We start from the raw sequence: 285,795 nt of genomic DNA on the forward strand, positions 1-285,795 counted from the left end.
AAAGTTCAACCACCTGCTCAGATAATTTAGATCGCTAAATTTGTGATGAGTATCCAACAATATTCCACAGTTGCATCGCAATTGTTTTTGAAACAGAGCTTTTTTGTTTTCTAAGCAGACAACTTTTCGCATAGAGCGCAAAAAAAAAAGAAGAAAAGCCTTTTAAAGCCAAACTTTCGTTATTCCTACGAGGCTTACACAATTCCTTTTAACACGTGCATAACGTTTATATTCCCCCAGAAGTGCCTCACAACTAAACGCCATTTCAATATTCTGGACCATCCGTTGCTGCTCACTTATTCTATTCTCAATACAATAAAACACGTTTTTCGCCAGGAGCTGTTTCACAACCACTAATTTAAAGATTCCTGGTGTCCGAACATATCTCGATCCATCGAACATAGCAAGAAATGCTCGACCTCATGCTCATCGGGTTTGCGTACTTCGACGTAGCATTCTTTGACGTGCGACCTTGACTCTCAGTCTCCCGGTATGAAACCGAAAAATCGTTGGCGAAGGGCGAGCTTCTGCAGCACGGTTTCTTGGCGGTCAACTTTTTACTCATCATGGCTTGCAGCTTCTATAACAACTGCATGCACTTTGACGGAGCTAGAACTTGCGAGCTCAGGTGAAGAGTGGTCTAAAAAAAGGATGCTATGCCGTCCAGGTCAGCGTTCGCCTGAACACCAAGTGAACAAACAGCGTAGAGTGATTGAATTGGTTCCAGATAGTTGAAGAAGGTCGCCGAGCGAATAACGAAGGCCACAGTTTGCTCTGCTGGTTGGCGTCCAAGTTAGCGCCGCATTCTGCTTCGATACAGGAGCTAAATATGAAAATGTCAGCTTTCTTTTTTTTTTTCATTTTTGTAAAGAACGAGGGCTCGAAATGGGATCCAAAAATATATAGCATTCCGTTTGCAAGGCCGGTTGGGAAAGAAAAGGTTTCATGTGCGCCTATTGAGATGCGTGCGCACCGAAGGAACGCATAGCGCTGCTCGAGAAAAAGAATGACGAAAGTTAATCGCTTTGTTCACCCCTGCCCAGATCTTTCTTTTATTGAAGACTGATAGTCGGCGACGCTAGGAGAAGCAAACAGTCCTCCCTTGGCAACTGGGGAAGATTTGTTTGTCTAGCGAAAAGTGGCTATATAGGGAGAACAACAGCGCCTACATCGCCTTTCGGGTTGATATTAGGGCATTATAGTGACGCATGTTTTATGGTTCCTTGTTTCTATAAACTTGCCACACAGTGAACATATGACATATCTCTGGTCCGATTTGTTGCATTTTCGCGTTCTAAGACACTCTCATCGCGCTTCGGAGAGTAGGGTGGAGAATCTTGAGTTATAAAAGATCTATGTTTTGCTGATACACACTTTCCATTTTCTATAAAGTTCTAACCTTCCTATTCTCCGTTGTTTCAATAGCATGTTTCACCTACTGCCACCTGAGCGTATGTCACTGGAATGATGTTTTTATAGTGATTAGCTTGGCTAACGAAGCAATCGAGCACCCATGCTGTTCATTTTGCGATATTAAGACTGTCCTCAGAAAACAGTGCTACTTTAACCGCCTCTGAGAAGCTACCGACTGTGGTACGAATCGCATTATATTAACAAGGAAGTAGAAAAATAGATTGATGCCAGCTCTTTTCTAATCATATTGTTAGCTTTCGACTTGCTCCCCAAGCAAACATGTGTGGCGGCACTAGAAATAAAACACTAGCTTAAACCGGAGTCGGACGGGAAGCGCCGTGACCAACGCATCCCTCCCTGTTTACACAGGACTGCTCGAGTTGAACCCAACACCGTGCTACTGGAGTTGGCGGAATTCCTATCTAGAAGTCGCAGGTGTGTTGCGGCTGAAGTGAGTTCATCTATCCGCGGAACACACTTCCCTCTCGCCATGTTGACACAAGAGCCCGGGGCGTCTGATGAAAACTGATGCTGGCTGCAGCTCATTTGAAGAAAAAGTGAAAAGGTCAAAATACCCAAGACGCTTCAATAACAATTTTTTAGTCACTAAAAACGACTTGCTTGTTCGAACGGAATCTTTAGTCGGCAAATCCGTATTTTGTCAAAATGAACTTACTATCCGACCAGACTAGAGACGTAAACATCAAGGCGTTTGCATTTGCGACCTGCTTTCCTCTCGTAAAATAGTTATTGACGGCTTTTCAGTGCCTCGTATGAACCTGTGATAAGGCTGGTTTGCGCGTCGTATGAAAGTTTTACACAGGGCTAGTTGGTCTTGCATCAGGGTGGCGTGGCGCCTATCATTGGCTTGCAAGATAATGCCATCTGGTTTACCAGCTAGCAGAGAAAGAAGCTCGCACAGTTGGGTTCTAGGACCGCTGACCACATTCGGTCGAGCTCGAATGCGAGCTTCTCCAAGAACCATTTTACGCTGGCGCAGCCACAGGGCGCGCCGTCTAAACATCACCTTCACCGCTCTCGGCGCCTGAACGCAAACGGCGTGGCCCGTACGTGCACTCGGAGTGCCGGTGTCGTAAATAAGGCCAGTCGGCGGCCTCGGTCCTTCTGAATGAGCGCAGCACAGGCTTCGCTTAAAGGAACGTCGCCGGCTTGTGTATCGACACTGCCGGATAACTTCACAGGAGACCTCTCCTGGGCTTGCGGTTGACATTCGGCGATTGCGCCTACCTTCCGCACTGTATCATCGCGGAAAGGACGGCCTTCCCTTGATATCCGCTTGCGCACGCTTCTGGCGTTTGTCGTCAGCTCAGGCTGCACAGGCAGCCGGCGGCGCTGCTCTGCGTGCGTCACCTCCACGCTCGGAGCAGTCACCATTCTTTCAGCGATCGTGCTGATTAAGGGTGTTGTAGCGATGTCCACGGAGTAGCTGTGCGCGTGATCTCACATGCGCAGCTTTTGACAAACCTTCAGCGATTTCGCTGGCTGTGGGTGCTACAGAGCCGCTGCTTGAGTGATTGCACTTGCGCGGCATTTTTCCCGTCGTCGCAGCGATTGCGCTGGCTTCGGGTTTGCAGCGGTGCCCGTAGAGACCACTCTCGGGATCGCTTGCCTACGCGCCGTTATGCGCATGCATGGTCCGTTTTTACAGTTGCTTTCAAAGGAAGTACTGTTGGCATGCGTCCGCCGATTCCGCCCGACCTCGGGCGTTTCATCTTGCAGCCGCGAAACAATCTCAGCAACTTCTAACGGTCCCACCCATCTAGGCGCTCGACTCGTCTCGATCTCGCGGTCACGTCGCTGAGTGCGTAAGCATAGCTAGCCATCGGACTTGCAATGTTCTTACCGCGGCTGCGGTTCGCCTTTCCATTGGCATAGGCCATATTCTCACGCAATCGCTTTGAGTAGTCGTCGACATTGGTCTCGACCTTTGCGTTCATGCGCAGAGCTAAGGAAATGGCGTGCCAGTGCACATTCCGGTAGTTATGCGATTGCGCATATTCACCCTGAGCGGCTTTATATTCCGATATCGGTGCTCGCTCCTTTGCGAATAATGGCTTTTCTACCCTCATTTGAGGCGACATTGCCTAGCACGTATTGTAGCAAAGCCTAATCATAGACCAGCAGCAAGTCTCCAACTCACTCGTATCAATACCAGCTACACTAGAGTTAATTCAACGCCAACCACACTACAAGTGGCTTCACAGTGCAATTTGGCCTCAATCGTCGCGGGGTTCTGTCTCTTCAATAAGACTTGCGACCCTCTTACGACAAAATAAAAAAACATGAGCCCTCCTACCAACCACTGACAAGCCCTTAACTGCTGAACGCAAGCTCGAGCGGGCATCCCCACTCTTACGAGATGCACGTGCTCTAGAGGTTTCCGCAACAGGGCGCTCCCCGATGCGACCTCCTGCAAATTTGGTGTACCACGGCTCCTAGTGGCATCGCACATGCGACTATAATTCACGCTCCCTTTCCGAACGGCATTTGGCTGCTCGTGAACTGACCTGCCGAATGCGAGGGACCGGGGCTTGCTATCAGTGTAGTGTACATCATGTATGTCAACCGAGGAAGGCCAGTTCAAACCACGTAAGTCATAAAGAACCATGCAATACCGGGCCTAACCTTCCTGACACTCCATAATTGGTTATTAGTCGCAAGCCAAACTGCCAGCCATTATTGGAGTCATAGCTCCTCCGCTGCTCCAGATGCGAACATGGGGATCGCTTGGGGCCCTGACCTTGAAGTTTAACAAAGGTGAAACTGGAACTTAGTCTGTGTAGCTACAAGCCTCGCGAAGTGTGTTATTACGCTGTAGTAAGCTAATAATTGACCACTTGACCATGGTCTCTGACCTTGAAAGGTGATTGATTTCAAATAGCGTCCGAAATCACGGGATATGCTTGCGATGACTTCAGCTGAATACGGGGTATTAGGAAAACCAAGCAAAAACCTAACTATCGCTCGTCATTATTTGGTTTAACCGAGTTCAACGAATACTCATTTGTTTCATTATTAAATATGGCGTAAATTTTTGATGTTTCATTAGCACAACATAATAAAAAAGCGAGAAATTTGTTTTTCAGAGCGAGCATTTGCCCTCTAGATCCACGGGTCAGCATTTGCATGCTGTATCCTGTCCCGACGCTATGACGCTTTCGGTACACCGCCAACACGCATCGCAATGGGCTTCCCAGCAATGTTTCTGCTCCGTGACAACGTAGCGTCACGTTTGAGCCATTGCAAAAAAGCTACGATTTCTCACTTTTGTTTCTTCTTCCGGCCCGTAAACATTCAAAAGCCGTTCGATCAGCATGCTGCTGCCTCTTATTTTGTTTCTTTTATTTCTTACGTGTATGCCATCATCACCTCTGACTGCAAAAGAGGACTGAAACGTGGCACGAACACACGAATCTGGAAGAGATGACAGGCGATGTTTTCTACACTATGTTGTACGAACATTAAGGTAGATGTGCCTTCCCGGGTTCAAGAGAGTTCGCATGGGCAGCTTCATGTTCTAGCCTCGTCTATTTGCATGTGGCTTCAGGCGTAATCTTAGGAGAAATCATGATCACTCAATGAAAAAGGCAGTGGATTGTCGCGAGCTTGGAAAAAATAGCTTTTTTTTTGCAACTTCAGTGCTAATTTTCGGTTAAACGACAACAAAGAGAAACAAAGACCGTGATTGAATAGTTCCAGTTTTCAACAAACTAAGATCAGTATATCTACCTAATATTTACACATTTGACAGTTTTCTCGTTTCCGTCTTCGCTCGGCAATTTGTTTCTGTCAGATAGAAGTCACGTTGATTACCGACATTCATTATACTCGTTTTTCAAATTCGCAAAAAGATTTTTCTTGCGAGAAAAGCTTGGCACCATGAATAATACGGTGTTTGGTAATGATCGTTTGACGCACCTTTGATGAGGATGCAAAGCAGGCTGCTTGCAGCAGAGCCTTTAAATCACGATACTGATCTGCGGAGAGCTCTGAACTAATGTGCAATCAAGGGGGCCGGGCGGAGGGCTCACGGTTTCTGATTCAGGGCGGGTTAAATGTTCTTCGAATGAGTTGGCGAAGACGATTGCCGTAGCAAGAAAAAGGTGTCTGTGTTCATTCGAAACGTTAGTGAGTAGGACCTCTAACTGTCCGTGACAAAGGTGGATGAGGATTCACACTGCAAAGATACTGTATGTAAACAAAAGGGAATTATTTTCCTCGGCGACATTGTCCCATCACGTGGACGTTCGCAGGCGACACGCACAAAAATACTGACCCTGGAGGAATCGTAACATTTTCCGCGGAAATTCTCAACGCCGAACAAGACTGTGAAATGGGCGAGTCACGGACCGCGTTTTCTCTTGAAAACGTGACGTTCCGCTGCCTGAGGTCAATAGCAGCTCCATTCTCCCGCAGAAAATACATTTAACAACAAATTTGGTGTCGTGAATTTGCACCCGAGCCGTGAACTGTTCTATCGGGGTGACTACGTGTCTACCAGCGGTGCGAACTGGTGTGCCGGACCATGGAGCTTTTCAAAGAAACGTTGCCAGTTTGCCGCTCAAAATACAGAACTGTGGTCCGGTGTCCACTAATGCACTTGACTTGTGTCCATCCGAAACTACAGGTATGTCAAGTGACAGGCGGTTATGCATTTCCGATGTTGTCGTGGTTTTTTTAGGGCGGGTGGCAGTTGACATCCGGTTTCGGCGGGGGGGGGGGGGGGGGGGCTTCATCACGATAACTTCCAGCGACCCCGTCCCCGGACGTCGCCCTCGTAAGTTTCCCCGACCCCCGTCGGGATTGTCCAGGTGCCCTACGTGAGAAAGTCTGGGATGATGCGGAGAAGCGGCGAGGAGAAAGAGATCATGACAGCCGCCGCTGTGAAGAAGGCATTCGCTGTTCAGTGACATACTGTTCGATGTCCCCGGGCAGTTGTCCGTTGGTCGTCGCGCGATGGGGAGAAACCCTGCAGGCCTAGATCGCGACAGGGGCACTGGCGAAAGAGATGGCCAGGCTCGCCACAGTGAAAAAAGAGGGATCTGTGATCGGGAGCAAGCCAGATGCCTGATCTGCGCAGAGGTGCACGTTGTCTTGAAGTGCATTGGGCCGGCTTCACGCATGGCAGAGGATCCTTAGTCAAACTGGCGCCGGAGTGGGTGCAGTAGACAAAGGCGGCATTGTAGCTTGTCGTACAGTCCTGCAATCTGCAGGGTAAGACTGTAGGACATCACCCAGTGACTGATGCCTGTTGGCTTGACGTACCTCGTCGCGAACGATATCGACAATAAAAGCGACCTACGGTTGAGGCACACCGCAAAGTTTTGGCAGTTCGTCTCGCACCACTCAGCGAATGAGTTCCCAGGCGACGAATTGCAAAGAATTATTAATAATCCAGATACTCAAAGTAGGAGCGTAGGCCTAAATATTGTCACGCCACTGACGATGAGAAAGAATTGTGCTGGTCTGGGAGAAGAAGAGGAGAAATCGTTGGTGCGGGGGGGGGGGGGGGGGGCTAGTAGGCTTCGCCTTATCCCCACTGCCATATATCACTGTAAATAAATACCCCTTTTCTATTTCACCGTAACAACTTGGTGGAAGGTGCTCCGTTCGATCCCTAAGTACGGCGCAGCAAGACCAACTTGAGTTTCGCGTAGTCGCCGCCTTGCTGGACTGCCACCGCTTCCAACAATCATGGACCACGCCGAATCTAACCGTGCCAGCCGCGACGCTGCAAGCCAGGCTGGTGACAGGCCTGCCCCCTTCAGCTCTATTCCCTGCCAGGCTTACCGGGAACCACGACCGTTTGCAGGAGAAGAAGTTGAAGACGTTGAGAAGTGGCTACTTCATTATGAACAAGTTAGTCGGTACATCCGGTGGAACCCTATCACCATGCTCACAAATGTCGTTTCCTTTCTAGCTCACACGGCTATGACCTGGTTCGAGAATAACGAGGACAATTTGACAACTTGTGAACGGTTTGCCACCGAGATAAAACAGCGTTTTGGTGACTCTGTACCGAGAAAAAAGCGGGCTTAGCAGACCCTTGCTCAAAGAGCTCAATTGCCGGATGAACCTTGTACCACGTATACAGAAGAGATCCTCAGATTGTGCAAATGTGTGAATTCCAACATGCCCGAAGAAGACAGAGTCGGCCACATTTTGAAGGGCATCGCGGCTGACGTGTACAACTTTATAATTGCCAAAGACACCCTTGAAACCGTCTTCGATGTTATTAAACACATCCGCGCATTTCAAGCTCTCAAAACCCGTCGTATTGAGCCAAAGTTTGGGCGGCTGGCCAACGTGCCTACCGTGGCCAGCCTTGCTGACCATGCCCAACTAGATCTTCCGTCGACGATCCGGAAAATCGTGCGGGAAGAACTCCTGCCGCTCAACCCACTTCCCCTGCACGAATCTGCTGAGGTCTTTGTCCAGAGGGTAATTAGAGGCCGGCTTCACCACCACAAGCGATTACAGTGCAGCCTTTCGCACAAGCTCCTGAAGTTGCAGCTTCTATTGACTATCCTCCTATACATTTCGCCAACCGGAATGCGCCTATGCCTGACGCCCCAAGGTATGACGTCGCCCCAAGTGCACATAGATCTTCCATTCGATCTACCAGGATTCCTGAGCAGTATGAGCATTCAGCCAGACCTACGACGCGCATAGCAGTTCCTTGCTCTTATCCACAACAGCATTTTCTACCTTCCCCGCCGATATGCTACCGCTGCGGCGTCGACGGTCACATCGCCAGGTACTGCCGCAGTAGGTTCCCATCTCGCTATAACCGTCCGACGCCTCCAACAGTACCCAACAATCAGCAATACAGTCCCGTTTTTCAGCAATCAAATACTCAGCGTGGGTATTACCGCGACATCCATAACCAGAATCTCCGCGACCACTCCCCTGCATCTGATAGAAGTGTTACTCCTCCACCCGCCTTCCGTGCGCGTCGTTCTCCATCACCGCGGCGGCGCTCCATGTCGCCTCAGCAGGAAAACTAACTAGCGCGACCAATGGGGGTGAGGCCGCTGGAAATGTGCTGTGTGCCAACATCCCTCCAACTATGATGCTCCAAAACAAAATTCGTGTGTTCATTGATGGTGTGTGTACTGCGTGTACAATAGCTTTGGTAGATACGGGTGCGACTGTGTCTGTGATGAGTAATCAGTTTAGCCGCTTGTTGGGACGCAAAGTGATGTTTGAATATAACCGTGCTTCAACGTTTTGTGGTGTGAGTGGAGAGGCGTTGCGGCCACTCGGTGTGTGTAGTGCGCAAATGTCTGTGGATGGTGCAATTTTTCAAGCCGAATTCGTAGTCTTACCCCACTCTTCGCATGACATCATTTTAGGAATGGACTTCTTGAAGTTTTGTGGCGCTACCGTGGACTGCCGAAGTCAAGAGGTTCATTTTGACGGCTCACATCTGCCGACTCTTTTTGAAAGTGGCCGTAATGAAGACACAGTTTTTAGTATTACCGAAGACGCAGTAGTTCCACCTTTGTCTGCCATGCTCGTCCCCGTGTCGGCTCCACTTCTTGACCAGGTTTCATTTCAGGCCGTGGTGCACTCAGTTCACTCAGCATGCCTGAAGAAAAATGTTATTATCCCTCACTGTATAACCTCCGTGCATCACGGTAGTGCCTCGTTATGGACAATCAATCCATTGTCCGAGCCCGCAGTTTTACCAATGGGATTGAAGCTTGCCTCCTGTGGACCCTATGCGCCCCACGTCGTTGCTTTTGTCACAGATACTACGAGTGCTACCGTACCTCTGCCTGCTGATGAAACTTCAATCTTCCGTATGATCAGCGCCGATCTCAGCTCACCTCAACGTCGTACTCTTATGGATATTCTTCTACCCTTTTCGCCTATGTTTGACTTTTCTCAAACAGATGGACCGACCTCTCGTCCTGCACATCGGACCCATCATACCATCGACACTTGTTCGGCTCGTCCCATTCGTCAAAAGCTATATCGCGTGTCCCCATCTGAGCGCAAAGTCATTCATGAGCAAGTGGAGGACATGCTACGGAAGAAGGTGATACAGGAGTCATCTAGCCCCTGGGCTGCCCCTGTTATTCTTGTCCGCAAGAAAGACGGTTCATGGCGATTCTGCGTCGATTACCGGCGTCGAAATTCTGTTACGAAAAAGGACGTCTATCCTCTTCCTCGCATAGACGATGACCTCGACTGCCTCTCTGGTGCGTCCTATTTTTCTTGTCTTGATCTCAGATCTGGCTACTGGCAAATTCCAATGGACCCTGCGGATAAGAAAAAAACAGCCTTCGTAACGCCAGATGGCCTTTATGAGTTTAATGTTATGCCATTCGGGCTGTGTAATGCGCCAGCCACATTTGAACGCTTTATGGACACAGTTTTGCGCGGCTTAAAATGGGACATTTGTCTTTGCTATCTGGACGATGTCGTCATATATGAGAAATCCTTCCAAGAACACAATGATCATCTAGTACGCGTCTTGAATTGTCTGCACAACGCCGCCCTAATTCTAAACTCGAAAAAGTGCCGCTTTGGAGAGCGCCAAGCGCTGGTGCTAGGACACCTTGTCAACGGTGATGGTGTAATGCCGGATCCCCAGAAAACTGCCGCTGTTGAGTCTTTTAAACCCCCGCAGACAGTGAAGGAGTTGCGCAGTTTTCTAGGGTTGTGTTCTTATTTCAGACGCTTTATACATCACTTTGCTGACGTCGCTTACCCATTGACGTGATTTCTTAACAAAAACTACACTTTTGACTGGACACCAGACTGCGACGCGTCATTTCGTCAACTGAAGTTTCTTTTAATAACGAAAGCCATCCTACGTCACTTCGATTCTGCTGCAGTGACAGAAGTTCACACGGACGCTAGTGGAATCGGTCTCGGGCAGTCCTTGTCCAACGGCACGATGAACGAGAGCATGTTATCGCGTACGCAAGTCGTATCCTGAGCAAGCCGGAACGAAACTACACAGTCACCGAACAGGAATGCCTGGCTGTAGTTTTCGCTGTGCAGCGTTTCCGTTCATACTTGTACGGACGGTCGTTTACTATCCTAACTGACCGTCATTCACTTTGTTGGCTGCGGAACCTTCGAGACCCATGTGGTCGCCTCGCACGCTGGGCCCTCCGGTTTCAGGAATATGACTTGCCGTGGTGTACAAAAGCGGGAGGCGTCATGCAGACGCAGAATGTCTTTCTAAGATGCCAATGGCCACCACTGGACCTGACAGCGACGATTTCGACAATTATATATCGACCCTCGAGCCAGCGTTCCCCGACACGAATGTTTTCAAAACGGAACAGCAAAATGATAGCAGTCTGCAGCCTCTCTTTGCCGCCGCCCAAGCCAGCGTACCTACAAGCCGTTTTTGTGTGCGTGATGGCCTCCTATGGGAAAAGAGTTATTCGACTGTCGGCCAGCGATACCTACTCGTAGTTCCCAAGACGCTGTGCACGGACGTATTGCGTGTTATGCATGATGATCCAACTTCTGGGCATTTGGGATCGGTTCGAACACACCACCGTGCTCAAGAAAGATTTTATGGCCCAGAATGCGCTCGACGATTGAACAATACGTTACGGTCTGGTACGTGCTTCACAAAAACGTTCTAAAGTGCGATACGATGCCAGTCACCGGCGGGTCACGTACTCTGTAGGTGATTTAGTCTGGCTGTGGCGTCCAATTCGGCGCCGTGGCCAACATCAAAAACTCTTGGCCCACTATGACGACCCATATGTGGTTGTCAAACGCATCAGCTATTTAACTTATGCAATAGCCCGCCTGACAGCATCGGGTCTGCCAAAACCGAACTATGTCATGTTGCCCGCTTGAAGCCGTGTCAGCCTCGCACGACTCACGAACACGCCCCGATGGCTTAGGCTGAGTAGGGGGGAAATGTCACGCCACTGACGATGAGGAAAAATTGTGCTGGTCTGGGAGAAGAAGAGGAGAAAGCGTTGGTGCCTGGGGGCTAGTAGGCTTCACCGTATCCCACTGCCATATCACTGTAAATAAATACCCCTTTTCTATTTCACCGTAACAATATTAATATGCAGAAGACAAGTGTTCTTCAGTAGCCTATGAAGGGAACAGCAGATTACAATATATAGTAAATCACTGTAAAGTGTAGGGGAGTGTGTCAACTTAGAACAGGTAGTAGCCGCAGTTCAGAACCACGAAAGGGAAATAACTAGAATCAGACTCGCAAGCAGCACGTTCGGCAAGTAATCGCAGATAAGGCCATGACTAGCAGATTTTCAGTATTCATCAAGAGGAAAGTATATAACAGCTATGTATTACAGGTAATCACCTATTGTACACAACCGTGGAGGCTAACGAGAATCGTTCCACTCAAGTTGAGGATACTGTATATATCCAAGGAACAAAAATTGGTGGATGTAACGTTTAGGCTCACTAAATGGGCATAGTGTATCAGGGAACAAACGTGAGTTGATGACGGTGTAATAAAAAAATCAAGAAGAAATGAACATGGGAAAGACATGTAATGCGAAGTGAGGATAGCCGATGGTCGCGAAAGGTAACACATTGGATACTAAGGGAAGGTGAGCGTAACAGTGGGCGGGCGGGTGAGGTGTTAATGTTTGCGGGAGACAACTTAATTTAAGGAATATGGGATAGGCCTTTGCCCTGCAGTGGGTACAGTCGGATATAATGATGAGAAAGGAGGTGCCAAGCAAATCATTATTTATTCACATTTAGAATCAAGATTGCGAGCAAATGTCATCAGTAATTGCAACGGGCTTTTTTCACATTAATGTAAAAACTGGCGGCCGCACTCAGCGTCAATATCGAATGTATCGAATGTTGTGTACGAATGTATCGAGAGCGCGACAGGAGCCGCTTCCTACGCCGGTGGTGCGTTGGAAAAGGGGATGGATGGATGGAAACAACTTTATTTAATAAAAAAAAAGTCTTCCAGGGTGGTCTCCTACTAGTCCAGGAGTCCACGGGCTTTTGCTTCACATAGAGCCTGATCTACCAGCCATTTCTGACCGGCGGGTTGAGCTGTCCGCAAAGCAGCCTCTCAGGAAGAAGAGGTGAGATGGGGGATGGGGGCACTGCCTGGGGGGAAGGACATTCTCACAGGTAGTGGAAAAGTGAGGATTTGGGCTCGCCACAGGTGTCGCAGTGAGGGGGCAAGCCAGGGTGAAGGCATGAGAGACGGTAGGGGGAAATGAAACAATCCGTCTGCAATTGTCGCCATGTAGCACTGGATAAGGGTGACAAGGTGCTGTGGGGTGGTGGCAGTGTCATGTGGTTGTGTTTGTAGAATGTGGTGATTTGGTGGTATGTAGAAAGGACCGATGCGGCCTCCTGCGCGGAGTTGGGTGCCCGATCATCCGGGGCTAGGGTAGAGAGTTCTCGATCCAGCGCATGAACGCGCTCATTACCGGGAATCGAGGCATGCCCTGGGATCCACGTTAGATTAACCGTTCGGTCGAGAGAGGTGGCGGTGGCAAGAATATGATGCGCGGCCGATATCGCCACGCCGTTTAGGTAGTGGCGGTATGCCGCCTGAGAATCTGTACAAATTTCAGTAATGTCTTTGTCAATGGCTGAACGGGCAAGCTCGAGTGCGATAGCAGCTCCTTCCGCTTCTGCAGGCGAATTAGTTCGGATAGTGGCGGCGGCCCCCACTCTGCCATCTTCGTAGGCAGCGACTGCAGTGAAAAATCCTACTTTAGAATTCCCTGCCGCGTCGATATAGAGGATATCAGAGCGGTTGCGGTATCTTTTGGTGTAATAGCTGGCTCTAACTTTCCGCCTTCCCTGATAAAGGCAAGCGCCCATGTTGCGTGGTAGGGGCCTTCTGGTATATGTGATCCTGCGTGCCCGGAGAGATCATGAAAGGTGCAGCACTTGCTGGGGTGGCGATGGGTGGATTGAGACGGACTTGTCGCAGTCGGCATTGTCCTGTTTCCGTGCGACTCAGGCGGACTAATTGGTTGGTGCGTTGAGCTTCTATTAATTCGTTCACGGTATTATGAGTACCAGTGGCCAGCAGACGTTCTGGGCTAACCGTCCGTGGAAGACGTAGGGCGGAGGTTACGGCCATGCGTATTAGGATGTCCGCCTGCTCTGTTTGGCGCTGAATGAGTATATGATATGGGAGGAGGTATGGGATTCGGCTAATGATTCGAAAATAATTTCTTCTTCACGGCAGAAACTAGGAGAACCCTTTTACTGCAGCACAACTGAAAACAAAAAAACCTGGCGGCCTAATTACGGCGGCTCGGCGCCGTGAAAAAACAAGAAAAATTGTATAAATTATGTTCCGCTCCGGCTCTTGTTGCCTGCAAGCACTGAATTTGAAAACACTAATGCGCTGACGAAAAGTGGTCACGCTTTGACCGACATTATACACGCCTAGCAGAAAAGCGAATCCAGTCTGTGGCCTCCTGAAGTTACAGTGAGGTTGCTGATGAAGTGACATGTCAACTCTATTCAGAGAAGTGTGCGTGGAGGACCCAGGTTCGTCGAGCGTGCTATATTCGTTATTCAATGACGTTAGCGAGAACTTTTAAAACAACAACAACATGACTTTTAATTCTCCAAACTGCACTCACTATGACACAGGTCGGAGAGCGTCTCAATGAACCGCACTGTTTTTTTGAGAGTGTCTCTCTTCCACTTGAAGGGAGCACGCGCACGAGCGTCCCTCTCGCGCGCCACCAACCGACCACACAGCAACACACGCGCACACAGCCGTACCCCCGGGGGAAGAATGGGCGATTCCATTCCCTACACGTCCCTCCCCCGAGGTTAGTGGGATGGCCCAGATGTCGTGCCGTGAAGACCGCGGAGGCGGCACCCGGAATATTCAACATCCTCCCCGCCGAATGAGCGCTAGCTCATTAATTTCTGGTTTCCAACGAGTACAAAAAGTACCACCTGGTAAACGGATCATGCAGGATCGCGTTCTTCCATCTGGCCCCGGAAACTCCTCCGTGATGCGACCATTTCTGCGCCTGTTTGATTTCGAATGCACAGAGCAGGCCCTCAAGCCGATCCTTTTTCCGATCACAGTTGCGAACAATGCGTCGCATCCAAGCTGCGACTCGATGTAGGCGATTCAGATTGCTGAAGCGCTGAATTTCTATCACCGGAAGAGGTGCTTGTGCTGTGATTGTTATTGGGCTCAGCAGACCGAGGGGATCGAAGATTCTCGCTGAGGCCTGGGGCACGACGCGTTTAGTGTTCCTGTTGACAGTAAGCTCCAGCGCCGTTTTCAGGGAAATACTTCAGCTCGTTGTTTTCTGTGTCCCACTCGAGCCCCAACACTCTTGCCATGGCTGAAGTCATCGTCGAAGTGTCAGCGCAGGCATTTCCAACGCCGTCAGCATTGAACCGTTGTTGTAGGAGTTCGTTGTTGGAACTCCACTTTAGCAGTTTCATTCCTGCTGAGCCTCCTCATTAAATTTCGACGCCTCTTCCGCGTAGCTGACTCCGGTTATCAAATCGTCAACGTACAAGTAGCTGCCTAAGATTTGTGCAGAGTGAGAGGGGTCCTCAAAGACGTTAGCCAGGTGATGTCGTATGGCGGCAGCCAACTACTTGTGGCGCCAAAAGGCACTCTTGTCATGCGCCAGACCTCTATATCACCCTCCGATGAGCCCTCACTTGACGCAGATGAATGCCAGAAGAATCGCAGTGCGTCGCGGTCCTCACTTTTGATGCCAATCTGAAGAAAAGCCTTCTGTCGGCGGTCAGTGCAATTTTGTGGAATCTAAAATTCAGAATAAGCCGCAGGAGGTCGGGGTTTAGGTTCGGGCCGGTGCTGAGGGCATCGTTAAGTGACAAGCAGCCTTGTGCTTTCGAAGATGCATCGAACACTATGCGAACTTTGGTGGTACAGCTCTGTGAAGGAAAAACATCACGATGAGGCATATACTACACTCGAGACGAGGTGCTGTCGATTTCGTCGGCTGGAACCATTTCAACAAATACTTTATCTAGGTAGTCACGGATGGCTGCATCATAGACCATTAGTCTGTTCTTGCTGAGTCTCAGACGCGGCATCAACCTGGCCAGGCGTTCTCTTGCTACAACTTCGTTGCTGGCTAGCCCTTGGTCAAGTGCCTTCCACGGGAGGCTCGCCCCGTATCGCCCATCGGTCAAAGTCAGAGAACGAGTGAAGTCTTCTCTCACCTGCTGCTCCTCGCTTCCAAGTAGGCAGCTGCTTGAGGAGATAACGAGGCTCTCCAGCTCCCAGAATGCTCGAAGTTCGTCTGACAGGTTGTCGTCCATGTCACAGACGCTGATGCGCAGAACGGCAACGGTGAAACACGACACACCTGAAGCAGACAGTAGTATCGGCCCTTGCAAGGTCCAGCCAAAGTCAGTCTTGAACGCAACCAAGGCCCTTCGCACTTTCCTTACTTTTTCGTGCACTACAGTCCAATAATAATCAGAGCCTATTTGAATTTCGATGCCTTGTGTGAATAGGCGAGTTGGTGAGATGGTGACATCCGATAATTTCAAATCAGCCACCTGACTAATCTCAACAGCGTTTTCCGGAAGCAGCAGTTGGTCGGAGCAGATTTCTTCAATTTCGAGGGCTTCGATGCTGTGCTCCTTGCGGTCGTGCTGGCTTCGTAGCCGGAGCTTCACTCGGCGTCGTTTTTTCTACATAACGTTGGTCGAAAGGATAAATGGTCACTTCATCTTCACCGATCACCTCAAGACCCAGTATTCGCGACAGCTTCTCTGTTATAAACGATCGTTGACTGCCTCCGTCAAACAGACAGCGAGCGAGGCGTTTTCGTTTCGGTCCGTTGACTCACACCTGCGCCGTCTGCAGCTGCACGGAGTTTTTATTGCTGTTGCTAAGAGACGCTGTTGAGTGCAACCTAGTAGCGGTCTCGCCCTCGGCGTTCGGTGCTGGTGGATCACAATGCGAGGTTATGTGTCGTCGGCCACACTTTGCGCAACGTAGTGTCAAATTCTTACACCATTTCGTCATGTGCCCCTTCGCGCATCGGTAGCACCTCCGTTCCTTTCGCAGTTTTCTTTTCTTCTCATCAATTGATATCGGAGCATTGCAATCTGCAACCTCATGCCTCTCTGAAGCGCAGAAAGGGCATCTTTCCTTGCTCGATTTGGCACCCACCTGGAGGCTGGCCGCTGAGCCCTTGCCATAGACGCTGTTGGGACACCGTTCACTGGAGCGGTCAGGTTGCGTTTGCTGAGGAGCGTTCGTGCTTCCTCCGTATACCTTTTCCCTGCTCTCCACTTCCAGGCGAACTGATTGCAGAATGGCTTGGAGACTCGAGCTGTCGAGCATGTCCTTGTTTGTACTGTGAGCCTTATGGTAATAAACAGCCCATTCGGCCGGCAATACCCGAAGCAAAGCCGCGCACAGCATCACACCATAGCTGTCCGATTTGACACCTAAAGTTTCAAGCCCTGCGATGTTTCGCTGAACATGATCGTGGAGGCGTCGCAGCGCGTTCACGTCACTGAGAGCTCTAACCTGGGGAAGGTTTAACAGCTGCGTAAGGTGTTCTTGCACGAGCACGTCCTGACGCCCGAAACGCTCTTGGAGTGTCTTTACAGCGTAGTCGTAATTCTTCTCCGTCGCTTGGACGCCGGTCAAAGCGGCCGCCGCCTTTCCTGTTAACGCTGTCCGCAGGTACAAGAACTTTTCTATGCTAGTCAAGCCGTTATTCTCGCGGACTGCTTGCCGGACTTGTTGCCAGAACGGTTGCCAGTTGAGCTTGTTGCCGCTGAATTTCTGAAGCTCCTGCTTAGGCAACCTCAGTTGTCCCGAACGGGTAGCAGGTAATCTGGACGCGGTTTCTTCTGCATTCAATGTGCTTGTTGCACCGTTAGAGTTTGTTTCATTGAAATGCCGAAGCTTTGTCCGCATTCGTGTCATGAGAGCTTGGCACTGACGAACACCTTTGTATTCTTCCGCGAGGCCTTCGTCACACACATGCGGCTCAATCAAGGCATCTCACTGTTTCAAATCTCTCGAAACAATGTCCAACTCATCTGATATTTCCGCGATGACGTCTCGTTGCTGGGGGCCGAAGTCATCCGCCGTCGTTAGTCGCTCAAGCTCCTCGTTGAGTCGGTTCACTTCGGCGCGCGTAACTTCTTTGTTTGGAGACGCTCCATCGCTGTCGTCCGTTGCAGTTGGAACGCTGTTTTCAAGTTGCCGTTGTTCTTCGCTTACTCCCGGGTTTCGGCACCAAAAATATGTTCGTTATTCAATGAAGTTAGGGAGAACGTTTAAAACAACAACAACATGACTTAATTCTCCAAACTACACTCACTATGACACTGGTCGGAGAGCGTGTCAATGAACCGCACTGCTCCGGAAACGCTGTGTGTCTCTTTTCCACTTGAAGGGAGCACGCGCACTAGCGTCCCTCTCGCGCGCCACCCACCGACCACAGAGCAACACACGCGCACACTGCTGTACCCCCCGGGAAAGAATGGGCGATTCCAGTCCGTATACGTCCCTCCCCCGAGGTCAGTGGGATGGCCCAGATGTCGTTCCGTGAAGACCGCGGAGGCGGCACCCGGAATATTCAACATTCTATTCGTGAAGCATCGGTGTGCCGCGCTACAACACTTATTGCTGTCCTGCATATGGAAATTTTGTTGCCATGTTACCACCCTGCTTGGACCTATACAAGGTTCGCAGTATTGAATAAAGAATAAAGAAAGAAAGAAATGGTTGGATGATGAAGCGTGCTCCGTTTACCCCAATGAATGCAATAAAAGTCATGTTACACGGAAATCGGGTCGTCATATCATAGCACACACACAATATTAACGGGCGGGGAAGCGCTGACACTCAAAGGCAATGTTTATTGAAGCCGACCTTTCACATACCGTTACAAGACACGAGTGGCTCTCTTACAAAAAGCAATGGTGAATGCTATTTTTTGAACAAAAGAGCGTTAAACACCCCTTTGAAGAGGAAATCCGGCGCAGGCGTTATCGCTTCCGAACTGTGAGTGAAGAATCACGGGCGTGAGTTTGACAGGTGACAATTGACAAGTGTCACGACCGCGCACTGATCGGTCACCAGATGGCGCAATGTGAAGTATTCACATTGATAACTCAAGAGGCAGTGCCCTACTTTTTGAAGCTAGATCAGCGTGCCTTAGAACACGCAGCAACAAAAAGAAATTTGACAATGAAGATGACGCATGTGCTGTATGTGGTAACTCCAGTGAAACAATTGACCATATTATACTGGAATGTAATGGTATCCATCCGGAAGTCGATGCAGGTGCAGTCACTCTTCCTGAAGCTCTGGGGTTTAGAGATACCAGTGGGCGGGTGAATAAACCGACGGTGGAAGCGAGCAAAAAACGACTAGAAGATTAGTGGCTTAAAAGCAGAGAAGTGACATAATGTTAATTAAAGTAGAAAATTCAATAAATAGAATGGTGGTGTAGTTAACCAAAACAATAATTAGATATAGGGAGAAAAATGAGCATTATAGCTACTGCTACCACCCCGTTCCAAAGGTGAGGCTCCCATATTCCATCCATCCATCCATGCACATAACATGGCCGAGCTTCCAGGCGCTCTCAACTCAGGCTTCGCACACGATATAGGAGGGTGAGATCGTAATGCAGCCCTCCAGGACCTTTGGATCGCTTAGTTAGGTAAACGCTGCTCCTAGACGGCACCAGCACGTTCATACCGCTTTATAAAAGCGGCGCCTTATATCGATGTCGGGTTGTATTTCACGTAATGCAGTATCTTGCGGCTGTATGCTATAGAGTATTTGTGGGATATAATATTAGTGATTAGGTGACTAGTGGAGTACGCGAGCCAAGGGGAGTCAATAAAGCTGTCCCTTAAAGGCGGAGCTTTATCAAATCCCCTGTGGCAAACTGGACGATGTGTAAATGATCGGGCTGAACAGCGTTCTCTGAAAATAAATGCGAATTTGCTTCTACCCGCCCATTGCCAATCGTACGATTTCAAGTCAAAATGTCAACCAACAGAAATTAGGATTTTAAGCAGGGACACTCTTTTCCGTGAGTTGCTCGAAGCCGGGATCGGAATGCATCAGTGACACCTCAGTTTCACTATTTAGTGGAGAAATTCATCTTCTGAATTTTGTTTAGATAGAGAAGGCCAAAACTGGCATACATATATTGCCGACCGTGTGGGAGCATTTGTTTTCTCAAGAAATTTCAATTTGGTGTCTTTTTGAAAAAGAAGTTAGAGTCAGCGCCTGTACAGTGTGTCCATTTGTGAGTGTCTATTTGTTAGTGCCGGGAATGTTTCCTTTTGTGAGTAATGCACCAACTAGCCCAGAAATCAGTTTTATTTATCTGATTTATTAAACCGCTCAAGATCAGCAGTGTTATTCATGGCAGACCGCGCATTCACATGGAGACAATGAAAAGACTTGTTTGATAATATTTCGTTTCACTTTGCTTCATTCACGGTGACTGGATTGTAAGCTTCTAGACATTCATATTCGTCGATGCGGTTGCGCACGTTTAGATTGATCAACGTTTCCGGCTCCTTGACCGAGTGACACGTGGTTCCGTACTAGGCTCCAATTCGCTTTCCTCGTTTGCTTCGTTTCTTGGATCTAATTCAATGATGTTATTGTTATCATTATCCCGGGCGGAAAGACAACCATTCATTAGCACTTTATTATACATCAATCTCACTTTTTCTTTCCTGTCACGAGGTTATTTTGCTCGATTCCATAGCCTTTTCCTTACATCTCGGACAATTTGTGAAAAATCCTCGCTGATTCAATAGGCAGACCTTTTAAGTTTCCAACAATGTTTTAAAATGTTAACCTCGTCACGGTAGCCTTGTAATTTAAAGATGACAGACCGATCTCTGTCTCCAAGTCTGCCTTTCGTCTGCAGAACCGGTGTATTCTTTCAATCCCTGATACCGTCACGTTTAGCTTATCTTCAAGAATATTTTTTGTTCAGTCGCGTGAAGTAGCTCTTCAGACTCTTCTTTTTGCTCCGTTTATGCTAAAAATAACTAGGTTTGATCGTTGGCTTCTATTTTCTAAATCATCAACTTTTTTGTCATTACTGACAGCTGTTGCTCTAATTCTATTCTTTTTTTTACACATTACGCAACTTTTTCCTGAAGGCTTCCTGTTTCTTCAAACTTATTTTCAATAACGTTGAGCTAAACATTTTTACCTTTCCTTATTTCCTGTATTTCTACCGCAATACACAAATACACAAGAAAAACACAAAAGCTCACCAGGGGAAAGAGACGCTAACGAAATAACTTTCCGAAAAGCTGCTGTTCCATTTTGTGCGCTGCCACCTTCAGTAGAGACAAAAATGGCGGCTTAAGTAGAACCATAGAAATACGAACGAGCAGAGGCGAATACTAACTGGTTTGTTGATTAGATTGTCTCAAGGATATTTAAGTTCATTTGGCTTACTCACGGCGATTTTCGTCTCTTGTGCATATGCACATGTGGCAATTCTTTATTCTCCGCGATGACAGTAATCATTTGCGAGTGGGTCTTAGACTGCATCTACTTGAGAGCGGTTTGATTGAATTGGCCTTCTGTGAGCCGCTTGAGCCACCTACATGCTGCAGTTTCCAGCGGACAGCTTCGTTTGTGGATCATGTTTTTTTTTCTCAACGCTGCGTCTAGCCGCGCATATCTAAGTCACCCTCCAGCTATCCTTATCTTCACACAATACACAAATGCCGCTTGGACGTAATTTGCTGGGATGAGTGATTTGGCTCTCCCTCTAGCGATTTGGTTATTTCAAATCACCTAAAGCACATCAGCATTGCAAGATTAGAGCATACAGTCCTTGATAATAATGGCTTCTCAACTCACCGTCGTCCTCACCTTTCGTATTTGTCATGCGTATGACAGGGGTACAGCTACGACTAGTATCTCGCTTGAGGGGGCAAATCTAGTCAATCTAGTCACAACCGTTCTAGTTGCAACACTTGGACCTGGATGCACATGAGAAAACAATTTCCTTTAGAATGCCGTGTTCTGTGCCCATGTTAGCGCCAATGGCGTTGTCAGAGGAGTCACTCTATCCGACTCTCAGTCTCTCGCTGTTACATAAATGAATGGCATTATTAGATCAGGGAGCTCGATTGTAGCGGCGTCGGCGTTTTGTACCTCTACTGCGTGCTTTACTTTATATAGTAAAGTGAATTAGCAGCTCATTAATGTTATCGCAATCGCTTCTCTAGTTGATCCTTTTTAACGATTACACGCTATGCTCCATGCATTCTCAGAGCCATAACAACCTACTGCAGCCTGTTCCTCTTCTCACAACCAGAAATCACTGTCCCATGGCGTGCGGGCAGACGACGGCCCGGGCCATTGCGCTGGAAGCTTCGAGTGTACTACAGAGGCCCGATTTCAAGCTTATCGCTCTCATTCCGGTCGAAGTGCACCATTAGAGTTATTGCGGTATGGTTACTTACCCTCCAACATTTGAGTGCGGGTAGAGGAGCCGTGCGGCTGGCTAATCTCATGCATTTCGTCCAGCCGTCATCGAAAAAATAGACTTGTCGAAGGCCTTTAACCCGAGCAGATTGAGCTTAATGCGATCATCGTCACACCGCGCCGCATCCTACATCCACGTGATATCGGAACACTCAGGGATTTGCTGCAATCTATCAAACGTAACCATCAAATAAAACAAATTGTCTTTAACAATGCCAGCCCTAGACTGATAAGCACGGATAGCGTAATAAATGAAATACAAGATTAAAATAATGCCAAATACACTCACCGAAATTGTAACAAATTTAGAGAAAGACCATAACGATCACGGTGAAAACATTACAGCAAGCATGGAATGCTGCTTGGAAAGTTGCTTAAAGTGAGTCAAATATGCTGTAAGTGCACCTGCAGACCAGAATGCATCAACGATATTAGCGAAAAAGGTTGTAGAAGTTTAGCGTAACTAGTATTGCGTCTTGGCAGATATAGTTTTTCGCTCCAACGACCTCCTACAACTACCGCCAGGGGCAAATCACTACAAACAGTAAGCTAAAAATCGGGCCCGGTTATCTCATCTGGACAGAGCATATTGCCCGTGAGGAAAACGGTCATTTGTACGCTGCCAAGTTAAAACCCCGAGTTAACCAGGGGGTACGAACCTGGCCTGGAGGCATTTAACTCGCTGTCGAAGGGTCCTAGCAGGCTGCATTCCGAACTCGTCGTCCTCTACATCAGTGGTGCAACCCGAATTCCCAGCACCTGCCAGCTCGGCAATGACGCCTATTCTCGTGAGATCACCGAAACCGCCGACAGATCAATGCTCACTTACCACCTGGCTTTAGGCATAGCTTCTTTTTTGCCTAATGTTCAAACTTCTTGCGTGGTTATTTGCTTATAATAAGTGCGCACTGTGGTCTTTGTAAGATTTGTTTTGTGATATTTGTTTTGCGTAACTTGGCTGCTCCATCTCCCTACTGCTTCCCCCCTGTTACATACCTCCCCCCTAGTGATTATCAAACGGCGCGACGCGCGGAGCATCCGGCCGCCGTGCCACGCCGACGGCACGAACTCCTGGCCCACCTCTGGGTCTATAGCACGTGCCAGTTGCTAGACACGCCGCGGAGCATAGGGCAAACGGTTGGTTGTACAACTTTTAATTCCATCCGGCGTCCTCTTCCCCGCCCCCGGAACGCGTGCCGGGGAAGACGGGGAGTGCCACGATGTCACGCCGACGGCACGAACTCCTGACCCAGCTCTCGGTGAAAGTTGCTAGATAACGTGGTCCTATGGTGCCGCGCGGATGACGCCTGGCCCAGCGCTGGTCTAAAGCACGTGTTGCTAGGCAACGGCGCCACGTGCCGCGGAGCGTACGGCTCACGGTGCCACGCGATGGCTTCAAAACCTAGCGCTGCGTAGCTTTCGCTACAAAAAAACTGCAAGAAAACTTTATAAGCTGGATCCGAGTATAAATATTCCCAGTATGCTATTTCTACGTGACTGCTAAATGTTTGAGGATTATTCAATGAAATAATCTCTCAAGGTGATTTAATGTATGTGATGGAGGGGTTGTGTCTCATCGCGCAAAAGAAAAAAACAACCCAGAGATAAATGGATAGATAGATAGATAGATGAATTTATTGAAAGGAAAAGGCAGAGAGGTTGGCCGGAATAATTCAAATCTGGCCTGCTACTCTGCACTGGGGAAGGAGAGAAGAAAGAGGATCGTGATGGGCGACGATGTGGGAGAAGGCATATGAAATACATATCTACAGGCGAATCAAGTCCGCGGGAACGTAAAAAACGGCACGCACTGCCTGGACACCCTTCCTCTTGTCCTGCCAAATGCCCAACAGCAGTTCTTCCGACACGGGCCTCTTGTCCAAACGCTTCGAGGAAGCGGCTAGCACACTTCTTTCGCACGCATATGCTGGGCACACCAATAATATATATGGTCCACAGTCTCTGGGATGCCACAAGTTGAGCATTCCGGCGAGTCCACCTGTCCAATTAAATGTAAGTACGTGCGCGTGAAAGCCACATTTAAACAAAGTCTATGTAGCAAACATGCCTGATGGCGCGGAGTATCACGCGGAACATAAAATTTCAATGTTCGATCGAGCCTTCTTAGACGAATGTATCGGGCGTCTGGCTGGGCCCAGTAAACTGCTGTAGCATTCTTCATACAACTCGTAAGAAGGCGAGTTGTATCCGTTCTTGAAAAAGGCACGTCTGTTTGGAGGCCATTGATGAGCGGTTTTCGCTTCATCATAGGCTTGTTCATTCCCATGGAGCCCGCAGTGGGCAGGGATCCATTGAAACATTATCCTGTGGCCTTGCAGCTGAGTAGATGTTAGGAGCTCCATAATGCTTAGTGCCAGAGACTGATAGGCAGTGTGGCGTAAGAAGTTTTCCAAAATTTGCAATGCTGTCTTTGAGTCCGTGAATATACACCATTTTTGAGGTGGTTCCCCACATATGTAGCGAATATATTTCCGAATGGCTACAAGTTCAGCAGCGGTTGATGTAGAAGTATATCCCAAAAGGAAATGTAGAGTCGTTTTTTGAGTTGGTATGACCACAGCTGCAGCAGATGTCCGTGCTGAAACAGATCCATCGGTGTATACGTGAATATAATTAGGATATTCTGACCAGATGTGCGCTAGAGTGAGTTGTTTGAGTCCACCAATTGGCACCATTGATTTCTTTAGTATTCCGGGAACACGAAGGTGCACCAAAGGTTTATCCATCGTCCATGGTAGTTGGGCGGGACGATATGGGAGGGCATATCCTATCGGTACTTGCGACTGATGGCAGCGGAGTGCCCTTGTAAAACTGCAGTCCGGCCGCTCATTCAGAATTTTGCTGAGTAGGTGAAAACGGTGTCTTGTCATCATCATCATCATAATCATCAGCCTGATTATACCCACTGCAGGGCGAAGGCCTCTCCCATATTTCTCCACTTAATCCGGTTCTGTGCTAGCTGCATCCACTTGACCCCTGCGAACTTCTTAATCTCATCCGCCCACCTAACTTTCTGCCGCCCCCTGCTACGCTTTCCTTCCCTTGGAATCCAGTTTGTTACCCTCAGCGACCATCGGTTATCCTCTTTTCGCACTACATGTCCTGCCCATGTCCATTTCTTCTTCTTAATTTCTACTAGAATGTCGGTAACTTGAGTTATTTCTCTGACCCACTCTGCACGCTTTCTATCTCTTAATGTTACCCCTACCATTTTTCGTTCCATAGCCCTCTGGGTTGTCCTCAACTTAAGTAGAACTCTCTTGGTTAGCCTCCACGTTTCAGCCCCATAGGTGAGTACAGGCAAGATGCAACTGTTGTATACTTTCCTCTTGAGCGATACCGGTAAGCTGCTAGTCATAATCTGCGAGTGCGGTGTCTTGTAAGTGCTCGCAAATATACACGAAGTGGTTCGTGCGACATGTATATGGAAATTGGGCGAGCATGTGCCTCTTCAATTGTGCCTTTGTTAGAGGTGCATCTGGGCTGTCCAAGACATATTTTCAGTGCCTGCGCTTGCACGCTCTCCAAAGTCCGCAAGCAGGAAATGCTCATACTAGAGAGTACTGGGAGACTGTATCGGATGAGCCAACAAACAGAGTCTCGTAAAGTCGTATTAAGAAGCGCTCACTTGGACCTCATTTGATGCCAGCTATGAAACGAAGTACATGGCAAAAATTAATTAGCTTTTCCTTCACCATAGTAATATTTTTCGACGATGATAGTCGGTGGTCAATAATTACTCCCAAGAATCTGTGCCTGGAGACGTATGGTATTGCGACTCCATGAAGAGTAATCGGGTAGCGGCTGACACATTTTCCCGTAAATGCGATCACTGCACACTTTTCTGCTGCTAAAATTAAACCTTGACGCCGTAAGTACATCGATGTCGATGACACAGCTCGTTGTAATCTCGCACATAGTTGTGGGCGCGTCGAATCAGAGGCCTCGATGCAGATGTCGTAAGCATATGCACTTATGTGGATGTTAGTTGGCAGTTCACTCACCATGCCAATTAGCGCAACGTTAAAGTTGGGCTGAGGACTCCTCCCTGTGGAACTCCACGACCGACCTGAAAGCGGGTAGTATCTCCTTCAGGCGTAGTCATGTAAACAGAGCGGCCATTGAGATAACTCACAATCCACAAGTACAGCCGGCCACCAACTCCCACATCGTCAAGTCCATCAAGAATAGCATCATGGAGGACGTTGTCGTAAGCTCCCTTTATATCTAAAAAGACAGCAGCTACTAGTCGACGGTGACGCTTTTCGTGTTCTACGGTCGCCACAAGGTCGATGAAGCTGTCAATGGAAGAGCGTCCCCGGCGAAATCCAGTCATCATATTCGGATAAAGATCATTACTGTCTAGAAACCACTCAAGTCTTGCCAGCACCATTCGCTCCATAACTTTTCCAACACAGCTTGCTAGGGCAACTGGCCGGTATGAGGTAAGTTCGAGAGGGGGCTTTCCAGGCTTCAAAAGAGCAACCAGGCGGCTAATCTTCCACTGCTCAGGAACAGTACTAGAAGCCCGTATATTTTTGAAATAATTCAGCAGTGTAGTTCTTCCATCCTTGCCTAGGTTTGATAAGGTTGAATAAGTAATCCCGTCAGGACCAGGTGCAGATGAATGCCGACAAGAAGCAAGAGCGGCGTCTAATTCAGCTATTGTAAAGGGCACATCGTATTGATCATTGAGCGAAGGGGGCGCATAAACCTCTGAAATTGATAACTGTGCCTGGTTTGTGCCCACAACCATTTTACAAAAATCTTCAGCTATGTCAACTTCATTGCGGCGCTGATAGAGGGCCAGGGCACGAAAAGGGTGCCTTTCTTGCGGCGGTGTGCGCAAGCTTCTCGCCACATGCCAGATACGCGTCAGGGGCTTACGGGGATCTAGTGATGAGCAGAACTGCCTCCAACGTTGTCGTCCTAACCTCTCCAGGTGGCGCAAAACCTTTCGTTTAGCTCGGCGAGAAAGTGCAAGATCTTGCGCAGATTTCGTTCTTCTATACTTCCTTTCAGCCCGCCGACGGATCGCGCGAAGCCGCTCGAATTCCACGTCAGCGCTGGACACTGACGCCGGCGCACAAACATAGCGAGTGTTCTCATTGAGAGAGGAAGTAATGAGGTCCTCTATTTGAGATGGTGACTGGAGGTCCATGCTGGAAGTCTCCACCGATGCCCTAAAGGCGGGCCAGTCTGTGTATTGCACACGAGGCGAAGTGGCAGGTGCGAACCACTTGGTGCATATGTACGTTGGTATGTGATTACTCCCATGTGTTTCCACATCACTACACCAAGAAACAGAGGGAAGCAGGCTTCTGGAAACAAACGCCACATCTAAGCAGCTGCTGTAGGTTGTTCCGCGTAGAAACGTCGGTGAGCCGTCGTTTATATTGACGAGATCTTGCGTATGCATAAAGTCTGCCAGGTCTCTTCCTCGATTGCTCATTATTGCACTACCCCACTGAGGGTGGTGAGCATTAAAGTCCCCCACAATAATACGAGAAGCTGCACAACACTGGATAGTTGAAAATTGGTATGACTTGTCCAAGCCATCCCTCGGTGGAATAGTAAGCGCCAATTACAGAACATACTCGTCCTTTCAGGGTTAATGTCAAACAAATGCAGTAATTCGTGTTGTGATGGCCCACAGTGATGGCCACTAATGTCCATTGAGAAACGCTCTGCTGTGAATGACACAATATAAATCATCATGGAATGGTCGATAATGATAGAAGGTTAAGAGGCATTAGATTTGACCTATTTGTTATGACCAGGGAACTAGATCCATGAAACAATATTTCCAATCCTTGTTGCGCAGAACTGCTAGCGCCCATTTCTGTATTGAAATGAACTCTTGTACAAGATAAGCAATGCTATGATAACAGATAGAGGGCACTTTCAAAAAACACGAAGGAACCCGGCCATAATACTATGTGGTGGGCGGGAAATGACGCTAAAGGATTGGCGGCTGAAATGAACAGTAGGCATCTCACTAATTCGGGCCGCTCAGATAGTGATAAGGCCTGCCACGAATAGCTTTCTTTTCAAAGAATGGCGACGCCCCCTCCCTCCGTCCTGACCTGCGGTTAACTAAGAAATATATCTTACATTTCGAAAAACGTCGTTAACGAGACGTTCCGAAATGGTGCGACCAGCGGCTCATGAAACGAAACGCTAACAAATGCAAGCAAATCACCTTTGACCCTAAGACTCAGCTAGGTGTAATCCGACTGGCCGAACACTCCGCCCGGGTCCAAGGGCTCCAGACCGTCGTGTAGGCGGATAGGTTGACGACTATCCCGTATCTGTTGGAAATTAAAGTTTTTACCACCACCACCATCGCCAACACCCTCTCGTATTTAACTACACTATCATCACTTCCAATATTGAACACGTGTAATATTATAAATACCTTGGCGTAATCTTAACCTTAAGCGTAACTTGGCTCGCTCATATCTCTAACGTGATATCATCTGCTAACAAATGTCTAGGTTTTCTAAAACGTCGTCTAAGGCATGCACCACAGCACGCAAAGTTACTCGCGTATAAATCGCTTATCAGGCCTGGTAGAATATACATCCTCAATATGGCACCCGCATCAGGTATATCTTGCTAACGCACTTGAAGCTTTCAAAAATTGCACTGTAAGGTTCATTCATTCTGATTACTCGTTTATTACCAGCATTAAAACTTCAATCCTATCTCATGAGCCTTAGCGCCCATCGTCGCATCGTTATCCTTTGCCTGTTCCATAAGCTTTTTCATAGTTCGCTCTCCTCTACATAACCCCGCCATCACGCGTATCCCACCGCACCGCGCATATTGCACGACCACTGCGTAGAACCGCCACATTTGCTGGCTCATTTCTTCCCCGAACAGCCATCGATTGGAACGACCTTCCCCACGTCATTGCCCATCGACGTTTGCGACTAGCGTAACTTTACACATTCGAGCATTGTAAATCTCACTTGTTTGTTAACCCACCATTTATGTAATACCCCGAAAGGGATCTTTAAGGTAATAAAATGAAATGAATGATGATATGTTTCAAAGAGTATGATTACGTCCAATGCACACGTAAGGCTTAATAAGAACTTTTTCATTGGCATGTCTTATTAAAGCCTGCTGCATGTTTAGATGTCGAATTTGCTAATAATTATCACTCCTTTTGTTGCGCACAAAGCAGTTGAATTCACATTGTCAAAAAGTGGAATCTCCTCCATATTGGTCTAAAAACAAAGAAAAGATGCGTCTCACGAGAATATGCAGTTCCTACTTGATATTTAACAAATTAGGTTGCATATAGAAACATACGATATTCGTTTCATTTGTTCTGCATAAGTTAATTAGAACATTTCTCGTCCACACGTAAATTCAGTAAAACTGCTTTTTCTTTGCTAATGCAGCTGAAAGAAAGTTTTGTTTTCGTGTTTTAGGTACTCATTCGCGTATTTTCCATTCCGACGTCCAATCAGCCACAGATTTTTGTAGCTCGAATTTTGCTTTGAATTTGAAATCTAACAACTATATGAGATTTACCAGAGTGACAACTCGAGGGCATACGAGTTTGTAAGAAGCTTTTTTTAATTGCATCACTATATTTTGACAGAACCTTGGCTACATTTTCATTCTCAATTTCTAGGAGAACTGAATTTCGATTTATAAATTTCTAGAGTTTTGTTCGCAATTAACAGTATCTCGAGATCCTTATTCTAAAAGAGCACTTTCACAGGTGAGCTCTTGATTTTCGATTTTTAGCTTCCAGCTTCTCTTTATTTGCAGCACGAATTTTTTCTCCTTAACGTCCATCTGCGCGTACCGAGAGCTGCTAGTCACTTCCCTCACTTCATTCCGCAGGCCGCGGTCAATAGGTTCAAGTAAGGTCATTTCTCCTTGAGATATATCATTAAGCCTCACAAACGCCTAATAAATTCGCTTTTTTTTTAAAATGTCCACAAATGCCCCAAAAACTTGCGAACTAACGCAGCAGCGCTGGTAATAAAACTTTCGAAAAAATGCATATGGCCAGACCCGCAGAAGGAAGTAGGGGAGTGGACTCTGCTAAGTGCCCAAGCAGGCCAGTAAATGTTCCTGATATAGTTACCGGCACCCTACAGTAACCAGCGGTCTATATAATGTTTCCGGTTGGCGAATTACATCCCTTAGCACCGGATGTCATCGATTCTGCCTATGACCGGGCTGACACCCTTGCTATATGTCGGGCGGCTTCTGCAGCTTGGAAAAGGTGATCTGCAGGAATAAACGGGGTCACGCGAGTGTCTCTGAGGCAATCGTCGCTGTCGCAACGATTCATCTCCGTAGTTGACTTCAAGGGGCACAGAAGCTTTTATGATACATTGTCTACCGTTTCCAGCTTACCATTCAGGCACTGAAACAGAAAAGTCTCTAGATGTACACAGACATCCCAGGAGCGTTCACTATTTCTGGGGACTCTACTCACAGATCGTTTTCTGTACGCGTCTTGAAGTTTCCCGCTGGGTTCTAGCTGTTTTCGAGGATATTTCTCACTGTTTGCAGTCATTTTTGTGCGCGGAATAGGGATCCGCAAAGGCTTTGCTTTGTTGCGGCTGTGCGGTTGGTAAGCTCAGGTTGCTTCCCCAGTATTTCATTGTAGTTTAATGTTTCCCTCTTTTCCCGGCTGCTTGCATGCAGTTCCGAAAACAACGCTTCAATAGCTACGAGAAATTAGGATTGTGTACAACGTTCTCTTTAGATATTATAGAGAAACCATTGGTCCTTTTTTTTTTTTTTTCAACGAGGAACACTTACATTCGCTGAACACTGACTTGATGAACGCGCCAGTTCATTGGAGAAGCTCTTACGTGCATCATAGTAAACGTCAAAAGGAGGAGGAACAAAATAAGCGTTTGGCGAAACTGTGAATTCTTTCGCGAACGAATTTGTCTCTCTTCTTCTTTCTTTTTTTTTTTTGCTAGAACTTTAGTGTCATAACGAACAATGCTTTCTGAACTGTCTATGATCAGAGGAATCCGCATTGCTCTCTTGAGAGTGGTGTCGTCTCACACAGGACATACGACTACAGGACGAAAATCCTCCAGTTTCCGTTCATCAACCGAGCCTCTTTTCCACTCAATTTATATAGGCAGCGCATCAGTCACTGCTTCGCTCGCCTTCCGACGTTCGTCTGAGCAATCGCAAAAACTGCGCACAAAGTAAACATTACAACAAAAAAAAAAGAAGGCGAGTAATTGGCGCAGTGATTCTAAAATGAAAAACGCGGTCGTTTATTCACCGAATGGCTTTCCGGAGTGCGCGACGTCCACGGAGCTCCGCAACCATCTGCTTTTCAGGAGACCATGTCAGCGCATTCACTCAACCTCCACTGAGAAGCCGGAACCGCCTTCTTCGGGCTGGTTTTTAGATGATAGTTCCTCCTGCGCCATTCCAGCGTGCCTGCCTCCCCCCTTTGTCCGCGTCATGAAGAGCTCGCAAATAGAAATGTGAATAATGCCGGAAATATAAAAACAACTAAAACAGATTTAGAAGCTTTCGAAGCACATTTACCCATCTTGCTTTCAGTTTCTGGCTGAAAGTAACGCGTGGACATTTTCATTTTATTCCGCTGAAAAGCAAGTGGGATCCTCATATGGAGTATTTTATTTAGTCTTGTTTCTTGATTTTGTTTCAGTTCTGTGGTCCTTGCATTCAAATACGTACATTATTGTAGTTTTAAAGATATAAACTAACAGCATCTAATTTGCCTCCTCGGGAAGACACCGTAATGAGCAAGCCATATATATGAAAATGAAAGAGAATAGGGTCTGCTGGAAATGAAGTGTTTGCCACATGTAACCGGTTATGCAACTCTTTCGTAGTTGATGCACCACAGATGGGAGAGAAGGACGCAACACAGCGCTGCTCTGGTCCCGTCTGTCGCGCTATAATGGTAGAATACAGTCACCGACTCACAGAGCAACTTGATTTGTGAAAGTCTAAAATGCTCGCTTTCCAGCTGGGTTCAATTCAGTCCGTGATTGAACAATAGCAATACGGTTATTCGCAACACTCATCATGGCATGCAGTGCTATAGGAGTTGCCAGTGCAGCAAGCATGATTACGTTACGGCGTATTAAGCATGTTAGGCTCTACTGTACTTGTATTTAGCGGAAAGCAACTTGAACTATTTAAAAGCCTTAATCAGCTCTTAATAACTGTGAATGGTGTCATCAGTGCCCCTGCTGTATCCACCTCGCAGAAGGACGTTGCGGCGTTGACCTGTAAGAATTTGCAAACGTTCGGATATAGCAGTCTCTCCACTGTGGCACCGTCAATCTTCTTGAGTGAAATTAAATGTTCGAAAGCTGTTTCGCTACGACGTTCCCGCATCAATTGGTATGCATAGAACAAGGATTATTCAAACAGCCTGCTCATGACTGGCCTCCACAAAAACCATTTGGACGCTGGGGCCGAATTACGCACCGCTCTCAAGTTCGTTACGTGGCTCCTCTCCTAAAGCGCCGTGGCTGTTTCTACATCGTTGCCACAACCACGGCCGAGCTCGACAAGGGACCGTCTCCTACATTTTTGTGAAACGGTGCAATAAATAAGCAATAAATGAAATGAACAAAGTTTTATATTTGCAAGAAACTATTTCTAAAACCTAATAACATCAAGCAGAGTTTTGCAATTAAATTTGCCTCTCAATAACTTTTGTCCCCGCAAGGGCACGCTGACGGTGTCAGAGTGCACATGGCGGCCTGTGCTGATTTCCCAGCTTGTTGTTGCTTTTTACGCCTCGTCTAAAATTTAGGTCCTGTGGGGATGCAGTTAGTAGCCAGAAAAATCAGACTGAAAGCTTTGAATGCTAAAAGCCTACAGTGGACTACTTGGTGAAAGCGTTTGGCCCGAAAATCGACTAAGTCGACTTGCTGAAGAGAGTGTTTTCCATCACTGCTTACCAGCGATATGACAAGAGCGACGAGCGGGAGCCATGTGATCTGCTGTTCTGTTTCTTTAGAAAATACGAGAGGAAAATGAACGTTTGGCGATAGATGGAAGCTGGCAGTAAAGTAGGTGGTAGCTGCAAGAGCGCGCGACTGAAGTGCGGGGAACGAGACCCTCCATCACGGACAAGCCACGATGCCTGCTTCGCAACCAGTTGACTTCGGACACGTGGGGCCTTGATGAACTGAACTGCGGCGTAACAAGGACTGCAATCGCGCTTCTTGTTACGCCGCCGTTCATTTCATCATGCTCGGGGCGTTAATGCTGCTCCCTTCCATTCGTGTTCACTTGTTGATGCTGTTCAGACTGCGATGTTTATGCTACGCTTGGTTTGTTCAAGAGAAAGAAAACACATTAACAATTTTTACCCCCACTTTATTTAGACATTCTTTAGGATAATCGAGGCGAGAACGAGTTTGTTGTACCAGGCCTCAGTTTAGAAAGGTAGGCCTAAACAGGGATGTCTCGTGCGTTGCATTTCGCACAACGGGAAAGTGGTGGTATCGATCGCACATTGTTGGAAAAGCTCTCTGACGATGTTATAGTGCCTGCTCATGTTGGACGGTATCCACTCTGTCTGCGCGAAAGGCAAGCGTATTATGCATGCTGGTGCCGCAGGCGTCAATTTCCGCAATCCCAACATGACAAGGGCCCACCAGAGAGGTGTGCAAGTTATCTCGAATGCGGAGAATGCGTACTAGTTTTCAAGCGCCTTTATACCCATCAAGAAGTCTCTGTAGAACGAGAAGAAGATGGTTTACACGGTATCAAGGAGCACTGAACAAGGGCAAGTTGGTGCTGCTCGGTGTGTTCAGGTTCATGTTATAATTGGTACTGTGCGCCTGTGTTGTGTTTCTTCTCATGTGATTGTGTTTGTTGCGCCACATTTCTGGGGACGCCTCAGTTCGCAAGTAGAGTCAACGTTTTGACAAGTGGACTTGTCTCCACTATCGCACTCTCCACTATCCATATTCTCCGTTGACCAAACCTGGAAAAAATATGGGTTGGATACGGCACAATGTTCGCCTTTCTGTACTCACCATTGTTAGGTCATTCACTTGGCGCATGCGTGGTGCCGAGAGGTGGTACTGAATCGTGCCCGTCACGATCGGCTACGACGGCGCGCTGCATAGCGGAGGCCACGTTTTGAATGCACAAGAAATGAGTGAATGTTTAAAATCTTTTTATTTGCCATAACAACCCAGGGCGAACTGGCTGATCACTTTCGCGCTAACCAGCTATTTCGTTGTGTGCGAAAGATAATAGCAACACTACGAGACAGAATAGACAAAACACACTACGACACGAGATGCCTTAAAAATCAACAAAGAAAACCAACAGGAGTATCCCACGCTTATAAAAGGGCATCGCCAGCTACACCAAACAAAACTGTATCAAACAAAGAATACACACATGACACGCTTTCAAATTGATACTCGTAAGCAGAGCACCCCAAGCTACCATTAAGAGCAAAGAAATAATTTTAATGATACACACGGCATGAAAAGTGCATAGTCACACGAGCAGCCTTCGCGAGAATACCACGTGCATCAACGCTGCCAGGTTGAGAGGTTACATAGCGCTACATAAGAGAGGTTCATTCAGAGAGCATAAGAAAGGCTAAGTGCGCTAGTGAAAACGGAACCTGTATTTCTGTTTGTGCTGCACAATAGTATGTTGCGCATTTTGAGAATATTTACTCGGTTATTTTCTTCTGACAAGTGGAGATACAGCTGGCCCTGAAACTACAAACTGCTCAGCTGTATTCCCAAAGCTTTCTCGACTGAAGCAACGCATGCTTCTTGATTGGCCGATAGCAACCTTTCGATAACCATAATTTCCCGTGCTTAGTAGCATACTAGATGTCTTCAGCATAAAGGCGACGGTACTATAAACGGACAGACATTCTTTCATAAAAGAAAAAAAAAATGACCGGACGTCGCGCCAGTCTGCCCCAGTGCATAAGCATTGAGCAGGCCGCTTCGATGAGCCTATTGAGATGTGCACCTGTAAGCAAGTGGTAAACGATGCAGGAGAATTGAGGCTACATTGACGGACGGCAGCCTCGTAGTTGATTTCCCCTCGGAATAATAAAGAAGACATTTCTTCTGTGCTTCTGCTCAGTGCGGGTATAAGAAAGCAAAGCAATCACAAAAAAAGCGCACCCTTGTGAATGTCCGTCTACGCTGCTGACAGCCCATTTTTTAGCTTGTGAAAACCAACAAGCGCACTCCCTTCAGCTGTATGCGCCTGACCCAGAATTACCAGTGCGAAGTGAACCACGCCGCGGACATGGGAACCGCCTGAACGAGATTATGAGAGTATAAAAACCATCCGCATCAGAGCAGCAACAGTCTAAGCCACCATTGTCTCTTTATTTACAGGCCATACGTAATTTGCAAAGCTGTTCAGGAGCACCAGCAGGTAACCAGAAGCGGAAGCAACTTGCTTAGCCAAATGTGGTACCGGAGTGATGTGCCGAAAAGCAATTTTGAGCGGGATTTCATGTCCCCCAGAAGCCACCTCAAAAGAACTGACCAAACTTCTGTAGAATGGAAGCTGGACGTTAGTGAAAACGAAATAAGTGTACGTTTGTAAGGCGCTGCATACGAAAGCGAAACCTGAACAACTGCGTACCAACGAGGTGTGGGTGGACAGAGAGGAGGCAATGTAACGCCTTTGCCAAAAGCAGGCAGGTGGTAATCCAAATGCCAAAGGTCTACAAAAGGGAGGGTTAAATTCTCCCTATCTTGCAGCTTTCGGCGTAGCGATAAGAGCTCTGGTAGACGGGTAAGTGTTTCATTATTTTTGGCAATAATGGTAGAACGGGGAGATATGTTACTTCAAGTAAATAAATAAAGTGTTGCAGACAGTCGGGGGCTTTATTAGTGTCAGGCTTCAAGGGTAAAGGGAACATAATTTCATATTTTCGTTTTAAACAGCCATGAAAAAAAGGCAAGAGAAAGAAAAATAATCACTATTTTTTCTTTAGGCACGTCCGCTTTATCTAAGCGAGCTGCCTTGAGCAAGGGAGTGATTGACATACACAGCCTACCTATGTTTACCAAAGTCCCAAGTATGCCCGCAGTATGTTCAAAGTGTGTAGATGTTGGCGATTCAACCCGTGGCCACACCCACGAGGCGTCGAGCGTAGAAAACGAGCGTCAGGTGTGCAAAGTGAATATGTATCTGAATATTTTATCTCAAGTAGTAAATAGAAAGGCCTTATAACATCAGCAACAATAACGCTGGCGTTTCAGGATGACCAATGTGAACGGGCCATAACATATTTGGTATCAGTAGAATTATGATTGGTTGTACATGATTTTCAACTTATTCCAAGTGTACTTGGTCCTTTGGTTTCAAGCGCGAAATCACTACTTAACAGCACCAAGCCATGTCAAAATTCTTAATTGAAGCCTCTGTCAAACTCCGGGAGAAAAATCCTTCGGTAAAAAATGGATTGGAAGCCAGGGATTTCATGTTCCAAGCGAGCACGAAGCCAGTCGTTGCTATCGCTGCATCCGGCCTGCAGAACAGCAACGCACTCTCGCGCTGTGTCCATCAACTTCAGCTGTGTGCAAAAGTTTTCGCTCGTCCTGCCCCTCATTTTTTCTTCTATACATGACTGCACGATTTCAAAAGTTCAGGGTTAGAGCCAGCCGCCACACGATAACCACAATAAAAAAACTGTAAAATCCCAGGTAAAAACAGTTCTTTGTTACCAAACCTTCGTCAGAAAGTCGACGCACTACGGCTCTTACACGTGAGCTTTGAGAGCGGAAAAACGACAAAAGGAAAGAAATAAAAGATAAATGAACGGCCACGAGCGACATCGTCTGGTGTTTCAGCTGACCGATTCCCCAGTAAAATCGTGAAGACTCTCCCGTCTTTAGGAAAGAAGAAGCCAAAGTTTGTTCAGCGGGAGTGAACAAAATTTCTAGTACAGTTAGGCGAGGCTCATCAGAAAAGCAAATATAATAAGTCGAAAGAACTGGGTGCACTTAACTTGGGATAATTTCTGTAAGCATTATTACTTTCCGTTAAATCTTGACGAGCAGCCACTAAAACTAGTAACTTTTTCAGAAAGCGTTTTTGAACACAGGCAGCTTACGATTGTACCTTGTTCTTTTGATTTAGCACAATACGAATCCCTGTGTATAGCCAGACACACCACCTAGTTATCAAGGCTGTCGCTAGTTATCTCTACCTAGATAACCACAGACGGCAAGTTTGCTAAAGCACCGCAGGAAATACTTTTATTTCATACGCACGTGAATACAGTCATGTCTGTTCCTCGCTCTATGGGAGGTATTCAAGTGACGTCACGGGCGGCACTTTGTGATGCAGAGCACAACTTGTGCAGTGCAAGACTGAGCAGGCGGCGATTAGATGTGTATTTCGCTGTGCATCACAAAATGGCAGCAACTGCGGTGTAAATGCATGCCCCTTATATAAAAAGCAAAGGCTGTTGGCATATAACACAAAAGCAAACCAGATAGCCCAGCGCTATCAGAATCAGCTTTTTTCACACGATATGGCGTCCTCTAGGCAAAAGCAGACTCTAAAAAGCGGGTGACACAGGCGAGATCAGATTCCACGAGGTTCCTGTCATGGCGAAGTGGCATGCGCTGAGATGCTACCATCGGTCGCTTGCGCCCGTCGCTAACATTAGCTGCGCAAAACAACATGACGTTTATTTTCCCTCGTGCAATTCGAGAAGCTCGCACGTGCAAATCGGTTGTGTAAGAAAGATGGACTACCTCTAAAACCTAAGGCAGCCAAAAGCATTCAGGAAGATATGAAAAGATTGGAAAAAAAGTTTACCACAGAGTAGATAAATCGCTGCACATGTATTGCAAGGATATTGCAATACATAAGGTTTGCAATACACTGAAATTCAAGTATACACGGCTTGTGTGCATGGCTGTGGAAGGAAATGCGATTGCAATGTTCTGTATGTGCAGTCAATAAGAGTTGAAATAGATAAGCATGGAAAGAAAACACGAGAAACCAAATATACACTGTAGTAGTTTCGAAAACACCCCCGCATCAACATCTGTCTCTGTTTCCTTCCGCTCTTTGCGAGCTGAGCACCAAACGGCACAACAATGCATTCCTGCCGTTGAGAGCGGGCCAGCGTGGGATTTGTTTCAATGTCGCCTGCTCAGGGAGTATAAACGCGCGCCCCAGAAACCACGCTGCGCCGCATTGCGTGCTTGGTGCGACCAGAACTTGCGAGCCACGTCCCCTCGCACGCGTCGCGGCGTTTGCACTCAAGTTGAGTAAGCTCTCTCCTTGCGTAGAAAGAGCGATGTACTCGACTGCAGATGCTGCCAAGGTGGCGCAGCCATCACGCGCTCGGCTTCTGGATGGAGCAGGCGAGGAAACGCTGTATTGCTTTCTGGCCATCCTCAGGCAGTGGTCTGAAAAGAAGGCGAAAGTTTAACGGCGATTACACAGCTAGTAGCGCAGAAAATCAGCGCAGCTGGCACGCGTTAATTATAGCGATGACAAAGGTCCAGCCCGCGAGAAATAGGACGTGTATGAGTAGCCACCCTCTAAACGAGATTACGGAGAGCGCGACTAGCGGGAAGTGGAAAGTTCGGATCTGCTTGGCTAACGTTTGAATGCAGATATTGATTCGGTTTATAAAATGTAGTTTCTGTTATGTATGCGCACAACTGCAACTCTGCTTCTCATCCTGTAGCGCCATCTCTAGGTGGCCGCCTCAATCCTAACAAGGCTCCAGACAGCGCCACCTACGTAACCGCGACCCAAGTTCAAATCCTAAATAAACCTTAGTTCCTTTTCCGTTCACAACTGGGCTGGTCCGTGTCGTCAGTCTCTCCGACATTAACCAACATAACAGGATGTTCACTGGCACTGGACGCAACAACATACCGACATCGTCAAGCTCGTGAAGTCAAGATTGATTACGGCACCTGTTCTTCGCTATTTTGATCCATCAAAGCCCGTGACAATTTCTACGGACGCCAGCTCCTATGGAATGGGATCAGTCTTACTGCAAGAAGGCAGACCCGTGGCCTACGCTTCAGCAGCTCTCACAGCCACCCAGCAGCAGTATGCGCAAATCGAGAAAGAACTGCTAGCCGTCTTGTTTGCGTGTGAAAGATTTCATTACTACACGTTCGCACGAGAAGTGACCATACAGTCGGATCACAAACCTCTGATTGGCCTGCAGAATAAGGACCTGAACAAAATGTCACCCCGACTTCAAAGGCTATAGCTGCGCCTCCAGCGGTACACCGTGACTCTGACTTACGTTCTGGGAAAACAACTAGCAGTTGCAGATGCCTTATCAAGAGCTCCCGATGGGTCAACAAGAATGGAAACAGCAGATCACGATCCCGGACTTGACGTTTCAAGTTTGGTTCAAGCAACTCCTAGCAGACTTCGCGAGATCGCTGAGGAGACATCACAAGATTCGACTCTTCAAACAGTAGCCAAATACATCAAAGAAGGATGGCCTCAAAAACTCGCACAGGTAGACAACAAAGTCAAACCATTCTACCATGTGAGAAGCGAGCTCTACACAACGGAATGATTCGTGTGCTACGGCCAACGCTTGGTTATACCAGCCGCATGCCAGGCAAATGTACATCGCACGCTCCACCAAGCACACCGCGGAATCGTTGCGTGCAAGGGTTTGGCAAGCCAGAGTGTGTATTGGCCAACTCTAAACCAGGACATCGAGACTTTGGTCAAGAGCTGTTACATATGTCAATCACATCAAATTGGCAATCCCCACCAGCCTTTATTGGACAGACCCCTTCCTGATCAACCTTGGTAACAACTCGCCATGGACTTCTTCCATCTACAGGGAAAGACATACCTGCTGATTGTCGATTATTTTTCCAAGTATGTAGAGGTTCGGCAGATGAGAACCACCACAGCAAGTTCGCTGATACAGGTACTGAAGGAAACATTTGCCAGGTTTGGCATTCCTGTGACAATCGTATCTGATCAGGGACCACCCTTCGACAGCGACGAGCTTAGAAAGTTCTTCCGTGAGTGGGACGTGATACACCAGCCGTCTTCTCCCTTGTACCCCCGTAGCAATGGTCAAGCGAAAAGAACAATACAGACCATCAAGGCTATGATGACTAAAGCAGCCGAGGAAGGCAACGACCTAGCAGTAGTGCTCCTCAACTACCGCTCCACACCAATACCAGGAGCAAAATCACCGGCTGAGCTCCTGATGGGTAGAAAGCTTCGCACATTTCTACCAACACTACCAAGTGCCTTGAAACCAAGCTTTCCAACTGAGGCTCACCAGAATCTTCTGCAAGAAAGGCAGAAACAACAACACAAGCATGCTGACCTGCACACAAGAAACCTTCCTCCGCTTGTTCCTGGCCAACCCGTAGGGCTCCGAAATAGCCGCAACTGGACAAAAGCCACCGTGGTAAATGTGGGCCCAGAGCCTAGAAGGTACGCCGTGAAAACAGACACCGGAGGCATTTTTGCAAGAAATCGAATCCACCTGCGACCTCGAAAGCGGAACGTCCTACTGCCCAAACTTCGCCGGAAGACTACGAGGTAATCGACTCAAGCACTCCTCAACAGAACCCAGAATATCCGGTCGTTCCTACCCAACCACTTCAAGTACCTTCTCGCCCACCTCATACTACTCGATCAGGAAGAAGGATCAAGCATCCTGTACGTTATCCGAGCCCAATCAGTGACTTGAGATAACCAGGATATTCCGTGTGCAACCTTCTCAATTTTTGTTAAAGAAGGGCGTGTTATGTATGCGCACAACTGCAACTCTGCTTCTCATCCTGTAGCGCCATCTCTACGTGGCCGCCTCCATCCTAAGAAGGCTCCAGACAGCGCCACCTACGTAACCGCGACCCAAGTTCAAATCCTAAATAAACCTTAGTTCCTTTTCTGTTCACAACTGGGCTGGTGCGTTTCGTCAGTCTCTCCGACATTAACCAACATAACAGTTTCATGCGCAGCTTTGGTTTGCAGCGTGCAAATTCCCTTTGTTATGATTACTGGTTTGAAAACATCAAAAATATGTGCTCCTCAGTGAAGATTGAAGAAAACTAACATTTCTAGAACTGAATACAAGCCACATACGTGTGTTTAAGCTCACACTGACCAGAAATGCTTTTTGTATTTTTGAGAAACTATATACGCATTGCGCAGCCTAGTCCAGGTGAAGGGGTCTCACTGACTCGAGTGATGCTTGCACGCGAGCGTGACCGTGCTCGAGAGTTTACAGTTTTACGTGACCTTCATTAAGCGCGCTTAGACACAAGAACTTACTTGAGACACTTGTACATGAGCTCGATGATGCGCGGCACGACGACCAGCGACTCGTCCCGCTGTACGGCGTCCACTACCCTCTGGGCCACGTCGCGAGTGTCCAGGATGGGCGTGAGCAGCGGAAACCTAGGCGTGCACCGCAAAAAGGAACGCTTCAGACATGACCGAGTCACGACACCATTGACAGACGTTGAACAAATGTCAACAACGCACCGACAACCCAAGTACAATACGCGGGGAAGTTGAAATATCGACTACGTGGTTACTAAGAAGGTATGAGCAGTTCAAAGTTGTTTTGGAGAGATTACTGGCATCAGGATATATTTACTGAGGAAAAGGCGCTACTTCTACGACCTATGGGGGAAGCCGAAGCAGAAAGCCTCGAATAAGTTTCGATCGGCAAGGCTATTTCTTGGGAAGTTGCATCGCCAAAATGAGCAAGTTTCGACCATCGGCGATTTTTGAAGCAGGCATCGCAGTCGAAATGCGTTAGGCTTAAAAAGTGGTAACCGCAAAATAATGCAGCGAGATTCCTTTGTAAAACGATCAAGCGAACCTCAAAAAAAAAAAAAATAAAGAACAGTGTGAAAGCGTGACACGTGCAACCTCTCACGTACGACTACTGCCATTCTCAATGAGCTGGGCATAACAATAATTGCGTGCCTGTACATTTCGCATCTTTTACAGAATGCATACACCTATACCATATCCAGGCAAGTATAAGAAAGCTCACGGATGGAATGAAATAAGAAGGGCCACAGACGAGCGCTGACTATAACCGTATGCTTACTGATCGTGCAAAGCGTGCATGCACTACGCGCAGCCAAAGAGAGGCAGCAACTAACTATAACATAAAAACGTAGGCAGCACACTTCTAGCGAAACCAGTGGAATATTGCGCGTGGTAATCCAGGTCCTTTACGTGGAGCGCGATCTACGAACACTGCCATGATCTCCCCTTGCAACATCCCCCCCCCCCCCTTGATCCCAACATAAATTTGGTTTCGACAGACTGGAATTAAACAAAGGCATGCGTTTTTCACGTTTGTCACGCTCAAGACAACGACCTGATAACTTTTTCATATTAAACCAGTTCCGCGAATTTACACGTCTTTAGTTTATGCATGACTATGTCTGCCATATGTAACAACGTGACAAATGGATACAATACGGATACAATGACTACGTGATAAAGGCATACAACAAGTCACTTGACAGTGGCATTAAGTAAAAAAACGGGCATGACCCTTGTCACGGGTGCTCTTGCTGTCACCCTCGGCGTTTATCGCCTGCGAAGCCTGAAAAGGTTTTCGTGAACAGAGAGCACACAGTGGTTTTCGCATGATTGTGAGAGAATTCGCATGATTATGAGAAACGTCGTGCATGTTTTAGATGGCCGTTGTGCAAGACCTCGAGGAATCGATGCGTGACATTCTGCTTTACTTACTTCGCGGACACTCGGATACAATTGTCAGAATGCTGCCAGGATAACTCATATTCCGAATCAGTCTCCGAATGTATCCTATATACTTTCGGCTAACAAGTGGTGACACAAGATTTTCACTGACGCTTGGAAAATTGCCTCAGCAATGCCCTCTGCAAAAAAATTTTGCGTGAAACGAACAATGCAGAAGATGGTCTTTGGACTTTCCAGGGTATATGTTTGCACTAAATGTGGACATCATGCGCAACAAACCGAAATTTAAAACGCGCATCCTGTTGGCGAGAACATCTGAAGTTGTGAACTCGTTTAAAGCAAAGGAAAAAACACCATTTGGGACACTTGAGCCGTGCCTTTAACAAGGGCGAGCGTTCCCGTCTGCGGGCTTCCCTTTCGGGATCCTCGCGCATGCACTCCGCCACTCACCTCTCATTTCGTAATTTGTGCCTCATTAGCATGCATTCGTAAGCTGTGGAAGTTCACCTTTTAATCAACCTGTACGAGCGATATAGCGTGCATCCAGGGGTTCTCGGTGGTTCTATTCGCTCTCGGACTCCTATCGTAAAAGCAAGCACGAGTAACTCGGCCCGGTCATTTAATCTTGTGACGTCACACAACTAATCAGTGCCCGGCATGCATGTCCCCTGCTAGAGGCACACTGCGCCGGATTTGCTGGACAACGGTGCGTTTATCGCGTTTACCAACAGTCTGTTTTCGCCTTTAACTTATTTGTATAAAGCACACAAAAGTATTCTACATATGTCCTTTCAACATGCTCGTTCCCATACCTGGCGCCAACGTTTGGGAAGAGACCAGTGTTGATGAATACGGGGCACACGGTGGTGAGCTTGATGAACTCGTAGCCAGTGTGGAATAGCTCCTCCTCCAGGGCATACATGAAGCCCACGACAGCGAATTTGGAAGCACTGCGCAAGTGAGGAGAAGAAAGGAGAGGGCAGAGTTGGCTCTTTGGTGAGGTAGTACCCGGAGAAGTGGCAGATACTCGCCAGACAATCAAAACCAAGTGCATTTCTTTACGGTGCCCCTCGCAAGCCGTCACCGGCTATGCTGACATCAATTCAACAAAACTCGAGTCCCCTTTTATAAGTGAAGTGTAAAAAACAACGACTAATACAGTGAAGGGCTAGCCAAGCGGTTCCATCTCAAACCTGGCTCATTCTCTCTAATAATAATCTCGACAACATTCTGTCGACTTCATATGTACAAGGCTACAAAGGAACACTGTGTAATACTGGTTTCAGAACACGCTACAGGTGTGAAGCAGTTCGACGAATTCATTTCGCTTGGCCCGAACGCGCTCCTTGCAGCTCCCGAAGCACCCTTGGTAATATTATTGCAGGCCAGTTAGTGCATAGTTGCCGGACGGTGAGCACTGAAAGACAACCGCCGACTCGCGTCTACTTTGTTCCTGTTGCCAGTGTCTTTAAGCGCTCCCAGACACCGATGCTCAGGTCAATGAATTAAGCCCGCTTAAGATCAAGGATGGTGCAAAATTCTCATACGACTCGTCGTATTTTCGTGTGATACTTTGCGTATTTCTCCTATTTTAGTACCACGACGCAGAGTTGTCTTACTTTATCTCACTTCTGATAAATAGCGATCTCAAAAAAATCCCATAAACACAATCGCGCTCATTTGTATTTTATTCTGTGTTGCTGAAATTTTATTATGCTTTCACTTTTAAATTTTCTTTACATGAACATTTTTTTTTTATATAATAAGGGAGTAATTACACTCAGACATCCACCCAAGCGCAGCCATACGGCCAAAAAGGAAAGCTAGCAGCCTTCTCAGAAACATAGTCCTGATCCGGAGATCGAAACCGCATTTCCGGGGGAGTCGCAGTACTAACCGAGCTAATCAGGGCTATCAGTAGATCAGATAGTAGGGTAAGAGCGAAGTGACCAATAGCCCGAATATTTCCAATGAGCTGAGCATAACGGTTGTACCGTGCGAAAGCGAAAAAGACCGTTTTTGCAATGCGTAAGCGTCCCTAACAGCCACCAGGAGCGTTCATATAGAATGAGAAAGGTGTGTGTGTGTTTGAAGCCTTTAACGAGACTCATTGTACATCTCCAGGTTTCGAACTCGCAGGTGCCGAAAAACGTCTTCCTCCTGGAGCTTAGGTATTTCCAGGAGGAGGAGGGAACGAACAGTCGCAAACGGTAGACTGTTCATTTCCAACTCAGAGTGTGAGTGCGTTCGAGAGAAAAGTGCTGATGATGAATGATGATAGTCCGTACCGTCAGGGAAAACGAAACTGAAGCTTGTGCGGGACACAATAGTATATTCGTAACAAACGCTGTGCTTTCAGTTCTCGCATACATCCGGGGTTATGTTTCAATCTTGCACATAAAACTCATGACACCTACTGCGTTCTCTTGCGCTCAGAAATTTCTAGGCAGCACCACTGAAGCTGCATAGTGATGTGCAATACAGCTGTAATGTGCGGCTAAAAGGAGCTGCGCACATTTCCACCCCGGCCTTCTCTCCCTTGTATGCACCCTCTGCGGGGCAGCCAAAGCAGACTTTCCCCACATCCTCTACATTTGCTCTCAACTCCAGCCGCCCCACAATTGGCAACAGACATGGAGCGATGGCAGATCGCGGTTTCGGACCCAGCTGCACAAAACGAGCTGGACTCTAAGAGCCGCCGAGGAGCCACAAGCTTCCGGCTACCCTACGCGATATCGAGCCAACCCATGAATATAGAAAATAATAAGGCTCAAAAATCAATAAACGTTTCCACCATCACCACCGCCTACATTTCTACGCTCCAGCTGATTCCTAGATTTTTTTATCCTACTAAAGCGTTCTATAAACCACATTGTATTTTTCGAAACTAAACGTTAGGATGCATTTGCTAACGCGCGTTCGTTCCGTTGACTGCGTGACTACTAGCTGACCCCTTGGCTGCTCCGCCCATGCCCTCCGGGAGGAGATGTAGCTACGCTGAAAGATAGCATCACTACAATATTAACAGAGCCCTTCCCTGAAAGCCAAACAATAAAGGTGTCATACAGCCAGTCCCCGAATATAGTATACTACCTTCTTCAGGAACGCATGAATGATGGACAAAATATATCAGCTTACAACTTGAAAACGAGAGACCGAGCCACAAATCAGGACCGCAGGTGGAGCCGGATTCGTGATCACATAAAACCACCGGCGCTCAGAATACGCGGCTTTAGCGAAGAGTAATAGTTTCGCCGCGGGGCTTTGTAGCCCTGTACGCTGAATAAACGGGGGATATCGAGTCTGGAGCATTCTTCTCTGCGCGGGAGAAGAAATACTACTCACGAAACATAAGATCCCCAGTCTCCGTCCAAAAAGAGCTATGCGTTCGTTTCTTCCAGGAATCTAGAAAGCGGTTATTTTTCGTAAAGCTTTTCTTCAAAGTAATAGGACTAGGTTCGCAATTCCTTTATTTTCTTACCTGCCATCTTTCATGCCAGACGTCGAGTGCATTGTAAGTCTCCCTATATGACATGCGAAGAGCGAAGGAAGACAGCAGCTCCGTATCTTTATTACTCTTAGGAAACAGTAAAACGGCACACCCACGCAAGGAAGTGCTCTTTCAAAATTTCCCGCAAGGACCTAACATGGAATAGTGATTACTTAGGCCCCTTCAACTTACCGGGACATACACCTACCTCAGACAAGCCTCACGAGAAAAAAAAACAAAAAAAAAAACGAGACTGCAGTTAAAGGCGAGAATGGTTAAAATGATCAAAACGCGAGCTCAATAGAAGGCCCACAATGAAGACGGTAGAAAAAAAAAGTTACAGCCAGTGCTTTCCGCACAAGCTTAGAACAAAACTAGAGAATAAGATAAAGCAGCGCCATTACCGAAACATGCCATCAGACGACAGCAGGACCCTGCAAATAATAAAATAAAATAAAATAAAATGGGCGAGCCAGTAGAGACCTCCTTTTAGAGTTTTCACGTGTACATCGGGGAGCCTTCTGAACGTGGCCGTCATGGTGGCAAAGTGGTCAACGCACTCGACTGCTGTGCCCAAGGGATCAAATCCCGGCCTCGACGGCTGCTTTTCGATGGGGGCGAAAAGCACCCGTGTGCGATGTCAGTAAAGAACCCCAGGTGGTAGAAATTTGCGGAGTACTGCACTACGGCTTCTCTCATAGCCTGATTCGCTTTGGGACGTTAAACCCTATTAACCAAACTCTACCTTGTGAACATGCGCCGTGGTGCTGGGCACATTCGTATGAACCCAAGCAGCCACTGCGCGCACGCCGTAAAAACTTGAGTGGTGCGATCTACGTCGTCGCTATTGCGACTGCGCTAGAGCTTAATATCGTCCAGCTTTCAAACGCCACAAAATAAAGCGGAGGGAAAAAGCTGTTGAGGCGAACACTAAAAGTATGAACATCCGGGTGACGCATCTATGCTATACCCGCCCGCCGCGAAACGCTCCGTTTTATTTTGGGGGCACGTGACGGCATTCATGAGGAACATAGTTGTCGAAACATTGCTTGCTTGGCCAACGATTTCGGGCATCACCGCGTAGTTAAGCATAAATTTCCTTAACCGCACAGAGTACCAAGGCAGTAGTATTTAAATACCCGCGGCATGTGCATGCTGGCTCTCAATTCTTGAAAAACTTGAGATAATCAGCGTAAGGCGCTATAAAAAGGAATTTTTGAGGTAGAATTTTGCTGCGTTGTGTTGGCTGTTATGAGCTATCATGCACCAAGAACAATATTAGGAACTTAGTAGGCAGAAATAAGGGAAGTGAATGTGTTCAAAACTTTGGTTTGTTGAGAAATTGCCCTTTGCGGAAACTAAATATGCATGGCATGTCTACGATTGCTATTTCCCCTAAAAGAAGGCTGGGTGGAGTGGAATGGTAATGATGCAAAAAAATAGTGTTTTCCCCGTAGTGTCTAGAGTTTTCAGCAGGTAATTAGGATGTTACTGACTGTGAGCACCTCTTGAATTCGTCACCGGTAGACACCGGTTTTTCATCGGTAAAATGTGGATAAGATGTCAGTTCCCAATAAGAAGACGACATTTTACCCCTTACATGAAACGCTCCTGATGTGCGCTTGATTTGGTTTTCTTAGTATGGGCTTTAGGAGGCACGATTTAATATTCTTTAGGTTATTGCACATGCACAGCCATTTATCCTTCTGTTAGCGCTCTATTACCTTAACGCAGTCCTTATCTGGCTTGCTTACTTGCATTTTAAGTTTTATTTTATTTTATTTTTTACGCGAGCTTGAGCAGCACATGTGAATGTTCTCTCATTGCCGCCAATGCCTTCGTGAATTGAAACCCAACAGAACGTTATGTTACGTTCTTGCGTTGAGATTTTGTTATGTTGTGTATTATACTGACACCGTCCATCCGTCGTTCTCCTGGAGACACGAGCGAGCAACGGTCTCGCCTGAAAAAGCTGAAGTGCAAGCTCTGGAAAGCACTGCTAACGACGTCCGCTGTCATCGCAGTTCTGCTTGCTGAGGGAGGAATGCGTTACCTCCAACACATGTCACGTCAGGCCGCTTGGGTACGTCTGAGAAGAGCTGCGATGTCAGCAGCCACTGCAGCTTTTTCAGGCGAGACCGCTGCGCTCTCGTGTTTCCAGGAGAACGACGGATGGACGGTGTCAATATAATACACAATGGTGTAAGGCATATAATCACTTCCTTAAAACTTTCCTGGTGAGTACTTGATTTCCGGCTAGCACAGGCTTTATAAAGTCAAGTTTGTTATTTAGTTAATTATTTCAAGTTGACTGCCATTTATCTTTCAGTTGCACCGTGCTAACTTCAAGCAATCTTTAACTGGCAAATGTTTTTTTGTTTCTCTTTCTCGAGTTGAGCCGCACATGCATCTGCTCTCTCATTCCCTTTGATTCCTACGGGGCCCAACAGATTTTTATGTTCAGTTCCTGTGCAGTGACAGTTGTTATGCTGTGCATGACATTGCCTAGTAATGGCGTACCTGTATTCATAGGGTGCAGGGCGGTGAGTACACTCAGGGAATCGGCGTAAATGACACTTCCTTCGCATCCTCGTTTATTGCTCTTTCAACTGCTACGGAGACCGCGTAACACTTGTGGGGATTCACAATCCCCTTCCTCCATTATAACGCCCGCGCGTAATTAACACGCGTGATTACGCGCGCTGGCAGAGAGGTTGGCGGAGGAGAGGGCATGCTGGCCACCCCCCGCTGCCTCCCGGGCCTGCGGCGACGCTGCCGCTGGCTTCCCTCTTTCCTACCGGCGTAACCGGGAGACCTCCTCTCCCGTTTCGTGTCGAGAACTGTTGCAAAGCAATTCGCTCGGGGGTCTTCGGCGAATGGGCGCGCACGCGCGCGGTTCACGATTTCCGCCGAGGAGACCACCGCCGTCACCGAGAATCGCCCATTGACCATAGGCACTTACCGCAACGGGATGTGAGCGAGAAGCCGTGTCAGGTGAGAAGACTCTTCCTCTCACCTCCCTAGCGCGCTTCCCCATTAGGTGGTTTTTATTTCACCCCCGTACGCGGCGTTCGCTCGCTACACGGTGGTTGTTCTTGATTGCTATTCCCTTGCCGTGTACTCGAGCACAATAAACTCTGTTCGAGTACGTAACTCGGTGTTTGTCCCCTCTGGCCCGAACCCGCCGCAGTGGCGATTTCTCGCACCGCGGGTTGGGGGTCACAGCTCTGTCTGCTAGGGCTGGCACGTCGGGGCTAGAAGACGACTGCAGCGTCCAGCCCCCCCGTGGCGCATTTTTGCGAGAATAACCCCCATACACTCTGCAGTGAGAATGGAAGCTTTTTTATCTTCTACTATGGCACTACATACATAAAATGCTGTATAAGAAGAATCAGTATAGAATGTTCCCTAATTTCTGCATTTTTCTTTGAGGGTCAACAACTCCTTTAATAAGTGGTCATGCGGTGTTAGATTTTTGTTGAACTTTGTAAGTGTCAAGTCGCATGCATTTAGGAAATTATACCAAGGCGAGATCTGACTCAACTGCGACATTTTAATTAAAGCAGAGGATAGTCGGTCTTGCTTTGGGAGCACGTGCAGTCACTAGTAATATGGCAGTCCAAGGCGATATGGAACGGTCGACATCGAAGCGCGGGAGGCGAAAAGTAACGTGTAGTATGAAGAACGGTTGAGGCAAATGAATAAGAAACGCTGGGCGACAAATATTTTCAATTACTTGCACCGGAGTAGCTTTGATACGACATGGAGGAGAACTGGACGGTTTCCAAAGAGATACGGTTAAATTATGAAACGATGGAAGCGAGTACAAAACGATGGAAGCGTCACAGGTCTGCCCATGGCGGCGGTCAGGCCTGTGAAGCAGCAGGAGTTGCTAAGAATTCCTGGCTCCGCTGGACAGGCCGCCATTTGAAACTGACCCTGGCAAAGTTTAACAGCTAGAACCCTAGCTAAAGCTAGTTTAGCAGTGCTGTTAGAGGAACTAGAGGGTATGAAATGGGATGTCATAGGGCTTAGTGAGGTTAGGAGGCCGAATGAGGCGTATACTAGCGAAGGATGGACATGTACTGTGTTATCGAGGTTTACCAGAGAGGCGACAACTAGGAGTATGTTACCTTGTCAATAAGTATATAGCGGGTAATATAGATGAATTTTATAGCATTAATGAGAGGGTGGCAGGAATCTTAATTAGGCTTAATAAGCGGTATAAACTGAAAGTTGTACAGGTCTATGCACCTATATGTAGTTTGGTGACCAGGCAGTTGAAAGCTTCTACGAAGATGTAGAATCGGCAATGCGAAAAGTAAAGACGCAGTACACTGTACTAAGGGGCGACTTCACTGACAAGGTAGGGAAAAAGCAGGCAGGAGACCAGGCAGTAGGTGACTATGGCATTGGTTCTAGGAAAAAACAGGGGGGAGTTACTAGTTGAGTTTGCGGAGTGCAATAACTTAAGAATCATGAATACCTTCTTCAGCAAACGGAAGAACCGGAAATGGACATGGAAAGGTCCTAACGGGGAGACTAAAAATGAAATTGACTTCATAATGTGTTCAACCCCCGCCATTATGCAAGATGTAGAGGTAATCGGGAAAGTGCGATGCAGTGACCACAGGATGGTGAGGTCCCGAATTAGCCTAAATCTGAAGAAGGAACGCAACAGATTAGTAAGAAAGAAACCCATCAACGAATTAGCGATGATGGGGAGGGCAGAAGAGTTCAGGATCTCGCTAGAGAATACATATTCAGCTCTAACCGAGAGTGGCGACATTACCTTACAAGCATTGAAAAATAATTTCAGAGATATAATTACTGAGTGTGCGGTAGAAGTGGGCGGTAGGATAGTTAGAGAGGATACCGGTAAGCTGTCTAAGGAGACGAAAGATTTTATTAAGAAACGCAAGAGTATGACAGCTTCCAATCGAACAGACCGGATCGAATTGGCCGAGATATCAATGCTAATCAATAAGCGCAAGGTGGCCGATATAAGGAAGTATAACATGGAGATGATTGAGCATGCTGTAAAGAACGGGGGAAGCCTTAAAGCGACAAAGAAGAAATTGGGCATAGGCAAAAACCAGATGTATGCGATAAGGGACAAGGCGGGCAACGTCATCACGAATATGGACAAGATAGTCAAAGTAGCCGAGGAGTTCTATACAGATCTCTACAGTAGCCAAAATAGTCAGGACCGTAACGAGATTGGCGGTAGGGAAAACCAGTCAGACGTTCCACCAGTGACGAAGGACGAGGTCAAAAAAGCATTAGAAACTATGAAAAGGGGGAAATCAGCTGGATAGGATCAGATAACTAAAGATTTGCTAAAAGACGGGGGGGGGGGGGGGGATATCGTGCTAGAAAAACTGGCCACCCTGTATACGCAGTGCCTGGTGTCATCGATGGTACCGGAACCATGGAAAAATGCAAACATTATCCTCTTTCATAAGAAAGGGGACTCTAAGTACCTTAAAAATTACAGACCAATCAGTTTACTGCCTGTTACGTATAAAGGTATTTACTAAGGTAATCGCTAATAGAATCAGGACAACCTTAGACTGCAATCAAGCAAAGGATCAAGCAGGTTTTCGGAAACGGTACTCTACTATCGATCATATCCATACCATCAATCAGGTGATAGAAAAATGCTCGGAATATAACCAGCTCTTATACATAGCATTTGTTGATTACGAAAAAGCATTTGACTCGTTTGAAACCTCGGCAGTGATGCAGGCATCGCGAAATCAGGGGATAGACGAGCCGTACGTGAAAGTGCTGGAAGATATATATAGTGGCTGCACAGCAACCATAGTTCTGCATAAAGAAAGTAACAAAATTCCCATAAAGAAAGGTGTTAGGCAAGGAGACACAATCTCCCCAGTACTATTCACAGCTTGTTTAGAGGAAGTATTCAGAGACCTGGAATGGGAGCAGTTAGGGATAAGGGTAGATGGAGAATACCTCAGTAATCTGCGATTTGCTGATGACATTGCCTTGCTAAGCAACTCGGGGGATGAACTGCAAATAATGACTGATGACCTAGACAGGAAAAGTAGAAAGGTAGACTTGAAAATCAATATGCAAAAGACTAAGGTAATGCTCAACAACCTCGGGAAGGAACAGCAGTTTACACTAGGTAGCGTAGTACTGGAAATAGTAGGCGAATATGTCTACTTAGGACAGGTAGTAACCGCAGATCCGGACCATGCAAAGGAAATAACAAGAAGAATAACATTGGGATGGAGCGCATTTAGCAAGCACTCGCAGATTATGACTAGCAGCTTACCGGTATCGCTCGAGAGGAAAGTATACAACAGTTGCACCTTACCTGTACTCACCTATGGGGCTGAAACGTGGAGGCTAACCAAGAGAGTTCTACTTAAGTTGAGGAAAACGCAGAGGGCTATGGAAAGAAAAATGGTAGGGGTAATATTATGAGATAGGAGGCGTGCAGCGTGGGTCAGAGAAATAACTCAAGTTACCGACTTTCTAGTGGAAATTAAGACGAAGAAATGGGCATGGGCAGGACATGTAGTGCGAAGAGAGGAAACCCGATGGTCGCTTATGGTAACAAACTGGATTCCAAGGGAAGGAAAGCGTAGCAGTGGGCGGCAGAAAGTTAGGTGGGCGGATGAGGTTAAGAAGTTCGCAGGGGTCAAGTGGTTGCAGTTCAGAACCGGGTTAAGTGGAGAAATATGGGAGAGGCCTTCGCCCTGCAGTGGGTATAGTCAGTCTGATGATGATGATGATGATGATGGTGGTGGTGGAAGCGAGTAAGACGCGACTTGAGGATTGTTGGAAAAAGTCGAGAGAGTAGTTTTAATATGTTCAGAGCGAATGCCAGGTGACCCTTTCGCTACCTCATGGGAGAGGGGACGCTAATTATTACCTACCCACCTAACCACCTACCCTTTTTATACGCACCGTGCACCGCCTCTAGGGGCGCCACTGAAAGCTGCCTACTGGCGGCTGCGGAAGCGATGAAGGGGCACAGTCCCAGCCTGCCCCATTGCGACAGCAAGTGTGGCAGAAGTTGACGATCGCGATGCGCCGTTTGTGCAGGCGCTTGGCAATTATTTTTGCGGAGATATCCGCCCGAAAAAGAATTTTACTGCTCCAAGTGGGGATTTGTCCAAAATTGCAGTGAGACTCATACGAATTCGGATGACCCGACCCGCGTTAGCGCGAAGTTCTTGCCGTAAAAAAGCGTCACCAGGACCGGCTATGTAGTTAAGTTTATCATGAGCACCATCCCTCTTTGTGCGCTTTAAAATCAGTACTCACGCTTACACAATGCGTTTGGAAAAAATCTGATAAGTCCAGTTTGTTTTTCTGGAGTGCAACATCAGGACTATTTTAAACAGTTTTTGGTGCGACTGCCGTCCCCTCACGAGCTCCATTGAACACTGTGGTGGAGAGCTACGTATAACTGGACACGAAATCACGGTTGTGGCAGTGTAATTTTGATGAATGTAAGCTTAAGAAGCTAGTGCGACAACCCCGGCTGCTTCGTACGTTGTCAGCTGCTATCTCTCACCGTACCCTGATTTTTCGCAATACCCACGCGCGTAGAATGTACATATATGGCAAGTCGCGCTTGGTTTGAAACAAGAAGAAAGCTGTAATGCATTCAGTAATTGTTTTGACCTTTTCAACCTGCATGTTAAAGTTTTCATTTCGAAAGGTTTCAAAAGGCATTTCAAAAGGTTGGCATCACAGGATTTTTGCTCACCTGTAAAAATTTGTACCACGCAATTACCGAACTTACATTAGCAAGGTTTAAATAAAAAGCAGGAAAACTACCAAAATAAATTTACATTTGTTACTTCTTATGTGTTCCTACCGTAGAGCATCTGCAATCCGTTGAAATATTGTTTACAGGCATGAGATGGCTTCTTGGGGTATTTTACCAGGCGCCAATAACGAAATGTTGGCTGCAGACTCTGCTCTTTTCGTTGGTTCACACGAACTCTCCTCTTTGCTAAATTTGAAAGCAAAGCAAACGTCCGTCAAACAAACTGCAGCATGCTACATAGTTACGAAATGAGTCCCGGCGAATGCAATATCCCAATTGCCAAATAACTTTCCAACCGAAAGCTTGTCATTTACATACAAAAGAGAAAGTTTCCTAAGGTAAACCTAAGTAAAAGTATCGGTCGCTACATAAGAGTTAACACCCAACCATCGCAAAGGTGTGGCAATATTCCCTCTTAGAAACAGCGTTGTCGCACAAATAAGAGAGCTGCAGCATTCGGCACACATCGAATGATACTCTATGCAAAACCTAGTACACTAGCAAAGCTTCACGCGTCGTTTATGTAACACAGATGTGCACAAAGGGTTGCAAAGTCATGCGTGATTCATGTTGCGCTCACTTTGACGAATTGGCAGCGGGAAATTGCACGCAGTTGTGATGAGTTAAACTTGTTTTCGCATACAACTGTGAAATCCGCGGTCAAAATGCACCGGTGATGCTAAACTGGCCATACAGAATGTCGCTGATAATATTCCACAACGCAGCACAATAAAGTGATGCAGTAATTGGTAACCAGACGCGTGTAGCTCTATTTCTCGGAATGTTGGCTTCGCTTCCGTTCGTAATGGCGGCCAGGAAGCTTGTAGAAACGCTTTACGGGGCAGCTTGTTCGAACACCTCACTATATAATCGCTATTTTTTGACACGACCTAAGTCATGCGGGAAGATTTACAGCAATTTTCATACGCCACAACTTTCAAGGCGCAGTAACGCAAGGAGCAAGGCCACTGCAAGCCGACGACAGGCGGTGCAATCTAATCGATGCTCAGGCCGTATAGCGTTATATTGAAGGAGACCCACCAGTAGTCAGTCATGAAGGGTGACCCTAAGAGGCCCGCCACGGAGGCGATGCTCACAATGTGGCCACTTCCCCTGTCCTTCATAGACGGCAGGAAGAACTTGACCATCTGCGAGGATATAAGCATAATTGTGACTAAGCAGCTCTCTCTGTCTCTCAGCATGGCCTCACCCAGAACTGGGAGAGCGTGTTGACGGCGAAGGTGCGCCGGATGTCGCTGTGCTTGAGCGTCAGCAGACCCTGGCACATGGCCACGCCGGCATTGTTGACGAGCACATCGACGTGGCCAACCTTCTTGAGCACCTCGTCCCCGACCACCTCCACTTGTTGCTCGGAGGTGACGTCGCACTGGAACGCGTGCGCCTCGAAGCCCAGCTGACGGAGTTCCTCGCACACCGCATCGTTGTTCTCCTACGAAAAGAGATAAGCGTTATGCAAAACAGCAGCAACATTTTGGGCACTATGGTTTACATTATGTAACGGTTTGGACCAATATGCATGAGAAGCACTTAGGATGCAAGGCTTGTTGTTTGCAAAGACAACATCGGTTGCTGGTGCCTGTGGTAGGCAGCACCGGCTATATTTAGTTTATTTATAGATTTGTTCTACACAAAACTACCTCAGCACTCGCAATTGTAGATTTAATAAAATTTGTGCGTCCTAGTTAATGGCACGCTCTGCGTCTGGCCTATAGGACGCGCGAAAATCGTGTCAAGAGGTTCTTTAGGTATTATATAGTAATTTTATATCATGTCCACGTTGTCAAGGTTTGCATAAGCCGTGTAACGTTGATGAAACGAGACTACTGATTAAATTTTAAATTGTTGCTCTGTGTTTCTAGGCATTCGTCGTTGGGTAGGAGGCTTTCGAAGGATTCAAGAAAAAAATCGTTAAAAAGTCAGTAGACTGTCCCTCAAAATACTTTGTTACAATTAACACTATCATGCTACCTTCTCCGCTGTAGAAAAGCGGATGGTGCAAGCTGGTCAAGTGCGCGAGTCACCCGCTATTCTGGGAGGGCGACGAGTAGTTAGGGGAACGAGTTCCAACACCTTCTTTTCTTCATGCTGTTTCAGAGCGATTGACATTCTATGGCTTTGCCGGATACGATATCCACTCATCGCCGGAGCCTATATTTGCCTTTCCTGGCCGCGTACTAGTAAAGCGGGGCTATATCAAAGACCAAGCTTACTTTTCTCTGCAGACACAAGGGATCTTCTTTGACAGGCCCTTCCTATGGCCGCTTCAGGAACACGGCTTATACGTTATTTGCACACAGTCGCCTAGCCTAGGTGCGAACCAGCTCCGAATTTTTGTTTTTACGATCTGCACACTTGATCTGTATGTAAGCGAGAAAAGAACATATGCCTTAAATCGGATAGCACTCAGGTTGGATATTTCATTACTAGACATTCGCTGCATTCGGCGAGCTAGTTCTGTCAACGGATGTCTGCATCTCAAATCAGATGTGACAAAAATGTTGCCTCCCCCTCCTGCCATATATAGAGGGTCCGAGGACAGCTCGACGCAATCTCATCCTGTCATGACGACTTCGTGGCTATACGCGCTCGTGGGGGGAATTGTGGTCTGGGAGCATGAACACAAAGGGTGTGCCGGCAGGGGCCTACAAAGACAACAGCACCAACAGGGGCGCAGAAAGAAGCCTGCGGTGGAGTAGCCTGTTAGCGGCGTACCTCGGCGGCTACGTCTTGGCGGCGGCCTCTTTTATACAACACTGCACCTGCATTATGTGATGCACGTACATGCATCCGTGACAGCGCTTTATTGATGACCGTTTGGGCGACGCTGTGCTTTCTAGCAGCACTTCCTTGGTTTTATAACACTGGAGCCGTGATTGAAAATCCGGCAGAAAAAGCTAGATGTAAAGCTGGGTATTTTTGGCGGTTGCCCTTGGTTTTTTTAAGGCGCATCCCTTGTGCAAACCTATCTTCCTATGCCTCCAAGGGCCAGAGTGCCACAGAATAGGCGGCATCCATTAATTTGCCCATGTTGCATTTATTGCAACCGCTGAGTGGTTCTGTAAAATTCATATGTTCACGGGACCTGTATATGTGATCGTCGTTCGGGCGTGCAAGAACGCGTACGTGCACGTCACCTCAGACCGGTATAGCTTTCTCCTGGTTAGTTCTCTCTCCATGCTCGAGCGGAATAGTACGTGCTGTTGTGCCTTACTTTTTCCGCACTCAGTCACCTCTACTACCTGTAAAGTATAGAGCTTCCTTTGTATATCCGTATATTTTTTCTCTGGGAATGTGACCCCCAGAAGAACCGAAGTTGTAATGTACGTGACTTGTTTTCGTAGTGTGTTATTTTTTCAAAGCTAAGATGGGGAGGGCGGCTATGCAGTGCGAAAGTGTGATACGTCTACGTGAGCCTTCCTCTGTGAGTGGACTACTTTGTGCACTCTAAGCGTGTGTTTTGTTTGGGACTCCGACCCTGCGCACAAGGCATCGTCCACGAAAGTTTGAAAGGGAGCCGCCGAGGCCCCAAAGTCAGTCCGCCCAGTTGGCTCCTCGGAAGGAAAGCCGATCTGCCGCGTACTTCCGGGGGGCTTCCCGAACCGCCGCCGCCGGCATCTACGGAGCTGCCTCGGAAGGATCATCGCCTTGAGGGCCGCGTCGTCCCAGTCATGGACTGCCACCGCGTTCCCCGCTCAGTTGTATGTTCTACACTACTGTGAACTTCACTTCCCTTGCTGTTACTTGGATTTTACATTCATTCCGGAAACAGCATGTTTAACTCTGTATACATAATTCGGAGTGTTTAAGTGTATTGTTTCTTCACTAGTGTCGTTGCCTTTTAGAATGACAATTGCGGTCTACTAAATTCTCGACGTTTGCTTACCGGCTACGCCGGGCATCCAACGACGAACCATTTTTTGTCATGTCTCGGTGATGACTTCCGGTGATTACCGAGCGTATGACAAAGAGCTATTGTTTCTTTTATTGCGTAAGCAATACTGCGGCAGGTTTCTAGCCGTCGCGTATACCCGGCGGACGCTATGCTTGACTTTGAGCCGCAGCTGCGTCGACGCCGGAACCGCGCCGTAAGGGGAGTGTTAGCATTAGAACGAAAGCTGACGCACCGCTCTCTCCCGTCCTCTCGCACTTCGCACTTCTGCGTTCCCCGGATCGCACTCTCTCACCGCATGCGATGCAAGCAAGGTCCGATGTTGCATGCGCGCGTCGAAATCCTGGCACGTGCGTCAAAGCGATGGTCGGGACGCACCACTCAAGGTCCAAGGGGCGGACGGCTGCCACCCAGGGCAAGGAATTGCGCAGTAATAAAATACGCAATAAAAGACGATCACTAACAGGTGTGAAAGTGGAAAGAAATAAGAGTTCACGTCGGGGTAAATCAGTTGCTATGCAGTCTTACAAGGTGGAGCATCGGCAATGCTACACTACATGCCGAACCTTATGCGCAATATTGCAGTATTGCTTCCGCAACTTACCAGGTTTAACCAGAGCCAAACTACTGCCAGTTGGTATTTTTATATGATGTAAATTTTACGGATGATATACAACGTGCCAGGAAGCTTTCTCAAAATTAAGGCGGTTATTTGGTGCTTTGGCTTAATTCGCTTTCCTTATGGGGAAGGGGTGCAGATGTTCATACTGTTACGGGCGATGAAGAAGCGGCCACTGGCGTGGGCAGGCGCGCTCGCGCTGGGGCATCCATCATTCATTAAACGTCATCTACCATCGCCATCGGTCATGTTCCGTCTCTTTTCTTCATCGGCTTGCCGCCCCGTAACATTTTGGTTGGAGGCACGTGGTACGTCATCGTCCTGGCCGGGAGCTTCGGCGCTGTAGTGCCCGGCCAAAGCCGCCCAGAAATTCAGCCGGACGCCAAACTTCTTCGGCGAACGCCTCCTTCACAAAATCCGGACTCTTCTCTGCAGAGCACCAGTGCACTGGAGGCGAGCCGTGCCAAAGGGAGAGAAGCGACGTGTTTCAACATGAGCTGAGCGTCCAGACAGCACGGCGCCGTGGCCCTGACGGTGAACCCCTTCTCGCCCCGCGGCATATTTGAAGTAAGAGCGCAGCAAGCTCTCCCATTGGCCCTGCGAAAGTTCTGCCGTCAGATTGGACCATTTGAGCGTCAACGGTTCTCGGTGACGGAGACTCAAGTGCTTCCGTTCTAGACTCCGAGTGTGAGTTCGTCACTAGCGTCCATCGGGAACAGTTCGCCCCCTGACAGTGCGGACGCGCCGGAATCTCCCCGGCCGTCGCTGCGCGAGAACAGTCGCGTATGGCTATGTTAGCTTTCGGCCCCAAAGCCGGGCTCGTTGTGTAAATGCCTGTAAATAGTGTATAAAGCCTTTTCTTCATCTCACCAGCGCCGACTCGGATTCATCGCTACCGCCCAGAGAGCTGACAGCCCTCGTTCACGAAACGGGTGACGAGCGCTACGCAACCAATTCCTTGGCACAACCCTGTTGACGGTGGGCTACTGTGTGATAACCCCACCGGCACAACGGCCTCCTAGCCTCACTAAGCCCTATGATATCCCATTTCATACCCTCTAGTTCCTCTAACAGCATTGCTAAACTAGCTTCACTATATAGGGTTCTAGTGTTAAACTTTGCCAGAGTCAGTTTTCAATGGCGGAGCCAAAATTTTTAGCACTCATTGCTGAGTCACAGGTCTGACCGCCGCCTTGGTCAGTTGTTCCGCAGCCGCTGGTGACTGAGGGCCTGGGTTTTATGGGGCTAATGAGAGGTAGCGGCCAATTACTGCACCAGGGTGGCCAACTCCTGTTCTGGTGAGGGAGTGCGCTGCCGGAGGTTGTTCACAGGCATCAGGTCGCACCCCGAACCTGTTTATGCAATTCCATCGACATGCGGATTTCTTCTTTTTATCCGGTGGAGAATTGCGTGGCACAGGGATTCGAGCCCCGGTCCTCTTGCATGCGAGGCGGATGTTCTACCGCTACGCCACCGCTGCACGAACAGGTCCTTAGCAAATTGAAATCATGCGACTCACAAGTTGAGCTAAGACCCATTATATTGTTACGGACGAAGGAAGAAAAAGAGTGCAGTGGCGTGGGCAGGAGCGCGCACGCTAGGTCCGCACAGATTCATTGAACGTCATTTCACGACCATCGAGCATCATCTCTCTATCATGTGTTCTCCTGTTGTTATTGCTTGCCGTCACGCAACATTTGGTTGGAGGTGCGGCGTACGTCATCCCCATCCTCGCCTTGGAGCATCGACCATCGACCGAGGGCCCAGGGACATCGCCGAGCAGCTTCGCCCCAGCCCTTCAAGCCCAGACCTGGCCAACTACCACCGCCCAGCCCCCAGCCCGGACCTGAAGACAAGGAGAACAAGCAGACCAATCAGAACCGAGACGAAGGACCCGAAAGACCCGAATAACCCGAAGGAACCGATGGACACGAACACGCAACCCCCGCCCAAGCTGCCCGACGTGACCTCAAGCCATCGGTCCCATGGACTCTGGTGACGGATGGTTGACAGCTCCAGGGGAGGCGGATCACCCACGCATCAGACATCGTACCGGCAAGTCATTCTATTCTTACTTCTTCCTCTTCTTCAAGCATCCAGACACGCCCATCATCATGCCATGGAATCATCATCAGTAAACTTCCTCGTCTACGATCGGTACGATCGCTCGGTGCCCGGGTCATGTCACAGACGGAGGAGGAGGAGGGCAGTGGCGTGGGCAGGAGCGCGCGCGCTAGGCCCGCACACAGATTCATTAAACGTCATCTCACGACCATCGAGCATCTTCTCTCTGTCCTCTGTTCTCCTGTTGTCATCGCTTGCCGTCACGTAACAATATAAACACAACCAAAACCAATAACAAATACGGCGTGACAAACAAGGTTCGGGGCAGTAAAGATTTGGACGGGCGGGAAACTTGTTGGCTAGGCAGGTGAAGAAGTCAAAACGACTGCCGCACAGGTCAAGAAGGGAAAGAGAGAGGTAATGGGCGAGGTAAGATGAGGAGCAGAGGAGAAAACTGGACAGAGAAAAGAAAGAAGAAAAGCGAACAGCGGATGAATGGCGCAGCAAGAAAACATCATCAAGGGGATGAGGTATAAGGAAGGAAATAAAGAAAAAGCAGATCAATGGGAAAAAGAAATTCAAGAAAAGACCGAACCGACCGAAAGAACCCCTTTTATGAAAGCTGTAACGAAACTGCTTACCCAAAGTAATGTAACTAAAGTGTGAATTTAAACTACGCTTTAATGCTCGCTTCGTATATTCGTACCTATTTGATTCTGCACTGTACGTGCGGTGCTTTGCAGTAAACTGTGGAGTTGCGTGCAGCTTCTGAAGCTAAGATGGCAACGCGTTCCAGCCCCAAAGCACAAGAGACTGGCAATAAATGCCGATTTTATTTCATTCTGCAATATGCAGGACGTCACAGCTAACCTCGACTTCCGACAGATTTGCGTGAAATATTGTTTCAGTTGGTGCCTGTCTAGCTTGATTTTTTATTGCTTGTATCAAAAGCATTTTGCCACGTTGTCGCGAACAATTTTTTTATTGATAGAATAGCTCATGTTTTCACTGATTGCGAGAATAATTTCGATGATTGCGAATCATAATATTGTTATTGGAGTGGGCATTATTTCTGCTATGGTTAATTACATAGTTGCTATAGTTATACTCATTTGTTTTGGCGCAGTACGGGTGGTGTTTATAGCGTTACTGGAGCGGAGATGAAAACGCGTTCTAGCTCCAAACTGCTGCTAGAGTATGTGAGACAGCACGCTTTTTTTTTGCATACAGACGCGAAGCACACGACTTCCACCGCTGCAGGGAGGGCAGCCGCCACCTCCGCTTTTTTTTTTTCTTGCAGGAGAAAATAAAGTACTGACGTAGAGTCACGTGGGAGCAGCGAGGCTCTGCCCAAACAGGTTTGACGGCGTCCGGCGCCCCTTTCTGTGGGTGCCTCGACATCGCGCCCCCGCCGCTGCCGCCGGAGAGGAGCACAGGTTGTGAGAACTTGAGAAGACGTCCCTCCTCTGGAATGCGCAGATCGGCGAGGCGCGCGTGCGGCGGTGGCTGTGTGCCGTGTGACGTCACTGCTACTCGCGCTTGCGCTGCACGGCTCTTCAGGAGCCCCGCGAAACTGCTCAACCTCGAACAGTGCAGCGAACGCTACAAAATATTTCTTTCAAACCGGCGGTTTCTTGAAGCACCCGTCGGCTAAGTGCAGTTTTGTAGTTTTGCACCGGCGAAATTTGCTGGGGGGCGAATGGCGTGGTTTCGCCAGTAAACACAGGCGGTGCAGTATATGATAAATCCAAGCAGCTCATTTTTCTGGTGCTTGAGAAAACGACAGCGTGCTTTACAATAGTAAGCAGGCACAGCAGCAGAAAGAGAAACTAGCAGGACACTTAAGCTTAAGGTCATTTGATAGCTGGATGCCGCTTTCTTTTGACCTGTATCCGACTATAGAAAATGGATTCTAAATGGGAAGTGAGGTGGTATGACATCACCGTGAATGCTGCCCAAAGAACAGTTGGGTCACAATTTTGACACGAAATTAAGTACGTGTTTTCTGCGACACTGTTTTTCTTGATTATGAGTTACGACGACACCTTTCACATCTAACGAGCTGTATACGCTTCGCAATACGAAAACTTCTAAAATATGGTCACTATACTGTCCGTCTATTCAGACCTCCCAAAAGTGCAGAGGGCATAAAAATAACGTAAATAAGAGATTTGGTTTGGTTTGGTAAAACTTTATTTCCCACAGTAGGGGCCCTGGAGGACACTCAGCTAGGCGCCAGGTGTAGAGGGCAGCTCCCACGTCGGCACAGTGAGCCCGAAGCTCTCCGCCGCCGCGCGGCCCTCCTGGACAGCCCGAAGCTGATCATGTAGGGAAGAGGTATGGCTGTGGTAATGGTTTAAACCTTCTTCTTAATCATGAGATGAGTGGAGTAGCTTGCGATTCAAACCTCTATACAGTGTACAGCCCAACTCGCGGTCAAAGAAATAAAAAAAAAAAACCTTTTTTGAACCGTCAAATGAAGAATGAATGCATACCATTCGCCGCGCAGAGTCTCCCGACCAGCCGTCAAACCCCGGTGGAGTCGGTCATAATATTCGTCGCGCACTGCCACGCGCAGCCGGACCACAAGGTATAAATAAGGTCCAGTCGTGACACGCGCGCGGGTCAGAAGTGTGGGTGCACGCAATACATTGTTAATGTTTTAAAATGGATTACGGCGACTGCAACCGCTATTATTTGATTCTAAGATATATTTTTGTGGTTGCAACACTGCTCTGAACTCTGATAGCAGCACATCTAGAGAGCCTGCTTAATTTCTCTCGGTTATAACGATGCGCTTCATATTTGAAAGTTTTTTCTTTTTTTGAGGTCATAACCTAATATTTCGCAAACATAGAGCCATCGAGGAAATTGAATTTTTTAGAATCTGGTACGTACGTCACTGCAGTTTCTTAAAATCCTTCGGCAGTTTCAGCGAATTAAGAACACCATCTTTAAATGTTCTTCGGGATTGGGACCAAAGCATATGTCGATGATATTTTTGGTAAGTTCTCAAAATTTCATATCTTGTTTTTTTGTTTGTTTTGCTTTTTTTTTTTTTTTTTTTTTTTTTGTTCAAAAGAGCTTCGCTGCCTCTGCTGCAGGGGCGAACTACAAGTTAGATACATCGCCGGCTCATAGGCCTCTCCAGGTGGGGAAGCCTCACTGGCTGCCAACTCAGGGGCCGACAAGCCTTCTTTTAGGGATAGCAGGTAGCTTACGCTACTAAGTCTGCATTTGCACCCCAAATATCTGTTTTAACAGGTACCCCCCTTGAATGGAGGGAGGGTACTTCTTATTACATTTCTTTTCTAGAAAAGCACGAATGCATTATTGCATTAACACTTGCAAGTGGTAAAAAAAGAGAGAGAAGGAGAGAGAAAAGCACGTTGAAAGGAAAGAGTTCTGCAAAACTTTTCTTTCCAAGACTGCGCAAGTTACGCCCCGACATAGCGTCATATGCACAGGGAAGTCTGGGGATACAGTGTGCGCGGCTAAGAAAAAAAAAAAAAGACATCAGCCCACCAGCTTTGCTGTCTGCAGATGACAGGGAGGCGACACGCGCTCACAAAAGAGCGATAGGCGCGCGAGAACATCCTTGGTGAATGGACGAACAATAAAGCAAGACACACAGGCGCAATACGGCACAAAGCCTGCAATTCAGACCAACCGCCGCGCATTTTGCGCGCAAAAACAAAAAGAAGAAAGAATAAAAAACAAGCGCGTGGACAACCACGAGCTATATATTTTCGCTCATTCTGCATCAATGAACAGCGCTAGGTAGCGCATGTGTTGCCTGAGGTACCCATACCGAGTTGACCCCATTTTAGTAACTTCGCGGAACAGCTAGGTACGCGGAAAGCTTACCAAAAGTAAGAAAGAAGGATGCGCACGTATGGTGAAAAAAAAAAAAAAAAAAAAGCGCATAAATCAACTCAACCAGCCTTGATGAAGAGTCCGGGGTTTCCATGACCAGAAATTTTGATGCGCAGAAAGAAACATGCTGGGGTACCTGTCGAGTGCACGCGTGAGGGCCGCGCTGTCGGATGAACCCATGCCGCGTGCTACACTGTGAGTAGCCGAAAAAAGCATTGCACACCGCTCTATACGGCGCTAGGAGGCATCCGCGGCTACACCATATTTGCAGATAAGGTAATGAACTTCCAGAACTTACTCACCGCATACACCTTAACGTATACATGTCATACGACCACAGCTTATGAGAGCCTTTCGCCGAAACTGAAGCTAAGTAACAAACCTACACGCATAATTTCTAAAGTCGTGGGTCCCTCCTTTCAATGGGCGTGATATCTACTGCCCGGAAATTCTTAATTCCTTAACTTCATTTCTGCTACACTAGGCTCCATGCGCCCAACTACAATCTTTAGAAGCTTAGTAGTGAGTGCGGACAATGCGCTAGACTCAACTCTGCTACGACACGCAGAGAGATGTCCAATGAAAACACGTCCCTTCCCCCCCCCCCCCCCCCCCCCGATTTTTCCTTATGCCCTGTCCGTAGTCGCACTCCCCTTCTTTCAATATTTCAAAATGTGCAAACAGAATGACAACACGGATGCAGGTCGTTTCGACTCTGTTCACAGCCGAAGCCACGGCACGCAGAATCACTTCTACTTCGCAGGCGACTGCGTAGAAATTGTAGGACGCGGAAAAACTGGCTGAAGAGAGCGAGGAGTGCACCTTAAAGTGAAGAAAGCAAAGGTACGCGCTAAGAAAGTAAGTAGAGCCCGAAAACAACGACTCGTAACCTCAGGAAATTAAGCACGGCATATCGACTCCATTACCGCGAAAGCGAGTGTAATGCAAGCCACAGCGTCACGGTGCCGCCGCCAGCCTTTCTGGGAAGGCGTCGTGCAAAAGCTCCTCCCAAGGCCGCCACCCGTGGCACGCTAAAGAAGAATAAGAACAGCAGACGTTATTTCTACGAGGAAAACATGCGGCGCAGCAGTGCCGTCTGGTCTGTAACACGCGAGGGTGACGTGAAGGAGGTCGGTTCGTTTACCGAACAGTTGGGGGAGGCTGGCTGCTACAGCGAGAAGGAAAAGAGCGCGCGCGGCGAACGACAGCAACCAGCGGGAATGCCGAGAAGGTTCGCGTTTTCAAGGTGATAGAAAGTGCACGCGCGTACAACCTACTCGGTGCAAGAAACCAACGCGCCCGCGATTTCGCCCCAGGGAAACGCGCCGTTTTCTCTTCGCGAACAGCTCGCTTGCCGCGGTTCCGGAATCTGTTTCGCAGCTTTATCTCTTCTCGTTGCTACTGCATGTCTGAGCTCGGGTTTCCTTTGCTTTTTTTAATCGACGCGAAAGGGTCGCCGCTAGGCTGTAACAATTTTCCGTCTGTTCCTCTTTGCGGTACACAAACGTAAAAATATTTTGCTTTCGTGCTTGGTTGATCAGCACACTAAGCGATATCATCCTCATATGCGCCCTGTCAAAAGCTGATTCACTTGGACCAGCAGCCGTCCCTATGAAAACTATATGTGAAAGGCAAAGGGTGGTCATTCCGACCATCGCAAGGGACAGCATACTGTATATTACCGTATCGAAAGTCAATACCTACTCTCTTTTCAGCCACGTTCGCCTGCATGACCAGTGCAGAGACGAAAGACATGCAGACAGTGTTATTTATTACAGAAGCGCATATAACACTAACGATATAACAGCCAGAGGCGCTTTTGTGCTTTTCTTCTAGCTGTTCACAGCAGAAATACGTACAGTTTAAAGCATTGCGAGAAGGCCCTCATTCGCAGATTGCCCAAGGAACCAGGGCAGAAAGAATACTGCGCTGAGACAAGATATGGTGTGGCTACACGTGAAAGACCTTTGCTGTAGAAACCCTACAGAGCCTATAGAGTACGACGATGATTACTCGCATTTAACGTGTAAGCTATTATCTAATTTAATGCCGATTAGGAAAATGGACAATATATTACCATTAGTATACATCAGAAAGGTGTGATGCTGTTAAACCAAGCATGAATTCACACTTTTCAATTTCCCTCTTTATTTACTTGGAATGATGTCTTACTGCAAGTGCCGTGCAGTATCTTCATCACGCTGACAGACATCGACAAATGTGCGTAGTTGTTATGTCAAGTAATTCGATACTAAAATCACTATACATCGAGAAAAATTGGCTGTGGCTTAGCTTGGTTAAGCCTGGAAGATTGCGAAAGCAACGCCTTGGTTCAGCTGGTAGTTTGCACATGGTTACCCCGTATGGCTTATGCATGGGTTCACTCTGAACACAACATGGTTCTACTGCAATTTTACTTTATTTAATCCGATGACATTGCCTTGCTAAGCAACTCGGGGGATGAACTGCAAATAATGATTGATGACCTAGACAGGAAAAGTAGAAAGGTAGGCTTGAAAATCAATATGCAGAAGACTAAGGTAATGTTCAACAGCCTCGGGAAGGAACAGCAGTTTGCATTAGGTAGCGAAATACTGGAAGTAGTGGACGAATATGTCTACTTAGGACAGGTAGTAACCGCAGATCCGGACCATGAAAAGGAAATAAGAAGAATAAGATTGGGATGGAGCGCATTTGGCAAGCACTCGCAGATTATGACTAGCAGCTTACCGGTATCGCTCAAGAGGAAAGTATACAACAGTTGCATCTTGCCTGTACTCACCTATGGGGCTGAAACGTGGAGGCTAACCAAGAGAGTTCTACTTAAGTTGAGAACAACCCAGAGGGCTATGGAACGAAAAATGGTAGGGGTAACATTAAGAGATAGAAAGCGTGCAGAGTGGGTCAGAGAAATAACTCAAGTTACCGACATTCTAGTAGAAATTAAGAAGAAATGGACATGTGGAGGACATGTAGTACGAAGAGAGGATAACCGATGGTCGCTAAGGGTAACAAACTGGATTCCAAGGGAAGAAAAGCGTAGCAGGGGGCGGCAGAAAGTTAGGTGGGCGGATGAGATTAAGAAGTTCGCAGGGGTCAAGTGGATGTAGCTTGCACAGAACCGGGTTAAGTGGAGCAATATGGGAGAGGCCTTCGCCCTGCAGTGGGTATAATCAGGCTGATGAAAAAAAAAAAATCCGATGAATACGCTTTGGTGGTCCGCGAAGAAATCGGTGATGACATAGTCGTCGGAAATTAGCTCTCCGTTCTTCCCGCTCTTCGTCTGTTTCTTCGGCACGGCGCCGTCGCTTTGCCGCAGCAGATCGTTGCAGCCTCGCCTTGTATACATCATCCGACATAGCGCACTGAGAGGAGCGCAGCTGCAGCTCCCCGTTTTATCCCGCTCTAGTGAGCGCTTTCTCTCGGCAGCGACGCAGCCGGCCTGTGAAGCCTCACCTCCGCCATCGATGGCGCTAGCTGGGTTCCCGTCTCTCGGTCTGTCGTGACGTCACGCGGACACGTGGCAACGTCGTGACGTCACCGCTCGGGCTCTTGTGAAGCCTCACCTCCGCCATCGATGGCGCGAGCCGGGGCCCCGTCTCTCGGTCTGTGGTGACGTCACACGGTCACGTGGCGCGCAGCTGTGTGAGGAGGCGCCGTGACCATCAATGGCAGAAAGTGCAAGCAGTATTGCTTTCGCAATAAAAAAAGAGCGTCCTCCTGGCAGCAGAGCTCGACAGGCGCGCAGTTCGTTCTTGTGTTGCCACTTGAGAACAGCGAGCCACATCAGATATTGACGGCAGCCTTCTTCGCGGAGTGCATGTAATAAAGCGGAAACGAAGCTCTGGCCGCGGAGTCCGACGTACCAGGCAATGACTAGCATCAGTAACAAGAAAACTATTTTAGCCTAACTCGATGACAAGATCTGCGTATCGTCATCAAATGAGGTCTGCCGCGAGTGAAACGGCAAAGCCGCATGTGTTCGACAAGCCCGGCGCTATCGTGCAATCATCGAATATCAAAGGAGGGCTCACTCCCGCAAGCCAACTACGAGGCCACCATTCCGAGGCCACATCTCTTCAACTACGGCTAATAGAACTCCTTTCACGAACTTCGTTTGGGGAAGATCCACGAAAACGAACGCCCGGCTGCGCATGACTCTTGACATTGTAGGGTTCAGATGAGAGAGAATCGATGGGAAATCCCTTCATTGGGCTTCGTTCGGCAGTACTTGTTCCTCACATCTTGAGCGTGCCGCCATTTTCTATTCCTCATGCTGAGTCGTTTTCCACTTCCACCATGGTAATCAGGCCGCTTTCGTTGGCGCCACCCACCAAACCGTTCCGGCCATTCAAAAATGAAACGAACAGCCGGTTCCTATTATTCACTAGAGATACGCGTTATTATTCACTAGAGATACGCGTACACAAAGACGATGAAAAAACGTGACCGCGCTCTTAGCTTCGGAGAGAAATTGTTCATGAGCAGCGGGGCTTCAAATGCAGTGCTGTCGCGGATGGACAATTTCTTTGTGGACGTCTCTGGCCTCCACGCCATGAAAGAGCGACGCTGTACGAGTAACAATAGACAACATAAGACGTAAACGAGCTGGACGGAAAAAGACCGACGTAGGAAATTCCTTTTCACATCCGAACGGATTTGTTGGCAGTCGTAGTTCGTCGTCATGATACGAAGATTTCGGATGCTTTCACCGTCAATACGTGCGTTTTGGTATTACTTTGGTGCTTCGTTTCTTCTGTCGAGGAGAATTCCAAGGGTTGATAACATTGGGAATCACAAACAAAAGCGTCACAATACGGCCCAAAGGTAGCTCGCGGGCTAGTGCCGCGTGTTCATCCACATTATTTGACAGGAACACCATGTCAACAATCAACATATTTGGGCGTTACTCTTGTATCCTCTCGCACAATTTGGTTTAGGTTACACGAAAGCATAGTTTCTAATAGTTTCTCTGCATTAGACGAATCAGGACCAACAGAACATACGTGTTGCCAATGCATGTGCGGAAAGTTAAAATCGCCAGTCATCATTAGTGTCGTGTTCGCTTTGACATTTCAACGTCAAAAAGTGTTTAGATGCTCCAGGAACTCAGGCTAAGCAGAGAGCGTGGTACACAGCTCCGTTAGTGTAATAACGTTATGAAACATCTTGCACAAAGTTGTTTCGACAACATTGGCATCCATAATTACAGCAGATACTGTGTTTTTTGCTACAATACGAACACCCCCAACACATGTGCCCCTGTCTTTCCTAAACATTCGGTTGCCAAAAGAAGCAATACAGCCATCAGATATATTGTTATTCAACCATGCTTCCTTAATTTTTACAACATGCGGGCTTTGTGAAAGGAGCAAGTATTCTAACTCTGCAGTCTTACTTACAGTGCTCCGCGTATTAAAGCTTAAAAGGCGTAGCTGCAGAAATGGACCTTCATGATTCAGGAATCATGTTTGGCTCAGCTGCGTGGTGTATCTGACTGATGCTATCTGCTACAGCAGCTTTATCTCCTTATATATACTGTAGACAGCAGACAGTGTTAATTTCGGCTGTCATCTCAGATATAGGTTTCGTTGTTTACGCGAAACTTGTCAAGGAAAACCTTTGCCTTCTTAGCCATGTCTGCAGCTGCACTGTCCCATAATTTTCTGCGTACTTCTGCAGTGTGTTTAGCATAGTCAGGGCTAATCCGGCAAGAGGTTCCTTTCAGCTTAGCGCCTTGTTTCAGCAGGCTCTCTTCCTCTGTACTCGTAAAATCAGAATAATTGGGCTGCATTTTTCTAGTTGGGTTCTACCAAGGCGATGAATTCGCTCAGCTCAGTTAACCTGCATACCCGTAGGTTTTTAGTTCCTTAAGCTTTGTTTCTGTTTCCACTTGAGTGTCAGTCTCAGTTTCAATGAGGCCAAAGACTAGCAGACTGTTACGTCGGCACCGCTTCTCATATCGATAAGCTTTGTAGCCTGCTGTTGGACTGTTTCTTCCCATATCCGGATGTTATTTTGAGCACACTGCAAGAACTTTTGATGTCATCCATCTTAAGGTCGAACACAACTTGATTCTCAAGCATTTCTTCCAGCTACTCATTTACCTTTGGACTCTGTTCAACATCTGCCGACATCAGCAGCGAAGCATCGACCAGTAGTCGTGCAAAATTTCTTCGTGTTTCTTCGTAATTCTATCGTGTTTAAAGGGCTCGACATCATTATGCTATCACTAATAAAAATAAATGACACAGAATAAGGGTTAATGTGCGTTCCTAAAAAAAAAACAACATTTTTGGTGTAGTGATTCCCTTTGAAGGAATGCGCTTAGAGAAAACAAAATTCGGCAGAGACAAGGCTGCTTATTTGTACGAAAAAGAAACCAAGAAAATACCACGGGCGGAATGTTTTCGAGCGCGAATTTTCACTAATGTATTAGTTGTTTGTGCTGTTATTGCATTTGGTCTGTGTTATTGCGTATTCGACAAAGACTGCCATGCTTGGCGCGGCGTCTGGGATCTGTATTCGCCGAAACCTAGGTTTGAAACCACATATTTGGAGGTACACATGGGTGAGGTAAGATTGAGACACGCGGCGGCGGCGCGTAAAATAAACCTAATTTAACACTGAGAACTCGGGTGGAACACGTAAAAGCAAGAAAAGGAAAAACACGCGCAGCAATCAAAGGAGATAGCCTAAAACGAAATATCTACTCAGATGTTTTGGGTGGTGGCGCGTCTAGCGGAAAGGTGTGGCTGGCCGTCGGTGGTCCCGATTCGAGGTCGACGGCAACGTCTGCAGCCTGGGCTCGTCAGTAACGCGCCTGTTCCCGTAACTCAGGTACCCGGCAGCGTAGGTGGAGACGCGGGCATACTGCGTTCGGTCACTAAGGTGGTGGACACAACAGCTATAATTATAAACGGGAGGTCCGAAAGCAGCTGCGCCTGAGTCTGGTGGCTGAGGCCGATGAGTCTGAAGGTCCGGGTCTGGATGTCCGAACGTCTGCGACAAAGGCCCAAGCCTGGAGACTCGGGGCACCAGCAGACACACCCAGAAGAATCTCCCCGACTGCTCACTTCGTGTTCTCCCTTGCTCTTGACGCGTTCCCTTCTCCATGTGGCACGTTTTCCACGCGCCACGTTTCCCGCACCTGCTTTTTTTCTGCGTGCTCTTTGTTTTCCGCTGGCTCCTTACAACATGTCGTTGGTTCGAACCCTTCTCTTATGCCCGACTTTACTAGCACAGGTATACTATAAGCAAATGGAAATGGCATCACATCCGCCGAAAAGCTGTATGGCAAACGATAGAGCCATAATTGTGATACGAATGCGAGAGAAGTGGCGCCACAAGGAGGTAGGAGCGGCAGTAGCCTCGGATGCATCCAGTGGTTCATCGTGGATTGCTGTGTGCGTTCCACGGCTGATCGATGACGGCACCGTATTTTTCTTGCCATGGCTGGGAGTTTTAAGGCAGTCTACCCAGCGACCGAAGAAACGAACGCCCGCAGTTGTTTTCGTAATGAAACAATTAATGCTTTCGCATTATTAAACGAGGCTTCAATAACAAAAAACGGTCTGCAGAAGCTGCAGAGAAATGGTTTCTGTTGCTGCACCGACTGGCGAAGCAACTTCTGCTCGTTCTGCGAAGAGATTCTTGTGGGACAAAGGTTGCGTTTAGTCGCGTTCGAACAACGCCAGCCAGTGCCGTATTTCTAACGCGCGGTTATCAGCAAGAGTAAGGCGAATAGCTGCGCCTCACAGCAAATTAGGGCTCCGAGAAATTACACGGCGCCTTGCCGCGCTGAAGCATACCAAAGACGGGTTCCAGACAGCCGCCGGGTATTTGGCGACGCTCCTTCCACTCGCGGACGCAAGCTGCCTCAGTTGTTGCACGGCAGCGCCATATCTAAAACGGCGCATCGCGGCAACAGCGACAAGCGGCGCCACATTGTGGCCGGACTCATCGTGTCGCTCAAAACGGTTGATATTTCGCTCACGTCGCAGCAGTGAACAATAACTATGGACACCTTACCGTTGCGCCCCTCAGTGGCTGCGTATATTTGGTCCCCAATGCGCAGCCGCTATCTGTAGCTTTCACCGCATCGCACAGTTTCGGCGAGGACAATAGAGAGTTTTAGCACACCGTGATCCGCGATCCGCTACCGTGATCCGCCACTGCGCGTTCCATTGCGCATGCCCAGATCACTTTCATGCCGATAGATGGCGCCACATACTTGATGTCGGCACATTGACCTGGCACATCGGAACCAATCAGCCCACGAGCGGTAGAGTGTCACGGTGGCGGATCGCGGATCACGGTATCACGGATCAGGAAAATGAGACAACGATTTCAGCGGAAAATTCGCTTCATTCACACCTCCTCTGACGCCTTCCGCGCACGGACGTGCCTGGAGAGATAGGGCTGCACGTTCAACCACAGGGATCGAAAGGAACGTCTGCGACAAGGTTGGTGACAGTCGCGAATGCATGGTTCTTGCATTTGCTCACGTCATTTACGAGGGCGGCTAAAACATTGCTATGGAAATGGGCTTTGGAAAACTCGTCGGCAGAGACAATGAATGCGAGAAAATTTTGTGCGGGAGTACAGAAAAATTGCAAGGCTAATAAAAGTTGCAAAGGAATAACGCCTTAATCCGGCGCGCTTGCAATTCTTGTATGAGACATTTTAGGGTTCGATTGGTAGTAGTAACGAACAATTAAGATTCGCCCAGACAGCATAGACATATCAAGCACATTGCAAAGCGCTTTATGCAAGAGCTAGCAACAGTTGGCCGAGACTCACTGCACGCGTGTGGACTAATATGGTTGCGTTTCGGGTATTGTAGAGCACTGATGTGCTACCGTTGACAAGTGCGGCGTTATGGTTGTGTGGGTTCACATATAGACGTTACAATACAACAAAACAGGCCACTTCAGCCTTGTTATTACCTTCTTTAGGTAAACATACAATTCGTAACATTCAAACGGCCACTCAACCGACCACTGCTAAAGTACAAGCAAGGACCCAAAGCCCTCCTTGCAACATGAATTAACACGCAGCTGGGCGCATTCTTAAACGCAGCCTACGAGAGGTACCCCGTTTCTGAGCGCGGCACAGAGCATCTGGCCCTCATGAAAATCCATTGGTTCTTGATGCGCACGTACATATAAGCTTTCTGACGCCTCCACTAAAGTAGAAACATAGCGATTAAAAGCGCTGTGATTTCCCAACGTATTCCACGGCATGCCCAAGCGATATATATTCCGAAGAAAAATATAAAGAAATAAAACTTCACTGTTGGTCAAGAAACATAGCAAGAAAATATCTGATGCATCCCCGTTCATCTCTGCTGGTGCGCTCTTCGGCCACTGGAGAAGAGCAGAAGCACAGAAAAGCGCTGCTGGCTTGCGTAATCCAAGATGCGGTAATTTGAATGCGGGTGCCCGGAGGCTATTATCGTCCGCTATGCAGAAAGCGCCGCACACCGAGACGGAAACAACATCGGAGGCTGCGATAAAATTTGCCGAGAGTGGAAAGCCGAGCGCATTCTCGGCATCTGTCGTTTTGTAACACGGTGACAGCTACGCCGGCCATTGAACCACCATTTAGCTGTCAGAACAGCCCCCCCCCCCCCCCCAAAGCAAGCTTCGCCCCACTAAATCAGGAGTTATCCAGACACGTCTAGTTGAATGAAAGAAACGCCTCGGCAGAACAACGAGTGCAGTTCGTTGCTTCTAACCCCAGGAAGATAAATGTGCCCAAATGACTGACAGCGCTTCCTCGCAAGCAGCACGCGAACAATTTTCAGTGGGAAAAGATTCGGAAACTCGGCGTTTATTTTCACAGTAGTAGTGCTGTGATCTCAAAGCACTGCAGAACATAAGTGGCATCCCGTGAGTACTTTAATCACTGTAGCTAACTTCTACGTAGCCAAATGGCAAAAGGTGCAACAAAGAATCATTTCACAGATATATATATAAGACTCGGCAGGGAACAACTAGCCTGAACCACTGCTACGGCATATACTGAATGCTGTCGTTTACCGCATTTTATCTGTTGCTTATTATTTCAACTTACAAAGAAGTGCACCTTGGTAGCGTTTATCAGAAACTTTCGGGACCACAGATACCAATGTAAAAAAAAACAAAAAACATTTGAACACATTATCGACAGCAGGAAAACTTCGGTTAACAGCGATATTGGCACCTGAGGAAATAAAATCATCCTCCAGAACTCGAGAAAATAACTTCATTTTGAAGGAGCGCACAAACCTGACATGGCTCCAAGATTACCTACTCTGGAAGGAACGGAAAATGACAGAGGCGCGAGTTTTTCGTTTTTTGCGTGTTTCAACCTGTCAGACAAACTAGCTCGACGTTCTATACTGTATTAAAGTCGTCCCCGTAGAGCGAACAGAAACGACTGGCTCGAGTAGCTTTTTAAATAGTTATATGCGATTTTAGGGCGCAAGAGCACCCGTCGCCATGATGCGCCACAAGGTTAGGTGATTTGTCATGTGAAGTGCTCTGAGTTATGACAGTCATATTTGATTCAAAACATTGGCTTTCTTAAGAAATGCACAAACAAGAGGAAAACCGACGAATGCTTGTTCACCCAAAATCAATGCAGGATGAAATAGAATGTGTTCAGTGTAAAATCCCAAGTAGCACACATTACATGGCCCACAAGGGGCCCGTATGGGCAAGTTGGGTTTGGGCAACCACAATAACACCCACGAGGGCCCGCTTTAGGGATCAAGCGGGCAAGCCCAAATTGGGCTTGCCCCTGCTTTTTCCATCTGGGCATTATATAGGCGTGGAAAGGGCTGAGTACATATTCCCACATCTGGCCCTCAAGGGTCCCGCTTTGGAAATTTTAGGGCCGATGCAAATGAAATTTGGGCTTTATGTAGGAAACGGACGGGCTGATCTAATTGGGGCTGCCCACTCAAAAGCCGAATAGGTCCCGCATGGGCCGCGGCGGGGCTAAATACGGGTATGCCCACACATTGCCTACATGGGACCCTTGAGGGGTTCTTGAGGGAAGGTGAGACGAAAATCTGGAATTCACGCAGAAAATTCCTGGGCTGCCCCAAATAGGGTTGCCCACCAAAAACCTAGATAATTTCCGCGTGGGCGGTAGCGGAGCAGGCAATTGCTCCTTCCCACTTCTGCCCGCATCGGTCTTTTGCGGGGCAATTTAGGGCAGATGCGATGCAAGTGTGGGCCTAAAGCAAATAGAAGACGGGCTAGTCCGATTGGGGCTATCCCACGCAAAAACCGAATAGGTCCCGCATGGTTCGCGGCCGGGCTGAAAAGCGACCACACCGCCACGCTACCCACACGGGCATTTCTTGGGGTACTTGCGGGAAAATGCAACATATATTCGTAGTCCATGCGGTAAAATTAAGATCAGCCCAATTGGGGCGGCCCATGGAATGCCGTAGTGGGCCCCAAATTGGCCGTAGGCGGGCTTACCGCTCTGAAACGTCTCCACCCTATCTTTAAGGCACCATTTTATTTATGTAAATTATGTTATACCGGCTACTAATTGCCTCTTCTGGAGGTTTCACATAATTGTCCTAAGCATATCTATGCTATGAATAAAGGCTACTAATTTTTACTCTAACAACTACGTTAATTATGCAGCATCGACAGATAATATGCAAAAGTAACTGTTCCGCTTTACGGGTATGCACTGAACGACCTCCAAATGTTTCCTGCGACATTACTATTGTACACGCACCACCGAAATAAATATTCAGACCAACATGTTGGGGTTGATGTGGGCCAGCCCACATTATTGTAGTGTTGGGAATAAATTTCTCTCATGTTACTGAGTGTCGCATACAAGCAAACAAATAGCGCTTAATGTTTCGCAATTGATAATTATTACAACTTGGGCAGCCCCGAAAATGCCAGATTCAACCCATCAGGGCAGCACGTGGGTCAGCCCGAAACGGACTGGCTTTCGCAAATCCCGCGCCTGTATAATTCAGGTATTGGAGGGATTAATCGACTTAAAAACTAAAACCTTAATCAATGGGATGGCATTGCCTGCACAAATGTGGGACCCATTAATGATTCTGGTGTGCTGCTCACATTCGTCTACCTGGGCTGAATGCGGGCAGCCCTATTTGGGCTGCCCACACGGATACAGATTGGGGCCGATAGCGGCAGAATTGGGCAGCCCATGCGGGGCCCCTCTGGGTACGTGTTGCAAATCCCGCATGGGGCCCGAATGGGCTGCCCTCACGGGCCCAACGCTGGCCCCCACGTCATAGCCCACTTTGTGCTACTTGGGATACAGTAAAATATATTTTCCTAAGTTCCTCAAGTCACGGGCATGAGATTAAAATGTAATCAAGGGTGAGCTCTTCAGGGCACATTTCACATACTGCTTTGTCTTCCTTTGTCAGGAGGGAATTATGGGTGATGTGTGTGTGTCCTATGCGTAGACGATATTCAAATAACTTCGATAAAACTTTCCTGATGTCGGCACGACCTCCATTCCCCTAAAAAAAGGCTTTACAGAACGCAGCTCTTTCTTTGCTTCATTTTCACAAGCCTACCTAGCTTTTGTTTACTGCGCACTAACTATACACAGCCCTTGTGTGGCAAGTTCACATGCTTTATTTTCATGGTTCTTGCTAGTGCAGCACACTCGTCTGCTCTCTCGTTACCCTTTATCCCAACATGGCCGGGGAACCAGCAGAAGTTTATATTATGTTTTTGGCATGTTACCTGTACCATGTTGTGTATTATGCAACCAATCAGTGGCTCAACTGCATTTTTAGAGGCTAATGCAGTAAAGACGCTTAAAGAATCAGTGTAGACGTTATTTTTTATATTTATTGATATTTATTTATTGATATATGTCTATTGATATTTATTTGAAATGATGTCGCCTCTGTTTCACCCTTATATGCAGAGGAAGGTCTCGGAGCCCCTCACCTGTAGACAGACAAGGAGCCCGTCGACCAAGACCTGACCTCGACCGTCACTGTTCATGGCTTCTTCCCTTCACCTCTCAACTTATCGGTACGGATGACAGCTTCGGTATGGGGGGGTTCATTGTGGCGGCAGCATCAACACCTTGTTACACAAGGTGCCCCTATCGGGACTGGCCCAAGCAGCCGTCTTTATTATACTGAACAGAAACCAAATGAAACTCTGGGGTATTTGAACACTCCTCAATAATAAAAGTTACTGGTTTCGTTCGATTTATGGGGATTAACGTCCCAAAGCGACTCAGGCTATCGAGACACCGTAGTGGTGAATTACGGAAATTTCGGCCACCTGATGCTCTTTAACGTGAGCTGACATGGCCCTACACACGGGTACCTTGCTTTTCGCCTCCATTGAAAAGCGGCCGCGGCGGGTGGGATTCGATCCCGCATCCTTGGGAACAGTAATAAAACTTACTGAAGGCCTCACAAGCACATACCTCACGAGTTGTTAATGTAAAAATATTGAATCCCTGTTGCATATTACGTTATCTATTTCTCAAAGATGCGAGTCGAGGGACACCTCCTTTCCTCTGCTTTGCTATACCTGCCAGCAGTGGCAGGTCCACAACTGATTTGTATTTCTTTAAATTGCAATTCACTCCATTTATCGATTCAAATGGTTGTGGCAGGCAGTTTTACGAGGCCGCGTTTCCTCCCAGTGGGGCTTCTAATGTTTCCGCATTGGGTGATTAACTTCCACAGCGCCAGATATATTGGAAAGCGAACGAGTAAAACTGCGCAAAAAAAAAAATACGGGACGTAAGCAACACGCCGGCACAAACAAGGCGCCTTGTTTGTGCCTGTGTGTTTCTTACGTCCCGTTTTTTTCCGCGCAGTTTTACTCGTTCGCTTATTATGAACCAACTAGCCTATCAGAGTATGTTCGCTTATTATGAACCAACTGGCCCATCAGAGTATACTGAAAAGAACGGTCGCCGTACTCCAACTGCCACGTCCTGCTCGCCGTGTTCAAAGAGGGTGTCTTCCGTTTTCAACTAGGCTACACTGTTCTAAAGTTTGCAATGTGAATGCGATACTCGGGAACTGAAAAAGTGCTATAAAATTCCCCAACTTCAATATTTCGTCGCCCTTTTACATTCTCAGGAGCGTAAAGAAAATAGGAAGAATCTGATCATATGCGCACTTAAAAGATAAAAATAAGTATAATTTTTTTACACCTAAGAACGAAGTATCCCACATACACTCCGGCTAATATAATAAATCAGTATTCAAATCCGTCCTTGCCCCAGCGCGGTGGTGCAGTGCTTAAGATGCCCGACTACTGTGCCGGAGTTTCAGGATTCGATGCCGACCGCCGGCGGCTGCGTTTCGATGGAGGAGAAACGGAGGGGTGTCCGTGTACTGTGCAATGTCTGAGCCGCTTTGTGACGTTAAACCCTACTAACTAAACTAAACCAATCAAATCCGTCCAATCATAAAGCTGCTGTAGCAGTATGCACTTTGGAATATCTTACGTTCCCACCGATGAACACAGTATATACAATTTACAGGGTACATAAGCCAAATATTGCAAACGGTCAAAAGAGAGCAAGAAATGACAATGCACAGGATGGAGCGTGCTCTAATTATGACAAGTATCAAAAATTTGCGCCGCGGATGTGCGTTTCTGCAGCATGCTACAGGATTATTTGAGAGGCATGTGCTTGCAGTGAAAACTGATGTGTTAACAGCTCTGAATGCTCCTGGGAGGCGATATTTATGCAAGTGTTGCGCAGAGTTGACTGATATCCCGGTTGGGACATATTTCGTGCTTCCGCCTTCAAGGCTCAGCCTTAATTGCATAATCACTCATCCATTAATCACTCGTTAGCATGCATTCAGAAATTCACGTGAAAGGCCACACGAAAAAGATTCAATCCAAGCCTCACGAAAATGATCCTGTTCGGTTCGACTCTCATCTGGCGCTCCACACTGAAAGAAGCGCCGTGCCATGACGTCACGCAACCAGTTACTGTCCGGTCACGTCACCTGTCAGCTGCCACAGGAATGCTCGTGATTTTCCCAGCCTAACGCGGTCATCTTTTCCCATCATGGGGTACTAATGCTCACGAGTTAAAAAAAGTGCTCACTTTAAAGTTAAAGTGTTTGCCGATAACCCAGGAATGCAATTTAGCGAACTCCCTGAAGCACACGACTTGATTCATTACCAAGGCTGCCCTTCTGTGCACGCAAGTGCTTATCAAGCGTTGAGTGCACCTCCATACACGCAGCTTGCGGACTGAGCCACGACTGCGTTCCCGCGTTAAGCTGTTGCGCATCGGGCCACGCGTTCTCTAAGCCTGGAGCCTATGCACCTTCTAGAACTTCCACGACCTTACGCTCAAGTGTCCCGCATAAGCGGATTCCTGGAATATATCCTCCAAAAGGCCGAAGGGTGGCAGAGAGGAAGGGCTTTTAACGTATCGGCGAATATTTCGGCACTTGGCTGCATTGCATAAACTTCCTTCCCAGCCAAAGAAAGAATGAGTTGAGCGGGCATCATATTTTGTCTTAAGACAACGGCGAAGCGCTGCCGGTAGCATGCGGTATGATACAACTTGATCCTAACTAATGAACGAGCACAAACGAACACAGCAAATAACTGCACTCATCAACCAACCGCAAGCAGCACCGAGACGGCATTCTTTAATTGATCCAGTTCTCACGCTTTAAGCGATTGATACTGCAAACAAACACTTTGGATTCACATCCGCCGCGGCGATGCGGAAGCCGTGAAGACTGAGGCGTCGATACAGACAATTCCGGTAGAGATGTCCTGGTTCACCGCAGTTACCGCAGTGAAAGCAAAGCAGACGGCGGTCAGGCGTGCGCCAAATGTCGGCTTTGCGTCGGGGCAGCGGACGATTGTCGAAGTTCTGCACTGGCTGCACCGAGGGCAACGGAACTGTACGTGGCGCGAGAATGGGCAGTGGTGAAGGGGGAGCCTGCAGAACTTCCGCATATATGGGACGGTTGTCGGTCCCCGACAGCAATGGTGGGCTCGTAACTACAGGCGAAAGATGGCTCTTGAGCACCTGTCGCACCTCCTCCCGCACTATAGCAGAAACGGAAGCTGGCAATTGCTGCAGAGGGCTCCAGAACTTGCTCAGTTCTTCGCGCACGACGCTGCAAATCAGTTCGCGCAAAGCATCAGGATGCCGCTCGGAAGATGCAAATGATTCCGCGATTGTGCCTATATGAAAAGGTCGGTCATAAGCCACGGCACGTTGTTGTAGCACCCTTTCAATTGTGGTGGCCTCCGCAAGGAATCCGTTTATAGCCGACGGTGGGTTCCGCACAAGGCCTGCGAACAGCTGTTCTTTCAATCCCCGCATCAAGTGCCTGACCTTTTTGTCCTCGGGCATGGCGGGATCGGCTCGCCTGAAGAGGCGCGTCATGTCCTCGACGTACGCTTGGACACACTCATTCGGCATCTGGATGCGAGAGTGAATGGCATGTTCTGCATGTTCGCGACGATCCGCGCTAGTGTAGGCCTCGAGCAGTTGACGACGGAATTCCCGCCACGATGTTAATATTTGCTCTCGGTTCTCGACCCAGGTACGGGCGCCATCCTCAAGACTGAAGTAGACGTTCCTTAGTTTGGCAGCATCGTCCCACTGGGTGAAAGCAGCGACACGTTCAAACTGAAGGAACCAATCCCCTAAATCCTCAAAGAGGTCTCCATGGAAAGACTTCGGTACCCGAGGGGCCTGCAAGGTGTAGTTACAGGCCGGTGCGACGCCCGTTACTTGCTGAGCAGAAGCACTGGATGTCATGGCGGCGGTTAATGGCTGAAACTCCGGAGGCAGTCCCTGGAGCCGTCGACTGGAGCGATGCACTGGGATGTCCAAAAGCACAGGGCTGGCGCGACGTCTTTCAGATGGAGACTCTTGCATAGGTGATCGTATCCAGCACCTCCACCAGAATGTCACGTACACGGTGGTTGAGGATACCAAGAATAGCAAGCACCAGCGCCGCTCGTGCCAACAACCGCTTCGTCCTCGTCGTCGGCACCAAGCACGGCTGTCGCGCGGCGAAGCACGTGGCATTATTCCCCCCCGTGAAAGAAAAACATCGCGCCGATGACAAGGTGAGAGGATAAAAAAATTAGGTGTGAGGTGAACTGTACACTAACGCAAGGTCTCACTTGCAGGAAGCGCTCAGTCACGCGAAAAGTACGGCTTTAAGCGCACCACATGCACAATTTCAAGCCGCTGACGCCGAACACTGACGGTCACAGTTCCCTCTGGAATGACTTCGTAATTAATGCTGTTTAAGCGGCGCAGGACTTTATAGGGTCCGAAATAGCGGTGGAGCAGTTTCTCGCTCAAGCCTTTGTGGCGCACGGGGGTCCACACCCACACTTGGTCCCCTGGTTCGTAGTGGACTTCCCTGTGCCGACGGTTATAGTGTCGAGCGTCGGTGGCATGCTGCTCCTTGATGTGCAAGCGGGCCAGCTGACGGGCTTGCTCGGCCTGTTCTGCGAAATGGGCGGCATCGGGTTCCACCGCTTCATCCCCGCACGGGAGCATCGCGTCCAACATCGTGCGGGCCTCCCTGCCATATACGAGACGGAACGGCGTAAACTTCGTGGTTTCCTGCGGCGCCGTATTGTAGGCGAAGGTGACATACGGCAGGATCTCGTCCTACATTTTATGTTCAACGTCGATGTACGTTGAGATCATGTCCGCCAAAGTTTTGTTGAGTCGTTCCGTTAATCCATTTGTCAGAGGGTGATACGCTGTTGTTGTGCGATGCTCGGTATGGCTGAGAGTTAAGGTGTCCCGCAGTAGCCGAGCTGTAAACGCCTTTCCTCGGTCAGTAATGATGGTCGACGGTGCACCGTGTCTGAGCACAATGTCGTTCATAAAGAATCGAGCAACTTCGCCGGCAGTACCTCGGGCAAGGGCCTTCGTTCCAGCGTAGCAATACTACACGTATTGCTACACGTATTGTATACTACACGTATACTTCAATATATATATATATATATATATATATATATATATATATATATATATATGGTCACGGCGAAAACACTGTTTTCGCCGGGAGATGGTCACGGCGAAAACACTTTAATACTGACGTACTTGGTTGCTAGATGCACGCACAAGTAAAAAAAGATTCGTACTACATGCTTCTAGTTGTAGTCCGCAAAGTACACAGTACGCTCGTTTCAGTAAAGTCAGCGATTCGGGGCACTTCTTGCAAATGTACCTTGGCACTGACTTGCCTTCTCAGGAGAACCAATACTGCTTTTTCACGCCACGCTCTCCCCACCAAAAGCAACAAAGGTTTATAATTTCTTACGTACCATTGACCGGCGTTGGAAAGCGTAGCGCATAAAAGTATATTTATTATAGGGGTAACAGCAGCGCTTTTGCAAACGTAGCGTCTATAATCGCCAAATTTCGGCTCACATCAGAAAGAAAAAAAATATAGTCTATAGATACTGTACAGAAATTTTGCAGACTATTGCCATTCTTTCTGACATGTTGTATTGATTATAGACTCTGTAAAATAGCCTCTATGGTCGGTGCGCCTAAAAAGCTGCCCACGTACGAGAGTCCTTCCGTCCGTGTGAGCCTGTTGTCCTGCTCTTCCAAGACTGGTATGGGGACGAAAGGTTACATTCAAAACAATATGCGAAGAACCAGGCCGATGGAGGACGACAAATTTCGCCGTGGCTGCACAGCACCTGTTCTCTACTGCGGTTGAGAAGAGCGTATTGCCGGGCTAGTTGGTGATCCATTGGGTAAAAAATTGCGCAAAAAAACACAAAGGACAAAGAAGAACACATAAGACGTGTTGAAAACGCCAACCTTGTGCGGCACATTGCCTCTTGTAAGTGTAGGGCAGGATTTGGGAAGACGACGATTCTGGGCAGAAGTGGGAATTATAAGGCTAGACTTCTATTAGAGGCATATCATATCGATAAGCTATCCGATCGTTGTGTTAGCGATACGTCTGTACACATGTACTCGGCGGAATGTGCCTTTCTAGACATGTTTTTGTGTTGACTGCTACTGTTTTATCTGCCCCCTCCTGCGCATGCTCGATTTTTTCATATATAAGCTGTGTCTTCGGCTTGAATAAAGAGTTGGTAGTTAGCGCTTGTCACACGTCTTATGTGTTCTTCTTTGTCCTTTGTGTTTTTTTGCGCAATTTTTTACCCAATCTCTACTGCGGGTCATCGGAAACCGAGAGATGACCTGCAGCGTCGTCGTTACGAAGCGACGAACGACGGCTGTGTAAACACCATCAGTTACTTGCGGTGGGGCGACCCCGCCGTCGACCGCGGACTGCATTCACAATGTACGCGGTGCGAGACGAGGCCTTGTTTCGGGGGACCACGCAGGGGAGCGTTCGTTAGGACGCCATTCAAGTGGCCTCATGGAAAGGACTCTCGTCTACCGAACATTTAAAACCACGCGTAAGGAAACGAGAAAGTGCACGAATACTGCAAGAATGTCTTTCACAACTCAGTTCCCGGTTCTTTCGCCACATTGAAAAAAAAAAAATAAAAAATTTTATTTTAATATTATGTCTATACGAACTGGCGTCCAAGTACTATAACCGGCTTTTTGTCCCGTATCTATATGCCAACCATCTGAAAAATTGCGCCTTCACGTTTTCGTCTTTTTTTTTTTTTGCGTTTTTCGCGAATAAGTAGCCTTAATCGCAGGCAAGCAAGCAGCATATTAGGGGCACCAGAAATAAAAATAAGCACTCTTCGCTTTTTACCTCTGTGGTAGCTAATAAGGATCCTCTGATTCGTGAAGACACCCAAAATAATCTTTGTTAATGTTTTGCACACAACGCAACTAGTAATAGTTCGATAGAACTGCTGCATAATGCGGTGACTCGTATGTTTGTTAGCAAGCGTTGCTCTGCCGAGGAAGCGTTAGCGGCACAGTTTTAAATCTGCTCTAAAGCTGCCAGCAATGTTAAGACGCGCAGTGTGAACTGCTGCATATTTGTGATTCACAGAACATATCGAAACAGCAAACTCGAAGCAAGCGGATTATGCTCACACGATCATTCCGCTTACTGATACGCCGACAGTGGAGCGGAAACCTCCACACGATGATCTTTGCCGAGCGCAAAAAAAAAAAGAAAAAAAAAACGTTGACTTCTTTCTTTTTTTAGTCTATATTTATTGCCTCAGGGCATCAGTAGGTTATGAGATGAAGGATGAATAAATGATTAAATGAATGGAAAAAGGTTGGCTGATTTTATGAAGTCCAGAAGTGAGCGATGATGAGGTCCCTGCGTCCAAGTGACGTATGAGGCAGGATTGGTTGCTGAAAGGCCAGCTATTCTCAGGTGCCGGATTCGTGTTGGCTTGAGTGCTGGGCAGTCCCACAGCAAGTGGTGGATGTCGGCCTCGACATCTTCATTGTTACAGATCGGGCATCCTGGGCGAGGATATAAGTGTTGGAAGTATGACCACGTCCTAGTTACAGCTGGTGTAAGGGCAACACCGACCCGGATCCTCCTAAGCGCAACCTCCTCTGCACGGGTAAGACCGCGGGGAAGGGATATCGCACACGGAGGGATAAGTGCACGTGTGCGGCGCCGGAGGTGCTATTTTCTTGACAAAAGGAGGGTAGCGTCGTCGACTTCGAGAAGCCGTGGGATTGATGCGTCTTGGTTCATGAGGCGGGTTGCAAAATCAGCTTGACTTTGGGAAGGCAGCAGATCCCGTGGGACCCACTCAATGCGTATTCATTGTGGGATGCGCGCCGCAAGCTGGTGGATGTCCTGGCAAATTTTTGGGCAGCGGCTGACACGTCGGAGCAGACGTACTGCTTGAAGTGCGTCAGTGCGGATGACAATGTGGGCTGTAGGGAGCATGGTTATAGAAGTCACGGAGCAGAGTGCCTCCTGAACTGCCACAAGCTCAGCGCAGAAAGATGTAAGTGGTTCCGAAAGCTGAAACGTAGTTGTCTGATTCAGGCTAGGTCTCCTTGGACAGTGGATTGCCGTTTTGGCTTCACAGCCTTGCAGGCTTCCATCTACATAAACTACTATGGAATCTTGAGGCATGTTAGTACCTTGCTCTTCAAATCTCTGGCGTAGCAACGATGCAGAGTTGGCAGACGTCGGTCTGCGGATGTCAGTTGGCTTGTTGTCTCCTAACTGTATAAATTTCCAGGGAGGGAGAACTGGCGCAGGTGGCTTGACTTCACTTGACTTCAACGTTGACTTCAACTGTGCTTTTTATCTGATTTACCTAAAAAAATACTCGCCCACACGGGGAAAAATGAATACTTGATGCAATTATTCGGAGCGGGTAGATCAATTTAATGCGAATAAACGACTGCCAACAAACTGCCTTTAGCAGTTTAACAAAGGCCATTACACAATGCCTACTAACACCAATGACACCGCACAAAAAATCGCTATGCTGCAAGCCATCCCAGCAAAAAATATTTCAGCTAGCTTCCTCAACACCGGCTGCATCCGAAATCGTAAGCGATGCTCCTAGTTGCGTCCTGGTCAGTAGCCAGAAGACATTTTTAACAAGTATTTTAGATTACAAGCCCAAACCAGAGCGTTTAAATTTAACTGGTATCATCCCAAAGACAGTTTGGCACATTTATTTTATTAGTCTAAGCCCAAGCACCAAACATTAGCAGTGGCTAAACCCGGTTAAATCAAGTTTCCCAAACGATAGCTCTGTTTTGATGTTTTTGCTAGTCGACGTAATCGTGCACTGATCACGTGATCTATGAGGCTATAGTATCAATCACTTTTCAAGGTCAAAGGTAAACGCCATAGGTCAAACGACATTAGTCACAGTCCTGTGGTCACTTAAACATTCACCAGCTTACCAAGCATAACACACTGGGCGAGACTCGTCGCTGGGGAGGCTAAGTTCAAGTTTGACCGTGGCTCAGCTTCAAGGTCAGCCGGACAGAAACACGTGACCCCCGGAGTTTCCAGTCCGCACTCCCGGTCTGTATGAGAAGTTCCTTCATCACTACATAGGCCCTTACAGAGTGCTACAACAAACTTCTCCGGTGAACTATCGTGTTGTTCCATCACATACCATTGGCAAATAGGTCGTCCACATTCCGCGCATTAAGCCCTTTGTCCGCCGTCCCTTTTCCAGGGGAGATTTGTGCGAGCGCAATGCGGTAACTTATCACTGAACTATATCAGCGAAGGGTCCTTTAAAAAAAAAAAAAGAAGAAGAAGAAGAAGAACAGGAAGAAGCCGCCGGACACCCACCGGCAAAATGGGTACAAGCGTCCCCCGGCCCGGCGCCCGCGGCTCTCTCAGGGGTGTGCGTTTGGAAGAGGCTCTGCTAACCCTGCTGTGCTCCTTGGAGGGCTTAAAGTTTCGAACAACTAATAACCTGCAAAGGTCATTAGCTGCAAAGGCCATGGTGGAAACCCGACCTGTGAGAACCCGACCTTTGCAGGTCACTAGTTGTTCGAAACTTTAAGCCGAAGACGACGCCCCTACACTGCTTCATACTGATGCCAGCAACGTGGGCTTAGGTGCTGTGTTGGTGCAACGCCAGGATGGTGTGGAAAAGGTAATTGCTTACGCCAGCAGGACCCTATCTAAAGCAGAAGCGAACTACTCGGCAACCGAAAAAGAATGCCTTGCAGTGGTATGGGTGGTTATGAAATTCCGCCCTTATTTGTACGCTCGCCCCTTTCAAGTCGTCAGCGCCGTAAATCACCCCCTGTAAAACCATCTGGCCTACTCCACCCTCTTCAAGTGTCACTCTCTCTGTTGGCTGACGAACTTAAAGGACCCTTCAGGGAGACTCGCGCGTTGGAGCCTTCGATTAGAAGAATTCGGCATGGCAGTTATTTACAAATCTGGAAAGAAGCACGCAGATGCAGATTGCCTTTCGCGAGCGCCGGTCGAACCTTCTACTATGACCGATGAAGACACTGCGTTTTTAGGTGTCATAGATGACGCAACGCTTTCCCAACAACAGCGAGAGGATCAGGAATTGCTCCCTCTTATTGATTACTCGGAGAAGCGAACTACGGTTGTTCCGAAGATTTTCGCCCGAGTAATCCCTTCATTCTTTATTCGCAACAACGTACTTTATAAGAAGAACTTCCGTCCTGGCGGAAACAGTCATCTACTCATCGTCCCATCGGTTCTCCGCACTGAAGTTTTGCAAGCGTGCCACGACGAGCCAACCGCCGGTCACATAGGCTACACCCGCACGTTGGCTAGAGTACAGCACGGATACTACTGGCCAAAACTGCCGGCGACAGTGAAACGCTATGTACGTACGTGCATAGACTGCCAGCGCCGTAAATCACCCCCTGTAAAACCATCTGGCCTACTCCACCCTCTTCAAGTGCCAGCGACACCTTTTAAGCAAATTGGCATGGACCTCCTGGGACCATTTCCGACGTCTACAGCCGGGAATAAATGGATAATTGTCGCCACTGATTATCTGACCCGCTACGCGGAGACCAAGGCTCTGCCAAGGGGTACCGCCGCCGAAGCAGCTAGGTTCTTCGTTGAGAACATTGTCCTGAGGCATGGCGCTCCGGCACTTATTATAACTGACCGAGGAACTACATTTACGGCCGAACTTTTGGAAATCGTTCTTCGCCTCAGTGGTACCAGTCACCGTAAAACTACAGCCTATCACCCTCAAACCAATGGGTTGACGGAACGCCTCAATAAGACCCTCGCAGACATGCTTTGCATGTACGTCGACGTGAACCACAAGAATTGGGACGAAATACTTCCCTACGTCACGTTCGCCTACAATACGGCCCGCCAAGACACCACTCGCATGACACCATTCAGCCTCCTTCATGGGCGACCAGTAACAACTATGCTAGATGCAATGTTGCTACCGAATGCCAACACCGATGATCTCGATCAGGACGCCGAGGAATTCGCTCAGCGTGCAGAGGAAGCTCGCCAACTAGCGCGCGTGCGGATCAAAAACCAGCATGAGCATGATGCACGACGCTACAATCAGAGACACCGACATGTAATGTACGAACCTGGCGACAAAGTGTGGGTCTGGACGCCTATTCGCCGCCGTGGACTCTCCGAAAAACTATTGCGGCGATACTTTGGACCCTATGTTGTTCAGCGACGTTTAACCGACGTCACTTATGAGGTGATGCCAGACGGGATGTCGACATCAAAGCGACGCCAGCACCAAGCTGACGTCGTCCACGTCGTGCGTATGAAGCCATACCACTCAGTCTGACCTTAACCTCCTACTTTCTTTTGTTCTAATCGGGACGATGCTTCCTAAGGAGGGGGGGGGGGGGGGGCAAATACCGCATAGAAGACGCAAAAGAGTAGGACTGTGGGAACACAAGCGCGAGCTGAAACAAGAAGGAGGAAGCTTGAGCGCAAGACTCGTTCTAGTCGACTAATCAAACCGTCTTATATATCGGCCCTCCTTGGCGTTTTGTCGAGACGTGACAATATGCAGAAGACTAAGGTAATGTTCAACAGCCTCGGGAAGGAACAGCAGTTCACATTAGGTAGCGAAATACTGGAAGCAGTAGGCGAATATGTCTACTTAGGACAGGTAGTAACCGCAGATCCGGACCATGAAAAGGAAATAACAAGAAGAATAAGATTGGGATGGAGCGCATTTGGCAAGCACTCGCAGATTATGACTAGCAGCTTACCGGTATCGCTCAAGAGGAAAGTATACAACAGTTGCATCTTGCCTGTACTCACCTATGGGGCTGAAACGTGGAGGCTAACCAAGAGAGTTTTACTTAAGTTGAGGACAACCCAGAGGGCTATGGAACGAAAAGTGGTAGGGGTAACATTAAAAGATAGAAAGCGTGCAGAGTGGGTCAGAGAAATAACTCAAGTTACCGACATTTTAGTAGAAATTAAGAAGAAGAAATGGACATGGGCAGGACATGTGGTGCGAAGAGAGGATAACCGATGGTCGCTGAGGGTAACAAACTGGATTCCAAGGGAAGGAAAGCGTAGCAGGGGGCGGCAGAAAGTTAGGTGGACGGATGAGATTAAGAAGTTCGCAGGGGTCAAGTGGATGCAGCTAGCACAGAACCGGGTTAAGTGGAGAAATATGGGAGAGGCCTTCGCCCTGCAGTGGGTATAATCAGGCTGATGATGATGACTATGGTGTCCAGGCCGAGCTTGACGAGAATCTCTCTGCCCGCTTTGGTGCATGCTAGGCGTGTAATCTGTGCCGTGTGCTGTGCCTCCATGATTTCGGCAAGGGTATATTGTGCCCTCCTAGCTGTAAGGGTAGTTCAGTGGAGGCATTTCGGGGAGCCCGAACGCTGTCCTGAAAGCTCGGCGTATGTGTACTTCAAGCCTTCTCTGATGTTCCTTCTTCCAGTTGAGCATTGCAGCCACGTATGTGATGTGACAGAGTACAAAAGCATGGACCATTTGAATAGCGTTGTCCTCGCTCAGTCCCCTGTGCCTATTCATGATGCGCTGAAACATCCGGATCGCGTTTGCAATCTTGATCGTGATGCTGTCAATAAGTTTGTACTCCCTTTGCCTCTTTCCCGGTATCTCTGCATCAATTCGGACAATACAGTGGTCACTGCCAAGGTCTATTCCCGAGTTGTGCCAGGCACATTTTTCTAGGCCCCGGACAAAAGTAAGGTCCGGTGTGGTGTCTCGACATGTGGAAGTGCCACATCTGGTTGGGGTCTCCGGGTCTGTGATCAGCGTACGTCGAGATCGGAGGCTGTCGTGAGAAGACGATTTCCCTTGCTAGAGGGATAAGCGTAGCCCCAAGCCTGGTGTGGGGCGTTAAAATGACCTATAATCAGCGGACTGTTTTTGGCGTTGTGTGCAATCTTGGCCAGAATGCCTCTAAACCCTTGCCTAGTATCCTTAGGGCTGCTGTATAGATTGGTGAGGAAGATGCTTTGCTTGTTCCCTACGTGGTCGTTCGGTATGATCTCAATCGTGAGGTGTTCTAGATAGCAGGCTGTGTTGCGGATCTCATGACGAATGTACGCAGTCTTCTTTCCAGTCAGTAAAGGACGCCTCTGCCCCGCTCGTTTCTGTGGGCTTCAGCCGTATATCCCGTAATGGCCAGTTCGGTTGTGAGTGTTTCTTGTAGAAAGATGAAGTGTGGTTTCTCGGTTTCTTATTTAACCATCTGCAGGAGGACCGCCTTTTTTTTTGAGGCGATCCCCCTGCAGTTCTATTGCCAGACACGGAGACTGCGCGTCTTATTCGGCACTGTCATGTTGGCCGTTGTAGCCTCCTTCGCTTGCAGTGAGACCATCGCGAGGTGGGCCTTGCGCACCGATGTGTTGTGAACTAATCCTTGCCATTGCCGGTACTACCGTATTGTTCAGATACATTTCCATTTTCTGTACTCGTGAGCTAAATATGTCCATTTTATCGTTCATTCGCACCATGCTCTCGTGCATTAGCCTCATGTTCTCGCTCATGGCGTCCGTAGCGTCCTTCGTGGTTCGCGGTTGCGTTAAAGCGCACTTCTTAGAAGGCGGGCATCCTTTGATTTGTTCTTCATGTCTCTTCGCCTCAACGAGTTGGGGAATTTCGATAGCGGTTGATGGCTCATGTGTGAGCGTTTGTTTACGGCTGTTCGCTTTATCCATTGCAGTTAATTCGAGTGTTAGCTTAGTATAAGCGGCTTTTAGCTCTCTTAGTTCCTGTTCTAACATAGCTATTCGCTCTTTATCATGGGTTTCGGGACTCACTTTTCTTTGGTGGCGTGGTAGCGTCTCTGACCTTGTCTGCCCACGTGCCATCGCCTCCGTGGTCCTTTCCACCGAAGCGCACCTGAGAACGACTTCTGTTTGTCCTCGCATGTGTGCGGCTCTTCCATTGAGAGCGGGAGCGGCTGCGTGTCGGCGCCTTGGACCTAGATCGGCTTCGTGCCGCGTGCTGCTTGTCTTCTTCGACTAGCTGTACTTCTTCTTGTTGCTCCAGTCGCGGTCGTTGTCGTCGTGCGCGTACTACGTATGGAATGAGATAGCGTTTCCTTCACACCTTGTCCGCCGTCACGTGCAAGCCCCCGCACAGCTTGCATTTCGGATCGCATGGGATGAGTTGGGGTTAGGAAGTCCGCAACCCTTGCATTCGGTGGAGCCCGGCTCGGGGCAAACGTCCGCACGATGTCCGAGTTTGCCGCATACGTAGCAGATGTCTACTTGTCTGCGATATAAGTAGCAGGGTACCAGTGTGGGTCCATACCTAACGAAGTTTGGGACGCGAAGACCATCGAACACTATGATCACTGATCCTGAGTCCTTGGTTCTTTCGCCGCTAGTGCCAAGGATTGCGGTCATTCACAATGTTTCTTTCAATCGTCCTGTGATCGTCGGCACTATCGATGTGTCTGATTACCCATTTGCAGGTGTCGCTTGGGGCAGTTTCGTAAGCGCTGACTGCGTACTCTTTTCCGGCTATTCGGATAGCCCTTACTTGCGCATACTTGTCTGCATTTTCTCTAAAGGGCGTGCTCGCCACCATGATGTTCTGGGTAATATTGGGACATATTATGTCCTCCGTGGTCTGCTGTGGATCAAGATTAACTGCTGCCATTATGGCTTTACTCACTAACGTAGGTCCAATCTTTTGCAAGTTCAAGCCGCCTTGCGGCAGGGGTGGCATGCGTGAGGCTCTTATCACCCGGTTCTTAATGTTAGGAGGCTTGCGAGAAGAGCTCACCTGCCCGTCGCTTGCATGTTGTGCTTGCTGTGAAAGTTGCGCAGTAGGTTGGGCGCGTTCCTTATTCTTCGTTCTCCGGCTGGTCACCACTTTTCAACCCGTGTCGTCTTCTTGTCAATTAGCTATTGCTGAAGTAGTCGGCGCTGCTGGTGGTAAATCCTCCGCAGAGCTATCCATTTCATCGCTAGAAGTTGCCATTCTCTTCGTGTTGCGCCCAGCGCGAGGGGCGGCTGCCGTCTCGCCGAGCTAGCGCGTTTCTGGCTAGCGCTAGCGTCTGGCGTGCACGGTTCGGCGGCGGCGTTGACGTGGTAGAAAAGTACTTGTAGATTCTTCAAAAATGATGACCCACCTCAAAATCGGGTATCCACGAATTCCCTGCAACTTCACGAAACTGCTGGTGCAAGAACTTGGGTGAAAATTGACAGAAATCACTGCGAAATCATGTGAAGATGACGGAGCCGATGGGATCACGTCCACACATCTCGGCGACCGCCAAGCTATTTTATTGAATTACCCCTATTTTCTAAAATATATCATTAGAGGAACCTCGTCAGCAATTCTGGCTAATGATGCCAAAGTTATCTGCAGAACCGACAGCTAACGCTTTCGCGTCACCGAGGGGAGAGATAGAGAGAGAGGCTACGAGCGGGAAAGGTGCATGGATCTGTGCAAAAAGCTATTTTCTTTTAAGAGTCATAGCTTTATGCGTCTTTGTTTTTTTCCCTGCAAACCAGGGGTGCCGTATCTTGACACATGGTTACCGTTCCGAAATAACATCGAACCAATTTATACATCCCAACAGGTGGTGAAATCACAGGGTTGCTATCATCTGCCCTTCGCCATCCTCGAAATGCAGTCGCTCCTAGCTGTCGGGGAGCAAACTCGTGGAACTGAATGGCCGCGGAAATGCCTATATGGAAATGCCCATGAAGAGAACATTACGAAGCGCGAGCTACGCTGAACAATTCATGAGACCAACGAAAGAAAAAAATAACGCGACTCAGAGCCATAAAACGGTGGCCGCTCGTTTCTGCCTTGAGCTCAACGGCAGCAATCATTGTTCGACTACGCTAATTTGGCTTGATTTCTGAGAATTGGGCGGAAACCAAGAGGACCGAGAAACCAGGATTCCAGGATTAGCCGTAAATCCCGGGCTCGGAATCCAGAAGAAATAAACGCTGACCTCAAGTGAGCAACTCTAGTCGGCAGCTGCTACGACTTAAGGATATCTCGTGGTTAAGTCGCACGAACCACCCTGATAGGTATACCACCCTCTAGCGCAATGCCCGTCATATTTGGTTCGCAGAGCCTACACGGAATTCACATTTTGTGAGTAACGGAACCTTTAACTTTATCGAGTGAACAGAGATGAAATTGTTGTGCGGGATGCATTTTGATGGCAAAACAAAAGATAACTTAAGCGTCGGGGAACATCTAGAGAGGCTTCTGTTTCGTTTACTCTATTTGGTTAGTTGCTGTACGCATATAAACCAAAAAAGCAATCGAGGAACAATTGTATTAACATTGGGAAGTCATTGTAAGGCAACGTAAAGTAACTGTGGTCTGGGGGCATGTAACTGCATAAGTAAATTAGAGCGATTCCTAGACAAGTGATTGGTAATGTAAGTTTATTCCTTTTACAAATTAGTTTTGCCATGTAAGAAATATTCCAATACGAAAGAAAAGGACTTCGCAGAAAAACAACAAAAAAAGCGATAAACCGGGTATTGCGTTGAGCGCCGGCAGGAATTGCAAACAATTGGACAGAAAAAGACGGTTCAGCCCACGTACGGCAAAGGAGAAAAAAATAAAAGACGAAAGAATTCAATACTAGAAGACAGCGAACTGGAAAAAAGACAGCTTGAGTGCTGCAGCTGTAGACCCCGAAGCATGCGAAAAGGGCGGGACGATGAAGAAGAATTGCACGGGGAGCGCAAAGATAAAAAGGAAGAAAGGATAAGAGAGCCAGGTTAGGAAAGTACGCGCGTACTTAGTGAATAATGTAATGATGAGTGCGCGCGTCGTCTTATCATGCATTGGGCACAGAAAGGCGCGACAAGCCAATAAAGGAGACCCTGCGTTGGCGAGTCCAAACTGTCTCTGACTAAGTGCGCGGACGATGCGAATGTGGGCGCGAGAGGCGAAGATTCACACGGTCACATCCGAAAGGGCACGGAGCAATAGCGGGAAAACAAAGAAACAGAGGGCACCAATAGAACAAAGTCTGAAATGGTAAGTCGACGAGCAATGTAAGGAGACGAAAATCCCGAAGCGATAAAAGCGCGGGGAGCCTGAATCGTCACATTTTAATGGGCTTCCTGCACGGAAAACAATTGCGAGACTGTCGTCTTGTCTTGCCCAGTGTCTCCTAGCCTCCCTTTTCCCTTCGCGTCCATTGTCCGCGTCCTGTGCGGGCCTCCCATCCCTTTTCTTCCTCTCGCCTAAATCACGACAGTCTAGCGACGAGTTCCTTCTTGGACGAGCGGGTGCACGCCAGCGAATCGCCGGACGGCTCAATCGTTCTACAAACACACAAAGGACCCTTCCGGCCGGACGGCTATAGACAGCCGAGCGGGAAAAGGGAAAACGCGGGAGGGCTCGAAGGAGGGCAGGCGGCCAACATGCTTTTTTCTGTTGTCTTTGGGATATCTCTGCCGATTTTACTTTGAGCAGCAGCTATAGGGCTTTTCCAGATGTGTGCACAGGGCGGTAGTGGGTTAAATCTGTCAGAGTCGAAAATAGACGTGCCCTTTAGTACCTGTGCAGTGCTAGGTGAATGCATCAACTCCAACTGTAGACGAAAGATTAAGATTTGCAGCGCAGCTATGTCAACATTCGCTGGTTTTATACAATGAAAGGGGGGGGGGGTAGTTCTTTCATTACGCGTTATATAGCAACTCGCACCGAAAACGGCATGGAACCGCACCACACTATCCGAGGTGCACTTTCGGGTAGTCACCTCATCGGGGGCAGAGATGAGTGCACCAAATACAGGGGATGCATATGCTCGAAACTGAACACCCGCCGTGAAGAAACACAGAGTGGGCATGGAAGTACAGCGACGATGCAGACGTCTCCCCTTCCGTTACTTGGTGCAGGTTTTGTGCCTGCTCGCCACGTGCCGTAGCTACGTCAATGACTGTGCATCAGGTCAAGCTGCTATCAATTCACAAGCGTTCACAGGGGAGCAGGCGGCCAACGCATCCCTTTACCTGGACCCTTCTTCGACGCCACTTCGCATTTGCTGATCAACGCCAAATCAGCGCAATCGGCAGATCTGTGCACTACTTGAAGGACTGGCAGGCCCTTCAGTGGGCATGGAAGTACAGCTCCCTTTCTGTTACTTGGTGGGTTGTGAGTTTCCCCTTCATTGTAAGCGGTCAAACAACGTTTGCCTGCTGTTACTTCAATGCCCCCAAGTTTTGGTTTCCTTGTCCTCGGAGTGTATTCACGCTGTCAGCCTGCTGTTATTGTCCGGCGACTACTTGAGATTCATTGCACACCAAATTGGATGTCAGGCACGATCAGGTGATGAGTTCATTAAACGAACTAAGAAATGCACAGACTGCCTTAGAGCAACAAATCACGTACAGCAGGTTATCTTTCGTTGAACAAAATGTTCTATCTCGTGCTCAAGCACGTGATAACGACAGTCTAGAAGCGAACGCAGTCTCAAAACGGCTGAACGAGCTTGAAGACCGCTCTCGCCGTGAAAACTTAATATTTAATGGAATTCCTGGCGATAGCTCCTATGAAACATGGGCTGAGTCTGAAGAAAAGGTTTGCACAGCTTTTAACTCAGCTTTGAATCTAAATCTGGGTAGTAGTGATGATTACATAGCTCGTGCCCGCAGGCTAGGGAAATTTCCGACTGGAAAGTGCAGACCAATTATCGTGTTTTCAGCACCTAAGTTTCGCGACACCATATTATCCTCGAAGCAAAAATTAAAGGACGCAAAGATATCTGTAAATGAAGATTTCTATAAGGCAACGAGATCGTTGCGAAAAAAGCTTCACGATTTAGGGAACACCAGCGGCCAAAAATTTTCAGTGCGCTACAACAAGTTGTATATAAATGAGAAATGTTATGTTTACTGCCCACCGACAGCGTATGCGAACTTGAGCTTAGCACCAACCGAAACGGATAATTCTGATCGATCAGTTCTCGCCGACGCTGATATGCCATCATCCTAACATCTAGCACCACGCGGAATTCAGATCATGACGGTATATCATTTTTATTATCAAATGTCCGAAGTGTATTAAACAAACGCGATGCGCTATCCTCTGCTTGTGATGATTGTGCGGCTGATATTATCGTGCTGACTGAAACGTGGCTGTCAGCAAAGGTTGCAGATTCTGAATTGTTCGACTGCGACAAGAAGCACAATATCTATCGTTGTGATCGCGATATAAAGTATGGAGGTGGTGTCCTTATAGCTGTGACAAACAATCTGATATTATTGCTGTAACCTCTGCTCTTGAACTTATTTGTGTCTGTGTCAAGCTAGGACAGCAAACTGTACTTTTGTGCGCATGTTACCGCCCACAAAACAAAACTTGGGGTTTTTGCAATCAGCTGCACGAAGTTTTGAATAGCCTAGTCATAAGGTATCCATTATTCCTTTTAGGCGATTTCAATTTTCCAGAAGTAATCTGGTCTGCATCCGGCCCTGTTCTCAGTGAAGCAGCAAGTGAACGCTTGGCTTTTATTAATTTATGCTTAGAGTTCAATTTTAATCAGCTTGTTACTCAACCTACGAGAACCGGACCTACCTCAGCTAACACACTAAACGTGATCCTTACCACTACGCCTTTTCTTGTACATTCGTTAACCCATTTGCCTGGTTTAAGTGATCAGTGTTCTTTACACTTTACAGTTCAATGCAGCACAAGACGCTTATCGTCTACACCTAAGACCATCACAAACTACGCTAAGGCAGATTATTCTGCAATAAACAAAGAACTTGAGTTGTCTCTTGATGTTTTCATGCATGGGGTTTCTTAGCGCTCAGTGGAAGAAAACTGGAACTTATTCCGTAGTAAAGTAACTCTTCTAACCAACAGATATATACCAATACAGATAATTTCCGCCAGAGAGCGCTCGCCATGGTTCACCGTTGCCCTAAAAAGAGTATTGAATAAGAAGAAGCGGCTAAATGCACCAAAATACCTGCTCGTTGGTAGGGATGCCTTGTCCTCTTATCGCTCTGCTGTTAAGGAAGCCAAGCTTACTTTCCTCAACAACACGCTTCCGTCACTTCTATCCAGCAAGCCGGCGACGTTTTGGAATGTTATCAAACCCATCAGAAAAGACATCATAACTCTTAAAGATCGGAATGGTGAAGTCATGAATCGCGAGGAATGCTGCACCCTGCTAAATAACCCATTTGCATCATCTTTTTCGCATCCACCTTCAGGTGCGATGCCATTCGTACCTAAACGTGGTTTCTTTCCAATGGAACCTATCATTATTGATTCAGTGGGAGTTATGAATTTAATTAGAAGATTGAAATTGTCTTCTTGCTGCGGTGTTGATGAGATCAACTCGAAGTTTCTGAAAAAGTCAGAAGTGTATTCACCTGTCATTCTGTCGCACATTTTCACCCAATCCATTAGGCCTTCCTCATTGCCATTAGAATGGAAAGTGGGCAAGGTGGTTCCGATTTTAAAATCAGATAACCCCCAATCTCCTCTTAACTACAGGCCAGTATCTTTAACATCCGTTCCCTGCAAACTCCTTGAACCTGTGATTTACTCGAGCCTCGTGTCATTTCTCGAAAGCAACTCTTTTTTTAGTCCGTTCCAACATGGTTTCCGTAAATACTTCTGCGAAACGCAACTGCAGCATTGCCTCTGCATTCGACAACGGATCTTTTATTGAATGCATATTTTTGGACTTTGCCAAGGCGTTTGATAAGTTTCCGCATCAACTGCTTCTCTTTAAAATTAGCTCTTTAAATATAGATCCGAACATCCTTAGATGGATAGAATGCTTCCTGACTAACCACTCTGTTTGTCTTAGCCAATGATTGTACTTCACCTTTTTGTACCGTAACATCCGGCGTCCCCCAAGGCTCTGTTTTAGGTCCTTTATTATTTCTTATTTATATTAAAGACCTACCTAACGGTATTAACTCTCTTATTAATATATTTGCAGATGATTGTGTTCTTTATCGCGAAATAACAAGTCCACATGATTGTCATATTCTTCAATCTGACCTCAACAGCATCTCCAATTGGTGTGATAAATGGTTAATGACTTTAAATACTAATAAATGTAAGAGCATGAGAATCTCGCGCCATTCAAATAACCCTGATTCTTCCATCTACTCTATTACCAGCGATAAATTGGAGCAAGTATCTTCTTACAAGTATCTTGGAGTTCACATAACCAATAACTTCGCTTGGAACATACATATCGATTTCACTATTGCCAATGCTACCGTACTCTTGGCTATTTGCGCCGTAACTTCGCTCAAGCACCTTTACGTCTCAAACTGATTATGTATCAAACTCTGGTAAGGCCCAAACTTGAATATGCATCGGCAATATGGGATCCTGCTCAACATACGTTAATTGACCTCACTGAAACTGTACAGAACCGTTCCGCTCATTTCATCACCTCCAACTACCATCGTACAGCTAGCGTCTTTTTAATGAAAACAAATGTTGGACTTCCAGATCTACTTTTCCGCAGAAAAATTTCTCGCCTATCTCTGTTTCATAAAATTTTCTTTCATTGCCCGTCACTTAAAAGCGAACTTCTCTTTCAGCCTTCATATGTATCATCTCGCATTGATCACCAGGTTAAGATTGCCGTACCCCGCTGCCGCAGCAACGTTCTTTTAAACTCATTTTTACCGAAAATCTGCACAGAACGGAACCGCATTCCCACTCCATTGCCTCAGTTGTGGACGCACCATCCTTCAAGGCCGAGCTAATTGACTATCTTTTGTAACTGCACCATTGTTATCGTTAAGTAATCTGCATTTTTGTACGTTTGTGTATGTTTTCTCTTATTTGCATTCTACCCACCCACTTTTTAAAGCATTTAGGCCCTGAGGGTATTGAAGTAAATAAATAAATAACGCACTCCAAACCAGCAGGTCTAAATCTAATTACAGCGCATCATACACGCGGCTAAAAACAAGGCACGCAAGGGTAGACAATCGATCAATATGATGCCTCATAATGGTTGCTGTGCAGCGCGAAGCATCAAGACGGGCGCCGTTAAAGATGGACAAAAACAACGCTGACTAGCAATTCAAGGGTTCATGACAGACGTCATTTCTTTTCTTTTTTTTTTTTTCAAAGTGCGTCGCGCAGAGTGATTAACAAGAAAATATGAAGGGAAAGGCGGAATGGAAATTGCGATGCTTGTGATTTCCTTCGGGAGCTGGCCCCAAAACCACCATCTGACACTACCTTGGTGGCAGTGGGTAGCCCGGATTCTGTCCGACTGCCCAGTGTACAAGACTTAACAAAATTGTAATAGAAGACCTTTAACAGGGCGCTACGCCATCAACAGTCAATGGAACGTTCGGCGCGATCAGTCGTAGAACTTGTGTCAGCACACGCACGAGCGTCGGAGCGAGCTTCGTAGTCGTTTTCTTTCCTGACCGTCACGCGCGTTGAATATGGTTGTAGTCGTCCTCTTCAGCATCAGGCGCTGAACATATCGGAGCCTAATACCTGTTTTACAACTTCTTCCGGGCGAAAAGACGCCATCCTGGTGGCTTATGGCGATGTGACGATGGCAGGATCGTAGTAAGGTTTCAGGCGGTTACTGTGCACTATTTCACGATTGCGGCGACGGTGGTCAGTGGATGGCGTAAGGGGCTCGATGAGGTATAGTTGACGGGGAATGTTTGGTTGACAATACGTTAGAGGCCCTGATACTTGCTCAGAAGTTTGGACGAAAGGCCGGGACTGGAGGAAGGCACCCATAGCCACACCAAAGAGTCTGTACGGTAAGTAGGAAGAAGTGCAGATTGATCTCGGGTGGTTTTCTGCTGTTGCTGGGCGCGAGAAGTAAAGGACCGGGGAAGCTGGCGGCATTCTTCAGCATAAGTTGCAGCTTGTGAAACAGTCGTTAATTCGGAAGAATCCGGTCGGTATGGGAGAATGGTGTCTATGGTAGAAAAGGGCTCACGACCGTACAGGAGGAAGTATGGCGAGAATCCGGTGGTTGCTTGAGTGGCAGAGTTATAAACGAATGTGACGAATGGAAGAACGCGGTCCCAGTTGGAGCAGTCGGCAGCGACATACATTACTAGCATGTCGCCCATGGTGCGGTTAAAACGCTCAACCATTCAATTTGTTTGCGGATGGTACGCGGAGGTGGCGCGGTGAACGATCTTGCATTCTCTAAGAACAGCTTCGACAACTTCAGAAAGGAAGGCGGGACATCTGTCACTCAGCGATTCTTTGAGCCCCGCGACGACGAATGATGTGATGTAGGATGAAGGAGGCAATGTCTTGGCCTGTAGCAGATGGCAAAGGCGCCGTTTCGGCGTAGCGTGTGAGATGATCACTTGCAACGATGATCCAGCGATTGACTGTTGATGTGCTAGGAAGCGGGCCGTACAGGTCGATTCCAACGCACTCAAAGGGCTGAGATGGGCAGGTCAGCGGCTGCAGAGGAGCGTCGGGCTGGCGAGGTGGGTGTTTTCGGCGCTGACACTCTTGGCAGGACTGGATGAACCGACGAACATAGCGGTACATCCCGCGCCAGTAGTACCGCTGTCGCAGGCGAGTGAAGGTTTTCAATAAGCCGGCGTGGGCACACTGGGGATCGCCGTGGCAATGAGAGGAAATCACAGAGCGCGGATGAGTCGCAATTGCAAGCAGCCACTTTCTATTGTACAAACAAGTTGCGCACAGAAGGACACACACAGGTAAAATAAACACAGGTAGGCAGAAAGAGCGCAAACTATCAACTGGTTTGTTACTCGTTTAAGCCTGCATTCATAGGCAGTGTACACGCATGCCTACAAAAAGATAGGTGCGGAAAGAATGATAGGTGCGGAAGTTAGGTGCGGAAGAAACTCTTTTTAAACGTATGGGGGTGGTTATTCTCGTAAGAAGAGAGAGAGAGAATGCGCCACGGGGGGGCTAGACGCTACGGTCGCCTTCTAGCCCCGACGTGCCAGCCCTAGCAGACAGAGCTGTGACCCCCAACCCGCGGTGCGAGAAATCGCCACTGCGGCGGGTTCGGGCCAGAGGGGACAAACACGAGTTGCGTACTCGAACAAGAGTTTATTGCACTGCTCGAGTACACGGCAAAGGAATAGCAATTAAGAACAACCGCCGTGTAGCGAGCGAAAGCCGCGTACGGGGGTGCAATAACAACCACCTAATGGGGAAGCGCGTCAAGTAGGTGAGAGGAAGAGTCTTCTCACCTGACACAGCTTCTCGCTCGCATCCCGTTGCAGTAAGAGCCTACGGTCAGCGGGCGATTCTCGGTGACGGCGGTGGTCTCCTCGGCGGAAATCATGAACCGCGCGCTGCGCGCCCATTCGCCGAAGACCCCCAGCGAGTTGCTGCAGTCGCGCTCCTCGACACGGAACGGGAGAGGAGGTCTCCCGGTTACGCCGGCAGGAAAGAGGGAAGCCCGCGGCAGCGTCGCCGCAGTCCCGGGAGGCGGCGGGGGGTGGTCAGCGTGCCCTCTCCTCCGCCAACCTCTCTGCCAGCGCGCGTAATCACGCGTGTTAATTACGCGCGGGCGTTATAATGGAGGAAGGGGATTGTGAATCCCCACAAACGTTATGGGAAGGGTCTAAAGTTTACGCATGAACTTCCGACGAAAGGTGCGCTGCAGTTTTTAGATCTTAGCCTGGAGTTTAGTTTTTATCACGTCTGCTGGCACTACGCTCCAAGAGCGCAGAAAGGGCTCCTTCCTTACGATTCTGCTCATTCTAAGATAGTTAAGAAAGCCATAGCCAGCTCGTGCCTAGAATCTTCTCTCATGAAGTCATGCCCGCATGCAATGAAGACCAATTTTGATAACCAGATAAACAGGCTGATTTCGGCTGGCTTCCCCTGTGAGGTCACCTCAGCTGTGGCTGAGAACCTTCTTAAGAAGGTGAAAAAAGAGAACAGCGCCAACAGTACGGAGCGACTGCCCCGAAGAAAGACTACGGTCGTCCCGTATATGCACAAGGTCGCCCACAACATAAAAAAAGTGACAAACAGGCATGGCATCCCTGTGGTTTTTTCAGCTCCACGCAAGCTCGCAGGGTTATGCCCTAAGATCAGTGCGGAAGGCGCTCGACGAAGAGCATGCGATATTAAACATGCCGAAAGATCTGTAGAATGTGCCACGGGCGTTGTGTACCAGATCCCACTCAAGTGCGGACGTGTGTATGTGGGCCAGACAGGACGCTGCGTCAATGAACGCGCAGGGGAGCACCAGCGTTCTATTAGAAATAGGGAAGGAGCAAATTTGCCTGCTCATTGCATTGCATGCGTCGGTTGTGAACCAGTGTGTACAAGCATTAGAATTCTAGGCAGGCGCAATGATAAAGTAGCCCGTGAAAGTCTAGAGGCGTATCATATCAAGAAAAAAGGCGATAACTGTGTTAGTGACACTTCTGTTTCCCTGTACAATTTGGAAAGGAATGTTTTGAGCGGCTTTGGGTGATTGTCCCACAGGTTGTGATTTGCCCTCTCATTCTTTCCGCACCTATCTTTTTGTAGGCATGCGTGTACACTGCCTATAAATGCAGGCTTAAATGAGTAATAAACCAGTTGATAGTTTGCGCTCTTTCTGCCTACCTGTGTTTATTTTTCCTGTGTGTGTCCTTCTGTGCGCAACTTGTTTCTACAATAGTATGCACCAACTCGCCCAACAAGAAGTTCTTCTAAGCCACTTTCTACCATCTGGAAAGTAATTCCTACGGTAGAGGAGCTCGTCTCTGATGGCGAAATGGTGAGACTGGCGACGGAGAGCACGGCAATGCGGTCGTGAAGCGCGGCCAGATAAAAAATCCAGGAGTGAAGCGATCAATGCGTCTTTGCGTTGCTCGGAAGTCATATCGGTGGGCATGTCGGTGGGATGTAGAACGGATATAGCAGGAGTGGCTTCAGACGGCAAGGGAGAACGTGAGAGAGCATCAGCATCGGCATGTTTACGGCCAGCGCGATAGATGACGTTAATGGCGTATTCTTGGAGCCTCAGAGCCCAACGGGCCAGTCGACCAGAAGGATCTTTCAAAGAAGACAGCCAGCAGAGGGAGTGATTATCGGCGACGACATCAAAAGAACGGCCATACAAGTAGGGGCGAAATTTTGCTATCGCCCATAGGATAGCGAGACACTCTTTCTCGGTGACGGTGCTTCAGATTTTGTTAGGGTCCAGCTGGCGTAAGCTACAACGTACTAATCAAAGCCAGACTTCCGCTGAGCGAGTACTGCGCCGAGGCCTACGCCGCTGTCATCAGTGGGTATTTCCGTGGGAGAAGAAGGGTCGAAATGACGCAGGTTTAACGAAGTCGTCAGAAGGTGGCGGAGTGTCGCGAAGGCATCACAGTGCGGAGACCAGGCTGAAAGATCGTGGCTGGACAGAAGCTTGGTGAGAGGGTCGATGATCGTGGCGAAATTGCGAACGAAGCGGCGGAAGTACGAGCAGAGGCCGACGAAGCTGCGGAGTTCTTTCACATTAGTTGGCTTGGGAAATTCTGCCACAGAGCTCAATTTTGCCGGATCGGGAAGAACGCCATCCTTGGAGACGACATGTCCGAGAATGGTTAGCTGCCGTGCTCCGAAACGGCACTTCTTTAAATTTATTTGGAGGCCAGCGTCGGTCATGCATCGCAGAACTGTCTCAAGGCGCTGGAGGTGAGATGGAAAATCCGGGGAAAAGATGACAACGTCGTCCAGGTAACAAAGGCAAGTGTGCCATTTGAGCCCTCTAAGCAGGTTGTCCATCATGCATTCGAATGTGGCAGGGGCATTGCACAGCCCGAATGGCAATACATTAAACTGATAGAGCCCATCGGGTGTGACGAAAGCGGTTTTTGGGCGATCGGCCTCTGCCATCGACACCTGCCAGTAGCCGGAACGCAGGTCTATTGAAGAAAAGAACTCAGCGCCCTGCCGGCAGTCAAGGGCGTCGTCGATACGAGGGAGAGGATAAACGTCATTGCGCGTGTTCTTATTCAGTCGGCGGTAGTCTATACAGAATCAGATGGAACCGTCTTTTTTCTTGACCAGGACGACCGGAGACGCCCAAGGGCTGTGCGACGGTTGGAACACGTTGCGCTGAAGCATGTCGGTCACCTGTTCGTCAATAATGCGGCGCTCGGCGGCTGAAACACGGTACGGACGCTGGCGCAAAGGGGCATGGGTGCCGGTATCAATATGGTGAGTAACGGTAGTTGTGCGCCACAACGAAGGTTGCTGGGAGTCGAACGAAGCAGCGAAACGTTGTAGGATGGCGACAAGCTGGGCTCGTTGTAAGGGCATCAGGCCAGCGTCGATGGACCGGTGGAAAACTTCGAGGGAAGATGGAGTGGCGACAGGAAGAGGCGTTATGGCGCTGATGTGAAGGCCGGTGGTGGTATCGAAGAAGGGATAGGTGGGAGTGGAATCGAGCAAAGCAACGCTACCCAGCGACTGGCCACGGAGCAGAATGGTAGGGCACGGGTACGGGTTATAAACAAAAATAGCACTTGAGCTACGAAAAATTGTTAGCACAGCATGGGGCAGCAATGCGGATTTTTGGTCAGCGCATTGTAACGAGGGTGTGTAGATAACAGTGGCGTCGGAAAGAGCAGCACAATAAAGAGGCACAGGCACTCAGGAGAAAGGCGGAACGTCGGTGTCCTCTGCGACGTGCACGGTAGCGGCAGCAGAAGCGGATGCGTCGAAAGAAGTGTCATTGAGGGGTGATAACTGAAATTGAGCACGGGCGCAGTCTATTATGGTGTTATGATTGGAGAGGAAGTCCCAACCAAGGATGACGTCGTGTGATGAGCGGGCGAGGACAAGGAATGCTATTTTGTATTGAACGTCGTAGATGATAAGGCGGGCGGTGCAGGCGGCTAATGGTCGAATGTCCCGAGCGCTGGCAATGCGAAGAGAAACGGCAGGAAGCGGCGTCATTACCTTTTTGAGTTTACGACAGAGGGCGTAATTAAAAGCTGAAATGGCTACGCCAGTGTCTACAAGTGCGTCGACAGGAACTCCCTCAAAGAATACGGTAATAATGTTGGCTAGTACGGAAACAGGTCTTGAGTTAGTCTCTGATAGTGCAGTTCTTGCCTCCGGAACTGCGGCCGTTAGTCTTCCGTGTGAACGGCTGATTGGCGGCGGAGCATAGGAGAACAGGAACGACGGCCAGGAGAAGGCGAGCGGTGGGAGCGGTGATCGTAACTTGAAGAGGACTGCGGAGGAGGCTCAGGGAACACGGGCGAGGGGGACGGGGCAAGATTGTACTTCGGCTCACGTGTATAGTCGTAGGGACGAGGGCCACGATTGCGGCACAAACGAGCCACATGGCCGGCGACTCCACAGGCGTAGCAAATAGGTCGGTTGACGTGTGTGCGCCAGGGGTTGGAATGCTGTGGCTGTGATCGACGGCGGAGCTAGAAGCGGACGATAGGGTTGCTGAGCTTGCTGAGGTCTCTGAGGCCCGTATAGGAGGGGAGGCCGGCTGTACACAAGGGCGACAGGGGTGGTGCCTGCACCAAAACATCAGCGTACGCGAGAGGAGCCGCCACCAGGGGCTGCAGAGGAGGTGAAGGCAGAATCTCAGCGACCTGCTCTTGTATGACACGCTGAAGAGTGGGAGTGAGCGGCGGCGCAGGCGCAGGTGCTAGCGGGCAGGTAGACAAGGAAAGCTGGCGTGCGACTTCCTCACGAACAAACTGTTGAATGTGCTGAATGAGTGACTGCTGGTCCAGGGCACCTTCCCCGGAGAGAGCCAAGCTGGAAAGGGTGGCCTGCTGAAGGACAGCACGTCGTGTGGATAGCCGCCTTTTGTGCAACTCATCGAAGCTTTGACAGAAGCTGATAACATCGGAAACAGTTTGGGGGTTTTTGACTACGAGCAACTGGAAGGCGTCATCGTTAATGCCTTGCATAATGTGCCCGATCTTCTCGGCGTCGCTCATGGTGAGGTTTACGCGCTTGCAGAGGTCGACGACATCTTCTATGGAAATGTCGTCTTTTCATCTTCTATGGAAATGCGAAAACTTTTTGGAAAAAGTTTTCGCCGGTTTGTTGCGCCCGACTTTGCAAGCGTTGCTCGGCGCGAAGCTTACGTATAGCGGGACGGCCAAAAACTTCGGTCAGGCTGATCTTGAGAGCCGTCCAGGTAGAGATGTCACTTTCATGGTTGCGAAACCATAGAATGCCAATGTCGCTCAAATAAAAAATGACGTTTGCAAGCAGCACGGTGTCGTCCCACTTGTCGTACGCACTTACGCGTTCATACGACGCCAGCCAGTCTTCCACATCCGTGACATCGGTGCCGCTAAAGATGGCTGGGTCGTGCTGACGCGCTGCTCCGGGACAGATGACAGGCGATGGGGTTGGCGGTTGGTTGGCGGTCTCAAGCATTGCGGAAGTGGTAGGCAACGCTCGGCTGCGAAGCTCCAGGTTGAGGGGTTTACCCCCAACCTCCACCATTTGTAATAGAAGACATCGAACAGGGCGCTACGCCGTCAATCCGGAAATTGCATTTATGGACGCCTCCACCGGCAGCCTGCATAAACGTAATATAAAAATTGACAGGAGATATCTCTGCTACACTAATTATATATAGTGCGAAAGCACGGGCTTTTCTGCCAATGGTCCAGACCAAATTTCGGAAATGGCCATGACCATATGTTGGGAGGGCCGATGCACGTGTCGCATGCGGGGCTTTATGAGCTCGGCTTCGGAGGCTCTGTTTCTGCTGCCGAAGTACGTTGCTCACAGCCAAAGGTGTAGCAGTAGCTACATAAACAGTTTTTTTAAGCGATGAAAAAAAAAAAAAAACGAATCCTGCAAGCGACACGCTATGTTGCCCAAACGCGGAACCTGGTGTCTCGGTGTTTAATAACATCAGAAAGCAGCCAAAGAAGGCAAACAGACAAAACTGGAGCGCACAAGCTTTATTGTGTGCCGTCGTTGGGCGCTAGTCTCAAAATCATTGCCTGCTAGATAGCCGCTCTACAGCTCAGTAGAGAAGAGGTTTTGTTCGGTTTACGATATGGTTTAACGTCCCAAAGCGTCTCAGCCTATGAAAGACGCTGCAGCGGAGGTTTCCGGAAATTTCGACCACCTGGGGCTCTCAACGCGCACTGCAGACGTACAGCACGCAGGCGCCCTGCTTTTCGCCGCCATCGAAAAGAAGCCGTCTCGTCAAGGATTCAATCCTTGGACAGAGCAGTGCAGCATGCATAGTGGTCGACGCTCTAAAGGGCAAAGGTTAAGCAGGAGAGCAAACGTTTTCGATGTTCCGCGACGAGGTAATCGCGTCGGCGTGAAGGCTGCACAGACGCAGCAGCATTGTGCCCCTGTGAGCATCCCCTAGCGTCGTCTTTCCTAAGTCTTAATCGGCTGCACCACTTCTCGGCATATGTCGCAACACTGTGTGCCGCAGGCCGCGACGTATACAGGGACGACGGAGCGCGCAGCCCGCGAAACATGACAAAGCGCGGCCGTAGCGTCACCAATTCTCTCTGCCCATGTTTACTTGGGTTAAACTAACCACTCTTCCGAGGCACCGAAGAAAACACCTCCTTCTCAGCACGCAGAGCAAGGCAACGCACAGCTGGGGGCACCTGTTCGCGCAGTCTCTTCGCGCGTGAGACGGGTTTGTGAGTGGTTAGGTGCCTCGGATTAAGCATGGAGCTTCAATGCCTACGGGACACTGTGTTGCGTCGGCAGTTCATGAACGGCTACTACTTGCGGCTACTTGACCCGCGGTCAGGAGGCGTACGCTGCGGCATACGCAGCGTTGCACGCTTCTTTGATGACGCGCAGCTCACGACCTTTTCGACAGCACTTGAAAAGACGAGATTTTGAAGCTCTTTGTTGTTGAGAGTCCCATCTTTCCCCTGAGATCCAGTTACGAGTAAGAGGAATACTACGGAATAATTTGTAAGGGCGAGGTTGTTTGTCGGCCCATGCACCCGGCATTATTAAGTACCACGAAAGATGAAGTAAAAAGGAGAATCGAGAAAAGCCGACGAGAGAGAGTTCACGTACTTCTCCCAACTCCGAGCGTTTCTAGAGTATTTATTGCTTGTATCTCATACTTTAGGTTATTTAAAGACCGCTAAGAGAAGGTCGCAAACAGCCAACATAGACCGAAACTGCACTGCGTGGCTTCTTCGTGGTTCGTGTGAAGGTGACGTCAAATATAAAGTGATAAAATAAAAATGCACAGACTCGGTGGATTCAAGGCAACATTGATTTGGCTAGATGGTTCAACAGAAAAAATTACAGCGCGTTTACACAAAGACATACACGGAAAGAGATGATGCAGGACAGGCGCTAATTGCGGCATGTTGACGCCACGAGGACACAGAGAAACCAATTTGAGTGAAATAAGACATAGATGGACACACAGAAGGGTCCCATGCTTTTTAATGATAATTCAAGACAATATTGATTTGAGCTCGATGGTTGATGTTTTTTTAGAAATTATGGCGTGTATACGCAAACACATACACGAGGAGAAACGACACGGGACAGGCGACTCCAGTCCAGCGTCGTTTCTTTCCGCATATGTCTTTTTGTAAACGCGCTATAACTTCATCGTCTAAATAGGTTCAGTAGAGTTCATATAGGATTTATCACTCGTGACTCTGCTCATGAAATATCTCAATTGACATTAAACAAAAAGAAACTAAAACCAGCACAATATTTATTTTCTTCCTGTATGGAGTACCATTAGTCGAGTATTGCTTATAACGTAAAGCAAGCTAATCGCTAGCTGTAAAGACATTGACACCAGTAGAACTGATTTCTGCGGAAATGAATCATCATAGCCTCTTAATTTGCATGTATTATAGATCATAGAGAAGAAAGCGCCAGTAGAAGTTCTGTGAAATTATATGGGAACCTCAGCGATCCTTGTAGTCACCGTTTGAGAATTCCGACAAAGTCTATGGCGTTATACTCCACACCTGAATGATTCCAGCATAAAGAAGTGACCAATCGGTGCTATATATATATATACATACATAGTTTGCTTGTGACTAAGGGGCCAGGCAAATTCAAAAAATGCAAACAGGATTTCACACAACTTTCCCGATGTCCTGATAAAATATATATATTAAAATCATTAAGAACATCCAAAGCCGTGACTGACAAACGTGCACGCGGTGCCGGTAACCACGGGAGCTGCCCAAGTGCAGATCATGTCAAGCCTGGAAAACTCCATGTCGTGTGCACAGATGATTTCAACCAAGAAATTAAATACACTATAGTTCACAACAGCTGAATGCAGAAATCCACATATTTATTCCCACGATGCGGCGCTATTGAGACTATTTTTAATTCCGGTTTAGATAACCAGCTAGGGCCATATTTTTTTTTTCTTTTTGCACAATGAGAAGCTGGAGAGTCACAGTTGTCGATGATGTACGGGCTGCGCAACCTCGGCAGACAGCCGTGCGCAGCGCGGATGCGCGTAGGTACGGCCGGTCTCGAGTACAGTGTTCTAGAATTTTAGTTCACTCTCGAGGCCGGCCGTGGCGTAGGTTTTGTATACTCTCCGCTCCGCTAGAAACCGAGCGCTGGCGTCCCGGAGCGAACTCCAGCTTGGGTTCCCTATAGTCGCGTTACACCCTTAAAGCGGGAAACGCATGTGAGCGAAAAAGTGAGCGACGCGACAAGGCGGCGCGGCGAAACGATCATGCTTCGCTCCGTCGCCTACTGGGGAAGACGCATGCACGCGACAGCGCGAACCGAGCGAAACGGCGACGACGCTCTGGGTAGGTTGTGTGGCTGGCATAGTGGCTTAGTACACCGCAAAACTATTGCCAAATCCAACAACAGTCATAGTGATTGCAAGAATTAGTTATTTTGCGACAACACGGCAAAGTGAAATGTATTTACTACAAACCGTATCGAATGTGTGTGAACTTGCACTGTAGTCGGCACGAATAGTCACGTGACCCCTTGTTTTTATTCCTGTTTCGGTTGCGATTAGACGTTCTTTGAATCCTTGGCTATCCGCCATTGTTCGTACAAAGCGAAATCATTACACGGTAATGCACAATCACAATGCAACACAGCAAAATAAGGAAAATATGCGAAATGAGCGGCAGTGACGTAGGGCTACTTCCGGGCGAACGAGCTAAATTTTCTGTTTCGGCAGATCCGAGCGACGAGCCAAGCGACACATGCATATCTGTTCGCGCGAAAGCTTCGCGCGACGCGTGCCGCCGTCGCGTTCGCGTGCATGCGATTCAGCCTTAAAGGCGGATGCCAAGGGTCTACATACATTTGTTTATTTGCATCGTTTCTGTTGTGGTGAAATATGTGCAGAAAGACAAGTTCATTGCTGAGATCCAAGATGTGGATGGAAATCTGTTCAACTCCTACTATCCACGTGCAGTGCGAAAAATGAACGAAAGAAAAAAAAAAAAACAACCAGGTGAAAACTTAGGCTTCGTCTGAAGAGTGGACGAGCTCAACGCCGCCTTTCATCCCGCGAGTTTTTTTAGTTTGTTTGGTGTTTGGCGACAGGCAGGCACAGTGTCCGTCTCACTTCTCAGTGGGCATCTGATGGTATACAATGGCAGGTACGCAGGCTGTCGTTTTGAATTCCTGTCGCAAACTAGCCTCAATTTGACCGGCATATGGATGCTGAATTGAAAGAGAAAAACCCTGGAAACTATACAAAAAATGGCTGCATCAAAATTTTGACGAGGAATCACGTGCGTGCTCCTTCCGACAGCGTCAAGGCGCTGTCGACGGCCACTCTTCGCGAGCATTATACGCTATCGCATAAAAGCAGTTTGTGGCATCCGCCTTTTGATGATGCCTGAAATTCTTACCGACCAGTCAGCAGCACGTGCAAGAGAAAGAAAACAGCCAGTGAAATAAAAGGAACAGATCCTTCCTATCGCTGAAGGCATCTAATCTAAGCCTAACGTTTTGCGTGACCAAAGCCTATAAGGAAGTCTTGAGTTTAAACCAACGATGCATATTCATGGAAGCACACTCATATGCGTCACAAAGATGCGTGATCATCTGACCATACAATGTAGAGGTTGGCACGCCGCACATCTCTTACAGAGTTTGCCGTAATGTGCATAAAGGAAGCACACCAGGCGTAGGTGAAGTCCGAATCTAATCACGCTTCTCTGAATGCTTGAACAACGCGAGGTTATTAGGATCATTCGCAGGAGATATCCAAGTTAGAATGCAAATTTCTGGCCTCTTAATTAAGATGCAGTCAGATTTGACTTCCGCGATGAGAAGCATGGGAAAACCTATTGGCACGAATGCATAAGTAACGCAAGCAAAAGGAATCTAGCTACGTGACCCAACTTGTAGAAGGAGTCGGAACCTAGTTCTTGCTCTTCGCCTGATATCACATAAAAAAATCTAGCCATCTTCCTTACAGCGCGCTCTATGTCTCACTTGTGGCTCCCTAATCGCGTGGTTGTGTTTAACGTGCGAACATGTGTGCCATGCTGCGTCTGCTTTGAATGTGACTATAATTTTAAAAGGCCCTGTTCTATTCGCGCCAAATCGGCCGTCTTAATTATTCTTCAGCAACCTTCTCCGTCCTGACCCTGTTTTGCAACGACCCCATGTTTTCTCAGCAGCTGGTTACCTCAGGCAATCCTCCCCTCGCTACCTTCATCCCTCTTTCAACATGTTCCTCACCGGCTCTTTAGTGAAGCATTCAGTAAGGCGGCTTACATAAAAGAAAACGTTGACAAATACAGGAAACAACAACCGCTGCTGTTTTGCTGCTTGCCGAGATGTGTAGAAACAGCTGTGGTTTTTCAAATTTCGACCAACGTTTTGCAGCAGCGAGCAGGTAACGTCTCTGCACAGGAAATCGTTTTGCAAAAAGTGCTGTCATAATAAAGCAAGACAAGAAGCCGAGCTTTGCAGGAAGGTACAACAAAACGGGCGCCTGCTTATGAAGAGATACAATGAGGAGGAGAGGCGGAAATAATGTGAACGAAGCTAATAAAAAGAACGCACGAAAAATAAAGCAGAGCCTAGATTATTTCGAGACTTCCGCGGAAAGTTCAGAACTCGTCCTCCACTATGCGCGCGCTGCGTATACGTGATGCTTAAGTGCTTGTTCAGCAGCCGCGCAAGCGAACCGAGCTAAGACGCCAGAGAAGGAGACCTGTCAAGCAGAAAAATGAGCAGATATATATATCATCAAAAAACGCAGCTGATTATGAAGGGGAATAAGCCTGCTTGAGTCTCCTTCTTTTAAAGCAATCGGAATTTTCGCTCTGCTGGTCAATCGGATCAGCGAAAGGGAACATCGCCACCGCGGCGTTTTGGGAATATTTACAACGTTCGCGAAAGAAATGGTCCACGAGGGGCGGTGGTGGTGGAGGGGCGGTGCAGCCTGCTAGTCTCTCCCATGAAAGTTGATCAAGACGAAGAGTTAAAAATTCTGAAGGACTCAAGCCGACTGATGAACTCAGTGACAGACGCTGAAGCATAGGCTAATGAAGTGTTTGCATTAGATGATTGAATGCATTGTATTGCACTATACTATACTGCATTGGGTTTTATGGCACATAGGCAACTAAGGCACAGGGTTGGGTGCGTGTTGTGTTAGGAGAAACTGTCTTTGCAGGAATCTTAGAGTTCGTCTAGAAGGTTAATATTTTCGGAAAAAACTGAGAACAAATAAAACTTCGACACGGGCAATTTCTCCCAGGAGAAGTCTTGGATGTAGTGGGATGTGTTTACTCTAGAGACATACGAAATGCTTTTTCTTCTTCTTCGAGCTTTGTGCATGCTACCATAGGATATGTTTGTGCGCACCACTTCGCATGTTTCAAAATTAAGTTAATTTCCCTTTCTTTAAAAATAAAAAGATATGCGTATGGTGTGTGCGTTCCATGCGAGGACGACACAAGATCGCTTCGACAGAGCAGTCTTGATGGCTGCACGACTTCCACTCTCCGATGATAGGCTTAATCAGGTGTCGCATGTTGTTCGCTTCATGATCCCACGAATCCTGCCGTTTAGTTCTCAGTATACTCTGTACGACCTTAATGCAGTCTTTATGAGGCAAGTTTGTTTTCCTAACAGGTTTGTGGGCACCTGCAAGTTGCAACAGATTCGTTAGCTTTCTCATTCCCGCTTATTGCCACATGTCTCAGCAGAACTTCATTACCTGTCCTTGCTCGCAACCTTTTACTGTATTGTTTACGACATCTCCAATCAAGGCCTCCACCGTATTTTTAGAGTGCAGTAATGTGATAGCGCTTAGATAGTCTGAATATATTGACACGTGTAGTAGAGGAAGAAGAAGAAAGAAGCGCAATCGGTAGAAGTAGAGGACGCTGAAGTGTAGGCCCGTTTTTATCTCGTAGGCGTACGCAGGTCGGAAAGCGTGCCTCAGCATAGCTCCACCAGATGTGTAACAGTTGTTACACTGAAAGGGGACTTCAGCAGGTGAACGCGGCTACTGAGAGAGCTGAACAAGGGAACGAGGGCACCAGAAAACGGACCTATACACTCAGCGTCCTCTACTTCTACCGATTTCGCCCTCCTCTTCTTCTACCACATGTGTATAACACTTCTTGCAATATTTTCCTTTATTATTTTCTATACCTACTGAGAGTCTTCGGCAACGAAGATTGAAGAGCACTGATGCAACAGCACCGTTTTCTTCCATTTCTCATGAATTAATACGCTTCCAACGTACTGCACTGTCTTTGAGCCACCCGTACCTTGTGTTTCTCATCTGATGTTAAAACGTCTTGAAATACGCGTGTCCTCGAGAAGGTTGCTTTTTATGAATGCCTGTAATTATAAAGTCACAGAAAGCGGATTTTAAAACTGTTCCATTGTGGCAGTGGATTCTGTCACTGGGCGGTATTGGGAAGGCATCCAATAAGTCACTTGCTGCAATTTTCTTCAATTCGAAGAAGCAGTGGTCTGCGAAGCAGGGCTTATTGTTGAATACAGTACTGGATATTCGTGTAGGAACAACGGCATGACCGAAATGTTTCGAATATACCTAGTTTTCAGCATTAATCTATAGTTTTAAGGGAATCCCTCAAGGTGGAGTAGAATTTGTAACAAGTTAGTGATTCCTCATTGGCGTCCCCCTAAGAGTAGCCATAGACCTACAAAGGAAAGCGATGTCAGTGCACTTTAAAGAACCCCAAGTGGTCGAAAGTTCCGGAGTCTTCCACTACGGCGTCTCTCATAGCCTGAGTCGCTTTGGGACGACAAAACACCACATACCAATACAAACTATACACCTCCACCACAATTCAGTTTGGCTTCAATTGGGTATAGAGTGGGGTCAGTCTGACGCCCTATTTTGAGTAAGAAAAGAACTACAGTTTTTGCGGAGAAAATCTAGAACCTTTCCTGTCTGCATGCACAAGCAGCGAGTTTGATAATTGTAATTTGTATACTTGCCTCTCAAACGCTGGTATGCTGAGGAATGTGCAGGCTATATTTGCAGGTCATTAACATATGCTCAATAAAAATTAATTTCTGTATATTCTTGCTATGGAACCCATTTATGGGTCCATTCTACAAAGTGCTCAAGAATTATCGCTCCGAACGATCGCAAGCAGTTGTTTTAGACGGCATTACAAATGCAAGCGGTAAACTTCCAGTAAAGGCTGCAGTGTCTCAACGTTCCATTTCCATGAGCCTACTCTAACATATTTATTTATGATTTAGCACCAGTAATTTCAAACTGTTTGATATTTTAGTACGCACGCTATACAGCTCACAAAACATTTCCTTTGGACATGGCCATCTCTACTCTACACAATAATTTACACATACCAATGACTTGTTTCGCTGATAACTGTTTAAAAGCTACCGCCTCAAAAAAAAAAAAAAAAAAAAAAAAAAACAACAGAAATTGTTCAATTCAGATCCCCTTTATATTGAGTGATAGATGCGCCAACTTTTCTATGTAGCCATTATTGTCACCCCTGTCGGTGCACGCCGGTCACCTACACGAACACGGTGCAATAACTAGGGGTATTTTTCGACAGTGATATGTTGTGGCACACACGCTTATCACACATTTTCAACAGGCCCACGACCGTTTCATGGTTATCTTTTTACAATAAATCTGTTGTTCCGTTTCGTATTAAAAAAATCTATGACACATGCTCCGGTCTACAGCACTGCGATAAGGGATTACCGTGTTTTCTTCTTGCCCATGGTAAACTCATATTGATTCCTTGTTTAAGAATATATTAACACATTAAGCAACACAGCAAACAACACTTCTTCAACCCCAGATCCCAACATCTTTTCAGCTCTTAGCCTTCCAAGCTTCTGGACTCTGTGCAAACTCTGGCGCATCTGCTTTACTGACTTTAAAGCAGAATCCATACTATGCACCTTGCAATGTCACAGCTTCAGCGCCACATTCGGGCCACGTGACGTCGACAGAACCGTCTTTAAAAAGACCAGCCAGCAAGCTCCTGCTCAATCGGGCACGGCGGACCAGGACAGAGCATGTTTCAACAAAGCAGTCTCTGCTGTATTGTGCAGGTTATGTTCCTCACTCCGGCCGGAGCATATCGCAACCTTATCCATCATCACGACACACATGCACACCGCCCCAAAACCTTCACCTGAATTTGGCTTCCATAATATGCTCCTTGCAATGTCACAGCTGCTGCGCCATCTTCAGGACACGTGACATCGACACAGACATCTTTAAAAAGACCACCCAGAAAGCTTCTGCTTCAGTGGCCACGGCGGACAAGGACCATCTTTCAACAAAACCGTTTCTGCTGCATTGCGCGGGTTATGTTCCTTGGTCTGGCATGTGCAACCTTATCCAATATCGGGACACACGTGCAGCACCGTCCCGAACACTTCACCTGAATTGGGCCAATGTCACAGCTGCTGCACCACCTTCGGGACACGTAACGTCTTTAAAAAGACCAACCAGCAAGCATCTGCTTCACTGGGCGCGAAGGGCCAGCATAGAGCATATTTTAACAAAACCCTTTATGCTGCCTTGCGCAGGTTGGTTAGTATCATTGAGTTATCAAAAGTGATTTCCATGGCCTCCTGGTCGTACCATGCTCCAAAGAGCTTTATACTCTGCATGATGTTTACAGCGCGTGCTCTTTGATTTTATGCGGGGACATTGAATCTAATTCCGGACCAAACACGGAAGATCTCAGTACTACTGAACTCTGAAAACAGCTAATAGATGAAATCTGTAGCTAATAGATGAAATGAAACAAGTTAATAGATGAAATCTGTGCGCGCGTTAGACATGCATGCAGCCTCTGTGGTACAAAAGATATGTAGCGCGGGCTTATAGACTATATCTGTCAGCATCGCGTTTCACCGCCCACTTACCCGGCTCCTCCGAGTTGTTCACGGGACCAGAGGAAGGCCGAACCGCGAGGGTTATCGACGCCCGTTACAGCGGCTCTCTTGAGGGAGAATTCTGCTCAAATATTGGCTCACGAAGGCAGCGCGGTCCGGTTCAAAGCTGTAGCAGCGGGCCCTCGATCGATCCTAAAGGAATGTCGAAGGCTCGCCGGCGTTGAGCTATACGTGTGAAGAGCGGCTCAGAAAAACAAATCGAGCCGTTCGAATGTCAAACAGAAGCATCTCGCAAGTTCAAGCTCAGCCTTTTGAGCGGGATGAAAAAGATACCGAACATCTGTAATAAGGATGCAGATTGAAGAGCAGATGCAGAACAGTCTGTCACAAGGTCCTTATTTTTTTTTCCTTTTAGGGCCTAGTGGGCTTGCGCTGTTTAATGTTTTATAAATGCTGATGAGTACCCTCAAGAAAGTTCCTCTTCCATGTTCGAATGCACGATTGGACGCTTTAGCCTTGCTTAAGGGCAAGAAGGGAAAAGTGCTGCTACTTCGCTTAAGGGTTAAGCAAAGAAATAGCGATCCTTAGGGCCGATGGTAACACACGGGCGTTAACTTCTCAGTCAACGCGAACGCCCAGCGATGTGACGGTGGACAAGGCAGCTTTGAAGGCGGGGAACAGAGACACAGATAACTCGATAACTAAATTTGAATCGAAGAAGCAACGGCAAGGTCTCATAGGAGAATACAACAGGAACGAAAAAAAGCAATTTCACTTCTTATTGCAAAACATGGTCTTAGAAGAAAGCGTATTAATGGAAACCAGAAGGTGGGACGGAATCTGAAACAATTATGATTTTATACAAGAAACGAAACGCTTGTAGAACACATTCCCGCTCAGTTTAAGTTTGTTATGCCAAAGAAGGCAGTGAGTGTCCAAGCGCTGTATGTTTTCCCTTCACTTCGTTTTCCCTCGGCCGTTCAGTCTAGCAGCAGCAACGTGACAAGCATTTCAACCGAGAGAAAGAAGAAGCCGCAGTAGAGCACCCGGCACAGTTAGAAATGGCTTCGTCAATGAAACTCAACTTGTGCAGCCTTAGCGCAACCAGGAAAAAGATACCATACAGAGAACGGGACTAGATTGTGACATCTCCAAATGAACAAGTCATGCGTGACCTATCTGCTGGCCTGCCCAAACCTAAGCTGCACTGGGAACATTCAGCAGAAAACCCGTTCACACGCCACTACAGCCACTGGATTTCACACATAGTGTAAGGATCCCGCCCACTTATTTTTTTTTTACCTTTGCTCGTCTCTCTTGCCCAGGACGTGTGTGCATCCCCACATTTGAAGCACCGCGTTCAAAGCATATTCTCCGGCTGAGATGTCACACATGTCATGTGCCAACCGTCACCGCTTTCGCTACCGCCAGCTCTTCGCTGCGCCAGAGAAGGAAGGCCGCTCTTTTGGCGTCTTACGCTACGCTGCAAGGCCCTACTCGATCCCTCTGAGCGCACAAAATAAGCGCACTTTTGAACACTCGAATTACATGCGACCGAGCTTTGTAAGGCCGACCGGAGTGGAGGGAAATTTAATGCATATGAGAGTGTACCTATAGCTGAGAAAAAAAATCTCAATGTCTGAAACATCATGCCTCTGAGTCACAGAAAACTCGTAGTCCTTTCTCTCAAATGACAGAAACGAAAATGTAAACAAACGCTGTCTCGAAAGATATAGCCACATGACATGCTGAGAAGCATACGCGATAATTTCGCATGAACAGCACAGGAAATATCGGATAGAGGTGTGCATACAATATTCACGACCCGAGACAGTCTTCCACCGACCACGTGACCCAGGCGTCTGAGGCACGCCACGACACGCTGATTAAACTGTAAAGCAGACAATGCGTAACAGCGCAGGAGCGTGCACCGTGGCTATATACTAGTGCGATAAAGGAATTTCGAAAACTACGACCGATACTGCGTTAGAAAGAAGCTGCAAAATAATCAACCGAACAAAAAAAAAATCATCTTGAATGTACATTATACTGTTGTTCAATTAATACTACGGACAACGCGTAACCTGATAATCCGCAAAGAACACGGCCAAGAAAAAAGACCTGAGGCAACGATTTGCCATGAAATTCACTCAGTCCGGAACGTGACTCGTTAAAAGTTCCTTGCGCCGGCTCTGTCCACTTGAGCTGAGGGCTTGCACAGGACGACGTCAGTAAGGTACTCTCCTATTGGGACATTATTTTTTTTTCGTTTCGTAGCAGGACATCTATCACTGCACGTTCGGTGACCAAAATTGAAATTATCTTGAAAAACGACGCAGAATGGAATTTAAAGTCCGTCTTAAAGCCAAATACATCTAACGCGACAGAGAGAAAACATTGATTGTCCAACACGTGGGCGATATGAGCTGTGGCCACGGTTGCAGTTGAAGGTGGCACGTGCATTGCATGTGTGTTGTCAGGGTAGCCGCCACATACCTGACAGCGAGTGTGTAGTGGTTGTATGAGGTTGTGTGCAACGGCGATTAAGATCTGGAGGAGGGGTCGGAAGGAGAGCCCGCAGAAAATTCGACGTGCTGGCGTCGTGAGCAAACATTTGCGAGCATGTAGTTGAGTTCAAGTCATTAAACACATTTACGTGACGGAGGCGTGCTAGCGTATAGACGTATACGTCCGCTGTGCACGTGCAGAGGCACGGGCTAGGAAAGGAGTGACCATTGCGCACGCTCAGAGGGAGTCCGATCTACGCTATGGTGAGAGACACACGTGACGTATGCCCACAAAAGCCAAGCTCAAGAAATGCGCGAATCGTCCGAGGAGGAATATGTTTCGGCGGAAGAGAAACATGCCCAGAAGGCGAGGTCAACGAAAAACGACCGCGGCGCCGTCAAGCGCATCGTTTGGAAGGACTGGGAATAATGGAGTGCCCGTTGAAAGATATGCTTATACAGAATGAAATATTACGGGGGCTTTAAGAGTATGGCGCGGTAACGTCTTTAACCATAGCCGTATGCCTGCGTGGCCTACAAGTAGCGCGCCTGACATCCGAGAGGATTCTTATTCCACCCTCCGCACCTCAAATGAGACCTAACTTTATAAGATGTGATCTCCTTAAGTCACACAACCCAGCGAAGAATCAACGCCATGCCAGCGCCATGCACGCGCTGTTTCGCTCACAACGATTGAGTTTCTGCGTAACATTTCCTTGCATGACGTAACGAGCTGAGCTCGAATTTCGCAACACCGAGTATCGTAATCGGCACGTAATGTTAGCACCATACCTCGCATCGTCCAATTGGCGTGTGCTGCCGCTAAGACTTTCATATGGGAGGACATCCCTCACGGGCGCGCCTCTGGAACGTGATAGTGACATCATTTACATGGTTAACTATGCTAAACTAGCGCACCCGCACGTTATCCTATAGGTTTCGTTAAACTTGTTGTTTTTTCGGTGAATGAAATTAGCCGCTGACCCGTGATGTTGGTGGACAGCGTCACGGCAGGACACCCAGATGACTGATGCTTTTATCACTACTTGCAAAGGTGAAGTTCGGAACAAGTGACCGAAAGCAGCGCACGCTGCTCTTCCCCGCGTGCGCGGCAAGATTCACGCAGCACAAGTACGAGGCATCCAAAGACCCGAACCTGTTCTTGCGTCTGAATCCACATTACCCATATGCTCCGTGTAAACGCCATCATCACGAGAAATGGCAGTGGTTAAACGTGGTTAACAAAACTTCACATATCGATGAACACTCCAACATAACGCCGGAAAAGGTGGACCTCACGAGAAATAGCAGTGGTTAAACGCGGTTAAACAAAACCTCACATGGGGTACAGCTCTGTTTTGCTAACACCGCGTGTTCAGCTGACGTCATCGCGGGCCTCTCACGCGATCTCAGATGTTTTAAAAATCAATATCCTTTCAAAGTGACAGATCATTTTAGTCGTGCCCAAATGGTCAGTTGGTCATGTGTTACAGCCTGCAATAGCATAATATACATGGGCGATAGCACAGGTCCCATTTTCTCCTTGGCTCAGCTAAGCTCAGCCGGACGGAATCAAGCGGTCCCTGCTTTGTGTTTAGATGTGCACAGCAATATCGCTCTAAAAATAAATGGAATCAACATCAGCGCGGCCATATTCCAACAGCGATCCAACAAGGTCTTCACTGGCACTTCATTTGTGTACCTGGAGGCACCAGAGTATAATACTCGCACACTATATCACGCCAAAATGTTGCGTTCCTTTTTTTTTGTTTCTTTTTTTGAGACATTCGGAGTCGTGGCATTCAGCTCAACTTAATTCAGATATATGCTTGCATTCTCTTACTAAGTCCGCGACGTTCACGGCGTGAAAAAACTGGTGCGCTTCGCAGGCGAAACTGGCTCCGAGGATACTCAAAATTGAGAGTGGCCCAACGCAGGAAACTAAAATAAAAGCCACGCTTTTCTATGAGAGGCAACGGCAGTTCTTTAAAGCTTCCGAGAGTTTCCCAGCAATTGCCATAGGAGGTCGAGCGCGAGAAACAGCGTTTGCCAGTGACAGCGCAAGGTTTCAGTTATTAATTTTTTTGTGTGACAAGCAAGAGACCACACAGCGCGGCTTCCGCTAATGTGAAGCCGCAGTGTACCGTGCTTTTAAAAACCCGGGAAGGCAAGAAATGGAGGCAAAGAACGCTCGCTCACTAGAACAAGAAACGAAGTTGCTGTCAAGTACGGCGCTAATTAGTTTAGAAGTCCCTCGCAACTTTGGCGAACAATCTTGCCGCTTAACTTCTTCTCATACCAAAAAATTCAGACACTTCATAGAAAAGAAAGGACTTCTTTGCCAAGCACTGGAGAAAGAAAAGTGCGCAGGAGACCGAAGAGAGCCCGACCGCTAAAAATGTTCCTTTTCGGCGCGTATGAGAGAGGAATGTGAAACATTTTTGGAAGCCCGGCGTCACATTAGTGCACAGCTCTCTGACAGATTTGCATACTCAGGGCAGCCAGCAAGTAAAGACGCTTTCATCTCCTCTTCTGTCGACCACGCGCACTAAGAGGTGTACGCAAACATTCGCTGCATGTTGCCCACTATACTGCTATGCCAGACCAGCGTGCAACTCACCACCACTGTCCCTATGTCTACAAGCGGAAGTCACTCTCAAATTTCAACTACCTGTGTTGATTCACGCGAAATAAAAACTGCGTTAGCCAAGAGTGAGGGACCCGTATCCTTGAGCCAAAGCGAATAAAGCACCACGGGGACAAAACCGCAAAAACAAATGCAACAAGGACACGGGGGAAGCAGGAGCCGAGCAGGTACGGTGTGATGACACGAAAAAGCGAAACGCATTCGTTTAGGGTGACGTTTTAATTTCACCTCTTATAGCACGCGACGATTCCCTCACGAACAAATATTGTTGACGAGATAAACGCAAAATAGCAATTCTCTAAACCACGGGAGGGCGCACCAAGTAAATCTTTGTGGCATCACAGTACAAGAGAGAAAGCGCGACGTTTCTTTCACGTGCAGACGCACTTTGGGCGTTGCAGGAGGCACATAAACCGGGAAATGAGGCGTCAAGCTCTGGCGGACAAGAATTCCCTGTACGCGCACCACGGAGGGGCCGAGGACGACGCGCTTACTCCCGAGGCGGCGAGTTGGGTGGGTACTCATCCCACCAGAATCCACCCTTATTCCACTGTAATCCAACTTAATCAAACTCTTATACCTTAGTCACATGGGCGACTCCTTCTTTCCCATATGGGGATTGATCTACAGTGAAGTTGTGCCACGTCACATGGCTTTTCAGAGAAGCCCCTGTGCGCTATTCCCATGCTCCATTCAAGCAAGTTCAAATCATCTCAAATGCTTGTTTAACTGCTTTTTTTCGAACAAAATGATGTAAGAAGAAACCATCGTTTCAAGACTTAACTTTACTTACACAGGGTCTTTTTTTCCCGCTATGTTGGCCATAGTGTGCGCCTTCCTGACTTGAGAGTTAAATGCATTTGTAGAAGGAAACGCTTTTAACCACGATCTAACACTTATGTTTCGCGATGAAAACTGTTATATTCGCTAAAAAAGTGACATAAATACGAACTCTCTTCACCTGCTAGAGGGTCATGATTTAACTCTGCACACGAGGAACTTAATTGAACTTTCTTTGAAAGCCAGACTGAAAGCTGCTGGCTTGCGAGCTTTCCTAAACGGCCATTTCGGTGCGGTTTCTTGTTTTCACTTCTTATTCTTATTCAGCTACTCAACCTCTGTCTTGCACAGATTTCTAAGCATGTATGCATAGCCCCGGTTAATAACAGTCCAATTTGATTTCTCACAAGCAGCGAAAAAATCTACACGGGTTCAACGCTGCTGAACCGAGTGTGAAGCGAAAGCTTTGGCGACCGGACATTCCATCGAACGCAACCAGCGTTCCAACGTTGAACGCATCAAATTTCACCGGCGTTTTAGGTGGTAAAGGCGTTTATTGCATCTAAATGACACTTAAGCTCCACCTTTAAGGATATGACGCGACAGCGTAGGCTACATTTAAAGCCCCGCTTTAACCGAGCCGTATGAACCTGCCTTAGTGGCCTATACGCGATGCGCAAAACGCCGACAACGCCGCCTGTCGCCAAAGCCGCAAAGCGCAGGAGGGCTCGGTCGGGTGCTGTTCGTGTCAGCGTCTATGCGCGCGCGTCGTGTTTTCGTCTTTGGTCGCGGTTTGACAGATATAACGCCGCTGTCAACCTTTAGCAATGTCCGGGAAGAATTGCTGCGTAGTCGGTTTTTCGAATACACAAAAAACCTTGCCAGGAACTTGTTTGTATAAATTTCAGTGATGCTTCACGAGAACGACGGGGGCCGTGAATCGCGGCTGTTCGACGCAGAAAGCAAGCAATCGCACCCAAATGACATTTGCTCAGGTTAATGTCATTTTTTTCGGCGCGCTGCTACACGACCAAAGCTAATGCCATTTCCAAATTATAGTAACTGTGATTGATATGCAAATATTGTAGTGCCTTCAATATGTTGTGAAGATGAAGGCGCTGTAAGCGAAAGCAGCCTTTAAATTGACATTCATGTCTTGCATACCTTGTAACCAACCTTTTGATTAGGACTATCAATTACAAAGTTAGCGGCTGTGTCGGCGGCGTTTGTTTACGAAAGGGTACGGAAGGTGCGAAACGCGTACGGGTTTCAACAGCGTACACTTTGCGCACTAAAGCAAGTGTCAAGAGCAACACGTATAACAGGAAGTATCTAGTGTACTGTCTGACGGCGATTGTATAGAACCTTCGAGTATCCTGCAGCGCATACTACGGCCCCGTTGACTCCCGAACGTTTTCGCCAAATCGTTCGCTCGGCGCATTAAGGCCCGTCGAAAAAGGCTCTTAGCCTCATCAAGAAAGAATACCGCAACTTCGCAACGCTTGCTACATCGGATGCCGCGAGCTAACCGCAACGACGCTGCCCGCGAAGGCGTCCGACGACGGCGCTCTGCCGTGGCCCTGGTCATCGCTACGCCTAAACTCCTAAGCCGTTTCGCATTAAAGCCGTAACTGGAAGTGCTTTGGAAATAGTAAATTTCCTATTCATAAACTGCCTTACTATCTGTTCAATTGTCTCACAAATTGTCTTACAGTACACGGAAGGTGTAACTTCGGTAAAGCCTTAGCAGCGGACCTAGAGAACGAAATCGGATGAGCTGTGTCACACCGGCGGCAGCTGCTAAAAGCAGAAATTTGCTTGTTCTGCTGTTACTTCTTACAAAATCTCGTTAAATAACAGCGCTCCTCAGTAACGATAATTTTCTTATATTACTTCCTCAAATTAAGCGCGTATTATTTAAGATGGGCAAAATATGGTGTTCTGAAGGTGGCGAAAGAAATCCGCCGTGTCGGCGACTCGGCGCCGACGGACCGCGGCAGCTGAAGCGACCTGTTCCGCCCGCGCTGAGTGCGGTGGCTACGGGTTGGCTGGCAGCGATGAGTGCCAGCTTTTTTCTTTTTTTTTTGCGATGCTATTTGGCATATTTCACATAGATGATTAGCTGAAAAATTATAGGAGCACAGTAGTATTTAATGCAGGTGGCACTCTTGTAGTTTATTTTGGGTGCATCTTCTCACCGAGTCTCTGGTGTCGACATAACACATTTCCTCGTTGATCGCATTCGGATGAGTACCTCTAACTCATTCGATGCCTAATGCCATTTTCATCGAATGCCATTATATTTTCTCATGTAGCAGCAAACAAATATCATTTTGAACGAGCGTCATTCGATGGAAAAGGCATTAAATGTGCCGTGTATATCAGGGTTAAGTGATAACTATTTTTCAGTGTTTTCTGCTTGTCATTGCACCATCCGTGAACACTTCTTGTTTAAACTTGGTCGCCTCCGCTAGCCGGGAAGATACAATACGCATTACATTTGTGAAACGCTTAGCGAGACGATCTTTAGCGTGCATTGACATCGCGCAGCACACGGTTGTATTTTGCGTTTCGCTTCCACCTAAACGCGGTCGACTTCGGTCCCGATAACTCGATCCTCCTCAGTAGCCTCAGCCACTGCAGCGGGTTATTGAACAGATATTTGCCAATATGCGTTTTGAAACTTGCCATATGCAATTAGATTGAAGACCAGAGGCAGTGTTCCTGTTGTCTGGCAAGATTACAAAAACATAACATGTCGCTGCACTTGCTATTCAGACTAAGGGCTCTAGAGCTTGTTATAAAGCGCCTTGTAATTCTGCAGTTGGGTGCGAGGGTGACACAAATGAAATTAAGATGATACTAGAATAATAAAATAGGATATAAAATTTAAATCTAATATGCTCTTGGCTAACCTGTTATGCAAATTTTCAGATATTGCATCTGCTGATATCTCACTCCCCCATGAAATTATCTACCCGCTCTGCCTTTTTGACGACGGAATACGTGAAATCCATGCTGTACAGGCAGTGGTAAAGCGTAAGCATGGAAAATCTCAACTCTTGTTACAGGAGCCCAATATGCGCTATTTTTCTGATGCTCAGAATGCTGGTTTGCAGCCTCGCTGGCTCTTCCATGCGGTCGCACCGGTACGAAACCACTCGCAGTTTCGACGACGCTGCCTAGTTTACTGTAACAATATCTTGCATGTAAGCGAAGCAAGCATGTATTATTAAGCAAAGAAGGAACATTGGTTCATAGGTCAAGGAATGAACGAAATAACGTGGCGTTGTAATGAAAGCGGGATACTCAAAATGAGCTCCACTTCGTACGCAACCTTGTTGACGCTCGTCTGCAGCAGACACTTGATGCATATGGAGGCGATGTAGTTCCAGACGGCCGTGATATTGAACACATGTCTACTATTATACATTACGATCCCCTTGCGCACACTTTCACCGCGGAAGTGCCCTCGAGACGCGCACAAACGGCAGATCGCACGCGCGTACCACGGCCACGCTTGCCGCTTGAGGCCCGCCTCAGGTTCCGACGGCCGCCGCTACGCGGCGCTGCGCATGGCGTAATTTTGCCCACGGCAAAATTACAAATGAGGCGGTACAGGGAGATATGGGCTGGGCATCTTTCGAAGTACGGGAAGCTCAAAGTAAAATATTATATGAGGAACGCCTGAGGGAATTGGACAGTAACAGATGGGCAGCTAAAGTATTTAAATACCTGTACTTAAAAAGCGTGGACTTACAATGGAGAAAAAGAACTAGGAAATTAACTAGTAAGTATGCTAGTCACAAGGACGGAGAAAAAAAGAGCATTAAGCAACAGGTGAAAAACACAGAAGGTGAAAATTGGATAAATTCGATGGAAAAGTGTGGAATTATACCGTAAGTGGAAAGTGCAGATCAGGAAGGAAGATTTCTCTGATAACTCAAGAGGCAGTGCCCTACTTTTTGAAGCTAGATCAGGGTGCCTTAGAACACGCAGCTACAAAAAGAAATTTAACAATGGAGATGACGCATGTGCTATATTTGGAAACTCCAGTGAAACAATTGACCATATTATACTCGAATGTAATGGTATCCATCCGGAAGTTGATGCAGGTGCAATCAATGTTGCTGAAGCTCTGGGGTTTAGAGATACCAGTTGCCGGGTGAATAAACCGGCGGTGGAAACTAGCAAAAAACGACTGGAAGATTGGTGGCTTAAAAGCAGAGAAGTGACATAATGTTAGTATTGTAGGAATAAAAATTTAATAAATAGAATGATAGTTTAGTTAACCATTCTAAATCAATAATTAAGATATATGGAGAAAAATGAGCATGATAGCTACTGCTACCACCCCGTTTCAAAGGGGACGCTCCTATATTCCATCCATCCATCCATCGATCCAGACCCATGGAGGAAGAAAAAATTATTTCAACCTTGTCCGCATGATATAGTCGGGTTACCCAGATAACGTCCAGGATCAGCGGAAATTGCTCTTAAAAAAAGTGAAACAAGAGAAAAATTCCCTCGTAAATGTGGCTCCTCTGAGGAGTTTCATTCTCAATCCACTCTTGGGCAGTAAAGAACGTCACCAGGTGTCTCACCAACAGGCCAGGTTCCCTGAAAGCGGAAGCACGACACGTTCCAAACGGTAAAAGTTTGACGCTTTCTGGTTAAATCAACGCCTGCATTTGGCGCATCCTAGTTGGCACAGATCGACAAAACTCCACAACGGAAAAAGCAAACAAGGAAAACAATATGACCTTCGCCTTGTATTTTTTCATCGAAACATTACCTAAACACGAATAATCCTAAAAGGGAGTAAACAGCGAGTAACATATATATGTCCTACATGCACTTCCTATCAGAAGAAGGCTACGTTGCCTACGTCTTGAAGCAGATATTCATTACTTAGAATATAGAACACACAAACCCCATCCTCACTGGAAAATGTGCTAAATTACCACGATTTTAACCGAGATTTCAATCGCCTCTAAACGTCTAGTGCCGCGGTTAAATGTCTTCCACGATTGAAAATTACATCTAACCAATGTCTGCGTTGAAAATATGCCCACGCTTCAGCAGTTCAGCATTCCGTACATTTAATGGCCAAAACCCATCCCAAGGCTCGAAAAGAATACTCTCCTCGTGCCTTGCTACTCCACTTTCACTCCCGTTGAAGATAATTGACGTTTATATTGCATGTAGTAAAAAGCTGCCTCGGATTCTGTCGCTTCTTGAAAGCACGTAAGGAGAAGCGTCGTTTTGCACCGAGCATGTGTCCGCATCAGGTCCACCCAATCTCCTTCGTCCAGAGCCACTTGTTCCGCATGCGAGCAAACCGCCCATAGCTCGCTCACAGGCACACGCCGAATAAGAACCACGAAAGAAGCAGCGATTACAAAGTGTATGTATGCGTGTGCGTGGGGGGTACGCAGCGCGTAGCCTCTCCCTTTTTCCTGCCTCATTCTTTGCCTATTCTGCGGAAGAAGGCAGAAAGAGCTCCACAGCGATTCTGGGCGTACGCAGCGCGGGTATTTGCGACCGTGAGCAACTGCGTGTGCGACAGTTCTATTCGTTGATTTATCGTCTTCGCGCTTTACGCGGTCGCTGCTTGGTTTTTCTGCACACGAGCCCCGAGCGAGAGGCTTCTTTCATTTCGATATGCTTCGCCCGCAGTCCTGCCAGAACGGCTATATTCTCGGCGGTGAAAGCGATGCGTACTCGGCACATGACCGTGGATGGCTCATGGCCTCTGAATTCTGATCCGGTGGCAGCAGCTGGCTCTTGCACGTTGTCCTCTTTAGCTCAGTGAAGTATTAGAGAATTTCTTCATGAAAGTGGTTGGGTTGGTCTCGTCTAACGTCTCCCAAAGCGACGCAGCCTATGAGGGACGCCGTAGTGGAGGTCTTCGGACAATTTCGTCTACCTGGGAATCCTTACCACGCACTAACATCAAACAGTTCACGGTCGCCATACTATTCGCCTCCATCGAAAAGCGGCTGCCACGGCCGGCATGGAACCAGGTTTCCCAGCTAAGCAGTAGGAGGCTTTCTGCCCACTTCTCCACTGCCTGGAGGTACAGCGGGCTGAAGGCGTGGGGCCAATGAGTGAGAAGCAGCTCAGTTCTTGCCAGATAGTATTTTAAGCCTGAAGCAACCAATCAGAATGGCGAACTGGGCTACAGTTGGAATTGAGTAACCAGAGCGGGAAACATGAACAGAGAAATGGACAAACAGTTCACGCAGGCCATTTTAGAAGAACCTCTTGTTGGGCTAGTTGGTTAAAGGCTTTTTTCCCCTTAATAACGAGTTGCACGCACAAAAAACACCGTCAAAAACATGCACAAAAAACATGTAAAAGCTTTCGCAAAATGTGCCATGGGCGCGATTTATGAAATCCCTTCTGGGTAGTGGACAGGATGAATGAAACAACTTTATTGCCTAGGAAATGGTCGGTTAGGGCAAGTGGGCTTGGTGTGGCCCCCAGACGGGAGCGACTTCCTGAGTCCACATGGCGAGTGCCAATTGTGTCATCTGTTCGGCGTAGTAGGGACGCGGAGTGAACGAACGCAGAGGGGAGCATGCTCGGTCTGGTTGTACTAGACAAGGAGCGAACTTATCCCCTCATTGCATTGCGTGTAATTGTTGTGCTCAACAGCATTAAGATTCTAGGCAAGCACAAAGTAGCCCGTGAGCTTTTAGAAGCGTGCTTCGTCAAGAGAAAGGTGATCAATGTATCAGTGACACTTCGGTAATGGTGTACAATGCTGAAAGAAACTTCCCACGTGGCTATTGTTGGCCTGATCGCAGTCTTGATTTGCAAACTTTGTCTGCACCTCCGCCTGGTTTGGGCACGTGTGTATATACCTCAATGACATGAATGGTTTGCGCCTGTGCGTTTTGTGCGCGCAACTCATTGTTACGCGCGAAAAAAGTAATGCAGGAAAGTAGCACATTTAAACCCTCCACAATATGCGCATGCGGGAAGGAAGGCAGAAGCCAACGGACACATACAAAAGAAACGCGTGGTCCGTGAGACTTCCTTTGAAACAGCTGTGCGGAAGGACGGCTGACGCAATCTACCCCATCTTTGCAAATATGGAAGGCTTCAGACGTTTCCAGGCTTAATCAATCAGGATGACAAAACAAAATTCGAGCTTGGTGAAAGAGTGGCTAACACAATGACTGCTTTTCCTTCTTAGTCGTACCGTCTTCTGTCTACACGCGGCGCAGTCTGCTGACAGACGCGCGCCAGCCGGGTCACCCAAAAGCAAGAACTTCGAGAACCTGCTTCGGGAGTCGGAAAAATGTGAAAGCATGTGCGTTGGCTGCTCCTGAGTAACTCCTAAACTGTCATGACTCAGCATTTTTGAGTCTCATGACTAGATACCAGTCATAGTCATGACTTTGATCGACATGGACTGACATTTATACACCGCTTGTCATTGCATACACATTCAGGACTACCAGTACTAATCTCATCTTAATGTGACGTCATACCACACGTTACATTTTGCTTTCGCTTTGTGCTTCCACGTTTTCACAAATCTAATCAAGTGATGCTTTCGCCTTAAAAATGCCCTCTTATCCGCATATTAACGCAACGGCCACTATCGAACGACAAAGGTACATTGCCCGCGTCCTGTGCCAAACACTGCATCAGAAGGGCGGTGCTTGAGAGGACGTATAATCAACCTAGTTAATCTAATGTACATGATATTACAAAGATATAAGCGTCTACACATGAACCGACAGGCTTTCACACGCTAAGGGTTTGCTATAGCACGTGGATTCCTTACGATCTACTCGAATCAATTTTGTAAGCGCTTAGGTAAACCATGCGCCCCCTTTTCGCATGCTATAACAAAGAACAAGAAGTCGTTCAGTCGCGTTGTTGCGTGGTTGACGAGACCACTCGATTAGACAGTGCGTGTGGCGCGGTCTGGAACTTGTGCGCAATGACGCAGAAGATTACGTTATTTTCCCGACGATGATAAAACGCCCAGCTGAGAAACGCTACTCCGCTTCGTACGCCAAATACGCAGACAAATTACTTTATGCAAATCACGGAACGTATGAGCGCAGATGCACAATTAACGGTACTCCATGCGCGCGTGATGTCACGCAGATGACACAGGCCTCTTAAAAATGGCACCATGCAATGTCAAAGCGAATAGGCGCCAGATCTTGACGGCCGTCGACTTTGTTGAAATATATATCCACGGCTAATAAAACGTCTACAGAAGCGCCAGTAAACAGGCTAGGTTAGGTTAGGTTTGCTTAGGTACCCGGTGTTTTTCTCACCATTTCGGTATTTCAAACAGACGTCACGGAAGACTGCGCACTGGGCAGTAATGTAACTTAGATGCCTGCCCTCAAGGCCATATGAGTCCGCTATGGTTAGTGGGCAGAGTTTGACGACGGAAATTAGACATAATCAGGCGGAAATTTTTACCGGAATCATTCTTGCGGAGACTCATTTACTTGTGACGTGGTACTCAATGTATACTACAGGCAGGTTACCAATTAATTATTTCTGTGAAAAAGAGAGCGTACTAGAAATAAATGAGCATATCAAATGAACCAGTCAAGAGCTGGGTGGCATCGGCAGTCTTAGAACTATTAGTTGAGCTGACTTGTAGGCGCAGCCTTTTTTGCCTTGCTGATTACTGCAAAAACCAACTACATAACAGCCTCCTTCACATGCCTATCATCTGCGACATAAAAACATACACATTAGCGAAATAATTTGTGCAAATGGGAAAACTGCGACAATAATGGTTCCAGTTACGTGTACAAGTGAGTGAGAATGTGCATATGCCGTTCAAAAGCATTCCTGACGGAGGACAATCGAGGTACGCTCATTCAGTTAACGGCAGTTAATGCCGCAGAACGCAGCGGCAATATCTGAGCCTAATTGGATAATTCGGTGCCCTCGACCAGCAAAGAACCGATGCGCCATATACTAGCACAGTACTCGCGAGAATAAAGCATTTTGTCATTGGTTAGGGAAACATACTCGACATAAAAGCGAAAAAGCCGCTCACGACAATATCATTGAAAGAAGCTGCAAAGACGCGCAGCCTCACAACATTAGGCGAAGCCTGATACTAGCGATTCAAGTGCAAGGAAAACTGGCTCGAAAGGGCACTGTCACCTCACGCCGTGAACTGAAACACAATACTGAAACTCGCAATCCAGAAGCTCGTGACGAAAAGATACTTCAGAGCGCACTGATAATACCCAGTCTCTAAGCATATATCTCGAAACCCCGTTCGACACGTCACTGAACACGCAGTTGAGTGTCAGCAGCGAGCGAAAGCCGTTAATCGCGGTTCCTACGCTCGGCTATCTGGTGCGTTCCTCGAAATACCTTGTTAAGGTTTCGTTATTTAGTTTTTTTTTTTTTTTTTTTTTGTGCTTTCAATCCCTGCGCCGGAACTCGGAAGTGGGGTAAGGCACATCAGGACACTTCCGGAGGGGCCACAAAACGTGATATGATAGGGAGCACCTCGGTGCGCTCGCCACTTCCGGCGACAGCGGTACAGATCAAGCCGGCGCCCCTGTCTGAGGAGGACGGACGTCCACTCTTCTGACCAGCGGCAGGGAACGACAAAAGGAATCGCCGTGAGTCGCGCGAGAGATCTCACTCGCGCGTATTTCTTACGGTGGCCAGGCTCGTCTCAGAGGTTACCATTCGGACATTGCTAAGGATAGGCTATAAGTACATACTTGAATTGAAACTTGCGAGCCTCAGTCTTTGCCAAGAGTAACCAGGCTGCATGTTTAATTTCTCGCATGCGTTATAAAGCCAAAATGGACTTCCAGAAGATCACAACTCTTTAAGAAGTGAGGACAGGAGCTCGCCTTTACTTTGCACTGATTTACAGCTTCCGAAATGATACGTTCTACTACATGACTGAGAAGTGGAACACGCAGCCTGTAGGTGCGCTCAAAGGCTGGACAAGGGCTGCCATAAAATAGTACGCGCATTAAGAAGAAAACAAAGAGGCATGCACTGGACACTGCCCAAAACGAAACGAGCCACTATTTGACACCTACGTCGGGCTGGGTTCATGCCGATGAGGGAAAAGCTCCGTTGTCCCCTCGTATCTCTCTTTTGTGTGCGTTGAGTTTTTGCACCAGGGTCTTTTCCCAATTTTTAAAAGATATTACCAACTAGCCAGACAACATGCTTTATTTGGGGAAAAACTGTCTACCCGATCAGGAGTTGATAGCGTTAAGATTACAACAGCCTTCACCGGTTAACGAAACCGAGAAAGAATTAGAAAGCACTGAGGAATCAAGTCTAATACATCTGCAGCATTTGATACTCATGCAGTAAGAAAAACATCTTTATTGTCAAGAATTTGTAGATTGTGGGAGAAAGAACCTCAGTGGTATTCGCATACAGGGCTGGGCCTCCAAGGCCCGGTTAACAACAGCCTCCAATGCACTGGATGCATAAGTAGGGCTTTGGCGGTGGAATCTTTTTATATGTCGGAATCTGTGTTTCCGATAAGTTGTTTCACCCCAAAATGGCGGAACGAAGAATCGAAAATCGCACCCGAAGCCAGCATGGTAAAAAGACATTGGCTGCTGAACAAAGGTCAGAATGGCTCAACTCAAAAACGATGCCTGGCTTCTTTTATCTTTTAGTGATACGTTTTCACAGTCACTGATTCACAAACACGGGGAGATAGCGCGGCCTAAATCACACTGGTTGCTCGTTAGCGCTATTCTAAATAATGCGGAAGAAGGCCAGGTGGAGACGGCAAGGTCGAGACGGCAAGGCAAGGGATGCCGTGTCTGGCGTTTATTCCTATGAACAACCGAGGCGCGTGCCACCGGTGGCGCCGCGGGAAAATAAAGATGAAGATGGTATGTACACGTGAAAGAAGAAAGTCGTTGGAAGGCTCACACAATTTCCCCGGGGGGTCGGAAGCAGCCAGCCTGGCCGCTCTTAAGCAACTGCTGCATCGCGGCGCACAAATGGCTTCAAACGAGACACATGAACTATCTCAGTGCCACGGTGACGTCGATCGGCTGGGGGATGAATAGGTGTCACTTTGTAGTTCACTGGGGAAGTTTGGGCGATGACCGTGTATGGACCAAGGTAGCGGTGATGAAATTTATCACTAAGGCTAGGGGTGCAGAGAGGTGCGTAAAGTAGTACTTCGTCACCAGGACGGAAGGAGACCTCACGATGCGTAGAATCGTAGCGACTCTTGCGGTCTTCCTGGCAGGCTTCGGTGTTGAGGCGAGCAAGGTGACGGCATCTGGCTACACGGGATAGGAACTGAGCAGGTACTGATGTGGAGGAACAGTCGGACGTAGAGAAGAATGAACTGTCGAGAATTGTGGTAGGAGGGCGGCCATAAACGAGGAAAAATGGAGAGTAACCGGTTGTCCGCTGTACTGCTGTATTATAGGCGAATGTGACAAATGGTGAAATAGTGCCCCAATTTCGATGATCCGGTGTGATGTACATTGAGATCATATCCAATAAAGTGCGATAAAATCGTTCCATCAGACCGTTCGTCCTCAGACTAACGGTCTGAAGTGGTCTTGTGAAGGTCTTGAAGTGGTCTTGTGAAGGGTGGATGATGCATGGAGAACTTCGGCAACGACTGTCGATAAGAAGGTCGTTCCGCGGTCACTTAGGAGCACCCGTGGAGCGCCATGCCGCAATACAATATATCGCAAAAAGAAATTTGCAACCTCTTGAGCCGAGCCAGTGGGCACAGGTGCTGTCTCCACGTAACGCGTAAGGTGATCCACAGCCGTAATGATCCAATGATTGCCCCGATCGGAGAGAGGCAGGGGACCATATAAGTTGATGCCGTTTACTTCGAATGGTGTGGCTGGACAAGGAAGGGGTTGCACGAGGCCAGCAGGTGGAGAAGTCGGCCGTTTGCAACGTTGGCACGGGGGGAAGGAAGCGACGTATTTAGCTACACTGGAGGACAGGCCAGGCCAGAAGAACCGTCTCTTCACACGGTCGTAGGTTTTGTGAAAACCTAGGTGACCTGCCGTAGCGTCATCGTTTAGAGCCGCTAGGATACCTGGGCGAAGCACACGCGGGAGGACTGGGATCCAGCGGGTTCCCTCAGGGCAATACAGGTAGTGGAGTAGGATGCCATCTTCGAGCTTGAAGTTGCGTAACTGTCGGCGGGGCCTAGCATTGGGTGGGTTCAAAGCGCGTCGCGATGATGGGACGGCAGTAGGCGTCGGCTAGTTGCTGCGACCGGAGAGCGTGTTTGTTGTCAGAGGCGTCAAACGAAACTGCTGTGATATGCGTCGGAGGAAGAGAAAATCGACTCTGGTCAGAGGAGGAAATACATTGCGTAGAAAAACTGCAGGTTGGTGGCGAAAGCGGGCAGCGAGTAAGCGCGTCGGCTTCTTGGTGGTGGCGACCCGATTTATAAACGACGTCGAACTGGTACTCTTGTAGGCGTAGAATCAAACGACCAAGTCGACCTGTCAAAATTTTCAGCGAGGACAACCAGCATGGTGATCGGTCACAGCTGTGAAGGGTCGACCATATAGATAAGGACGGAATTTTTGAGGTCGATAGATAGATGGATTTATTGCAAGAAAAAGGCAGAGAGGTTGGCCGGAATAATTTAAATCTGGCCTGCTACTCTGCACTGGGGAAGGGGAAGGAGAGAAGAAAGAAGGTCATGATGGGTGACGATGTGGGAGAAGGCATATGAAATATACAGACACAGTAGCTTGTTTTACAAGCGTATATGACATATATACCGACACAGTAGCTTGTTTTACAAGCGTGAATCGAGTCCGATGGCGCACAAAAAACGGCAAAGAGCACGCACTGCCTTTGCACCCTTCCCCTTGCCCTGCCAAGCGCCCAGCAGCAGTTCCTCCGATAGAGGCCTCGTGTCTAAACGCTTCAAGGAAGCGGCTAGCAAGCACACTTCTTTCGCACGCATACGCTGGGCCCACCAATAATATATGGTTCACAGTCTCTGGGATGCCACAAGTTGAACATTCCGGCGAGTCTATCTGTCCAATTAAATATAAGTACTTGTGCGTGAAAGCCGCGTTTAAACGAAGTCTATGTAGTAAGCATGCCTGATGACGCGGAATATCACGCGGAACATAAAATGTTAATGTTTGATCGAGCCTTCTTAGACTGATGTGTCGGGCGTTTGACTGGGCCCAGTAAGCTGCTGTAGCATTACTCATACAACTCGTAAGAAGGCACGTCGTGTCCGCTCTTGAAAAAGGCACGTCTGTTTGGAGGCCATTGATGAGTGCGCTTTTCACTTCAACATCGGCCTGTTCATTCCTATGGAGCCCGCAGTGGGCAGGGATCCATTGAAACATTATCCTGTGGCCTTGCAGCTGGGCAGATGTGAGCAGCTCCATAATGTTTAGTGCCAGAGACTGATAGGCAGTGTGGCGTAAGAAGTTTTCCAAAATTTGTAATGCAGTCTTTGAGTCCGTGAATATACACCATTTTTGAGGTGGTTCCCCACATATGTAGCGCCCCACATATGTAGCGAATAGATTCCCGAATGGCTACAAGGTCTGCAGCGGTTGATGTAGAGGTATGTCCCGAAAGGAAATGCAGACTCGTTTTCTTGGTTTGTTGACCACAGCTGCAGCGGATGCCTGTGCTGACGCAGATACATCAGTGTATACGTGAAGGATTCACGGCAACACGTGTAGGATTCACGGCAACGCGTGGTCCATGGGGGCGAGGTGAAGCCGCCTCGGTGCACACCACTGGTGCTGCGAGGACGGCGGGTGGCTTGCACGTGGCAAGCGTGCTGGCTTCGCAAGGAGCACGAGCGCAGCGAGGACTGCGGCATCCCCGAGGATGACAGCAGGGAGTCACCGCAACGACGAGGTCGGCCGGCAACTTGGGAGTCCGCCGGGAACTGCTGCAGCAGCAGCAGCGCGGCGGGTAGCTCGCTAGTCCATGGCGGCGGGGAAGGCAAGGTTCGCGTGCTACCGAGTTAGCCCGGAGTTGTCTCAGGTCCGAGGAGCTTTAGGTAGTCGCGGGCGGTTCTGCAGGCTGCTATCCATGAAGCAGAGGAGGGGGGGGGGGGGGGGGGGCGCTGCCGCCACAGCAAACGACGGCGGCCTCGAGGTAATCCGTCTTCGAGGAGTATGGCGCCGCGGCCGCCGAAGCGGCCCGCGAAGCTAGGCCTCTAGGAGAGGTAGCGAGTGGCTGCTGACGCGGCCGGCTGCTGGGAGGGCTGCCTAGTAGTAGGAACTCGCCGGCGCTGGGGAGGGGGGGGGGGGGGGGGCGACGAGCGAGGACGTACGCCTGCCGCTACGGACGGTAGTGAGCGCAGGCGAAGGTGCTCGGCGGTAGCGAAGGTGCTCGGCGGTAGCGAAGCTGGCGCGATGGAACGAGGCGCGACGATATCGCGGGAGGGGAGCGGGAACACATCCGTCACCTCGGAGGTGAAATTGAGACTCGAAATCACTGCCGTGCATCGAGGCAGCGCGGTATGCGTCAGAAATAGGAGAGGGAGAAAGCAAAACGCCGCTGTTTCCCCCGCAAAATATGCGTGTACAAGCATCCGCTAGCGTGGAACGCTCCTTAGCTCGTTTAACGCGAACGAGCCTGGCTTGGAAAAGGAGAAGCCTAGCTCGCTTGGTGAATGCTCCGTATCGAAAACCGATGTCCTCGCGCGCCTAGCAACTGAGAGAATGATCTCGAAGTCATTAGCACGAGAAGAGAAAGGTGAGATAACAGCGCAACAGTAGAGCGAAAGAGGAACAGTCGTCCTCCGGCATTGAAACCGCTTCGCAACAGAGAGAGCGGATATTCTATTTCGGTACACGATTCGGACGGCGGATGTGCAGAAAGCATCACTAAATGACAACGGCGGTCGTTTACGCGCAAACATTTGCGGTGAGCCGACGGCAACAAAGTACGCGAATCTGCGGGGTTTCTGGTGTCTGTTGGTTTACCATGGATGGACGCACGTTTGCCTTTTGCAAAAATCCTTCTCTGTTATTTTTCTTTTTTCGGATTATGCAGTTTGTGTCGTCAATGCATTTCAAAACAGCGTGGTATGCATTATCTGCAGCAAGTTTTTAGAGGATGCCGGTATGCTCGAGAAAAAAAAAAGAAAAAAGAAAGTCGCGGCACAGTTGCGTAAGCCGCACTCCTGAATGTCCGAAGGCCTGGGAAGAGGTGCAAACTCAGTCGGCTGGTAGCAAGATAAGCGATTCTTTTTCTTCCGGTAACACGAGCCTTATGAACCCTCGAGAGCTCTAGGTTCATACTTTCTCCTCCAACTCACTCCCGAGTCCCGTCACCCTTTCCTTGAGCGCATCAACTGCCATCTCTACAGCTGCGCACTTCGGGTTGGAGGTAAACTTAACCTTCAAGCGAATGCTGCATTCCGTTCAACTTTCGCGATCGGCTCCATCTTTTATAGTTTGACAAGGTTGTTTGTTGGGCTTGTTGGTACAGCATCATAAGTTTTGGAAGCGCGGAGGCAGACATACACGAGAGAAGTGGACGGGACAAATCGTTTGTCCCGTCCACTTCTCTCGCGTATCTATGCCTGCCTCTGCGCTTCCAAAAGTTATGCGGCTCTATCTTAATGCTGCTGAGGCATCCAGCAACCTGATGCTGGAAGGCGCCTGTAGAACGTGACAGCTGCAGCGGCGACACGTGCACACGCACGTACCTGACGAGATAAGACGGTCACCAACCCGGCTGGTAAATTGTGCCGCTCATCGCCAGGTCATTACCCGGCGTCTCTAAAGGCGGAGTCACACTGCGGAAACAGTTGGTCAACTCTGTCCGTCAACAGCGTGTTCGCGCAGTGTTGGTGGCCCTGTCACATCGCGCCAACACGCCCTCCAACAGCTGCCGCGAACTTGTTCTCCTACAGTTGGGCGACACCGTGTCACACCGCGGAAACTTGCTGCTCGTTGAGGCGCTGATGTCAGGAGCCGCCCATTTTGCTACTATTTCTCCCAAATTCATGCGCTATACACGTGCCTGTGAAAAATTCAATAGACAAAGAGGCTGTCCCAATTACTCTGAGCTTGCTTTAATGATGAACGAGGGCACTGTCCTCGGTTCGGCTCTCACTCTGGTCGATCTCCTCAGGTCCCGTCCTGAGAAATGATGAGCAGTTTGGAGGAATGGGAGAGGCTTACGGCAGAGAAGACATTACATGAGATTTATCTACATACTTACAGGAGTACAGGAAAGTCCCATGAGAGGCATTTGTGAGGCCTCGACCGTGAGAACGCGAATTCGACAGACCACCACCTTTGCTTGCAACACAACACGAGTGGAATTCCTCGTCCGGACGTCGAGTCGGCGTTCTGACCGCACAACCATACAGCTCGCCCACGCGAGCTTCGCTGATCCGATCATGTCATACGCCTTATCAATAATTAACCACTCGATTACAAATACACTTCTTCGTTTCACACACGCACGTTCGCACACAGTTTTCAAACATCCGCTCTCCGTGCTGACGCATCTCTCACTCCTTCGCCCATTTCTTCACGTGCCCGCACTCATTGTCGACGCACCACGCACTGCTGCTCGGTGTCCCGTGATCGCACTCTCTCGCATCAAAGCATGGACGCTGTATTTGCTGCGCACTAAGCCCATTCCAAAAAGAAAACACCACTACCAAAACAAGGTAAACACGGATGGCACGGCGCCAGCCACCGCGGCGCCGAATCGTCGGAGGGACGCTGCAGATGGGGGTTGTCAGTTTACGTTCCCAGGCACACACATGGGACGCTAACGTTTGGTTCAATGTTCACAAAGCCGCCGCCAAAGCGGGAATTCCCGGCGCAATAAGTCAGCCGGCGACGTTACGGCTGGCAGGCAGCAGCGCATATCATCGCCACCCGCGGGAGGCGCCGTTGCCGAAGCTCCGCGCCCTTGCCAACGGGTGAATGCGCTGCCTGCAAGACGCCACAACGTGGGAAATGGTTTGCATGGAAACTCTGAAAAAAAAAAATAATAATAAAAAAAAGAAAACCGTATCTGCAAGTAGGAAATTCGCAGGATATGAGTCAATCAGCTCAAATATGAGTACTTTGGTTGGTCTGTTGTCGTCCGGAAATTCGCCCGGCCAGCGAACAGGCCGAACAGCGTTGACGGACACTGTTTCCTGCTTGTTTTGGTTGCCAAACACTGTCACACCGAGGTAACACTGCAGCAACCTGTTTGGCTTCCCGACTGTTCGTGCGGTGTGACATGCTGTTGGGGAACAAGTTGGTTCGGAAACTTGTTGACAGCTTGTTTGGCAAACTTGTTTGGTTGAACACTGTCACACCGAGGCAACACTGCAAGCAACCTGTTCGGCTTCCCTGCTGTTTGTGCGGTGTGACATGCTGTTGGGCAACAAGTTGGTTCGGAAACTTGTTGGCGGCTTGTTTGGCGAACTTGTTCGGTTGATGTCGCTGTTGTGTTTCCGCAGTGTGACTCCGCCTTAAGCGGTCGTATCTACAGGCTGCAGACAGACATTGATCCGCGAGTTGGAGAAATTGGCTCGAGCATTACTCGTTTGCAAAGTGCCCAGGTAAAGGTTCAAGTAGCAAGCGCCGGTTAAGCGAGACGTCGTTTTCTCTGCAACGCGCAAGACCACATCCAAAATAACGCGAAAAGCCTTTTAACTCACGCCTCGAAAAGCAAGCTGTGGCAGACAGGCAATTGTCTACGTCCACCATGACAGGTTTCCGTGCAACATGTGTAAAGTGCTAGCTGTCTGCTGCACGTAACTGCATCCATGAGCTTACATGGAGTTTGCTCCACCCATCCACGCGGTTCTTGTTCCTTTGCCGGAAGCTGTAGTCAAAAGTCATTCATATAGCGTTACTGATTCGGGAACTCAATGCGCGATGAAATAGTTTGTTTTTCTCACAACTGAGCACGTTCCTAGCCAACCACGTTCGATATGCTTTGTCGATAGATTTTGGTTACTCATGTCCGACGCACGTAGATGAGTGACCCGCAAAGGCAGTCAGGAGGCTCAAAGTCTTTCTGGTGGTGCGCCTACTTTCCTTGTAAAGCACAAGAAGGATAAAACACACTCCCCTCTGTAGACTGGGAACAACCAATCTACATCCGTCTCAATGTGTTCCGGCAACAGGCCGACCCCGGAGAAGCTTTGAATACTGCTCAGTCCACGTGCTTTCATCCGTGTTTTCGAGATAAACACAGGAGCAGCGCAAACAAGCATACGCTCCCGTTGATGACCACCATGTTTCTAAATATATTCCGCACCTTATTCCACGACGTACAGGCGGAAGACCGATTCGAATTACCGTATGCGTGTTTTATGTGATAGGAGGTATGAAACTTTTATGCATACTGTTTGTGCGAAGCTGCTCGCTCAAACCATCTATTCTAAATACTCTAAGTTGCGCTGCACATGGACCACTGCAGGCTTGGTTGTCCAAGCGTTGTCAGTAAGCAAACTTTTGTATCCTTGGCCACGACGGCGAACAATTGATCAACGCATGCAAAATCTCGTGCACTGGCCAAACTTGCCGCGTGCCAGTGTGGCATCGCAAAAGATCGGCTGAGCTGTTCAATTATCCCCTATACGCCATGCGCTGCGCCTATAGGGGTGCCACTGAACCCGAGGCGGGACCCATGCGTGCGCCGTTTGTGCGCATCTCGCGGGTACTTCCGCAGTGACAGCGTGGGGATCGTATAACAGTAGACATGTGTTCAATATCACGGACTACATTGCCTCCATCAAGGCTGCGTACCCCGCTTTCATTACAACGCCACGCTAATTCCTTGACCGATGTTCTTTTTTCGCTTAATGATACACGTTTGCTTCGTTTACATGCAATATATCACTACAGTAAACTAGGCAGCATCATCGAAACTGCGAGCGGTTTCGTACCGGTGCGACCACAGGAAAAGCTGCAGCGAGCTTGCAAACCAGCATTCTGAGCATCAGAAAAATAGCGCATATAGGGCTCCTGTAGCAAGAGTTGAGATTTTTCATTCTTCTTCTTTATCACTGCCTATACAGCATGGATTTCACGTATCCCGTCGTCAAAAATGCAGAGCGGGTAGATAATTTCATGGCGGAGTGAGATATCAGCAGAGGCAATATCTGAAAAGCTGCATCACAGGTTACCCAAGGGAATATTAATTTAAATTTGATATCCTATTTTATTATTGTAGCATCATCTTTATTTCCTTCGTATTTACCTCGCGCCCAACCGCAGAATTAGAGCGCACTTTATAGCCAGTTCTAGAGCCCTTAGGCTAAATAGCAAATGCAGCGACATGTTATGTTTTCGTAATCTTGCCTGACTGGCTCTGGTCTCCAAAGTAATTGCATGGCAAGTTTAAAAACGTATATTGGCAAATGTCTGTTCAATAACCCGCCACAGTGGCTCAGGCTACTGAGGAGTATCGAGTTATCCGGACCGAGCTCGACTGCGCCGCCCTCGTTTAGATGGAGGCGAAACGCAAAATGCAACCGTGTGCTGTGCGATGTCAATGCACGCTTAAGATCGTCTCGCTAAGCGTTCCACTAATCTAATGCATATTGTATCTTCCCAGATAGCGGAGGCGACCAAGTTTAAACAAGAAGCGTTCACGGAAGTTGCAATGACAAGCAGAAAACATGGTTATCACTCAGCCCTGCCACACGGCAAAATTAATTCCATTTCCATCGAATGATATTTGTTCAAGATTATATCTGTTTGCTGCTACACGAGAAAATATAATGACATTCGATGAAAACGACATTAGGTACTGAATGAGTTTGCTCATGCGAATGCGATCAACGAGGAAATATGTTATCTCTACACCAGAGACTCGGTGAGAAGATACATCAAAAATAAACTACAAAAGTGCCACCTGCATTTAATACTATGTGCTCCTATAGTTTTGCAGCTAGTCATCTATGTGAAATATGCCACATAGTATCGTAAAAAAGGAACTGGCACCCATATAGCTGCCCACCGCACTCTGCGCGGGCGGTACAGGTCGCTCCTGCTGCCGCGCGCAGTCCGTCGGCGCCGAGTCGCCGACACGGCGGATTTCTTTCGCCACCTTCAAAAAAGCATGCCCTGTTGATCTTAAATAATACGCGCTTAATTTTATGAAGGGATCTAAAAAAATTATCTTTACTGAGGATCGCTGTTATGTAACGAGATTTTGGAAGAAGTCATAACAGCAATAAAAGCAAATTTCTGCTCACATTAGCAGCTGTCGCCGGTGTGATGCAGCTCATCTCTAGCTCCGCTGCTAAGACGCCGAAGTTACACCTTCCATTTACTGTAAGACAATTGAGTTGATACTAAGTCAGTTTTATGAATATGAAATTTACTATTTCCAAAGCGCTTCCAGCTACGGCTTTGATGCGAAACTGTTTATGCGTTTAGGTCTAGAGACGACTACGGCCCAGCACACGGCCAGAGCGCCTTCGTCGGCCGCTTTCGCGGGCAGCGTCGTTGCGGTAAGCTCGCGGCATCCGATGTGGCAAGCGTTACGAATTTGCCGTATGCTTTTTTGATGAGGCCAAGCTCGGGCATTTTTCGACGGGCCTTAATATGAGCGAACGATCTGGCGAAAACGCACGGGAGTCAACGGGGCTGTGGTATGCTTCGGCGTAGGGCGATACTCGAAGGTTCTATAAAAGCGCCGTCGGACACCAGATACTGCCTATTTTACGTGTTGTTCTTGACACTTGCTTTAGTGCGCATAGTGTATGCTGTTGAAACTCGTAGGCGTTTCGCACCTTCCGTGCCCTTTCGTACACAAACGCCGCCGACACTGCCGGTAACTTTGTAATTGATAGTCCTAATCAACAGGTTGTTTACAAGGGATGCAAGACATGAATGTCAATTGAAAGGCTGCTTTCGTTTACAACGCAGTCATCCTTGCAACATATTGACGGCGCACAAAACATTAGCATGTCAATCGCAGTTACCATAATTTGGGCATTAGCTTTGCTCGTGTAGCAGCGCGTCGAAAAAATGATAATAATCTGAATTCGGTGTGTTTGCTTGCTTTCTGCGTCAAACGCGACGCATAACTGGAAACTTAAACAAACGGCAAGGTTTTACGCGTTCGAAAAACCAACTGCAATTCTTTCGGGATGTTGATAGCTGCGTTATATCCGTTAAACCGCGACCAAAGACGAAAACACGACGCATGAACAGCGCCCGACCGAGCCCGCCTACGCTTTGCGGCTTTGGTGGCGTTTTGCGCATCGCGTATATACTATCTAAAGATTCATGGCCATGTTTAGCCTTCTGCTTATAGAGTGTGCATAGAAAAGACTGTCTACATATTCGCTACAGGAAAAGGACTTCAAACTAGCATATCGGTGGTGTACAGCAGTCGTCTCAAACACGCAAAGCGCCGAGCTCTGTGATGCTTCCCACACACTCAAAAAATTCCAGGCTTCCTTCCGAGAGCACGTGTCAGCTGCATGAGTCAGCTTTATCAACAGAGTCGTATTCCAACTAGAAATAAGTAACGTTCCCACATGTATGCGTTCTTTGCGAAGATGAAAAGAGGCCCCTTAAGATACATTAACTTCGGAAGAACGTCAGCTGCCTCCAATTTCATCCTCAAGTATTTTTTCGTATTCTCAGGATAAATGAATGTGGTAGTAATTGTTGTAGGTTGTCAGTAGCGCTCTGCAGGCCACCGTGACTAAAGTGGTGACCATCCGTCGTTAAGGTAGAAGGCACTCGCCGCTTTTCTTTTCCACGAAGAAAGAAAGTGTGACCTGAGGACGGAACAGCATTATTTTTCTTATTTCTTTTAATTTTTCTATTTGTATCAATTTCATGCTTCTGCTGATTTCTTATTGCTCAGATTCTGGGCAGCAAGGGACCATATTGTCCCATAGCGGCCCGCATAGCAATGTCAATTTGATGCCCCTGGTCTATATACAATGAAAAAGGCTTTAAAAAGTGGCAATAGGTACTGTAAAAAGTCTGTAGAGAGTTTATAGACCATTTTTATAAGGAAAATTGGTTCACCCGCTGCAAGCGAAGGCGCTTGCGTTCATGGTGACAGTGCAAATTGCCCCCTCTTTTGGACCCCCTTAAAGACCCAACTGCATGCCATCATCTCTTCTGGGCTCAACTGTCAGCCCCGCTTCTAGTTTCTACACACCGCTTTTCTGCGACGGAACTGCAATGAACTCTGGCCATGTGTACAGTGAAAAGTGAATTGCGCCTCCTGCATTCAAGGGTGAGTCACGAACATTTCCGTTTGCGAGGGACGCAGGTAAGAAATTTCATTTTCGGTTGTTTTCTAGTAGTGTGGACGAAATTCCGAGAACTCGCTTGCACAGCTAAACGCTGCCTGAAAATAAAATTGCGCCTGGATTTTAGAAGTAGCAGAATTTTCTCATTTATTTCCAGGTGGCGTCTCTACACGCTCTGACAGCAGTGGCTTCATTCGCCCCACTGAACGCCACCAGCCAAAAACAGGCTCGGCGTCTTCTCAGCTGCTACGGCGGATTCGCAAGTTAACCAAGGAGGAAATTCAACGCGGCGAGGCTAAAGGCAGCGGCGTTTTTTAACTGCTGGCGTTTGCTGTCCCGCCACGGTGGCTACGTCCGTGCGTGTTAAAGAACCACGGGCGGTCAAAATTTCCGAAGCCCCAATACGGCGCCTCTCGTAGCGCGTTGGGACTTAAATTGCTGTCGTGTGTTCGTACTGCTAACCAAACCTGCTCGAAATCAGAGAACGCTTTCTCGTTATCAGCATTTTCTTGTAATATATATATATATATATATATATATATATATATATATATATATATATATATATATATATATTGTAGGGGTGTGTTTATTCGGTGAACCCAGGTGATTCCAGCCGCTCAGGGGAGACTCGCAGCGAAGCGTCAGGCGTGGCGAAAGAGCAAGGCAGCGAACAACTTCTTCGTCCTTGAGAGCGGCAGCACGCGACGCATGTCAGTGGTTATATCGATGAAGATTACCACACTACAATATATATATATATATATATATATATATATATATATATATATATATAGAGAGAGAGAGAGAGAGCGAGAGAGAGAGCCAATATATATATATATATATATATATATATATATATATATATAGAGAGAGAGAGAGAGCCAGAGAGCCAGAGAGAGAGAAAATCACAACAATCGATATAGGCTTGAAATTCATGATACCATGAAGATTTAAATGCTAGGGCTCTTTTATCTTAATTGAGAAATTTAATCGAATCCCACTTATATTGGACGAGATTTATCAGTACGTTTCGTCAAGCTTATATGATAACGCCGGACCAGGTTCGCAAGAAAGCTGCAAGAGTGTAGCATGGTTGCAGTTACACTATCCTGCAAGTTGATTGTTTCTCTATCGTTACTGCCGCTCACATTTCGTGCCTTTCGCTTTGGAATGCCAAATAAGGCGATATCACCATGGCTGGTTCTTTGCTAGTACTCATGAACAGCGCAAAAAGACAATGTTTGTATTAAAGCAAGTTGCGCTGTCTGACTGCGCTGCTACGTTACGTCGAAGCTCACTTGAGTTTAAAAAAAAAAAGAACAGAAATGAGGGGACGGCGTGTGTGTGTGTGTGTGTGGGGGGGGGGGGGGGGGGGGTCTTTCTCTACGCTTCAAAGCTGCCGAAAAACAAAATTGATTCCCTCCCTGATGTTGGCCTCCTTCTTAGACAAAGTTTAGGAAGGCGGACTAGTCATACAATAAAGGACAAAAAAAAAAAACCACAACAAAAAAAAAAAAAACTTGCACAGTGGAGTGGTTAAGCAGTTGACTCCCAAACAGTCAGGAGAAGCTGCGTTACACCACAAGCACGAGAAAAGCGCAAAAATTCCCCAAGGAATGACTCCTTTTTCTGCAGAATGCAAATAGGAAAAACAACTTTAGCTCTGCCGCGAATCTTGCAGACTAGCTCTATCTTTAGTTTGAAATAATCACAAGATACCTTAATTAACAGGGTGCAGACTCGGGTTCAATGTGGTGGCGCGCGTTACGCACTGAAATGTTTGATTACTTGATGCGAGCAAGCCTGTGCCTGCGAGCGAACCACCAGGTTGCAAATAATGCCAAGATGACTAGACCTGAAATATATCGTGTTCTGCGCGAGATATTCCGCGACGGACACACGTCGCGCAGTCTTCGGCTTGTGTGTGGCGCCGCCTCCAGCGTACTAGTTTAACGTGTTGGTGGCGGTAAGCTGAAATCCCAGTTGGAGACAAAACCCGATACAAGTGCGCTAGCGCGAACGACAACCGCGGACACCACGAAAGAGAAAGAATGTATTGGGAATCGAGTGACTAATACCGCTAAGATTGAATTAAAAAAAAAAAGACAGAGAGAGAGAGGCAACTTCAGCCCTGCCCACCTTGTTGATGTCGAGCAGTATGAGCTTGGCGCCCAAGTCCGCGCAGCGCAGGGCGATCTCGCGTCCCAGCCCGTGACCCGCTCCAGTCACGAGCACATGCTTGTCACGCAGCGACTTGCGGCTCCCCGGAACTGCCAGTCGCAGCATGTACACAAGCATCGACACCACACAGCGCCCCACGACGCCCAACAGCTCGAGCAGGAGCAAGAAGTAAGGCACCACCTCCATGCCAATGTCGGCCGGCAAGGCAGCGTTTTCACAAAAACTGCACGGATGAGAAGGATCGGCGCTTCTGCCAGGAAGGAATCCCGATGAGCTCGAAGTCCGGCCAGTCGAGGTACGCGTCTGCGTTGCCTCAAGTCCAGCTAAAAAGAAAAGAGCGAGTGACAAGCAGCCGATGCAGCCGCGGCGGGAGAGCTTATCGTGCGGTCAGGGACGACGAGCCGTGTTTTTTCGGTGAGGGTCGCCGACCCACGCGACGGCGCGATCCGAAAACGAGAGACCGGCGAGCCGGGCAGCAGCAGTTCTCCCGCGGTCGCAACACGCATGCGGGCCAGCTCCACGCGTCTCGCCGGGTGTGGCGGGTGGCGGCCTCGCTGGCCTCACCGCGCCGTCGGCGTCGCACAGCCTGCTGCCCCGCCAGCTGTTCAAAGTCGCCGCACGACACGACGCCTGGCGGCGCGCCGTTGAAGCGACCAAATCGGAAATTTTGGTTGCCACGAAACCGGCAGCGCGGCCGGTCTCGGCCGCGGTCTGTGACTGTGGGTTGATAATTTCGATGATGGTTTCGTAAAAATATGGCCCGGTGCCGATAGATGCTTAGAAAGACATGCCGATAGATGCTTACGCTGCTACTGCGGCGAGCTGCGAGTTGTTGTGAGTTGACAGTCAATGACGACACGGTGAAACTTTCATGAGAACAAACGACAAAACTGTATTGAACTTTAGATTATATGGGGAGGTTAAACAAGGGAAAAAACACACGCACGACTTCTTTCTTTCCGTTCCCGAAGCAAAGTTCCGACCGACTGACCCGCAGGGGAGCCCCTCTTCCTCGGCGCCGAAGGGGGCGCCGCACACACGCGTCTGCTTTGTGTCAGTTCACGCTTTCTGTCAGTTCACGAAACAGCGAGAACATGATCTGCAGGCGAGTCTCTTTCCCGGCGCCGGGGCGCGGTCCTCCGCATGTCTCGACCTTGAGCTCCCAGGCGCCAGATCACGCGGTACAGCAGCAGAGGGGTCGGTGGGGAAGCATCGTCTTACTCCGGCTCGGCTCCCGCGCCGCGCCACGCACAGGATGCGGCAACACCCCTCGCACACAATACAGGAGAGAGGAATGCACAACTGTAAATCACTTTACACGCTCAAACTTCCATCCCCGAAGAGAAGAAAACACAACACGAGTCAACTCGTCGAGGCGAAGATCTGCTGCACCGCAATACATGAATGCACAACCAGAAAGCCGGAAGCGCGAATGATCGGAATTCCCTACGAACAGCAACGTTGTTTAGTATTTAGGGGAAGACTAGACAAGTGCTCAGCCTGCATCTTTTTCTTGTCGTTGAGTTTTGCGTACATGTAGTTTAATCCCCCGCATGCTTGAGGTTAGCGTGACCCGACTGAACGGCCGCAGCTTTGAAACGAGCGGGAGATATATGCATGCGTCGCCGGACTTAGGTATGTGGTAGAAAATGTGCGCTGCACAATTCGTCGCAGAAGCTGACTCTTGGAATTTTGCAGAGTGTGCATTGCAGGTGATCGTTGCTACAACCACGCATCCATGTTCCCACGGCTGGCCTATCCCGAGGCACATAAATGTTCAACCGTGGACATACAATGATCGAAGAGAGGACGGAGTTTCATAATATTGGGCGCGAAATCGATAGCTACCAGTGCTCAGTGTTTAAAAAATTCTGCCTTGACCATGCACAATTCAGTGTTTCAGGTGCGGCCAGCAGCTATAAGTTTGAACAGTTCACCTTTCAAGTCAGCGGCGTCAGCGATGGACCGGCGGAGCGAGTTTCCACGCTACACTGCTGTCTTGCTAGAAAGCCTACCCAGGCGGCGTTTGACATTCAGCTGCTTTTTGTGGGCCCCGTAATTGAAAGCAACGCCTTCAGAAACGCGTTAAATGTTCAAAAATGTATTCTTTTAACAGTTTCTCTCCAGACTGTCAAAACAGGCGGACGTTGATAAAACAGTTGAGCACTCCAGTCGAAACCAAAACATCCGCGCGTTTTTAGAGATCTGTAGAATCGCCTTCAGTTTTTTAAATTATTGGAATAGGTCACTTTCCGATCGCTGGGACATCGACCCTCATGACAGCGCTGTCACATGAATAAGGACCACATCAGACCAAAAGCTTATAAGCGAATTGTGTTGATCTTTATGGTGCATAAGCGACTAATGCTGCCATGCTCCAAGAACAAGGTTTAATGTATTTATTTTGTGTGCAATGACTAAAATGTTCTTTAGGGTGTAGCTTGCTTAGGAACATTTTAGGAAACCAAAAATGCAGGGAATTTGCACGTCTCTCCTAGGATCATGCTGGGATGGAAAGGGATCTGTTGCAAAATTGTGCAAAATGTTTTCCTCTTATTTTCTCGAGACTGGCGCACGTGTAAGTAAGATATACTTTATTATTAGTTCATCTCAACATCCTTGCATATTGATTTGTCCTTTTCATAAGTATGAAGCTGTGTGTCAGGTGTGGGTGTGTCTTTTGGGAAGATTACCTAAAATATCTTCCATGTTGTGTTTTTGATGACTGCATGATTTCCATTCCTCGATGACAGGTTTGACAAAGTGTAGTTTGTTGTTTATTTCGATGTTTCAAAAATCCTGTCATTTCACTCTCACCTTTCTTTGTACAAGCTTCTTTATGCAGCATATTCACCATCTGTAATTTAGCATTGCGGCAAGGTAACCTGGTTATTTCTTTTCATCACCTTTCAAGACAGCTCCCGATTTCATAAAGTGTAAGGTTTCTGACGACGGGAACGCCTTGGAAATCATAGAAACAAATGAGATCCACAATCATGAGCTATCTAAAGTAAGCATATACATGTCCATCGCTCAGTGGAATGGTGTCAGCATGCTGTGAAGGCTCCGCCTTCTAGAATACGGGTCCGCGAGCGATGGTCTCGCCCGACGAGTGAAAACCAAAGTCTTTCTTAAAAATACCGGTTTATTCCGGATCAACAGAAAAGTATAAAATAGAAAAGAAACAGCATTGGTCAAAACTGCGCTGGAAACATGCCGTCGAAGTGCGCCACAATGGACTATGCGGAATAAAATGGAAGATGGGTCAGGGCTTCACCGCGACAACACAAAACACACTGCGGCGCGGATAGGGCGAGTAATAGGGCCAAAGCGTTGATGACGGTACAAACGCATTGCTACTCGCATGGCAGCACTCACGCTAACATTCCTAAGGCTTTCTTGTAGGCGCCGCTTCCGTCTTCGCCTCGCAGGACTCCGCTCTGTTGTCCGTGTACATACATCCCGCCCGGCTTGGGACGCTGCCACGCCGCCCTTCTCTGGCCGGCCGTCCGGCGAAAAAGCCCAGAGCCATGCTTCCGACGCGCTTATCTACCCTCTGTCTCGCGCCGATAACATGCCGCCCCCGCTCCGGGCAGCTCGCTCATGTGTACTCGCGCGCTGCCCGGGCGGACACCAACACAAACAGAAAAAAGCGCGCGCGGTTTGAAACGCTAAAACGGGCTGTGGGGCCCCACACTCCCCCCCTCTCAAGACGGGACACCTCCCGAGGTGTAAAACAAAAATAACGCGGGCTAAGGACGGAACTGGTACTGCTGCTGGCGGGGCTCATGCTTGGAGGTATCCGCCGAGCATGGGTACCCGTAGTGCCTGGTAGGTCAAGTGGTTCTGTGGCTAGTGGACGGCCGTGGTAAGCTCGGAGATCGGCCGCGTTGACTGGTCCGGCTTCTCGACCACCCTGCACATGGCGAATAAAGTAGGAAAGCCGAGACGCGCGCTTTGTTATCGTGTAAGGGCCAGTCCATCGTGGAGCGAGAGAAGCAGCAAACCCTTTTGCTGCATAACTTAGTGGGCGCGTGCGGCGACGGACTTTGTCGCCGACTGTGAACTCCAAAGGTCGCCTTCCCTTGTTATACTGGTTACAGTGTTCCAGGCGGGCAAAGTCCAAGTTTTCCCTTGCCTCCTTCAGAGTCTCGGCCAAGCGGCTGGAAAGATCATGCGCAAATTTAGAATGGCTAAGACCCGGTAAATCAGAGCCATTCAGAGCATGCTCAACAGGGAACCTGAGCTCACGACCAAGGAGAATGGCCGCTGGCGTAAAATCTGTTGACCGGTTTACCGTGGTTCTTGTGGCGAAGGCCATCTCCTGGATACGAGCGTCCCAGTCCTTGTGCCGCTCCGTGAATGCCACCATCATAGTCTTGAGATTTCGATTCACTCGCTCTGTAATGTTTGCTTGAGGCTGGTAGGGCGTAGTCTTTTTGCGCTGCACGCCAAGAACTTTGCAAGTGGCAGTGAATATCCTACCGGTGAAATACGTGGCATTATCAGTGATAAGCTGAGCTGGGAAACCAAAGCGAGTGAATGTTTCTAGCAGCTTATCCCAAATTATTTTCGAGTCCAGCCTACTCAGGGGATACAATTCTACCCATTTCGGGAAATGATCAGTGATTACTAACAAGTAGCGATTCCCTTTCACTGATATGGGATAGGGACCCATTATGTCGCAAGCTACAATTTCCCATGGGTATCGGCTCTCTACAGGTTGCATGAGGCCCGGTGGTTTCCCTCCCCTCGGCTTCGCGGTCTGGCAGGTATGACAAGTGCGGACGAATGTCAGGACATCCCTTCTCATGCGGGCCATGTTGCAACGCGACACAATTTGTCATATGTTTTCTTGCCATCGCTGTGACCTGCGAGGCGTGCATCGTGGAAGTACTCTAGGAAATGCTTACCTAGGCCCTTAGGAATGACCACACGAAATGCGGACTCACCACTCTCGGTGTCCGCAGCAGGTATATACCGCATGATCAAGCCATCTTCTGCTTCCACGTAGCTGTCGTAGCTTCCGTTAAGCGCCCGGCTAGCTCAGTCGGTAGAGCATGAGACTCTTAATCTCAGGGTCGTGGGTTCGGGCCCCACGTTGGGCGCCAAATGAAGGCTCCGCCTTCTAGAATACGGGTCCGCGAGCGATGGTCTCGCCCGACGAGTGAAAAACCAAGTCTTTCTTAAAAACACCGGTTTATTCCGGATCAACAGAAAAGTATAAAATAGAAAAGAAACAGCATTGGTCAAAACTGCGCTGGAAACATGCCGTCGAAGTGCGCGACAATGGACTATGCAGAATAAAACGGAACATGGGTCAGGGCTTCACCGCGACAACACAAAACACACTGCGGCGCGGATAGGGCGAGTAATAGGGCCAAAGCGTTGATGACGGTACAAACGCATTGCTACTCGCATGGCAGCACTCACGCTAACACAAAGGCTTTCTTGTAGGCGCCGCTTCCGTATTCGCCTCGCAGGACTCCGCTCTGTCGTCCGTGTATACATCCCGCCGGCTTGGGACGCTGCCACGCCGCCCTTATCTGGCCGGCCGCCCGGTGAAAAAGCCCCGAGCCATGCTTCCGATGCGCTTATCTACCCTCTGTCTCGCGCCGATAACATGCCGCCCCCGCTCCGGGCAGCTCGCTCATGTTAAAGCCCCTTGATAGCTCATGTGTACTCGCGCTGCCCGGGCGGACACCAACACAGAGAAAAGCGCGCGCGGTTTGAAAGGCTAAAATGGGCTGTGGGGCCCCACAGCTGTTAGAACAAGTCTTGTGTTAACAACAACCATTGTCTGATGCGGTCCTTTAATGGGCATTGAAGTGCCATTAACTGCAGGTACTGACAGAACTCTTGATCACGTAATGTGATAATGCCACCCTTGCTTGCATATAGGTATACGTCTCAGAATCTGCACTGCACCACTTGACCATTTGCCACTAGTTCGTGTGAAAATGTATTTTTCATGCATGTTAACCAGTGTAATTAACAGATGTACCCTGTGCACAAACCAAAAGTGTCACAAGCCAAATGTCACGAGGCCCCACGACATGGCAGGAGCTGTTAATTGAAGCATACAAACTTATATTTGAAATATATTCCGCGAAGTTTCACCTCCGAGTAAGAAAGGTTACTCCTAGGCCATGGAGGCATATTTGTACAGTTTGGTTAACACCAGGCTTAGAGGCCTATGCCAGGTTGTCTATCACATTACAGGGCAGCCTACGACCGTATACTAATGAGTATGTCTGAGATAACAGAGACATGAATTAAGAATTAGTAATTAAGTTTGTTGCAAAGGGCATGTAAATTAACAGGAATCCACAATGGGATCTGCAGACAAGAGCTCTTAAAAGGTGGAGATTAGGAGTCTCCCTAATTTTTTGTTTGCTCAAGGCTTGTCATTTTCTTCATTCTTCCAGGCGAGGAAGATTCGAAAATTATAGCATTGAGAATGCCAAAGACCATTGTAAACAAGGATGCTGATCCCAACAGCGTAAAAAGAAATTTCAGAAAAGTTGGGTGACTAGTATTGCTGGCAACAGTTGAATCTAAGTGGAAAGGCATGAAATTGAAATGCAACGTATGCAGAGATATGTTGCGACACTGCCAGTCTGTGGTGTGCGACATCTGTCTCCGTTAGTTTCATCAAGTCATTCGCCAAAGCAGATGGGGCTTGTGGTTTTGTTATAAGTGCAGTGTAGTAGCATAGATGCAACCTTGCCCATTAACAATTGGAGTGGAGTAAGTGCATTGTTTTGTTTTTGTAAGATGTTCATGGTTTTCATGCAAACATTATGAGAAATTTCTTCCTAGAGAATATTTGCTGAAATGTGAATATAATGTGCAATAAAACTAGTGTTTTCTGGCCATTTACTTTTCCTTGTATACATTAGTTCTATGAAGGAAACCACAGGCTAGAAGGAAATGTAATGGCATGCATTTTGTTACTTGACCCTGTTGAGCTGGCTCAGTAGTTAAGAGTGCTTGGCTGCTGAATCCATGGATTCAGATTTGATTCCAGCCACAGCAGGGGTATTTCAATAGAGGCAAAACAATAGGGTGTCATGCACCGTGCAGTGTCAGTGCATGTGATAGAACCTCAGGTGGTCGAGATTATACCGGAGCCCTCAACTATTGTGTTCCTCACAGGCATAGTTGTTTTGGGATGCTAAACCAGATATTGTGCAGGGTCATGAATATTTGGGGGCTGGGATTTAAAAAATTCCTATGCAAAATCTACTAACCCATTCGAGCTGAAATAACGTTCACAAAGTAGCAAAATATAGTCTACGTTATCTGATACGTGATTCAACATCGGTACTTGCTTAGATTTCTCGAAATCGAGAAAAAACTGCTCTCGGCGGCGTGCACAATTTTTGCAGAAGAGAGTCGAAAAGCTAGTTTAACATGATGCGTCATCTGTCGAGCAGTGAGACAAGCTCCATCCCGGCCGTTGGCGCGCTTGCCTCGCTGCCCGACAGATGACGCACCATGTTAAAATAGCTTTTCGACTCTCTTCTGCGAAAATTGTGCACGCCGCCGAGAGCAGGTTTTTCTCGATTTCGAAAAATCTAGGCAAGTACCGATGTTGAATCACTTATCAGATAACGTAGACGATATTTTGCTACTTTGTGAACGTTATTTCAGCTCGAATGGTGTAGTAGATTTTGCATAGGAATGTTTTAAATCCCAGCCCCCAAATATTCAAAACCCTGTATATCCCATCGTACTGTGAGTAAGATACTATTCGTGGACAGTTAATCATACACAAAATGACCATTTTTTTCTGCATGGTACAACATCTGTTGTACAATTTTATTTTAGCCTGGATGAAGAATATCACACTGGCTCCACATGGTCTTCTATCGACTCTTGATATGTGTCACAATTACACACTCGAGTATGTATTTGTCTAAGGGCACCTGTGCATGCATGGAGGGGACCGTTGCTTTCCATTCGTCAGAACTGAAATCCATGATCCACATCATTCCTGTAATTCAACTACCTCCTATTTGAACTGTCTAGCGTTGATGCAAGTTCCAAAGAACTGCAATTAGCAAATTAACCCAAGCAGGAAACCATGCCAAGAACTGCTTCGGCTTCATCTTGAACAACTGTTTGAGAACTAAAATTAGCCAAATAATGCACAGCATAGATGAGAGGTTAAAGAATCTAAAAAACAACACATCTTACCTGTGGCTTGTAGGATTTCACATCCTAAAGTGACATATGTAGCTATGAAGAACACTTTAGTGGAGAGCTCCAGACTAATTTGACTGCCTGGGCTTTGTACTTTGCGTTGACATCTTGCAGGAAACATATGCATTTGCATTTCACCTGCACCAAAATGCGACTGCCATCACTGGCATTAAAAATCACGACCTTAGGGCTTGCGGCAAGTAGCCGAACGTGCCACTAAGATGTCGCAGCGTCTACGTACATGCTATACACGTCAACCTTTCTAGCATTAAAGCTGTCACATGCATGGCAGATATTCATGTTCAGCTTTGGACTGGCAAGTTTAAAAGTGTATCATTTGTGTTTGTCTAACATGAAAAACAAAAGAAACTAAGGAAAAACAAAAATGAACATAACATATTGAAAAAGCTCTAGTCAATAACACATAACGCATATTTGTTCCTTTATTATTGATAAAGTGGCCTTCAACAATAGTACAAAGCTTGAGCATTTAGGAAGGTGCTGTGCCAGGTAGCTATTTTACAGAAGCCTGAACCATTTTACCTGGAGTAATGCTCAACTCGGCGGTGTGGGCTGGGCACTTATTTTTCTGTCCACTCTAACATGTAAAAACTGTATCATGTACATTCCCATTTACCGAGTTTTGGGGTCTGTAGTGCAGTCTGATAACAAATTGTTGATGACTTATTTTCGTCTGACTGTTGCACAGCGCGTGTGAACAAATTCTCACGACGCTTTCTTTACGCGATATTTTTGGACATACTACTCCACCTAATAAGCATTGACATGCACGTGGAACATCGCCGATCATAAACGGATGACACACTGATGTCCGTCCGGACATCGGCGCACTCATCACAGCACTCTTGTAGTCTCGCACAGCACTCTCGTAGGATGTAATCCGGACATCACAGCATCCCACGGTAAGGACAAACCACACCTCCAGTTGTACAACAAACATGAATGACGCGATGCTTGGGCTAGAGACACACCGGCAGTACCTAGCTTTTTCAGCGCCGCTTGTATGTTTGCAGAACTTGCGGCGCCAAACCTCAATGCGAGCAGAAAGCGTGACGCATCTCATCACAGATGGAAGTGAGGAAACTTTGTAGAATCAAAACTACATAACTACATAACGACCGTCGTAGACGTTAATTCACATGATAACGAGGACCAAATGAGCGGCCGTGCGGGCCGCGGGCTGGCCGTCAACACCGCGATTACATGCGCTTGCGCTCTGGTCGTGCTTGCCACACTGCCACGGTCCAACCAAGGAGCTTATATAGAACTGGAGTGGAGGCGGTGCGTGAAAAGTGAAGCCGACGTCCGCCATTTTGCAAGGGGCAAGAAGGAGATATCGCCAAGGGGCCCTTCCATATATAACGCCCCATTTGCGGCTCTACGCTACTTTGCACTTGTCTGGATAGCTTCACTCTCTTTTGAATTGCATGGGATAAAACTTAAGCTAAAAAGTTCTGAAAAAAAAAAATTGTGTATAGTAATGAGCAGCATTATTGGATCCTACGGCACAGCGCATATTTATGCAATGTGTATAAATGAGCTGTGTTGATGATGTCGAATATAAGAGGCTCAAGTGTTATGTCGTTGAATAGCATATGGCGAGTATAATTGCACTAGACTATAATTGCCATCAATAATAAAATAAAATAAATAAAAATAAATAAATTAGTTCTTTGTATTAAATTCAACTTTCCGCTACAGCTTCAAGTCATATATCATTAAATAGCTTGTACCGAGAACGAGATATTGAACTATACGATTTGCTGGTATTAGCTAATGAGCTTTAATTAGGTGAGTTCATTAACAATTGAACTTTATGCTACAACGTCAAGTCATATATCGTTTAAAAGGTCTTTACGAGTACAATTTAAAATCAAATGGTAAACTACGCAAAACGATATAAAACCGAACTAACGCGGGCCTCACTAGGTTAAAATAAACGCGTGATAGAAGCGAAACTGTCTCAATGTTTACAGATTCACACCACGTAAGGAGTGCTAAGGACTCCCGGTATTTTTTTTTTTTTTTTGACCGCTTAAAAGAAACCAACATCTGGCGTTGGATGCGTCCCCTCGGTTAGCTATTGGCAGAAACATCTGAAAGAAGACATGATCATTCGTTTCTTTCCTGCACTTCATAATTTCTGTAGCATCGTCATAACACTTTTGCAGCTTGAAACATTTTTGTTAAAATGCTGTCATTTTTTCTCACAGTGCTACCAATAGAGTTTGAAAGATGTGACACTAGTTCTAGAAGTATCAGTGTTAATATAGTTTTCGGATGCTATTAATATCATTAAAGTAACAGACTTAGTTGATTCAGCGTTGGCAATGCAGGCAACGAATGCCGCTCATTTGGAGAGAAACTTTTCATACCGTCAGGGAAGCATACGTGCCGCAATGCAGGATTAAGGGCATATTCTCACCTCGAAACAGAGTTCGTCAACTGTGTGCTCTAATTTTGAAGCTCAGTTTACGGATGTGCTATGTACGCCGCAGTGCTAGAGTGTTTTTTCGTCCAAGAAGCAGGGAAAAAATCTAGAGAACATTATAATAGCTCGGCCCCGATTACATCCACTCTTATAACAATGTAAGGCGTAAGAAACAAGAAACTGGCAGTCTAAACAATGGATTTAAACGACAAGATGATTTCATTATGAGTTTCTTAAACTCACATGCGCATCGCGAAACGCGCGCGATGCGCTTGCGCTGGCCGGCGCCGCGTGCTTTTTGCCCCTTGCAACATGGCCGCCGCTGTCTCGGCCGGCTTCACCCGCTCGCATTGGCGTCCATGGAGGACCGCCACTCCAGAAGTTCTATATAACCTCCTTGGGTCCAACTCACGTAAACCTATCAGCATGCCATCACGTAGTCTATCACCCATTCTAGGCACTATTTTTGCCACTGCATTATTATTCGTAATTTCACATTTCACGTATGCAGTACGTACTTCTTGCACCTCGCACACCTCGTACAAACTTCGATTTGGCTACATATGGCTATCGCTACCAAGTTGTTGCTACAACCACACATCCGGGGATCTCGGATCCGTCCGGCTTTCCCGACGTATCCTAAGGCCCGACATCTACCTTCCTACACCTTGCTTGATCCCGGAGAAAAATGCGTCGGGTCCGTCGGACGTAAACCTGAACCCCGCCGATTGGGTCCGTCCGCCGTACCCTTCCCGTATCCGTCCGGCTTTTCCGACGTACCCCGAAAAAAAAATGCACCGTGTCCGTCCGCCGTACCTCTGAAAAATACTTCCTGGATCCGTTCGACGTGTTCCGAAGAAAAAATCACCGTGTCCGTCGGACGTACCTTTAAGACCATTGATCGGGAGCGTCCGACTTGCCTTTAGCCACAGCCAATGTTTATTGGAAAAAATAAAATCGCGGGCGGCAGCACGATCCTTCCGCCTATTTTCGCACTTAAACTATGACGGTATATGTCACTTTGCAACGCTGTGGCGCCGGTATACGATCCAAATGCTGAGGCCTCCTCTGCAGGTAGTTTCCTTGCTTCCGAAGTAATTAAAAGAACGCGAAATTTAGGACTGATTTGAACCCTGCTTCTTGTCCTTATTAACGAGTCACTGCCTACTCCACGAAGTGTGGAACTAATTTCGTATTCCTTTACCTTGCATCCGCAAGTGGTGCCTGTCTGAGAGATCGTTCAGAAGGGAAAATGGCTCCGGCTTAGCTCAATTAACCACCGAATCACCTGGTTAACCCTCGAGGTTAGCGGGTTAGGCCTGATATGTTGTTAATCTACAACTTTCGCTCGCCGCCGAGCCACACGAAGCTGTTCATCGGTTTCGGCTGCTCGTTTACGCTCCCTATCGATTGCTAAATTTCTCTCTCGGTTGAAAATGGCGACCAGAGGACCATACTCTTGAGGACGTCGGCTGACTTGCTTTGTCCATAGCGAGATAAACCGCGCACAGACACCGGCCCTTATTAAACGAGCGATGGCAGCATCAAGACGGTGGCACCGCGCGGTTGGATTAGCGTCTTGTCATGTGGCGATTCACGTGGTTAGGCGCACCTGCCGAGCGAGCGAGTCACGTTGTCAGGCTTACGTTGTCAGGGCGAGTTACGATCTTGTGCGGATTACGGCCGCAGTTCTAGGAGCACGCCAAAGTTCGGCTTTCACCGATGCCGGCATCAGAAAACACCGTAGACGTTTCTCTCTCTCTGTCTGGCGCGCGCGCGCTTGATGCAAGAGAGAGATTTCTTTTTCTTACCGTCGATGTACTTTCCCCTGAGAGGCCTCCGGCGTTTTTACGGACAAGAAATATGAAATCATTCACATGTATTCGGCGCAGAATTGTGGTTTGCGCGCTAAGCTGAGGAACAGAAGGATGGTGGTTGGATGTTTGGCGGTGGCATGACTTTTTTTCTTAGGTTTGGGTCCCTTGGTGACGCGCTCTGACTACAGGTTCTGTTGACGGACCGCGCCACTCACAAGTCAAGAAATCCGTTCGCATTACAAAGGCAGTAACGCCGGCCATGCGTTTCGGGGCATCGGGAATCGTGCGATCTTCTGGCGCGACATTTTTTGGGGGCACGCAACATGAGGTCATAGGATTTCGGTACAGAGGATTTTCTCAGTCGCGAGTCTGGATTACAACGGTGCGTTCGATGCTGCATGTAAACGGCAAGAAGAATAAGCAGCCAATGGTATGACTTTAAGAATTTTAGACACACCGGGACCAAAAAGCAGTGGCTAAGTATCAAATTCACACTCAGTCATGCATGTATCATCATTCATCTTACAGGGGTCCGTTTGTGGGCCAGTTTATTTTTAATGCGCTTAATGATGTAGGCTTAGACGTCACATTCAATATTCGATTATATGCCAACAATTGTGTGATTCATATATACAATAACAATCATGCACACGCTGCCGCTTTGTAAGCATCTCGACCACATAGGTTACTGGTGTCGTAAATGGCCAGTTCAGTTCAGTCGTTCAGTCGTGTCCGACTCTTCGTGACCCTGTGGACCATGTCACGCCACGCTTTCTGGTCTCTCACTATCTTCCTAACATCACATAACTTCATCTGCAGTGCCTCGAGGATGCCATCTAACCATCGCGTTCGCTGCCTACCCCTTCTCCGGCGACCCTCAACTTTTCCAAACATCAAATCTTCCTCCAGCGACTCCTCTCTTCTCATCAGATGACCAAAGTACTGAGCTTTAACTTTAGAATTTGACCCTCCAATGAGCAGTCAGGGTTTATGGTCGACAATATCGACTGATTTGATCTTCTGGCAGTCCAAAGAACTCTCAAGAGTCTTCGCCAGCACCACAATTCAAACGCGTCAATTCTTCGGCGGTCAGCCTTTTTCACAGTCCAACCCTCGCATCCATACATCACAACTGTAAAGACCATAGCACGAGTTATACGGATCTTGGTTGGCAGACTAATGTCTCTGCTCTTTACTAGGCGGTCAAGGATAACCATTGCTCTCTTTCACAGAAGCAGACGTCTCCTAATTTCATGGCTGCAGATGAGGTGAATTGGAACTCCCATCTCTTGGAGAGCTTGCCACAATCTGCTGTGATCTGCGCAGTCAAACGCTTTCGCATAGTCAATAAAGCAGAAGTAGATGGGTTTCTGGAACTCTCTTGCTTTTTCCATGATCCAGCGAAGGTTGGCAATTTGGTCTCTAGTTCCTCTGCCCTTGCGAAACCCAGCTTGCACGTCCGGAAGCTCCCGATCCACATACCGCTGCAGCCTACCTTGGAGGATTTTCAACATCACCTTGCTAGCATGCGAAATAAGCGCGATCGTGCGGTAGTTGGAACAATCTTTGGCACTGCCTTTCTTTGGAATGGGGATGTAAACCGACCTCCTCCAATCCTGTGGCCACTGCAGGGTTGTCCAAATCTTCTGACATAATGTATGCAGAATCTTAACAGCGTCATGGTTGAGGTTTTGAAGCAACTCAGCTGGAATGCCATCAATTCCGCTAGCTTTGTTCTTAGCAAGGCTGGCTAAGGCCCATTCAACTTCACTCTTCAGGATGCCCGGCTCGAGATCAGTAATCACAACCGTCTTATGTTGGGTTTGCACATTCGGGTCCTTCTTGTACAGTTCTTCTGTGTATTCCTGCCACCTCTTCTTTATGTCTGAGGCTTCAATGAGGTCGTTGCCTCGTTTGTCCTTTATCACGCCCAGCTTAGCATAGAAGCTTCCTTTGATATCTTTGATTGTCTTATACAGAGCTCTGTGTTCCTTAATTGGCTATTGTCCTCAACTGCTTGGCACTGTATGTTCAGGAAGGCATTCTTATCTCTCCTTGCTATTTTCTGAAAATCCGCATTGAGAACCTTGTATCTTTCTCTTTCCCCCATAACTATTGCCATCTTACTTTCCTCAGCTATTTGCAAAGCCTATTCAGATAACCAGTTTGCTTTCTTGCATTTCTTTTGCTTTGGAACTACCTTAGTAGCAACTTATTGTATTATATCACGAACATCAGTCCACATCTCTTCGGGCTCTCTGTCTTCTAGATCTAATTCTTGAAATCGATTCCTCACTTCCACAGCATATTCTAATGGAATTTGATCCAGATCATACCTAAAAGGCCTTCTAGTTTCCTGCGTTTTCCTCAACCGAAGCTTAATTTTGGCAACAAGAAGCTGATGATCGGTGCCACAATCGGCTCCAGGCCTCGTTTTTACTGCTTGTATAGCGCTTCTCCATCTCTGCCGGCAAAGAATATAATCGATCTGATTCCTGTACAGACCATCCGGTGAAGTCCATGTGTACAGGCGCCTCTTGTGCGGTTGAAAATGAGTATTCGCTATGGTCAGGTTGTTTTCTTGACAAAACTCTACTAGCCTCTGCCCAGCTTCATTTGGCTCGCCAAGACCGAACTTGCCTATAATTCCGGATATTTCTTTACTCCCGACCTTAGCATTCCAGTCTCCTATGAGAAAAACGATGTCTGATGATGGGGTGCGGTCTAAAAGGGATTGTAGGTCCGCATAAAATCTCTCAACGTCAGCTTCTTCAGCCGTAGTGGTCGGTGCATAGACGTGGATAACTGTTATGTTGAAAGGGTGACCTTGGATCCGAAGTGAAATCATTCGGTCGTTTTTGGGGTTGTTGTACCCTAGCACTGCTTTGCCCATTCTTCTGTTTACTATGAGAGCGACCCCATTCCTTCTCTCGGATTCGTGGCATATCACAATAAATATCACAATATCACAATAAATATCTACAAGAGCTGTCATGTGTACGGTTCAGTAGGCAACACAAAATCATAAAAAAATATTACGTGATTGTGAACAGATAGCAAGAACTGAGGAGGCAGAATACTTAAGAGTTCTTTTTTTATCGAACCTAACCTGGAATAGCCATGTAAACTATGTGATAGCAAAAGATAGCCGTGTACATAATTTTCTTAGCAGAAACTTCAGGAAAGCATTGCATGAAGTCAAAGAAGTTTATTACTTTTCCAATGCGCTCCCTATCTTGCAATATGTAGCTGCGGTCTGGGATTCGGAGACTGTAATCCTAACTACTAAATTAGAAGATATACAGAAAAATGCAGCACGATTTATAACAAACTCATATCATATGAACACTAGCGTCCCAACGAAAAGCAGCAGTTGGGACACGCGCTTTATATGCGCCGATAACCATCAACGTCTACGTTTTCCTTAAACCGCCTACATTCAGATCACGAAAACATTACCATAGCAAAAATTAGGTCGAGAAGTCGAACAAAAGTGCTTTCTTTGCGCGCGCCATTACTATGTGGAACTAACTGCTCGGGCCGTAGTGGCGACAAGTGATTGAGAATGTGTGAGTGCGCTAAGACGTCATCTTTGTGATAGCGCATAGAGTGTGACTGCGTACTGCTTTCCGCACTGTATTTTGTTTTTTTTTTTTTGTGTGTAGCAATTAATTTTCTCGTTTTGACGTGTCTCTGATTATTACTTTTCACTTGTTCAATTTTCGTTCATCGTATATGTGATTACGTACTTTTGTTGCAATGATATCTCGCTTCCTTAACCATTCCTTCTTCCCCTTTGCAATACCATCTACAAAAATGATTTCGAGCGATTTCTAGTACCTCAATAAATATATTGTGTGCCGACAACCGCAAACCCATTTCTAAAATCCAGAGAAGAGGACGTTTATTCCCAGCGTGCGAGACCTGGCTGAAAGAAGAACGCGCCACCATCGAAGTGGTTAGAGCGCCCGTCTCGGCTGCGGGAGGTGGTTAGTTCGAAACCCACCGCCGGACACCCACCGGTAAAAATGGGTACAAGCGTCCCCCGGCCTGGCGCTCGGCTTTTTCAGGGGTGTGCGTTTGGGAGAAGCTCCGTAAACCCCGCTGCGCGCCCCTCCTCCGCAGTGGGCCCAAACCCAGTTTCGAACCTCGCAGCCTGCAAAGGTGGTTCTGTTTGTCTTGCAAAGGTACTTCCTTTGACCCTCACCTGAAGTGCTCCCTTAGAGCCTCAGCTGCAGCAATCCTAAAAAAACAAAACCGATGAGGCCATTCTGCTTGGAGCTTTGGCCAAAGTTCAGGTGAAGGCTGAGGCTCAGCTCATGTGATCATTAGAGCGCGTTTGTGAAGAGTCATATCTTTTCACCTCCCCATGGCGGAGGGTCTTCAGTTTGGTTTGCTAGCTTGCCTGCCACTTGAATCCTTCAAAAAATTGGAATTGATGTAATACCCGCCGCTCTTTCCCCGATCGGTAACGGTACGATCACAATGAAAACACCGAAAATATTTCAAAATTAACTGAGATCTCTCCCGGCCTATTACTTGCAGATCTCTGAATTAAGTACGGCCTTTCGGTCGTATAGGCATTGAGTCAACATACATTGCTTGTGTCGCAGACTTGCTTGAATGCAAACATTTCAGTTAAGGCATTCATTCCTGAACAGCTAGCATGTGACAAAGGTATTGTGTATGGTGTCGACCCATCAACCAAAAGAAATTCAGGATGCGGGAAGTGGAGTGCTTTTTGTCTATCAATGTAGTCGAGAGGCGAACGGCTTGCGATTTCCTGCTGAGTCGCGGAAACAATTTTGAAGGTTCCTGTTGTCTTGAGGAATAAAAAATTTGTCCTATTGTATATCCTGTGAACCCTCTCACCCTCTCGCAATGCGCAAGCTGCTGGCGGTTTGGACGTAGTGGCAAAGCGTGCAAGTTTGCGACCCTCAGCCGTGTGTGTGCACAAAACCACTCACTTGAAACTGCCCCTCAGACCAGCCAGGTCATTGTCGCCAATGCAATAACAACCATACAGCTGATTATGCTGACTGTGCAAAACAAAAGAACAGAACTATTAGAGATAACCACAGAGAACCGCTGCACAAGACCATATTCATTTGCACTTTTGGGCAGAAAAAAAGAGTCATATGACAGTCGTGTGTGCTTCTCTGTTAATGACATTTAGTCCAGTTTGGCAGCATTAATTGTATTGACTAAATATTGTGGATGAGCGTATGATGAACACCTTTTCTGAGGCGTCGGATTAGATTGTATCGGGTCAATCAGTGTCATCACGAACATTGGTTCCGGCGTCAACGTCTGCATCTCTTCCAGGATGTTCAGCCAGTGCTACATGTCAACGACCCCTCCTGATGGTTTCCAGACGCAAACTGCCATCAATATTTCTAGTAGCACACATCGCACTGACGTTTGTGCCACAAATGTTAAGATGTCGTGCCCGTCCCGGAAGCGCCGCTCTTCGTCACCGTTATGGTCTAGTCTCCCTCAGGTAAAAGCTAAAAAAGAATCACTAAATGTCCTTCCTTAGACTGACGCCCTCACAGAGGTGATTACTGCCTCTTTAATTGATCAGTAATCCCGGCAGATCTTAAAAGTTTACAATGAAATTTCCGCTCTGTTCTGTTTTCTCTTCCTAATTTAGGATTACTTCTTCATAAGCATAACGCTGATATCGTATTTCTACAAGAAACGTGACTATCTCCCTATAAATCATTTTCAATGAGAAATTTCAGAATCTTCTGAGCCAATCGCAATATCGGCAGAGGAGACGAATTGGTAACAATTATATCCAAAGTATATGTCATCAGGCATCTATATCTAATAAAATTATACGTCCTGACAATGAGCTTTTAGCGATCGATATTTCGCTTTCGCAGAGTGCCACAATAACCTTTAGGCTGGCTCATGACAGACTGTTTAGATGGGGTATTGGCCTGCGCAAGCAGTGCTGTAATTGCAGGGGATTTTATTTCGCATCACAGTGACTGGGGCAGTCGGACATATTCCCGCGGCCAGCTTTTCTCGTCGTGGATGTCTACAAAGGCTGCGCGCTGCTGCAATTCCAGAGCTGTTACGTTTATGTGAGGAGTTTTCCTCTCAGTCATTGGCTAACCTTATCAATGAGTGGTATTTAGCCGGTCCACAGAGGATTCCGGCACATCTAGTGATCATTTTCTGATAACCTACAATATGCATTTATGTTCACTCAGAAGTTCTGGTAGAACCCACAACTTTGCCAACCACATTGCCTACAAAAATTTCACATCCGCTTCTCTTGCTTCAGCAGTTATTACAAGCCGGTCCAACAGAACTAAGCAGGCAGTTTCGCTTCTGCAAAATGCAGTACTGATATCGGTATTTACTGTACGCGCGGTAACCCCTACCAAACAGTCGTCTCCCTAGGGGACGAAAGAATACGAGAATGCCTAGAGCTGCCTAGAGCCTAGGCATGCCTAGAGCTGTCTAGAAATGCTTAACTTACAACCAGAGTCCAGCTAATCAATTAATTATAAATTATTCGCTGCATCTTTCAAAGGAAAATTGCAATAGCAAAGGAATAACATGAACTTAAGCACATATCTCTTAAGTCCAAATAATCGGAAGACTCTATATAGGTTCATCGAGCATAACAAGTGTTCCCCAGTCTCCAACCTCACTAAATCAATAGTGCTTGTGCCACAGAGGGCTAAGAAAACTCTTGAGTGCATTGCTCAGGAATCGGCGCTACGATTTTAGAAACAGTGACATGTCCCTTTGTGTTCCTTGCTCAGAATTTATCGAGGTTTCCTCCAGAGACTTGCTATCAATCTTGACAACGGTGCAATCTGCAGCTCCAGGACACAGTGGTGTCACGGTTGCAATGATTAAAATCTTAATCTAGGATTTCTCAAGTGACCCTTCAGACATTGTGATCTCTTCATTTGCAAATTCTTGGATTCCGCACATTTGGAAGGTGGCGAAAATTATTTCGTTGTTGAAAGATGCAGGGAAAGGACACGTCTTAGAAAATATTCGGCCGATTGCATTAACTTCAAATTTAGTCAAATTATCGACCGCATAGTGCACATTCGTCTTACAAAGCATGCCCATGACGTTAACGGTCTCAACGCAGCACGGATTGGCTTTCGACGCGGTTGCTTCATATGGACCGCGCACGTAGATCTAGAGAGCCGAATCCGTCTCTCGCTACTCAGGTCTCAGCTGTGGTGACATTTTATGTTGTTAATGCCTCAGCGTAGAAAATACTATCCTGCTTAACAAGCTTGGTTAGTTACATCCTCCATCATATGTTTATGAATGGAGATGTGAATTTCTGAATGAAAGGTATTTTTACTGTACAGACGAAACCCTCTGCTCTAACGCGTACCAATCAAGGGGTGTGCCACAAGGATCACATTTTTCACCGCTGCTTTCAACCATTTTGGTAAATGACATGCCCATCCGTCCAAACATAACAGTTTTTGTTTATGCCGACGATATAGCTTTTTTTTTTTGCCTATGCTTAGGACATTCTTGCCCTACACCACAACCTGCATCAATATTTGGATGGGATTGAAGTATGGCTGGACAGTATGAATTCTGTGGTGTACTTGTATTTCCCCCGGATACACCTTTACACATTTCTTTAGGTCATCGGTCCAACCAAATTCCACAGCTAGGTTCGGTAAAATATTTAGGTGTAACGTATGACCAGTGGCGTAGCCAGAAATTTAGTTCGGGGAGGGGGGGGGGGGGGGGGGGGGGGGCTTATGTAGCAGCGCGGCTTCCTCCATATAGAATTTGTCGAGGGATCAAATATCTGAATAATACCAGCACTTTCATTGCCAATAGCCATTGTGCATTGGGTGCTGCAAAGGAATTCTGGAACGCTACGCACTACCAAGACAAGTAAGACATTCATTTTATTATAAAAGAAGATATATGCATGTGCCAAAAAGTGTGGCAGAAATAACTGATATCAATGCTTCCGTGAATCTCTCTATTTTATAAGTAATACAAAAAAATATTAAAGAATCTTTAGAAATATGTCACTTCGAAACCAGCAAAGCAGCGCCTGTCGCTGATATGAAAACGTAAAGGCTATGAAATGAACACTTTGACGGCAAATACCTTATTGAGTCTTTGGAATCCAAGACCTTTGTTTATGTTTTGTATACATGTGCAACGGCCAGTGACGATGTCCTTTCTTCCAATTTATTGCACATGAACAGCTGTCACTGATCTTGTATTGTGAGCAATTTCACCGAACTTAGAGTCTCAACAGAGAGCGCACGTAAAAAGCAGGAAGTCCGGAACATATTTATAGAAATGCGAAGATACAATGTAATATTACAAAGGAGACGATATAGTTTGATAAGGACGAAAAATTACCACTGAAAACAAACTTCCCTACATGTATGCACGAAACCTCGCAACACGATATTTAAATATATATATATTATATATATATGAGTCTCCAATAAACTTATACAACTAAGCAAAGTCACTTTATATAATGTGTCAAACAAGGCAAATAAATATGCAATCACAGATAGCAAGCTTTACGCACAGAAGGACAGACGATTCGGCGAGCGTTGGTAAGAAAGTAAGGGGCAACATTTTCGGACCGCAAGAACTAAACATACACACAAAATTCAGCAATAAGCGCGAAGTTTAAAAAAAAAATGATAACAATTAGAAAACAACTTTAAAACAATACTAAAAAGATAAATTTTTGTAGGAAAAATGTATTACCGGAGCTTAGCACTAGTTTTACAAAATATTTATGTACTCTATCACAACGTTCGCGCCCCTAGTTGTTTTTGAAAACACCGCTTATTCGAACGCAAAAACAGCAAATTGTCAGTCAGTCATGAGTGGCATTTCGAGTTGTGAAGCTGCCAATCTTTTTTTTTTTTATAACTAAAACAAGTAGTTATCGAAATTATTTGCCAACTTTAAAATAAATGATTTAATGGCCAAATGGTGTGGTTTCAAGAGTAGTGGGGCATGTTTAGAAAAAAACTCACAATTTCACCGGAAGGGCGAAGCAATGAACGCGATAGCAACGCATTGGAGAGCTAACTCAACAAGCATTGCAGCACGCGCGCGCGAACATACGCAGAGAGAGTAAACGTTAATTGGTTAGCGGAATAGCGTGGGTGGTTTCCTCAGTCCAGGATGCCATTCGCTTGGGCTGCCTCCCGGGCTCTGGTGTGGTATGTGGCTACATAGCCACGGGGAAAGAACGCACACAATCAAGCTACTGACTCGGGCAACCAGTCAGGCATGATCCGAAGAATAGCAAACAGGAACGGAAGGCTAAAGGAGAAGGACGCGATCAGAACATGTAATTCCACGACAGCGGACACTCGCTGTGAACCGCACGGGTGAGCAAGCTTGGACGCAGCTATCTTCGTGCTGCCACTCGCTTCGACACGAAGGTATTCAAAGGCTGCCAGGCAGAATCCACTCGGCCAGAGAAAACGTACGCGTACCGAAATGCGCCGCGCGGTGGTCGGGCAACACAAGAAAAGCGCATACGGTCTGGCTGGCCTTGCCAGCCCCCGGGTAGCGAGAACATAAAAATTGAGAAGAGGTCTCAGTGTGCCCTCTCGCATACACGTCAAAGTAGAAAAGATAAATAAGAACGCAGTTACCTTTACTGGCTTTAGTGACGTGACATGGATGCTTTGGTAAAAGTGAAAAAAATGTTGATATTATTTTCTGTGACATGGCAGAAGTGAATGACCATGGCGCTTCGTCTCATTCGACCTCGTTGCGTGCGGTTGAAGGGGGTTCGCCTGGGATGTCATCTCGCTGGGCCGAGGTTCCCCGGTCCTGTCTCATAAGGCTGCAAGGTTGACGACTGGGCAAGTTGTAAGGGTTCATTTTTAACGAGCCAAATGACAAGACACAGGGAAGAAGAGGACAAGGCTGCTGCTGCGGAGTTACAATGGGCAGAGATTGGCTTCGAGGTGGAGTAGATGATTTGATCAGGGTTCGGGGGCCTAGACTTCACCGCAGTTGAACCACGAGGAGCCGAGACGAAGGAGTAGGAGCAGCTATGGAGTAGATTGGTTTGTAGGGTTTAACGTCGCAAAGCAAGTCAGGCTATGAGAGACGCCGTAGTGGAGGACTTCTGAAATTTCGACTACCTGGGGTTCATGATTAAACTGCGCGAAAAAAAACACTGACAGAGACAGAAAACACGTACACACACAGAGCGCAGAACTTCCAACTTTTATTCGTAAAACGCTTCGAGCATACCTGGAGTTCTTCACTGACATCGCACAGCACACGGGCGTCTAGCCTTTCGCCTCCGACGAAAAGCGGCCGCCGAGGCCGGGATTCGATCCCGCATCCTTGGGAACAATAGCCGTGCGCCGTAACCACTGCGCCACTCCGGGGCCCATGAAAAAGAGGCGAAGAAATGCTTCATACAACTCTTTACATGATGAAATATGTACAAAAGGACGAAAGAGGAGCTCTCGGCGGAGACAATTTCCGCCGTTCAAATATGATCGGATATCCCCACTTCCCTAGCTGGGAAACAAAGTTCAATCTGTACAGTCCAATGAGCGGAGCACAGGCAAGGACTAGAGATGTCGCCCACTGCCGAGGGTGGTGTTTGATCCTCCTAGCATATCTTTCGGTGGCGAGGGCTAGCTTCTCCGATGTCGATGACGGTCTTGTGCGTGCTGGCGGTGGAAATGCTTCACCAAGGTGAAGCAGCGGAAGAAGTCGTCCGTTGGCAGAGGTCATTTCCCCGAAGTTACTTCTCAGAAGCTCAACCGCCTGCCTCGAGATGTCGGCGAGCAGGGTACAACTACAAAGCCAGAGTACAAAGCCGGAGTACAACTCTAAACCGGATGCTCTGTGGAAAAACATAAACAAGATTTTAAACAGTTCTGTTACAGATCACAGCGTTTCCGAAATAATATTAAGTGGCTCTCTGGTAACTCGTGTTGAGCTGACGAAAGCTTTCAATCATCATTTTGTCAACATAGATTCGAGTTCACATCATCCTGAGGCAATAAATGGAATTAACAGAAACAGCGATACTTTCTACTTAGGGCTGACAGATGAGAGTGAGATTCATGCAGAATTCATTTCGTTGAATAATATTACGGTTCGCGATATTGATGACATACAAATCAAGCCGGTTAAATACGTTTTAGATTTGATCTTACCGCAGCTTTTGTTTATATATAACTTGGTCCTTTCGACAGGAAACTTTCCTCGAAAAATGAAGGCATCAAAAGTAGTAGTACTGTGTAAAGGAGGCGATAAAAATAACTTATCAAACTACCGTCCAATATCTATTCTCCAAGTTTTTTCTAAGCCTTTTGAAAAATTAATAGAAACTAGAATCACTGCATTTGCTGATAAATGTTGTCTTATTAGTCCCGCACAATATGGTTTTCGTAAAGGCAGATGTTCTGAACTAGCTCTAATACACAAAACGAATTTATTCTACAAAGCTTTGAAAACAAAGAGTTCTCCGCTGATATTTATATTGATTACTCCAAAGCATTTGATCGTTTAAATCATAGGACAATGCTCAAAAAGTTAGAAGCATACGGAATCCGAGGTGTGCCCCTAGACTTAATACATTTATATCTGGAGCATCGTACACAAAGTGTTAAAATAGACAAAAATATTTCTTCCTCAAAGCGTGTTACTATGGGCGTGCCTCAAGGGAGCATCCTGGGGCCCCTATTATTTAATATTGCCGCGAAACCTACGTGACAATATTATGTCAATGATATTGTAAACATTAGCGCAAGGCCAGAGTATATAAGATACCCGGATAACACAACACTCTTATTTCGAATCAATGACTATAGCCAGCTTGTAAATGACATAAATGAATCGTTTAATCATTTGAGCACATGGAGCAAATTTAAAGAATTAGAAATAAATCTGACCAAAACAAAAGCATATTTTTTTCCGCAAGGCAGTCATCGTTGCCATTGACGTCTTTAAATAATAGTGTAACGTTTGGTCATGCTCCTATTGAAATCGTTGATGAAGTAAAAGCACTCGGTGTTTACTTTCACAAAAATATGTCCTGGGATAGGCACGTAAATTAAACAATTTCACGCCTGTCAGAAACAGTGGGTATATAAGCAAAATTCCGTTTCTTTCTACCGGCCAAAATTAAGCTCCATATATAGAATTCATTGTTCTTGTCTCAACTAAACTACTGTTTCCTACCTTGTATGGGGTAAAACTACACAAACAAATTTAAATCCAATATATGCACTTCAGAAAAAGGCGGTCCCCCATATAGCTGGAGCAGACTACTATGCTCATACCATGCCGCTTTTCAAGAATTTTAGAATAATGCCAGTGGCCTATTTCTATTCGTACAACTTAGCCGTTCGCTACAAACAGCACTTAGCTACCTCTGAATCAACAGTACTTTTCATCGCCAATTTAAGAGCACTTACACGAACATACCCTTCACGTTCTATAGATACTTGGATTGCGCCTTTCGCGGGAACATTTGGCCAGAAAATGCTCGCATATGTTCTGCCCTCCCTCTTAAATTATCTTCGTCAAAATAAAGTTGATATTGAAAAGGTTAATAAGAGAACAATACATTTACTTTTTATGTCACAGATGTAAATATCCTGTGTTGTTTTCTTTCATTCTTTTATATTTTCTGGATTTCATGCTGCATTCATTTTTTGATAGTATTCACTGGGCCCTGTTGATATTTCATGCTGTGCAGTTATATTGAGTTTTTCCGCAGACTGAATTATCTAGAACGATGTTTGTAACTCTTGTTTGAAATCACCGTCTGAATTTTGGATGCACCGATATTGTAATCACTAACACCTCGTTGTTACCATGTGATGGGACCCAAGCGCCGTCAAGTGAATTAACGTTCACTTTTTGTCTCAGGTCCCTCATTTCTTCTCGAAATCAAAATAAACTTCAAACTTCAAAACTCCGGTTTCTCTGGATCTCCGGTCATGCATGCGTTTTACAAATGAGGTGGCTGTTTACTTAGAGAGTTCAGCCCTTAATGCGTTTGTACTATATCCCGTCCCTAATTTTAGAATAATGGCGATTTCATGGTCCAAGGGGTTCCGGCAGATATAAGCCAGGCTGTGGGATCCTTAACTTAATACCACGAATTATCACATAGTTGGAATGTCCATGCATATAAAACCAGACAGTGTGAGGTAACAATGACGCTGTTGCGGCGCGGAATTCTGGGCTTGATTTATATTTATGCAGGTGCGGATGGACACCAACAAACATATGTGCATCATGCTCTCTTTCCACTTTCACTCCCACCTTCCTCCCTTCCCATACGGCGTGGTTGAGGTGTCCATAGAAAACAAGTGAGACAGTTACCGCGCCTTTCCCTTCCTATAAATCAATCAATCAAGAAGTGGTATCCATGAAACATTTTTTTCCTCTCATGCCGGCTATATGCACTTCAGAGGAGGACATACCTGGAGGTTCCCCACTCTAGGTATAGGACTACCCTGATCACTACCGGGTTTACTGTCCTTCGCTGAGAGTGCCAAGATATTTGCGTTGGACGCTATTTGTGAAATTATCCATGACTATATTATAGCAACTGGTAGGTTAACCTGTTAACCCTTCTCAAAATTCTTGCAGGTTTTTTGCATCAAAATTGCTATGATTAAGTAGGTCAGTGAAACCGCTTGCATACAGCTGCCAGCCGTTTGGCGCACAACAGGCATTTTTTAAGGCGAAAGCTTTTCTGTGCTCACGGAACGAAATCCCGTGCGCGAAAGTGGTGCGCGAGATTCTGCGAGATGTGTTCTTGTTGTCTAGCGTTCCTGCCATCTGCAATCCCGCACTTGAACGAACGCGCTCCGTCGTGGTGGTGCCCGACTGTTGTGCCAGAGTTCGATCCTGACCGCGGCGGCTGCGTTTCGATGAAAGCGAAACGAATGAAGGGCGCCGCACGGTATCAGACGGGCTTCGTAATCGCCTCGTGATGTCATGACCTCTCGTGACGGTACATCGCGCACCCCTTGTCGAACACAACCAGCAGTTCATTGAAGGCATCAAAGTTCACCTGCGTTCTATATGATCCGTTTTAGGAACGGAAAGGCGCAGTATCTGTCACTCGCTATCATCCTCACGATAGACAAGGCGAATTATATGAGGAGCGTTTCAGAATTCGGGGCGCAGTTGGTAAAGCGCTGGGATCCAAGGGATGGAGTCCTGGTGGAGACCTCGAAAGCGTGACAACCTTCTGTCGATGAGACTTAAAGGCTTTCGTCTTAATCTCGTGCACAAATCTGACGCACGGTATTTCGTTCCATGAGAAGAGCTTTCACCTTAAATTGATGCCGACGCGTCTAGTGTCGCAAAAGCACTCGGGAATTTGCATTTCTCCAGTTACTCTAAATGTTTGTTCTGGTACCTATGGTGGTTCTGAAAAAGGAGATCCATATGAGCTTTGCGAGGAAGTGGAGAAGGAGAAGGAAGATGAGGAAAGGGAGCTAGGTTAGCCGGTAAAGGAACTGGTGTGCTACACTGCATTAGGGGAGAGGGGTAGGTGGGTATAAAAGGTGTGGGTGAGAGGTGGATGGGTGAGGACAGTACAGTCACATCACAGACATGTCACATCACATCATGTCGCATTCATATCACGTAACATAAAAAAATCAAAGCCTATAGTCTTGTCGCACCCGCAGTTTGTACATGCAGGGCTATTTGTCATACCTATCACAAAAGAATAAGAATTGGTAAATTGCTACACCAACGCACATCAAAGTTTTTTCACATCGGGGTAGGCCAGGTGGAAGCCGGAGCTTCAGGTCAGGTTCCAGGGATTTTAAGCAGCAGTTCGCAAACAGGCCAGAATTCCACAAGGAGAGCGTGTGTTCCCGCGGAAGTGCGCGAAGCCTGCCCGCTGCGTCTGCCCTGGAAAAGGGAATCAACACACAATCGCTGTCTTGGTGGGCTGTTCGTGCGACCTCGTCCGCCCGGTGATTGCCCGCTATGCCGCTGTGTCCTGGAAGCCATTGGTAGATGATGTCATGTCCTCCATTTATGGCATAGTGATGAAGTTGTCGTATTTCCGCGACGAGTTGCTCAAGGGCTCCACGGCGAAGAGCCGCTTTTAAGGTTTGCAGGGCTGCTTTTTAATCTGTGAAAATAGACCATCGTTGAGGGTTTTGCTGACTGATATGCCTAATAGCGACACGTAGAGCGGTTAGTTCTGCGGCTGTTGAAGAAGTACGGTGAATCGTCCTAACTTTTATTCCTGTAGTAATTGCAGGTATGACCATGGAGCCTGAAGAACTCACGGCATTCACTGAACCGTCGGTGTAGACGTGCATACGATTTGCATGGTACTCATGAAAGTATTCAAGAGTGATTTGTTTTAGTTCTGTCGGCGATAGCTCGACCTTTTTCTTGATGCCGGGTATTGAAAGAAGCACGTGTGATTGATGCAGGCTCCACAGTGGAGAGGACGGTCTAGATGCGGGTGTAAACTGGGACGGCAGAATAGCGCGATGCGCATCAACGGTCTCTATAAACGATTTACGCGGCCTGGTAATAGGAAGACTTGCCAAATGATGGAACCCGGGTGATGTGTCCGAAATGTGCCCTCAGGGCGTCAACTGTTAGGTAGGTAGATATGAGATGCTCCTGAGCAATCAAAATGGTAGCAGCCGTAGAGGCACATTTCGGCAATCCCAGGCAGGTTAGCAGAGCTTGAACTTGAACGCTCTGTAGAATTCCTAAGTTGGTTTTCCTGACATTTCTAAGTGCAGATAAGCTGTACCGAAGAAATCCCATAAATAATGCATGGTACAGCAGGAGCATCGACCGCACGGACGCTCCCCATGACTTTCCCCTAATAAAGGCAAGTATGTGAGCAATTGCTGTCAGCCTCTTTTTCATGAATGAAATATGGGGAGTCCACGAAAGATTTATGTTGATGATTACTCCCAGAAAGCGATGGCTGCTTTCGTAGGGTATTTCTTTACCATCATTGCATACGGTGTAGGGTGATATGGTCTTGCGTGTAAATGCAATGAGCGAACACTTTTCAGTTGATATCTGCAGACCTTGCAGGTGGAGGTAGGACGCAACTATACTTTCCGCCTTTTGAAGCCTCGCTCTAACCTGTGGGCGCGTAACTCCTGATGCCCAGATACAGATGTCGTTCGCATATATTGAAATTTGCGCCGACTGTGGTATTCAGTCAACAAGCCCGACAAGAGTAAGATTGACGAGTGTTGGGCTTAGTACTCCACCCTGTGGGACTCCACGGGAAGTGAAATGAGAAGATGTTGGGCCATTCTCAGTCTGCATAAAGGGAGATCTGTTGGATAAATAACTGCTTATCCAGCAAAAAACACGCCCGCCGAGCACGGCAGTTTCCAGAGCGTCCAAAATGGCCTGGTGAGTGACGTTGTCATATGCGCTCTTTATATCCAGGAACAAACGCCGCGGGTACGCGCTTCAACATTTTTTGGCGTTGTACAGATGATATCAAGTTCACAACGTTGTCAATTGAAGACCGTCCACGTCGAAACCCGGACATTATATCCGAATATACCTGGTAGCGTTCCAGGTGCCACTCAATACGTGTAAGCAGCATTTTTTCCAGTACTTTACCAACGCAACTAGCCAGTGCAACTGGACGGTATGATGTCAAGTCCAGAGGCGATTTGCCAGGTTTTAGGAGGAGCGGAACTAAACGACTGCACTTCCACTCGTCTGGAACTGTATCCTTACTCCATGATTTGTTGTAATATTCCAAAAGGGCGTGCCTAGCATCTTGTCCAAGGTTTCCAAGCCCAGTGTATGTCACACCGTAGGGACCCGGCCATGATGACCGTCTGCAAGAAGCCAGCGCAGCGACAAGCTCCTCCATGGGGAAGGGAAGGGCCATTCGTGAATCCGGTGAAGCTGGAACATCGTTGAAATGTAGCGTTGCCGTTGGAGTCGATTGGCCTGCTACCCTAGAGCAGAAATCTTCAGCTACGTCGACCTCACCACGTCTTGGGTAAAGTTCGAGAGATTTGAATGGGTAGAGCTGTTGAGGGGATGTTCGGAGACCACGAACGACATTCCAGATGCGTGATAAAGGCTTGCGGGGATCAAGCGTTTCACAGAATGATCACCAACGTTTTGCCTGGAGGGCTTGAATTCTGCGCTGAATTTTCTTTTGCATACGCCTCGCATTTCTGAGGTCGAGGCGCGACTTCGTGCGTCGATATCTACGCTCTGCCCTCCGTCGCAGTGATCGCAGGCGCTGTAAGGTGGAGGAATTAATTAGAAACGAGGGAGAGGAACTATAGTACGCTTGAACCTAAAGATCCGGTGTCACAGAATAGCTGGCGTCATTATCAGCGTGAACAAGAAACGAGCTTCAGTTCTGTCAACGTGCCACTGCGGTTTCGGTTAAGCTGTGACCTGTTAGCAGCCAATAGGAAAAGTTTCATAAAGTAGAATTATGCCGCGATTCCCAGTGCTACAGGCTGAGCAGCGCCAGCTGACACCAAATCGGAGATGAAAACCGAATACAAAGCAGTTAAACGCGCTACGCGCCGATGGTGCTGTGGCTCAACTTTATAGAGCATTTGCAGTACAGTGGGTACAGTAAAGGGTTTCAGTTTAGCTAATAGGAGAAAGTGCCAGGTGTTTTGGCACGGAGAACGACCTCAGACGTTTTTGCTAATGTAATATAGGCTGCAACCCCTGTAAAATACCTAGGTGTTCCTCTAGAATTTTACCGTGATACGGAACCTAATTGGCAAACTCAGGTCCAAGAAACAAAGAAAAATCTGATAAACGGAAAATCGCGCATCTGCCTACGTTTGCCAGAGCATCAGTTTGTAACATATTTATTTATAAGCAAGCTCTGATACGTGCTGCAAGTGTGCAGTGCTAGCGGAAAAACGTGTCGAAGCTCCATCGCGTTTTTGCACTCTTTATTTGGGCCTCCTCATGGGTGGTTCAGGCACTTCAAGGTGGGGGGCACTTTTTCGTGCGGCAGATGGTAAATAGCTTCATAATTCTCCGTAATGTTACAGATCATTTTTTTTTTTGCATACCATGTGCCAAGTCAGGCTTGAGCGTGCCTGCTCAATTTTGTTATCGGAACGTTCTATATGACAAGCGGCATTTACGATTTTTTTAAAGAAGTGGTTTCTAGTGTCAGGTTTCTGACTGCTAGGTCTTCAATTGATTACCTAAGCAATGTTCTGCGACGAACACTGCACAGAGGTGTATGCGACACTTTGTATCCGGAGCCCATGTACAGGGCCTTATACTCTGGAGTCCGAGGCAGTAATGTATTGAAGAGGGTTAAGAGATGCATGTCCCACCGGTAGCAAAAAATTCATTTTTCAAACTGCACACTGTGAAATTGCCTGCAAAATGTTTCGAAGAAGAAAAAGGGCTTTTTCATACCATGGAGATCCAACTACCTCATCTGTAAAAAAAACCCGAAACAATAGTCAGGTATTTTGCATTGTCGGGAAGGGCTTTATTTCTGAGATGTGGTACAAAGGACCATTAAAAAAAGAATTGCCGCTCTCCTCGTATAAAATTTGAGTTTTGCCTACAGATAATGAAGATGATTGTCGTCTTGATTCAGTTATGCTCCATTTTGTATGGCGCTCCCCAATGGACGTGCATCACTGTGCCCGGACAGGACGCATGCACTTTTGTATTGTTTTAAAATCTCAAATATCTGCCCCGGACTGGTAACCAAGGTTGCAGTCCTTGGTTGCTGTTAGAGAATTTCAGTGCGTAAAAGCTCGTAGGAGTTGGTCAGTTTTACTTTTTCTGTAATGTATTTTAAGCTATGTATTTTGAAATCTGTAAAAGTCTGGCAATCAATAAAAAGCGCCACTCGTGGCTCAGTGCATTAGCACTGCGTTATGGCAACCGAAAAGCCGTAGTTCGAATCCAGTTTTTCTGCTTTTTATTTTTTCTCTCGTATTCTGCTTTAATCTAGATGATAGTTTCGGGTGGACACTCTGCTTTTAAAGCAGGTCAGTGGTCTCTCTTGCGTTCCAGGTTGGCCAGCGCGGTGTTGGCCGCAGCTGCCCACCGTTGACGCGCCGACAGCGACGCTACTCAAATGAGGAGCGGCCGCCTAAGAGCTACGATGTAAAATAAAAAAGGTGGTTCGGAACTTGACATTTTAAATAACGTGACCGTCGGAATGAAGCCGATATATTCACTAATAGTCTATCACTATATGCACAACGTACCATTTATCTGGCAAATGTGCGGTGCGTGCGCTTTGCAGCTATCGGCCAGGACGACGGTGCTCAACTGGGTTGTTCCAAAATGAATCCTGCTTCGCGAGATCGCATACGGCCTGACGCACACGGCGAAAGGTTAATTACATAGTCCCTCAAGAATGCACGGACCGTTTGCATATGTGAAGAAGCAGTGCACGAATCTCGAGTACGCTCTGCGCAACAGACAAATGCGCTGCTCGCAGGCACGAGTAAAGGCGAGCGTAATTGCGTCTCTCGTCGTTTCGAGCCGGGAGGTAATCAGGCAAGCTGAGCCCGATGCCACGCGCTTGGGGTCAGCGGGGCTCAACTACCTATTGGAAGGATCTCCACGCCAAGACGCGCTGGGCTCATCGCCCGGGCCCATTAATGCATCTACGCTCGACGAGAGGTCGCCGGAGTCTTGTGTACGCTAGAACGTTTGTGGACGTAGAACGCGTCACAGAAAAGGAAGGATTCCGCTATCAAATACAAACTCACAAATAGACACAGCGATGGACTGAAAAACTATTCAGGGGACGATAAATTGCATCGTGTGCTTTAAATGTTAAATCCTGGAATCCACTCGGCCCTCCTCTGTCATTTCCTGCTTGCCGCATAGTGGCGGTGTCCGTTTGCGGTGGATAAGCACGCGCGGCGTCTCAACTGTTACGCAGGCATGTTCATTGGCACATGACCGAGCGCACTCTGTTCGGATATGCCGATTGTCCCCTGCCGCCTCATTACATGCTCAGCCCAATGAGCAGCTGGTCAGATTCGGGTGCAAAATATTGGTAAGCGTGTCTGCTCTACACGATTCAGGTTAACCATTCCTTGGTGGCGGGAGTTAACTAAACTGCAGTCAATCCCCTCATAGCTGGCAGTTGAAGCTTTTTGTTGGTATCGTAGGAGTATTTCCAGAGGTCAGGTCGAGAAGGTGGAAGGCGTTGGCGGCAAAGGCGTGCGACATGGCCCGGCAGCCCGCAACAGTAGCAGATTGGCCGGGGTCCGCGGTACGCCAAGGGTTCGTAGGGCGTTGGCGTACCCTTGGAATAGGGACATGGAATGCAGACCCAGGCAAAGGCGAAGGAAGGTTAGAAGGGGAGGCCTGGTAGGAAAGAGATGCTGATGGCATTAGCGGCTTGGCCGCAACTTGGGCGTAAGTCAGTGGTGCCGTTACTTGCGCCGGCACGGGGCTGGGCGGGAGCATGAAGCTGGGCGGAAGGGCATTAGCGATGTGATCTTGCACGGCACGCCGTATGGTAGGGTCCAAAGACGGAGCCATGTCAGAAGCCAGGCGGTCAGCATCCTGTAACTGAGGGACCAGTGATAGCTGGCGGGCGAATCAATGAAGGATTTGATTTGTTGAAGCAAAGGGCTGTCCTCTGATGGGGTAGAACCGCCCAGCGCTAGTGTAGAGATGGCGTCGTCTCTAACACCGGACCGTCGGGTAGAAGCGCACTCCTTACGAAGCACGTCGTAGCTCTGGCAAAGCTTGATCATGTCACTGACCTGGCAGGATGTTTCACCCAGAGCATCTGGCACGCGTCGTCAGAGATGCCTTTCATGATGTTTTCGATCTTATCCGCTTCGGACATTAGCGGATCGACACGCTTGCACAGCTCCACGATGTCTTCTATATAACTGGTGAACGACTCTTCGGCATGCTGAGTGCGCTCACGCAAGCGTTGTTCTGCCCGGAGCTTGCGAACTGCAGGGCGGCCGAAGACTTCTACAAAGTTCTTTTTAAATGCAGACTAATATGGCATGTCGGCCTCATGGTTGCGAAACCAGAGGTTCGCCACGTCAGTCAGATAAACCATTACGTTACTTAGCTTGATAGCGTCGTCCCATCTGTTGTAACTACTGACGCGCTCATATGCCGACAATCAATCGTCGATGTCTTGGTCGGCTGTGCCACAAGAGGCACGGATCACGCTGCCGTAGAGCTCCAGAACACAGCACGGTGGTGTCGAGGCAGTGTCGTCCGGCATGCTGGAAGCAGAGGGTAATGTGCGGCTTCTTAGTTCCAGGGTGGACGGGAACGCACCCCGCACCTTCACCAATTGTAGGGGTGTGTTTATTCAGTCGACGCAGATGGATCCAGCTGCTCGGGATGAACTCGCAGCGGGGCGTAAGGCGTAGAAAATCACACAGACAACGACCAACTTCGTCCTTGAGAGCGGCAGCACGCGACGCATGTCAGTGGCTATAACGATGAAGATTACCACACTACACTAGTAACAAGTCAGTAAACTGGAAGTGTATATGCCACAGCTTGCTGCATGCGTGCAGTATGCAGCGGGTCATCATTTGTTACCAATGCAAAGCAAGTAATACCCGAGGTTCCGGATTCAGCTGTGTGCTTTTAAACGCTCCTTTCTTGTACATGTAGTAGTCACATTTTGAACCGCAGTTACAAAAGTTTTCGGCGAGTATAGCGACACAGCAGTGAAAGTCACCTTAAGGAAAACGCGCTGGCGGAAATTCCTTACGGGGAATAACTCCAAGCCGCTTGCCTCAACGTTCAGCCTCTTTGACAACACTGGCTTTTGGACCGGCAGCCAAATTTGTCCGGCATAAGCAAGTTTGCACTGTTTTGCGACTGGAGTGCAAAAAGATACATAAATAAATAGATGAGTATATAAAGCGAGGTGTACGCTTCTTTAATTAAAGCAAACATTTTATTTTACTCGACGTTTCGACCGGAGGTCTGACCTTTTTGAAAGAGATCGGTCGTCCGGTCGGAATTTCGAGTCGATCGAGAGAGAGAGATAGAGATAGTTTGCTTTTGACAATGGGCAAGAGAAATTCAGCAAGGTTGTCAAACAATTTTGCTGATTATCTTATTTTATTTTAGCGACGGTTTCGGACGATGGGTCGCCCGAAAGTGTCAGTAAAATAACCGTCGGCGGAAACGATCGTCTTCTGGCTCAGCTCGCATTTGTTGGTGTCCTCGAGCCCTTGTAAGCTCCTGCTGGCAGCCTCCGCTGTGCAGCGTTGACCCACCACCGGAGACAGCGACTAGTATGGTAAACAATTAGGACAAGAGAAAACGCTCGGGCATTGTATTAACATGGTGTTAGTTGAGTTCGAAAGGCGGTACAAGCTTCTTAATGCGAAAATCTTATTAGCCTCGTCTATTGTTACCGATACAAATGAGGCGCTGACTTGGTTCGTGATTGCCGTAAGCAGAATGTGTCCCCATGAAGTGGCAGCAGATAGATGCTAGAAAATGGTGGGTGTTTAACCCTGCTTAGAAATTGTTATAACGAGCGAAAGCACACCGCCGAGGAGGCTCAGTGGTTTTGATGCTTGGCTACTAAATTCGAGTACCCGTGTTCGAACCCGACCACCGCGGTACCGTTTCGATGGAGGTGAAACGTAAAGGCTGTGCCATGTCAGCGCACGTAACAAATCCTCCCGCAGCTCGCAACTACAGCACCTCTTACTATATTTCTTCTTTCACACCCACTTCCTCCTCCTTTCCATTAAGGTAGCGATTCAGGCGTCCAGAGGTGTGGCATTTACTGCGTCGGTCCTTTCCTATAAAGCGTCTTACATTTACATACATTGCCAGTCTTTGTCCGGTTTCAATGAGCCGGCGAAACTACTGGCTATACATGAAGTGCGCTTTCGCTCTAAAATATCACACTATTTCGTGTCGAAATTGTGGCGCTACGTCTTTGCGCAGCGTTCAGGGTGGTGTCATAAATTTCGTTTCCCTTTTAACTTCCGTGCACCTGCTGGTCTAGGTGGAGGCTAGTTTGCGATAAGGATTCGGACCAACAACATGTGTATGCTGTTAATTGTAAAAAAAAAAATAACAATTGTGCACCGAGGACTATGATAGACAATGAGTATTTTCTTTCCTCAAAACCAACAAATTTTCTTTTTCGGCAAACAGGCACCTTGTCGAACCACTCTTCCATTCTGAACCGCCAAGCAAAGCCGCTTCCAAACGATGCGAAACAGTGTTTCCTCGAGCCTCCTAAGAGGAGCTAACACTGTGTAATATTTTTTTATAGATATACTTTACCTGTTTATCTTCCGGCCTATCGCCATTTTCAGCAGATGTGATACCCAAACAAGGTCATATTGTGGGGCCCTCCTTTATTCGGAGCGGGACATTCCTCATCCGATAAGTTGGCTAGCCCAGTCGCATACTGTTTCAGTTCATGCTGCTTGGCCGTCGAGATAACAATATGGCTGGAACTCAGCGTCCCAGCTATCACTTTTTGTGGCCACAAACGCACATGGCCGCTTGGTTCCGTCGTTTCTTTTCCTTTTTTGTTTTGTTTTTCGGCAGGAAGAAAGAGCAAGCAAGATTAACGTTGCTATATCTTTCGTTACCCTTCAACTACGTTTCTTTAGCATTTTATTGTCGTATGTAAAAATACATTACATTTTAATCCCCTAATTATAACTTCAAACTGTGACACACGGTAAATTTACCATAAACTATTACAACCTTCCATAGAAATACGTAAGCAGAATTCCTGCACTTAAATTTTCAGCTCCACTGCCCCGTGTATACCACATAAAGCACGCAAATATGAGAACAGTGCGTCGTTTGAGGCTTTTAGCGCACTTGATGCAGGTCGTCGTTTATATCACTTCTACGCCAAGTGGCCACCCAAAGCACGAAACGAATGGCATTCGCCCCGCTGTTGCGAGAAATATGAACTCCCCGTTCCAGCGCCACTGCCCAGTGCAGTTTGATTAACGGCCTTTCACAGGCCTCTTATGTGTTCTAGCAACGAGTTCTCTTTATCGATTAAATAACAGATCCCAGTAATTCATCACAACGTAACACGCTCGCATCCTTGCACTGCTCATCGACAAAGCGTAACAGTCAGGATGATTAATGATCACGCACATCACATGAGCTCGGCAGCAACATGCTACGTTCTCTAGTGACCGATAGTTCCGTGGATCGTTTTTCAAGATCCCGTAATATGTGCACGTCTTGATCAAACATTCACAATTCAATTTACTGGGACGCAAAGGCTGCTAGGAATGACAGCCTTCTCTCTACGGTTAAACATTATCCAAACATTTCGGACGTCCTTCAGGTTTGCTGAAAGTAGAGCACAGTGCGCCACCTCAGGTTTCAAGGAACACTGACGTCTGTGGATTGAGTAGGCCAGCTCCCGTTTTCGAGCGTAGCTCTGCTCTTCGCAGTGCCATTTCTAAGGCTTCAGCATTTGCATTAGATCTGTCGGAGCGGATCTAGCGCAAGCAGACCCACTTGTTCATTTTCTTCGTCCATTGAGCGATCGTAAACTCTTCGCTGTAATACCACGTGACAACTGCGTTACCGACGTTTTTCTCAGCTCCGGGTTACGGCGACGCCTTTTCGACCGAAGAAGCTCTGCTTTCCTGTAATAACGCATGCACCAGTGTAATTGCAACAACTCTTGTAAGCCTACTTTTTATTTTCGCAGGTGTATTGCATCAGCTAGGTGGCTCAGTGGTTAGGAGGCTCGAATGCTGACCCCCCCCCCCCCCCCTAAAAAAATGGGGGTTGATCCCAGCCGCATTTCGACAAAGAGCAACCCGTGATTACCATCCGATGTCAGTGCGCAATAAATAATTCAAGTGGCTTAAATTTCCGGAGCACCCGTCTTCAGCGTATGCCAGTAATTTTGTAATGACAGTGCTTATTAACAAGACAAAGCAAGTGTTTTCATTATACTCATATATTGCTTACAGTACTTTATGCGCTGCTACAGCGAATAAAGAATAACACATCTTGGGCAAGTTTCTTCATCTGGATTGAAAACAGCCCAAGCTGCACAAGGGCATAGAAAGGAACGACAAGACAACGCTGAATAAAACGCAGAATTATTATTCTGACATTTCGGTAAAACAGACACAGCGCGTAAAGAATAACAACTTGATAAACGAGCAGTTATCGACGCACAAAATCCCGTCGAAGAATGAAGATAATTCAGCTCTCGATAAGAAGCGCAACTCTTAATCTATGAGGGCTACAAGCGGGTGCTGACACAACGCTCTTTAAGGCTCGCGATGCTCTCGGCTTCAATGATCTCTCAGGTGGTCTTACTCCGTGCACCTGGAGCCGAAAGCATTGCGACCCCACTCATAGCCCAAATTATAGACAAAAGGTTGCACTTTTTGTCGGGAGCTCAGTAATGTTCGTTGTTCTGCGTGATTCCGCGTGCCGATGACTATTCATCAGGCTTTGTTGTTGTTATTGGTGCTACTCTATACATTTACCGAAAAATAAATACTCCCTTGTTGGTCAGCGCTGTGTCGTTCCTTCCTATGTCGTTGTGTAGCTTGGGCTGATTTCACGCGAATACTACTCATTGCAGAGCCTCCCATATATCACTACACGTTTTACTTAGTACTTGCAGATTCCGTCAATGCTTCTTCTCGTCACGAAATTCCCTCCGTAGTTTCATACTCTGGCCGCCAGAGTATGAACTGATGAGCAGCTATGCACTGAGGAGCATCAAGCAGCCGCGGGAGCCTCCATCATATTTCGTGTTGCCGCTAAATATCTCAAGACTGTCGTATTGGGCGATATTAGAATTTGCCCTCCATTATGCATTTGCAGAAGAAACGAGGGCAGCGCTAAATGATTTACGAATACCTCACCGGAGCAGACATCAGAAATGATCGAAACTAACTATGTAGCATGAAATCTGCTATGAATGAAATTTGTACCGTGACAGTGCCCATTATAAGAGGCGCAACATCATTTACTTGTGTCAAAACTACGCTCTATTCTTCCTGCCGGCAAAACTGACAGCCCGCAAGCGAAAATACTACCGGAGTCAGCATTTAAAGGAGGGGTCATTGATCTTCGTCGGCCAATATCGGTTGGAAGGTCGTCACCAAACCCATTTTCTGCGCAGTCTTTGCATTTGTCACACTATGAGGATGGTCAGTGGCGCGCCAGTGGTTACCGCAGAGTGTCACCGGTGCCACCACGTCGTCGAAATTGAAGCACACCGCCACGGTGCCCTGTTGTCAGCGCCAACCAATAGCCGCCGCCATTTTCGCTTTCGCCTCACCCACAATCGCAGTGCGCGGCTGCTGCCGTGGCGTTGATTTTGATCTCGGCTTCCAGCTTTTTTTTTCTGCCGCTTATGTTTCAAAATATCTCATGAATTAGCGAAAAGAGTGCTCAAGATAATAGCACATATTGCTGCACTTCACGAGTGTTCATGAAGTTTTCCCTCGGCTGTTTTTAAAGCTGTTTACAAACATATATGGCTGTTGACACGCGCAAAATGCGAGCTGAGATCCCTTTACATTTCATATCCTCCATCAGCTTCACTGATAGTAGCTACACCTGTTTTCACGATAATTGTCCTATCAGCGTCGATAAATGCGAACGTATACCCTCGAGAAACACATTGACGCCGTGCGCGACTGAAGCTTCCCGTTGATTGCACCCTTTTACCAGATATGGGACCAACACTTGGCAATAAATTATTTCTAGAGCAGTATGCTCGGCCAGCATTTGCAGTTCTTAAAACGACCTAAAACGTGTTCCGCAAAAGGCTCGAGCTACGGTTGCCAGTCATTCAGCAAAGCTTCGCAGACCGGGTCACACCAGCGTTTTATCCAGTTTTACGCGCGACCTGCGACAAATGTTACGTTCGTATCACTGCGGCTAGTATTTCACTGTGCATACATTTTAATTTAATGAAACTTGTTAATTTGCAGCCCGTAATCGCCGAAATCGCGGAAATGGTTCGTCGCGGAAAGGGCTCGGCGTCAGCTATTTGGGTCTGCAAACATGAAATGTTCTTCACAAACGCGCCCATATTTGAAGGTGGAGTCGAAGGTGGCTTCGAAGCACCACTAACGCCCGCTTTGGTTTCCTCGCCAGCTCTGCAGGCAACCAGCGAAATGTTTAATTGTTACGCATCTGTAGTCTTAACGGCATGCCGGTGCCTAAAAAGTGCTCGAGATTGTCTCACGCACGCATTTTAATTACCCGGGCGCACACCTCGGATTTCAGGTGAACAGCTGAAGGGCTCGGTCGAAACAGCTCCTGGAACGATGCCCTTCACTGCCCAACGACGCCAGCGGTATATGAAGCTCTCCCATAGCGTTACGGAGAAGTTTCGTCACCAGTAAGCATTGAAGGACTCTGGTACAACGAAGAAACTGGCTACTTATTTATTCATTTATTTAGCCTTAGTGCAAGCTTTGGCTCTAGCAGGAGGGGCGTTACAACAATAAGACAAGAACAAATGTGAAGATCACAAATTCAGCTGAGAAAAGGGCACAAATCCCGAGCACAAAAGGGACGAGCACAAGTAGGCTATAATAAAGAGAAATCCCTGTCCAGTTATGATATAGTAAAAACAAAAAGAACACATTCACAAATCAAGAATACAATGCGCATAAATGCGCTCGAGAAAAGGGATTCGATCCAGTTCTGTTTGATTCAAATACGGTCGGTGATAATTCGTTCTAGTCTTTCATTGTTTTAGGGAAAAATTGTTCTTATGGGAGCTTGTATGGTGAGTAGTAGGCCTTGTTCGCCTGGTGGTAGCTTGCCCTATTAAATCTGGAAGGTTTAACGTGATTTTTCCTGGAAAAACTGTTACGTAGGAGCAGACGTCTACTTATTTTCGTCGTATTTGCAACATTTAAATTTGATGTTGCATGAGCGAAGAACGAGATGTTTTATATTTTCCGTATATAAGCCGCTTTTCTTTGCGTTTTTCGGTGTTCTTGTGTGCAGAGTTTCGACTTGTATTATATGCTAGAAGCTTTGTAGCCACGGGAGCACTTTTAATCTTTCTTTTCAGAAAGATTATTTTTAAGGGTCACTCTTATAGATACTTATACTTATAGATACTTATAGATACCTGTACTTATCGACTTTGCAAATCGCACTCCTGTCAAGCCGATAAGTAAATGTACTGGGACGTTTCTTTTTGGTGACGCGTAAAAAAGCAGCTTTTTTTTCTCTTTTAGTTAAGCGCCATGCCCCACTATTCACAACAGCCATCAATTACGTGAGAGCCACCTGTAGAACTTCATGGTCCTCCGTACACAAAATCCCTCTAAAAACCGCACAGTCGTCTGCAAATTAATATGATCGAAGCGTCATTCTGTTAAATCCTTAATATAAATTAAAAACAACAATGGTCCCAGTACACTCCCCTGGGGAACTTCGGAAGTAAGTGATAGTTTGGTGGATGAAGAATTTTGCACTTGAACAAATTGTCTGTCTTTAAGATACGCAGCAATCCACACTATTATGTCGTGCGGAAGACCAATGCATTGATATTTAAAATCATCGCCCGAACACCTTCACGTGTGATTGCTATTTCATGCGAAAAATCGCACCCAGGGGAGATATGCTTACTTTTATCCAGCTCCAAAAATACACTTCGAAAGCAGTGATCAAAATTTTCTTCCATTCTTCAAGGGACCTTCAGTATGTTGTCATCAACATTTATTTTCGATACTTCTGTTTTAGTTTGGCCAATAAATATCCAGAATTTGGAAGGATCACTCTCAATGAACTTTTCCAAGCTGTTAAGGTTGAAGGTTTATTTCCGCAACTGGTGTTGCGAGGACAGCCAGGGAAAAAGCTGTATAGACAGCTTGAGAGGTCCTGGCTTCCTCTTACAGAGCAGCATTGACGGCGGCGGAGTGCAATACATCAAACAAGATGTGAGGAAAAAAAAAACATCGTCGGTACAAAGAAAGACATACTTTTAGTACGCAGTGCATTGTACTTGTACAGTACAAAACTACATGAACATTTGGGACAATTCTTTCGAAGGAATATTGGTTAAATCTATATTTTCAGAGCAGTACAACTGGTTCAGAAGGGTCGGTAAGGTATGCTGCAACATTTGTTTGCCATAGTTTGTGCGGCATTTCTTAACATGCCAATGTTCTTCGCAGCAGAACCTTGGCAGAAGAAGTTATGTCTAGCTTGCCTAATTTTTGTCATTAAATTACTCCTAAGATTAGTAAACTGATCTGCTTTTGTTTTAGCTTTTTTTCTCATTCTTTTGGTTTTACGTCTGCAATGAATTATATCTCTGGTAATCCATGGGTGCGAACGATGTTTGCGAACACTTTTCGATGGTGTAAAGTTTTCGACACAATATGTGACAGTGTGACGAAAAATTACCATGCCATTTAAAAGGTACGAATAGTGCCACAGAGATATGTATCTAAATAGTCTATCATGGCCACATCATCTGCTCGGTCAAAGTCCTTAACTACTTTCATTACCGAAGAGCTTTTCTGCCTATCAAGAGAACTATTCCATGGGGAAAAGATGTGAAATTCCGTTTTCAACCTGCACATTTGCGCCGAAAAAACTTCACTAACGATCAAAAGGTCAACAATTCGATTCCCCTTTTGTGTTCACTTTCACTACTTGTTCGAGATTAAGAGAAATCACAACGTCAAGGATAGCATTATTAGAAATAGAGGAGATTGGTTCAATAAATATTTGGTAAATTAAAGTCGCCCTTTATTAATAGGCTTTTTCCTTCAGCTTTAAACCTTCATCTTATAAATGAATCATGCAATCATCGTTAGAATCAGGTCATCGATAAACAGCGAGAAAAAAAAATGAAATGTTGCCCCCGACCACGCCTCCTCTCAGGAACAAGCTCATCGTGACTTTGGATTTAATTAAGAACGTCGATTTCCATTCTCTTTTTAGCCATTACTTCTATACCTCGGCAACGACAGCCTCTATCTCTTCTATACAACTGATAAGCGGAGGAACTATTTCGTCATCACGAATCGATTCATTCAACCAGGTTTCTCTGAAGACACATAGGTGAATGTAACAGCAAAGGATCTTCAAGCTTATCTGGTTTATTTACAATACTGCGAGCGTTCAGAGAGCATACACAGCTGGAATGGCTTAGATTGCTGGCTTGATTATTTTTTCGAACGGCGAATTCCTTTTCGAGTGTTCATTTTGTCATCCCAAAGAAAAATGTGGTCGCGATTTGAAGTTTATCGTGGACAAGTTACTCCTCTTCCTTGGCATCGCTTTCACGTTTAGCACTATCACAAAGCAACTTCCGTTTATTTCACCTGTTTGCGTAATAATCTTGCTGAATGTACATGCCCGCTCCTTTTAATTTCTTTTGCATTGGACTAGGCAGACTGTATTTCACGAAAATCTGAAAAAAAAAAAAATATTTGTCGAATTGCCTTTGGTCTACCGAGTCTGTCAATTCACGAACGAACAGGTGACACCCATTTTACACTGAAATATATCTTTTATAACTTTGTTTCGCAAGTCTCTTTCTGTTGCTTCAGGTATATATCTGACCGCGAAAACAATTAGGGGCGATCTACGACTTCTGTCCTTCAAATTGACTAATTTTGCACGCGGTGAGTGGAGAGTATGTCCGTAACAGCTAAGCTTACATCTTCATTCAACGCAATCTTTTCCTGCATCTCCTTTGCTCTGTCTTGGAGATCTGCCAAGCGTACACCAAAAATTTGTATTAGTCTCTCTGTGTTCTCAAGCCGTGATTTCAAGTCGGGTATATCTGATCTTATAGACCGCTGATCTTATATAAGAGCCTGGTGCATTTCGTCTATCGAAGGTCCTGGGTTTTCTTCTACATCTCCGCAAACACGCAATTTCCAAGCACGGCGCAACAATCAGAAAACTGTTATCACTCCGCAGGCAAGAGCTATAACTAACCTGAAGGGTGAAAGCTTGTAGAGCGACGTGCCCACTGACGATGATCCGGAATGATGCCGACTTTATAGCAAGGCTTTCTCGTGACGTGACAAAGCCTCGATGACGACGTAGTTTATACCGTGCTCCGCATCACTTCTTGTAGCCGTAAAAGCAGGTAGCGGCGAAATCGAGGCAGAAGCAGCGAACCCCCAATTTACAGCAGCAAAGCCTGAAGGGTTGAAAGGCTATATTGAGCGACCTGCACTCGATCCTTTAGCCATGCCCATTAATCCTACCACTAACCTTACTGATGCCGGTAGTGCTACTATTGCTTCTTCTACAGCAACTACTAAAGCAATTATAATAACGCGTGCTGAGAACTTAAATAGCGCTACACAAAAGTGCTGGCTAATCACAGCCTGCAAGGGATTGAGCGAAGGTGTCAGGGAGGTAAAAACAATAAGACAGAATAACATCGCATGAGATTTGTGACTGAATCATTGCTACGGGGACGCAGAATAACATGTCTTTTTTTTTAGTACGATAACAAAGGCTATAAACGTCAGCAGGCAGACGTACAAATGGTTGTGTGTAAGAACATAATATTTAAAAGCGGAAACGCTTGCTCCAGTGGCTCCACATTAATCGCATAGCTTGCGGTTACAAAGTACTCCAAGTTTTTCCCAGGGTGGAACGCAAGTAGAAACACACTTTTCTTTCGGCAAACGGCACAACGAACGCAAGCATCAAATTAGAGCGAGGTGCTCCGCGTACGCGAACGACTCGATACGAACACGACCTGGAGCAGCGCAACGAAGGAGTGAGAATACTTGTTGTTGGGCTTGATTCCATGCTTCGTCATTCTCGTTCTTGGGATTCCCCTTTCTGCGCCGAGTCCCGCACTAAGGAGCGCTTCTTCTGCGCCATCCAACTTTCCCATTGAATCCATCGTTCTTGCTCCCCTTTCGATAGAACGAGGCTGTCATAAACCGGCGTGCACCGGGACGTATACAAAATCTAAACACAACAGCAACAAAAAAAGGCGTAGTCATGTCATGCATCGCTGCGGAGAAAATAAATGTAAAAATGATTTTCCTCGCTTTCCAACACCGTATATTAGCGGGAGGTTGTTGATACTGTCGGGCTATCTTTGCTCGAGGCGATTGCACAGGAGAGACACACGAACGACGAAAAACAGGGTCTGCAAATGAGCCAGAACCTGAATGGCAGATGGCGAAAGAAAGTTCACTCCTGCCGCCGACCATTTGTCGCCCCTTGGAGGGCATGTTGTTTATAAAAGAGCAACTCCACGAGTGGAAAGCAAGCTTTTTTTGGCCACATTCTTGATTTGCAGCTAAGAAACACGAGCAGCATTGGCTCCGTGTTGCCTGTTTTTCTCCTTTGTGATCATGTTTCTAAACAGCAATTATGATTAACCAACAGTGCCGCTAAGTAATGCACGTCCCGCTAGCCTCAGCGGCGCAGGAGATCTTGCCAACATTTAAGGTAAGCGGGATAATGGCTTAAAGTATCAGCTTTCTTGAGCTCCAACGGCCGGCATACATTAAGTAACCTGTCTAGGTGGGTCCGCCATTAATACATTTTGCGCTCATAAACTGCGACATGGTGAGCTATTAGGAACAAGCTATCAATCAGTTCATCCACCTCTTCCTAGGTTGCGCAAAAGATTTCAAGAATTTAATGTTTCCTCACATATTGAGCTCCAGCGCCATCATTTCTTTCTTCGCGGAGATATCAGTGCTTGTCAGCTGTGTGTAACTCGGACACGCAGCAGTGAAAAGCGATTGCCAGACTGCTCGTTTGCGGTTCGTCTCAGAGCGCCCTTTTCAAGCACCACACAGTGATTCGTTCAAAACCGGATCATGTGACCTAAGGGAATGCCATCTTGCCCCCCCCCCTCCCCCCCCCCCCTCCCTCCACAAGCAGCGCACTCCGTTTAAACGCAGTCACAGGTAGGCAGGCGAAGGAGGCAATTTCCAGCTACAGAGAACATCATTACTGTGCAATTTTATCCGACAGGGTAAGGGCCTTGTGTCGCAGAAAAGTCGGCGTCGGCGGTGTCGGGGCTGTAATGCGAAAATCAGCTCGGTTTCAGTCCCGTAGTTCCTTATCAAAATTACGACGCAATAGGTTTTTGTGTGAAGCGGGTGTCCGTTTTAGCTTCCAACTGCTGGTCATGCGAGAGGCTACTTTGCGATATTGATTCAAAGCGTATGTACAGAGTCGATCAAACTTGTCTAGTAGGCTCTAGCGGGGCTCCCGCTGGGGCACCTTGTGTAATGAGGTGTTGGTGCTTGGCGCCACCACGGACCCTGAGCCCCCATACCGAAGCTGTAATCCGTACCGTGGCGATAGGGTGAAAGGTTGAGGGAAGAAACCGTGAACGGTGGCGGTCGAGGTCGTGGTCAAGCCTCGGCCGACGGGCTCCCCACCTGTCTACCAGGTGTGGGGCTCCGGGACCTTCCTCTGCATGTAAGGGTGAGACAGAGGCGACAGAATATATGGAACCCTTAGACCACCCATAATGCATGGAAAAACATTCAGCAAAAAAATTTGATCGACCTCCGAAAAGGAGTCGCACCGAAGTGACACACAAAATCACGACACCAACTGAGAACTACCCAAAGATTCTTGTCCTGCGCTCATTATCAGAGTCTAAACCTGTGGTGACTTGCTAATAGAGGTATCAGACAAAAGCCAGTCTGATAAATTCCTCTTAACAAAGACATTTGCTCACCTTGACGTTCAGGTATCGCCCCATCGAAGTCTTAACAGCTGCCAGGGAGTGGTTTCTGAGCGAGACCTCTTAAATGAAACGGAATCAGATCTCCTTGAGGGCCGACAGAACCAAGGTGTAACAGCAGTACGAAGAATAACAATCAGGCGAAAGAATGAAGAAATAAAAACAAAACATATTGTTCTCACTTTCAACCGGAGTACACTTCCTGAATTTATCAATGTGGAATTCATCCGATGCAAAGTTAGCCCGTACATACCAAGCCCCCGCAGGTGCTTCAAGTGTTAGCGGTACGGGCATGGTAGCCAGACATGCCGAGGACGCCTTACCTGTGCAAAATGCAGTGCACATGACCATGCAACTGATAATTGCAGTGCAGCTGACTTCAAATGTGTGAACTGTGAGGGCACACACCTTGCATACTCACAGTCCTGTGTGGCCTTTCAGGCCGAAAAGGAAGTGATCAATCTGAAAGTAACCGAGAATATATCATACGGTGAGGCGCGGAAGAAACATAAAGTTCTCTCCTCTGCTCCCTATGCTGACGCAGCCCGTAGAGGTGCCAGGCCGCGTCTAGTAACGGTGGGCACGCAGTGCAAAGCTGCTGACGTGCTCCCACCAAGGCTCCTCACTAAGCAGCCACCGGCTGCCCCAATCTTTGCAATCCCGGAGGTCACTTTCTCCCAGACGTCCGGGACACCAAAGACATCTGAGAGGAACTTGGTTCCTCTGGAAAAACCTCCTGCCTCCATGCCTTCACCAGAGGCGATGGAGGTTAACGTGGACTCCACAGCGTCAGTGGCGCCTAGGGAGTCCACCAATGAGAGGCGGTGCCTGCCGGACCGCTCCAAATTGAAAATACATACGCCAGTTAAGCCACCTGTAAAGGCGGCGAGTCTTAAACCCACTGTCTCATCCACATCCCGCACTTACAAAAATGGCTACCGAGAGTATCGTTTATTGGAACTGTCGGGGACTACTAAGTGATCTGGATGATGTATATGAAATCCTTGCCGAGCACCAACCAAACATATTTTGTCGGCAAGAAACCCACTTAACACCAGCAGACACAAGTTTCCTCAAGCAGTATCACGTATTCAGGAAGGATAGGCAAGGCAGCACTCGCCCCTCTGGCGGTGTTGCCATTGTAACTCAAAAATCAATCCCATGCCGAAGCATCTCACTTAACACAGACCTAGAGGCAGTGGCAATACGAGCCTTAATTTTTGGTAAAATAACAACATTGTGTTCTTTGTACATTCCTCCAGATTATAGGTTATGTAGCGAAAGTTTTGAAAAGCTAATTGATCAACTTCCGGAACCATGGCTGCTGGTCGGAGACTTTAATGCACACCATCCGTTATGGGGATGTACAAGAACGGACTCCCGAGGTGTGCTAATCGAAAAATTGTTATTGTCCTCTGGATCATGCCTACTTAACACAAAAGAGCCAACATACTACAACATACTACATAACACATACACATCATGGCTCATACACCAATGCTTTAGCAGCTACAGAGTGGGTTGTAATTAACAATCTATATGGAAGTGATCATTTTCCGACCTCTGTAAAGTATGCAGGTAATAAAAATGAAAATGCGTCTAATCCTAGAAAGTTTAAAGAATATGCAGCCAACTGGGAGATGAGAAGAGCGTGTTGCCGGGCTAGTTGGTGATCCATTGGGTAAAAAATTGCGCAAAAAACACAAAGGACAAAGAAGAACACATAAGACGTATGACAAGGCGCTTGTCATACGTCTTATGTGTTCTTCTTTGTCCTTTGTGTTTTTTGCGCAATTTTTTACCCAACTGGGAGATGTTCAGGGAACACTCATCATTGGCCTGTTCACCAGTTACTGACTTAGGCGTTGATGAAACTCAACGCTTGATCACGCTGCACATCATAGAGGCAGCAGAAAAATACATTCCACAGACGTCAAGTAAGCCACGAAATAAACGAAGACCCTGGTGGAATGCAGAATGTAAGACTGCTCGTGAAACTCAAAACAGGGATGGTCGAAACTACGCCGATACCCCACAGCCGAAAACCTAATAGCCTTTAAGCGTGCAAAGGCAAATGGCAGGCGTATTCGACGCATCTCCAAGCGAGAAAGCTGGTCATCATTCCTTTCTTCTGTGAATTCTTATTCTGATGCACACAAAATACACAACAGGATAAGAGCACTCAAAGGATATAGCACAATCCCAACGCCCCTTGTCAACACCAGTGGTGACTCTCTTGAACATCAAGCAGACACACTAGGGCAACACTTTGAATACATATTCAGCTCAGCACACTATACAGATTCCTTTTTGCGGCACAAGGCAAGAGAGGAGAGGAAGCACATACATGATAAAAGACCATCCTCAGGAGGATACAATAGCCCATTCACCATGCAGGAGCTGAAGATTGCACTAGACACATGTGGTAACACAGCTCCAGGTCCTGACAGGATCACATATGGAATGCTCAGGCATCTGCATGTGAACACTCTTGAAACCCTACTCTGCCCGTATAATAAAGTATGGGCCACCGGATGCTTTCCTAAAGCATGGAAGGAAGCGATCATCATCCCAATATTAAAACCCGGAAAAGAATCCACACTTGCTGCTAGTTATCGGCCTATTGGGCTAACCAGCTGTCTATGCAAGCTTTTTGAGAAAATGGTAAATCGTCGCCTTCTCCATTTCCTTGAATACAATGGTCTTCTTCATCAAAACCAAGCTGGTTTTTGAGCTGGGCAGTCAACAGCTGATCAGCTCATTGCCTTTGAGTCTTTTGCAAGGGATGCTTTTGTACATAAACAACATTGTTTATCTGTCTTTTTCGATCTTGAAAAAGCATATGATACCACTTGGCGCTATGGTATCATCCGCGACCTCTTCTCTCTTGGCATCACAGGGAACATGTTGAATACAATTCGAAGTTACTTGTCTGAACGGACCTTCAAAGTTCGTTTTGGCAATGCATATTCAAAGCAGTATATTCAGGAAAATGGTGTCCCTCAAGGTGGTGTTCTCAGTTGCACACTTTTTGTAGTCAAAATGAACTCTTTAAAAAGCGTGCTGCCAAAAACTATTTCTTGCTCTGTATATGTTGATGACGTCCAGATAAGCTTCAAATCTTGCAACTTCGCCATCTGTGAACGACAGATTCAGCTAGGTGTAAACAAATTGTCCAGGTGGGCTGATGACAATGGGTTTAAATTTAATTCTGAAAAGAGTGTTTGTGTACTTTTCTCTGAACAGCATGGCATCAGGCCTAACCCTAACATTACACTGAATGGTCAGAGCCTTGCCTTTAAAAAGGAACATACATTTCTTGGCGTAGTTGTTGACGAAAAACTTTCCTTCATTCCCCACATAAAACAGTTGCGACTGAAGTGTCTCAAAGCAATGAATTTGCTAAAAATTCTCTCTCACCGGTCATGGGGCACAGACCGCGACTGCCTTCTGAACCTTCTGAATAGTGTATTGCTCGATGGTCTATGGGTCAGCATCATCCTCTGCGCTAAAATTGCTCGATCCCGTGCACCACCTCGGCCTTCGCCTCGCTACGGGCGTTTTTCGAACTAGCCCAATTGCTAGCCTCTATGTCGAGGCGAACCGATGGTCACTGCAACGAAGGAGACAATTTACTTCTCTAACTTATGCTATGAAGGTACTATGCCAACTGGACCATCCATGTCGTCGGCTCCTGCTTGACAAAACTGGCACAGCACTTTTCTAAAAAAAAAAAACCATCTCTAACACCACCATATCCAATCAGAGTTGCCACGCATATTGAATATCTGGATGTTCCGGTTACCAGTCTTCATACAACTTCCATAAAAGACTTAATTGCTCCTTGGGAAATGCACGGTGCTAATTGTGACCTGTCGTTTCTTGAAGTGGGGAAGCACGCATCCCCTATTGCCATACAGCAGCACTTCATGTCACTACAGGCGAAGTACACTTGTGATGAATATTACAGCGACGCTTCAAAGTCTGCTCAAGTGTCCTGTGCAGCACATGGACCGCACTTTTCACTCTCAAAAACACTGAACAGACACACAAGTATATTTACCGCTGAATGCCATGAAATCCTGGTAGCTGTGAGACACATTATAGAAAATAAAATACAGACATCGATCATCTATACAGACTCCCTCAGTGTTTTAACGTCCCTATCCTTTTGGAAGTGGCATAATAAGAACCCAGTCCTGAATTCTCTCTATAACACCCTTATGTCTGCCTATAAACTAGAACTTAAAATTACACTGTGTTGGGTACCAGGCCACCGCTGTATACCAGGTAACGAGGCAGCTGATAGGCTTGCTGCATCAGCTGCACATCAGCTTCGATACACTACAGACAATGATAACATATCATATCAGGATCTTAAGCCACACATCAAAAACATGATTCAACAACAATGGCAAGAGGAATGGGACGCAGCAACAGAAAATAAACTACACACAATAAAGCCAAGGATAGGCAGGTACACCACAGAAAAACAAGACAGATTTAAAGAAGTAGCTCTGTGCAGGCTGAGGATAGGTCACACATATACAACACAGTCATACCTTTTAACAAACTCTCCTGCACCACACTGCTCGAGATGTGGTGATCGGCTTACTGTCATTCATGTTTTAATCATATGTGCACAACTGGAACAAGAAAGAAGACGTCATTTTCCCTCCTTGTTCACTCATCAAATACCTGCACACCCATCCATTTTTATTGGCGACAACCCAATGTTTCCTTTAAAACAGGTGCTTAAATTTTTATCACAAGTAGGCTTTTTACATGGAATTTCTTGTCGACGTGGGTCTCAGCCCGCTCCTCCTTGAGAGGACGGATGAGATCTTTTAAAACATCTACTTATACATTGCACATCCGTTATATATCACAAATGAATTTTAGGCCCTATACACCATTGTTTTTAGCGATATTACAGAGCGAATACATTCTTAGGCCCTATACACCACTGTTTCTTATCCCTTCATGAAACATCACAACTATTCCATTACATAAACTTGAGCACACCGTTAACCTTGAGTTTGGCGCTCTTTGGCCTGAGTCGCCCTTGCGCCATTAAAATTCATTATCATCATAATCATCATCTAGTGGGGCTGTGCAAGTTAAGTGATCGTAAACCAAAACACAAGCATTAATTTCTAATCATAACACTTGTAAAGCAGAGGCGAAGTCATGTGAACCGCAGAGCACACTCCCTATACCAAAGCAGCTCCGCTAAGATTCACTCCGCGGCGCACTGCTAGAGCGCTCTTGTGATCGACTCTGTACCTCCGATTGTTATATGCCGTTAATTTCACCTAGGAGGGAGATGGATACCTTCCTTCGAGAAAGGAAACTTTAACAAAAACTACACACAATTGACAAAGCAATGATAAATTCACTATCTGTCTACTCCTACAGGTGTCATGGCAATGTCATTGAATATATTACAGTCTTCTATTCTCTTACATAATACAGGACCTCATTATCTCATTTCCTATATTTGAGATTCCTAGATGCATTCGCTATATCGAAGTAAGTGATTTGAGTCTGCGAAGCTCCTCCCACCTAAAGGATCACCATCTTGAAAGACTTAGTGAAGTCAAAAACTGAAACAGGCTGATACACCGTCTGCTCTTGTACCGGCTCCTATAAGCGGTCAATGACATAACCTGCACTGTGTTCGCACCTGCTTACAGACCACCAATGACTGTGCTGAGCATATTTATGAGAACCGAGGCAGTAGTAAAGTGCAATCTAGTATATGGCCACATTCCGCTCTGTCATCGTCAGCTGCTGACCCTTCCTCCCTTTCGCCCCGTCGTAATAACGAGGGGCATCCTTTGAGAAAAGCATGACCCCCCAAAAAAAGTAACTATAAAAAGGAGCGTTTCCTGAGAAAATGCACCCATAGGGTGGAAGTTTCTGCTCACAGCCAGCCGCATAGCAGCTTCCGCGCCCCTTTATTAGGTGTTCTTGTATACGATAGCTCCGCTGCGATGTAGCCTCGAAAAATAAGCGTACCTTTCTATTCTTACGACACAGTGGGGTTGACAGGAAGCTTCATTAGACAGCGTGCACCATAATTCGGAGGTGATCAATTCCAAAGTGCCGTCCGCTGTGGTTTCGAAGCGAAGCAATCTAAGCCTGGCGAAGATAAGGGAGAAACTCATGGCCAGAGAGCCGTCGTCCGCCGCGGAAGCTAGCGGCATCCGATCCTCTAAGTCTTATAAGCTTATCATCTACTTTCGTAATGAACCTGGTACCAGACCTAGAGAAAGCAGCGCAGACGATGACGGGAGAGCAGCACTGGATGCCTCAATGCAGTGCGCCGCACCCCATGCAGTACGTTGCTGTTGCGCCACCGGGCGGTACACGAAGATTGTGCAAAAGCTCCGTCGGACTGTGTACTTTGCCTATTTTATGTGTTGCTTTTCAAATGTGTTTCAGTTTACAATGTGTACGCTGTTGGAGCAGTACAGCTCATGCGCTTTTGGTACTCGGGCGCCAACGTTGAAAGTTGTATTTCCAGTAATATGCAGGAAATGGGCGAAGAGCTAGATGCCCGAGACCCAGTAAAGGCGAACATGTGCATATAGAAACTTATGGAAAGAGCATAAAAATGAAGCAAGCGAATTAAAAACTAGGACACTAACGACCGTCTAACGCAAGGTGAAAAATATATTGAAAATGAAAAGTCACTATACTCATGGCAACCTTCACCTAGGCAAGGAAGTGTAGAAAGACATCGCGGCTTTGATGAAATATAGCTTTAAGTCCTTAGTGGGGGCGGTAAATATGTTTGGGCTGTGTCGGCTACAGACGACACTATTTTCTAGGTTGAAAGCGCTAACAGAGGCCGAAAAGCTTAGTTTGTGGCAACCGTAGTTAGCATCATGACCGCGCTTTGGTCCGCCACAACGGATTCTCGTGATTTTGCGCTCGCGGTTTCGTGTAAGCGCGGTTGGCGCTGCGCGCGCACAGAACATGCAGCAGACGACGCGGCGTCCGTTAATGCCGCGGGAGGCTGCACCAGTTTCCAGATCAGCAACCTGCTCAAGAAGAAGCGAAAATGCTATTTTTAAAGATATCTGCACCTCCGATGGGGCTATACCTTGAGGTTTAGTAGCTTGGCACATCAGGAATAAAATGTAATAAACAGTTGGTATTGCAAAATTGTGGTCATCACCCCTTTAGGGCGAAGCTAAGCTTGAGTCTCCCCTTAATTTTTTTTTCCTGTCGACAGCTGCCGAATCACGGGATCCTTCATTTCACTTCATTGATTCACATGTTTTTGCTACAGTGCCGTGTTGAAAAGCGAAGTAGCAAAAAAAAAACAATAATAAACCCAGATTAAAGTCTTTACTGGTGTTACGCGCCCTCGCCAGGCAAATGTGACGACGAATATGCTGTCGTGCCCAAGTAATGCGGTATACTGGTATGAAACGACTGATATTAACACGCACAAGATTAGACATATCCGGTGGGTGCTGCTCAACAGGCGATTCACGATACATGCAGGAAAAACTGACAAATACTTATGGAACTAGCTGTAAAAGGTCACGAAACGCATTCAGAATTGACCTGCAAAATGCACACTCCGGCAACGCAACGAGGTTGCTTGCTGATTCTGTCAGAACTTGGTGGTCATAAAGTGTTTGTAATCAAGCATTTTACTCGGTGCAGGTACTGCGCAAAAATATGTTGCTGCTTTTTGGCAAACGCATCATAAAACTCTATTCCTTCACCTTTCTGGAAAGGAGCGTGAAAAGCGTCACTAGCCATTGTTGGTCGGGGCGATTACGCTCGGGGGCGTGCAAGAAATGTGCGCCATGAACGGGAATTCCGCATTGCTGTCCTGGTGCTGTATTCTAGTACGATTCATTTCTCCATTCGTTCGTATTGCTCCTCTATGATTGAAAGCTGCTGCCTGGTATGTCAGAATCCGTAGGCTTCGATTTAACCAGCTGCATTTGGTACTGAAAACAATGGCGCTGACTAGTGGTTAAGAAATGCGAGAGAGTGAGCCTGGAAATCAATGCTGACCCAAAAAGAAACCCTGGAGGGCATGAGAGACTATTCTGATTCGTCTGGCATTTGGCAGAAACGGCTGTTGGTTTTTAATGCGCTATTTTACCTTGTTCGAGTCTATGCGGAGGCATTTTGTGAATTCCTTCTCGTTCCGAAACGATTTTTGCCCCCAATCAAAAATCTTGTTGCTGCGAGAACGAAAAAGGTGAACTCCCGCTTTTTGTTATTCCTCTCATTATTTTCGTATTCTTCCCATGTATATTTAAATATTTCGCTTTCCCAAGTTTGCGTTCGAACGATGAGTTTCATATCAGTCGCACAGCTCTTGTAACAATGTCACGCCGCAGACTGAGCTTCTGCGCTTTCGTTGCTGGACAGTGATACCGTAATCCGAGGTTGCTTTTCCTTCACGTCAGATAACCAGTTACATATCAGACACTATGAAAACAGCCCGCCTTGTATTTATAAATATATATATATATATATATATATATATATATATATATATATATATATATATATATATATATATATATATATATATATATATATATATATATATATATATATATGTATATATTGTAATGGATGAAATGGTTTTTATACATGTGAACGGACGCACACGGCTCAGAAAAACCCAGGAACAGTCTGCGCGCGCCTCGCTTCCTCCGCTTCTTTTTCTGCTGGTCCTGCTGCTTCTCAGTGCGCCGCTACGCGGCGTAGCAATTCCCCCCCGGGCAAACGATTCTCGTCCTCGAGAAAATTAGGTAGATCGAAGATGGCAGCGCTTCATGCAAGCCACGTGAACAACTTGAGTCTTGCGGGATCGGCGGTTATCCGTCGTGACTTTGGCGATAACGTAATTCACGTCATTCAGTTGGTCCAACACTACGAAGGGGCCATCGTACTTGCAGAGGAACTTCTCATATAATCCTCGCTTGCGAATGGTCGTCCAAAGCCAGACGTAGTCTGCAGGGTAGTAAGCATCTGCACGATGATGCAGATAGTAGTGTTCTTTTGAGCGATTTTGATAAGCCAGTGTGCGTAAGCGGGCTCTACGACGGGCTTCTTCGGCACGGCATAGTATCTGGAAAACAGACGCATCGTCGTTGGGGGAAAATGGGAAGATGCTGTCTAAGAAAACGTGGGGAGTTCTTGCATAGAGTAAATAGAAAGGAGAATAGCCGGTAACTTGTTGATTTGCAGTGTTTTAAGCGTACGTCACATACGGTAGCACTGAATCCCAGTTGCGATGGTCAGACGAGACCTACATGGACAGCATGGGTGTCAAGGTGCGGTTGGTGCGCTCGGTGAGACCGTTGGTTTGCGGATGATACGGTGTCGACTGTCGGTAGTGTGAACCACAAAGTCGGAGCATCTCTTCCACGACATCAGCTGTGAATTGCCGACCACGATCACTTATAATAACACGGGGTGCGCCGTTGCGAAGAATAACGGAATGCAAAAGAAACGACGAAACATCAGCAGCTTTTGCGGTAGCGAGAGCAGCGGTCTCCGCGTATCTGGTAAGATAGTCAACGCAGGTGATAACCCAGCGGCAGCCCTCCACAGTCTTTGGAAAAAGACCGAGCAGATCAATTCCAATCTAAAGGTGAGGTAGGTGGCTTGACGGGTTGTAAAGGTCCGGCCAGCGTGGTGGTGCGTGCCTTAGGTCGTTGGCATTTTTCACATGTCGCAACGTATTGCTTGGTGGTCTTATACATTTGTGGCCAATAAAAACGCTGGCGAATTCGGTTCAGGGTACTACGGATGCCTTGATGTCCAGAGGTAATATCATCGTGCATGGCATGCAAAACTTGTGCACGGAGACTTTTTGGGACGACCAAAAGGAGGGCAGCACCATCAAATGAGTAGTTCATCTTGAACAAAACACCATCTTCGATAGCAAACTGCGTTGACTCTGCTCTTCCTTCTGCCTCTTGTATAAGAGGCTGTAGTGACCAGTCGTTGCGTTGTTCTCGTCTAAAGGTCGCCGTACTAGGAAACGTCGACGCGATTGAGGCTAAACACCCGTCGAAGCCGTCTTCATCGTTAACGGAAGTCGGCAATGGGTGCCGTGACAAGCAGTCTGCATCACTGTGATGTCGTCCACTCTTGTACGCGACACCAAAGTTGTATTCTTGCAGGCGTAATGCCCAGCGCGCCAGACGACCAGATGGATCGCGAAGTCCGATGAGCCAGCATAGCGAATGGTGGTCAGTAACTATGGTAAAGTAGCGTCCATATAGGTATGGTCTGAACTTGTACACAGCGAACACAACTGCGAGGCACTCCAATTCGGTAACTGTGTAGTTCCGTTCACATTTTGTCAACGTGCGGCTGGCATATGCAACAACGTGTTCAGTCCCACTATGCAGCTGCACAAGCACCGCCCCAAGACCGACGCCACTGGCGTCAGTGTGGACCTCAGTCACAGCAGAAGGGTCGAAGTGGCGCAACAGTGGTGCTGAAGTTAGAGAAGACTTGAGCCGATTGAAAGAGGATTCGCACTCTGGGGTCCACACAAATTGCGAATCCTTGTGCAGTAGAGAAGTAAGGGGGTGTGCAAGTTGCGCAAAACCAGCAATGAAGCGACGAAAATAAGAGAGGCCAAGAAAGCTCCGAAGACTTTTCAGGTTGCGTGGAGTTTCGAAGTCACGTACTGCAGCAATCTTCTGCGGATCCGGCCTGATACCATCCTCGTTGACGAGGAACCCAAGAACTAAAGTTTGTCGCTCTCTAAAATGGCACTTCTTCGAATTCAAAATGAGGCCCACTTTGCCAATGCATTCAAGAACTTTATGAAGCCTCTCATTGTGCTCTTGGAAGGTCTTTCCAAAAATGATAACGTCATCAAGGTAACACATGCATATTTCCCATTTGAGGCCACGAAGGATAGTGTCCATAAATCGCTCGAACGTCGCGGGAGCGTTGCATAATCCGAAGGGCATTACAATAAATTCGTATAAACCATCTGGTGTTACAAAAGCAGTCTTCTCACGGTCGGATGGATGTAGAGGAATTTGCCAATAACCAGATCGCAAATCAACAGAGGAGAAATATAACGCCGAATGCAGACAGTCGACTGCGTCATCAATGCGAGGTAACGGGTATACTTCTTTCTTTGTTACCGCATTCAAACGATGGTAATCTACACAAAATCGCCAAGAATTGTCTTTTTTTCGCACCAGGATCACAGGTGCGGCCCACGGACTGGAAGATTCTCGGATGATTAATTTGTGCAGCATTTCGTACACCTGTTCTTGAATTATCTTGCGCTCTGCCGGGGAGGCTGTGTAAGGTTTTTGGCGAATAGGGGGCGCGATTCATGTGTCAATTTTGTGCTGTAGCCGAGAAGCTGGGAAATGGCTACCCGATCCATTTGAGGCAAAGTCGAACACTTGGGCATGAGTTGTCAAAATGTCTTGCAGAATACGACGTTCACTAGATGGGAGCGATTTGTTGACCATGCCCTCAAACTCAGCACAATATTCAGACTTGCCTTTCGCGGCTCCTCTGCAGTCGGAAATAATTCCAACGGTATGAGTCACATAATTCTCAAGTCTCGCGAGTGTCAAACCAGAAGGAAGACGAACAGGCTCTTCTGACATGTTCACAGCCCAGAGGTATGCGCGACCATCATCCGCCTCCACGACCGGAGCGTGGCACCAAAATATTCTTTTTCGCTCCATTCGAGACATCTGGCTCGACGACTATTGAATGTTTACCCATGAACGATTCAGATGACCTCACGGGGAGAAACGTCGCCGTCATCACAGGCAGCAGCACATCTTCCTTCAAGGCGAGAACTCCTTGATGACTTTGAGACATGTTATCTACAAATGTGGGGATAATGTTCGGCTGCAAACAAATTTCATCGGCACTAAAGTCTTAAGTCGCACCACACTCGCGCAAAAAGTCAACGCCCAAGATAACGTCATGCGTGGCACGTCTCAATACAACGGATTTTGTCCTATAGCACTCGTCACCAATTACAACTGAAACTGAGCACAGGCCAACCGGAACTAACGTTGAACCCCCAACTCCACAAAACGTAGTGTTTTTGTCCCACACAAACATACCTTTCTGTCGAAGGCGGTTCTTAAATGAAAGGCTCATAACTGACACAGCGGCACCAGCGTCAACCAAAGTATCCGCTTTAACATTGTCTACACACATTGACACTTTGTTCTTTAGCATGACGATAGGTAGAGGTATGCGTGAAATTGACCGTCCGGCGACCTTACCTCCATCGGTCGCACCACCTAGTTTCCCAGCGGTGGAGGAACAAAGCGGCGACGTGGGGATGGCGAACGGGTTTGTCGCTGCGGTGGGGGAGTGATGCTGCGGTCGGACACAGGGGAGTCATTCCGTGCGTGGCGTTGAGGGGAAGAGGGCCGATAGAAGGTAGCGGGTGGCTGCTGCTCCCACTGGGCACCATTCGTGAAGCGCGGTGCTCGTTGGACAGGGGGTTGGGTAAATTGACGATGCGGGCAAAAGCGGAAGATATGTCCGCTGCCCCCACAGCCGTAACATACGGTTGGCTGGCGGCTCTAGTAGTTCACCTCAGGATCCCTTGGAGGCCGAGATGGGGCGACAGAAGGGCGACGAGGAGAACCACGAGGCACTTCATTCGGATGGGCTGGACGCTGGTGGAAATAAGGGTGCGATGTTGGTTACAGGGTCCGCTCCACGCCGTTGTTGTAAAATGGTTGGCCGTTATTTTGTGCAGCCCATGGCGTGCGTTGTTCCCATACGGACCTCGATGTCTGGTGGTAGGGTACGTCGAAATTTGTACGTTGCCGCTGAATATCCAGCTCCTCGCGTATAATCCTCCTGACTATAGAAGCGATGTCTTCAGCCTCCGGCATGTCGATACCGGCAACAGTTGTTACATTTGAAAGACGGCCAAATTTGGGCGCTATGCGACGTGCCTTTAACGCCTGAAATGCCCGGCACTGCTTGATGACATCTGCAACTGTGGCAAGGGTGTCCCCGCGAAATAAGGAAGTTGTACACATCCTCAGCAATCCCCTTGAGAATGTGCCCTACCTTGTCTTCTTCTGACATCTGCCGGTTTACAATGCGACAAAGTTTCAATATTTCTTCGATATGACGTGTGCATGTCTCACCGGGCAGCTGGGCTCTCTGGGAAAGCTGATGCTCAGCGCGTTCCTTCTTCGCAAGGGTATCCCCAAAGGACTTCGTAATTTCTTCAACAAATCGATCCCAGGTCGTCAGGATTTCGTCGTGGTTATCAAACCACATCAGGGCCGTGCCAGCGAGGAAGAAGACAACTTTGTACAGACGTGCGATTGAATTCCAGCGGTTGTACTTGCTGCATCTTTCGTAATGTCGGAGCCATTCCTCAGCGTCATTTTCGGGCTCACCGTGGAACGGACGCGGCTCTCGCTGGTGGGGAAAGGCCGTTGTCTCTTCAGGTCGCTGTTCACGAGTCTGCGTCCTGCGGATGGTAGCCATTGAAGTGTACTGTTGAGGAGATAAAAATGGCAAACCTGCTACACAACGGCCGCGACGAGGTACTGGCGGATCCAGAACGTTTTCACCCAGCACCTCGACTGAATGTAACGGATGCAATGATTTTCATACAGGTTAACGGACGGACGCACACGGCTCAGAAAAACCCCCGGAACAGTCTGCGGCGCGCCTCGCTTCCTCCGCTGCTTCCTCTGCTGGTCCTGCTGCTTTTCAGTGCGCCGCTACGTGGTGTAACAATATATATATATATATATATATATATATATATATATATATATATATATATATATATATATATATATATATATATATATATATATATATATATATTGTTATTTAGCTGTACTCGCTGTTCGTGATGAGGATGAAGAAGTGCAACAGACTCCGAGAAGACGACGACGCTGAGTGTTGTGAAATCGGTGCCCTCATCAACGTTAGCTGTGCGGAGAGCTTTCGGACTGTAGATTTTCCACGTAACATCTCTTGGTGGAGGTGAATCTATTCGATCCCCTGTCACAAGCTGGATCTCCACAGCGGCCGCCACGTCGGATCCATTACAATGACTACAGCCGCCGCACCTGCTGTTGTCATGGCCTACCCTTGTGACCCCGGAACCTTCTGCGGGATCGACGACGTCGACGTAGACGACTGGCTAGCCCTATACGAGCGCGTGAGCAAGCACAACCGGTGGGATCCCACACTAATGCTCGCGAATGTAATCTTCTACTTGACTGGAACCACACGGGTGTGGTTTGAAACCCACGAAGACGACCTAACATCTTGGGATATCTACAAACAGAAGCTACACGACCTGTCCGGAAAGCCTATTGGCCGCCACATCGCCGCCAAGAAAGTGCTCGCCTCTCGCGCCCAAACGTCTACGGAGTCTTATCTCACTTACATTCAAGACGTCCTATCTCTATGCCGCAAAGTCGACCAAGGCATGCCTGAGGAGGATAAAGTCGGCCATATAGTAAAAGGCATTGCCGACGATGCCTTCAACCTCCTGTTGTGCAGAGCCGTGGATTCTGTGTTGCAGGTGTGCCGACGTTTCGAGCAGGCGAAACAAAGGCGCATATCTCACCGTTTCGACCGGCTATCGAACACGGCTGCGAGTTCCTCCTGTATCGATCTCCCGACCCCTCGATCGCCTGCTAACAACACTTTGACACGCATTGTCCGCTAAGAGCTTGAGGCAATGACTCCCGCGGCCTCACTGTCGTATACACCCGGCAACACTCTGGCTACTATATCACTTATTAAGGCTGTTGTTCGCCAAGAAGTTGCGAATATGGGCCTCCCTACTGCCAGCGCCACCGACACCGTGGATTCAGGACCTGCCCCTCCAGTGATTGCTGCTGCTTCATCCAGCGCCGGTTTCTTGCCCCGATATCGGTACCGCAACCCAAATGAAAGGCGTACCCATGACAACCGCCCCATCTGTTTTACTTGTTTTCGCGTTGGTCACATTTCCCATCACTGCCGTAGCCGCTGGTATACGCCATATCGTCAGTTCACCTACGTCGACCGCCGCGGAAACTATGCCCCGCGCTATTTTTCACCTCGCCCCGACCAGACCCGTGCTGACCCTGGTTCCACTGTCCGTGCTGCCAACCGTTCACCATCCCCACAAGCACGACGTTCGCGTTCTCCTCTTTCTCGCCGCAGTTCGCCACCATCCTATTCTGGCCACTTACCGGAAAACTAGCCAATGCAGCTCCCGGAGGTGACGCTGCATTTATGACGTGGACCGAAAAACCTCTGTTGACCCCTGCCCTACAAAATAACCGTATCGACGTCCTTGTGGATGGAGTTCCCGTTTCTGCTCTAATTGATACAGGCGCCCAACTATCCGTTCTCAGCTCATCATTTCGCCGTCGCCTCAAGAAAGTCCTTACGCCAGCCGTCTCGTCCACAGTTCGCGTCGCCAATGGCAGCCCTGCTGCCGTGGTTGGCATGTGTACGGCGCGAGTTACAATTGCTGACCGGCATGCCCCAGTGTTGTTCACCGTCCTACATGAATGCCCCCACGACGTCATCCTTGACATTGACTTCTTAACAGCCCACTCTGCCCTTATTGACTGCTCTAGCGGCCTACGTCGCTTGGACCTTCCGCTCTGCTCTGAAGACCCCTCCTGCTCATCCCGACTTCGATCAGCACAGTTCAGCCGCCTTCCTCCTGAAACTGCCGTTTACATCCCTATGTCACCATTTCCACCCGTCCCAGATGGCGGCTATCTCGCTTGTCCCTATACTGATGTCATGCTGCAGCGGCACGTCACCCTTCCTCATCTAATTGTGCACATCTCCCAGAACCGCACCACTCTTCCTGTCCTTAACTTCAGCTTTTCAACTCAAGTTCTGCCCGAAGGAATTTCATTAGCTGCGCTGTCCCCGATGACTGATTGTTCCATTTCAGCTCTGTCTACAGATCATACAACTGCCGTCCCTGCCAACACCCCCTCGTCTTCCACATCGCGCCATGATCCGCTTAACAGCATGATATCAGCTGATCTGCAACCTGAATTCGCCGCTGAGTTACACAAGCTTTTGTTTACCTACAGTGACCTTTTTGACTTCTGCACCCGCCCAACCACCGCATTGACACCGGGGACGCCAGTCCTATTCCCAGGCGGCCCTATCGTGTTTCGCTTGCCGAGCGACGCGTCATTCAAACGGAGGTCGAAAGATGTTAACGAACGACATAGTAGCCCCTGGGCATCCCCTGTCGTGTTGGTCAAGAAGAAGGATAACAGTTGGAGATTCTGCGTTGACTACCGTCATTTGAATAAGATAACCAAAAAAGATGTATATCCACTTCCGCGCATCGACGACGCGCTTGATAGTTTGCACGGAGCCAGCTACTTTTCTTCCATCGACCTTCGTTCCGGCTACTGGCAGATTTCTATCGACGAGAGAGACCGTGAAAAAACAGCGTTCATCACTCCTGACGGCCTCTATCAATTTAAAGTCATGCCTTTTGGCCTATGTAACGCCCCTGCAACTTTCGAACGGATGATGGACTCATTGCTGCGCGGCTTCAAGTGGACGACTTGTCTTTGTTACTTAGACGACGTCATTGTTTTCTCGTCCACTTTTGACAGCCACCTCTCCCGCCTTTCTACCATTCTCGAGCTATTCCGCCGCGCCGGCCTTCAACTCAACTCAAAGAAATGTAGTTTCGGCCATCGGGAAATTCAAGTCCTTGGTCACTTGGTTAATGCTTCCGGTGTTCAGCCTGACCCTGGCAAGATACGTGCCGTCAGATATTTTCCCACTCCGCCTTCATCCAGCGATGTTCGAAGCTTTATTGGCCTATGTTCCTAATTCCGACGATTCATCCCGAACATCGCAGTTCTTGCTTGTCCGCTCACCCAACTCCTCAAGAAAGACGTTTAATTCTATTGTGGGCCTGAACAAGTTGCAGCTTTCTCGGAGCTTACTTCTGCTCTAACTACTCCACTAGTCCTGGCCCACTTCAACCCTTCCGCCAATACTGAACTCCGTACCGACGCAAGTAGCCATGGAATAGGAGCTATGCTCGCTCAGCGACAACACGGCCGTACAAGGGTGATTGCGTATGCCAGCCGCCTCCTCTCAACACCCGAACAAAATTATTCTATCACAGAGCGAGAGTGCCTGGCGCTTGTCTGGGCTATTACGAAATTCCGCCCTTATTTGTTTGGCCGCCATTTTACTGTGATAACAGACCATCATGCCTTGTGCTGGCTTTCCTTTCTCAAAGATCCTACTGGCCGTTGGGGGCGCTGGGCGCTACGATTACAAGAATACACCTTTTCCGTCGTCTACAAGTCCAGCCGGCTTCGCCAAGATGCAGACTGTTTGTCACGTCATCCCGTCGACCCCCCTAGTCCTACAGACTCTGACGATGATGCATGTGTCTTGTCTGTCTCCGCCTTTGCTAACACTGCCAAGGAACAGCACTTAGATCCTTCTCTGCATTCCATTATCCTCCGTCTTACCTCCGACCGCCCTGACCCATCCTCGCCTTATTTGTGCTCCACGAGAACACCCTATCCGGCGTAATATGCGACCAGATGGCACAGACCTTTTGCTAGTCGTTCCCCAACACCTGCGTTCCACCATCCTTGAACAGTTCTATGATGCTCCCACGGCTGGCCACTTGGGTGTCTCTCGCACATACGACAGCCTGCGCCGACGTTTCTACTGGCCGGGGCTCTACCGCTCTGTCCCGCAGTACATTGTCGCATGTGAACTGTGTCAGCGTCGGAAGAAGCCCACAATTTTGCCTTCAGGTCATATGCAGCCGATACCCATACCAACTGACCCGTTTTTCCGTATAGGCGTGGACCTCCTTGGCCCCTTTTCAGTTTCCGCCTCGGGGAACAAATGGATCGCCGTCGCCACCGATTACGCTACTCGGTACGTTGTTACCCGAGCCATCCCGACCAGCTGCGCCACTGACGTCGCTGACTTCCTTCTAGAAAACGTAATTCTTCGTCATGGTGCTCCTCGTGAACTACTAACTGACCGTGGCCGCTGTTTCCTGTCGCGGGTGGTTGACGAAATTCTCCGTTCGTGCTCCGTCCGCCACAAATTCACCACCGCATATCACCCTCAGACCAACGGCCTCACGGAACGTCTAAACCGTACCCTCACAGACATGCTGGCCATGTATGTGTCTGACGACCATCGAGATTGGGACGTTCATCTCCCCTTTGTCACATTCGCCTACAATTCATCTGTCCATTCTACCGCTGGATACTCCCCATTTATTTATTATTTGACCGACACCCGTTACTACCCTTCGACACCTCCCTACCCGCGGCAGACGCCACCAATCTTCTAGAGCACTATACCAGTGATGCCGTCGCTCGCGCTCATGATTCCCGCCGGATAGCTCATGCCAGGCTCTCGGCATCCCAAGCCTCCCAAAAGATCCGGTACGACAGCCGCCACCGTGATGTACACTACACTTCTGGATCTCTCGTTTTGCTGTAGCTCCCGTGCCATCGAGTGGGTTTGTGTGAAAAACTTTTGCCCCGTTAAACTGGCCCTTACCGTGTTTTGCGCCCCGTGACCGGCGTCACCTACGAAGTTGAATCTGTGGTTCTGAAGACCCCGTCCAAAGCTCCAACCTCCGAAATAGTGCATGTGTCCCGTCTAAAGCCCTATTATCAACGTTCTATTTCGCTAACATAGCTCGCACTGGGACTGTGCTTTTCCCGCGGGGGGGGGGGGGGGGTAATGTTACTTAGCTGTATTCGCTGTTCGTGATGAGGATGAAGAAGTGTAACAGACTCCGAGAAGACGACGACGCTGAATGTGGTGAAATCGGTGTCCTCATCAACGTTAGCTGTGCGGAGAGCTTTCGGACTGTAGATCTTCCACGTAACAATATATATATATATATATATATATATATATATATATATATATATATATATATATTTATATATGAAGGAAAGAAGTCAACAGTCGGCGAGGCCAAGAAAAGCATTGGGGATGGTACTTTGTCTTTTTTAATTTTACTTCGGTAATCACATAAATTAGTAATGTAATCTGTTTAGGGGAAATATAATTAAACACAAAGTAGAAGGGAGAACAACGTGCCGATGGTGGGAACCGAACCCACGACCTCCGAATATCACGTCCGGGGCTCGCGGAGTAGTCGACTTCTCTAACAACTTTCTGATTTCGGACAACGCGTACTGACGCGCATTCCGCGAGTTCTTCAAGATATGCAATCGTTGTGGTCCTCGCCCAACACTGCGGTTCACAACCGAAGTTTGTAACGAAAAGTTCGTTTCGCCTTTCATTCAGTTCGATAATTCCCCGAGCTACACAGACTTGCGACCCAGAAGCAGCAACATGTGGGCTACAAACATGCTGGCTGTTGACGGTATAACAACGTGATCGTCACAGACTAGCAGCTTTGGCATATGTTGCTCGGGTTCGGCGTCAAGAGTGAGGTGGACGGCAAACGACACGATTAGTTCCTTAAAGCTGATGACTGCACCATACTCCCGTAGGAAATACAAACCGATGTATCAGGCCTTTGGGGCACTCGGGGAGTATCAGGGAAGCAGCCGGGGAAAGTTACGCCGCGGATGTGTATTCGCGAGGTACAGACACCAATCGGTGTCACCACATGGCCGCCAGCTGTCCGGATCTGCGGCCCAGTCCAAGGCGTCAAAACCTTTCTGAGGGTCGTGGCTAGCCGGCTGCTCATTACCGAAAAATCAGCGCCAGTATCCACGAGCGCATTCACGTTACGGTTGTCGGCGGTTACTGTAATTTCGGCGGAAACCAACTTTTCGCAGCTCGTCGGGTCGAGTCGCCGTCGGTCGGCATGTCGCGGTAAATCGTCGGGTGGAGACCCTTGACTCTGTACAGCTGCGGCGGCCCTACCCCCGGAGGACGCCGTCTTTAGTTTTCCCGCCATGTGGACGTACCTCTGAACTGCCCAGAGGTCGACGTGCGGTTGGGTAAAGAGAACCTTCTTGGAGACGGGGATCCATCGGGACTGTCATCGTTGTTCAGTCGGGGTCTGCACGTTAGCGGCCAAGTAGTGCTCGATCTGCTATGGTCGCTCACCATAGCGCGGTTGAGGTGCGTCGGGAGAAAAACCTCTAAGACCCATCTGGCGGTAGGGGTAGTCACGCCGAACGCGGCCGGGTCCCCGCAGTGGTAGCACAATGGCCGGTTGTTTCGCGTTCGCCACACGTGTGATTTACGCATGGCGGGCCTGAATTCCTGCTGTTGGACGGGCACAACTGGGACTTCGTACTACACAGGAGGTAAAGTAGCAACAGGAGGAATGACTTGTGACACAGGCGCAGGTTTTCGTAATACCTCGCTGTAAATCATTATGTAGGGCTCTGGTTGCGGGGCTACTGGAGGTGGCTGCATCACTCGGCGGATCTCATCCCGGACCACGTCCGCTACTGCAGCGACGCCTGCCTGGGGACCTTCAAAGCCTAGTTTCTGGAGCTCTTCGCGCACAATGTTCCGCGCGAACTCTCGACGTTCCTCAGTGGACAGCGATGTAGGCGGGTGGTGATGGGCGGTTACTACAGAAGCAAGCCGGCCGTACTGCGTGCTCCGGTCTTGCAAGGAGCGCTCCATACTCGTTGCCTCTTTCGTAAATTCCGCCACAGTTGTCGGACGGTTGCGGATAAGCCCGGCAAACAACTGCTTCTTTACACCCCGCATTAGGTGGCGCACCTTCTTGGCCTCGGGCATAGCTGGATCAGCCCGATTAAAAGTGTAAAAGGTAAAAATTTCCGAAGCCCTCCACTACGGCATCCCTCCTAAACTTAGCCGCTCTGCGATGTTAATCCTGATAAACTAAACGTAGCTAGACTTTCTTCGCAACGCTTTGCGAGAAACATTAGGCTGTGACAACTATTAAGCTGAAGATCATTGGCTTTGCTTCTTTTTGTCATATTTTTGATTAATCGCTTTTGTGGTATCAAGGCCGCGGATTGACGCGATAGTGAATTGTTTTGGATCCTTTCAACGAAAGAAGTCCTTCCTTTGAGCTTACGGACGGTACGGTGAACTAGTGCGGTCATTCCCGTAGTTGCTCTGTTGACAACGTCTCAGATTCGTTTCTTCAACTATAGCAGAACAGCACGCCGTGTTAAAGCTCCAAAATCATTTAAAAAAAAAAGCAAGAAGGAAGTCATGACTGCCAGATTTTCCCCCTCACAAACAAAAGCACGAAATTTGTAATGGAGACAACGCAAGAAAGAACCGCAGAAGAGGACACGACAAAAAGAACGCTACTATCAACTGATTTATTTGGCAGCTAGTCATACTTCACAGTGTCATTTGCAGTTCTTTCATATCTTTTTTTTCTTTGATATAATATGTTTCTGACAAAAGATACATTTTACAACCAAAGAGGCGATAAAAGCATTTATATCTCTTAAAGTTTAGTCCGTCAAAGATAGCTGGCGTAGCCAAAGCGCGTGACATGCGATGTGAACATCTATATAAATTTGACTACTGACAAAATAAATCAGTAGATAATAGCTTTCTTTCTGTCGTGCCCTGTTTTGTTGTTATCCTTTTATTTTTGCGCTCTCTTCATTCTAATTATGAATTATCAACTACGCAGCACCATGTTTTATTCAAAGCACGACAACCTAAAGACCCATAAAATATGTAAACTTCTTGGAAAAGGCGGAAAATGACTAGTTATTTAAAACTTCCAAATTTCAGTGGCTTGATAAATACAATTTCGAAAACTTGGCGCTTTGACTACGCCATTTCTGCAGAACACCAGGGACTCAGCTCCATAGTTAAACATCCCATCCTAACTTTTGGCAAATATGTATGATAACAGTAATTGAAATCACCTGCCGACGATAAATATATTTTTAAAGTAGTCTGTGGCTTTCTTGTTAAGACTCGCGCCAAAGGGCAGGAGGCTGTTCCTGCAAGTGACAGCAAGTCTCCGGCTATTCACTGCCGCTGCTCTCATACTTAAATGGTGGTGTCGAAGGGGCAAGCGACTCCTTCACAGAAACGATGCGCGAAGAGCTCCTCGGAGAACCGGGAGAAACTACGAGAAGATGCAGAGGGCCGGATGCCCGTAGAGCATGTTTCCACACAGTGTCCGTTTGTATGTGGTTTGTTTATGGTTCGTGCTGCTGTTTGAGAGACCTATCGATCCACGGATCTTTCGACAGCATGACGCAGCCGTAAAGCTAAAGTGGGGAATATATTGGGCACTTATTTGCCGAGGAGGCGATAAAAACGAAAGCACCATGGGAATGGCTCTGGCAATTCTGGAAGAAAATTTGGCACATAGGCTCAGGAAAGAGCAGTGTTCTGATGCCTGTTGACTGTGCGTATAAGAAGGTCAAAAGAATTTTGGTCACGTGCACCAGGTTTCCATTTCAATTCGTCCCATGTGCGTCGTACAAAAATGATCGTCCCTTGATGGCTGTGAGAACCCCACCAGCCTTACAAAAAAAAAAAAAAAAAGGAGTGCTGAAATGCCGCTAGCAGTTATTCTTTTCCTTTGACGTTGGCCGTTGGAGACTTGGACGTGCGTGGAATCGACGCCGTGCAATTCTGTGTTCCTGCATTGTCGCATAGACAAGGCTTTCGTATATGGCCTTTGGGCTGACGCTCTGGCGACACGCCATAGCGTGGGGATATACGGAGGCCTGCGAAATCCCCCAATGAACAAAAAAAAAAAAATCAAGGGTTCTTCATAGCTCGGCTGCTTATTCTTGCATAATTTTTTTCTCTGGAAGGCTAGTAGCCATTACGTGAAAATCGTAGAACAGCTAGAGGCTAAGTGATGCTCGGAGGAAGTCGTCAAGCTTGGGCCTAACACATGAAAAGCACCAAGGGAAAGAACAATAAGCCAATTGAAGAACAAGCTTCTAAAGGTAATATCAACGAACTTTTCGCTAGAGATTTACAAAAGTGACCCATATATATGCTACACGCGATTATAAAATATATAATGCATTAAAAGGATAAATAGTTTATGCCGTCAAACACTCAAGGTTTGGCGTACACACGCACCGCAAATTTCAACAAACGCGGGCCTTTAATTAGCGGCACGCGATGACCTTGAAGGGTGGCACAATTTCAGCGTAATTACATTGATTCCAACAGAACATTTCTTTCCGCTTGGCGGAACACATTCTCGCTATGCCAGTAGTCAATGTAATGCGCTCGACGGAGTCCAGGGATTGTAAGCCGGGTACAAATCAGTAAAGTATTAAAAAAAAATTGTGTTTGGACCACTAAAATGCTTTTGTTTGAAAATTCGCTGATTACTAGTTTTACTGCATTTGCTTCAATAGGCTGTGTGGCGTTTGAAGAAGCGCCAATTGAAAGGCGCCGCATGGTCGCCTGGATCGGTATGACGCGATAGCGTAAGCTACCAATCAAAATATAAAGCTCCGATTTAATCGAGCCGTATAAACGTGCCTGCGTGGTCTTCTTTCAAATCGGCAAACCACCCGACTCTTGTAGCTGTGCTCATTAGGCGTCTTAGTCCTCATTTGCCTTACTTATTCGCACCGACTGGGCAGGCTTTGAGGGGCCTTTATGGGGATTCCTTAAGGAGGTTGCTGACACTTTCAATTTTCACACTGTGCGTTTCTCTCTAGATTACCTATATAGCCTTTCGAAAAAGAACAAGACCCAGGCTTTCACTGAGTCTTTGTTCCCTACACTGTTGTATCGGCAGCCTTATCTGGGGTTTTTGGACACCACTGTTCTAAAGCGTGTTAGGCAAATGTGCATTCAGGCAGCTGCGAAAACGTTCTTTTTCAAATTACACACAGCTGCGTTGCCTGTCAAGACATTTCTTCATGATAAGCAGATGTTTGTGTCTTGTCGGTGAATTGTCTCTGTAACGTGCCTGAGACAATTGATCATTGCTTTATTCTCTGCCATGATGCTATGTTCCTTTGGGAAATACTACAATTAAGTCTTAATAAGGACATTGAAATTACACCATATACAGTTAGATTTCTGCCTCCTGACAAAAACTCTGTCGTGCCTTACGATCGATTTGTGTTGATGGAACTGTTCAGTCTTTGGAAAAGCCGCATGATGGACAGGCATGCAGAGCCACCAAGATCGTCCATCCGTGTTTCGGGAACAGTGTGCTTTGGTGAGGAGTGTGTATGCTGCGCGTGTAGAACCTCCAAACTGGATGTCATATCTAGATGCATGCCCTTGCCTCCCAGGATTTTTATGTTTTAATGATGGTGCATTGTCGGGTTAGGGATATGGCGGTCTCGTATTAAGCAGCCCGGTAACTTTAGACATGGACATGTTTAAGTCAGTGGAGTTTTTTACGGAAGCTTTCCCATGCAATAAAGCAAAAACGTGCCTTCGTGATAACGTGAATGCAAGGGTCTTGGCTGATTCTGATATCCCATATGAAAGGAGAGGCCCGAGTTAGCAGCGCCTGCCAAACGTAGTGTCAGGAAGTGCTCGGTCCTGCCAGCTACTGCGTCACACCTAACGAAAGCGTATTAAGGTTACGCCTTAATCGACTCACTTTGGCGGGGCTTGACCCACCTTGACCTATAGTGGCCGTCATCTTGTACGGTACCATGTGACCTAGGGTGGACGCAAAGTGTGACATCTTCGAACGGCAGTATGAGCCAACAATAGATAAACACGGCCAAAAAATTGATTTTCGATTTTGTCAGAAAGAAATACCATAAAGAAGAAAGCACCTCAACAACATTTCTTTTAAATTACAGGCTCAGATGAGCACCAGAAGTGGTTTAAAAAACCCGCCAAATATACATGCCCCGTTAGGAAACAGGCGCGCCTGGTAGAATACTTTGTTTGCTTTGAACAATTGCCAAGTAAACCTGTTACAAACATTTTTTTTTTCTGAAATATTATCATAAGTCAGGTTCTTCTTTTGCCTAGTTTCTATTTTAGCCGGCAAAGAACCTTCCAGCGCTTCAGACTGTGTTTCCCGCGCTTTTTTGGCGAGCTTTGTAAGACGTGCGTTCGCAATAGCGTTGTATTATATCTTTGTGCGGTAGCGTTGCAAGTTTCGGACAAATGTGGTTCTTTTCGCCGACCAACTACGTGGAAAATGCTTCGCTTGCCAGCAAAGTGGACTCGACACCTTATACTTTCATATACTTTCACAAACTCTCCATAGATGAAAACCCACACCATGGTCTGTGCCCCTCTGGCGAGACTTCATGGTGTGGCTTCAATCGTAGAGTTGCACTTAGTTCTACGGAGGATTATAAGCACAAGAACGCAATGCCAGATGCAGTGATGACCAGCATAAAACCAGTTTTTCAGGCACTTGCCGCTCCAGAGCTTCTGCGGAAGTGCCTTCATGGAAGAACACAAAACGCCAACGAGTCCCTGAACAACCTGATCTGGTGCAGATGTCCAAAGACCATGTTTGTTGGCACATGCACACTTAAAGCTACCGTCTACGATGCAGTTGGCTACTACAATGACGAAAACAAGACGAGGGAAAGAGTCCTTGAGGCGCTAGGTATAATGCCGGGGATGTTCTGCACCGTAGCGCTGAACCAGATCGACAACGCTCGAGTAGCGAAAGGAGATTTCCGGGCCTCGGCACAATCAAAACAGGCAAGGAAGCGAAAAGGGTTTGCTAACTCAAGTGAGCACTGAGCAAGATGGAGGCAATGAATATTCACCAGGTGCGTTTTAGTGTGCAGAAGAAGTAAACAAAACTTTCAGAAGCAATTTCTGAAAAACGGTGCTTTGGTGCCTATTAGGAACATTTTCTCATTAACGGTTCAGAGAAATAAAATCAAGCTCTGCAGTCATTTAAATGTATGCCTGGTGCATCTACTGAACTAGGAAAATCAGAATGCCCCGAAAAGTTTTTTTTTAAATGTATGTATTGTGGGGATCCACAATCCCCTGCCTCCATTATAACGGCCGCGCGTAATTACCACGCGTGATTACGCGCGCTGGTAGACAGGTTGGAGTAGGAGAGGGCACGCTGGCCACACCCCGCCGCCTCGCGGGCCCTGCGGCGACGCCGCCGCGGGCTTCCCTCTTTCCTGCCGGCGTAACTGGGAGACCTCCTCTCCCGTTTTGTATCGAGGAGTGCAACTGTAACAACTCGCTCGGGTTCTTCGGCGGTTGAGCGCGCACGCGCGAGGGTTAATGTTTTTCGCCGAGGAGACCACCGCCGTCACCGAGAATCGCCCACTCACCGTACGCACTTACCGCAACGAGATATGAGCGCGAAGCCGCGCAGGTGAGCAGACTACTCTTTCATCTTCTTGTGCGTGCTTCCCCCTTAGGTGGTTCTATTTCACCCCCGTACGCGGCGTTCACTGGCTACACGGCGGTTGTATTTGTGTGCTGTTGATTTGCCGTCTATAATTACTCGGACAGATTAAAGCTCGTTCGAGTGCGCAACTCGTGTTTGTCCCCTCTGGTCCGAACCCGCCGCAGTGGCGACTTCTCGCACCGCGGGTTGGGTGTCTCAGCTTTGTCTGCTAGGGCTGGCACGTCGGGGCTAGAAGGCGACTGTAGCGTCTAGCCCCCTCGTGGCGCATTCTTGCGAGAATAACCCCCATAGTATATATCGCTGAAGAAGTGGCGATAAACTGAATGTCAAAGTTGTTACGACCGTACATTATCCGCACTTGCGCGCTCTATTGTTCGCCTGTGGGCATGGATAAGTGTTGTGGATATGTGGTGATGGTCCAATGGCTCTAAGTGAGCCTGTTTCCAGGAATCCTGTTTTGTAAGCCTGTTTTGCTTTGTGGACACCCTGCAAATGCAAATTGACCCTGTCAAGAGAACGTCTGGAAAAACACAAAAGAAACGTCCCCCTGCGGGAAATGCAGGAAGTGCTTTCTTTCTTTTGTTCACCCTTCCAGTCGAGAAGCCCTATCGTCCAGTGAGGAATGCCTCCTATCCAAAGGAGACGACAGAGTGACATGTCCGCTGACCTGCAGGACAAGAAAGGAGCATGACGCATACAGCCATTAAGTGATTTCCCAGGAATGCAGCAAAGATTTGCAATTGTCGAAAACGGACAATGCTGGGAGCGTATGCGGCGCCCACGTGCACTTGGGTTTCTGAGAAGTAAATCCACTTGCCGGAACCAGCTGCCTATCGATTCTTGGCTGAAGAATAGAAATGTACCTCCTCGCCGTTCCCAAGCTTTTCCCGCCAACAAGTGACCAGGCTCAACGAAACAATGCCGGGCCAGTCAGAGCTTCAGACCATCAGTGCAGTGATGTGTTCGATTGGATGCCCGATATCTGAGGGGCGTGCCCTGGATTTGGTTGGTCAGCATCTTCAGAGAGGGGCTGGACATAGGGGGTTTTAAGGACGCTGCAGAGCACGAAATGTCGCTCTGAGCCCTGGGTAAACGGCTCATCCAGTCGCTTCTCGCTATGAACTCTTAACGCTTGCCATTTTGCTGATGTACCCTTCTTTTTCGTGTAAATAATCTTGTAAATAAGTTTCTCAAAGTGCCATTAAACCTGCTTGTACATATTTCACCAACTTCGAAGATTCAATCCTACTTCAACCCCGAGTCTCTGCACGCTACCAAGTGAAGACCGGGTCGACGTAGCCCCAGCGTCACGACAACTGGTGGCAGCGGTGGGATCTGGATCTACAAGCTACAACATCTGGTGATTGGAGGTGGATCTGAATCTACAAGCCACAACATCTGATGACTGGAGGTGGGATCTGGATCTACAAGCCACAACATCTGGTGATCGGAGGTGGCATCTCAAGCAACAAGCAGGAGCAACAATCGGCCAACAAGAGGGCAGCTCGGAACATCGATCGCATGTGTGGGTGAGTGCTTGGCTTTTCTTCTGATGTGGACCAGGTTCTAGAACAGGGTTAGATTTTAGAACTGGTAAAAAGTGTTGAAACGCCTTTAGGTTTGGTAGTTTGCACTGTTGTTTTGGAAGTAGCCGACACTCGGAGCGATCATGGACCTACAAAAGCTGCAGAAACCGGAACTGTTGCAATTGTGTGAGGAATTGGGAATTGATACAAGTGGTTTGGCACGAAAACCTTTGATTATAAAGGCAATCACAGATTTGGGAGCCGATGATGAGGAGCTCAGTGAAGCATGGAACCTCATCGCCCAAAAAAAGGAGGAGCAGCTCAGACAGCAGAAAGAGCGGGAAAAAGAGGAAAAGAGGCGTGAGCGTGAACTTGAGAGGGAAAAAGAGGAAAGGGAGCGCGAACGTCACAGGGAAAAAGAGGAAAGGGAGCGTGAACTTGAGAGGGAAAAAGAGGAAAGGGAGCACGAACGTGAGAAGCTTGAAAGAGAAGCAAAAAAGCTGGACCAAGAAATTGAGCTCCGGAAATTAGAACTAGAGTTGAGCAAGAGGTCGGGCAACAGATTAGTAAGAAAGAAACCCATCAACGAATTAGCGGTGAGGGGGAGGGCAGAAGAGTTCAGGATCTCGCTACAGAATAGGTATTCAGCTCTAACTGAGGATGGCGACATTACCCTAGAGGCAAGGAACAATAATTTCAGAGATATCATTACTGAGTGCGCGGTAGAAGTAGGCGGTAGGATAGTTAGAGAGGATACCGGTAAGCTGTCTAAGGAGACGAAAGATTTGATTAAGAAACGCCAGAGTATGAAAGCTTCCAATCCAACAGACCAGATCGAATTGGCCGAGATATCAAAGCTAATCAATAAGCGCAAGGTGGCCGATATAAGGAAGTATAACATGGAGAAAATTGAGCATGCTGTAAAGAACGGGGGAAGCCTTAAAGCGGTAAAGAAGAAATTGGGCATAGGCAAAAACCAGATGTATGCGATAAGGGACAAGGCGGGCAACGTCATCACTAATATGGACAAGATAGTCAAAGTAGCCGAGGAGTTCTATACAGATCTCTACAGCAGCCAAAGTAGTCAGGACCGTAATGAGATTGGCGGTAGGGAAAAACAGTCAGACGTTCCACCAGTGACGAAAGACGAGGTCAAGAAAGCATTAGAAGCTATGAAAAGGGGGAAATCAGCTGGAGAGGATCAGATAACTACAGATTTGCTGAAGGACGGGGGGGATATCGTGCTAGAAAAACTGGCCACCCTGTATACGCAGTGCCTGGTGTCATCGACGGTACCGGAACCATGGAAGAATGCAAACATTATCCTCATTCACAAGAAAGGGGACTCTAAGGACCTTAAAAATTACAGACCAATCAGCTTACTGTCTGTTACGTATAAGGTATTTACTAAGGTAATCGCTAATAGAATCAGGACAACCTTAGACTGCAATCAATCAAAGGATCAAGCAGGGTTTCGGAAACGGTACTCTACTATCGATCATATCCATACCATCAACCAGGTGATAGAAAAATGCTCGGAATATAACCAGCCCTTATACATAGCATTCATTGATTACGAAAAAGCATTTGACTCAGTTGAAACCTCGGCGGTGATGCAGGCATTGCGAAATCAGGGGGTAGACGAGCCGTACGTGAAAGTGCTGGAAGATATATATAGTGGATGCACAGCAACCATAGTTCTGCATAAAGAAGGTAACAAAATTCCCATAAAGAAAGGTGTTAGGCAAGGAGACACAATCTCCCCAGTACTATTCACAGCTTGTTTAGAGGAAGTATTCAGAGACTTGGAATGGGAGCAGTTAGGGATAAGGGTAGATGGAGAATACCTCAGTAATCTGCGATTTGCTGATGACATTGCCTTGCTAAGCAACTCGGGGGATGAACTGCAAATAATGATTGATGACCTAGACAGAAAAAGTAGAAAGGTAGGCTTGAAAATCAATATGCAGAAGACTAAGGTAATGTTCAACAGCCTCGGGAAGGAACAGCAGTTTAGATTAGGTAGCGAAATACTGGAAGTAGTAGGCGAATATGTCTACTTAGGACAGGTAGTAACCGCAGATCCGGACCATGAAAAGGAAATAACAAGAAGAATAAGATTGGGATGGTGCGCATTTGGCAAGCACTCGCAGATTATGACTAGCAGCTTACCGGTATCACTCAAGAGGAAAGTATACAACAGTTGTATCTTGCCTGTACTCACCTATGGGGCTGAAACGTGGAGGCTAACCAAGAGAGTTCTACTTAAGTTGAGGACAACCCAGAGGGCTATGGAACGAAAAATGGTAGGGGTAACATTAAGAGATAGAAAGCGTGCAGAGTGGGTCAGAGAAATAACTCAAGTTACCGACATTCTAGTGGAAATTAAGAAGAAGAAATGGACATGGGCAGGACATGTAGGGCGAAGAGAGGATAACCGATGGTCGCTGAGGGTAACAAACTGGATTCCAAGAGAAGGAAAGCGTAGCAGGGGGCGGCAGAAAGTTAGGTGGGCGGATGAGATTAAGAAGTTCGCAGGGGTCAAGTGGATGCAGCTAGCACAGAACCGGGTTAAGTGGAGAAATATGGGAGAGGCCTTCGCCCTGCAGTGGGTATAATCAGGCTGATGATGATGATGATGATGAAGAGGTCGGGCGATTGTCCCCAGCTAGCGGTACCTCGTCTCAACAAGGAGGCAGATTTCAAGATGTCAAAGTACATGCAGCCATATGTGATATCAGGGGATATCGGTCTGTATCTGGCTAACTTTGAGCGAACCTGCGAAAAACTGTCCTTCCAGCGAGACACTTGGTCTCAGAGATTATTGACGGTTCTGCCCTGCGAGGCAGCGGAGGTTGTCGCGCGGCTAAGCAAGGAGGACGCGGACAACTACGAGAAGGTCAAAGCTTGCCTTCTGAGAAAGTATAGGCTTAGCGCCGAGCCGTTCAGAAAACGTTTTCGGAACGCTACTAAGTCCAGGGACGAGAGTTACCCTGAATTCCTGTACAATTTAAGAGTAAATTTGGGCGAGTGGCTAAAGAGCATAAATTCCTACAGTGATAGGGACGCTGTAGTCGAGCGAATTCTTTTGGAGCAGTTTTATAACTGCCTCCCAGAAAAAGAAAGAAATTGGTTACAGGACCGAGGCGAAATTAAGTCGGCAACTGAAGCTGCCGAACTTATTGAGGAGTATGCTTCGCGCCGACAATTCAGCAACCCAGCAGTGGATAGGCCCCGCAATCCCAAGTTCAGTGTGAAAAACCGTCAGGAAAGGCACTTTGCTAGAGTTGGAAACGAAGAAATGAAGGTTTCTTCAGACATATTCCCTGGAAAGGATGGCAGTGAGAAAAGTGGGGAAGTGACCAACGTGCAGAACACAAAGAATAAGCTTGAGGCTAGGAAGCCGCTCACATGCTTTAGGTGTAATGAGCAGGGTCACATTGCCGTCAACTGCCGGAAAGAAAAGATTGCTTTCTCGTATGTCAGGGACTGCGATGAAAATATGCAGCTTTTAGAACCCTACCTGCATGACCTAGTAGTCAACGGGAAGCCTTGCAAGGTACTGCGCGATTCGGCCGCAACGATGGATGTTGTCCATCCGGCGTATGTGTCGCCTTCCGACTATACAGGACAGTGTGCATGGATCCGACAGGTAGTGGAGGAACAGAGTGTGTGCCTGCCAATCGCGAACGTGGTCATCGAGGGCCCTTTCGGCAAGTTGACAACCGAGGCTGCTGTTTCAGGAAAGCTTCCTAAAAGCTATCCGTATTTGTTTTCCAACAAATCGGACATGCTACTGCGAAAGAGGGGCATCCTGTTCGGAGACAGAGTTGTGCAAGCCTTAACACGTTCAAAGGCGCGAGAACTAGCTACACTGCTCATTTCAGAAAAATCAACAGCGGAGGAAACGGCAGTTAAAACAGTGGTAAATGCGGAAAATAGCGGGTCAGAAAAGTTTGAGAGCGAGGCATCCCAGATAAGTCAACTTGAAAGTGAGCTTGATGAGACGCGGAATGAGGACGTTCTTGAGAGTAACCTCTTGCCGCCAGTGTCTAGTAATCTCACGAGACTTCTAAGTGGAATCCGAGAGGACTTAGCTATGGAGCAAGCCGTGGTAAATCTAACGTTAAACCTTCCCGAGGAGATGGGGGACAACTTGATTTGCCTCAGCGGAAAGGGAAGCAACGCTCAGGATCTTCTCAAAAAGACGGAGCAGAGAGGAGAACTAAAGAAATCCCAGCTGTCCGATCTGGGCGAAATAATAACAGAGTTTGAGGCCTGCTTCGTGGACAGGCCAGGCAGGACTGATTTGACTGAGCACGATATTGAGCTGACTTCAGACGTGCCAGTGCGATCAAGGTGCTACCGATTCTCTCCAAGGCAAAGAGAAATTCTGGGTAGGGAAGTAACTCGCATGCTGGAATTAGGAGTAATAAAACCCTCGGAAAGCGATTATGCTTCGCCTATGATCTTAGTAGAAGCTCCAGGTAAAGACCCTAGGCCTGTGGTAGACCACCGAAAGCTAAATTCTCTCACCAGGGATCAAGTGTATCCTATTCCGAATATTGAGGAGAGAGTAGAACAGGTCAGTAGAGCGGCATATGTGACTACGCTGGACCTTACTCGAGGATACTGGCAAGTACCGCTCACTGAACGCGCCAGCAGATACGCGGCTTTCGTCACTCCGACGGGCAGCTACCAGCCGACAATGATGAGTTTCGGGCTCAAAAATGCTCCATTTTGTTTTTCCCGACTCATAGATAGGGTTTTAAAGGGGTGTGAAACATTCGCGGTGCCTTATTTAGATGACATTGCGGTTTTTTCCGACTCATGGGCGGACCATATGGTACATCTAAGAGCTGTACTGAGCCTTTTGCGTCAAGCTGGACTAACCGTAAAGGCCGAGAAATGTTGCCTGGCAAGGGCGACCGTGGACTACTTGGGTCACAATGTAGGTCAAGGTTTCAGGAAACCCAGCGAGATTAAGATTTCTGCGGTAGCAGACTACCCGCGGCCGAGCACGAAGACGGAAATTCGGGCATACTTGGGTCTGACGGGATACTACAATCACTACATCCCTAACTATTCAGCTTTGGCTAGCCCTCTGACCGACGCTCTCCGCAAGACAGAACCGACAAATGTAGTCTGGGACGAACAAAAGGAAGCCTCCTTCGTAAACCTGAAGGCTGTGCTGATTAGCCGTCCGGTATTGCGAGCTCCAGACTATGCCCGAGAATTCACGGTCCAGTGTGATGCCAGTGATCGAGGGTTAGGTGCTGTTCTCTGCCAGAGAGATGACGACGGTAATGAGCACCCCGTGCTCTACCTGAGCATAAAACTGAGTTCTAGAGAGAGGGCTTATTGCGCGTCAGAGAAAGAGTGCGCTTGCATTGTATGGGCCATTCAAAAATTGCAGTGCTATCTTGGAGGGGCCAAATTCACCGTAGAGACGGACCATTGTCCCCTGGCTTGGCTGCAAACTGCGACATCGAAGAACAGTCGCCTTCTTAGGTGGAGCTTGATTTTACAGCAGTACAATTTTGAAATAAGATACAAAAAGGGGAAGTTAAATGGGAATGCGGACGCGCTTAGCCGCTGTTTCTAAGCAGTCCGAGGTGTTCCTCACCATGTATCCAAATTGATAATCAGGTTTTTATTTTTTTTTCTCGTGCGCTTGTATATGTGTGACTATATAAAGCAGCACGTTTGGTTTTCGAGGCATACGTGGGTCCTGAACGTCTTGAGAGTGGGCTTTTCTCGAACAACAATGGCAGTTTTCTTTTGACCTGGTCTCTTCAGACGGGAGCCGAGTGCTTGCTTCGACATGTGGTTGAGTTTCAGACAGCTCGAGCAATTTGGCCTACAACAATCAAGACAACGCGACAAGCAACAGCGAGCTTCAAGCGTTCACGTGCAGGCCATTAAGTCGTCTCTTCATGCAGCAGCTGCGACTGCTGCCCTCCGTGACTCTTCTGGCGGGGGAGGAGGCTGTTACGACCGTGCATTATCCGCACTTGCGCGCTCTATTGTTCGCCTGTGGGCATGGATAAGTGTTGTGGATATGTGGTGATGGTCCAATGGCTCTAAGTGAGCCTGTTTCCAGGAATCCTGTTTTGTAAGCCTGTTTTGCTTTGTGGACACCCTGCAAATGCAAATTGACCCTGTCAAGAGAACGTCTGGAAAAACACAAAAGAAACGTCCCCCTGCGGGAAATGCAGGAAGTGCTTTCTTTCTTTTGTTCACCCTTCCAGTCGAGAAGCCCTATCGTCCAGTGAGGAATGCCTCCTATCCAAAGGAGACGACAGAGTGACATGTCCGCTGACCTGCAGGACAAGAAAGGAGCATGACGCATACAGCCATTAAGTGATTTCCCAGGAATGCAGGAAAGATTTGCAATTGTCGAAAACGGACAATGCTGGGAGCGTATGCGGCGCCCACGTGCACTTGGGTTTCTGAGAAGTAAATCCACTTGCCGGAACCAGCTGCCTATCGATTCTTGGCTGAAGAATAGAAATGTACCTCCTCGCCGTTCCCAAGCTTTTCCCGCCAACAAGTGACCAGGCTCAACGAAACAATGCCGGGCCAGTCAGAGCTTCAGACCATCAGTGCAGTGATGTGTTCGATTGGATGCCCGATATCTGAGGGGCGTGCCCTGGATTTGGTTGGTCAGCATCTTCAGAGAGGGGCTGGACATAGGGGGTTTTAAGGACGCTGCAGAGCACGAAATGTCGCTCTGAGCCCTGGGTAAACGGCTCATCCAGTCGCTTCTCGCTATGAACTCTTAACGCTTGCCATTTTGCTGATGTACCCTTCTTTTTCGTGTAAATAATCTTGTAAATAAGTTTCTCAAAGTGCCATTAAACCTGCTTGTACATATTTCACCAACTTCGAAGATTCAATCCTACTTCAACCCCGAGTCTCTGCACGCTACCAAGTGAAGGCCGGGTCGACGTAGCCCCAGCGTCACGACAAAGTTCAAAAAAATATGTTTTCTTAAAAGAACCGGGCATAGGCAATTACTCTAGTTCAGTCAATAGTACATATATTAAAGAACTTTGCTATGTATTTTCGTTGTTCTGGTGGCAACACTTTTTTTGTAAACGTACCTTTTTCAAGGCGTTGCTTTCAAAATATTGTATAAATTTTTAACTTCAAATTTACTCTGTGTTCTTCGATAAAACTTGGTGTGATTGATGGAAGGTGATTCGTAAAGAAGACAGGCAAGTTTCATTTGTTTTTGTCCAAATATACATTGAATCATTCTTGCCCACACCTCGCGGGGTACCATCCCCCCTTAAAGGCTTTCGCCTTAAAAGCCGACCAAAACAGCGACGCTTACACACCCCGCCCCTTTATTAAGGTGTAAGCCTTCGTTGCGTGTGACGCGGTAGCTGGCAGCTGACAGGGCCGAGCACTAACTGGACGTATCCTGACGTTACGTTTGGCAGGCGCTGCCAACTCGGGCCTCTAATATGGGAGGGTGATATCAGCCTGCCAAGATACTTGCATTCACGTTATCCCTTGGCAGGCACGTTCATGCGGCTCGGTTAAAGCGGGGCTTTACATGTTGACTGGTAGCTTACGCTCTAGGTGTCCGTGCGGCGCATTTCATTTGGGGCTTCCCCGAACGCCGCACCACACAGCCTACAGAAGCAGATGCAGTAAAACCAGGAATAAGCGAAGTTTCAAACTAAGGCTTTCGCCTTATCGCACTTTAGTAGTCCAGAGTGCCACACAAATGTTTGTTTGCGGCGCTTTTACAGGGACATTACGTAACCTGACGATGGAACCAGCCCGTTTCAAGGCGTATAGCACGGGAGTGATGGCGGAAAAGTAGTCCTCATACATCAATAGTCCTGTAAGTGTTGTTTATTTCAGGAGACGAGTATGTTATCTTATGCATGCATGACTAAGAGTTTTCCAGTGTGGCGCACTTCTGTGAGATTGCCGCCAAAATGTGATCTGATGAGTTTAACATGCGACCGGAGCACAAGAAAAGGTGGATGGGTCCAATGGAAACCTCTTGAGCTGGTTCGAGTTGGAATGCGTAATAATCCCACTTAATTACAACTTAAACCAACTGGGAATTAATCAGACGAACTTATGAATCACTTCAAATATGTATGAAATGCGGTGCCATCCGTTAGATTACGAATTTACCATCCAAATTCTATAAGCTGCAGCGATAAAATTTCAGAAAACCGGAAAATGGTTGCTTCGGTACTTTCCACAGCCGTGGCTGGCATCGTATATCAGGGCCAGTTTCGGAAATTAGAGGATTTGTAGGCACGAAACGCGGCAATAGGCGTATATAGGCACTAATACCGAAAATAGGCATTTATAGGTACTATGAAACTAAGATTAGACGGAGGGTTGAAATCTGGGTCAGTTGGTACATAGTCAGAGAATAAAAACCAGCCAAGGGACGAGGACGAAGAAAGACGATGTACACACGGAAGCTATGACAGTTGTTAGTTCCAGCTTCCGTGTGTGCATCGTCTTTCTTCGTCCTCGTCCCTTGGCTGGTTTTTATTCTCTGACTAAGATTAGACGTAGCGTTGTTAGCAACTAATTCGTGCTCATATATAAAAATGATGTGCTTACAATGCAATGGAAAAAAAACGCATTTGCCTAAAGTCCGCTCTCAGTTGATAAGATAATCATGTAGCTTTCTGTAGAAATGTTTCGCAGTTATAAATCTTACTGATCGCTTTTATATTTTACTACTTGCGTTCATTCGCCATACCTCCCATTGGGGTAAACTGAAGCCAAAGTATGGAAGAGCCGTATATGAATGCGGCTGTGTAATTTTAGATTTACCTTCCGACGAGCTTCGTCGACATTCGGCCATGATATTTGTGATATGTTGTAAAAGCGGCATAGCGTGGTTGCTGTGTGTGCCTCTGTGCGAAACATGCATTTCTATAGGATTTGAACATTTTACACTGTTTCTACACCTCTGTTCGGCGTTATCTTATTTCTCCCTGTCACATAACCTCCTATATTTATACTTTCTGGGGATCGTAGGCTTCGTGCATCTTCCTATATCAGCTGAGAGCTTGTTATACAAGTATTTCTTCGTGGGAGAAATGAAAAATTTATGGGCGTTTTCTCTTCATCGGAGCCAATCAAGAGGTCACACATAGCAGCCACCGTCCACAACCTAGTATTGTGGGAATGAGAAGATCAATTACGTGGGAGTCTTTCTGGAATGGGCATGTGCTGGATTTCATCGTGGCCCGCAGGGGAACGTCCGTTCTCAGAAGTTGTTGCGTGACAGGATGCTACAGTCACGTCTCCTCCATAGCAAGAACGCATGCACAATGTTCGGCACTACGTGCTCAAGCAATGCCGCCTTTGTGTGCTGCATCAAGAGGTGAATAAGGGCGGCGAAGACGGAGCGAACTGATGAACCATCTCAGGACAAGTTGCTTCATTTCTCGGTGCGAAACCTGCTTTCACGCTTTTGTTTATTCAGCATCTTCCAGGACAGGCGAGCGTTGTGCGTGCGCATTTACATCGCAATTGCATATGCACAAAAAGGCGGGAATTTAAACTGTAATCATAATTACAGGCATGGAGAGAGTGCTAAGATGTGACACGTGCCCACAGTTATTCTTCAAACCATGTGGAATTTTACCGTCACGTGCGTGGGCTGGGCAGGCGAATGCAGTAACCACTCAGCAACCTCGGAAGGTCGCCCACCGAGAATGGATGCAAACAGAGAATAGGCAGCTGACGCGTATACCGCGACAGAATATAATGCCACAAAGGTGGATAAAGAGAAGGAAGGGCACAATGCAGAAGAAAGGTTGGAAACATAAACGCGCCGTTATCGTCACCAAAGCTCTGAGCTGCTCCCGTAAAAAACTCACCGAGGTAGCTTTTATCGTCATAGGGGGTACTTTTTATAGGAAGGTTAAAGAAGGATCACGTCGGGTGCATGCCATGTTTCTTCTTAAAAACTGCGCCTTTGCTTGCCTGTATTTTTCTTCATGTAATCATAGATCAATGTTATCTTTTATTTATAATGACACCACATCAATTTCGTTGTTTTATAAACGTTGAATGAACGATTAATATTTCACGGATGAAGACCCGTGTGCAGGGCACTGACAACTATAGTACAGGAGACGTTCGTGGGCCAAAAACACTGTAAATGTTCGGGCGTGCTTATGCAACACCACAAAATAAGCAGGAGTCCATATCAATGCATTTTCTGCCTGAGATATTGCATTTGCTGCACGAAGAAACATGAAACTAAGTTCACGAAATGCAAGCTGTGGTGGTGGAAAGCATTTATTACAAAAGGAGAGGTTGCTTGGAGAGCCACCCCTAGTGGGCCGCTCCCCTTACAATACTAGGTGGGGTCTGGGCCGCCACACGAGCTCGCTAGACCAGCGCTTGTTGTGCCTCTAGATTCAGGCAGCCCAGCAGGGCCGCCTCCCAGTCCTCTCGGGTAGGGGAAGGGGTTATGGGTAAAAGAGAAGGCTTTAGCTGGCATGCCCAGACCATGTGAAAGGTGTCAGCCACCTCTCCACAGAAAGGGCAGAGGTCAGAAAAGGAAGGGTCGAAATGTTTGAGTACTGCCGGGCACAGTAGAGTGTTAGTAAAAAGTCTAAGAAGTATTCTTTCACCCGCTTTTCCTAGCCCCTTGAAATATGCGCTTATTGGCGGGTACTGACGGTGCGAGTCCCGGCAATAAGCACATATTTCTTGAAAAGTTAAGAGAGGATAAGTGTCCTGGTCCAGATCGGTTGAACGTCGTGTACAGTTGCGATGTTCATTACATCGGACAGACAAGAAGATGCTTCAACGAGAGGGCGAGAGAACACAGATTATGCGTAGGTAACAAATCAGGTACAAACATTGCCGACCATTGCAAAGCATGTAAAACCGACCCAAATAAATGACCACTCTTAGATAGCCCAGGTTTCATAAGATCGGCCAGGGAAAAAAACAGAGCGCGAAGTCATGGAGGTGTACTGGACAAGAAAGGCCAGGCAGGAGTGCGTCACCTTCTATCAGTTTACTTGAAATTGAATGCCACCTGTAGGTTTTTGCACAAGCATCCGGTTTTTGTCTGATTCGGATCACGTCTAATATTTGTGCTTTTATATTTACGCTTTTTCTTGTTACCTTTCTTGATGTCCTCACTTTTCATAATTGTTATTCCATACTCTCGTTTTACCTGTTTCATCTCACATTATTGTTTTAGCGTGTATTTTAAAATTTTGCTTGGTTTCTTTCTCTTTTTCCTTTTCCGATTTTATCTTTTTTTTTAATTTTTTTTCTTGTTCCTTTTACTTTTTAAACCATTCTGATTTTAATTGTTGTTCTATTCTTTCCTTAAATTGCTTAATTTTTATGTATGCTATAGTTTTATTTTTTTTGGCTTGGTATAAGCTGGTAATTTTTGTCTTTATGACTTTTGGCTCTTATTGCCTTAGTCTTGTCTTACGTTCCTTATATAGTTCGCCCTTCATTTTGCTATCTTTTGACTCTTCACCTCATTTTCTTTTAGCATGAAGACTTGAACACTCCCTTTTTATTTTTACTATTTTTTGCCTTTTTCTTTTGCTCGGCATAGGCCAGAGTTTACGTCTTATGATTGTTTTAGCGTAAGAGCCTCGCACACTCCTTTCGTATTTTCTTCTTTTCACTTTATCCTTATTCTGTTTGTTTTCATTTTTTCACCAGTTTTATTGTTGGGTTTTGTTATTTTATGGACAACCTTTAGGAACAAGGGCTTTTAAAAGTGATTCGAGTAACAAGGCGGGCCTCATGTTGTTTTTGTTTGTTACCCCCGGCACCGTACATTTATATTCTATTTCCATTTTCTTTGCTTCTTTCCCCACCATGTGTTATTTTGATCCCGCTCTGCTGTGGGCATGCTCACCGACTGATAGTGGCAACGGCTCCTACATATTCGATGTGATGTTTTTTCCAAAATAAAGTTGCAAATTAGCGCCTGTCCTTTCTGCTTCTGTGTCATTCTTGTCTTAATTTTGGCTATTCAAGAAATGCTACCAACTGGCCCAAACTAAATACCTGTTGCTCTTGACTAATTTCTGTCACGACTCTGCTTCTCGGTTCATCGTTCTCGGCTTCGCATGAAGGATAACCGGGGCTGTCCTGGTTGTCTGACGAACAGTGTCGTCGCGTGTCATGACGGGAACAACAGCGGGCAAGACGACAGCGGCAGTACTAATCAACGGAGGTCGATGTCATTGCTAAGAGACAAACATCTGGACACACAGAGGCAGTATGTACAGAAAAAGACGTCAGCCGCAAGAAGAATAGTGTTAAAGAGATCGTATTTTAAAATTGTATTCTTCTGGAGGGCGTTAAGGCCACGAAATTGTTTGCCAGATTATAGTAAAAAGAGTGATTCGTGTCCTTCGCTAATAAAATGCTTATTTTATGAATATAGTGTGAAGCACATACAATGTGTGGTCCGCGTTTATTAACGGAGACATAGCAGGAGTGGGTTAAAGACCGTGCAGATGACATGAAACTGGGTAATCATCATAGTTCTTCCATAATTCAATCGTGTATGGAAAAAGTGGAAGAAACTATGTTCCCGTTGGGTGCGATTAGTGTGATACGCGTCTCAGTGTTAGTGTACGATTTTATACAGCATAACTAGGCGGTCGCATAGGTACGACAGTGGCTCCAGTGAAAATGCGTGCGCTTGAGATAACGGCAAAAACAAGTAGTCGAAGCAGCAGCAAATGGCTCTGATGGCCTTTCATTGGACAGATTATATTTTACAGGTGTCGTTTATGAAATGAGGGATGTTCGAGAATCGGTCTAATCAGTGTTTTCTTAGCGGTCAACTAACATTGTTTAGTGCCGTCTTTTAGAGTGCGTCTTAGGCATCCACGTCCTCGCAACGCCTTGGAGCAGATTAGATCGATATGATTATGCCAGCTTAGGCTATTTGGAAAGTAACGCCAAGGTATTTGAATTCGTTAACCTGGGTTAAACTGTGCCCCTGACGGAAAATTAACAGGCTGTTTCTTGTTAGTAAAGGTCATTGCCACAGTTTTATTGAAATTGATGTTCATCTGCCATGTGTTACTCCGGTCGGAAAACGATAAAAAGACGGTACTTTTTAATAATGGCAGGTACACATGCTGCAGTAAAGATCTCAGTCATCTTCATATAGGTGTATTTTCATTGGTTTGTCTCGGGTTACTTGTTTGACGTTAGTATGGTGGCTAGAAGGGAGAGGTGGCGCGACCGCGCATTCCGCCGCTTGGAGAAAACGCGCCTTTGGTTCATGCCGCCGCCACTGGTCGCCGCTGTGGCGCTGCTGTCAGCTCTTCGATGCATTCTCTCCGGCGCACGCCAGCGCGTTCGTTCTTGTTTGCCTGTAGATATGCTGCTTGAGCTGTGGTGTTATTTTACAATAAGCTTTGCCCTAGCTCAGTTTATCCTGTTTTGTTTGGTGTCTATATAGTTTTTCTCGCCGAGGTGCTAGTGCGAGTGTGTAGTATATGTGCGTACTTTTCTGTTTCTCTTGCGTTTAGAAACCCCCACCTAAACAAAATCTGTAAAAGCATCGTTGTCAGGCAAAAGGCGATTCAATTGCTAAAAAACATTAATGAAAACATCGTTGTCAGGCAAAAGGCCAGTCAATTGTAAAAAAAAAATGTAAAAATTTGCTGCTTGAGCTGTGCTGCTATTTTACAATAAGCTTTGCCCTAGCTCAGTTTATCCTGTTTTGTTTGGTGCCTATATAGTTTTTCTTGCTGAGGTGCTAGTGCGAGTGTGCAGTACATGTGCGTACTTTTCTGTTTCTCTTGCGTTTAGAAACCCCCAGCTAAAAAAAATCTGTGAAAGCATCGTTGTCAGGCAAAAAGCCATTCAATTGCTAAAAAAAAATAATCAAAGCATCGTTGTGAGGCAAAAAGCCAGTCAATTGTAAAAAAAAAAAAAAATTAATGAAAGCATCGTTGTCAGGCAAAAGGCCTGTCAATTGTAAAAACATTAATGAAAGCATCGTTGTGAGGCAAAAGGCCAATCAATTGCTAAAAAAGAAATTCAAATATCGTTGTCAGGCAAAAGGCCAGTCAATTGTAAAAAAAAAAATAATGAAAGCATCGTTGTCAGGCAAAAGGCCTGACAATTGTAAAACAAATTATTGAAATCATCGTTGTCAAGCAAAAGGCCAGTCAATTGCTAAAAAAAAGACTAATGAAAGCATCGTTGTGAGGCAAAAGGTCAGTCAATTGCTAAAAAAAATAAATGATTGTTGTCAGGCAAAAGGCCAATCAATTGCTAAAAAAATTAATGAAAGCATTGTTGTCAAGCAAAATGCCAGTCAATTGCTTAAAAAATTTAAAGTATCGTTGTCAGGCAAAAGAATTGTAAAAAAAAATTAATGAAAGCATCGTTGTCAGGCAAACGGCCAGTGAGTTGCTAAAACAATTAATGACAGCATCGTTGTCAGGCAAAACGCCAGTCAATTGTAAAAAAAAAAAAAAAAAAAATTAGTGAAAGCATCGTTGTCAGGAAAACTGCCAGTCAATTGTAAAAAAAAAAAAACATCATTGTCAGGCTAAAGGCCAGTCAATTGCTAAAAAAATTATTGAAAGCATCGTTGTCAGGCAAAAGGCCAGTCAATCGCTAAAAAAAAATTAGTGAAAGCATCGTCCATAACCCCATAACTATAGCCTCTCGATGTGGGAGACCTGAGTGAGGCAAATGAAGTTCTCAAAGACTGTGGCATCGAACACGCATATCTCATCACTCAGGCCAGTGATTCAAGGCTCATAGTTTATATCGCTGGTTATGCGGCGAAGAAATGCATCGCTGGCACCAAATGTGAAGAGCTGCAGACAACTCCTCAGTCTCAAGGACGGACCTGCTCCAGACGCAGCGTATCTTACCAGTGCAGTTGACAGAGGCGGTCTTTGTTTCTATCAACCAATCTAAACGCCCTAGTGGTATCCCTTAAAAACACCTTTACTTGCTGTTTTAGTGCGCGTGAAATCGGAAGAGACAGCCTTATATGGACTTGGTATCCTTTTGTCCAAATGACCAAACTGCAGCTGGTTGGTTGTCACGAACATAGTGCATCTGTGACAAACAAAGTGATCAAAATCTATCTTCTTAGCAGACTACACTTCTACCTGAAGACGCAAAATTATTGCGAAAAGAAAGGCAAGACAGAATGAAACTGTTTAAACTGAGGCGGTTAATTTGCTATTTGGTTGTGAGCAGTTATGTTTGAAAATTGTTTATTCTACCTTTATTACATGTATATTTGAGGCCTTCAACAGCAACCTCAACATTGCGATATTTCAATTTTCTTTTCAGCATTCTTGCCCTTATGTGCAATACACAAAACTTTGCCTATCCATGAGAGTTTTTGTCAATAAAACTGCAATTTGTTCCTTCTGTACTTAAATACCATTTCACATCGCGTCTTGTACGTTCTGGCTATCATCTGGCTAAAAATTGCACTTTCCCACTTTAGACGCACCGCAAATTCGCAGAGAACAAAATAATACAAATTAGCCTGGTGCCTGCGTACTGTGCGACGCAACCGCACGTTAAATAATCACATATGCCATCTGCATTCTGACTAATCTTCGACTGCAATGCCCCTCAGCCCGAGTCGCTTTAGCTTTTTAAAGCTCACAAAACCAAACGAAAATAATTAGCTTTATAAATGCGACCACATGTGCGCATCGGGAAAAGGAACGTGATGCACCTTCAGACGAAAACTTCATCGTTTAAGAAGCATTTAGTAGCGCAACAAGCAAAACAACCGGCACAGCCGCATCGCCCGCTTTCACGGTGCCAAATAGCATATTTGCAGTCGACGTCACTCCCGACTTGCCTATTTTACTTACCTGGTTAAAATATTTCAAGTGGTAACAATAATTTTAACATTTCGTTGGTATGACTGCGCTTCAACCGCAGCAGTGTACCCCAGCGCGAGCCGAGCACGCATCGAAGTGCTGAGAGCAGCGCCACCTGCGCGAGGCATGAAACGTAGGAGCGGCGCTCTCCGCCCGCTCGCGTCACCTAACCTTTCTAGCCACCATAACGTTAGGTATATATACGATGAATAAGAGCGGCCCTAGTACGGAGCCTTGCGGCACCCCCGACGTGACATGAACTGTAGAAGACGTTTTATAAGTAAATGTGATGGATTGAAATCTTCAGTGCAAGTGATCGGGTATCCAGTCAATTATTCTTTTACCGGGGAAAATTGCAGCTAGTTTCAGTAGCAGTTTTTATGACTTACCGTGTCGAATGCTTTTGTGCAATCGATCAAGATGGCATCAAGCTGACCATACTCGTTTAGTGTTGAGACTATATCATGCGATATTTCTATTAATTGCGCTATTGTGGAAGATCCTGCTCGAAACCCATGCTGTTGCGGTGAAAAAATTTTATTAGCCGATAAATAATAAATGATGTGCTCTCAATGACGTGCTCGAGAAGTTTGCAACGAGTGGAAAACAAGGATGTTTGTTGCCAGATCTGAAGACAGGAATGACGTTAGCATGTTTCCAAACTTGCGGAACGGTCGACGTGTTGGGGAATTTATTGAATATTATCGTCAAGTAACGGGCGTTCCATTCAGAGTATCGCTTTAAAATATGAAGAAGACATCTCGAGCTAGTTGGTTCATCACAGAGGAAAAACAGCGCAAACTTCACAATGGACAGAGAAGGGCAGACGAGACACAGGGCCTGTGTCTCGTCTGCCCTTCTCTGTCCATTGTGAAGTTTGCGCTGTTTTTCCTCTCTTTAAAATATGTTTGGCCCTCTTTCTGCTCCAGAACATTTAATCATGGCAACTGATAGCAATAGGTTGTGAATTCTAGCGCAAGTTATAACAAGAGAAGGAAGTTCTGCCATGGTGTCACTAACACAAAAATGGGACTAATACCGTCATCCTGACAAAATAAAGACTTGAAATAATTGCTGAAGTCTTCTGAAATAGCGCGTCAGATGAACGATTATCGTTAATAATGAATGAAGTGTCATGAGCAGCGCTAAATACCGTTTTCCACCAAAACGTTGATTTTTTTCTGTCATGAAAGTTTATAGCGTTCTATTTAAATAAACCTTTCTGGCTTCGCGCAATTTAGGTTTTAGTTTGCGTTGAAGAGTGTGCAGTAAAAAGCATCGGTTACTCTGGCCTACGTCGGAGTCTTTTGATGCGCCTTATAAGATTTATAATGTCCCTTTTGTACCACGAGTGCTTCGGGCACTTCTGGGGAAATAATTGTGAGATGCATTCTTCAATAATGTCGCAAAATTTGTCGACGAACTCATCAACACAGCCGATGCTTGACCAACTCGGTAACACCCATAACCGGTAACCTAAAAACCGAAAAACTTACAGCAACAGCTTATGAAAAGTTGTGCAAAGTCACGTACGTTCTAAAAACGTTTTTCCTTTTCCATTATAGATAAACAAATTGTGTTCTAATGCACGTGTCACTACTGCATTTCACAATTTCATGTGCATGCATCCCAGATTTCCCTCGCCAATTGATATTTGCCCATGATCTAGTAAGGTTCCGGAGGGGAAAGCAGCCTTCGAAGCTATTTGCAGTGTTTTGGCTCATCAGCTTGTTGACGACGTGAAGACGCATGTCTTCACATTTAGGCATCTACCCAATGTACACGCTACATCAATGGAGAGGGAACCTATCCCAGTGGCGCATGCGCATTCTTGTGTTTTGTGCTACACACTGATTTCTTATCTCTCTCATGGTCTACTAGAGCTTTGCAAGCTTGAGGGGTGCTGAGAAGACCACCCTAAATATCGCTGCCCCTCCCTTCACATTGTGCTTGTGTACATAGAGCAAAACTTCTCTTTTCTGTTCTGCCTGTGGCAATCGGACGACATGTGCGTTTTCATTTTGTACCCTTTTCCTGAGAGTTTCAATAGCCACAAGAACATCGTCAAGGAAGCCTGCTTCCTTAAGTGTCTTAAAACTGATGCCTCTTTCCCATGAAAACTTTCAATCCTCATTGATCGTGATGTGCATCGAGGTTTTCAAGAAGGATTGAAGCATCCGTGCTACACGGTCGTTTTGAATTACCGTTGAAAAGCTTCCTTCGTGTGCGTTAGGTGACACGCGAGGGTGGCGACGCCCGCTCCCGAATTTGCTTGAAAACTCAAGAGCGATTGAGGATGCGGCCTCAAGTCAAGCAAGCTCGGGCTCGATTTCACTTGAAAGTTATTTCTTACCACCTCGATATACATTGAGTTGAACGCAGATGGAATTCAACGGGGACCAATAGTGTTCGTGTGACACAGCTAAAATACCCATTTTGTGCAGGCATAACTTGAGGAATGATGATCTAAGGCATGTGGCTGCTATGCCTCGCTTAATGAGCTTCTAATGCGAAGAGTCGTAAGGCAGCCGCGCCTTCTTGGACCGAGGCTCGTAAGCCTAGCAGGGGTCAGGATTAAAATAAGGTGAATGAAACCTGAACTGAAAGTTAAATGAATTTATTATCCCTTTTAGGATCGAGTCTGCAACTACAACGAAGACATCTCTAGAAGATTACGTACAGCAAGGAAGACGAATCTAAAATTATGTACAGGCTGTTTCACACTTAGGGGAAAACTCGGAGCGAGTGGCATCGCGAAGCGGCGAGCGCTGCAATCGGGCGCCGGCAGCAGCTCAAGCATGCGCCGACGCTCGAGGGTTGGAGTCACGGCCGCGTCGTCTGCTACTAGGCTCGGCGCTCACCGGGAAGTGCACCACTCGTGGTAGTGCGCGGTTTCGTTGTTTTGCAGCAACTAAGCCGATATGTTGCACTAAAATTTTGCGACGCCAGCCTCTTGGCCTTCATTTGCGAAACTGAGGTTGTGCAAACTTCCCCTGACAGCATGCTTTTTTTTTTCATCATGTGTACTTGTCCCGTGTCTGTTGCCGCAATACGCCTCGACTAGAAAGAGACACAGAAACGTGTGCGCAGTGTGCTCGGTCTTTATTTGATCACGACAGAAAAATTTACTAAATGAAAAACTGCTACCAAACGGCTTCCTCCTAATAAAGAGAAAGTGACACATGCTCTGAAGGGAAGTCTTTACAGTCCCATAATTGGCAATAAAGGCACACCGGCTGGCGTCGCAAAATTTAGTGCAGCATATCGGCTTAGTTGCCGCAAAACAACGAAAACCGCGCACTGCCCCGAGTGGTACACTTCCCAGCGAGCGCCGAGCGTCGTAGCAGACGACGCGGCTTAGACTCCGCCCCTCGAGCGTCGGCGCAAGCTCGAGCTGCTGGCTGCTCCCGATTGCAGCGCTCGCCGCTTCGCGATGCCACTCGCTCCGAGTTTTCCCTTAAGTGTGAAACAGCCTGTACAACACCCTCATCCCTCAAATGGGACTGAAGCGACCGCCCAAACTTAGCGAGAACAATTTGACACAGCACAGGGGCAGCAGTTGAGCTAATTTCTGAACATGTCCACACTTCTGAACACAGAAATGTTCTCTGTGGCTAATAATCGTGGTATTCAGGTACATTCCCACGAGTTCTAGAAATGAATCAATATTCACCGCAAGAATTTTGAAAAGACACCGGTCCCGCCTCTTCAGTACACTTCCTCACAGTAATGAGCAGTCCATGGTGTAGCACTAAGTAAGCAAGTTCGTCAATGTGACAGTGAAACATGCCCACAGACAAAACAAAAGCATCAAATTTAAGGTAGCACACAGAAGTTTTTGTGTTACGGTTTCAAGGAGAAATATCATGCAACTTGGGTTCAACTACTAAGCGTCACCTGGCAGGTTGCATCCTAATGCGTGTCAAATCTACCCTTTAGCAACACGGGCAAAGCACCGGGAACGGCCAAGCCAGCCGAGCCCGCGTGCAAACGTACGGCCGACGGCTGTGTCTGCGCGCTAGGTGAGCCGGTTACACTCACGTGATTTCGTATCGATATTGGGACTCATTGTGCAGCATTCAGGATGTTGTCATATCATTTTGCTTGCAATTTATCATTTATTTGGCAGTAAAGCTGGATGCTAGTTTCCGATAGGGATTTATAGGGATTTCAATCGACGAGAAGTCGTTCGAGCCAGCGCCTACCTGCAAGCCTCGACCTGACGAGCTCGCCCGGCAATGGAGCTCGTTACAATCTTGGTGGTGTCGATCCCCACACCTCTCGCATGCCAAGCGATTTTATGCCGTCAAATGCAGGTGTCTGTCGTAAATTAAGACATATACTAAGCCTTCCGGAAAAAGGAACTGAAACAAAAAAAAATGTGGAAAAAGGAGTCGCGTAAGAAAAGGTGCTGTTAATGTCGCTATCGCATCTGCTTTTAAGAAGCTTGAGCATTCCTTTAATTTTGTATTCGGCCGCTAATCAGCTGATGAAGAACCTCAATGATATTATTTCTGGACAAGAAAGTTGATACTGATGTTCTTGCGCGAAATCTGCGTAACTCGCCGCGACATCTACCACATGTGCGATGTCATTTTGGCAGCCAGGTGAAAACAAGCGCGTGTCCCACGTTTTCATTTCAGCACATTCTGGAGCGTTGCGGCACAAAAAGACACAGAATGCAGCAATACGGTAGGACACTGTTCCCACAAAGCGCAATATGCGTGAGAATATGCTTATACCTTTAGAGGCGGTTGCGTCAGCCGTGCAGTACGCTGTCCGCCTTCGTATCACCGGCACTGAACCAACCAGTGCGATTTCAGCGCGAATGCAATGTAGTCGGCGCATATACCTCTTAGTCAAGCAGAAAAAAAAATCGTCCATGCCTTCTTTCGAACATCTCAAACATAAAGCGGTGTGCAGCAGTCCTTCCGCCTGAGCAAAGCAAAAAGAAGCCCGGACACTTGCCGCCACGATAAATGCCCGTTTGCGTTAAACACCACATGTAGAAGGCACTTCACAAGCGTACACACTTCTGTAACACATACGCATGGGAAATGCAACACATTTCACGAGGGTAAACAATCGAAGAAGCACATTCAGCATTCTCCGAAACGTGGTCGAAACGCACCCCACAACGCTAACGGCCATATTGTGAAATTTGAAAAGAGCGTTCATTGCTAGCGGCGGCCTCCTGGCGGTGAAATTTTGTTTCAGTTTCTGTTTCATTTTTAGAAAGCACTCGTGTGTAATTTTAATTTTAGCGTTACTTTTGGTGCTTTATTTAGGAGTTGGGTTATATTAGCAGCGCCGCTTGTGTATAAAAGGCTACGAAGTTATGCAGCCATATACCCCCTGCATGTTAGGTGATATTGCTTGCCCGTAACACCCTAAGGCACCCCTTTGGTATGCAAGAGGTGATTTCCAATGGCACGAACACCCTAGACTCAGGGTGTAAGGGTGTTTTGAATCAGACAAATGCCCAAAAAAGTGTTTTTGTTTTTACAGTGCATGACGTAGGTTCTAGGTCACCCTTGTTGTCATGTGATCTTCCCCAGTTAGCGCGCAAAAATTGAGTCCCGTCCATCGTGGCCGAACAACCAAGGCCTAGCGACGACCAGGGAGCAGCGCGCGATCGGAATGCGGTGGGCCGCAGCGCTCGCGGACGGCATCTCTGCGGTAACCTCATGGCATCCGGTTCTACACTTAACCGGTGCGAATGTGTGCACTTTCGCGATGCAGCTGAAGGCAGACATTTTTTTGACACACGTTCCATTTAATTATCCGCACAAATGGTCGATGCTGCAAAGACGAGACGGGTCAATAGTACGCTGTTGCTGCGCCCTCGGTCGGTACACGAAGGTTGACGCTGCCTATTTATTGTATGTGCTGCTCCTGAAACCCGATCTGAAGCAGAAGTGTACAATCGTTACGGTGTTGAATTGTCCAGCTCGTGCTCTTTTCACCCTAAGGCGCCGACGCGCACTTTCAGTCAGACGCCACCATCTTCTCGGTTAACATCGCGAACCGAAGCGCCAAGCTCAGGGTTCACGCATACATTGCATGCAGCACTTGAGCAGACGACTTTCGCAGCTACCGGAAATGTGTCCGTGAGGTAGTGGCCGTCGCGGCTGCAGCCAATAGCAGCCTGTAGTGGGCTGTCACTCTCGGTAGTTGTGATGTAGGTCATCATGGCAGAATAGTTCCAAATCTCACCGCCACGCAAGAACCGAGCAGTCCGCGAATATAAAAAAATACAGTTTTAAATATTAATAATAAATCGCCGCATTTGTTCAAAGGAGTTGTACTGTGGGAAAACGCTAGGAAGCATTTGTTCTACATGTTCAGAACTTTTCAGTTAACTTTCTAGCCATTTCATAGTCGCTTTAAGTAAGCAACTGGCAAAGCAACATACTTTCATGCCCGTCGATTATATTTACGCGAAGGGAAGTGACGTATGTGTAAGTGTGAGGGTCGACCAACGTCGGCTTCCCAATGAGCTAGGAGACGGAACAATGACGTTCGGTTACAAACGGAGAAGCACACTATTCAAACTAAGGTGGGGTGGTCATTCTTAGGATAACAAGTGTAACCACTAAGGGGTACAAACCAGTCACTCATCATCGCTCACCATTCGAGACTCTACACCAGCTATCAGAAGCATGAGTGGACTAATTACTCCTATGGGAATCAAAGACGCTGCGCATTAAAGCAACTTGCGGTGGGAAATGAATCACGAAAGCAAATGAATGACAGGGAGGTTCACCACTAATATTCACCTTCAGCCGCTGGAAACAGTGAAGCGAAAACAAAGCAGATCACCTACGCGTAATGCCGAAGAGACTTTAGTGTTTGTGGTATAACAGGAGGAAGTGAGGAAAGTAAGCAAAAATGGAAATTCACATAGCGAAGAGGCCCATGCCACATATCTATTGTAATCTCGAGAACATCGAATATCAAATATAGTTGCGCAGGGGCGGTCTACCATATGGGCGAATGCAAGGGTAAAGGTAGTGCTAGTTGACGGCAGCTGGCGCGGAGTGTCTGGGCTACGAACGTTCTTAAGGGCCTGGTGAAAGTGCACACAACAGGCAAAATGGCTGCAGACCGTCGCGATATAATCAGACATGTTGTGATAGAACTCGTACCTTGCTTTGGGTATACAGGTGAATAAAATAATAAAAGAACAATAGAAACGTGGATACGATCAAAACACTCGTGGATAGCTGAAGGAACCGACATGAACGTTTTCATATGCTCCTTATGTAAACGCAGCTTACAAGTCATGACGAGATCGGCCGAGAGGGGGAAGCTTTCTATTGCGTTGCCCTCTAAGTGCTCAGAATGATACTCCACCTGCAGCCATCTGTCCTTGCTCCGTAGAGTGCGCGATGCCCGGGGATCTGAGGCGATACATCTACACCGGGAGATAAGTGGCAGTGGGGGGGGGGGGGGGGGGAAGCGCTGAATCGAGTGCACTTGGCTAACACCAACACAAATAAATAATGCCACCATTATCCGCAAACGCAAATGTTCGTTTCCGCTGGTATGCGTATGGGGTAGTGAGGATGCTGTACAGAGAGGAACGTCTGCAAACTAAATTTCCCCAATTTTTATCTTTATAATTTAGTATGGAATACTGACGGGAGCAAGAAACCGAGCGCCGGTCTCCTCCCGGTTTTTTTTCTTACAGCGCTGCTACGAGGCAGTCAGTCTTGGAAGCGACGTCCATTAGTTACATATGTACTCTAAGTAAGCAGTAAACAGAGTCGGTTTGAGGGAGGGGATGTGCTGAGCCGGAAATGTTGCCCACTTCATATCTTTAGCATAAATCACTAGTCGCCGTTGCCCACCGGTAATCACGTCGCGCAAGAAGGTAGAAACTGCATGCATAAGGCCATTAGAGGGAACGTACATCCATAAAACTGCTCAGGTGAGTCCGAAGTTTTGCTCACGACAGAAGGATTCAGAACAGTGCAGGGAAAAGCTTCGATGCCATACGTCTAAGCAGGCGGTAGATGGCTGTGCCAAAACTTCCGCTTCGAATCTCCTATTCGTACAATCTGGCTTGGGGTTGTATATCTCCTGACACGTAAGTATTAGCAAATGGCTGGATTCGGTGTGCCTGGCCGAAACGGAAGGAACGATTGGTCTCGTACTCTCTTACTGAGAGCTAGTGAGCATTGTGGAAGCCACAAGGTGACACCGAAAAACAAAGCAAAACACTGCATTTTCTTCAGTCGGCTTGCAGTCAAGACAAAAAATACTTCAAGTGGGATTTACGTTAACTTCAGCCTCAAAATGTGGCGTTCTTTCCTTAGTTTGCACTCGGTACGCATTGTGGAACAAATCCGTGCAAAAAAGAAGTAGAAGCGCAAATTCGTGCCTTGCGCATGCTGATCGAACTGATAGAGACTAATGGCGCCATAATGGCGGCAAAGCAAGAAGCAAATCATGCAAAACAAATTCCACACAAATGGAACTCGTATTCGCCAACCACAGAACGTCGTGTAAGGGCAGTGGAAGCTCCGTCGCCATCCACATTGTAGCGACTTTTTGCAGGAGAAAAAGCTCTCGTGGAATCGAAGCGATAGGTAAATGAGAAAGTGAATAATCATGTAGGCGCCTTCGATATGCGTCGTATTGGAGTTATTGGAGCCAGCGTTAAGCAAGCAGACAATTTAATTGCGCCTCCTTTTGTTTGCGAGCTTTTTCGATGCTCGGTTAACATAGGTGCTACTTGACAACATGAGGTACGGAAGTCGAGTTCCAAAGTGTTTTCTGGAAGTAGATTTCCAAACCCTTCCAAACCGGCAGTTAGGCTTGGATGCAGCTGAGAGGAGGTGTACTCGTGAAAGATGGCAAATAAGGCCTCAAGGCTGTTGAGGAGGCTTCGTAAAAAGACATGCCAGATGAATCAGAGTCATAAGATGTTCATCGCTTCTTGGGTCTCGCCCGAAGCTCACGAAATCAATCCGACCGGCGCCTCTTCGCGGCTGACGATGTGCCACATCATTGGGTCGTCTTTTGCGCCCCAAGAACTTTTCTTCGCCTGTTCTGACCGCTTTCACCCTTAGTATGGGTGTTCGTAGTTCAACTGATCAGAGTGATTGGCTATTTACGTGTCGCATTAGAAGCGAATATTTAAAAAGCTACTTAGTCATGGTGCAGCATCAGGAGCACGCAAGCGGCGATGCTACATCGCTGACCTCATGGCAGTAAGACGTTGACCATTCAGTGCTCTGCGCCGCGGCTACAAAATAATATCTTCATACCTGGTCTGAGCGTTTCACGCGCTACCAGACCTTAGGGACAATGATCAGTGCGAACACTGTGAGGCGAGAGGGACCCTCGACCACATAATTTGGGAATGCCCATAATCCCCAGGGATGGGACAAAATATAACTAGTAAAGAATCCTGAGATACCATGCTGCGAAGCGCGGACCCTGCGATCCAGATCCAGATTTACTAATATTCAATAGTTGCGATCATATTAGCCGTCGTTTGACATATTGGTCGTTTCGTAGTCATTAACAGTCATGATGAGCCATGAGTAGTCCCTTTTACTCACTTCCAATCAGTTGCGGTCATTTCAAGTCGTCGTTTGAGGTTTGGTAAGTTCCTAGTCCTGATGAACCTTGCCTAGTCGTTGCAGTCACTACCACTCATAGCGAAGCATTTTTGCGAATTTCCTACCAGTTGCGTTTATTACAAGTCGTAGTTTCACACATTAGTGATTGCCAGTCATTTTAGTCATATTAATAATCTTTTTTTAGTCATAGCATTAGTCAATAATTCTATCGGTGTCTATAACTTTGGTTCATTACCTATCAATCGTTTTCACTAATAATCTCCCTCCTCCCACGTCCACTATTTGCGAGTGACACATCCGCGCACAGATGCGATGCGCACAGCTCCCGCTCAAATTTTCACTCCATGAACCTAGAAAGGCTTTCGCCTCAATATGTGAACCCAGTGAACCATCGTATTCGCACAAAAGCACGAATATTTGATAGCATGTTTTTTTTTTTTTTGCTTATTCTGTCAAACCGCCATCGCAGACCAATTTCTCCTTCCGGAAAATAGAAAACCTTTTCCTGGCTCATTGCTCTGGCCACACCCAAAGGTACAGCCGACAGGCATGCTGCCTTTGTATGTGCTCGAAAATTTCCATTCACTTCGGCGAACTATATAAAAAAAGAGGAACGGCGGTACAAGACACGTATTCCGCGCGCATGCTTGGAAGGAATATGGCAAAGCGAAGTCACGTGACCCGTGTCAGCGAGTAGGTGGACCGGCGGCGCGCTGAAAAGGAAGCGGTATTCTGAAACGTTCTAGTGACTCTAGGATCAGCTGCGGTTACTATATATAGTACCTCTAGGAGCAGCAGCGCCGCCGCGCGATGCTTTGTAGCCTGTTGCGATGTCTGGGGGACACCTCTAGCGGTAGTGATATTTTCATCATGAGCCTGGAAAGGCTTTCGCCTCAATACGAGTATTTATCAAGATTTATCCTCTGGAACCACTCCGTGGGCTGTAGGGCTGGAGGCACACCGTGCAGTGTGCACGATGTGGCTCCAGCCCTGAGGCTGGCTAGTACATTCTGCTGAAAATTTCAGCATAGTTGGCTATCAAGCAGAATAATATGTCCGGATAACCTCTCTTCGTTTCATTATTCGGTGCTCGATTCTAACTACACCCACTCGATTTGTTTTCGAACAATTCATATATTCGCACACCATCTCTGCTCGAAACAACCAGCGCGAAAACAGACGGAGACAAGAGACAAGAAACTGACAATTGTCAGTTTGTCAGTGTTTCGTCTCTTGTCTGCGTCTGTTTTCGGGCTGGTTATTTCTAATCATGTCCTACCAACTCGCCCAATCAACTTTGATCTCTATTCACCCTGTAAAGAGTACTCCATGGCACGCATTGTCCAATTGAGGTGAAGTTGCCAAGTTTTGAAGGAGCCGTACTAGTTATGGAAAGACGCAGACCCATAAGCTTTATAGAGCTGTTTAAAAAAATGATAGCATGCTTTTGATTTCGCGAGAATTTGCTAAACCTGTCTGCTCGTTGAGCGTGATTTTCAATCTTAAGCCACCTTAGTTTGCAATATATGAGCCCGCCCAAAGTGCTTAATTTGCAACAAGCATCTTGCAAACCAGGCTGAAGTGATCGATTTCTTCCTAGCGTTCCCATTACTCTTGTGCTTTTTCTAAAAGAGCATAAATAATAAAGTCAATATACATTTATTCTAAGCCGTCTGCACGCATACATCGCAGAAATAAGCAAATCATGTGCGCGTCTCTGACTAAGCCTGTTCTGCCTGCAGACTGCGCGCGACATCTCCAGTTTTCCTATCGGTCTTGTGGGGAGGAAATAACTTCATTGGACGTCAAGTGTCGAGAACGTCCTGAGCCAGGGAACCCGGCTAACCAAAGGCGTGGGGGAGAAGAAAATGAGGGCACTGAATTGCAACAGCAAATCAAGTGGTCTGTATCAGCATACGGTTCAGGACTGTGGAAGAAAAGATAGAACAAGAGTATTTAGGTGTATGCGTAAAAGAATGCACAGTTGCTCTGTGTCCGGAACAGGAAGTGTACGAAGAGTTCCTCTAATATTAATGTTATGAAGATTATTTTTTAACGAAGGGTAGGGTCACACGCGGTAAAGGCAAGGGAATCCCAGCAGCCCGATGCTGAAGCGCGCCGAGGTGAGGCACTACCCGAGATTCCAGCGTGACCAGAAATCCACCTCACTGTGACAATGTGGGGAAGTAATCTGGTAAGAGCTCCGTGTAGATCATCCTGTAGTTGTTTGCGAATATGACTTGTATAAATTGTACGTACAGCTTGTATTGAATATGGTATATACTGAAGGGTAGAGGAGCTAGAATGAGGTGTTGAATATTGCAGATTATTAGTAGGGTCTCCAGGGTCGCTGTTGAAGGAAGGTCAATGTAAGACAAAAATATGTATGACCATCTCGCTGCCGCTGTCGACTGAGTAAGCAGCACCTATGTTAATAATGCGTCTGTGAAGACGATCGTCGAATGAGTAGGAGGAGCATGATTGGATGGATGTATAGATGGATGGAATATGGGAGCATCCCTTTGGAACGGGGTGGTAGCAGCAGATATCATACTCATATTTCTCCCTATATCTTAAATATTGTTTTAGATTGGTTAACTGTACCATCATTCTATTTATTGAACTTTAATTTCTACATTACTAACATTAGGTCACTTTTCTGCTTTTAAGCCACCAATCTTCCATTCGTTTTTTGCTAGCTTCCAACGCTGGTTTATTCACCCGGCCACTGGTATCTCTAACCCCAGAGCTTCAGGTAGAGTGACTGCTCCTGCATCGACTTCCGGATGGATACCATTACATTCGAGTATATTATGGTCAATTGTTTCACTGGAGTTACCACATACAGCACATGCTTCATCTTCACTGTTAAATTTCTTTTTGTAGCTGCGTGTTCTAAGGCACCCTGATCTAGCTTCAAAAAGTAGGGCCCTGCCTCATGAATTATCAAAGGAAAGCTTCCTTCCTGATCTGCCTTTTCCACTTTCGGTATAATTCCACACTCTGTTTCTTCTTCATCGAATTTATCCAATTTTTACCTTCTGTGTTTTTCACCTGTTGCTTAACGCTCTTTATTTCTTCGTCCTTGTGACCAGCATATACTTACTGGCTATTTTCCTAGTTGTTTTCCTCCATTTTGAGACACCGCTTTTTAGGTATAGGTATTTAAATACATTAGCTGCCCATCTGTTACGGTCCGATTTCCTCATGCGTTCCTCACATAATATTTTACTCTGAGCTTCCCGTACTTCGAAAGATGTACAGCCCATATCTCCCTGTACCGCTTCATTTGTGGTTTTGCTGTAAGCACCTAGTGCTAATCGTCTGACGGCTGTCTAAGTTATTTCTAATGTCGACTGTACCTCTGATTTTAGGCCCAAAACCACATTTTCGAAAGTAAGTCCGGGCACCATAATTCCTTTCCAAATACCCCTCAAAACCTCATACCTATGTATCCCCGCAATGCCATATGTTTCACTGTCCCGGCATTTCTTCGCCCATTGGCCTTAAGTGATTGCTTATGCTTTCCAATGTATGCCAATCCTTCGTTTACCCATACACCCAGATATTTATATTCTGCTACTCTGGGTATTTCATGGCCTTGTATTTAAGGACCCTGATCAGTTGAGCCATTGAAAATCATCAGACCCGACTTAACTGCGCTGAAACTGAAGCCTAGAGCGTCCCCTTCGTCTCCGCAATACTTAACTAGAGTTTGCAATTCTTCCAGACTCTCAGCTAGCAGCACAATATCGTCTCTCTGCCACTTGGAAAAGCCAGCAGAGCGCCTCCTTTCGTTAGTATTAGCTCCAATGTATTTTTTTAAAATTGGGGGCGATTTTGAGGTTATCTGGGAGCGGAGACGGAGTGTTAATAATAGGGACATCAATAGGTTTTAGTCCAACTTGCTCAATTATCAAGTCTCATAGTTTTGTGCTAGAAAGACGCACCATTTGCCGACCTCGACGTTGATGTATGAGCAGAAGTGGGCAACCTCATGAGGTTGAGGCGAGGTCGGGGACAGTGTGATATCCTTTGAATGAGGTCATGAAATCAGACCTCAGCTTCATGCGTGAGTTCGAGGTTGAGTAAGGTCGTCATTGTGTGAGGTCCCTTTCTGACGCTCCTTCTGAAGCCGAATCCAGCGTACAGGCGCGGTGTGTATGCGGAGACGCTTGGTGTTCGGTTACCCCCCGTTCGGATGACCGGATGCCGCAGCCACTCCCCCCCCCACTCTCCCCCCCCGGTCAATGTAAACACACACACACACACACACACTCACACACACGCACACACACTCTCTCTCTCTCTGCCTTTGTTGGTGGAGATGCTTGCCTGGCTCAAAAAATGGAACTAGCGGTGACCGGCCGAAGTTTTGTCTCATGTCACAAAGAAACAAGCAAAAAAAAAAAAAGAAAACAGCCAGAAAATTCATCTTTGCATGGACGGCGCGGAGCAGTACTGCATGACGTGTTCAAACCCTTTTGCAGGCGCTGACTTCACGGCTTCAGCCTTACATCTGATTAAGAAGGATCCCAATGCACATTACAGTCACCTAGCAGGAACCAGTGAAGTGGAATTGTTAGAGAACGTAATACTGGTAGAACAAAAAAAAAAACACACACACACACGAAGGAACCAGGAAAAGTAACACAAGACCGTCTGAGTCTTTTATCGAGGTCCTCACTTTCAAATCACGCGCTATCTTTCTATATTCCACTTAAAAGCCTCGCCTTCAAAAAAACGCCCGACGAGTGACAAATCCAGTCTCTTAAAAACACCGGTTTATTCCGGATAAACAAAAAAAAGCAAAACAAAGAAACATAAGGCGCTACTGCGCTGAGAACAGGCTGTTCATGCGCGCGACAATAGAACACCAACGGAAAGCGGGAAGAATGTCAGGGCCTTACCGCGGCGAAACAAAATACACTGCGGGGCGAATAAAACGAGCAATAGGGCCAAAGCATTAGCAGCGGCACAAGAAACATTGCTCCTCACGGGACGACAACTCACACGAATACGTCTAGGCTGTTCCTGCAGGCACTGCTTCCATCTTCGTGTCGGCGATCTTCTTTCAGTCGTCCGTGCACACCCTGCTGGCCCATGTCGCTCGCTGGTTGCCGCGCGCCGGCCTCTCCGCCAGGGCTTGCCCCTGGCGGAGAGGCCTGTGTAACATGCCAGGAACGTTGTTTTATTCAGTGCCGTACTTGATGCTATTGGCAGTGAAATCACACCTATTCGGGTGTTGATAAAAACTGCAATATGCCTCGTGATATACATATGTTCATGGGAATATTAAGTTTGCTGAGGAGTCGCATGATGACCCACCATGCTGAATCTTCATGATCATCAAAGTCTTGGAGCAATGCACCTTAGTGTGGGGAGTGTATGCTGCCCTTGAAGAACAACATAGCTGGCTACCTATCTCGATGCTTGTGTATGCATCGCAGAATTTTGACATTTGTGATGGTGAAGAATCGGTGGGGTATGCGGGCACGTTTTATACAACCCTGTGATTTGACGCATGAGTTATTCTAGTTTCTCTTTTCGTAAGTGTTTCCATGCTGTAAAGCTAAAAAAAAGTGCCAGTGTAGAGTACTTGCTAGCGCGCTCGGCTGAGGTACGGAAAGTAGTCGGCTTGATTCCTTGCGTTAACACAATTCTTCTCCTATTATTGATTAATAGTTCGTGACACGTTCTACCAACACCATTTGGTGATACGCTCTGCCTACGCCGCTCACTAGACCAGAAGTTATTTGGCACTGAAACATTACATCTTTTGTACCAAATCAAATATCGTTTCTTTTTTTTTCTATCTGCACATATCATGCTTAATTTTTTTCGTTTCCCCTCCCCACTACAATGGCGCTGTTTTAAATAAATAAATATAGGCTTCTATACAAACACCAAGAAAGCATGCGCCCTTTTCTTTCGAATGCGTTCATTGCATGGAATAGACATGTGTCCTCTTATTTGCGATTGTTTTTCCTCCCTGTGGACGCTTGTAAACCTTTCCATTGAATTCAGGTCTATAGTGCTGAGCTGCCCTCTTTTAAAGCTGGCTGCAGGGGGTGTCGCCGGATGTGAAAGCAGACTGCAAAGAAATGGTTGTGATTTCAGCCTCGTCACATTTGCAGAGGCATTCAACGATTTTAGGTAGTAGGCTTGAAAGGGAAAAGCAGAGGAAACGCCGCCTACAAACAAACGTCGTCTTTTCACTGATTCAGATTAATCTCACCGTAACCGCCTTTCGAGATCACTTTGAGACATGTAATGACGCAGTGAAAGATATTGCCGCGAACAATTCAAATTTTCCTCACAAATGCTACTACTCCTACATGCTACTGCGCCTGTCGGCTCCACGGTGCACGCGGCATTGTCACCACTACTCTACAATATGGAAGTAAAAAGGCTTAGCCCATATTGCGTTGTTATAAAGTTTTGCATTTTTGATTGTAGTGGATTCACCGCCTATACAGAATGAAATCGTTTCTCGTAAGACCCGTGCGTCTTGTTTTCCTATTTTCGTTCGCTTTTCAGGCAAGATGTCTGATGGTTAGGGAGGCCGACGCTAAAAAAGTGCAATGCGTGTATCCGGCTGCAGTAGGCGTTGCCTGGTGAGCGTTCCTTCGGACCGGAACTGTGTTCCTTACGAAAGGATGGCACCGGACGACAATATATCGCCAGGGAGTGCACCTCTTCAAACATGAAATGAATAGGTGAATGCTAATACGTAAATGTTTTCGACACTTCAAAGTACAATATGCGGTTAAAGATACTGAGCCGGGCATTTCATGCTACAGAGGACTTCACACACTTTCAGAAGAAACGTAAATGAGGATATGGCTCGACAGTACACCCTGTGAGATCCTGAAGAGTTCCTGGCTGTTTCAGAGCACCAACAGCGCTTCGAAATGGGGAGTATTAACATCGACACCAAGAGCAGCTTTCTGGGGCATCACATGCATTTGTGAGTGGAAATATCGGTGAGAATGGTATAACGCTCGGACACAATTTTGCTTTCAAAATTTGTCCCGTGCTAGCAGAGTAGTTACGTATACATTTAAAACCCAATAGGAGTGCGTTTTTCGCAGTAATTGCGAGAGAGGTATTTTGTAAGGTGCTGTTATGAACATATGATAGGAATGGCGAAAACGTGCGATGATAATTAGCAAAGACTCGCTTTTAAAATTTGTCCTGCACTCTCACCGGGTAGAACAAAAGTTAGAGCGTGTTTAAAAAAGGGCTGCAAGATTTGTCACGGCTATCTACGACTACAGAATTAGAGGTTCTCAAATCAGGGAAAGTCTAGCTTGGAAACTGCTCTCCGCACGCAGGAAAATCTTCCGGTTAAAGCTTTTGAACAACATTAACAATAGTAACACAGGAATTGATAGGAAAACATAATTAAAACAAACTCATTATCAGTCTAAGAGACGAGACAATTCCAAAAAAATCAGGCCATATCAAAGTCGCATAAATGCGTTTAAGTTTTCATTCTTTCCGCATACAGTTTCAGATTGGAATTTACTACCGGATGAGGTCGTATCTGCGCCCAATTTTTCACTAGCCATCGAGAGCATTATATGAATCTGTGTTACATTACAGGCAGTGTACTTTATTGTGAAACTGAGTCACAAATTTTGTTGGGTGTGTCTTTTACACTTGGCATTGAATGCGCTTCCATTCTTTTTGTTAAAATGGTGTTTTTTAAAACTGATTGTATGCTTTCGCTTAAGCTTTTCTGTTTGCCCCCCAACGATGATAATGGCCAATGGGCGCTGTAGGTACTTGTAATAAATAAGGCCTCAGAAGAGCGATGGCGTGCCGTCTTTTATAACAAGCAGTGAAGAATTATAGAAGCCTTCCGTGAGGTGAATATACTGATCGTCATTGAGCAATCTCGCGCTACGCGAAAAAAAAAAAATTAGTTGTTAACTTTTCCGTTGAAAACGTGCGCTCGTCGAGAATTTCTTGGTATGCAATAGCCATGAAAAGCAGTTTCACTCGTATGCCCAAGGGATACGCAAGACACAGCGGGCCGTGACCCTCGCGCGGGACCGGTGGGAACGAGAGGGAAGGGTTAAGCGGCGGCGCATCGGTAGCCGCGGGAACTTTGAATGTGGCTGGCGCGGTCCGCACACTCGTTAAGGATCCGCTAGGGGGGCAACCGAGCTGGTCACGACTCACATGGGGCTCCGCTTTCTGCCCCTTCTTGTGCCATTTCTCCACCGATCTGCACAGTTCCTGCCACCAGGCAAGCAACGTGAGTGTTTCTGCTTCACTCTGAGCCATAGTTCATCGCCATCAGAGCAGAAGTAGTCTCACAAAAGCAGCAACACGCCGGCGCCATGAGGCGGCCGCGCTAAATCTACCATCAGGCCTAGCTCGGCGTAGTCGAAGAATAGAAATAGAGCCCTCATCATGGCATACAGTGTGCAAGGAGAAGCCGTTAGCAAGGATATTTTCCAAGAACCGGACTGGAAAGAAGTAATTCGTTACCGGGAGTCGAAAAACGCTGGCGTCCAAAGTCAAACCACGAAGAACGGGGATCCAGGACAACAACAGGAGACGGCGGACATGAAGACGCAGCGTCCCCTTTCTCTTTACCCCAGACGTCCTCTCCCACGACTACCGGAGAATGACTATAAAATCATCTATAGGCCAATGGGAGGCGTCGACCTTGGCAAATACTCCGAAAGGACTATCAAGCATGCAATCATCATAACTGCAGGCATACCTACGCAAGATATTGACAAAGATTCGGCAAGAACGCATCAAGTCAAGAACATCTTCACGATCTCCACCCCGAGTCAGGACAACGCACTGAAGTACGTGCAAGTAAAGAAAATCCAGATCGAAGACAAAGAAATCAACATGTCCTCGTACATCACCCCACCTAATCGTGCGGTGCAGGTCATAATATACAGAGCCTACGAGAACGAACCTCCGCGAGAAATGATCGCAGAACTGAGGAAAAGAAACCCGAACGTACCTATAGTTCAAGCCAGAAACATGGGTAAAACATCGAAATCAATCTTAATCCATTTCGACTCAGAAGAATTACCGGAAAGCATCATTTACTTCGGAATACTGTTCCCAATGATTCCGTTTGTACCCAAATTCGAAGCATGTACTAACTGCAGAAGGGTCGGACACCGTAGAGACGTATGCCCGGAGCCCTGGAAGAATATCTGACCCTATTGCGGAGAACCGCATTCGATGGAAACAAAATGCATCCCGGTCTGCATCATCTGCGGCGGAAAACATCAAATCGGAGATCGCGTGTAAGAAAAGATTCGAAAGGAATCCGAGACACTACTGGAACAGGAAAGAAAGGCAATCAAGATCCACTGCCAAGAGCAACACGAAGTCACCGAGCGACCGTTCAGATTCGTTCCCACTTCTGGACCGAAACGGATCAACTAGCAACAGAGGCCGCAGCACCAGCAGCAGCAGCCACCGCGAAAGGACGCCTAGCCCTGGGGTAAGCATCCTCAAACAGGTGAGCTGGGCAAATACGGCCTCCCACAGTCAGTCAAACCAAAACCTAGCGCAAGAGCTGCAGATCCTCCATTCTAAATTTAATGAACTTTCAAAGAAAATGAGCATAATTGAAAAAGAAAATAAACGACTCAGAAAAGAAAATGACGGTCTTAGGAACGCTATGCAACAAAAAGGAAAGGCGTCTCAAAATACAAACGCGTCAGAGGAAACGATCACTCCAGTTCCCACTACGGAACAAGAGGGTCCAAACCCTGGAAAGAAACGAGCAGCAGCTGGTCACCAGCCCACTCTCGCGGAAACTGTTGAACAACCCACACTTCAGAGTAGTCAGCGCTCTGAGAAACTAGAGGCAGTAACAAATAACCGCTTTGAAAAGTTAGAAGTAATACTCGAGTCCATAATAACCACGCAAAAAGACTTCAACCAAAAATTCGCCATTATAGACAACATCCGGCAAGATATTCTCCTAAGAATTCCATCAAAAGTTCAGGGGCAAACACCAGAGCTACAACAGCCTCATGGCCCCAACTAACTATATAAGGGTATGGCAGTGGAACTGCCGATCATTTCTCAAAAAGAAAGGCGAGTTACTTCTTCACATGCAAAAGACAGAGAAAACGCCAGATATTATCGCACTACCAGAATGCAGGTGCGATCGACCGAAGCTGCTGGGCTTTAGGGTCTTCAAACCGCTCCACGCCCAAAAGGACCCGTATTCCGCCACGCTAGTCCGCAGAAATTTAACGGTCATAAACCACGACCTCGAAAACGTGGATATTGACTGCATACTGCTAGAAATTATCCCTTCGAAAAGGAACAAGGCGCCTTTATTCGTGCTTAATCTATACAGTAACCCAAGAGCTGGCTATCCACCAATTCAGAGAGTCATCGTTCAAGCCCTTAACATAGCCAAACACAACCCCTTAATCGTGGTGGGAGACTTTAATGCTCCCCATGTAGAATGGGGGCATGCCAAGACCACAGCTAAAGGGAGATCCTTAATGTACCTCCTCCAGCAACGAGGTTTCACACAATATACAGATCCCCTACAGCCTACTAGGATTGGAAACAGCGTCAACAGAGACACGTGTCCGGACATTACGGCCGGAAAAAACCTACCGAATGTTAGATGGTCTAACACTAGGCAAAATTTAGGAAGTGACCACTACATCATCGAATCGGAAATTCAGATTGGAAATTTCAAAGGTCGACATAAAAAGCATAAAATCACAGATTGGCACAAATTCAGAGAGCATAGGAATAACTACGATTCTGATTCTATAAGTGACACCCAGGAATGGACATCCAATCTCCTAAAGGATGTAGGTATGGCCACGACAGAAATAGAAAATGAACTCGAGGTAAGCAACATTGACAATCGCTTACTTCACATGTGGGAAGCTAGGCACAGTATGGAAAAGAGATGGGCTATGCAAAAACACGACAAAAGGCTTAGGGTCAAAATAGCCAACCTAAACAAGGAAATTCAAGATCACGCGTCCCAGTTGGCTCAGCAACAGTGGCATAAAATATGCGACAACTTTAATGGAAACATGGGTACGCGAGATGCGTGGAATTTACTGCGACATCTTCTCGATCCCGAATCCAGCAAAGGAGTTAAGAAGCAGGAAATACAAAGACTCCTTCACGTTAATGACCTCACGAACGAAGAAATCATTAACGCTCTTAAGTCTCGCTATTTCAACATCTCTCGTGACAAAGACCCCCTTCCGGAATATAAAGGCAACCCGAACCCTCAAATAGACTCCAACATAACGGAAGCGGAAGTTCGAGCAGCTATTCATAAAATCCGCACGCCCTCGGCACCCGGCGCGGATGGGGTCACAAATACTGTGCTGAGAAACCTAGATGAAAACTCCATTTCCCAACTTACCAACTTCGCCAACGGATGTTGGAATAAAGGATCCTTACCGGAAACTTGGAAGCACGCCAAGGTAACCTTTATTCCGAAACCAAAGCAAAAAACTTTCAATAGAAAACCTAAGACCGATATCTCTCACCTCGTGCCTAGGTAAATTATTCGAGCACGTAGCCCTGACAAGGCTTCAGTCGTACATGGACGAGTGGGATCTGTACCCTCATACTATGTTGGGATTCAGACCCCTTTTATCCACACAGGACACAATGTTAAGGATTAAGCACGAAATCTTCGCACCTGAGATGAATAACAGGTTAAGAGCCATATTAGCTCTTGACCTTACAAAAGCCTTCGATAATGTGAACCACAAAGCTATCATGGGTGCCCTATCCGAGCTGCAGGTGGGCGCCAGGATGTATTTATTTATTTATTTATTTTATTTATTCGATACTGTTAATCCCATCAGGGATCGTAACAGGAAGGGCATAAAAATACAGAGGTACAAAATATAGTAATGGCAATTAATGAAGTACATGAAAGAATATGATACCAAAATTATGCATAACAAATTATACTATAGTAATAAGACAGACTGAGAAGCGTATGACAAGATTTTCGCGGACAAATAATACAAGTGAAACACAAACAGAAGGAGAAAAATTCGTAATGACATAAGAACACAGTAATTAGTCAGATGTAAGTAGCTTATGTTTCACAGGTGTACTAAAAGCATTTAATGATGAATTATTAACAATGGATGTGTGTAAGGTGTTCCATTCGCGTATAGCACGAGGGAAGTATGAATATTTGAAAGTGTCAGTACGGAATGAAAACTCGTTTAGAGTGTGAGCGTGATTATTACGTGTTTGTCTTGTTTGTGATTTTGATATGTATCTTGAAGTGTCGATTTTTAAGTGATTGTGTATTAGCTGGTACATGGTTTTAAGGCGCGCTAGTTTTGCTCTGTTTTGAAAGGTGAGTAGTCCTGCCTGTTTGAGTAGTTCTGTTGGTGAGTCTGTCAACCTGTGTTTGTTATATATACATCTGACCGCCTTCCTCTGTACTGCTTCTATCTGTTTAGTAAGCTTGTTAGTGAAAGGGAACCAGACAACATTGGCATATTCTAGAACTGGCCTGACAAATGTCTTATAGGCGAGTAGCTTTGTTTCCGATGGTGCTTGTTTAAGGCGTCTGTTAATGAAAAATAGCTGTTTTAAGGCGGTTGATGTGACAATGTTAACATGAGAATCCCATCTGAAATCAGAGGTCAGTGTTATGCCTAAATATTTATATTCGGAAACCGAGGCAAGGGGAATGTTGTTTAATGTGTACTGAAAAACTGATCGATGTAACCTTCTGGTTATGGATAAAGTAACTGATTTTTTAACATTAATAGTCATTTGCCATTCTTCACACCCCTTTGTCACTGCTGTTAGGGCGTTATTTAAAGTTATATGGTCATTGACAGAGTTAATTTCCTGGTAAAGTACACAGTCATCGGCGAAAAGTTTAATATTGTGAGAAACACTAGTAGGTAAGTCATTTATAAAAATTAAAAATAATACTGGGGCCAGAACACTGCCTTGTGGTACACCGGATGTTACATTGGCTGTTTCGGACCTCGCGTTGTTAATTTCGACGACTTGAGTACGGTCAGTCAGGTAGTCAACAATCCAATCTACTATGGGGCCAGCTCCAAAGGTTGCAGTTAGTTTCATAATAAGTTTAGAGTGTGATACACGGTCGAAAGCTTTAGAAAAGTCTAAGAATATTAGGTCGATTTGTTTCTGCTGATCAATGGCGAAGGATATGTCATGTGTAAGTTCGATTAGTTGTGTGACTGTAGAAACTCCTTTCCGAAAACCGTGCTGAAGAGGTGTTAAAATTTGATTTTCTTCTAAGTAGGTTGTTATGTGTTTTAAGATAATGTGTTCTAGTAGTTTGCATACTGTGCTGGTTAGTGAAATTGGTCTGAAATTTGAGGGATCTGATTTGCTTCCTGTTTTTATATCAAGTTAGTTATATCAAGTTAGTTATATCAGGTTATATCATAGTTATATCAAGGCCTTCTTAACAGGTAGGACAGCAGAAATTCAATTAGGATCTATACATTACAATAAATTCCAACTAGGGGACAGGGGTACGCCGCAAGGCTCAGTACTGTCCCCATTTCTCTTTAATATCACTTTAATAAATTTGGCACGCAAATTCGGACAAATGCCAGATCTAGAACACTCTTTCTATACCGACGATATTACTCTATGGACAACGAAGGGTCATGCCGGCACAATTGAGGACACGCTGCAGCAAGCAGCAGATGCGGTATAGGAGACGGAGAAAATGGGCTTGGAATGCTCATCTCAAAAATCGGAACTTTTAATCATTAAACCAAAAAGATATACAAAAAACATTCAATATATACATGGATGGTTTCACTATCCCGAGAGTAGAAAAGTTACGCATACTGGGTATGTACATCCAATCAAATGGCAAAAACACGGATTTAATCCAAAAACTCCGAACGATAAGTAATCAAACATCTCGCCTTATTCGGAGGATATCAAACAAAGAAAGAGGGATGAAAGAAAAAGAGACACTAAAACTTGTGCAAGCATTCGTTCTCAGCCGCATTATATATTCCACGCCCTACTTATTCCTGCAGGCCAAGGAAAGAGAAGCGATCGATTCCATTATTCGGCAGTCCTTCAAAACAGCACTCGGTCTTCCCATTTGCACGGCTACCGAGAAACTCATGCAACTGGGGATACGTAACACACTAGAAGAAATGATCGAAGCACACCTCACGGCGCAGTACGAGCGGTTGACCGCAACATCGACCGGAAGACAGATACTGCAAAAGACCGACATACACTACGAGGGCAGACACTCAAAGGTAACGTCGGTTCCCCGTCCAATACACAAAATACTGGTGGTCCCTCCACTACCTAAGAACATGCACCCGGAGTTTCACTTGCAGCGTCGGGTAGCAAGAGCCCAATCATTAGAGAAATGCTATTCCAGTCTACCAAATACGACATATGTGGACGCAGCAGAATACGGGAATAAGAGAGCCTATGCCCTGGCGCTAGTCGATCACAAGTATCGCTTACAAAATTCAGCGACAATAAACGAAGTACGAACGCCAGAGGAGGCAGAAGAGGCGGCTGTAGCTCTGGCGATTGTCACGACGGACTCCAAATACATTTTTAGCGACTCAAAAACAGCCATTAGAAATTTCGCAAAAGGTAGAATTCATCAACCATAAGCCAAAATTTTGAAATTTTTTTATTACTCTAAAAACGCACGTTCGATCAAAATTTTGTGGGTCCCCGCACACGCTTTTCATCCTGGAAACGAGGCGGCGCACCAGTATGCCCGAGGATTCGTCGTAGGCCGGGAGGTGCGTTACCCCGAACTTACCCCGGCAGGCGCTTTGGGTGTTTATATTCGAACAATATATGCATGCAATCAGCCATTCATAAGAGAACTTGCCCACTGAAGCGCGAAAACCAAATTAGTCCTACAGAAAACGATCACAGAGCATAAAAATGTCTAAACAAAAAGCGAAATATAGCACCCAGCGCACTAAATACTTTTTTAATACATTGACTTTCATTCATTTGCGCGCACACCCCGATAATTCTGTGTCGGCGTATCTGCCACGGTGACTGGAAGATGATGAAATTGTTTCCGCCGTCTATGCACTTACCAGCATACGGATTCGTTACACCCTTATTCGAGGAATTATGAAACTTGTCGCTCATATGAAATCCCCTAAACTTTATACGGCCTTGATCAGAATTTGAAAAAAATAGCTCACTCAGAGCAGCTGTCCGTTGCAGTTCCTCTGCCTGTGTGGGATTGGCGGAGCGGCGTCGTCGCCCCTACCTTTCCACGGAGGAACGCTAGGCAAGAAGAAAACATCTGTCGGACATCTTTTCACCATGAACCAAGAAAGGCTTTCGCCTTAAAAGACATGCGTACAGCCTTTGCCAAAGGTAACCAGGTGCATATTTTCCTTTTCACTTGTATTATAAAGAAAATAAAGATACCCAGATGATCACAACCAGTTAAGAAGTCAGTACAGGCGCTGGTGTTCATTTTTCACAGATTTAAAGCTTGAGATGTAGTATGAATTTACTACGACACGGCTGAGAAGCAGATCCTGCAGCCTGGTTACATGTGGCAAAGACGGTACCTCTTGCTTGAATGACAAGGGGGGCTAGGTAATGTTAGGTGTGGAAATTTCATTATATAACTATATTGTCGTGTGCATCTAGAACCAGTGGGCTCTTGGAGCGTCATGTAATTTTCCGAAACGCAGGTGGGGGTACCGTCTTATAGAGGCGTCATAGTATAACATATGATGCAGTGAACAGTATTTTTCTTTCTATATTGCCTTGGAGCAAATCATCGCTCACTTCTGGATTTCAAAAATCAACAAACGTCTTTCCATTTATTTAATAATTTCATCATCCTTCATTACAGAACCCTCTGATGCCCTGAGACAATAAATATCGTTCATAAAGAAACATGCTTTTCTGCACGTAACCTCAAGTAATGGGTACTGAAAGCTTTGAAATTAGTATGTATTGAGTAGGTGAAAGTAGAAGCTTCTGGGCAACAGTATGCCAATATACTCATCACATACACAACAAAGAAGCAGGCAGCGTTTTCTCAAGTCGCACGCGTACGCACAAGCACGAAAACAGACAGTCTAGAACATTGACTGATATGATCATTCTTGTCAACAGCAAGCCGATCGTCTTTCAAGCCTAGTTTTTGATACCTTCCTGCACTGCTTTCATCGATATCAGAAGAGTAAATCCTGAGTCATTGCATGCGATCCACAGCCCTACATCTCGAATAAGCCATGGAAAAATCTGTGTGCCAAGAATGCAATGCAGTGTGTAAGCGAACAAAATACGAGAGAGATCGCGTTCGAGCGAATAGCGAAGATGGGAACTCTCATTTCCTACCGTAGGCCCCTCAGATTCTCCACAAATACCGGCCTCTTCCGGTTAGTCCTCACCGATGACTTTTGCCCGCGCATGCCATCGAAGGAAGAGACGAAGGGCACGACAGCTGCCAACACTTTGTCCATCGGCAGCCTTTGTGGGAAGCAAAGCAGAAGTGCCTGACTGCGGCTGGAATGGATGCCGGTTAGTCACTCTGTTCCTTTTTTCTGCTTTCTTGTTCCCTCTTGTCTGCCTGGGCCAACGTTTGCATTCGTAGGTGCAAGCCATGCACGGTGCCCTGTCTGGGATTACCTGCACCCCAGCTCTGCGTTTCATTATACCGCGCGCATTCGTCTGTTTGCCTGGGCTGCCTTATTTCTGGCTGAGGCCGAGCTTCTCAGGCCAGCAACGGAGTAACGGTATTCTTCGTGTAGTGTCCTGCGTGCGGCTTACGTGCGCTGTCTATGAGTGGCGTTAGTGGTGTACAGTAGAAGAATAAGTGGTCCTTCTGCCAGGAAACAAACTTCCGAGCGCCAAATCTTTCTCCTCGTCGCTCGTATTCGTTATATTGCCTAATGGCAATTCAGCACAGGGAAACTCGCGTCTTAGAGTCAAACGCATGTAAACATCCCGCGCTATTTTGTCATGATGTCATAAATTCGCAAAAGGACTTCTCTCGCAATAGTGAGATAATATTTCAAATTACATGATAACTCGAAAAAAGCTTTCGTGGTGAAGGATTGCAGCGCAAGCAAAGATGTGGAAAAGGAACACACTTGTGGTGCCTTCGTTCATCTTCTCAGCTCCCTATGAAGTTTTTAAAAGCAAAAAATAATACTGACCATGTTCGTAATTTCATTCCTTTATAGCTTTTTCACGTTTCATCTGTTTACACAGTTTTGGTAAAAGGTGTATCACTATGACAATTACTTCTACTGTAAATTTTGCAGCTGATGACAGGATGCTGATGTCTCTGCTGTGTGCCCTGGTGAAACAATTGCAGCATACGTGCAAAAGGTCCGGATCAATCTTCCACATTCCACAAGTCAATAGGTTTCAGCTTTTATTTTCGGCTTGCCATTTCACATGACCCAATGTGCACATCAGGTGTTCCTACAACGACCTAATTGTTCATTAGACTGAAAAATGTGTTAATAAGCATTATATAAATGTGCCTAATGTTTCCTGAAATATCAATATCAGTGCATATTTTTACATTTCAACAAATTGACCAAGTGATATTATTGCATGGTAAGCTTGGTTGGTTTATATTGTTTATCATCCCAAAGAGACCCAGCCTCTAACGACGCGCATAATAGAGGAACCATTCTTATATTGACACTATTGTGCATTCTGGCTATAAATTAAACTGCTAATTACATTTTCCTCCTAAAATGAATGCAAGGTTCTTTGTAGCATGTTCCTGAAGTTTTACCGCTTACGTCGGTTTACAGCATATTTTGCTAAGAACTTTGCAAACTAACTATCTGAAAAGGGTAATGCTGAGGATGAAAGATGTGACCGAATTTTTCTGCCAAGGTCACACCCAAAAGCATATGGTAGCGTTGGGAAGGGGTGCGAATTTAAGCTGAAAGCAATGTCAAGATGTAGCCCAAGTCGACTTGAAGTATGTTTGCTTAACCTCCCTGTTTAAAATAAAATACAGGGTACTCTGAGGGAGCCGCGAATGTATTGTGAGCATAGAGTATCCAATTTTCTTATGTATCATTTTCCATGCTTTGTATATCTGCACGTAACCTTACATTTGTCTACCTATGTATTGTTTCTTGCCTTGTGCAATATATATATATATATATATATGTGTGCGTGCGTGTGTGTGTGCGTGTGTGTGTGTGCGTGCGTGTGTGTGTGTGCGTGTGTGTGTGTGTGTGCGTGTGTGTGTGCGTGCGTGCGTGTGTGTGTGTGTGTGTGCGTGCGTGCGTGTGTGTGTGTGTGTGTGTGTGTGTGTGTGTGTGTGTGTGTGTGTGTGTGTGTGTGTGTGTGTGTGTGTGTGTGTGTGTGTGTGTGTGTGTGTGTGTGTGTGTGTGTGTGTGTGTGTGTGTGTGTGTGTGTGTGTGTGTGTGTGTGTGTGTGTGTGTGTGTGTGTGTGTGTGTGTGTGTGTGTGTGTGTGTGTGTGTGTGTGTGTGTGTGTGTGTGTGTGTGTGTGTGTGTGTGTGTGTGTGTGTGTGTGTGTGTGTGTGTGTGTGTGTGTGTGTCATATATACCCTGCATCGCTGGACGTTAAAGAAGATAACGATCAGAAACCGTGACACACAAGACGACGAAGTGGTAGCAACGTTTAGTGCTAGAAGAAGGTTAACGCTGTTGTGATTCTATGCTTTGTGTGCTGCGTCAACCTGGACTAACCGTCGTGCACTAACCTTGCCACGTATCAATATATATTCTGGTTAACTACTCGAGTGGTGCACGCTGCTAAAGGCTTGACATGCTGATCGCTGGCCGTTAGCAATGAAAGCCCCTCAATTGGCGTCTTCATTTTCTTTAAAGTGCTACATAGTTTTGCGTCCATAACCGAAATCGCAGCACCTGTATCAATTACAGCCATGACATCAACGCCCTCGACGAAAACTTCAATTAGGTTTGCCGGCGACAGATGAGGACTTGGGAAGTTCGACGGGGTCGCAGTTCTCGCCTCAGGAATTGCGGCCTCTAGTTTTCCTCACGTGAAGCGTTCTGCCGACGTCGCATCGGAGAGATAGAGCGGCGTGGCGGCGTCGCGGCGACGGTGAACGGCGGTCGGACATTGCTGAGCGGTCTGAGGAGAAATGACAGCTGGCTGGAGGCTCAGTAGGCGCGGAATACTGAGGCGTCGGAGACCAGTACCCAGAACCATGAGTAGGTGGTGCCTACACTGGGAGACGGTTGCGGCAATAACGAGAAATATGTCCAGCAAGCCCGCAAGCGTAACAAATTGGCCGGTTATCTGTCGTGCGCCAGGGATTGCGCGGTTTTGGAGCCGGTTGAATAAACTGCGCAGGTTCTCGAGCAGGACTAGAAGGCGGCTGAACGTAGGCAGGTTGCAGCGGAGCATATGTAGGTGGTGGTCGGGCAGCAACAGCCGCATATGTCAACGGGGCTGCGACAGGCATGGATTGAGGGGCTGGAGGAAGAGATTCAGCTACTTGTTCTTGAATAATCTGGCGCAAATTGGGAGCTAGATGTGAGAAAGGCTCCTCATGGCCGGACATAAGGGAGAGCTGTCGAGCAACTTCTTCCCGAATGAAGCTCTTGATTTGTGGCAGCAGCGCAGAATGTTCAGCTGCATCTGTCAGGCCAGCAAGCGGCTCAGCGTGCATGGTGTTCGCGCGAGTTATGGCCCTTTGTTTGCGCAGTTCATCATAACTTTGACACAGTATGACCACTTCTGCAACGCTGCGGATATCTCGAGCAGTCAGCATCTGGAAGGCGCCGTCATCAATGCCTTGCAGAATGTGCTTAATCTTGTAGGCCTCTGACATCTGTGCGTTCACGCGCTTGCACAAGTCGACGACGTCCTCGATATAACTCGTGAAATTCTCGCCAACCTGCTGAGACTGCGCCACCTGACAACGTGTTCATCCGTCCAGGCCATTTATCTCGTCATCTCCACACCAATGTCGTCTACCCCCAGCGCGCCCATACGTCAACATTCCAAAAGCCATTTTTTCTCCGCAGTGCCCAGGATTGGAACGACCTTCCCGACCACATCGCCTCACTAACCGACATTCATCATTTCAAGACTGCCATCGAAAGACATTTTTTATTGTAACCGCCGTACTCCAAGCCCACCCCTGTCTTGCGTGTGTTTCCTTCATTACTTTGTTTTTGAGTGTTTTCATCACTTTGTACGTCGCGCAGTTGCCCCCTTTAGATGCATGTTTCTCATTCTGCATTATCACTTGTGTCACGTTATTTCCTTCATTTTTATGTATTGTATTGTACCACTGGCGTTCCCAGCAAGATTATTTGTCATCTCCGCCCTGCAATAATGCCTTCGGGCGCTGCAGGAACCTGTAATAAATAAATAAATGTAATACCCTTAAATGGGACCTTTGAGGATTCAAGAAATAAATAAATAAATAAATAAAGAAAGAAAGAAAGAAAGAAAGAAAGAAAGAAAGAAAGAAAGAAAGAAAGAAAGAAAGAAAGAAAGAAAGAGAGAAAGAAAGAAAGAAAGAAAGAAAGAAAGAAAGAAAGAAAGAAAGAAAGAAAGAAAGAAAGAAAGAAAGAAAGAAAGAAAGAAAGAAAGAAAGAAAGAAAGAAAGAAGTCAAAATTTTAGTTGGAGCGAAGCTATATCGCAGTTATTTTCACTTATCAGGCTCATTAACTTCTAAATAACAACAATTTCTATTTGAATTTGTTGCCTATGTTCTTAGAGCTGGGTGTTCTAACTCTAGCATTACAGTTATCCCGTTTGTTTTTTCTTTGGTCCTTGACACTGATATGTAGTACTTTGCTTGTTCGCAAAATCTCTCACCTTTTTATAATCTGACCGCGTCTCGTTTGGAGACGTACGCTCCGATCAATTTGTTATCACAAGGATTTCATGAAAACCATGACAGACAAATGAACGGTGGTCGCTTTCCTACTGTCAAAGATTTGCGTTGTCGTGACGCGTCTATGTAACTAATCGTGAATCCATAAAGCCTGGCTTTCAATACAGCCCAGCTCCACTCATATATGCCCTTAGTGGGATCCCTCAAGCCATGTGATTCTTATATATGTGCTTGTCGAATTCACTTGAAGCCCCTTTATCTTCAGAAACGTGACAAGAAATAAGCCCCAGAATGCGTTTACATGACGCGCGACGAAAGGCTAAAGGCTAACGACGACGCAGCGAGAACGACGCTACGATAAGGTGATTGAAGATGCCGTAATATTTCAGTTAACGTAAAACTTGACAGTGGAAATCCATGTCAAGTAATGTTGGCTGAACAGTTACGGTGTCCATTTTCTCGCCTTATCCGAGCATCGTTCTGCCTCCGTCGTGGTTGGCCTTGTTTTTCGTCCAAAAGTAAAAACAAATTCAAATTGCCCCCAATGGTACGTCACTGTGACGTCACGAGCTTTTTTTGACGTTACAACGACCCGTGTTTGCTTTGCCGCGCAGTTTGTAGGGGATGTCAAGAAACTAAAGCCTCGCTCGCAGACGACGCGCAGGCTTCTATGGGAGTTATGCTACCATTTGCTCTTTCTACCATGGTTTCACCGGGTTCACAAGAGCAACAGGCAGATTAAAATATTGTGAGCCTTCTGTGGACGTTCTTTAATTTGTACATGCCATGATCTTCCTCTTTCATTTGTACATATCATCATCATCGTCCCGCGGCGCCGGCTCCGGCACGCGCCTGGGTTTTGTCATCGGAGTAAAACGCCAGACACGGCATCCCTTGCCTTGCCGTCTCGACCTTGCCGTCTCGACCTGGCCTTCTTACACAATATGCACTATAATTCTGCAAATAAATAATACCGAGTTCTTTATATGAAATAAGTTTGATCTCATTGAAAATGTTATCCTGTTTTTGTTTTTGCTCACTTTATGAAGATGTCCATCCAAGCGATTGGTGTCACTGACATAAGGACTCCTCCCGCCCCACTAAATAGGTGTCCGCTAAGTAAGTCTAAGTAAGGCATTTTCTCCCTCGTCAGCCGCTCCTCGGCCTTCACGGGCAGCAGACGCGCGGTGCCCGGTGGGAATTAACCACTGCATTTTGTGTGAATATAGCTTTTGATTGGGATCGCTATGGATGAAGCTGACCGTCTGGTACTACGGCGCAGGTTAAGCGGACTCGACGTGCTGGATAGCTACTACACAGATCGCAAAGCTTGTGTACGTTCATGCATAAAAATAAACAATGATGGACCATGCACAGAGAGCCAAATTACTTGCATGACAACCTTTATTACCAAAGCAAGCAGTGGCATAACAAAATGCACCTACTTCGCATTTGATTAACTAGGCAAATGAGCGGTAATCTTTTGTTTTAAGTCACGGAGTTTCAGTTTTACCGAATAAAAAGAAAGGCTACCTCGTCGAAAGCATATGGGTCGAATCACTTTTCTACTGTCGACACCTTTCCCATTTGACATTTGAAACGTTTGTTAATATCGACTAATGATTGAAATATTCGAAACAAAATTACGAGTGGGTACTTTACACGGTTGCTAGACGCATTTACTTGATATAAAAAGGCAGGAACGCATTGCTTTTTGTATTTCAAATATGAGGATGGTGACCGATATGCATGTTTGTATTCAGTCGCACATTCTGTGCTGACACATTTTTTAACTATAAGTTACGAATTCTTAGTTCAACAGTTACGACTTCGTAGTCAGCGCGGAGTCAACGACGGAGATGTCTACTACGACAAAATTTGGTTTTCTTTTTCTTCGTTTTGCTGCCTACGCAGATATGATGTATTCTCTCACATTTTTATTCTTGTTTAGAGAGTACTAATTTAGTTTCATTAGGTTTTTAACGCCTTTTATACCGCGACACATACTCCTTCAGTGTTTTCCCCCAAAAGGAATGCCAGAGCATGCTCCACAAAGACTCGCAACTGCCATCATTATTAAGGACATGCAATAAATCTCTGCGCCTTCTTATACACTCCAAATGTGCGTGCATGGACGAACGATTATAAGTGGAGTATCTTGCGGCTCTCTTCTCCGATGACGCGCTTCCGAACATTGCCTGTCACCGTCTTCGGAAATTCACCGACAAACAGTATGTATCTGGGAACCAACTCCAACCACCTGAAGGACACTTGTCATATCATGACAATGACCCGTGGGCAGTGAAACGATCTGAATAACTTGTTAGCCGTGCTGCCCCTCAGAATAAGGTCATGTGAAATTTCGAATCATCCCTCATCCCTTTCTTTTTCTGGAACTGTCTGTATTTTCAGTGGCCACTTGCCTGAACCTCGCGCACAGCAGGATGGACGTAGAGAAATTGCTCAACCTCTTGACGGGTAGACGTTCTCTCCACCGCGCGCGATGACGTCCCTGATGCGGCCCAAAATGGAAACTCTTCCGTCATGACAGCTCCGTCTCTGCATTTGTTTCAAGATTAGCCTTCTCACTGCCCCAGGAGCCTTTTTCGGCATGAAATTGACTTTGTGGAAACGGAACATCCACACATTACGTATTGCAAAGACTATGGCACTAGATTTAGACTGCGCACTCAAGTTTGTTTTGTGCTCCGTCGCCCTCGAAAATATCTACCAATTAGTTCAAAGCTTGTTGTCCCTCGCCTAGCTGCCAGGGTTGAAGCAAATTACTGCGCTCTCTGAAAAAAAAATGCAGAGGTGCACTTAAGTCTTAAGTGCCCGAATGCGAAAGCATTGCGAGTGCTGTCGTGTAGTTTCATAATGAGCTCGCTCTGCGTTTCGTTTCGTTTTTGATGCACACAACTTTACTTACTTTACCTTTTATCATTCTTAGAATAACAAAAGGACGAGCACGGAGAAAGAAACACAAACACGAACGCTAGCGTTCGTGTTTGTGTTTGTGTATCCTACTCCGTGCTCGTCCTTTTGCGCTACCTTTCATTCTAAGAATGCATCACCAACTAGCCGAGCAGCAAGTTTTATTGAACCTTTTATCACTGTTTCGTTGTTCTGTTATTTTTGTTTTCTTTGTTGTTTATGCCTTTATATTCCTTGTTGTGTTTTTAATATTCGTGTTCTTGTTTTCCATTTTCTTATCTTTATTTATTTCTATTAGATGGAAGTCCACGCGGGGACGTAAATATGGCAGGCGGGCGCGCTGCGAGCATATGCGGCCGCCCTTGACACTTTCCTCCTCTTCAAAGCTCGAGTTGCCCTTTCCCTCATAGTCCCCTCTCCCTTACGAAAAACTTGGATGAATATGGACTCTTTCTCGGGAACAGTAGTGGCTAGCGCAATGGGATGGGGCACGAAAGGTGGTGATTAGAGTCCTGGCGTGGACACGATTCACTTGATTTTCTCATTCTTTCTCGCGAGGACACACCCTGTCTAAGCTCGCGGTGACACATCCTGTCCACGCTACCCTTGATGCAAGGAATGCTTTCGCATTAAAAGATAGAGCCCGAGAGGATCCCTTTGCTGACACGTTCTTTGCGGCCCCGTCCTCACTTGGCAGCAAGTACTTGAGCGCAAACGCGAACCCGCCCACGCCCGTCCTGCTACCCGGATTGTCGACAAACAGCTACAGACAGCGACGCCCCTGCACCGCCAACTGAGCTGCCAAGCGGCGGTGCGTCTTTGCGTATTTTTTTCCTCGTGTCCCGTCGTCTATCGCGCAGTTTTCCTGCATATGCTCCTAATTTTGTGCAATTCAATTTCAAAAGTGTCGGCTGGAACACCATGTAGCCTTGTGACTGTCGACGAGTCTGTTTTTCCTGAACGTTTCCCCTTTGCATTAAACTTTTAGTGAATCCGGTACCCCCCTCCTTCCCTTTTGTCTGCATTGAACGTTTCTGGGCGAATGAAATTTCGCTTCCCACATATTTGTGCCTCGTGTAAGACTAGAGCCTACAGACAGTGTTGAGTTCATTTTTTCCCTTTTTTAGACGAATGCCATCGCTATTATACTACCCAAACGAATGTGCTTGTTTCATGTTTTACCAATGATTATAAATTCAGTCTGGCAAATGGAAAGCTATAGATGAAGAGTGGTTGTTTGCCAAATTGCTTGATATTCTTTAAGTATGACCGCGATAATATTTTGACAATATGATATCATTTGCCCTGACAAAAACATAATCTCAAGCCGTCAATAGGACGAGTATTCATGATATTATTCAGTAACAGAGATCACGCAGTAAGCATTTTGTTATATCTAACTGCACTAGGCATGCATAAAGGAGACCTGGCTCAGTATGGTACCAGCCATTCCGTACAGCTTCTTTAGTCTTCTTGTCTTCTTTCAAGTATCCCATGAAGACTGCGTCCTCGGGTACAAAGCTCGCCTCTGTTATTGATGGGACAATCCTGTTCTGAGGATCGACAATCTTTATCTTGTAAAGGATAATATACAGAACGCTCATAATGTACACGCAAGAATACGAACAGCGATACAGTTGCAAATCAGTAGCAGTGATTGAACTTATTACTTGTCACTACAACGCTGAAATTACTTGCAGAAAAGTAAATTCCTAGCACATAACAGCAAGCCGGTAAAGTAACCACACTAGATAAAGAGCTTGACAGAGGTTCATAAAATTAATAGCGCAACAAAAAGACACTCACAAATAGGCACACAGGACAGGTGCTGACACTCCAACTTTTTTCTCGAAACACCACCACATACAAACTTGTTCTGCAACAATCAAATGCTCCTACAGAGGCAGCAAGATATGCATGGCAGTTTAGGCCTACCTGACCAAAATTCAAAAATCGACTTTCACTACTGTCCAGCGATGGAGATGATTCACTAATACATTTCGAACCTAGTGTTTTTATATACGAGGCTTCTAGCAGCTCACGGGCAAGAGTGTCCCTGCTCCTGCCTAATTCTGTGAACTTCGGTTCACAAGTTGCCTTTTAGCTTGACAGAGAATCAGGAAAATGTGACCAGAACTGCTTTAGACCATATTTAAAGCTCGAGAAAGAGAATACCGGCACGAAAACGACACATGTACATTCACGAGCACCCGTGTCTTCTACTGGTGAACGTGTCTTGCACTGGCAGAAGAGGTCTTTCTTGACACTTAGTGAGGGATCACTAATGATACAGCCACAACTAACTAAGCGCTTGAACTTTCCGAATTGCGAGTTAAGGTGGGCAGAGTTTTGTGTCAAGTAGCTAAGAATTAAAAAAACTTGAGATATAACGTAGCATCTCTTTTGATATCTGACATGTTCAAAGCACCATAAGAATAAAATAAGCCTTGTGCATTTTACCACTATGAATGCAAGGCCGACGCAAATGGTGCCAAGACAGACGCGAACACAGTGGCAACTGTTTCTACTTGCGTCTAATCTCCATTACACTATGAACATATTTCTCGAAATGTATCAACACGCGTGGTTGAGTCACAATTGATGTAATTGATGTCAGAAGATTAACAGACTTGAAAGCAGGCACAAATGGAGGTGATGAGGACAGTCAAGTTGTATTCACCTCAAAATGATCAAGTGACTTTCCAACCGAATCTACCCATCGATTCAGCGGTTGGTTCGGATCGTTAGCTGCGATCATAGAGCTTGTTTTGGTTGTGCCGTACAAGATCTGCACACAGCCATAACACGTCTTCAAGGAAAGTGCCCAAGATGGTGGACAAGAACAGTGCATTTGGCATGAAGTCAGAGGAGTACAGAATTTTTCTACTGGTTTTCAGGTTCGCCTTTACGCTACTACTGCTTCTTCCTTCGCTCATAGATTCCTGCAAACAGATCGAAAAAAATGGCTGACCAAGAAAGGAAAGCAGCTGACTACTTACGTCAACACTATTCCAATATTTTCCTTGTATTTATGTTTGCAAATAGCATAGAACGTCTAAGGCATATAATAGTTCATATTGAGCAAGCATGCCAAGATGCTGTACTTACATGAATATGGCGCACCTTGAGTTTCTTCAAGACGCTTTCTATCATTTGATGAGGACATGGAGCACTGAATATGACAGCTGCATTCATATTTACCACCTTATTTGTCGACTTTTGATCTCATTGGCTCTTGTAATTATCACAGAGAAAAGAATCCCAAATAAAATATAGGTACTGACCGGACCTAAGCTCTCCTCAACAAGCCTTCACGTATACACAATGTTAGCGGCGAAATGAAAAAAAAAAAACAAATACCTCTAGCGCATATCATCATGATAATTAAGCGAACGGTTGAAATCAAGACAGTGCTTCAGTCCTGACATTTCTTCCAAGTTCTGTGTTGTACAACCTACGTTCCACTGTGGCTTACAACGGGGCTAGAGTGTCTTTCTAAGCATGGGGCAGGTTAGGCATGCTCTTGCTGCATGTTTGACGTGCTAATACGCACGTCATTAAGTCACATTAAGTCACATTCCAAATACCTTCTTTTTCCAGTGGTATGCTCATTTGTTTTATAAGCATCAACGGGGGCTTGTGCAATGGTCGCGGAGCATTCGGTTCCAATCTTACCCTTAACATCTGACTAGAATTTATAGCAGCTTCTGTACCTAGCTGTTTGCTCGCTGCTCTCTTTTCAATGAAGATAGATTTGGAAGCAAGAGTAAATCAACTAATTCAAGTAGGGTGGGTGCACTACATCGTTTGTGGCAGCCCAAATCCACACATTTACGCTTGACAATTTGCAATGCTCACTCAAGTTTGAAAGTTTGAGGCAGGGATTGGTTTCGTGGGCAGATGATCGACATAGATCAAGTAACCATTAAGTATTTGCAAGCCACAAACAAAGGAATGACTCCGAAGCTTCTTATTAAACGTGTATATCTTCAATCTGGCCATCTGTGTCGCTGAATACAACAATAGGATAGGAAGCGATTCTCACGGTTTTGCAGTTTCTCCGATGACAATGACATGTTTCAGGCTCGGAAGCCTGCAAATGAGACAGGTGTCAGTAAGTTCGCTTGCATCGTTTCTCAGGCGTTGACCTAGATAGATGTACTATGTCTAAAGAATCGTAGCCAAGATGGCGCCTTCGCGCAGTTGTCACTAGCATGCGATGACGTAAACAACTGAGCAAGATTCTGCAACCTGTGAGTATAAGCACGTGTTTGTACGTGTGTATATGAACGTTCGAGCTCTGTTTGCATCCGTGCTTGATTTGGAAAATTATGCTAAACCTATGCTCGGACCAGTAATCATTTCAATCCTCAATGCTATCCATAATTAAAACCTGATTGCAGGCATTTCTGCAAGGATACACCATACCTTGAACTTTTGAGTTCGCCCGGAATACATGATTTTAACTGCGGCGCCAGTTTGACCAGCATCTGGTAGTACTTCTGTTTTAAAAAGTGTTCCGAAAAGATGGCGGCCTTGGAGTTCGTCCGAAAAAAAAAAAAATGAGAATCTCGTCTTACATTGAAATATTCAAGCCTTCGGTTTTTTCTTACATTGTTCAGGCAGTATTCCAGCTCAGGAATCTGATAAGCTGTGTTAACACTCACCTGGAAGAAGGAAACGTGTGGTCATACTTTGGGGACATCCTTGGCATGAAATCATTACGAGTGCTCACCAACACCAATCCTGCCTTGACAGATGCAAACAAGACAACAGCCTACTCGTACATGTTCGGTGCAATAATCGCTATCCTGGACCCGACCCCAAGTTTCAGCGATACGAGGGCGGCGGCGAAGGTGTCAATCTGCAACAGACCGCGGTTATTATTCCGACAGTGCTTTCCAAAATATATCCCGTCAGAATCCATGTTTTAAAAGGCTATAAGAAACACTTCTGAAGAAAAAGGGGGGAATAAGAAATCTTTTTTTGCAAGTCTTGAACACGGGTGTTTTATTGGCTTAACAATACTCGCGTTTGCAAGAGTTATATCAAAGATGGGATGCATATGTAAAGGACTGTGTTGAACTAAATACAATCATTAATCCTTAGTCCTATCACTGTCTCGGATTGTTTTCAGCAGCTATATATTGAGAATAGGTGTGCAGCTACCCATACTATACATATCCGGGACGATAGGTAGATCGCTTCATTAATCAGCGCAACGGTTTTGGGAAGCTAAAGGCAAACGCAAATGGCGATGCTGTCAGACACTTCGCCACCGTAAGGCTTTGAAACAATGTTTTTTTTTAAATCAACCTTAGTTAATAGGATATGATTCATCAGTTAATAGGATTTTGAAAAGCATCGCTACAAGTATCCTGTACATGCCACAGGAAAATTTGCCCAGCAGTGTCTTTATAACAGCCGGTTTGCCTTCTTTTGACAATCTTTTTAAACAAATTGTAGAACTAAAATATTTTTGAAGCAGTGCATACAGGCACATAAACACGAAACCGGTACCGTTGTGACATGTTCCTCGTTATCTTAAACCGAGAGTGCGCAATGACTACGGTAAAGCGACAAGACGCTATTATGTTCCAGTTAATTTCAGCGAACTACCGGACGATGTATTCCCTTTGACCACCCGCACAACACTGAGAGTTAATGTTCAAGCGTTCAGTTCAGTTCAGTTCAGTCGTTCAGTCGTGTCCGACTCTTCGTGACCCTATGGACCATGTCACGCCACGCTTTCCGGTCTTTCACTATCTTCCTAACATCACATAACTTCATCTGCAGTGCCTCGAGGATGCCATCTAACCATCGCGTTCGCTGCATATAACCCTTCTCCGGCGACCCTCAACCTTTCCCAAGATCAAATCTTTCTCCAGCGACTCCTCTCTTCTCATCAGATGACCAAAGTAGCTGAGCTTTAACTTTAGAATTTGACCTTCCAATGAGCAGTCAGGGTTTATGGTCGACAATATTGACTGGTTTGATCTTCTTGCAGTCCAAGGAACTCTCAAGAGTCTTCGCCAGCACCAATTCAAACGCGTCAATTTTTCGGCGGTCAGCCTTTTTCACAGTCCAACTCTCACATCCATACATCACAACTCCATACATCCATACATCAAGCGTTAGAGAACCTATAATATATACTAATGTTATTAGTTAGTTAGTAACATTAGTATATAGTACATGTTATTAGTGCATTTTTGATAGTGTGTTGTGCCAAATGTTTCTTTTCTTTTTTCCCTTATTCCTTTTTTTTTTGCCTCTGATGGAGTTCTGATGTAGCACGAAGATTGCCGCTGCTGCCGGTTGTCGCCGCACAAGCCCACTTGTGGCCTCGACGCTTCCGTTTGTGTGTGTTGTTTTAACCATACTGATTAAAGATTATTATTATTATTATTATTATTATTATTATTATTATTATTATTATTATTATTATTATTATTATTATTATCATTATTATTATTATTATTATTATTATTATTATTATTATTATTATTATTATTATTATTATTATTATTATTATTATTATTATTATGCTTTTTCTGATTGCTGTGCGAAGAATCGACTTACCCTCAATTCTTCCAAAACTAGGGTTGTGTCCTTTACTGGTAAAATACATAGCTTTCTCTACCATTATTCTGTGAATTCTGTGCTGTTGGGCAGGGTTGATGAAATTAATGACCTTGGTGTACTTTTTGACCGCACCCACAGCTTCTCCTCTCACACTAACCGCATTGCTCAGCGGGCTATGCGCACACTCCGATTCGTTTACAGACTTTCGAGAGAGTTCCATACTCCACTTCCGTTCCTAAGACTGTACCTGTCCATATGCTTGCCGCTCTTGGAGTATGCGTCGGTTGTTTGGAATGGCACTTGCAAATCGAACTTGGACAAGGTTGACAGAGTACAAAAAACATTTTTTACGGATATTTCATTATCGCTTTCCTTGCGCAACTTCCCCCTCTTGCTCCACCAGGAGCGCCCAACTGAATCTCTCCTTCTCTTCACTGCCGTCGTATCAGACTTGATATCATATTTCTGTACAAACTCCTTCATGGCCACATTACGTGCCCTCAGCTCTTAGAGTGCATCCTACTGCGCGTTCCGCGAAAGAGCATGAGGGAATTCAGACCATTTCAGGTTTCTCCTCTTCATTCCCACTCCCCTCTGGACAGGATGCAGTGGTTATTTAACTCTTTTTGTCCTCACCTTGACATCTTCCAGTACTCGCTCTGTTCATTTACATTGGATGTTCGTAGCGTTGTATTCTAAATACTACTTTATCACATATAACTCCCACTTTCTAGCCTTAATATTGTATTTACTTCACGTGGCTACCGGAAACGGACGGACTGGCGACAGCAGGAGCTTCCGAAGCGTCAAATAGATGAGTTCTTTCTTTTATTAATTTTATTTCTTTTTCAGCTAGTTAGGTTAGGCGCAGCCTAAATAGATTTTAGCTCTTTGTCCTAATGGCCTGGTTTTTCGTGCCGGCAACTTGGTTTTCTCGGCGTTCATTCTTTAACTATTTTGTTTAGATAAAAAAAAAAAATTTCTAGGCTATTGACATTCGCAGAATTGATTTTAACGCATGTTTGCTAGTCGTTTCTTGTGTCTTCTTTTTGCAGTTTGTATATTCTGAGAATTCGTAATAGAAATAGTTCAGTCGATACATGTTTAAGATGTGCAATCAAAAGAAGGTGAAGTGTACTCAGTGTGAGGCGCAAGTTAATCTCAAGGAAACGCGTTTTGAATCTGTAGATGAAGCGGAAGGCAGTGACTTTTTATGTCGGGGTTGCGTGCTGAGTGCGCGCCTAGATAGATTTGATCGAGAAGAGGGCAGTTTAGTGTCTCGTGTGGATGATTTAGAAAATGAAGTACGTTTGTTAAGGGCAAAAAATCAGAAACTGCTTAGACAGCTTCCTGAAATGAAAAAAAAAAGTAGCCGACTTTATCCTTAGAACGAATGAGGACGAACATTCCAGTGCGGGCCACGTGGCTGGGACCAGCACTGCATGGAGGGCGTAAGCAAAGTAGGTCAGGCGGATTTTGTCCTTGAAAACAACGAGAACGAACATTCCAGTGCGGGCAACGTGGCTGGGACCAGCACTGGCATAGAAGGCATACGCAAAGTAGGTCAGGCGGATCCGAACCGTCAGAGTTATTTAGAAGCATCTACTCAGAAGTCGGGAAAAAAGGAAGAAAGGAAGAATGAAAATCCCAGAGAGAAGGGCACAGATAGCCGAAAGCAGGAACCAACAGTTGGGAGAGGGAGAGAAAATGCCCAAGTGCTTATCGCCGGAGATTCTAACATGAGCAGATGCAAGCAAGATATCTTGGAACGTGCAAAGGGTGATAAGCGAGTGTTAGTTGCATCCTTCCCAGGGAGGACAATGAGGGCAGTGTTGAAAGAGAGTAAAGATAGGCTGTTGAAAACTTCCGCAGAGCGCAGTATGGTGATAGTAGCCGCGGGGCTAAACGATGTCCTAAATGGTGACGCTGCAGGAGTGGTGGAAAGTTTAGCTAAGGGAGTTGACGATATCAGGGAGATAACACAGCAAGCGCAGATAGTTGTATGCACAGTACCAGAGGTGCTAGTATCGAACGGAAAGCTGGAAAAGGACGTGGTGACAGGTAACCAGGACATAAGAAAGTTAAGCCTGGAGAAGCGTTTCGAAGTGGTTGAGGTAAACAGGGAGGTACATAAAGCAGGTTTTGGTAGGGCTTTTCAGCGAGATGGCATTCATTTTAACAGAAGGGTGGGAGCAGAGATCGGCTGGCGCCTGGCAGGCACGGCTGTAGTTTTTTTAGGGTGTCCGCGAGGACTCCTTGCACAGAGGTAGTTAAAAGTGAAGCAGAAGAAAGTGTAATAACGGAGGCTGAGCAACAAAAAATGGCAAGGAGGAGGTCGAGAAAGAAAAGTGCAAAAAATAAATTTACCACTAGGATCAGCTACATAAACATGCAAGGAGGTAGAAAAAGAGCGAAATGGCTAGAGATAAAATGGCAGTTGAAGGACGACAAAATAGGTGTGTACGCTCTATGCGAGACTCATCTCAGGAATCTAGAATTAAGATCCGCCGTTTATAGAAGGCTACGTCTGGGAAGGGTGCAACAGAACGAGAACGGAAAAAAAAGGGTGGAGGGGTAGGTATGTTGATACACCAGGGAAAAAATTGGCAAAGAATAAAATCATCTTGTAAAGAGCCTATCTGGGTATCAGGAACAATTGTCGGCATAAGGACATGGCTAGGGGTAGTTTATTTAGGAACAGGACACCAATGCAAGCAAGAAGACAAGGATCTTGTTGAATGCCTCAGTAACGATATAAGCCAGTTTGGAGACGGGGCCAATATTATTCTCCTGGGGGACATGAACGGCCACATCGACGATCTGGATGGATACACAGATTGTAACGGGAAGCTAATGCTAGGTTTCTGTGAGCGACACGATCTAGTTATAGTAAATAAAGCAACAAAATGCGAAAGCCAAATCACGTGGGAATTCCGCAACAGGCAGACGACCATTGACTACTGTCTAATGTCGCAGGGAATTTATAGCAAGGTCACAAAAATGGAAATAGACGAAGAAGGGGAGTGTAGTCTGAGAAACGTATTAGTCTGCAGATGGGGCCCATGATGAAAAGAGAAATGGAACTTAGACAACAAGTAAACGAAAAATTAAAGACGATCAAATAGCGCAGATAACAGCAGACATAGAGGAAGCAATAGAGAAAAGCCCCATGGAAGACTGGAAGGAGGAAAATTAAGGAGGTTAAAGCAGCAAACCGCTGGAATGGAAAGAGGAAGCCACGGAGGTGGTGGAATAAGGAAATCAGGGAAGCTATTGAACAACGACGGGTTGCTTCAAGGGAACACCGAGTGGCAAAGAAAGCACAGGTATCTCAGGAGGAAATCGACCAAAAATGGGAATCATATCGACAAAAGAAACTTGAGGTACAGGCCCTCGTCCAAAGTCAAACAAAGCAGTCCACCGATCACTGGATGGCTGACATACACGATGCATCTAAAGGCGGAGCAAGAAAATTCTGGAACCATATAAGCTGTATAGGGAAAAAGAACCACAGAAAGCAGGATCCGATTCAAGATAACTAGAGAAATTGTTTAAAGGAAGACAACGCAGTGAACTACATTACATCAGTTATAGCCGAGTCATTTAAGAGCGATGATAGGGTAATCTCCACAAATCAGGAAGCAACACAAGGTAGCAGAATACAAAGCAGCTTAGAACTGACCAATCTAAACTGGAAAAAGGCAGAAAAAATTATTCCTAAAAACACATCTACAGGAATAGATGGAATTCTGATCAAGCTGATTACTGAACTTGGTCCAAAAAGTAAGGAAACGTTGTTAAAAGCTTTGGAAACAGTCATAACGAATAAGCAAATTCCAGACAGCTGGCGGCAGAGTAAAATGAATTTGATTTATAAAGGGAAAGGAGAAAGGATGCACATAAAATCCTACAGGCCAATTACCATAACATCTGTTATGTACAGGTTGGCCATGCAGGCGGTGAAATTAAAGGTGCAAGCATGGGTGGAAAGTAACAAGATACTCGGAGAACTTCAAAACAGCTTTAGAAATGGTAGGCGCTTAGATGATAGCCTGTTCGTGCTTACCCAATGCATCGAAATATGTAGAGTGGAAAATAGACCTTTGTATTTGGCCTTCCTGGACATAAACGGGGCGTACGACAACGTAAACAGGGAGCTCCTGTGGAACATATTAAAAGAAGAAGGTATCGGTTATGAGATAATAGAGTTCCTACAGGAAATGTACCGAGATAACAAAGTAGAAATTACATGGGAAGGGATAAGAAGTACGGAAGATGTCAAAGTATGCAAAGGATACAGACAAGGCTGTCCTCTATCACCGCTGCTGTTCCTAATTTATATGATAAACCTGGAACGGAGGATACAAGAAAGTAACCTAGGTTTTAACCTGTCATATAGATTAGGTGGAAAGGCGGTAGAGCAGCGCCTCCCCGGTTTGATGTATGCAGACGATATTGTGCTGCTAGCTGAGAGTCTGGAAGAATTGCAAACTCTAGTTAAGTATTGCGGAGACGAAGGGGACGCTCTAGGCTTCAGTTTCAGCGCAGTTAAGTCGGGTCTGATGATTTTCAACGGCTCAACTGATCAGGGTCTTAAAATTCAAGGCCTTGAAATACCTAGAGTATCAGAATATAAATATCTGGGGCTATGGGTAAACGAAGGATTGGCATACATTGGAAAGCATGAGCAATCACTTAAGGCCAAAGGGCGAAGGAATGCCGGGACTATGAAGCATAAGGCATTGTGGGGATACAACAAGTATGAGGTTTTGAGGGGTATTTGGAAAGGAATTATGGTGCCCTGGCTTACTTTCGAAAATGTGGTTTTGTGCCTAAAATCAGAGGTACAGTCGACATTAGAAATAAATCAGAGATCCGTTCGACGATTAGCACTAGGTGCCCACAGCAAAACTACAAATGAGGCGGTACAGGGAGATATGGGCTGGGCATCTTTCGAAGTACGGGAAGCTCAGAGTAAAATATTATATGAGGAACGGCTGAGGAAATTGGACAGTAACAGATGGGCAGCTAAAGTATTTAAATACCTGTACCTAAAAAGCGTTGACTCACAATGGAGGAAAAGAACTAGGAACCTAACTAGTAAGTATGCTAGTAACAAGGACGGAGAAATAAAGAGCGTTAAGCAACAGGTGAAAAACACAGAAGGTAAAAATTGGATAAATTCAATGGAAAAGAAACAGAGTGTAGAATTATACCGAAAGTGGAAAAGGCAGATCAGGAAGGAAGCTTTCTTCGATACCTCAAGAGGCAGTGCCCTACTTTTTGAAGCTAGATAAGTGTGCCTTAGAACACGCAGCTACAAAAAGAAATTTGACAATCAAGATGACGCATGTGCTGTATGTGGTAACTCCAGTGAAACAATTGGCCTTATTATACTCGAATGTAATGGTATTCATCCGGAAGTTGATGCAGGCGCAGTCACTGTTCCTGAAGCTCTGGAGTTTAGAGATGCCAGTGGCCGGGTGAATAAACCGGCGGTGGAAGCTAGCAAAAAATGACTGGAAGATTGGTGGCTTAAAAGCTGAGAAGTGACATAATGTTAGTAACGTAGAAACAAATTATTGAATAAATAGAATGATGGTTTAGTTAACCAATCTAAATCAATAATTAAGATATAGGGAGAAATATGAATGATAGATATACTGCTACCACCCCGTTTCAAAGGGGACGCTCCTATATTACATCCATCTCAGCCACACTTCATTCCTCAAGGCTTTGGAATTAATTGAATAATCAGCTGAATTATTAGGCTTCCTAATAATACATTGCGATGCTCGTAACTAGTTACCTCTTGTTTTTTTTTTTTTTTCTCCTTGATGTGTAGTGCTGTATTTTTTGTTGTTCATTTCCATCCACTGCTTGATATTATGCGTGCACATACCTCGTCCCTTAAGAGTATGAGCATAACTACTGTATAAAAACATAGCGACTTGAAAGTTCTTTCTTTCTTTTTTTTATCTGACCTTGAAATGCGATGATTTTTACTTATGTGTTTGTTATAACCCGCAACTCCCCCCCCCCCCTTTTCAGCGCCTGAAAGGACCTATAAGATATACAAATAAGTAAATAAATAAATAACAATGGCGCTTACACACAACGCAATAAGGCATGCAACCTCTTGTATTCACGATGCAGAGCAAGCTGCTACCTTTATAATCGTTCAAGATCACGTGGCGCAGCGGAACTTTCTTGTTGACTTGTAGCCGGATTTGCAGAATGGTGCGAAACAACCTGCGTCATTTTTCTTTCTCTTCTTACCGAAAACGCGGCTCTGCTATGGCTTTTGCATGTCAACAAATCGATCAAAGGGAAAAAAGTGTGACTGCTGTGTCGTCTGTTTATTGTAGCTATTCTAGGCCGCAAAATCTCTATCGACTAGTGTGTCGGGTGATAATTTCTATAAAAGTTGGCTGTGGTTTAGCTCTGGTTAACCCTAGTTGAACTGCGCCTGCATGGCTACGCTTATGGTTGTAGGCTGTAACTAAGCGTTTAGTTTAGCTCTATTGTATAGACAAGGTAAACTGTTCAGGTAACGACTAGGCTTTTATTCTTTATACCAATGATGACGCTGCGATGGTCAGTCAAGTAGTGGGACTTGGTTTTCTCTCTGCTGACGACGTGCTCTGTATCCGCCGAGGATCTATGCATAACCAAGTCTAAACTGCTTCCCCAATGTGTGGTGGTTTGAGGTTGGTGCTGGCTCAACTCGAGTAGAAATCGCTCTTCTGCAGCTTGAGCGAAGGCGGAGTTCTTGTCTTTAATAAAGTCCCCCGTCACGACAACCAACTCCTTTTCAGTTCGGCTAAGCATTCCGGTAGCCAGAACGTCCAACGCAGTTTCAACGCTGGCCTAGGGAGATATATACACACCGGTTACTACGACCCCCGTCTCGCACAGTTTTACACAGCGACGGCAGCGGCGCCATCTGTTGGAGCGCTTTCCGTTGAACCAGTGTTCCGACAAACGCATCAGAGTTCACCGGCGTTTTAGTTGGTAAAGGTATTTATTGCATCTAAATATGGGGGACACTTAATCTCCGCCTTTAAGGGTATGACGCGATAGAGTACGCTACCAGCCCACATGTGAATCCCCGCTTTAAACAAGCCGTTTGAACGTGCCTTAGTGGCCTATAGGGGTAAAGTGAAACCAGGGTTCTGGCAGGCTGTTTCTGATATAACCGTCCCATGTGAGACGAGAGATCCGAGTTGGCAGCTCCTGAGACGGTTTTGTTGTGCCTGCCATTTGTGACTACGACATACGAGCCCACACAACGAGGCGAGCTAGCTGGCGTAGTGTTGACAAAAACGATATATTAAACAAAATGAACAACCCGCCGGGGAGCGCTGGGTGGAATTTGGTGGAGCGGAGAGCCGCAGCGCTGTAATTGTTTCGTAATGAAGTGGAGGCGCACAGTACTACGCTTAGTGCCGGTCGCAACGTAGCCACTGTAACTATTCTCTAGGAGACTTTCTTAGTTCAAATATGGACCTGCATGAAATACATGGAACTACCGTACTGCGTTCTTTTCACAGCGGAATAACAAAGTTTAGAAGCCTGAAAAAGGCGTGGTTGAACCGCTGCTATTAATATATGAGCCTGCATAGATTACGTAAGTTTTGACAGCGTCTACAACTGCGGCATCCGAATTACGTAAACTTTTGTCCAGAGTTTAGCGTCAAGGCCAACCATTTGGTGTCAGCTTGGCGTTCACGCTCATGCGCGCACACATAAATGATTGCCCATGTTTCAGACAAAACCAATAGAACTCATGCATGCACGCGCATGGAGAAACTAAAAAGCCTGTAGCGAAAGGAATCATATTGTGGGAAGAGCACGCAGCATAGGTGTGACGCCTGCAGGCCCTCGTGTCTGTCTGGAACGCTATGCCGGCACTTTAATTTATTTATTTATTTTATTTGTACACACTGCAGCCTCGATGAGGCTATGGCAGGAGTGGGCAAACAAAGAAAAGTGTATCAAGAAAATACAAACATATAAATCAAAGAAATAATAAAGCAAAACTGGCACTAGGAAGCGATGGCGTCCATCAAGAAAATACAAACGTATAAATTCCAAGAAAAAATAAAAAATAAAAAATAAAATAAAAAGTGGCACTAGGAAGCAGTGGCTGTCAAAAATTCTTCAGCTGGTAGCGAGTGGACGTTTCCAGGCAGCGAATTCCAGAGTTCATTCGTCAGAGGAAAGAAGCTGTGTTTGAATGTCCCTGTGCGGGAAAAGAAAGGGATGAGATTCAGTCTATTGGAACTTCTAGTTATGGAAGGCTTGCTAATGTTCAAATAATTATTTAGTGATGGAAGGCGCTGAGAGTGAGCCAGTATGTGCAAAATTTCAAACATTCTATTTGACGGCGAGATGATAGGGCTGTGAGACCTGAATCTGTATAATGGGAAGAAGGGGAAAATTCTCGGCCGTAGTTGTGAAAGATGAAGCGTACTGATTTCTTTTAAACTGGTTCTAATTTTTTTATATCGGATTTCGTATAAGGGTTCCATACAATACAGCCGTAATCAAGAATGGGGTGGATAAGTGTTTTATATGTGATCAGTTTGGTGTCCTTTGGGGCTTTAAGCAGTGCACGATGGAGGTATCCGAGACGTTCAAAAGCTTTGTTACATACGATGTCAATATGTTTGGAACATGAGATGTCATGAGAGAAAGGAAGGCCGAGGTAATTATATTGCGTGACTCGTTCTAAATCCTGACCGTGAAAACTGTACGTGAATAGTGAAGGAGATGGGCGCCTAGAAAATGAAATGGAAACGGTTTTAGAGAAATTAAAATTCATATGCCATTCCTTGCACCTTCTACAAAATTTGCAAATGAGTCGTTAAGTATTTCATGGTCAAGCGGTGTATTAGTGTCGTGATATAAGATGCAGTCATCAGCGTAAAGACAAATTTTTACAGATACGCAACATGGAAGGTCGTTAATATATAACAAGAAAAGAAGCGGGCCTAAAACGGAACCTTGCGGAACGCCGGATGAAACACTAACAGGAGTGGAAATAGATGAATTGCAGTGTACAGATTGCGAACGCTGATTTAAGAAACTGGATGTCC

At 46.8% G+C, this 285,795-nt stretch overlaps 1 protein-coding gene and 1 non-coding gene across 2 annotated transcripts; one reads left to right on the forward strand and one right to left on the reverse strand.

Moving 5' to 3' along the window:
* Window positions 1-34,060: 34,060 nt before the first annotated feature.
* LOC146207132 (17-beta-hydroxysteroid dehydrogenase 13-like) lies at window positions 34,061-147,475 on the reverse strand. The gene is made up of 6 exons (XM_084602474.1): window positions 146,846-147,475; window positions 55,139-55,378; window positions 54,970-55,076; window positions 43,441-43,578; window positions 41,213-41,338; window positions 34,061-38,340 (listed from the first exon to the last, which is right to left on the reverse strand). The coding sequence occupies exons 1-6, from the start codon at window positions 147,071-147,073 to the stop codon at window positions 38,268-38,270; spliced, it is 912 nt and encodes a 303-aa protein (XP_084458600.1). The 5' UTR covers window positions 147,074-147,475; the 3' UTR covers window positions 34,061-38,267.
* A 4,447-nt stretch (window positions 147,476-151,922) lies between these two features.
* Window positions 151,923-151,995, forward strand: TRNAK-CUU (transfer RNA lysine (anticodon CUU)). Its single transcript has one exon. It is a non-coding gene; the product is annotated as a tRNA-Lys (tRNA).
* Window positions 151,996-285,795: the final 133,800 nt, after the last annotated feature.

The sequence above is a fragment of the Amblyomma maculatum genome, chromosome 1, assembly GCF_055883805.1.
Source record: "Amblyomma maculatum isolate TAMU_Amacu chromosome 1, ASM5588380v1, whole genome shotgun sequence".
Lineage (NCBI taxonomy): Eukaryota > Metazoa > Arthropoda > Arachnida > Ixodida > Ixodidae > Amblyomma > Amblyomma maculatum.

Excerpts from the sequence above, each read along its gene's own strand:
- LOC146207132 (XM_084602474.1), bottom strand. The coding sequence starts at position 147,073 with ATGGAGGTGGTGCCTTACTTCTTGCTCCTGCTCGAGCTGTTGGGCGTC. Across the intron at positions 55,379-146,845 it reads TACTGCTCGACATCAACAAG|GAGAACAACGATGCGGTGTG; the intron begins GTGGGCAGGGCT and ends CTCTTTTCGTAG. Across the intron at positions 41,339-43,440 it reads TTCCCAAACGTTGGCGCCAG|GTTTCCGCTGCTCACGCCCA; the intron begins GTATGGGAACGA and ends GTGCACGCCTAG.